The 266,580-nt window shown below is 47.2% G+C and overlaps 1 protein-coding gene across 8 annotated transcripts; it reads right to left on the bottom strand.

Annotated features, from left to right (window-relative positions):
* Positions 1-78,913: 78,913 nt before the first annotated feature.
* MVB12B (multivesicular body subunit 12B) lies at positions 78,914-249,738 on the bottom strand. 8 transcript variants are annotated; one of them, XM_033122698.1, is made up of 10 exons: positions 249,624-249,738; positions 232,278-232,400; positions 197,024-197,131; positions 191,926-192,022; positions 184,428-184,557; positions 180,820-180,942; positions 151,470-151,564; positions 102,047-102,102; positions 99,394-99,453; positions 78,914-80,998 (listed from the first exon to the last, which is right to left on the bottom strand). In XM_033122698.1, the coding sequence occupies exons 2-10, from the start codon at positions 232,386-232,388 to the stop codon at positions 80,912-80,914; spliced, it is 867 nt and encodes a 288-aa protein (XP_032978589.1). In that variant the 5' UTR covers positions 232,389-232,400; positions 249,624-249,738; the 3' UTR covers positions 78,914-80,911. The 8 variants fall into 8 exon arrangements, with proteins under 8 accessions (XP_032978589.1, XP_032978584.1, XP_032978588.1 ...); XM_033122693.1 differs by lacking the exon at positions 249,624-249,738 and adding an exon at positions 244,989-245,141; XM_033122697.1 differs by lacking the exon at positions 249,624-249,738 and adding an exon at positions 244,984-245,112.
* Positions 249,739-266,580: the final 16,842 nt, after the last annotated feature.

Below are 266,580 nucleotides of genomic sequence, written 5' to 3'. Positions count from 1 at the left end.
TTGTGGAGGGTTAGAGCCTCCCGCCCCACCCCAGTACCTGCATGTGTGTCGGTGGGTATCTATGTGTGTCTGTGCGTGTCGATGCCCCCGCCTCTGAGTCTCTTGCACATGTGTGCACCCGTGTCTCTGTGCACATACAATATTTCTGTGTCCCTGCGACTTTCTGGGCCCCGAGTTTGTGACTCTGTGAATCTATGTCTGATTCCCCTGCATCCGTGTATGTGTGAATCTGGGGGTCCTTCCGTGCCTCTGTATCTTCTGTGGTTTTGTAGGTCTTTGTGTGTGTCTCTGTGTCTGTCACTCTACGTGGGTGCGTAGGTCTTTGTGTGTCGTCTCTCAGTCTCTGTACTGTGTCTGGGGTCCTTTTCTGTAGGTGTGTCGCCGTGTCACCTTTGTGTATCTGTGTGTATCTCCGAGTTTCTGAATGATTCTGTGTGCTCCGTTGTCTCCGAGTTTTGGGGATTTTTGAGCGTGTATATGTGTATGTGGCTTTCTGTCTCCGTGTATTTCTCGGTGTCTTTGTGTCCAGGATAGTGGAGGGGTGGATGTGGAGTTTCTTTCACACGCCGTTGGTCCGCTGTTCTTGCAAACCCCAGGCCTTGGGCTCGCGAGGTTGGGCCTGGGCCGCCTTCTCCCGGCATCTGGGGCCGGGAAGCGGCAGCTGCCGGGAGAAGCCGGGCGGGCAAGGCGCGGGCGAGCAGAGCCCGGCTCAGGGCCGACGGACCGACCGGGCATATTCTGCCCTCTGCTGGCAGCGCTGCGTCCCTGCATCTGCTGTCGGGCTACAGCCTGTAGGCGAGAGGATCCTGGTTCCAGGCCCAATCCCTTGTCTTCCTCAGAGCGCACTTGGGAATCCTCTCCCGTCACAGGCCCTGCAGACCCATCCCGGACCCCAGACTCCGGGTGTAGTGTTCCATCCCCATCCCGCTGTCTCCCTCTACACCCTTCGGCTGAATGGCGGCCTCTGTGGCCAGACCTCCTATAGGGGCTTCTCTGACCCTGCGGTGGCTGCAGACTGGGTCCAGGGTCACAGTTCTGGGGCCGCCTGCTGGCTGGGTCTTAGCGCAGGAGGACGTGCTGGCTGCCCGGATCCAGTGCAAGTGGTAGGTCTGTCACAGAATCTGGGCAGATCACGCGTGCCCCTGGCCCTGCCACAGCCCAAGCCGCCAGGACCGACATCAAGAGGGCCAAGGGTGGCGCTCAGAGCCACCCACACCTGACCAGGCGCGGGCTGCCCTCTCTGGTCTGGGAGTGGGGCTGCTTAGTCCACAAACCTGGGGTCCTCTCTCCACATCCGCACTCACTGTCCATTCGTCCCCCCACCCCACCCCCACATACCGGATCACTCTTTAGGTCCTTTTCCTGGCTCTTTGTCCCTGCTCCCTGTGTCCCTCCTTCCCCCAGCTGAGCCGGAGATCCCAGGTCATTCGCCCACAGGCGCACAGAGGCCCCAGGTCTCAACGAAGCACAACTGCAGCTCCTGTGCCACTGGACCTCTTCCTCAGCTGAAGTGACTGATGGACCGTACAACCGAGGCGTAGCAGCGGTACAACCGCGTAGCAGCTGGGGAGATGGGTACCAGGCGATTTCCCCAGCCACCCTCAACCTACCACGCCAGCGCTCCGGCCGATCCGGGATTCTCTCTGGCTCAGATTTCAGCGGCAGCAGCAGCTTCAGATTTTCTCCACCCCAGGAAAGACCGAGTTGGCTGTCGGGAATCACTTCGGAAGAAGCAAAAATGGAAAGGGAAGCTCTAGGACGAGGGTCTCGGCTCCCGGAATGCTGTGGACGCCCCTCTTCATTGAGCCCTCCCCTATCACCCCTTGCTTCTCTCCTTGCACCCCCTCCTGCCCGCACCTGAGCTACCAGCAGCCCAGAGCACCGCCCTGTGACCCTCCTCCCTGCCTGGAGCCTTGTGCATCCTCCCCAGGGCAGTGCTTCTGACCAGAGCAGAGCCACGGGGTCCCCTCCCAGTTTACAATCCCAGCCGGAGGTGAGGATCCAGGGCGGAGATGGAATAGAAGGCACAGCTGGGGCTGGGTGCCCTGGAGCTTGAGGGATTCCTTTCTGCCAGAGAACTATGTTGCGCCCAGACCCTGGGTGCATCAGATCCATGGGGGACAGCCAGCCTGGACCAGAGCCGCTCCAAGCCATGGCCAGGGTAGGGAGTCGCTATTCCCAGAAAGCAGCCCAGGGTCAGGAGACCTGGGAGCTCCAGGAGTGGAGCTGGACAGCACCGACACAGGTCGAGTGTCTGCAGCTCCCCTCTCAGCCACATTTGGCCTCCGGACATGTGGATCAAAGGTTTAAGGCCCCTTCTTAGCTAGCAGAGAGATGGATGTGGGTGATAAGGGACTCCTCACCTTCCCACAGTTCAGGGGAAATCGTCTGTGGTCTTGTGCCTTTGGAGAGCTCATAGAGACCGTGAGTCCATTGTAGGCCCACAGAGAGGACTGACTGGAGAGAGGTCCAAACTGGTGTCCCTCTGACTCAGGGCTGGGAGCAGGTTCTCTTCCTTCTGGGCTTTTATGGGCTGATGGGGTTTTGTGACGGGGGACAGGATTTTAGGCAGTTTGATGGTGCAGCACAGTGTGTGTGGCTCTGAGGTTGTGTGCTCATGCGGGGGACCACCCATCCCAGCAAAGTCTCTCTGTTCTCCCTGCAGCCCAGCCCCACCCTCAACCAGCTGGTGGGGTCTCTGGCCACAGACCCATGACTTTTCAGCAAAAGGTCTGGGTCATTAGTCATGGGATTCCTCCCTGGTGGGTCAGGAGACCAGGCTCCCTCAGATCCAAAGGCTGCTGCCAGCCCAGGGGCTGATGCTTACGGAGGGACAGTGCCCTGGCCAGGTGGCTCAGGGATAAGACCTAACACTGGCCAAGCAGGAGTTAGGAGTGGTCAAGGACAGGTCCCTGGTCGTCACCATGATCTGATTTAAGATCTGGCTGTGGGACCTCAGAAGTCTTGCTCTCTCTCTGCACTTCAGCGTCCTTATACTTAAAATGTGCGTGATGACAGCATTTATCCAACAGGGTTGTGGCGAGGCCGAGATGTAAGTGCTCAGGACAGTGCCTGGCACGTAGTGGGCCTCTTTAAATATTCAGTGAATAATTGGATGAAAGGGAGTCCGCAGAACTTGGGGAAATCACAGTCCCTCTTCAAACCAGAGCCTGAGGAGAAACAGACCATACTGAGCTCACCTCTCTTCCTTTAGCGCAGGTGGGATTCAGATCGGGCAGGTGTGGGCTAGGCACAGGAGACCCCCCCAGGTAGCGCCCAGATGTCCCACACAGACAGCCTCAGCCTTTTTCACTTGCCCTGGCTGTGGAGCCCGGGCCAAGGGTACCCAAGCTGGACCTTTGGAAAGGAACAGAATTCGGGTTGCAGCCCATTGCATCAAAATCAACTGTGTGTGACTCTCAAGGTGCCGTTTATTATTTATTTTTTAAAAGACACTTTTCTCAAAACTCTGCATTTCTTACTACATGAATGGGCTGGATTATTTCAGCAGCTCGGCTAAAACCAGGGGCTTCCCCGGCTGAGGACCTGAGCCACAATAAAGAGATGGCTGAGGACTGTATTTGGAGCCATAAAAGCCCCATTAGGACACTAAGAATAACTCACAGAAAGACATTTTATATGAATTGGACACAAATTCACAAAAGCAAGAAAGTTCATTGGCTTCCCTTGGGAGGGTCCATGCTGGAAAGCCGGCTGGGTGTGATGTGGGGCCAGCGCCCGTCCTATTTGATCTTTATCTTAAATCCACTTCAAAACACTGGGGATCAGCGCAGTTGGAGGTTCGCCCCTTCCTGTAATTATTTGGTGTCTAGTAAAGATTTTATGAGTGTCTGTGCAAATAAATGCATTTGATATGCATTTGTTTTGGCTAGTGCCACTTTATATAGGAGGCGTGTGCATCTTTTGTTGGTCCCAGCAAAGAAAAGAATGAGAGTGAAAATAAAACTAAAACCGAGCTATCTGGACAGGCAGAGGGGCGGAGCCGGGGCAGTCCCACTGCTGCCCACCGCCCCTCTGATGGCCCAAGGGGCATGCTGCCAGCTGAGGTTGCAGCCTTGGGGTTTGCTGAGTCGAGCTGTGGGCTGGGAGGCGGGCTCTGTGAACTCCAGATTCTAAGAAGGCTTTTTGGAAAGAGAACTGCTGCCTTTTGATTACTGTCCTCGAGGTATTCTTGGTGAAGTAAAATGAATAATAGATAAGGGTGAGGTTTTGGGGCGTCGCTTTATCATTTAAGTGGCAGGGGCATGCCTGTTTCTCTAGAATCTGAGCTCAGCAGTTTCTGGCCATGAGGTGAGCTGATAGAGACGTGGCTCTCTCAGCAGCATGGGTGTTCCTCCTGTGTGGCTCAGGAAGCAGGGGTGCTCCCCAAGGGTGAGGAGCCAGCCCAGGGTGTCAGGGACCGGGAGCACCCATGCCCCTGTCTCAGGGGTCCGACGGGTGCTCGGGGTGCAGCCTGCCGGAGCGTTCAGCGTGGCCCTCGCTGGCTGTCGCTCCTCCCAAACCTCCAGTCTTAATTAATTTGTTCTGAAATTATTTTAGCATTTTTATTGAACTATAATATACATATAGAGAAGTGTGCAAAATGTGAAATTACAAAGGGGACACATTCATGTCCCCAATACCTAGATCAAGAGAGGGAATGTTTCCAGCTCCCCAAAATCTTTCCTTGTGCCCCTCCCAGACCCTCCCCAGCCCTCCTCCAAGAAAACCACTGTCCTGGTTTCTATCACCATACGGGAGTTTTGCCTGTTTCTGAATTTTATATAAATAGAATCATACAGTATATACTCCTTACCATACTTTAATCATGAGATTTTGCATGAAAACGTGGATTTTCTTCTCCTGATAATCTTGGCCTGATGATCTTGGACCCTCACCCAGCAGGGTATTGACAATCTGGGGCTGAATTGTGCCCTACCCTCCAGTTTACCCCATTACCCCACCGCAGGCCAGGCACCCACCCTCTTCCATTTGTCGGGGGCATTTGTGTTGGTAACACCTGTTGTAAACCTACTTCTCTCCCCCATCTTCAATCCCTCCCCAAGAAGAATCACTATATGTACACTGGGGAAACACATCCAGAATCTTCTCTCATCCCAGTCTCTCCATCTGCATCCAGTATCCTCTGAGGTAGAAATCATGAGACCTTTTAACAAGTGAGTCAGTCAGTACCTCAGAGAGGTGAAGTCACTCACCCAGGGTCACACAGCATTGTAAGTGTCAGATCCTGGATTTGAACCTGGATTACCAGACTCTGAACCTCAGCCTCTTGTCACCTCCCCACATGGCTTCCCTAGGTATCAAGGCCCCTGCATGAACATTCCCCTTCTGCCTCCTTCCAGCAGGGAGGAAGCTGGACTTTTTCCAAAGGAAATGCTGGGAAACGAAACCCAAAACAAACAGGGTGGTGATGGTTCCCAGACCCCAGCAGCCTAACCTTGGGTGATGCAAGTCTAGTCTGCAATGGGCTGGTCTGGACTGCTGCAGCCTCCCAGATGCACCAAGGGAGGGTGGCAGATACCATTCACTGAGTATCCACCTATGCGTCATTCCTGAATACTCACAATGCGCCTCTGAGGGAGGCATTATTATTTATCCCCACTTTACAGATGAGTACACTGAGGTTCAGATAGGTCAACTGTCTTGCCTTAGACCACAAGTGTATGAGTGGCTGGGTTTTGAATACATTCAGTGCCTGTGCTCTGTGGTGCATTGGCCCCATTCTTCTCGTTGGCTCAGCCCTCTTATCTGAGCTGCCTGATGGAGGTGCAGCCAGGTGCTTCCTCGTGGCTTCTGAAAGATTCTGGAGTCTGGCTGACATGGCTTGGGGCTTAGTTTCAGGAGCCACATGGTGGTTCTCAGGGCCCCAGTTTCTTCATCTGGAAAATGGGGATGATATTACTACTTTCCATTACCATTTGGGAGTTCAACTAGGTTTGTGTATTTTTGAATCTAGAATTGGCAGCGGGCCGTTAGAGGGGGCAGGAGGGTCACTGGGTGTGCAAAGGTCCTAAGGCAGGAATGAACTTGATCCACTGATAACACGCATGGCTGGGTCAGAGCAGGACGAGGCTGTAGGTGTGGGCAGGAGCCTGACCACAGGGCATTGTGGGCCCTGATGAGGAGTGTGGACTTGAACCTGAGGGCAGCAAGGAGCCGTGGGAGCATTAAGCAATGTAGTTGTGCCATGGTCAAGTTTGTGTTTTGGGAAGATCTCTCTGGCTGTGGTGAAGGGTGAGACCAGAGGCAGGAGGCCAAGTGCCGAGGCCTTTGGGTTTCAATATCCCTTTTGTATGGAATGAGGTTGGGCCGTCCTCAGAGCAGGCCTCATCCTCTAATTTCCCATAGAGGTTGTGTTTCCAGATTCAGGGTTTCATGTTACACAGAGTTATTCTTTCTGGAATGTGTCCCCCGAGCAACCCTGCTGGACCCTCCTTGGAAGGAGGGGCTCTTCTGAATGCAAGATGCACATTTATGCAAAAAAGTGGAGCATCCCTGTCTCCGGGCTTGGCAGTGTCTGGCCCCAAAACAGTCCCACAGGCGGAGCAGCGCTCAGGAGTTGGGACAGGCTGCAGACCTCGATGACGACGACAATCGGAATGATGATAAGAATCAACCTGTATCGAGGACTTTACTAGAACAGGCCCTTTGTGAAACCCCTACCGTCTGTGATCTCACGGAGTCCGAAAACAAGCCTGTGAGGAGGCTGGCATTGGTACCCATTGTGCAGATGAGGAAAGTGAGGCTCGGGGGTCCGGGGAAGTGCCTTGCTCGTAGTTACTGAGTGGCAGAGCGAGGCCTGTAACCACTGCCCTTACCACTGCCACCTGTGGTGCCAGGCAGCCGAAGAAGGGTGGTGAGTCGGCGTGTTAGAGATCTGTGGGATCCAGACAGCCCTGCAACTGTTCCCAGTGTACAGAAAAGCCAGAAAATTCCATCCCTGCATCCAGGCTTCCACCTACACGTCAGCCCACACAATCTGCTGGGCAGAGTTGCTCTCCCTGGAAGAGCTTGGTAATTCAGGCTCTTCCAACCCAGAAAAAGCCTCCAAGTCTCGAATCCTCCCAGTGGCCTCTAAGGCCTTCTGGCCTGTGTCCACCTCCTCGGCCTCATCTCTGCCTCCTTCCCCTTTCCTCTGTGCACTACTCGCCAAACACATTGGCCTTATTTCAGCTTTTCAAGCAGCCCATACTCTCTCCTGCCTGCAGGCTCTGAACCGGCTGTTCCCTTTGCCGGGAAGGCTCTTTCCACTCCCTTTTCCTAGCTTACTCCTGTCCATCCTTTCTGTCTCAGTGTAAACATCACCACCTCCCAGAAGCCTTCCTTCACCTCCTGGACCAGCTTAGGTTTACCTCTTATGTTTTCAGCAACACGTATTTCTCCTTCACGGTGAGATGGGATTATCCGTCTTTCCCACCCCGCCCCCATCCCCGTGCAGTCTCAGGAAGAAACCCAGGAAGGGTCAGGAAGAAGTGATAGGGAGGGCACCCTTCACTGTCAAGGCATTGGAAGGGGTTCTGTAAGACAGGGAGGAGACAAGTGTCCTTGACTTATAACGTGCTCCACATGATGGTGGCTCCGTGGTTGGGGATATGCCTCTCCCATGTGGGCCAGCTGAGGACTCAGGCAAGAAATGACCTCTCACGGCATAAGATGAGTCTGATTGCTTGTACTGAGTGATCACCCCCTTTCCTTAATCCTCCTTCAGGGCTTTCCCTTCTACCAGGAGCACTGAGGATGGGAGAGAAGAATGCTTGGCCTCATCACCCATGCTGGAGAAGATGCAAATGAAGACTTGGGCTTGCTGGATTCTCAGGGAGGGTGGCATGATTTGGGGAAACTGAGGCAGCAGGGTCTTGGAGATAGGGAGGAGCTAAGAGGCCTGGGGTTGGGATGGGGGAGGGTGAGGAAAGGGGAGGCTGCTCTCTGGGGATTCTGGATGGCACTCATCGGGGCACCTCGCAGGGGCATTGTGATGGTCTCACAGAGTGCAAGGGGACAAGAGGATGTGGCCAGGGGCCTGGTCCCCGTCATAAGCACCCAGTACGTGGTGGTGACTGTCAGGATTCCACCCTCAGGGCTGCAAGCCCCTGTCTGCCCTGCAGGCTAGCTGACCAAGGAGGGAGCTCATTGTGGGGGCAACCGGAAGGTGACAGCTCTGTGGGGACTCTGCAAAAGGAACACTGTTTTCAGGGTGTTGAGATGCAAGAACAATTTTAAAAATCTGTTTTCAGCTCATTCCTTCTTAACAAAAGAACCTTAAAAAGCACAAAACATGAGCCTTTTAGACACTAGATGTTCTCTGTGCTTGGGAAGAGCCACATCGGGGAGGAGAGCAGGCTTTGTGGGAGTCTCGGGGTCCTAAGCTCTGGGTTCTACCTGTGCGGGAGCCTGGAAGAGTCAAGGACTGCTCAACAGGGCTGGGGGTGTGGGTAGTGGTGATAGGAGTTGATTCCATATGTGCCCGGAACCTGTGAGAAGGGATGGAAAGAGCCCTTGCATTTTCCTAATGAGAAGATACCCTCAAATGTTTTGGGCCAATTTGAATATATAAACTCAAGATGGTGGAACTATCAAATGCCTACTTAAAATAGTACGTTTATGAGTTGGGCATTACCTGCAAAATTACAGCCACAATTTTGACTATAATTTTGGATGGTTATAACAGTGACCTGACAAATGGGTTAAAAAGAGACAATAGATATAAATACTGATTTTTCTTGAGTTGCTGAGGCAGTTTAATTTCAAACCCTTCACTTGCATTTTTTCCCCTTTGTTATTGTTTTTAATTGTGATAAAATAACAACTTACATCGTAACCATTTTCAGTGGCATGAAGTACATTCACACTGTTGTGCAGCCATCACCGCCCTCCGTCTCCAGAACCCTTTCATCTTGCAAAGCTGAAATGCTGTACCCATTAAGCAGTAACTTCTATTCTTTCCTCCCCTAACCCCTGGGAACTAATCATTCTACTTTCTGTCTCTAAGAATTTGACTGCTCTAGGGACCTCATATAGTTGAATCATATATATTTGTCCATTTGTGTCTGGCTTATTTCACTTAACATAACATCCTCAAGGCTCATCTATGTTATATCATGTGTCAAAAATTCTTTGTTTTTTTGACTGAATAATATTTCATTGCATGGATGTAGCACATTTTGTTTACCCATCCATCTGTTGATGGACACTTGTGTTGCTTCCACTCCTTAGCTATTGTGAGTAATGCTGCTATAAACATGAGTATACAAATATCTTCAAATATCTTTCTACTTTCGATTCTTTTGGGTATATACTCAGAAATGGGCTTCCAGGATCATATAGTAGTTCTATTTTAATTTATTTTATTGGGGAATATTGGGGGACAGTGTGTTTTTCCAGAACCCATTAGTCGTTGTCCTTCAATCTAGTTGTGGAGGGCGCAGCTCAGCTCCAAGTCCGGTAGCTGTTTTCAATCTTTAGTTGCAGGGGGCACAGCCCACCATCCCTTGAGGGGATTGAACCGGCAACCTTGTTTTTCCAACTGGGCCACAGTCGCCTATCCAGCGGCTCAGCTGCATCTCATTGTCTTCACTCTAGTTGTGGAGGGTGCAGTTCACTGGCCTACGTGGGAATCGAACCGGCGATCCTGTTGTTAAGAGCTTGCACTCTAACTAACTGAGCCATCCCGCCGCCCCTATTTTAATTTTTTGAAGACCAGCCATGCTGTTTTCCATAGTGGCTGTATCAGTTTACATTCCCACTAACAGGCACCAGGGTTCCCATTTCTCCACGCCCTCTGTTTTTTTTGAGAGTAGCATCCTACTGGGTGCGAGGCAGTAACTCATTGTTTTGATTTCATTTCCCTAATGAAATGTGATGCTGAGCAGTCTTTCCTGTGCTCCTGGGTCATTTGTGTATCGTCTTTGGAGAAATGTCTATACAAGTCTTTTGCCCATGTTTGGTTTTCTGGCTGTTGAGTTGTAGGAGTTCTTTATATATTTCGATATCAACCCCTTACCAGATATATGATGTGCAAATATTTTCTCCCATACCATGGATTGCCTTTTCCCTCTGGTGATCGTGTCCTTTGGTGCACAGTTTTTGACTTAGAAGTCCAATTGATCTATTTTTGCTTTTGTTGCCTGTGCTTCACCCGCACTTTGAATCTGTGTCCCTTGTCATTACTCAGCCACTTTTCAGGATGGCCAGTATCGTTTCCCAGAGCACCTATCTCTACTCCCCTCTAAGTTGTCTGACTATGGTGGCATGTGTATGCTGCTGTCAGTATCCCCACACCACAGATACCTACTTGCCAAACATTCCGCCACTAGATTAATTTATCCTTCTTGTAGGCATAGACTCATGATCCGCACAGCCTCCCTACTGTGTTAAAAAGTGGACTGTAAAGTCCTGTTTGCAACAGTCTCCAACCCCTGCTTCTGCGACGCCACACTCCCAGGAGAAATTTTAAAGCTACACAAAATTACTTTATCTTTTCAAACCCATTTGTCAGGTTACTGTGACTAACATCTAAAATGAGCATCGAGTGGGGTCATTTCAGGCTGATGTGTCTTCCCCAAACAGCATCCTGGTTGGTCAACATGAAATAATTGAGAAAGTGTCCCATAATTTGAGAGGCAAATATAAGGAATAATTTTTTGGGGAAAGCCCTATTCTATATTCTGGCTAAATAATAATAATAATAATAATAATAATAATAATAATAATAATAATAATAATCATAGCAGCAGAAATAACCACCATTTGTTGGGTACCACTCCAGCCTGGCATTGTGCTCAGTGCTTCACACACATTCTCACACAGTCCACACCACAACCTTATGAAGAAGGTACTCATAGTGTTCCCAATCTACAGATGGGGAAATTGAGGCTCAGGCAGGTGAAGGAACATGCTGGGAGAGCTGGGCTTCGAACCTCGGTCTTTCAGAACCCAGGCTCTTCATCACTACATGATTCTGCTTTTATCCACCTGGTTTATGCCAGGCCTGCACATGACCCAGAAAGGAACCGCCCCGAGGGGCTGGGTTTAGAACACTCCTACCTCACTCATGCAAAGTTGGCTGGAGTGCTGGGACCCAAACGCAGCTTTGTTCCCTCTGCCCGGTGGTTGGTGGTCCTTCCCAGGGGGCAGGTTGATATGGGGAAAGGCATCATGCATCGTCCCTCCTCACCCCTGCAGGGTAGAACCAACTCACCAACAGGCATTTGAAGGAATATTGGGAAGAGAGTTGCCACTCAGACCATTTTATACAAAGAGGTGACAATATGAAAACATCAGAGGCACAAGAGAGCTTGGGTTGCCTTGTTAAGAGGAGCTTTTATGTTTATTTTTGGTAAGCTTTTTTCCTAATGAAAAATTTCAAACATATATAACAGTGGAGAGAATCGCGTACCTATCACCCGGCTTCAACAATTATAACTTATGCCCAACTGCCCTGTCCCAGTGGATTATTTTGAAGCATATATAACATTTCAATCATAACTATTTTGGCATCTCTTTCTAAAAGACAAAGAAATCTTAAAAACAAAAAAGGATTATAGCCATAATACCATTATCACATCTGGAAGAATTATTATCATCCCATATAGCTAGTCAATATTTACATTTTCCTGATTGTCTCATAAATGTCATAAATGTGTTTTACACTTGATAAAGAAAAGTCCACACAAGTTTCTTAAGTCTCTTAATCTGTAGACTCTCTCTTTCTCCTCTCCTTCCTCCCCACCCCTCCCCTTGCCATTTTTTTGTTGAAGGAAACCTGGTTGTTTGTCCTGTAGCGTTTCCCCAATCTGGATTGTGCTGCTTGTATTCCCATGGGGGTCCTTTAACATGTTCCTCTGTCCTCTGTATTTCTCATAATTAGATCTAGAGGCTTGATCAGATTCAGGTTTGATTTGGGGGCATAATACTTCACAGAAGGTGTTGTGTGCATCCGTCAGGAGGTCCACAATGTCTTGTGTTTTCTCTCTTTGTGAAGTTAGCAGTTGTTGATGTTCCTTGCCTAGATTATTACTTCATTAGGGTTTGTGATGATATTGTAATTCTGTCCTCCTTCCTCATTTATTAGCTAGAATACTCGTGAAAGGGAACCTCTTTTCCTCGACTCTTTAGTTACTCCAAGGTACAGTGTAATATCATCTCATATGTATAGTACAGACAGTACAAAGTCTTGGCTCTTTAACAGTTCTCGAATAATGAGTTGGTTTCTTAACATTCTTGAAGTTATTTTTTTTTATCGAGTTTTTTTGTAGTATCATTATGAACAGAAATTTAATGTTATTTGATGCATTTCAATCCTCTGAAATTATTATTCTTATTGATGTTCAAATGATTCCATTTGGCCAGAGAGAACCTCTTCAGGTGGCTCCAAGGCCTTTTGACCCCAGTAAACTTTAATAACTTTTTTGCTCTCTGGAATAGAAAGATGCCACAGACTTGTCCTACACATTTTCTGCTCCAAACCTGGAATCAGCTATTTCTCCAAGGACCCCTGGTTTCTTTGAATGGGGAGTGGTATTTAGAAACCATCACTGAGGTTTAAATGATGCTTATTGCTTTTGAGTTGGTCATCGTTTCTGGGCATTTTTAGTGGACAGAGCTGGGAAATACGTTTTTTAAAAATTTATTTTTATTATTATTATTATTATTTTGTCTTTTTAAAGATAGAATACATCATGAGTCATGATTGCACAGAGGATTTTTAGGGCAGTGAAACTATTCAGTCCTACACTACAATGGTGGATACATGTCATTATACATTTGTCCAAACCCACAGAACGTGCAACACAAGAGTGAAGCCTAATATAAACTATGGACTTTAGTTAATAATAATAATGTATCAATATTGGCTCACCAATAGTAACAAACGGATATCGCTAATGCAAGATGTTAATAACCGGGCAAACTAGAGGAGAGAGGGAGATGAAGGGATAGGTGGGATCTAATTTCTACTCAATTTTTCTGTAAACCTCAAACTGCTCAAGAAGTAGAGTACATTACTTGACTAAAAATATATCATGAGTTCAGATTGACACTTCTAATTTAAATTCAGGACTACGGCATTTTTACTTAAGCCTCATCTATCTTACCTCTGTATATTCTTTCTTCCATGCTGTGTGTCCCTTTCCTCCAGTTCCTGGTGAAAGATACACTTATTTGCTAAGTCTCACTTCTACATAACATTCTCAGGTAAGAATACCAATACCACCAACAATATAATTAGTGACTTTTTTCTTTTGCAGTTTATTTATTTTTGCTTTGCCTTTGGGGAATATCTTATTGGGGATAGACAGTCACAATTACTGCACTTTAGTCACTTCTGAATTCCTCTCCATGTGGTTACCACCAATTTGCTGTAAGTTAGCTTTTTTGTTTGTTTTGCTTTTGATATTTGGAATTTCTTTTTGAAACATGTAACATTGTTTTATGATTATGTGAAATATTTGCCTGGTTTCCGAGTCTACAAAACAAGGGACACTTCGAGTGGCCTAGCTTCTTTCTCTGCCCCTTTCCCCTGTTCCCTTCCTTTCTCTCCCTTTTAGTCACTTTTTCTGCTTCGGCGCTTTAGTTTGTCTTTTCATTTGAAAATTTAATGTCCGCTCTTTTCTTAGCTAAATGGGAGAATAGTCTACATATTCTTTTCCAAATTTTAAACCAAATTTCTTTCTTGTTAGGCTCCAGATACATACATAGGCAAGCCTGACCCCAGGCTGGGGACACCATCCTAATCCACCCAATTTGAACTGAAATGATTTCTATTGTTCGTTGAGGACCTAGTACTATTTCCAGGCACTGTATAAAAGATGTTCAAACAACCGCATGAAGTAGGCATTACTCCCCCACTTGTCAGAAAAGGAAACTAGAACTCAAGGAACTGGAATTTTAACTCAGGTCTCACTGGTTTCACTCATTTGTTCATCAGTGTTTCTGGAGCACTTAACTGTCAGACCCCATCCCAGGTACTGGGATACAGAGATGAGCTAGACAGACCCCGGTCTTCATGGGGCACACAGCTAGTAGGTTGGTTCATGTCTGAGCAGACAATTAAGGTATAGGACTGTCTGTCCATCGGTCGGTCCTCCTGCTGCACAGGAAGCTCCTCAAGGGACCTGCGTCTGATCCACTGTAAGTGAGAGCCCTACACAGCAGAAATCGGTGGATGTTTGCTGAATGAATAAAGAAATAAATGAAGAAAGAAGGTTAAAAGAAAAACAAAGCTTAAGGTTGTGATGGAACTCTTATGCCTCTTACACTCGGAAACCTTTGTAAAAATATTAACAACTTTTAAGTTATTGATATAATGTACTTCGTTATAGAAAATTTGGAATGTATAGAAAAGAACAAAAGAGAAAATAAAAATACTCCATAATACTAGTCCTAGAGTTAGCCTTTTGTATATTCCTTTGGTCTTTCTCATGTGTGGATATATATTTTTAAGAAACAACATTTGGAACATGCTACATATATAGCTCTATAATTTGCATTAAAAATAATCACTAACAATGGATCATGAACACTCTCCTAATTGAACATCCTTCAAACCTAAATGTCTACTAAAGGCTGGATTTATGCCTATTTTCACCAGTGATGACATCCTTTACCATATAAAATAATTATAAACTCAAGATTAGGACTGAAATCACAACAGGAAAACTATATAGCAGGTTTCTAGGCTGTGCACTGTACCTCAGCCCTGATGGCACAATCTTTCCCCAGCAATACCCAGGGAAATGCCAGGAGGACATAGACACTGGCATCAGCCTCCCCTGCCTCCTTGAACACTCGGAATTTTATTATCAGCACATTTGCTGTCTACAGTTCTGATCTCTGCAGGTACCACTGTAGTTGTCTCTTGGCAGCAGAGGAACCATGACACAGGCATCAGAGCATCCGGCTCTGGAGTCAGACTCAACCTAAGCCCTGCTCCATCTGAGGTGGCTGTGTGACCTTGGCAAGGAAATGCACCTCTCTGTGCTTGTTTCCTCATCTGTAACATGGGGCAGCAATTGTTCCCTCCTCCGCAGGTGATCATGAGGGATCAATAGCACAATGCCTGGCACATGATAAGCCACCAATAAATATCAGATATTGTTATTGTAACTTGTGTGTTTGGAGTGTCTTCCTTTCCTGAGCTGCACGTGCCATTTGCTGGTGTCAGGGCTGTTCTTGGCAACTTGTCTTGATGGAAAGATAGGAAGCAACTGGATGGTCACCATCTTGGAAGGAAGCATCGGGCACAAATGTCTCAGGCGTCTTTGACCACATCCTTACCCCACCCCGCACCTGAAGCCGCCAGGCACCACAGACCCATTGAAAGGAGCTTATGATTTTCTTTTGTTTCTAAATTAATCAAAATACCATACAAGTAATCACAGAAGCCAATATCGTTTAGTAAATAAGTTTATGGTCTTTGGAGTTAGACAATGGGTGTTCAGATCCCTGCCCCCTTGCTTAGTATCTGTATGACTTTGAACAAACTATTTTCCATCTCTGAACTTCAGCTTCTTCATCAGTAAATTAGAGATGTAATTGTGGTGGACAGCTTTACCCCCCTTCTTCTCCCATACAGCATCCATCACCCTGCCTTTGCATTTGCTTTGAGAGACCAAATTCTCTCCTATTCTGAGCTACGATTCACTCCCTGGCTCCGTGATTGTAGCACGTGACCCCGGCTTAAGCCAATCAGTGCATTCCATCACCCGACCACAGAGATTGGCTCCTGGTGGTCATGTGACCCAAGCCAGGTCAATGGCAGGCTTATAGGGCTTTTGCTTGAACCACTTCTTTTTCATAGCCTTGCAGTTGTGAGGGTATGACTGGCCCCCGCCACAAAGCCATCCTGCTCCCAAATGGGATGGGTTGTCTGAGAATGGGGCTGCCCCCGAGTAGAACCAAGAACCCACTGTGGGAGACAACTTTTGAGCCCGGATAAGAAGCCAATCGTGGTTTTCCATTGACAGGAGCTAATTAGTCCTCTTTCCTCGCTTAAGCCAGTTTGAATTGGATATTCTGTCACTTTCAACTGAAAGATTCCTGCCTGATAAAGCAATAGTACCTGTCTGTTAGAGTTGTTACAAGGATTGGATAAGAAAACATATAGAAAGCTCTGATGCAGTACTTGACACAAAGTGCTTAGCAAATTGTTTACATTGTTGTTGTTATAACTTTGTGAAAATGCAGATAAAACAAAAAGAAAATCAGAGAAAAAGTACACATTATTCCTAATTTCACCTCTTAGGGATAATTAGGTAAATATTTTGGAGTATTTTTCTTCCAGACGTTTTCTTACATATGTATATTTATAAAAACCAAAAGAGGATTATTCTCTAATACTGTATCATGCCTGTTTCACTCACAGAGAAGTCAAACACATCTTAAGGATATATCTGCACAGCACAGTCATTTGTAATGGCTACATTGCATGTCATGTTTTTATTGAATAGTCAGATTATCACCAAGTTATTTTTGTATAAATGATGTTGTGATGTTCTCTATTATCTATCCATCAATTGAGTTATATATTTGTGCATTTCATAATTTTCCATTGATCAATATTGATGACTAGGATTGCAGAGTCGCAGAATTTTACAGATTTAAAAACCTATGAGCTTGGTAATTTTTTAGAAATGTTTAATTTTTGAATACAATACATGTCGTTGTCGCTTTAGGCTGCTATAACAGAATACCAGAGACTGAGAGTTTGATAAACAACAGAAATGTATTTCTTACAGTTCTGGAGGCTCAGAAATCCAAGATCACCGTGGTGGAACATTGGGTGTTCGTGCCTGGTGAGGACTTGTTTCCTGGTTCGTAGACACCATCTTTTCGCTGTGAGGACGCATGACAGAAGGGGCAAGGAAGCTCTCCGGGCTCTATTTTACAAGGGCACTAATCCTAGGCTTGAGGTCTCCACTCTCGTGACCTAATCACCTCCCAAAGGCCCCACCTCTAAATACCATCACATTGGGGATTAGGCTTCAATATATGAATTTTAGGGGGATACAACAATACATTATTAAACATTTAAATGTCTTTTCCAGACAACAAGGGGCCCAGCGCTGTGGGCTCCACATTTTGCTCTGCATGACACTTTTACAGCACCGATGTCATGACTTCTCACCCCCCCCAATAGGGAAGGGACGGATCACCATAACTCTGATGTCATCAGCCCATGATGACAATAAGCTGGGTCTTGCTAACTGAGCGTCAGCCTCTTCGCTCAGGAGACGGAGTGCCTTTCAGAGTCCCATTCTTCTAGGTGTTTCAGGGGGGGGCCCAGGGGGTGTGTAATGTACACCTACATGTACATCCTAATTGTCGTTTTATTTTGAAAGGAAGAAGTAAGTTGCTTTATATGCAGGTAACACGATTATCGATGCAGAAAATCCAATGTAATCCGTAGAAAAGCTACTAACACTAATAAGTGAGTTTGTTGCAAGATACATGATCAAAATACAAAAATCAATTGTATTTCTGTATACTAGCAGTGAACAATCATAAATTAAGTCTTTTTAAACTGTGTTATTGAGATATAATTCACATAAATCCTAAATGTCATTTGACAACCCCTGTGCCATCTGCACTGCTGAACAAACTTCACCTCCGTGGCCACTGGCCATGCTGGAACGCCACCATGGCCCACGTCCATGCAGAGCTGCCCCTCCCTGGGGACTCACGTGCTCTGATGACCTTGGAGAGGAAGGCGAGGTCACTCCTCTGGCTTCTGCTTGGTTGGGGGCTTCACAGTAGGGCTGTTTGGACACATGAAGCGCTAGAGTTTAGTATATGGGACGTCCTCCCACAGAGCTCCTTTCCTCCCCAGGAAACAATCGTATTGTGAGGAGAGCTGTGTCCACAGTGGTATCGGCACTGCCACACTGCCACCCAGAGCAGCACATCCTGCCCATATGCACCCCTGCCTCCACCCCCCTGTGCTCAGGCCCTGTGCTGAGGCCTGGCTCTTTTTCCCTCTCAGAGGCCCACTGTATCCCCCTGAAACCCTGCTTCCATCACCCCAGCTCCCTTATCCCCTCAGGCTGTCACATGTCTGAACCCATTGTGGCTGTGTCTCACATCTGTGCCAGGACACTGTCCGGTCCTCAGTGGGTGCAAACAGCTGCTGGAGAGAAGCTTGTTGCCGAACTTGGATGTGGCTTCCCCTTGGCTCCAGCTGGGCGGTCCATTCAGTGACTCAGATACAGAAAGGACTTCACCTGCCCAAGGTCTCATGTCAAGTTATGATGGACCAGAATTTGTGCCATTTCTCTCTGACACCAGGTTCTATGCTGGTTCTGCTGTGTACTCCAAGCCCTACCCATTTCCCCCAAGTTCCTGACACCCGCAATCTGAGAAGCTCTGAACAGGGAGGATGGTGGGCAAAGGGGTATGAGATAGGTGAATGGCATGGTGCTCTGTCCAAGGATAACCGAGAGGCTTCTCCCATCCACGTCCCTGGACTCTAGTCCTTACACACTCTGTCCCCAGGGCCACAATGGGAATCTTGTCTCCCTCGAAACCTACTACGGACCCAGCCTTCTGCCCCTCAGGCGCCTGAGTTTGGAGGCCCTTCACCTGCCTTGGCCTGGACGATGTTGAGATGGGGTTGGGCAGGAGGAAGGCTGGGGTTTGACTGGCAGCTGAGCTCACCGGGCTGCAGGCCTGTCCTGCTCCCCGCCTCCCCATCCCAGCTGGCTCCAGAAGGGAAGGGGGGGATGGGGGCAACTTCACAGGGAAACTTTTGTTCTTGCCCAGAACAGACACAGGCTGGGGATTGAGCTTCCCCTTGGCTACCACGGAGACCGGGGCCACTTGAGTTCATGTTTATTTTCACAGTGTGGATTCCATGGAGATAATCGTCCCTGACAGGGACATCCTGGGAAGAGGGCTTGGGCCTCTGTGGAGCGCCTACTATGTGCTAGGCCCAAGATAGGCGGGAGCCAATGAAATCCACAAAACAACCCCAGGGATTAGACACAGAACCACACTTGATTGAGGAGGAGGCAGCCAAGGTTCAGAGAGGGGAAGCTATTTGCCCAAGGTCACACAGCAGGTGAGTGGAGAGCTGGAAGGGGAGGCCACCTGCTCCCCCAAGGCTCTTTCTGCTTTGTGCCTGAATTACAGTCAGAGAAACTTAGTCTCCCCGGGGTCTCATGGAAGAAGTGTTGCCTAGGGCTCCACATGGGCCAGGGTCCCTGGAGAAGGATGGATAAGAGTGTGGGTGTCTTTTCTAAGAGGCTGTAATCCAAGCCGAGGTTATGGGGAAGCAGCATAATTCTCTGAGCTTCACTCTCCTCCTGTGTAATGGGGCTAATTACAGTGTCTGTCTCACCAGAGAGCTGTGAATGTGGGTGAGAAGTAAGAACTCAATGAGAACCATTGCTGATATTTTTATCGCTCTTCTTCTAGCTCCCCCAGGCCTACACCCTTGGGCTCACTGTAGGCCTGGCCCAGAGCCTCCTCCAAGAGGGGTCAATGTTATTCCCAAATTGGAGGTTTTCCTGCTGAGGCTGCGAGGGATGTGAAAGGAGGGCTGACCTGCGTCTGAAGAACACACTGGGACTGTCACAAGGAATCACCCCCCCCACCCGTGCTGGGCCACCACCCTTCTGCTGTATCCTCGAGTTGCCCAGGCCACTGGACCACCCATCCCCCTGCCAGCCCCCGGCCCAGGCCTTCCCCAAATCCACCCTCCATGTTATTTATGTATTTCTTTATCTCTATTTACTGTTCCCATCCATTTATTTCATTTCTGAAATACACCTCGAAGCCCCAAAGAGACCCCCGTCACCAGGCCAGCTACAAGCACGGCCAGTAAGACCGGCATCCGCCGTGCGAGGACCCGAGGAAACCACCGAATCAAAACCAAACATGGAACCAATAAAATCTTTAACCTGACACTACAAACTTCCCACAGACTTCAGAGAAATACCTCGAGAAGTGCACGACCTTTTAGTTTCTCCCCAAGGCTACCTCCTCCTCCAGCAGGGTCTTTCTAAAATACAGATTTGACCTTGTCACTTCCCGGCTTCAAAACCCTTCGATAGCTCCTCATTATTTATTATTCTTATTCGCTAACATTTATCGAGGTCCTCTGCTCGCAGGGTCCTGTGTTGAATGCCTTTCATGCATTTGTTCCCGTGGGGCAGAGACTGTTGCTCTCTCCACCTCGGGGATGAGGGAACGGCCATGTGGGAGGACTGCAAGGTCACACAGCTGGTGAGTGGCGGAGCTGGGATGCAAACCCAGGTCAGTCTGAGCCCAGAGCCTGTGCCTCGCCACCTCTCTGCTGCGCTGCTGGATTCCACAGCCTGGCCTGGAATTGCCCCATGCCTTGTGCTGACGTCCCCCCACCCCCTCATGTCACACGGCTGCTGGCTTGACCCTACCAGCCCATCACTTCTGTCCGTCTGTCTAAATGTCCTCCGCAGGAACCTCCTTGCCTCCAGGAACCCCTTGGCTCCTGTGACTTGAACTTCTGATTCGCCCGCAGCTCTTTAAGTTTCCCGTTTTGAAATAAAAACCTTCCCTTGACCTTGAGCCCCTCTTAGCTACCATCTTCTATCTCTCTTTCCATTTCCTGCCGCGCTTTTAAAAGACCCTGTCCTTGCCCACCTCCTCACCTCCATCTACCCTTCAGCTCTTTGCACTCTGCCCTCTGCTCCCACCCGTCCCCTGAAATGGCTCCTGGCGGGGCCACCTCTGACCTCCATGTCAGCTAGTCCATTTGTCAGGTTTTTAGTCTTCATCTTGTATTCTTAACACTTCTTTTCTCTGGTTCGCCATCTACCACAGGCTGCTCCTTCTCCAGCGACTTCTTGGCATCTGTTCCTTCGCTCCATGCCCGAAGTATTGGTGTGCTCCAATGTTCTAAGCCAGGCCCACAGCCCACCCTCCCTGGGGGACCTCAGGGGTGAGGTCCAAACCTGAACCCCACCTCTGGCTTACCTCCCGACCCACAGAGCCAGCTGCCTCGGGGTATCTTTGCTGGGACCCCTCACAAGCCCCTCAGACTCAGAGCATCCCCGAGGATCTCATCCAGGGAGAAGCCCTCCTGGGCTTCCCATCTCACCCCGGGCAGAGGACCGTGGTCAGCCCGCCCAGAGCATCCTGTAGACTTCTCCCTCTTCTCGTCTCCTCTCAACACACCTCCTGCTCCATGTCAGGTGCCAAGTGTTTCAATTCTGCCCGTGCTCCTCCTGGGTGCCCCCCCCATCCCCGTCGGCATCCCCCCCACACACACTGCCCTAGTTCAGGCCGCCGTATTCTCAGCCTCCTCAGTCATCTCCCATCTCTAGCCTTCTTCCTGCGAACTCTCCCCCCGCCCACAAACTCTTCTGCCCACCGTACACAGAATGAGCTTTCTCAAATGCAAGTTTGATCTGGTTCTGTCCCTTCAGTGGCACTTACTGCTCTCACACTAAAACCCACTCAGTAAAACCCATCGTGACGTGGCCCCTGCCAGCTCCTCCGTCCTACTTTCTTGTTGTGGGATCTTGGATCAGGTCACTAACCTCTTGCCAATCTCCCACCCTCAACAGCAACGTGAACTACACGTAGACGCCATCACTCGAGGCTCTCCTGCCTCCCACATTCACAGGGGCTGCTCCTTCTTAAACACACTTTCTCTCTGGTTCTCCAGGCAAACGACTGTCCAGTTTCAAGTCATCACTCTTGATTCCGCCGGAAGATTCCAGTGTTCCTTCTCCTACGGTCCTACCGGAGTTTATACAGGTACCCACGAACGCGAGGGTTCTTTATACTGTGATAGTCTTGTCATATCTATTCTCCCCCCTCTCCCAGCTGGACTGGGAGTTTCTCGAGGGTTGGGCTTGAGGAGGATTTAGCCCTAGGTCTCTAGGGCTCAGCACAGGTTCTGGCACGGAGAAGAGGCTTAACAAATATTTGGTGGATTGCCTTCAATTCAGAAAAGAAAAGAAACAGAAAACTGGACTGAAAGTTTGGTGGATCACCTGGGTGCCTCTGGCAGGACCAGTGGCCAGGGGCTGGTCAAGAGAGGCTTCAAGCCAGAGCCAAACTTGGGGGTCTCTTGGACAGTATAATCCCACATTCTCCCAATCCATATCCTGGGTGTGGAGAATCCCAGGGACTCTGGGACTAGAAGTGGGCTGCTAGCCTCCTGGATGAGTGTGGGAGTCACCCCTGCCTGGGGCTTTTGGAACCAGATGGGCCTGGCTTTAAATCTCAGCCCCTCTTCCCAGCTGTGTGACCTTGGGTAAGTCTCTTCTCCTCCCCAAACCTCTGTTTTCCCTCTTGCAACACGAGGATGGTAATCTTCACAGGGCTGCATGGATTCAATAAGGTGATTTCAGCGCAGTAGCTAGACTAGTGCTGGCTACACAGTGGTGCTCAGGAAATGTTTGTTCACACAGTCATGCAGCCTGGGGGGGCCTCCCTGGAGGGCCCATCCCTTGGCCTTCCCCACTGGGAGACCTGGCTGGATCAGGAATGGCAGCCTCTTTTATTCAGCACTTGTACCAGGCACTGTGCCCTACCTGTATTATCCCATGCCACCCACCTGATGTGTCAACGAGGAAACTCAGTTCAGAGAGGTCAGGCTATTTGCCCAAGGTCACAGAGGCAGTGAGTGACCCTGGGATTTGAAATCAGGCCAAGCTCTTAATGGCTAGTCTGATCTGTGTGTCCTTCCCAGGCCAGGCTCTCCCAGGCAGCTCCCAGTCCTGGAGAGGCCCAGCCTCTTCCCCAGCTCTCCTAGCCAGGCAGACTTTTCCTGCCTCCCACCTCCTTTCTGCCCACTGCTAGATCTGTTTAAACTAGCTGAGCAGGGTGAGGTGGGGAGGCCGCGGAGAAGGTACGGAGATGTTTGTTTTCCTTGGGGGTTTATATCAACATTGGTCTTGACATTTCGCCTGTTATTATGTGTGGTTCTTTAGAGGGTGAAATAATATTTTCTTTTGCTTGAGAAAAGGACAAAGTTCAGACAGAGCTCTTGGCCCCAAATGGATTTTCCTCCTTCTCTGCTTTCCATGTACCATAGCTACTCCGAGTTCCACATCGCCACATCTTCCCCAGCCTGCGGATCTCCAGCAGACGCGCCTGGTGCCTCGGCTTTGGTTGGTGCCACAAATACTGTCTGTTCGCCAGGGATGCAGTTTGTCGCCACACCTGGTGTCCTCTCCGTTACACAGGTGCTGTCGAGGCTTCTGTGCGTGTGGGCTCCGTCTGAGCCCGCCAAATGTGCTCACCTTTCCTTAGATGCATGTGGGGAGCTGTGTCAGGACACTCACTGCTCTGTGTGCTGTCGCCACCCTGGACCACCCTGGGGTGGGGCTCACAGGTGGTGCCGACGGTGTACACCATGTATTGTGGGTAAATCCCAGAGGCTCTAGAGGTCCTCCATGACTTCACAGACTGGGCGCTCTAAGTATATCTGGGCACCTGGAGATACAGACCTTCTCCCCAGTCCATGGAGGAACCCCCCAAGCTCCAGAAATGCCCTGGGTATTCAAGTTGAGTGCAGCAGCTGGAGAGCGAACGTGTGCAGGTCCTCCCAGGGTATGGAGCCCTCTGTGCTCTGGGTACATCCCCTCGCGTCGTGCCACGGATAATTGGAATGGTGAACTCAGTGTGGCCACAGCCCCGGATTAATTTGCTAGTAAAAAAGTACCAAAAACCGAGTGGCTTAAAGTAACAGAAATTTACTCTTTCACAGTTTCCAGAGGCCAGAAGTCCACAATGAAGGTGTCAGCAGGATTGGTTCTTTTCAAGGCCCCGAGGGAGAGTCTGCCTCTCTCCTCACGTCTGGGCTTGCTGGCCATTCTTGGTGTCGTTGGCTAGTAGATGCATCACTCCCGTCTCTGCCTCCATCTTCAAAGGTCTTCTCCCTGCGCGTGTCCTCTGCACCTGTGTCTCAGTGTCCCTCCCCTTTCGCTTACAAAGACAGCAGTCATTGACTTTAATACCCACCCTCAACCAGTGTGACCTCATCTTAGCTCTAATTATGTCTGCAAAGACCTATTTCCAAATGAAGTCACAGGCTGAGATTCTGATTGGATGTGAATTTGGGGGACACTATTCACCCCAGTATGTCCTCCATCCCTTGAGCTCTCTTTGTGCAGGGCTGAGTTAAACTCTTTTTACGTATGATCTCATGTAATCTTCCCGTACCTTAAAGAGGTGGGTATCATCTTCCCCATGTTATTGTCGGGGCAGCTGAGGCTCGGAGGGGAACGTCTCTTGCTTCAGGACACACAGCCACTCTACGGGGGGTGACAGCGCCCCCAGAAGAGAACCTCTGCTCTGGATCTATGCCTCCTCTGGGGTGGATGTGGTCTGTGTGGGAGGATTGGGGTCTGTCTCGTAGGTCTGACAAGAAAGGTTCAGGGTCGTAGGTGAGAAGAATAATGAAGATGATGGCGATGTCTCATTTGTTTCCCATGCCGAGCCCTGAGGAACCCACACTGCGCCATGGGTGAATGAGATCATGGAAGCCCAGCACCTGCTTGGTACCCGGGAAGCTTACCTTTGTCACTTTGTAAAAGGAAGTCCATGTCATGAAGTCCCCCAAGCTCCTCTCTGGGGCCTGGTGACACTTCCTAATGTCCCAGGTGATGTAGATGCTCAAAGCAATCAAGCTCCTGGGAGGATGAGCTGCTCCCAGAATTGCTCACCAGGCTTTCTGACCGGTGATTTCAATGCTTGCTTCTTTGTTGACCTTTATCATCTTCAAGGGCAAAGTCCTGTCCGGGTGGATCTGAAAGATAACCTCCTATTTTTAAAGAGAGTAACCTTTTCTCTCCCCGGAATAGACTTATCAGCTTACTAGATGTTCTATTCTAAATGCGCCTGATTCCCAGCTGCTGAATGTAGAGTCTGGTTTCACAGTCTCGTGATCTGAGTGAGGGGTGGTCAGGCTTCGTAAGGGCCATTCCTTTCAATCGACAAATGTTTACTGAGAACCAAATATGCGCCAGGCCCAGTTCCTGGTGTTGGGACGGGGCCTTCATGGCGTCTGCAGTCTAGGTGGGGAGAACACACAAATGAACACACCAATGAACACCAGAAGCATCAAAGATGCAGTGAGGAGAGTAAGGGAGGTGCTGAAATGAGGGCGCTCTCAGGGGCTGGCGCTCCCCGGAAAGCGGGGCCTGAGATACAGGCTTCAGTGTACGGACCTGACAGGAAGTATGAGCCCAGGGAGGAGGGAGTCATCTCGCAGAGCGGCTCAGGGAGGAGGGAGAGCCAGTGCGAGGACGTGTCATCAAGTTGGCCACTGCTACCCTGTTGCCCCAAAAATAAGACCTAGACAGACCATCAGCTCTAATGCGTCTTTTGGAGCAAAAATTAATATAAGACCCGGTATATTATATTATATTATATTATATTATATTATGTTATATTATATTATATTATATTATTATAAGACCGGGTCTTATATTAATTTTTGCTCCCATAGACGCATTAGAGCTGATGGTCCGGCTAGGTCTTATTTTCAGGAAACAAGGTGTCTAGGGATGATGTTTGCTCAATCCCCTAGGGTGGCGGGATTGTTGTGTGGAGCACAGCACGTCTCAGGACCATCCATCTGGGGCAAGATGGGGGAAGCGTTTACCCACTGGCGTCAGTCCCCCATTGGCAAAGGTTTGCCCCACTGGGCGTTATCTCTTCCTGAACGTTCGGGTTGCAAGCACATGAGCTCCATGTGGGTTTCCACTGTGCGGTGTCCACGGAGAAGCCCCCAGGCGGCAGGTGAGCAAAGTGCGGGCGGCCTGAGTGAGGCTTTGTCCAGTTGCCCATGTGTGGAGCTGCAATAGAGACAGAAGAGCCTGTTGGCATCTGAAGTGCTTGAGCATCTGAAGTGCTTGAGTGTCTCCTCAGAGGTGACACTGGGGCTGGGACCCGAGATGAGAATGAACCAGACTTGTGCCTGACCCTCTGAGCCACCTGTGAGGAAACTTTCCAGAAAGAACACATAGTTGTGGCTTTTATTGGTCATATCTTGACTTTTGGGGACACCTTGGGCCAGGCTGTGTGAGCCTAGCTGGTTTCTGACCCCAGTTCAGTATCCCTGAGCATAGGTTTTGTTTGGTTTTGTTTTTAATCTTGGAGATGTTTCAGGCTAGTTTACCCACTGGGAAGTAAAGGGGCTGGATTCAGACGTGGGTCTGTCAGACTCCAGGGTGTGGACATGGCTCCATCTACCCTGATGTCAGAGGCTGCGACAGACACGCACGCTGGCATGATGGGTCCCAGGACTCTGAAAGGAGCTCTCTGAGCCCACCTCCTCCATCCCTCCCCACCCTCACCCCTGCCCTGCTGGCTCTGCTTCACACCTTCCTCCCCTGCTCCTCTGAGAATGGCTTCCCTGGGCCTGTGCTGCGGCCCAGCCCCTCTGCTCTGTGCACCACTCAAGCTGCCCACACTCGGACAGTGGCATTTCTGCCACCACTGCATATTGTCACCCACCACAGAACCTTGTCCTCCACTGTACCCCCTGCTGCCCTCAGTGCATGAATGTAAAGGTCAAAACGGAATCCCCGCCCCACCCAATCCAGTTCTTCCTCAGCTCCCCCATCTCTCTAAAGGGATTTCCTTTCTGCCTTGCACAGGCCCAAAACCTTGACGCTTTCTCCCCCTGCCCCATCCCAACTCTACTCCATCAGGAAACCCTGTCAGCTATGTTCCTAACACACCCCGACTCTGAGCACACCTCCCACACTCCTAGGTAACTTCTCTCTGGTCCAGGACACCATCGCCTTCTGCTTGAGTGACAGCAATGGCTTCCCTCCTTCTTCTCCCCTTTGCTCCCTGTACCCTCTTCACCACACAGTGGCCGCGTGATCTTTAAGTTCAAGTCAAGCTGTGTTCTGTTTCCGTTCACGGCCCCCAGTATTTTTCAGCTGACTCGGGGCACAAGGCACGGCCCTTACAATGATGCAAACGAGCCCTGCTCCTTTCTGAACCAGCTCTGCTTCTGCCCCTCCTGCCTCAAACACGCCAGGCTCACTCCCTCCTCAGGGCCTTTGCACTTGCTGCGCCCTCTCCCTGGAACTCTCTTCCCCCAGATGTCCCCATGGCTCCCGCCTCACCTCCCTCAGATGTTTGTCCAACGTTCACCTCCTTAGCACTTCCTCTTGGCCATCGTGCTTGTAACCTCTTTGTAATCCCCACTCCAGCACTGCCTCCCCTCCTTCCCTGCTCTGCTTTTTTTCTGGAGCACTCAGCACCATCTAACCTACACGTCTCATCCTTTGCTTGTTTCGTGCCTGTCCGCTGCCACCTAGAAGGTGCGTGCACAAGGACAGGGATATGGGTCTGAGTCGCTCACGGATGTATTCCTAGAACAGCGCCTGCTGCCGCACAGCAGGGCCCCGTAAGTGGTCACTGAGAGACTGCCTGCCTCCAGCTGCAGGCACGGCCTAGGCCGCACTCGCTTAGGCAGCATTTGCCTGGGCACAAGTTCTACTTCCTGCAAAAACGAAACTCGGGACCCACGCCGTGTTCACTGGCCAAGGTTTAGGTCTCCGCCTGTTCCATGCACTGGGCTTAGTTCCGGCACCATCGTCATGGTTACTAAAAGTCAGAGTGGCCCTGCCTGTGGTTCTCTCTTTAGCCAATGCCCATTCACCCACGGACTCTACACCAGTCAGCTGCCATTTGGCACCAACGGTCAGTGGAGGCAGAGCTGTATTTGGACACTTGTCCTCTCATCCAGGTCGTATGTCAGAGACCAGCCTGGGTTCCAACACTGCCTGATGCCACGGGGTGGCAAGGCCATCTTAGGTCTCACCACCTCGTTGGGTCCTTCATGTCTCATCACTCCCAGTAGAGCCATGGAGCTGGCAGGGTTGAGGGGAGGTGTCATGTGCCAATTCAGTGGGGCCCTACTGTGTGCTGTGCCGCCAATGTCTCCTAAGATTAACCCATGGGATGCTGATACCACCACCGACTCATCCACCCTTGAGCCACTGAGAGCTGAACAACTTGCCCAATGGACCCAGCCAGTATGAGGTGGAGCTGGGTGTCAACCCAGGTTGCCTGGTGCCAACACCTGTGCTGCAGAGAGGGGTGGGCGGTGCTTTGGGCTGATGTCTGCAAGTTAGGGGCTGCTGCAGGATCTACATGCCCGTGTCCCCAGAACCACGTGCAGGCCACCGAGGATGAGGTGTGAACAGCGGCTGGGGTTGGGGTAGAGTTATGTTCAGCTCATCAGGGACCTTCCACATGCTCCCAAGGGCTCTGCTTTGCATGGGCTTCTCCATGCCCTTTCAGCCCTTCCCTTTGGGTTCCATGTGTTTCTGAATTGTGGGGGCTGCAGGGGCTAGGGAAAGCCCGCACACACTGTGGCCTGCCCACCTAGGTTAGGGCTTGGACTTCTCCCACTGCATACGGAAGCTGACTGCTCAGAGCGTGAGTGCCATTTCCGGGCTAGGGCAGTGCTATAAAGAGTACGGTCAGTGCCATAGGGACACAGACATGTAGAGGCTGGGCTCAAACAGGGGCTGGGGATGCAGGGGACAGTACTTGGCACACCCCTGAACAGTGGGCATGAGTCCCAACTGGACATGGGGACACAGGGGCCTGTGGTTAGGCACAGTAGGACAGGACTAGAGATACAGTGGGACAGTCCTTGGGGACACAGCAGTGTGGACAGGGCTCTGGGGAGCCCGGCCTAGAGCTGTCCCAGGTCTGTCAGCCCTACCCACTCCCCCACCCCCACAAGCCCTGCCCTCCCTGGCCCAGGGCCAGGCGCTGCTCCTCATGTTCCCCGGCTAGCCGCTGCCACTGTCTGACGCGCCTTTGAAATCTTATCTCTCATCTTGTTCTCCGTTTCCTCCCTGTCCAGGCCTCATCTGTCTCCTGCCTCCCACCTACCCCCCACCTGCTTCCCATCTGTGTCCCCCACACCTGCCGGCTCTCTCCGCCCGCTGGACACTGCCTCTTCCTCCTGTCCTGTCCTGTCAGCCTGGCTCCAGCTCCAGCCCTTCTCTACTCCAACAGGTGGAGATGTCAGAGGTGTGGGTTAGGACCCTGCCTCCTGCATGTCCGGAGCCCCGGACCTCAGACCCATCATTGTTCCTCCTTTCCTCCACTGGAAGGAAGGCCACAGCTCCTAGGCTGGCCCTGCCCCAGCCCTCGGGCCCCTCAGGTCCCCGGTCAACCCCTCCAGGAACCTGAGGCCTGGCTGCTAGGGCCCATCCTCCAGGAGGCCTTCCCAACCCTCCCAGAAAAGGCTACCCCTCCCTCCTCTGAGCTTGCCCAGCCTGCTGTATCCCTTGGCCTTTGCCTGGATCACATGGGTCACCGCTGCCTGGGGTTCCGCCTCCACTTCAGTCGGTCATCTCCTCAAGGGCAGGGACAACTCCACCCTGCCTTCTTTACAGATGGGGAAACTGAGGCTGGTGAGCAGGTACACTATCTCCAGTCCATCTTTAGGACTCAGCATCTGTGTCGCCCTTTCAGCGAGACTGTCCTGACTGCCTGACCTAAGCCGGCTCCCTGCCACCCTTACTGCTTGCTCATCCTCTGCCCCTGCACCCTGATTTCATTGCCTTTGGGGTTTCACCTCCAACCTCACAGAGGGAACAGATGGGAACACCCTCATCTTTCCAGGCACCAAGGGCAGGCAGCCAACAGTGGCCCAATCTGGGTCCTCACAGTGCCCTGGGGCCTGGACAGAGCCCTCCAGCTTCCTGCTCTTCCCCAAAGCCAGGAGTCCCCCAAATCCCAGCCCTACCTCTTAGTAGCTGAGTGACCATGGGTGAGTTTCTTCTCTCCGGGCCTCAGTTTCTGCATCTGTAAATTGCCGAGGAGAATGATGATTGTACCTATCTCAGGGCTGTTGTGAGAATTAAGAGTTCATAATGTACGTGAAGAACTTGCCGCTGGAGCCCCCCACTTCACCCTACATAGTAAGTGCTCAACTCCTTGCTCCCAGATCTTGTGGGCACAGTGGCAACAAAAATATAGGAGTAAATCATGTATTTGAACGTGAGGATCATCTTCGATGTGTATCAATAAGAACGGTTATCATTCCCTTCTGTGGCCATGGTCCTTGCCCTCCCAAGTGCTTTACAAACTATCTTGAGTCCTCTAACACACCTGGAGGTGTGGACTCTTACTCCCATCTTCCAGGAGAGCCAAGAAAGACGCAGAGGGCAGAGAGACCCATCCCACCCAGGCCACACTACCGTAAGATATGGGGGTAAGATACGGAGGCTAGCAGTGGGGCTTTGGGCCTCTAGGTTCCTGGGTCTTCCTCAGCTCAGCTACTTCCCACTGGGTGACCTGCAGCAAGTAATGCACCCTCTCAGCCTTAGCTTATCCATCTGCAAAATGGGGATAATAATGATAGGCCTTCCCCCACCCAGCCACAGTGACAATTCAGTGACTGCTACGGGCTCACTCAGTGATCCCTCCGTGAGCGGTGGCTGACAATGGAAGCTCGGGCTGGGCTTTGCCCGAGCCTGACCCTGAGTCTGAGTCTTCTCGTTCCACTCCGTGGCCCAGCCTTCCCGGAACGATGTGGCCCCTTCCTGCTCTGCCAGGGACCCTCATGCGTCTGAAACCAGGTGCACATTGACCACGGGTTCTGGGTGAGGTCTACAGCCCCATTTGGAAGCAATTGGGGACTGAGTCTCTTGGGTTGCGAGCCAATGTTGAACTTATTTGAGACACTTGTGTTTTCAAAGTTGAAACCTAAACAAGGAAGGGAGGGTAACAGCATTTTGCTGTCCATTCTGATTATTGTCTTCTGAATTCTATCGCTGACTGACACTCAGTGGCTACAGGGCACAGGCCTGACTGGGTGGGCAGTGAACTCCTGGGCACGAGCCCGTCACTGCCCTGAACATTCCATGTCTCCCGCTGACCACAGGGGCCAGACAGGTGCCTTAGCTAGAGGACAGCTCTGGAGCCCACAGACCTGAGCCCCTTCCTGGCTGCGGGACCTGGGGCAAGTGGAACCTACTCTGAGCCTGTTTCCTCACCTGGAAAATGGAGAAAATGTTCTCTACTGTACAGGTTTGTCCAGGACTGAGGGATTTCTTGGGATGTGGGATTTTTCAGTGCTAAGACCTGGAAAGTTCCAGGCAAACCAGGATAAGCTGGTCATTACAGGATTGTTATGAACATGAAAAGAGAAAATGCATGAAAAGTGCTTAGCATGGTACTTGGTAAAGAGCTGGGGCTCTCTGAGCACCGCACTTCACAGTTTACACAGCCCTTTCACTCTGTTATTTCACCACCACCCCCACATCCTATAATTCTGCTTGTTCTCCCTACTTTAAAGATGAGAAAACTGAAGCCTGAGAGAATAGGCAGCATATCCAGGGTCAGAAAGGGTGGACACAGGACCGCTCAGTGTGAAAGACTAAGTTCCATGGATATAGGAACTCAGCCCTGTGTCACGAAGAGTTTCTCCCCAAGGTCTGCCGGCCTTGAGGGGAGCCTTTTCCTCCACTCTTGCCATCTTGTCTCAGGGTGGTGATGACTGGGTGGTGCTGGGAGGTGACTCGAGCTGTGATTCTGCCTTCCTACTGACAGGCGTTGGTCCCCAAACTCTCACTCATCCAAGACCCTTGGCTGCCACTGTCCTGTGTGTCCTTGGGCAAGCCACTTTATCTCCTGGGCCTCAATTTTCTCCTCTGTACAAGGGGATAATCACGGTACCTACCTAGCAGCGTTTTTCTAAGAATTCAATAAGGTAATTTATAAAAGGGCTTAGCAGAGTTCCTGCTCTAGTAAGTCCATAGCAATAAGAAGATTATAATGAATAAGAATAATACAATCCACAAAATGTTTTCTTTTCCCTCCAGGAGCCCAATGAAACTTTACAACAGCACTACTGGAGGAGTGGCTGTGATTCTCCCCATTCTCCAGATAAGGAGACTGAGGAAGAAGGTCGGGAGGAAATTGCCCACATCTAAACTGGAAGTGGGAGGCGGGACTGGGAAGCCTGACAATGGGACCAGATAAGCAGCGGAGTCCACCAGTGCCCCTGCCTGAGCTTTTCAGACTGTTGCCCTCCTGACCCTGCCTCAGAATGGACTTTGTCCTTCTGGCTCGACCCAGAACCCACCGCCTCCATTCGCCACCTTCTGTGTTTTTTTTCTTATTGTACTTATCACTATCAGAAATTTATTTGTTTATTTATTTATTTTTGCTTATTATCCATTTCTCCCACAAGAATGTAAGTTCCAAGAGGGCAGGGACTTTGTCTTTATGTTCACAGCAAAGTCCCCAGTGTCTGGCACAAAGCAGGCCCTCTGTAAACACTGTCGAATGATTCAATTATCTTCTAATGACTAGAAGAAGGAATGAAGTTCGAAGCATGGCATCCAGCAGCGTCAGCTGTGATGTAGTGCCCAATTGTAGCCAGAAGATGGCAGCAGAGAACAAGGTACCTGATGGGTGGAGCCCAGGTGAAGACAGGTTTCACCTTAGAAGGAAAGGGGGTGGGGATGGGGTGGGTGGTGTGTGTGTGTTTTCTTCCTCCTCCCCCTAATCATTTACCAGGCCCCACATGCATTTTCTCTTTGAATTCTCACAATAGCCCTATTATTAATCTCATTTTTAGACAAGAAAATTGAGGTGCAATAACATGGCCCAGGTCACAACCAAGGGGGAGTAAGAACTAGTTGGCAGATTGTTCCCACAGCAGCATGAGATAAGGCCTCTGAGCTGCATTTATCCCTCAGCAGACTGAGTGGGCCACCCCAGGAGGAGGTGAGTTCTTCGTCACTGGTGGTGTGCAAGCTGTGACAAATAAGAACTCGCCAAAGAGGGTGTGGGGCACCAGATGCCCAAAGTCAGCCCTGGCCAGGCAGGACCGGCTACATAATTTTCAGGGCCCAGTGCAAAATGAAAATGTGAGGCCCTCTGCTCAAAAATGAAGAATTTCAAGATGGTTACGGCAAAGCATTAAGCCAGGCACTGGGCCCTGCTAAGTGCAAGGCTGTGTGTGACTGCACAGCTTGCATGCCCAGGAAGCCAGACCCTTTGAGTCTGGGGAAGGTGTGTGAGGGACAGGTCTCAGGAGCCCCTGGGAGGCCACTAGCCAGCTCTGCAGGAGTCCAGGGGTGGGGGTGGGGTGGGGAGTCCCCCTCAGCACAGTTCTTCTCATAAGACAGGACATTGCATCCCTGCACCTTTTATCTTCGTTCTCTGGCAATGATTTATCTCCATGTGAATGGCTGGGGCGGCCTCAGAGGCACAAGTCCCGTTTGATGGTCCATGAATCTTTGCTTTGCGGATCCTCGGGGCACTCTCCACACGGCCGGGCAGACCCACCACTTCCTTTCTGCCAAGTGAGGATTAGGAAGCCATAAAACAAGGAACCCAAACCCCTGGCTGGGAGAGCACACACATGGGCCTCAGATGCGCTGGCAGCTGGCAGGAGATGGATGGGGGCTGCAGGACTGAGCTCCACAGGGGGACCTTTTTCCTTGGGGGCCACCATTTCAAGACTTCCTGGCCCAGCTTGGGGCCAGAGCTGGTCAGGGCTACCCCCCGGAGGAGAGAAGATCCCGCCTAAAGCCAGAACTAGAGGTGGTCCTGGCGGGGCAGGGAGTAAGGGAGCCTAGGCCGAACTGTGAGGACCCTGATGGAGCTCAGGTGGGAAAAGCTGAGTACCCACTATGTGCTGGGCACTTAATACGTCTTGTTCTCCTGTCTCGCAGGGCTGCTCCCACCTGAAGAGTGTGGATAAAGAACCTGGGGTGGGGGGCGCAACCAGTTAGCTCAGTTGGTTAGAGCACGGTGCTCTTAACAACAAGGTTACCGGTTTGATCCCCACATGGGCCACTGTGAGCTGCACCCTCCACAAGTAGGTTGAAAAACAACTCCTTGACTTGGAGTTGATGGGTCCTAGAAAAACACACTTAAAATAAAAGTTAAAAACAAAATTAAAAAAATAAAAAGAACCTGGGGCTCCAAGATGTGAGGTCACTCAGCCAGTATGTGATTGGATTAGGATCTGAACCCAGGTGAGTAGCTAACAAAGTTCTACTGCAAAGAGAAGTTTAAAACCATGTTTCAAAAACATATTATTCCTTGAATGTTATCTATTTTTTTTTAAGATATCTTTTTTTGGAGTAGAAGTTTAATTTTTATTTTTTTAAACATTTTTTATTGGGGAATATTAAGGAAGGGAATAGTGTGTTTTTCCAGGGCCCATCAGTCATTGTCTTTCAATCTAGTTGTGGAGGGTGCGCAGCTCAGCTCCAAGTCCAGTCGCCGAGTCGCCATTTTCAATCTTTAGTTGCAGGGGGCCCAGCCCACCATCCCGTGAGGGAATTGAACCGGCACCCTTGTTGTTGAGAGCTCGCACTCTAACCAACTGAGCCATCCGGCTGCCCAAATGTTATCTATTTTTAACAATCAGTTATAAAAGGCATGTAGAACAAAATTCAAAAGTGATACAAGATAACTTTAAATATTATGCTGTTCCTCTCCCTTCCCCTGTTGTCCATAGGCCCTCTGCTTTCAATTCTTTGGAGTATATACACCCAGAAGTGGAATTGCTGAGTCATATGGTAAAACTGTTTTTAATATTTTAAGGGACCGCCATACTGTTTTCAACAGCGGCTGTACCATTTTACATTCCCACCAATAGTGCACAAGGGTCCTGGTTTTCCCACGTCTTCACCAACACTTGTTTTCTGTTGTCGGTGTTGTTGTTTTTGTAATAGCCATATTAAAAGTGTGAAGTGGTATCTCATTGTAGTTTTGACTTGGGTTTTTCTAGTGATCAGTGATGTTGAGCATCTTTTCATGTGTTTATTGGCCAATTGGATATCGTCTTTGGAGAATTTCTTATTCAAGTCTTTTGCCCAACTTTGAATTGGGTTGTTTGTGGGTTTTGTTGTTGTTGAGTCTTAGTAGTTCTCTACATATTTTGGATATTAATCCTTTATCAGATATTTGATGTGTAAATATTTCTTCCCATTCTGTGGGTTGCCTTTTTACTCTATTGATGGTGTCTTGTGTTGCACAAAAATTTTTAATTTTTCTTTTTTTGGTGTTATTACAACATTCCAATTTTATTGAGAGCTAGGTATTACTAAGCTGGAAAGAATGCCTCATCCAGCCATCTGCGGACAATGCCATGGGCAAATTAAGTGATCAAGTGTCCTCAGTGTTAGAACGAATGTAAAGAAAATGTACTTTACACTATAGTTGTGATTCTCCCTGGCCCACCTCATGTTACTTTTTAAAATTTTCATGAGGAGAGGTAGAAATAATGCATAGTGCTTGGATTAGTTTGCCCTCTACTTTCAACTTGTAGAGATTATCTCAATCTTTCAATGCCCTCTTTCAAGAAGGCCCAGAGAAGACCAGGACCAGCTTAATGGACAAAGGCTTAACCAACATCGATCCGTATTGGTTCTGGGATTACTCAGGTAGTGGTTTTTCAAGCTTCAGGGCTTGAAATGTCTATGTTAGGTTATTTGGATTTTTACATAAATCGAAGTAGAAATGCAAATGGGAAGTTAATGGAAAGAATCATTTCCAATTTTCAGACATTTTTGACCGTGGGCGCAGCCACGAATTGAAAGTCCTCCAAAAAGCCAGGCAGATTTGGGGGGTGGGGGGCGCCGCTCCTCTCTCCGTATGTGGTGGGCACCGGGCCCCGTGCCACGAGCAGCGTGGGCTGCCAAGAAGCCGGTGATCCCTCCCAGGTCTGGGGTTCCAGAGCGGCTCTGCCCGTAGAAGCAGAAGTTTCCGAAAGGCGTCTTCCCCAGTCGCTGTTGCCCGCGTAGCCACAGAGCCCAAGGCCACTACCATCTTCCCCATTTCACCACCCGGCCTCCTCTCAAAAATGTTTAATTTTGATGAAGTTTAATTTATCTGTTATTTTTTTGTTGTTGCCTGTGCCTTGGTGTCACATCCAATAAATCATTGCAAATACAGTGTTATGAAACTTTTATCCTATGTTTTCTTCTCAGAGTTTTAAGTTTTCAGTGTTGCACTTATGCCATGGATCCATTTTTGAGTTAATTTTTGTATATGGTAAGGGTCAAACTTCATTCTTTTGCACGAGGATATCTAGTTTTCCCAGCATCATTGGTTGAAAAGACTATCATTTCCTCATTGACTAGTCTTGGCATTCTTGTCAAAAATTATTTGAGTTTATTTCTGGACATTCTTTTCTATTCCATTCGTCTATATGTTTGTCTTTGGGGCAGTATCACACTGTTTTGATTAATACAGTAAGTTTGTAGTAAGTTTTGAATTCAGGAAGTATGACTCCAACTTTGTTCATATTTTTCAGGATTACTTTGGGTATTTGGGGTCCCTTGAGATTCTATATGAATTTTAGGATGAGTTTTTTTCATTTCTGTAAAAAAACAAAAACAAAAATCACTGGGATTTTGATAGAGATCGTATTAAGTATATAGATTGTTTTAGGTAGCACTGACATCCTAGAAACATTAATTCCAATCCATGAACATGGATGTCGTTCCGTTCATTTGTCTTCTTTAATTTCAGAAATTTTGTAGTTTTTATTTTACAAATCCTTCACTCCCTTGGTTGAGTTATTCCTAAGTATTTTATTCTTTTTGATGCTATTATAAATGGAATTGTTTTCTTAATTTCCTTTTCAGATGGTGCATTGTTAATATTCAGAAATACAACTGATTTTGGGGTGTTGATTTTGTATCCTCCTACTTTGCTGAATTTGATTATTAATTCTAACCGCGGTTTTTATGGAATTTTAGGGTTTTTCTACATATAAGGTCATATAATCTGTGAGCAGATGTAATTTTACTTCTTCCATTCCATTTAGATGCCTTTTTTTGTTTTTGTTTTGTTTTGTTTGTTTGTTTTTTGCCTGCTTGTTCTGGCTAGGACTTCCAGTACTATGTTGACTAGAAGTGTCAAAAGCAGTGTTCCTTGCCTTGTTTCTGATCTTAGAGGAAAATCTTTCAGTCTTTCACCATTGAGTATGATGTTTGCTATGGGTTTTTCATATATATCCTTTATTCTGTTGAGGTAGTTACCTTCTATTCCTGTTGAGTGTTTATTGTTTTTGTTTTTTCATGAAAGCGTATTGAATTTTGTGAAATGCTTTTCTGCATCAATTGAAATAATCATGTGTGTTTTTTTCCCCTTCATTCTGTTAATGTGGTGTATTACATTGATTAACTTTTACAGACTGAATTATCCTTGCATTCCAGTAATAAATCCCACTTGGTCATGGTGTATAATCCTTTAAATATGTGGTACAGTACACTTTACACCTGAGGTTCAATATCATGGATGCACTTGCCTGTTTAATACCAATCTGCTCCCGTTATGATGAGCTCACTGCAGGCAGGGACCAGATTGGTCTTGTTCATCACTGTTTCCCCAGCACCAGGCACAGGGCTTAGCACAGAGTAAGGGTTCCCTAAATACTGAGTGAATGAATGAGCAAACAGGAAAATGACAGAAAGAAATTAACCCAAATAACAGTATTGGATTACAGATGATTCAATTTTCTTTTTATACTCTTCTTTTATACACATTTATCCTCATTTTATTTTATAATCAAATATACGTTATTTTAATGGTAGAATGAGAGACTGCTCTGGGTGCTTAGAGGAGACGGGATTGAAAGGCACGACTCCAGGGCAGGAAGCCTGCTAAGGAGTCTACTGGGATGTCCAGGTGTGGGATGATGTTAGAGGGTTATGTGTACAAGGACTGATGGGGGACAGAGCTTCAGTTTCCTCATCTAGGAAATCAGGCTAATAGCCACTCCTGTACTTAACATACAAAATTCAAATGAAAACAGCTATCATTTATCGAGCCTCCTTCGATACCTTTCCATTCCCAATTGAGGATCATTGCTTCACTTTCCAGGTGGGGAAACTGAAGCAATGGTCTATTCAAATCCTAGCTCAGACCCAAGACAAGCTGTGTGACCCACAATAAGTGGTTTCTGAGCCTCAGTTTCCTTATCTGTATATTGGGAATAACAACAGTCCCTACTTCTTGGGGTGTTGTGTGAGGTCAGTAGGATTGTGCACATAAAGCTCATATCTTGCCAACCAGATGGGCACATGTGAGCTGCACAAAATCACCATAACCAAGAAGGGTGGAGTTACTTCCTAGGGTCACACAGCAGGTAAGTGGCCAAGTCAGTATCAGTCCAGACTTCTCTGAGGCCAGAGCCCAGCACCTTCCAGTTTCTGTGAGGGGCTCCTGAGCTCATCTAGAGCCGGGATGCCAGGTGCCTGCCTGGAGCATAACAGGGCTGAATGTGAGAGGACCCTGTCCAGAGCTTTTTCCTGGTGGCACAGCGTGTACAGGGGAGGGGTCAAGGATTCTGGCTCCGCTGGTCATTTCAGCCCATGTGTCCAGCGTAGCAAGCGGTTTCCCAGCAGCCAACGCGCCGCTAATGGGCCTCCCTTCATAACAATACGCCGCGATAACAGACAGATTTAATTAAAAAGAACGCACGTCCTCCTCTGCAGGGCGACTGTGTAGCCAGGGTGTGGGGCCTGCAATTAAAACTTAGCTCCATAAAGTTAGCGCACAGGCCTGGATGCCCGGAGCTGCCGGGTTTTCTAAAAAAACACACAAAACAAACAAAAAAACCCGCCCCCACCCTTGCATGCCCACGTTATTTATCGAGTTAATTTTGTCCTCTGGCCGCAGCGTGAACCAACTCGGAGCCCCCCAGCCCCGACCCTGACTTGCCTGCCTCTTCCAGGCCGTGCCAAGCACACACTTGCCTCCTCTGGGGAGGAGCGAGGCTGTGGATGCCAGCTATAAACGAGGGAGACCCGGGCTGGACTCCGCCTGACTTTGCGCTGTCGGGCAAGTGACTCACCCCTTCCAGCTCTGTTTCTGCAGCAAGAAACGGGGCATAAGCTGAAGCTGCCTCCTGAGGCTGGGTGAGGCCTGGATGAGGCACACAGTGGTGCTCAGAAAATGTTGCCATTACTGTTGCCGGTATGGTGATTACTAGTGGAGGGAGCTTGTGGATGGAGCCCAGGAGGCCTTGGCCAGAGGGAGGCTGGGAGGGCGGGGGAGGCCCAGGCTGGGCACTCAGAGTCATAGGTGCAGCAATTTAGAGTGGAGACTTTGGAGGCAGAAGAATCAGGTTTGAATCCTGGCTCTGCCACTTCCTAGCTGTGTGGACCTGGGTGAGTGACTCCCCTCCCTCTGGGCTGTTTTCTCATCTGTAAGATGGGAACGGGAGCCGAACCTTCCTTTTGGGGTTGTGGTCGGAGGAATCCACATGCCAGGCACAATAGCTACTTGGTAGCGCAGAGTAAAAGCTCAAATGGCATGGGCTTGGGCACTGTGGCCCATGAGGGTGACGTTTAAGGCAGGAAGGGAAGAGACTGATGTCTGGTTTCCTGGCCTGGCTCTGGGCAAAGTTTTCCTGGAGGACCTCAGGCCAGCACCCAGCAGCCAGGCACCCCCCTCCCATGTTTACTCCCCAGGTGCCTGCCACTGTCAGGCTGGGGACAGGGGCGGCTGCCTTGCGACCAGATAGATGGCCTGATAGCTGGGCCTGTGAGACAAAGCTATCGGAGACGTCGACAGGATACTGAATGGGCTTCTCTGAGCGGGCGGGCATAGAATTGCATTCGGCTCGGATTTAATTAAAAAGACTCAAATCTTTCCGATAATCCTCCCAGCAACGGCTGGAGCAGGGTCTGAAGCAGGCTCCCTGGCAACAGCGCATCCTGCTGATAAAGAACTTTGGGGGGAGGACAAAGTGAGCCCCCTCGGCTGGCTCAATATCGCTGCTATCAGCCCTGCCCATCGCCTAGCCAGAGACGGGCGGTGGCCAGTGATGCAGCTGTTGCCACCTTCCACACCTCCCCCCCTCAAAAGAACTGCCTCTCCCAACTGCTCCCCACCCCCCACATGGGCTGCTCTGTTTGCGTTCACATCCACTGCCCTAGTCCAGCTGCCCAGCTCTTGTCTCTCTCCTGCCGCTCCCCTAGTGCACCGCCATTGAGGCTGGGGTGCCCAAATGTTGGTGTGTGTGGAATGGGCAGGTCTATGTTTGCTCCGAGCCTGCATCTGGAGGGTTGGGTGAGGCCAGGCACCGTGTCCCCAGCAATCCCACTCCCTTCCCACCTCCCAGCCTTTGCCGTGCTCGTCCCTCTACCCAGCTTCCCCATCTGTGGATTTCATCTTGTACCTTTAAGCCCCAGCCTGAAGTGTCCCTCCCTGCCCTCCTCTGATTTGCCTACGTGTGCCCAGCACCCAGTTCTGGCAGAAAGCAAGGGCTCAAGGAATATATGATGGTTGAATGAATGAATGAAGTAGATGTACAAGCCTAAGCTTGGTACGGGCCTCCTATAGCAGTTTTACTCATTACCAGGCCAGGAACCTGGCAGGCAAATGACTTGCTTTTTCTATGCCTCAGATTCCTCTCTTGTACATCAGGGGCAGCCATCAGGAAGGTAGCCCACCCTTCCTGGGGAAGCGGTGTGATCCCTGCCAGCTCACCAACCCCTCGGTCATCCCTCAGTAAGGGCTGAGGGGAGCTCCATGGTACCTCCATCACGGCACGGCCCTGGCTTCAGCTGCCCCTGGCCAGACCAGGGCTGAGCTGAACCTTCTTCTCTGTCCTTTTCTCCCCCATCGTGCCTCACCCTGGAAACCATTACAAAAGAGTTTCAATTTAATTATTTAAAAGATATAACAATTCCCATGGTTAAAGTTATTTATAGATAGAACAGTGAAGTCCCACCTCCACAGAGAACCACGGCCATCAGCTTCTTGGGTGTCCTTCCTGAGTTTCTTTATGCATATATATGTCTAGATATGATTATAAGGTGCAAACAAAACGCTGTGCGTCATGGTCTCTACCTTGCTCTTTTACTTCATCCTGAAGATCTTTCCACATTGTGGTAGAAGGGTGCTGTCCTTTTGACAGCTGCATAATATTCCACTGTGCAGACAGCCTTGGCTCATTTAACCAGCCCCCTGTGGTGGACATTTTATGGCCTGTCTTTATTATTACTAAGAAAGCTGTAGGGAAGAACCTTGTGAACACATCATTGGATTGTTTGTCTATAGAACAATTCCCAGAATAGAACTTTTTGGGTTGAAGGGTGGAATCCATTTTAACGTAGTAACTTCATTCATTCAATCATCCATCCATTCAGCCGTCCAACATTTGCCTACTATGTGCCAGGCACTAAGTGGGGTACAGAGGGCCAAGTGGTACATGAGCCAGACCTTATCCTTGCCCTCTTATAGTATAAGCGTCTGCTTCGTGGACACTGCTGCCACAGGGCCCCCTGCCCTCCTGTGGCCACTGGCTCACATTCAGAACCCTAGCCTGAAATGTAACGTTCCCTGTCCTCTCCTGTCTAGGCTGGTGTGTCCTTACTTTGCAGCCAAAGCCTTCACCATCGTGGGCTTCCTTACTGACTCTTGGAGGCCCCACCTCTGGGTGACCCCAGAGACTAAGCGCCACGCTGGGTGGGCATCCTCGCCTGTGATGTGCTGCACTGCTGTGCCGTGTGCCTGGGAGCACTGGCTCTGGGGTCAGACGGCTTGGATTCAAATCCTCTCCCCATCGCTCTTGAACCTAGTGGCCCCGGGCAAACCACGTAACCCCTCTAACCTTGGCTTCCTCATCCGAAAAATGGGGACAATAGTCTGACCTGCTTCCAGGCTTGTGGTGAGAAGAAGATGAGCTCAGGCGAGCACCGACAGGAGCGAGCTGGCGTCATATACTTGCTTAATCCCCGCAGATATCATCCAAGGGCGGTATTGGCCCCACTTCACAGATGAGGAAGCGGAGGCCCAAGAGGCAGTCAGGGTTGGAACCCAACACTGTTTGGCTCCATGGCCCTTCTTTTCAATCACCAGCCTCTCTGGCCTCATGGGGTCCCTGTCTCCACAGTGATGCCCACTTTGCCTGCCATGGTGGCCTTTCCTGCCACTCTTCCTTCTGGATCCCCTCAGTCCCTTTCCTCTCGTTGGTTTCTGGCTTCTCTCCATTCATTTGTTCATTTACACACTCATTCAACTGTGTTAGACACTGTGCCAGGTGCTCAGGATTCAGCGAGGAATAGATGGATGTTACCTGTGAATGTCAGAGACTTAGCGGGGATCAGGGTGCGGAGGGAGAGGGGAGCCAAGAGAAGGGAGGGTCTCAAAGGAAGGCTGGGTCAAGAAGCTGAGACCTGGTGAAGATTCACCAGACCCACACCTGGATCTGTGGCTGGGCGGGAGGGCTTTGTGGGGAGAGGGAGGTGGGCAGAGCCCAGGTAGGGGCAGCGAGGAGCTGGGGAGGCGGGCGTGGGGAGGCGGGCGTGCCAAGGATACCCCTGGGAAGTTTGCCTGTGAAAGGGAGGAGCACTGAGAGGGCACAGCTGCTGGGGAAGAGAGTCCAGGACATTTTTTAAAGCAGGGGAAAGACCTGATCAGGTTTATAGGGCCAAGGAAACGTGGAGAGAGAGAAAAGGGGCCTCTGATGAAGGGGCTGAGGCAAAGCCCAGCAGCAGGTGTGAGCCACAGGCTAGGCGGGGCCTGTGGTGGGGGACTTAGGTTTGGGGGTCCTGAGATGTCCAGGGGACTTCCCACCTGATGGCCCCACTGCCTTAAGAAGGGGAGCTTGTTGGATCCGAGTGGTGAGAGAGGCTAGGGGTGGGTGAACGGGTGATGGGCTGCAGATGAGGGGCCGAAGGGAAGACTAGGGGTCCCTGGTGAAGTCTCTCCAGCAATGCTTGGCTGCCATGGGCACAGCACAGAGGACAGGCAGCAGGGTTCCCCCTCAGGGACCACGGACAGGAAGCAGAAGTTCATGGGGGTCAGAGCTGGCCCCCACTCCAGCACGGACTATCCCCCTTTCTGTTCATTTCTCTGTTTCCCCACCAGGCTCTGAGCATCATTCTTTTCTCATCTCCTGGGCCCAGGGCCAGCGACTGCTCCATTGCAGACCCATCCCGCCCTCCTATCCCCACGGGCTTCCTGGGTGAGGCCATCTCCAGGGCGGGAGCCAGTAGAGAGGACCCTGCGTGGGTTTCAGAGACTTCCAGTTTCTCTTCTCTTCCTCCTTATTATTATAATAATTGTTATTATCACCATCCTCATCATCATCTCATTATTATTCAAACTGTTGAAGAAGGAGGAGGAGGAGGAGAGGAGGAAAGGAAGGAAGGGAAGGGAGGGCAGACAGGAACAGGAGAGGAGGGTATGGGGGCGGGAGGAGGGGACAGGGGAGATTCTGTGCATTGAGCACTCACGCAGAGCCAGCACTGGGCAGGACATTCTCATTTAATCCGCACAACAACCCAGGGACATGGATGCAAGCATTATGCCCATTTCACAGAGGAGGAAACTGAGGTTAGAGAGCGTGGGAGTTTTCCTCAGGCCACACAGGTGAGCAGCCAGTCAGTGACAAAGTCAGGATTTGATGACCAGAGGTCCAGCCTCTGACGGGCCCACTTTAACCAAGACAGAATCCTGTAAGACCCCAAACCCTCTGCACTGACCTGTGTGCCAGCTCTGTCCTTTCCTCAGTCTTTCCTTCTCTCATAGCCCATGTTAAGCAGGGGCGGGCGCTGGAGTCGCAGAGGGAATCAGGGGCCGGACCCACCCCAGGGGCTTGCTGTGCCCATCAACGTGGGGCACGTCCAAGGGGCAGCCCCTTGCTCCCGGGCCTGCTCTCTGGTCCTGACTAATGTAGGTCAGGCCTCCCTCATGATGAATGCTCTCGGATTCCCTCCAGCCTCTCACCCAGTGGCCAGGCCTGGGGCCACCAAATCTGCTGAGACCAGAGCCAGAGGGACAGACAGATGGTGAGAGGAGCTGGAGTCCTGGAGCCCTAGGGACAGAACCTGCATGCTCTATTTACCCCACCCATCCTGTCATGGTGGGCAGTTTGGTAAAAACAGGGAACAGAGGGAAATGGGGCAGGATGAACCCTGCAGACCCCAGGGGCATGCAGCACGCTCTCCCCTGCAAATGTCACCCTTTCCTCCAGTCCTCCTGTCAGCAGGGCTCGGCCCTCACCTGCTGGGAGTGAGGTGCCGTGAGGAGAATGCTGGGAGGACACAAGGGATTGTGGGAGGTTATAAGACAGCATGCAGGGGTGTCAGGTGCCGAGCCCAGCTGGACAAGGTAGGGGTGGGGGTCGGGTCAGGTGAGGGACAAGGGAGGAGGGCCAGAGCCCCCAAGGGCCAGGACCAAACCAGGATGCCACCCTATTCCAAAATAAGGTTCCTGAGCCATTTGCGGTTCTGTGCAGATCAGGACACTCCCACTGCACCCCCCTGTGCTTATCGGAAGAAGACTGGCTTTTTTTCTAATGGGTGTTTGAATATTGGCTATTAATGCGTAAGAATCCTTTGTGAGTGAGCAGGTGTGGGAGGTGAGGGGTGGTGGGGATGGTGCCAGCCTCCCTCGGCATCGGCAACGGATCTGTAAGAGGGGATGGTTCTGGAGCACCCTGTCTCCTGGATGGACACAAAATGCCAGCAGCAGCTTCAGGGCTGAAGGTGGTCTGCCCACGGTTGGGTTGGGAGGGGTGATTGGAGTCCAGGCAGATGAAGAGTTGTTCTGAGACCCTGGGACTCTAGGTGCAGGGCAGCTGTGGACTATTTCTAGATCCTACCTGTTAACGGGGTGGGGGTATCTCTGCAACTTCGGGATTGGCTTCCATGGGTAGGAGAATGCCAGGAGGCAAAGTGGGGGGCATCCCAGATTGGGGAGCTGTCCGAATGAACATATGAAGGTGTGAAGGGGCCAGACCTGTTCCAGGCAGGAAGAGAGAGAGTTTAGTGTGGGGTGGTGGTGGAGGGAAATGGGGTTCAAGAGAGATGGGTGCCCTGTGACTTTGGATCAGTACACTGAGGCCAGACCCTGAGAGGCCTTGGACACTGCATGCCAGCAGGGCAGTAGCGTTGAGCCTGATCTGTGTCCTGCCCACGCCTTGATGCCACACTGGGCTCACCTGGAGACTCCAGACCACAGTGCCCTCCCTCGGCCACCTCCAGGGAGCCAGCCCGTCTAAGCAATGACTGTTTTTAATAAATTTCCGGATGAGTCTGATGCTTGTTTGGGACAGAAATCAGGACGGTGGGGGAGGGACACTAGGGGAGGGGTCTTTCGTAGGGGTGTGCCCTGGGCAGACTGTGCCAGCACGTGTGGCCCCTCCAGTCTGTCTCCCCAATGTTGCCAGACCTCAACGACTTGGCCCATTGACCAGCCCATTCGTCACCCATTTTGTAGAGAAATGATTAGCTTTTATTTCTTTTAATTGAAAAAGTTATGAAAGCAATACACACAATACCTATTTATCTTTTTAAAAATTAGGGGAAAATGACACATAGAAGAAAATAAAACCATTTGTAATTCTATCATCTAGGGACTGGCACCACTTAAGATATTAACATATATATTCCAGAAATATGCATTTTGGTTTATCCAACAAATGTTTATTAAACCCAGCAGTGAGATGAAGCAATAAATAAGGCAGATACAGACAAAACACACACACACACACACACACGTATATTTCTTTTTTAAAGAGATGATATCATGTTATTTGTGCGATTTACTAACCTGACAATTTTTGACAGCTCTCCCATGTGAAAATACACACACACATATTTAGCATAACTTTCTTGCTTTATTTTTTAATTAAAAAAACAAGGTAAAATTTTAAAAACTACAAATAACTCCCCCGCCCATCCATTGTTAATAGTGTTTTGGGGGCATCTTTTCAGATTTGTTTATGCATATAAATACGCATGTAAATATATTTTTTTCCGACAACTACCAATATACATACTCCTTGCCATTGGTTTAACCTTGGTCTTGGAGATGCTTCCATGTCTCAGCACACAAATATTTCCCGTATTCTTTTTCATGCTGCTTTGTGGGATGTGCAACAATATATTTAGCCGTTTCCCTACTCTTTTAGCTTGTATCCAATTTTACACACACACACACACACACACACACACACGTAAACGGGGTTAATTGAATACTTTTGCGTATGGAACTTGTCTATTTCTTCATGACAAAGTCCTAGAAGCAGAAATGCTGGGTAAAAGTTCATGTGCACTTTAATGGATGTCAGTGTGTGTTACCTCCCCCAGAGGTTGTACCAGTTGACTCTCCCACCAGCAGTGCACGAGGATGCCTCTTTCTCTGCATCCTCCCCAGCACTGGGTGTTAATCATTCTTTTGAATCTTGACCAATCTAATAAGCAAAACATGCTATCCTGAGGTTGTATTCATTTGCCTTTTTTGGTTTTGAGTATTGGTGAGGTTGGGTACCTTTTCTTATGCATATGGACCATTTTTATGTTTTCTTTTGTGAATTATCGCTATCATATTTTTAGATTTGTAAGAGATACTTTTATGCTTATATGTAAATATATTCACTTCCATGTGCCATATATCTAGAAAATATGCCTCCTCCCTCCAATATAGAGTGTCTCTTTTATATTTTGCTCATTTGCAATATTTTGATATACCAAATATTTTATAATTTTATGTAGTTAAATATAGTGATTAAATTTTTGTGTGTGTTTGGAATCATATTAGAAAGATCCCCCCCCCCAAAAAAAAAGAAAGAAAGATCCTCTCAAAATTGTAAACATACCAATATTTTCTTCTGGTAATTGAAAAAAATAAATTTCCTTCTAAAAACTTTAATCTATCTGGAATTTATTTTCACATAAGGTAGAAATCTAACCTTAGTTTTTCCCAGTGATTCCTCTAAATGTCTCCACATTATTTACTAAAAATTCCATTATTTCCTTATTGATTTGAATTCTGTCTTTTGCTGAACTTAATTCTCATTGTCTCTGGATCTGTCTCATTGACCTGCTTTTCTTTTCCTCTGCCAGGATCTCCCTGATTTAATTACTATAGTTTTACAGTACATTTTGTTATGTTATAAGCAAACCCTCCTCATTAATCTTTCTTTTCAAAAATTTCTTGGTAATTCTAAAACATTTGTATTTCCAGATGAACTTTAGAGCTATTTAATTAAAAAATAAAATTCCACTGATTGTTTGTTTGTATTTGTTTAAATTTGTAAACTACTTTGGTGAAGATAGGCATTTTTTATAGATCTTTATAGTAATCAATCTTCCCATCCAGTAAAATGCCTTGTCTCCCTAGTTACTTAAAAGTTGTGCTATGTCCTTCTATAAAGTTTTTTAGTTTTAAAGGTCCTATACATTTCTGGTTCTGTTTATTTCTAGGCATTTGGTATTTTTTATGGCTTTTGTTTTTTTTAATGGCTTTCATAAATGGGATTTTTTTCCTGTTACATTTTCTAATGGCTTGCTGCTGAAATAAAGAAATGTTATTTCTTCCTACTTTTTATTTGATTGTCTTGGGTTTTATAGGCAAACAGCATCTTCATTTGAAAATGGTGATACTTTCTTTTCCAATATTTATACTTCCTCTTCGGTCACTGGCATGTCATGATTATTTGGAGTGGGTGGGTTATGGTCTGTGGTCTGGGAATCATGAATAATCGTAGGCATGGTTTAGTAACGCCACGCCCCACTTTCAACACCTGGGGGTGGCCATGAAGAGAAGGGTGTGTAAATGTGTGTCTGTGTCATGAAGACAAGCAGAGGAGGACTCCTGAGTCAGCAGAGCCAGGACAATGTTGTACCATAGGCTTCGCAGGCATCCATGTTAGCAACGTGGGCTGGTTCATAGGTCTACTGCTGGCATTTCACTCTTAAGCACAAAGTCTGCATGATTTTTAAATTGAGAATGGGCATGAAATGCAATGGACTATATAAGTAAGTAGCTTTTCCTCATGTGGAGCACGCATTCTTGGATCTCCATTCCTGGAATAGATGCTACTTAATCACGTTGTACATTTGAGCCTCGAAAAACGAAAGGGCTAGGGGTGCCGTTTAAAATCTGTGTGTAACTTTTGACTCCCCAAAAACTTAATGAATAATAGCCTACTGTAGGCAAGAAGCCTTACTGATAATATAAACTGTCAATTAATACATATTTTGGATATGTGTTATATACTGTATTCTTACAATAAAGAAGCTAAAGAAAATGTTATTAAGAAAATCATACGGAAGAGAAATTACCTTTGCAGAATTTATTGAAAAAATTCCATGTTTAAGTGGGCCCACACTGTTCAAACCCATGTTGTTCAACAGTCAACTGTATTATACTTTTAATATTCTACTAGATTCTCTTTGATAGCATTTAATTTAAATTTCCCCATTGATATTTCAGACGAGATTGTCTATAGAGCTTATGGTTCTGTCTTTATTGGGTTATGGCATTAGATTTGTACCAGCTTCATAGAATTATAAGCAAAACTTTCCATCTTTTCCTATTCTCTGGAAAGTAGTGATTGCATGTGAATTATCTATTCTTTGTGAGAGATCATAAAACCATCTGGGCCTGGTGCCATTTTAGGGTCATCTTTCTAAAACTGAGATTTGACTATACCACATGCTTTCAGCAGCTTCCAATGAGAAGGACAAAGTGCAGATTCTGTACCCTGACATTCAAGGTACAGTATAATGTAACTCTGCATCAGCTCTCACCACTCTCCTGCCCTCTCCTCTAGTCTGGCCATACCTAAATCTGGAAGTTCCCCAGGTCCATTATATATATATAAATGACTTTTAACTTCGTTTTCATTTCTTGCCTGCTAGAATGGGATTTTCAGAAGGACAGGGATTTTGCCTTGTTCACCTTAGAGCCTCAGTACTCAGAACATCATCTAGAAGAACGTACTCAATAAATATAAGACATTTGGCGTTGCTGGGTGCAGAGTGTTCCCAAGGTGGGAGGTGAGGCTGGGAACCAACAGTAGCAGAGGTGGTGGGAGCCTCAGATGAGGGCAAGGAGCTTGGACCTTCCCCTGGAGGCGATCAGGAAGCAGGCGGGGGTGATGCATGGTCATAGTGATGCCTTGGAATGGTCATCCTGCCCATGGGGAGGGCTCTGGACTGGAGGGGGTGAGACTGAAAATCAATCAGGGTGCGTTACCCCAGTGCAGGCTAGAGATATGGTGAAGGGTCGCTTGTGAGGGTGAGAGGCAAAACTGATGGCCAGGTTTCTGGGGGTGAAGATGCCATTCACTGAGCTGCAGAGTCCCAGAGGGGGGATTCTGTTCTGGAGGTGTCAAGTGCAAGGTGCTATTGGGCATCTAGTGAAGGGGTTCAGGAAGCTGGGGCCAGGTGGGTCTGGAGCTCAGGAGAGAGGCTTGGGCTGGAGAGAGCGGGTGGGGTGGGGGCATGGGGAACGTGACATCGTTGGCACTGGAGCCATCCTCACCACTCATCATCTTCTTCAAAGCAACTTTGAGTGCTTAGTATGTCCTAGGCACTGTACTCAGAGCTCTAGGTAGATGTTTTTATTGACGCTTCTCTGTAATTCAGGGTGTGCTGGCACAGGCCTCATAACCAGCTCTCTGGAGAAAAAGCAAACCAACCCTGATTTGTAGTTTGTCAATTTCCATGGTGTAAATCCTCCAGCCATGGTTGATTTCAAGCTGCCAACGTGTCACCAAATGTGGAGTTGGGAAGAAATGCACAGTAGCACACCATCACACAGTATTTCCACCACACAGATACAGTAGACACAGAAGACCTCGAGAGCGTTGGTGATAGTAAAATGACGTAAACTTAAAAGAATTGATGAGTTTGGAGTATTTATTACCTTTAAGTTGAATATCATTTATTTAATTGTAAGTTTATATAATTTCGTTTTTAACAATGGCTGTTTTAACAACCAGCCCACAAAGTAAATTCCTGAAGCTTTAACAGGCAGCTCTAGGGAGCTGGTATGAACTCATTCCAGCATCACATGGTGCAGATGCTGTCCTCAGGGATGTCACCCAGCTGTTAAGTGGGAGAGATGCGTATTCCTGCCCTTGAGCCTCAGTTTCCTCATCTGTAAAATGGGGACAATAAAACATATGTCCTGGGGTGCTGTGGAGATTTAGTGGCTAATACTTGTAAAGCACCTGGCATACAGTAAGTGCTTGACAAGTGGGAACCACTAGTGTGTTACAGTTATTTTAATAATAGTAATGAACATGCATTCTGCCTTCAAGGTAGTCATTGTCGAGTGGAGTGAGGGGGCCAGTGATACGACATATACACATTCATAGGGCTCTGATCCAGGCAGAAAAGGAAGGCTTCTTGGAGGAGGCTGTATTTGAACTGCGTTTGGCAGGTTGGGGAGAAAGGGCGGTTTATGAGGGTTGGGGGAGACATTCCTGGCTGATGGTCCACAACAAGCAGAGGAGAGACCCAGGATGCATGAAGATGAGCGTGAGAGAGGAGGCTGGAGGCAACAGGACAGAGGCTGAACTTTCTTCTGAAGTCAGGGGGTAGCTACGGCAGGCTGTTCAGCAGGGCCTGATGGGATCACATTGGCCTCCGTGTGACTGCAGTGGGGAGGAGGGCCAGCAGGGGGCAGGAGTGGAGGCGGTAATGGCCATGGTTGGGGTGGGATGGAAGCCCACCCATCTGGGCTCCTTCACTGTGCCTGGGTGGGGCCGGGGGTGTCCAAAGACACAGGCTCCCTTGATCCCTCCTCTCCTGCAGCTACTGGGGTGGAGCAGCAGAGTCCCCAACCCCAAACTGCTATTGTCCCCAGCCCTGCCCAGGCTCAGGTCCAGCTCCATCCCCAGCAGCTAATCCTGGTGACACTGGGTCCCAAGGCCGGGGAGGGGCAGCCGGGCAGCTGGCCTCAATTAGCTGGGGAGCCGGGTCTGGACAGTGTCATTAGGAGAAAACCAGAGCCCGGCCATAAACTCTAATGAATGCATTAATGGAAGGCTTGTGTGCCTCAAAGGGAAAAAAAAAGCGGGTCTAAATAAAGTTATTAACACAGCCCACCTGTGTTCGGCTCTTGGCCTATATTGTTCAAATAGCCCATTAACTCCTGAAGCATCCAGTCTTGAAAGTGAGCCCTGCCTCTCTGAAGCAGACGTTTAACTGCGTTCATATAATTCAATTAGATTCCGCAGTCGTGGTCTAAAGGCATTTTCTGGGCTTTCATCTTGGTAATGGCCTGCAGGCCGAAGTGGGGAACAGGGGGTTAAAAAGAGCGGCTTGGAACCTGCCTTTTGGCCTGGCTCACCCCATCACCTGGAGGGGCCTGCAAATGAGTTTCCTGGGGCAGAATGCATTCATCACACGCCCAGGCTCTCGAATGGTCTTTCGGGCCTGGAATTTGAACCCAGACCCTTCTGGTGTGTTCTCCGTCCAGCATCCAGGCTCCTGCCCCCCCATTCAGCTCCATCCCCCTTGTCCCGTGGTCCAGCCGTCCAAAGACCCCCGACCCCACTCAGCTGACCCTATTAATAAAGAGTTAAGAAAATTCATTAGGAAGTGGGCCTTTTATAGATTCCGTTAAAGCCTTCTTCCTACTTCTGTCACTGAAAAAGGATAAAAATCCTTTTATCACTCTACAACTTGTTAATGCTCCACCCCGGGAGCACTTCATCTGTAATAAACATCTTCACAAAATATGCATCCCCAGGGAGGAGCCGTTAATTTCCTCAAGGCCGCACACATGTAAGGGGTTTTATTGCCTGCAGGTGCTTCATGATATTGCGTGGGCTTCTAATAAACGTCCAGTAAACCGCAGGTAGCGCCTCTGAGAGGGATGGGCCGGTGCACCTGTCCACAAAGGGCCTCCACACGCAGCACCTCCACCTTCTGTGGCCCAGCCTGGCGCGGTCAGCTCCGGAGACCAGCCTGCCCCTCGGGACGCCTGCAGGTAAGTTCTTACAGCTCTCAGCTCTATGCGACCCACTCAGAGAGGGTGGGCGAGCCAGGAAAATTCTGCCCTGGAACCCACACACCTTGGCGGGAATGGCAAACACACACAAAGGCGTCGCAGGCGCGTTCTCTGCTGTATTTCTTGGTTTCCTCTCCTTGTTCGCTGTGGGGGAGTCACACCCATTAGAATCTGCTGTGGAAATGTGATTAGCGACAAATTTGACTTCCCATTTTCTTAATAACTGAGATGGAGGGAAAGAGAGCTTGCCTCTCTTAAGTGCGAGTCATAGGAAATGTGGTTTGCATATCTTCAGGGCAATTTTCGGGATGTTAAAAATAATTGCTAGAAAAATACGTTGGCGCTCAGTCACTAGAAAAAAAAAAAAAGATTACTTAAGGAGCAGTTTTCATCAGCATTCCGCAAAGTAATTAGAAGTTTGCATTTAATAAATATCTCTCTAGTCTCCGGGATTCTTTCCAAGTTGTGGAAATTAATCGTGAGGTATGTGCTGGGTGTCTGTTTGCAGATACCATGACGTGTGGCAGGGGGAGCTGGCGATGCCACCTCTGCTTTCGATGAGCACCCCCAGGCTTCTGGGGGTTCACAGAGGCCCAGCGGGAGGAGACGGGAGGGAAACGTGGCTCTGAAGCCCCTTCCAGGACGAGGTGCCTCTGAGAACTAGAGGTTGGGGTGCCGTGGTCCTCCATCAAAGACAGAGTATGCTGCTTCTGGACACTTCCATGGTGGTGAGTCTGTGAAGTGTATGAGCCGAGGTCCATAAGGTGACTAGAAGCTTCGGTGAACTTGGTTTTTGTTCAGATCTGTCAATGCTGAACGTTGGAGTTCAGCTGCACGGACCTTGCTCCCTCAGCCAGGCTGCTTGGGGCCTGTATACTCCACCCCAGGGAAGCCGCCCAAACTAAAGAGAGAAAGGGGAGGACCACTGGAGACCCCTCCTGTGACCCCGTGTTCTGCAAAGACACTGTACTGGGGCCAGGGAGGCTCCTGGAAAGAGGAGATTCCCCAAATCTTTCTGGGAGCACCAAGGATGAAAATGGAGCTCAGCTGTGTTTGCAGGCCTGGGCTGTGGCAGAATCCAGAAGGCCCAGAATCCAGGCCGTGGTGGGAGGTGGAGCAGGGCCGAGGCAGCTGAGCCTTTGGGATGTCTGGGATGATAAATAACGATACGGTCGTCATGAACAGCACCTGTGATAATAGGTGTCCTAATACTCCTGAACTCTCACTGTGGGTCAGGGCCGAGCACATTAGGGTCAATCTCTGGAATCTTCCTAACTACCCTTTATAGGTGAGTCCGCTCAGGTTTAAGAAGTGAGGTTACTGGCCCAAAGTCACCCAGTGGAGGCAGGGGAGTTCAGGGTGGCCTGGAGCAGAAGCAGAGGGCTCTACCCATATCACCCCCTGGCATCCTCTTACCAAACCTTCGAGGGAAGGCACAGGGTCCCCAGGTTTCAGACGACAAGCTGAGGCTCACCTGGCCATGGGGAACCTGGCATGGTCCTGACATCGGCTTCCTTCCCTAGACCGGCTGTCCCCACCCCCCACATCTCTGGCTGGGAGGAGACAGGGGTCATTCACCCCCTGCCCCCACCCCTGCTGGTCAGCGTGGCTTGGCCCAGCAGAAGCCATAGAAGGGCCAGGGAGCCTGGAGTGGCTTCAGAGGCCTGAGGGACATGATGAAAGCCCGGGAGCACAGGACCCAGCCGAAAGGTTAGAGGAAGCGGGATTATTCCTCCCGGGGAGCGGAAGGCCCAGGGGGCAGGGGCCCTGGCTAATGGAGAGCACCAGATGCTGGCCAGCTGTTCTCTGTCTCCCTGGAGGCCCAGCAGGACCAGAAGGGCTTCTACAGCAGGAAGGGATTAGGGGGGATAGGAGAAAGAACTGGCTGAGGGAGTGCTTGGGGCAGAAAGAGTGTGGGAACTGACCTCTTAGGAGCTGTAAGAAGCAGGATGACAACTAATGGGGACCTGGGGGCCACAGAGAGAGAGAGAGAGAGAGAGAACTTGGAAAGTTAGCCTTGAGCAACTGTGCCCTCCTCCTCTGTGATCATGATTTGACTTAATCCACTGCCCTCACCTACCCGGCCCTGCCTCGTGGACCAGAGACCCCACTACCCTCGCAAGGCTGGGGGTCTGAGGTCTCAAGCCTTGGACAGAAGCCCCTGAAGCTACTTCTGCAAGCTCACTGAGCGGTCGTGGGTCTGGACCCATGCAGGCGTGGGACAGCCAAATCCAGAAATCAGTGGCCAAATCCCCTAAACTGTCACGGTGCCCCCACTGCCACACCTCATGAAAATAAACAGCTCTAAACTGCAAAGTGTTAGGAAGGCGGGCAAAGTCCCAAGACGAATTCTTTGGTGCTTTAAAACAATCCAACTAAAATGTCTGGGTGTCCATGCTCAGCTGGTGTCCTAGCTGGTAACCCCGTCTGTTGCTTCCTCCCTCAGATCATGGGACAGGATCACGGACCTGGGGGGCTCGTGAAGGGAGGAGTGGGTGAGACCCTGGAAAGCCCTGCTCAGGGCTGGCATGGAGCTGGCCGGGCGGCTTCTTCCTTCTTACAGACCTCAGACCCTACCCCACCCCACAGCACTGTTTGCTTGGTGGACTGGGTTCTGCTTCTGGATGGACATCCTGCTCAGCTTCCTCCACCCTTTTTGGAACCCAGGGCTAGGGCTGTTGGATAAAACACAGGATGCTCCATTCAATTGTAATTTCAGATAACCGAGAATCATGTTTTAGTGTAACTATGTCCACTACAATATTTGGGGCATACTTATACTAAAAAAAAAATTAAAAAAAATTGTTGTTTATCGGAAATTCCAATTGAATGGCACATCCTGTACATTTATTTATGACATCTGGCAACTCTACCCAGGGCCCCTTCCCAGACAGTTGGGGATGCCTGTTTCCTTCCAGATAGAAACTTCCGGGCTCTTCTCTGGCAGGAGGAACCCTGTTTGGAGGTTTTGCTCTCCACATCTAGAGATGCCGTAATCACTCCTTTGCAGTTGCAAAGGATAGAAAATGAATTTCCTTGTGATATTTTTATTTCAGTATATATTTTTGGAGGGGGCTTGGGAGTTCCCTCCCAATGGGAATTATTTATCAGGGAAATGAGGCATTTTTGAGTTTGTTTGTAGTGAACATGGGCAGTGCCTGCCGGCTGCCTCTGATCTTTGGTTTCTTTGGAAGAATTTCGAAAACAGCCGATACCATAAGGGGAACTTTTTCCTCTGATGCTTCTCCTCTATGTAAAACTTGTGAGGACACAGGTGGATTTTTAAGGGGTTAAAATGCATGGGGGAAAAAAAAAAAGACAAAGTGCCAGCAAAAGTTCTTGGGGCGACTCCTGGAATATGATTCCTTGGACCAATGGTATTTCATTTTTCAAATTGTCGCGGGTTTTTCCAAAAAATTATTTCCAAAGGGCCATTGAATTTGCATATGAAGAGACTTAGACAGGACTTTGTTTTTCTTTCTTTCTCCCTCTCCATCTCTTAAGCAAAGACAAAGTTGTTATAGACAAATTTTTTGAACTAAGCAATCAGGGAAAAAAAGACGGACAGAACATGAAAAAAGGAAACAGATAAAAAGTAAGTAAAACACACGCTAGGAAGTCTTAATATTAGATAAAAATGTTTAGCATTTGACTTTATACCTTGGCATGCTATCCTAATTACATTTAGTTTCAAAATGCCATAATTAAGACTTCAAATCTTGACGGCTTTTTCTCACTCTTTCCAAATATTTGATGGCGTTTTCTCTTTCTCTCCTCTTTCTCTCTCTCACTCTCTGTCTCTCTCTCTCTCTCTCTCCATTTTGCTGGACTAGGAGAAATATTCCAATGTGGGAAAAGAATTCCAATGTGGGGAAATTCAGTGCGTTTCCTTTCTGGAACGGTATTTAAATGCAGTCAGGCCCTGCTCTTCAGATGGCAACATTTTTCAAAGACGAAATCCTAACCCCAATTCACACCAGCATGACAGCAGAGGAGTTTACCAGCGTTCAGCCAAGCTTGACCGAGGGAGTGAGTCCTGTGTCACTGAGCGAAGAGGGGCCCAAGCCTCAGCCCGTACCCCCTTTCCATCTCCCATCCATCTTTTCCCCTCTAGGAGCATAGGCCCCAGATTGGAATCTTGGCCCCGAGCCTGGAGCTGGGAGGTGCGGCTTGATATCAATTACGGCCCAATTCCCGAGGTGCCATCAAAGAGTTAACTAGGATGTCCCAGTGCGCAAATGTGGGATAATTGGGAAACAAATTCTACAAACATCTTGAAAGGGGCAAAAGACCTTTGATCTTTCTATAGAAAGGCAGACATTACAGACGTTACTGCTTTTTGGGGTCTGCACACATCTCATACCAGGTTAGAGGATGCCATCTTTCTGAAAAATCAACCAACACCTAATTCCATCATACCTTAATTATCCTAACTGGTTTCGTATGTCCAAAGGCATTCTCCCCAAAGATTAGAGGAGAAAGAGGGACTGACAAAATAATTAAATATGCAATTTGCCAAGCGTGGGCAATATGGCTTTGAAATCACCTTTTCAGGAAGTTTTACCGCTTGTTCATGGACATGTATATTGCAGGCTTCAGACTTTATTTAAGCTCTTTTGATTGCTTTAATGGATTAATACCCCAGTGCCATCGGCCAGGAGCTGAGACCCAGGCTGTTTTTAATTTTGCAAATATCGTGCCTGCTTCTTCTGGTGTTATGACAAAAAGAAGTATCTAGAATTTGCCTTCTCACTTAAAGCAACATGCTGATCCCCTCAAATAATGGCCTGATGTCAGAATCTGCGTCTCAGAAGTGGTGTTGTCGGTTACAGGAAACGTCCATGGTGCCAGGGGTCTTGGCGGCGGGTGGCAGCGTTGGCGGGACTGGGCAGGCCCGTGTTGTGTGTGGGGTGTAGATCCATTTTGGGTGGCACTCCCCAAATGTGTCCCCGTCTCCGGACAGCAGGGCGCCTCTCAAAGTACGTAGGGCTGCAGAAGAATGCGCCACCGCTCATGCCTCCTGACATGGGTAAGAAACATTCCATGGGGAAGGGGCGGTGCTCGCTGGGATTTGGAGAAGGTCTGGGCTTAGACTGCAGCGGCATCCGAGGGAGGCATCCGGAAACCGGAGTCAGCGTTTGCTCTGGGGGAATAGTTTGCATTCTGTACTCATGGTGGGAGAACTGCAGTTCCGCAAAATTTGGCCACGGTCATTGCACTGGTCCCATCTTTTGGCCAAGCTGGGTGCCCAGGGGGCAACGTCTTAGGGCCTGTTCCAAGGACATGAGGGCAGGGTCTCCTGAGCGGGGGGCAGGGGGTGGGAGCGTGGGGGGGGAGTTGTCTGGTCTGGGACATCTGTGGGTACCCGGCAGGCAGGAGATGGCTCATTAGAGACATGCATAGATGCATAGGTGCTGAGAGGTGTGAAAGGATAGGTGGAGAGAGAGAGGATAGGAAAACAAAGAGCCAAAAAGAAACACGAAAAGACAAAGAGAAAGAAGAGACTCGCATAGGGACTCTCAGACACACACACACACACACACACACACACACACACACACACACACACACACACACACACACACACAGAGCTAGATTGCCTTTGAAGGCAGAGGGACAAGGCCTAATTGTCCGGGGGATGTGCATGGCGGCCAGGCGTTTTCATCGTTCCCAGAGCTCCCTAATGAGGCTGTGGCCTCTCCTGGTGGGAACGCAGCTCCCTGAAATCAGCTTTGATAAAGCGGACGGACCGTCTGGGACGAGTTACCAGGTTTTCCTCCTTTTCCTTTTGAACCCTGCGGTGGTTTTGCTCTTTCATGGCAAACAGAGTGGGGCCAAAGTGGCCTCTGTCCTTGGGGGACACAGGCCATCCCACCTCCTGGGGGGCAGGGAGATGGAGGCCCTGGATTAGGGATGCTGGCCCAGGCCACAGGCAGGGGAGGAGGAGGCACTTTGCTGGCTTCCATGTTTAGATCTACCTGTCAGTCACGCTGGGTCTGCGGTGCCCAGGGTCGGAATTACCTAGAACACACTTCAGCAACCCCAGTATGGCTGGCATCACGAGCGCAGAGGCCTGTGACTGGTGACAATGACAATGCTGACCGCCCAGTGAGCACTCACTCTCTGCCAGGCCCCGAGCCCAGTGTTTGACAAGGACAGTTAAGTGTAATGGCACCAGTGTGCCCCTTTTACAGAAGAGAGAATGGAGGCTCCGGGAGTTAGGTGGCCGAGCAGTCCGAGGCAGGATGGGACCGGGTCTGTCACCCCACAGCCCAGCACTTACCCACTGGCCTTCCTGAAGGGACTGGAGCCTCAGCTGGCCCGCAAACCCCAGACACACCAGTTTTTCAGCGGCACAGTCCCTCCCTCATTTCTTGTTACCCGTGCCTGGGCTTTCTGGAAGGCCACGGCCATGAAGTCAGCAAGACCCTAGTGCTGAGGTCCTTGTCCCCCAAATGCAAAGTCCTGGTTGCCCTGGGTAGCAGCTATGGAAGGGAAGGGGCATGGAGCCAGGTACTGTGGGGCAGGAGAGGAAAGGGCCTGGAACCTACAGCAGCCATACTTGGCTGCCTGCTGGCCTCCAGGGACCCCTGGCGGATCCCCAGCCCAGTGGGACTTGTCTTTGATCTTTGATGATTAAAACAAAACACCCTCTCAGGTGGTTCCTCCTAGTCAGAGAGGGAGGTCCCCCTTTTCTGGCCGGCAGACGCTGAGCTGCCAGCAAGAGGCCGTCCCATCCCAGGGCCTTCGCATGGGAGAGATCCTGGTTTCAAAGGCTGGCTCGGAGAGGCTCACCTGGACACCTGGCTCTGACCAGGTCAGTCTTGTTCTTGGCCTGGTGGCCTGCCTGCCCCACCCCCACCTTCTGGCCCTAGCTGCCTTCCTCCTGCCCCATCCCAGCTGCCTGCTCTGTAGGCTGTCCCCTGGGGCTCCTCAGCCTGCTCACCCTCAGCAGCTGCCCAGAAAGACAGGCGGCTGCTGTGCCCAGTGGCCGCATCACCGCTGGCCATTCACCCCTGATCAATGTGGTCAGCTTGGCTGTGAGGAAGGACCTTACCTTTATTCTAACTTGTGAAAAGAGAACCTCGATTAGAAGCTTTCACTCATTCCATCAAATGCCTGCTTCGTGCCAGGCCTCGGGCTGGTGCCGGTCAGAGAGACAGCTACGAGTGAGACAGACGTGGTTCCTGTGCTTGTGGAGGGGTTTCTGGTTCTGATTAGCAATGGATTCTGTGCCACATGCTTCACAGCTGATTGGGACACCCCAGAGTGTGGCCCTGCCATGAGAGAGAGCGGAGGACAGGTCCTCACACTGGAGTCTGGTGATAGCCCTGCCTGTGGGCCTCAGGGGTCCCTAGGACACCGGATGTTAGAGCAGTCGCATTCCCACTCCTTCACACTCACGTCTGAACTGGCTCTTCCAGAAGCTTGTGGGCAGAGCCACATGACACCCCCGTTAGGAGCTGAAAAGTCAAGTATCCCTGTTTGTGTAGCTGGCAGAATGTCCTATCATTGACATGTCCCCTTGGACCTCTGGGCACATTTGTACAGCGTGAAAAAGCAATAAAGGGTGGGGCACGCTGAGAGTGAAGGATTGTCCCCCAACTTTTCATTACAAAATATTCAAACTCATAGAAGAGTTGAAAGAAGAGTACACTGAATGCCCACGTCCCCATGTCATAGATTCCACACATGGAAACGTTTTACTACACTTGCTTTATCTAGGTCTACACTCATTTATACCTACGTATTTTTTGCTGTAAGTCTAAAAGTACGTTCCAGCTGTCATCCCTAAATATTTCAGTGGGCATTTCCTAAGAATAAGGATATTCTCCTCCATGACCATAACACCACTACCCTTTGAAAAAAATTAACAGTGATTCTAGAGGGCGGGACTTTGATAATTAGTCAGGACGTAAATACTGGCATGTCACAGCAGAGCACTACTGTTTTAAGCTTCCTTTTTTTTCAGTGTCTGTAGGGGGCAGCTGGAGGAGGACGGAATGACGCTCTGGTTGCAAAGTCTGAGTTCCGAGGCAGCTGAGCGCTGGTGCACAGTAGGTGCTCAGCAGGTGTTTGTTGAGTGAATGATCTCAGGCCAGAGCCCACCTCCCTGGGTCCTCCCTCAGGCTCCTGGGCTCAGAGGGGCCTGTTCTTCTGGCTCTGCTCCTGCCCAGCAGAGAGGGGCGTGTGGGGAGAGTAGAGGCTTGAGACCTGGGTTGATTGGGGTACCCCCAAATCTCCAGCTCCCCTTGGGGCCATTGAAGCCGAGCTGGGATGAGGGTGACATATGGTGCCTCTTCAGGCACTGTGCAGCCCCTTCTTTCCCCCTGTTGAGGTGGAGTATTTTGATGTGTATCTGCGTATGTGATCGTGTACCCCGTGTGATGCTAGAAGTAGAGTTTGGTACAAAGGAATAGTATTCAGCCTTAAAAAGGAAGGAAATTCTGTCACCACTACAACATGCATGGACCTGGAAGACATTTGCTAAGTGAAATAAGCCATATATACGAAAAGACAAATCCTGTATCATGTCACTTGCATGAGGGACCAAGAGAAATCAGATTCACAGAGACAGAAAGTCTAACAGTAGTTGCCGGCGGGGGACGGGGCATAGGAGTTGTTGATCAATGGACGTGGAGTTTTAGTTTTGCAAGATGAAAGGGTTCTGGAGATGGACGGTGTTGATGTTTGCACAACAAGGTGAATGTACTTCACGCCCCTGAACGGCACATGTAAAGTAGCTAAGACGGTAAGTGTTACAAGTGGGGTTTTGGTGCCTGTGACTGGTCTCGTGACAAGGTTCCATTTCAGAATGACGGTGCCCCACTGCCAGGTGTCATGCCTGCTCACTGGCGCTTGCTAGAAAAGCTAGAATATTGTCAAGCAGAGCAAATCTAAGAGCCAACGATACTTGGGAATATCAGACCCAAGACCCGTTTCTGAAATGCTGCTGCATTTGAAGTGCATCTCGTCAGCCTGAAAATAAATGGAGGCATTTTGTCAAAGGAAAGAACTTGATGAAAAATTGTTTTATGAAACCTGAATTTTGGCATATTTTCACATTTTAGTTTGTCAGAAGGCAGAGTAATAAATGTTAAACATGTTGTTTATTATTCACAGTTGATTTCTTTATGATGACAATTTTATTTTAAAGTTCGTCATAGAGTCCCTGTAAGAAGGGGTGGGGATTCTAGAAGAGAAGGGAGAGATATTTTACAGTTTATCCCGGCAGGACTATTGGGAGGAGCAGTTTTTATTATAACAACAAAACAGAAAGGGGGGCCGAGGCCCAAAGCCCCCTCCCACGGTCCCGTCAGGGGGTTAGCTGGCATGCCAGCGCCTGTCCTTGGGCCCCTGGTTGTGGAGCTCGGGATGGCTGGCTGCTGGCTGCGGTAGGAGCCTCTAGCTGTGCAGGCCCCGGCTTGCTGAGCCCCTGGGCACTGCTCCTGCAGTCTTTGTTCCCCAGGCTGATATCCAAGTCAGCCTGGGTTGCAAATTGAGGGAGCCGGGACCAATGGACCAAGAGCCCGTGAATCAGGCCTCCCTTCCTGCAAACCTACCACAAAAGCCATCCTAGGGAGAGAGGGGCCGATTGCATGAGTTTCCTCTTCTCTTACCTCATCTCCATGGTCAGTGGATAGAGAAAAGGGGTTGGGTTCCAGCTCCTGGTGAGCTGAGGGTGGTGGGACCCAGGAGGACACCATCAGCTGTCACACAGCTGGCCCTGCCATGTATAGGCTGGGCAAGGTGCCTTCGCTCCCAAAGCCTCAGTTTCTTCAACTGTAAAATGGGATTTCCGTGCCCACTGTTGTGGGGTGTTGTGAGCTCCCATTTCCTGGGTGCCCACCCAGGTCTGGTGCTTTGGAGGTAATATTCTACCCACCCCCCTGCGTCCAGTTCTGAGCCCCATTTTCAGATAGGGAATCTAGGATCAGAGAGAGGGAGCCCTGTTACCCAAATGGCTCAGCAGTGAGGGTGGCGCTAGGCTAGAGTCCTGGATCTGTTGGCTCAGAACCTGCGCAGGAAATAGGGTGACTGCCCTGCTGTGGCCAGCTCCAGGTGGGCGTTCACTACCCGTGAGGTGACCTGACACCTGGTCTCAGGGCTGAGGAGGAAACGCCGGCTGCCGTGGATCAGAGAGCCCAGCTCTGAGAAGAGCCTGAGGTCCAGGCCAAATGTAGGGATTTCCATGCAGGTTCTGAGAGGAGGGCAGAGAGACGGGCCCTGGTCCGGTGTCATGCTGGCAGAGGGCCACCTGCCCATACCTTCCTGAGGCCATTGTGGGGGCACAGGAGTCTGAGGCCAGGGCTGGGGTTGGGTGGGACTGGGGAGAGGCCCTCCCAACCCAGCAGACTGCTCCCACTTTGGGCTCCACCTGCTCTGCTCCCTTTGGCATCTGGTGGTGGTGAGGGGGGGGTGGTCGGAGAGAGGAAATGTGCCCACAACCCCTCCCCCCACCCCGGGGGTTTGTTGCCTTTTCACACTCTGCTTTAGCCCCCAGGCCTGGGCCAGTGGGTTTGAACACAGATACAGGCCAAGGCAAGCTGAGGGGGGTTGTTCAGGGGCTAGTCTGAGGTCTTTTTCTTAGATTTGGCCCAGAAACACATCTTGTCAACCCTCCGGGGCCCTCAGTCACTACCCCTGCCGTAGGAAACACTTTTAAGTAAGTTGAAGTGGGGGGATCCGAGAGCACTGGGGTGGGGGCAGCTGACTATCCCTACCCCTCCTCACTCTGGCTGTTGGCAGTGGGGGGGGCAGCTCCTGCCCCTTCTGACCCGAAGCCTCTCCAGCCACCGCGAGGCCTCCAGCGGCAGCCGGATCCTCTATGAAAGGATAAGAATCACATTCCTCACTTTTTAAGTCGCACAAAAGCTGTATGCATAATTAATGTGCCATAAACGTGAGCGGCTGGAAATTAACTAAATGAAAAAAAAAAGAATATGCTTAATTGTAAAAATTTAATTTTGCTTTTGTTCTTTTTCTTTCTTCCCCTCTCTCTCTCTCCCCATTCCCCCACCCTTTCCAACGTGTTATATTCTTCTCGGAGCCCTTCAGATCTCGCCGGAGATCATATTCTGGAGGACTCGCCTCCTGACCTCTTGCCAGGGAGCTGAGGACGAGATTAGTTTTAAGCTGCAGCCCAGTCAGTTACTTTCAACAGCAGGCTGGAGAGTGCCCACGAGCGGGGTGTTATTGTGTGACACAAAGGAATGTTGTAATCATCCCTCAAGACCTTGCTCGGGGGACCTCTGTGCCTGGTTTTAAGAGCTTTGGTGGATGCAATTTTGAGCGTTGCCTTTTGAAACTCGGAGAGCAAGCCCATCATGGTATTTAAAATTCTGAATCATGAATCCGGCGGTTAAAAAGCCAAAGGACTAAAGACATTTCCATATATTCAAACAGAGGATTTTAAGCAATAACATCTAAGGCTCCCTTTCTTCTCCTGCTAACTTTTTAAAGGACAAGACCTTTTCTAGAGCATAAGATTGGGTGGCGAAATTTCCCAGTGGAAAAATTTATTGACACATTCTTATTTATTGTCACATCTCTTAATAAAACCCGAGGCTTCAGCTCAAGAAACAACCCATCCACTTGAAAGAGAGAAAAAAACGAATTACTATTTTTAAGAATAAAACACTCTATTAACAGATGCTTTAAAATATGATTTATTGCCCACACATAACAACAACAATAACTTAAAATATCAAATCCCTACAAATAAATCACTGCCGATCCCATCTCCTTACACGCCAGCTGTTTTCCTGTTTCTGCCGTCTTTCTCAGCCCTGGTCTATATCAGCAGATAATTTAAAAAGAGGCAGAAGAATCAAGAGACAGAACCCAGAGGCACCGAAGTTCTTTGGGCAAGAATCGTGTTTTCAGAACCTCCCAGTTTGTCTCGGACAATTCGTAGCTGGCCCGTCTCAAGTCTTTCCAAACAGTAACCAACTCAGGGTTTTCCTTTAAGTCCCTCCGTTATCAGATTAATTTATAACAAGGAAAGAGGCTATCAGTATGGTCACTCATGCTCACTGCCACCTCTGCCCAGGTACCTGGTCCTGTTTAAGGAGAATTGCCGTCATCCCGGAGATGCCTGGTCGTCGGGGACCACGGGTAAGCCGTAAATAACCAGGTCCGTGGCTGCAGATCACGGGGGCTCCACCGAAGCCCAGCTGGCAACGGCGGCTGCCTTTGGGAACAGGTGGCCCGCAGGGGCTGAGGCCAGACGGTGGGCCGCGGCAGCGGGCTGGTTTCTGCAGCAGCCTTTAAGCACCAGCCTGGTTCCAGTCCGAGACACCCACCCAGCACTCAGCCGGGCCCCAGCCACAGACCTTTGCATTAAACAGGTTCTAACACTCCAAATCAAGGCCTGGTGGCCGTTGTCATAGGAATGCAATATCCTCTGGAGGTCTCCTTATTAAAAAGCCAAGTCTTGCTGTTGCTGTCTGGAATAGAGTTTTATTCCATTTGTATTGATCACGGGGAAATGTCTCATTCCCTGGCCGACAAATCTAGCCAGCAGGGAGGGACTTGGTGTTTGTTTCCACAGTGATTTGGGGGACCCTGCGCCGGAGATGCAGTTATGTTCACGAGGTGGTGGTGGGTAGTTTCTAGCTATGATATGGAATTACAAATGTGGGATTGCCGTGTGCAGAATAGAGCCTGCCAGGGCTTCAGAAATTATCCAGGGTAGCTGCCTCATTTTGAGGACTTCGGGTCGAGGGAAGAGACGTGACTTACCCACGTCACAGGTAGTGGCACCTCTAGGAATCTGTCCTACAGGTAACACCTGTCTGTGTGGGAAAGGATAGTCAGCACAGCACTGTCTGTAGGTGCAAATGTAGGAAACCATCTCCACGTCCATCACAGAAGATCGGGTAAAAAAACATATTAGGTGGAAGCACGTTAAGTTGCCGTTTTTGTTGGTTGGTTAGAAGTGATTGGATATTGACAATCATATGGTTCAATCTACTACATTTATTGAATGGAATAGCATGGAGTCTTAAAAGAAATGAAGTAGAGAATGATCCAAGATGTATCATGAACTGAAAAAAGCAAGCTGCAGAATAGCGTACCTGTTACGCAACATGTGTGTTTTTAGAAAAGGAAATAGACACACATTTTGCCCGTATAAGGCTTGACTCTGGAAAGAGACACTAGAAATTGTGCAAAGTGGCTGCTTTGGGAAGGGGGACGGGGGTGGGTGTAGGGGTGAGGAAGGGTGAGAGCAAGGCTGGCTTTTCCCTTTATCGCCTCTATGCCTTTTAGATTTTATACTCTGTGTGTAGGGCAGACATAAAATAAGTTAATTAAAATTTCAAACAAAGATCAAAATACCAAGAAAGCCTTCATGACTAGGGGTGAAGAGCTCAGACTCTGGTCCGAGAATTCTGGGCTTCAAGTCACTTCACATCACGAAGCCTCAGTTTTGTCATCTGTTAAGGGGGATTACAATGGTGTTTACTTCATAGAGTGGAAGTGACGATTTCCTTGAGACATGAATGGGAAAGGCTAGGCATAGTGGCACAGAGAATTTGGTAAATGTATACGTTATGATAAGTGATATAGAAGTCATAACAGACACACATAAATCCTGACAATGACTTGCTTGGCATTTTCGTTTTCTTGGACAAACGATAAAAAAAATAGCTATGTGTGTTGAGTCGGGAGTTGAGACCCTGAGTGTCATGTGGAACTCTGTTTGGGGGACCTTACACTGAATTTACAGGGTGGGTCTGATGATTTTTTTTTCTGAACGGGTAAATGGTCTTCCGCATCTCTGTGTACACAGGCAGGTGAACTAATAGAATTAAGCTTATTGGTTTAATTCCTCTGGGCCCCCTTGGCGAGGGGAGAGCAGCTGGATGAATATTTTAATTAAGCTCTGACACCCAGAAGTCAAAGTCCCCGAGTGGTCCCAGTGGGCAAGGTCGTACAGTTTGGGGTTTAATCAAGTTCGGTTTCAGAGTTCAAATTTCTTCCCGGACAGAAATATGTCATTAGGCATCCAAGATTTCCACTGGAAAAAAAAAATACAAGTTGACTGTATTTTCTCTAGAGAATGACACCATGATTCGATTAGCCCCCTTTCCTTGACATTTTGCCCACTTTATTAACTTCTGCTTTGCTTTTAAGCAGGCAACTACTGTTTTACTTCCCTGAAGAAGCTCATAATATTATAATTCAAGTGTCAGGACAGATTAGGTTAAACGAACTGTGTAATTCCCGAAGGAAAACAAACTTCAAAACGGACGTGGTTCTCCTTGTAACATGTCATGGACTGCATTAGCGTGAATGGGCGAGTCTATCACCTAATGTGCTAAAGTTGGCTCAAATGTTCCCCACTCTGCAAGGTGAGAAATTACTTAGCTAACAAAACATTTCGTTTTCCTCCCTTTGCATTCTTTCTTTATGAGATCCTGAAAGTGACATTTTCACCAAAAAATCTCTGCGCTTATTTGTGAAAAATGTATATTAAAACCAAAGCCCATCAAATGGAAAGAAATCACAGATGGTTTTATTCACAAGCAGTAGAATTAATGGCCTCTCTTCTCTTTATAAATATTAGAAGCAGATGAGTTCATTACGATTTCACCCTAATAAAGAAAACCTGCTTGATTTTGACAAGACATCGACTTATCTAATACATCTCCTAAATAACAAAGCTACTTCCCGCCCGTAAAACACGGCTCGAAAACACCAGCTTTACCTGGACTGCTTCTAAATTAATGAAAAACACTCGAGTCCAAGGAGAGCAAAAGAAAGGGGGGGCGGAGTGGAGAGATGGAATTTAAGGGATTTTTGAAAATGGGACGGATTCTGGAAAGAGCGAGTTTTGAAATGTTTACTTTGCGGTGGTTTGAAATTTTTACATCTTTCAACAAAGCGTGCAGAGAAGTGAAACCATCTGAAAGGGCTTTTGAAAGAGCGATTCAGTACACGTTGGGTGAAGCTGCGGTTCTTTATCGCCGGCAATCTGCACCCATCGAGCAAGGGGAGCCCAGCCCTTTCCCCCTGGGCTGCTCCGAGCTCCGCGGCGGCCTTGCCTGGGCTTCAAAGCGCGGCTGGTGGAGGGAGGTCTGGGAGGGAACTGGACACCTCACTCCGGGGACAAGGGCACGACTGCCTGATGTGGTCATCTTGTTAGTCATGGAAAGCCCGGGGTCTTTCTGTTTGTGCCGCTTTCAGCACTTATTAAGGAAGAAGTGGGAGGCTTTACGCAAAACTGCAAAAGATGTTTTTTCTCCCCAGGGCCCCAGCAGTTGGGGCCACGGTTTATCCATCATTGCAGAGATCTCGCTGAGAAATGGAACGCGTCAGCCCTGCCCACAGGGGGAGGATAATGAGCGGCACATGGGGCCTCTGTCCCAGGACCTTCCTGGCTTGGCTCCCATGCAAGGGCGTGGGTTCCTTGTCTGCAAACTGCCAAGGCAACGCCTTTGGGGAGGCGAGCCACATGGCTTAAGAAAAATGGCCCATCTCCGTGGTTTTGGTGTCCATTTCCACCATTCAGGACTCTCAACTCACAGTCCCAAACTTTCCCCAGCCCCAAGACCAACAGGGGGCTTACACCACAGAGATCCAGACACCTGCACAAACGTGTCAGTGCTGGGGGAGGGGGTGGTGAAGGTGGAGATACTCTTTCTAAGCATCTCCTTAAAAGTGAATGAATTCCAGTACCTCCACCTCGTCTCAGGAAACGACGGCATCTTTCTCGCTGTCTGTGTTCCCTTCCTCCCGGTGAGGGGCTGTGAATTCTCCGTCAGGCCCAGGTGCAATTCTGAGTTCTGAGATCATCGGAGTCCCTCCTTCAAGCCTCAGTTCCACAAGCATCAAACTTGTGGGGAGATTTTGGAGAAGCAACAAGTTTGAGCCAGGAGCCTATGATTGAAAGTCTCCGATAAATCCCTCCCAGCTGAGCCCGAAGGGTCTGTAGTCGGTTCAAGCATGCAGGGACGGCAGGAAGGGGGGAGGTTTGCAAACTTCAAACAGCACTTGGAGTTTGGGGGGGGTTGAGTTGAGGTAGGAGGCCACCGACAGAGGGTTCGGAGTTAATTAAAGATACTGCGTTCTAGCGCCTATAAACTCAGTTCAGCCCTCTCCATATTAAAGCGCCAGCAACTCTGTGCAGGGGTGCCCTCTCACCTGGGGGTGAGCCTGGAAGGGGGAGATTTGAGCCGCATTTAGGATGGACATTTGCAGCCATCTGGAGGGCCCCAACCAGGGGGACTGTGCCTTTTCACCAGGCGTTCAAGGGAGCCAAGACTGTGTTCAAAAGCCTCATTAAACATCGAGGGTCTTTCAGGCACTGTCTTTCAGGCACTGGGCTGGGTACATCACATGGGAGATGGGCCATCGTTTCTCCCATTTTACAGATGAGGAAAGTAAGGCTCAGAGAGGCAAAATCAGCAGCTCCAGGGTATATGACTGGCATGTGGGAAAGGCAAGGTTGGAGCCAGTGTTTTCGGCTCATGCCACTAGCCGGAGACTGGGGAGACACCAGCAAAGGACAGGTTACATCCTGTCCTCACCTCAGCCCTGGCCCCTCGCACTGTCCTTGACATTCAATCAGGTGCCGGTGATGTCTAGCCCAGCAATTGGGGCTGGGCTTCCCCAGCTTCTCTGCGACAAATGGTTCTCATTTGAAAGAGAGGTTATAAAAACACAGGCCCAAGGACACTGTCAGGGAATTGAGGATTAATCTCATTCAGTCAAAGACCATTTCAAATATTTTTTAGGGGGATGGGGTGAGTAGCCGCCCTGGTTGGGAAGGAAGTCAGGGTTCGAGGGTGCCCCTCAGGTTGGGGTTTGGAGGCACGTTGTGATGTGGGCCGGTAGAGGTCGGGGGTCACTCCACACCTGGTGAGGTCCAGCCTGACCCCAGGCGTTGCATTGCCCCCCAAGGCCCTGAGGTGGGCCGCCACTCCCGCGTGGAGGTTGCACAGTTTTTGGTGCCTTGATTATGTTTCAGGGCGGTTTAAGTTGCCAAAAGGAAGGGAAGGATTAGACGCCTGGGACATTTTCATTTTCTGGATGGTGTCAAAAAGCTGAGTGTTTTTGCCTGGTGACTCAACCAGAGAGGGCCCTGAAGACCAGCGGGGGTGGGGTGGGGGGCGGGGCCGCTGCCTCCCTGCCCATCCCCCCAGCCCCCCAGATGCTTGTGGGCTACACAACTGAGCCCCCGTTCCAGCCAGGAACTAGAGGGCGCACCAGCTGTGCTCTAAGCCAGCAGCTTCCAAACTGGGTGGCCTGGGTCCCTAAAAGATAACGGGTTCTGGGGTACAGATTGGGTCTGTGGACTCAGTGCCCTCTGCTGAGCTTTCCCAATAACCCCAATAGCTCTGTTGACTGAGAGCTCAAGGGGTGCCAGGTAGCTGCTGCCATCTCATCTGTGCACTCATACTGTGAGGTAAGGACTCTGATCATCCCCATTATATGACTGGGGAAACTGAGGCTCAGGGAGGTGTAGGTGGCTACCTCAGGCCTGGACAACAGTGATATGTCTCCTTTAACCTCCTCAGAGTCTTTTCAAAGGAGGGACTGTGGATTTCCCCCATTTTATGGATATGTAAGTTGAGGCTCGGAGCTGAGGCTAGGTGATATGATTTGCCCAAGCGTATGGGGAAGGGTAGGTGGAGTTGGGCGCTTGTGGTCCAATAGCCGAGGCTCAGGCCCCTCCAGCTGATCCAGATTCCGGAGTACTGCGAGTGTGGCTGGGCGCTGCCTGTCCTCCTGGGCTGTTCCCCAAGAGTTGGCCGGCACAGCAGGGTGGGTCCCCCGAGGGGCTTGGAGGGGGTTTGCTGTGGGTTGGACTCTGTCCAAACAAACGTCCGCAGCGGGAAACTGTGGATTTATTTTTCCGACTGTAGGAGAAGTTTGCCGAGCTTCGTTTTCTTTTTGCAAGGTGGGAGAACCGCCAGCACGCGGTGGGGTCTCCCACAGAGCCCAGGGAGGGCCGGCGCCAGGCCGAGCGCAGCAGAGCGCCCCCGCGCGGCCAGACTCGTGTGAGCACAGGCGGCCTGGGCAGTGGGCAGAGAGGGGTCTTCTGCCTAATGGGCACTTTACAGCGACTCTGCAACGTTGAAAGGAGCTAGTAGGACGGTCCCCATTTCAGAGGAGAAAATAGGCAAAAGAAAGTGCAAGAGACCTCCTGGGTTCCCCCAACTTGGAAATGATTCAAAAGGGATTTGCCTCCCTGCAAAGTACCTCCTCCTTTGGGAGCTGCAAGTGGCTGTCCCAGCCCCTGCAGGGGTGCACCCTAAGGAGCCCTGCCAGTCAGGGGGGTGGGGGGTGGCACCCAGTCCTGCAGCTCTGGCCAAGCCCACAGCAGACTCCTACCCCAGCAGGAAGCTCTCATGGGTGCAGTGGGGCTGATACTTACTAGCTTGGAAGCAAATTCCAGCACTTCAATTTTCTGGCAAGTTCCAGACAAGGAGCATGGATGAAGCACCAGCGTGCACTAGGCCAAGGGCTCCCACTCTGGGTGGACAGGTCACCTTAGATCCTGTGTCGCCCTCCCTGCCCACAATGAAGGGGCCTTCTGGGGCCTCCTCACGGCCAAATGCCCTCTGCTGGGTGTCCCCGGCCCTGTGCCGCACCCTGGGCCAAGCATGTTGGGGGCCTGACCTCCATTTCTCCTCTGGAAAGCCCTGGGTAGCTGATTGCTGTGATTGCAGAGCCCCAGGGTCACACTCAGGGGAGGTTTCTGACCTCCGGCGTACCCACCTAGCACAGGACACTTCCTCTGGGGAGACATAATCCAGCTGCCTTCAGGCCCAGAAAGCACTGGAGCGGGCCGTACTTGGATTGGACGCCCTGAGCTCCTCTGGTTGGCTGTGTGCTTCTGAGCACTCTCTGGAGCCTCAGTTTCCACATCTGCTAAGTGGGGGAATCCCTGAGTGCAAGCCTGTGGTGATAACACACATAAGGTATACCGCTGTTGTCCTCCACAAATGTTTGCTGGTCCTGTATGAACAAGTACAATACTCCTCCCCCTCCATTTGTTTACCCCTCACTGGGAACATCATTCACCCCAGTCCAACCCCCTCTAGAGCTCAGCGCACACCTTGTCTCCTCTGGGAACCCTTCTCCCATCTCCCAGGACGCCTCTCCAAGGGAAGGTACTGAGGGATATAAAAGCCATTTTTAAAGGATTTGGGATGACAGACAAAGATTCTTAAACAGGACACAGAAAGCGCTAACCATAAAGGAAACGACTGACAATTGGACTCTATTAATAACTTCTTTTTTTAATTAAAAAAATGTTTTTATTGAGGTGTAGTTGATGTGTAACATTAGTTTCAGGTGTGTAACGTAATGATGCAATATTTGTATATTGTGAGATGATCACAATAAGTCTAGTTAATGTCCGTCACCATACAGTTACAAAACCTTTTTTCTTGTGATGAGACTTTTTACATCTACTCTCTTAGCAACTTTTGAATATGCAATACAATATTATTAATTAGAGTCGCCGTGCTGTAGACTACACCCCATGACTTCATTATTTTATATCTGGAAGTTTGTACCTTTTGATCCCCTTCACCCATGTTGTCCACTCTCTACCTCCAGCCCTCCCCAACTCTGGCAGTCACCAACCTATTCTCTGTATCTAGGAGCTGATTTTGTTGTTGTAGTGGTTGTTGTTTTTAGTTACACATATAAATGAGGTCATGGTATCTGTCTCTGTCTGACTTATTTCACTTAGCATAATGCCCTCAAGGTCCATCCATGTTGTCGCAAATGGCAAGATATCATTTTTTTGACTGAATAATTTTCTGTGTGTTTGTGTGTGTGTGTATACATTTTCTTTTCTCATTCATCCATCAATGGGCACTTAGGTTGTTTCCATATCTTGGCTATCGAAAGTCATGACAAGGAGTGTCTCAGCCCTCAGGAGCAGGAAGGGCACCTGTCACCTGGAGACTTACTTCCTGTATTTACAGGGACAGGAGAGTCAGGGATCGCCTCCTCCTCCTGCTGCTTCTCAAGCAATGTTAACTCGAAATAATCCATATGCCATGTGGGGATCCAGGGCAACCTGACAATATAAAAATAGACAACTACTATATATAGAGGGTGCCCCAAAAATGTATACACATTTTAAGAAAGGAAAAAACTGTATAAAAATTACACTGATGGGAACCACTTTGAGCACCTCTTGTAATTGCAGAAGTCAAATGTGACTTGTATTCATCTTTTGTATCGGTATATATTGAGTATTGCAATTTTAATACAGTTTTTTCCTTTCTTAAGATGTGTGTACGTTTTTTTTGGCATCCTCCATGTTGGGGATGTACTATGTGTAAGGCACATGCTAGACCCTTCCATCATATGTTAATAATAGCATTTAATTCTGTGAGGTAGGCGCTGTTGTGCCCATTTTACACATGAGAGAGTTAAGGTTTGGGGAGCTTGATATTCACCAAAATAACCTAATTAGTAGAGGTCAGAATCAAAGTTCACGCTTTTATATTTTGGAATTGAAAGTCCACACACTCAGAGCTTGAATTATTCTGTTTACATCATAGAAAACAAATTTTGGTATGTCTGGTAGCATAGTTTTTAAGATTTTATTTATTTACTTTCTACAAATAAAGAGAACAGTATGAAATAAAAAAGTATAAGTCCCTCATTCCATGTCTTCTTATTCCGCTCCCAGGAACATAGCTTCTAGGGAATTCCCTGACATTTTCTATGCACATATAATTATGTGGTGTTAATCATAGAAATCGTAATAATAGCTCCACGTATGCCAAAAAGAGAAAAGAATGCTGCAGTGAACATGGGGGTGCATATGTTTTTTCGAATTAGTGTTTTGTCTTCTTTGGATAAATACCCGGAAGTGGGATTGCTGGGTCACGTGGTAGTTCTATATGTAACTTTTTGAGGAACATCCATAATGTTTTCAATAGTGGCAGCACCAGTTTACACTCCCACCACCAGTGCACGAGGGTTCCCTTTTCTCCACAGCCTCACCCACACTTATTTCTTGTCTTTTTGATAATAGCCATTCTAACAGGTGAGACGTGATACCTCATGGTGGTTTGGATTTGCATGTCCTTGATAATTAGTGACGGGGAGCGTCTTTTCCTGTGGCTATTGGTCATCTGTGTGTCTTCTTTGCAAAAATGCCTATTCAGATCCTGTGCCCATTTTTAATTGGATTTTTTTTTTTGCTATTGAGTTGTATGAGTTATTTATATAGTTTGGATATTAATCCCTTCTCAGATGTATGATTTGCAAATATTTTCTCCTATTCAGTAGATTGCCATTTCATTTTGTTGATGATTTCCTTTGCTGTGCAGAAGTTTTTTGTTTGATGTTGTCCCACTTGTTTATTTTTGCTTTTGGAGTCGGATCCAAAAACTCATTGCCAAGACCAATGTCAAGGTGCTTCCTGCCTATGTTTTCTTCTAGGAGTTTTATGGTTTCGGATCTTACATTTAAGTCTCCAATCCATTTTGAGTTCATTTTTGTATATGGTGTAAGATAGTGGTCCAGTTTCATTCTTTTGCATGTCCAGTTTTCCGGGCACCATTCATTGAAGAGATGGTCCTTACCCCATTGTATTTTCTTGGCCCCTTTGTTGTACATTAATTGAATCACATCTGCATAGGTTTGTTTCTGGGCTCTCTATTCTGTTCCATTACCCATGTGTCTGTTTTTATGCCAACAACATACTGTCACATAGTTCTGATTACTGTAGCTTTGTAACAGAATTTGATCGAAATCAGGGAGCACGATGCCTCCAGCTTTGTTCTCCTTTCTCAAAATTGCTTTGGCTATTTGGGGTCTTTTGTGGTTCCATACAAATTTTAGGATTGTTTGTTCTATTTCTGTGAAAAATTCCACTGGCATTTTGATAGGGATTGCACTGAGTCTGTAGATTGCTTTGGGTGGTATGGACTTTTTATGAATTTTTTATGAACCATATGAATTTTTCCAGTGTTAATTCTAGCCATGTATGAACATGGCATATCGTGTTGGGCACCATGGCTTCAGAGATGAGCTGTCACCCTTGTCTCTTTGTGGCCAGCATCAGGACTTGTTCAGGGAGGACTGCTGCTGGCCATCACGGTCCCTCGGGTGGTCACAGGCCTCACAGCACGAGCCACTGGGACCCATTTTCCTTAGGCTCCTCAGCAATTGAGTCCAGTCCACTTGTCTCCCCACCTGCTTCGAGAAATTCCTTGAGTATTTGCTCATGCTTGCTATTTTTCTAGGCCGGTGCTGGGTGCTCAGATTGAGTATACGTGTGGCTGGGGAGAAGGTATAATAAATGAGACATATCCCCCTTCGTCCGGGAGCAGATGATAATCTAATGAGAAGATCAAATGACTCCAGTACCACCAATGGAACAATGGCTCTAATGTTCGAGGTATGGAGTGGCCTGAAGGGGAGGATCATTACCTTTGCCTCCAAGGGCCAAGTAGGGCATGACAGAGGAGGAGTATGAAGAGGGTCTTGATGGACAAACAGGAGTTTCCCTGGCAGAAAATGAGGGAAAAGCATTCTAAGCAGAGGGAATGACATATGCAAAGGCAAGGAAGCACAGAGTTTAGGGTTTGTGAAGCCACAGGTCATTCAGCAGGGAGATTCGTGGAAGGAGAGGCTGGGATGGGATGTGGGGGTCAGACAGAGGAGGGTGGTGTGCAGAAACCTGAGGGACTCGGACTTCATTCTTAGGGTGAGGGCAAAGCATTGTAAGTAGGGGAGTCTTGTTAGATGGATCTTGTTAGATGGCTGTGTGGAAGATGGATGAGAGGGGAAGATATTGGAGGCCGTGGGAATGGCTAAGGGGCTGATGATGTAATCCAGGTAAAAAATGTTGACAGCCAGAACTAAAAAAGAAAGGAACAGCAAAAAGAGAAAACAGTGACTGAGTATGAAAACAAATTTAGATGAGAGAACTGTCCAGCTGGCAATGGGGTGATCACAGATGGCTCCAGGTGTGGGTGGATAGATGACTCGGTAGGAGCGATGGTGGAGAAGTCAGAAGGGGAGCAGTGTGGGGCTTGGGGAAGGTGGTACATTCAGCTCAGGACATACCGAGGTCAAGGTGGGCCATCCAGGTGGCTGTTGGAACTGTGTGGCTGGAGCTCAGGGAGATTGGCCAGCGACAGAGCTCGACGTAGCTAAAGATACAGGCTGCTCCCAGCTGCTGGGAGGTTGCAGAAGAGGGAGAGAAAGGGAAGGGTTGGGTTCAGGGAGCCCCGGAGTTTTAGGGATTAGCCAGTTTGTCTGGAAAAAACAGGCAGAAGCAGGGGGAGAAGTAGGAGCGACAAGGCTAGAGTGTGTACGTGAGGGGTGGAGTGGGCCTGGCCAGACTGCCAGCCCCTCGAGGACAGGGATGTCAGTGGGGTTGTCACTGCTCAGGGCCTGCGTGTGGAAGGCGCTCACACAACATGACTCGACGGGATGGACAGACAGATGCATGATGTATCACCCACCTCACCGTCCTCTCCTCACATCGCAGAGCTGCTGGTGGGGTGCTCTTCTGTCTCCCCGGGAAGGCCTTCCACCCCTTCGCCCACAGTCTCACCCTCTGTAGCAGATGCCTCTTGAGGGTCTAAACCTAAACCTGCTCCAGGTGCTCTGTGATCACATACTTCCCCTCCCACCTGGGCCCGAGCTACCAGGGCAGAAGTGGTCACCTGACCCAGGCTGGCCAATCAGAGTCTATCCTGGAAATTTTGCCTCTGGATCTTCTGAACTGAGACTGTACAGGTGGCTGTGTGCCGCGTATGCTGTTGTGCAGAACACATGAGAAGGAGGGCCAGAGCGTGAGAGGAGAGGCAGGCAGACACCCAGGCAGAGGCAGACGAGGCAGCGTGGGCAAGATAGAGGAGAAATAGGTGCTGCCTGTCTCTGGCCTCTTTGAGGCTTGGCTATGACCTGTTGGGCTCTGAGTGTCCTCCGGTTCTGGCCACTAACCCCACCTTGACCTAGGCTGCTGTGTGTGGATTTCGGTTTCTTGCTGCCCAAAGGCCCGTGTGTGAGGTACCTCCCCCTGGGCCCTGGGCAGCCGTCTGTCTGCCTTCCCAAGTGGTGCTGGAGGCCTCTTGCAAACAGACTCTGGGTGCTAGATGTCACAGGCCACCACTTTACTTGCTTGGTGACTCAGCCCTGGGAGGGACTCAGCACACGCTATGGGTCGCAACACAGAACCTGGGCCCGAAGACCTGCGTGTCACTCAGTCTCTGCTTGTGCTAAATGCCTTGTGAACTTCGTCTTTCCATCTGCCTGGGGTAGGTCACTGAGGGAGGCACTGTCACTATTCTGACACGTGTTGGGTGATGAGCTGAAGGCACGTGATCAGGAAGTGGCCGTGTCAGACTGAATCCGGCTCCTCAGACTCCATATTGAGTGTTTTGGGCAGGTTTCTCATGAAATTAATTCTCCATTTTTATTTATTTTTTTCTCCTGGGAAAAAAGAAAAAATTTTATTTTTTCTCCTATGGGAAAAACACCTGAGAGATGCCAGAGGTGGGGGCCTGGGCCAGAGCCACTGACACTCTTTTGGGGACCCTCGTGGTCCTAATGAGGTGAGCTGAGGGTTGTCCCGTTCTTGCCCAAGTCTGGCATGAACAGGGCTGGAGGCAGTGACAGCTCAGACCGTGATGTCTAGCCCAAAAATGCAAAGGTCACTTATAAAGGAGGCAAAAGCTTTGATAGTGAAACCTGAACGAACGCGTCCTCACAGGAGCTGGCTGTGTGTCCTGGGGCCCTGCAGCCCCTTCCCCGGCGTCTGAAGTGGTGTCTTGCAAGCAGGTGCAGTGAGGACAGAGCTGAAGCCATGGGCGGCGTGCCCCCCACCCGGCAGCCGGACGCTCTGAACCCTGCCCAGACACGGCTCGGGGGCAGGCGCAGATGAAAGAGCCCCCCAGAGCCCCCTACATTCCTGCTGGTGACCCGCTGAAACGTATGCATTTCACATGCTTTTATGGCAACTGGGATTTTCTTCTCCAAGGAGCATTCCTGGGGGTTGGTGCAGGAGAACGGCAGGGCTTTCTTCGCCCCTCATGAATTGTTCTGGCTTGTAATCAGACCATCTACACTAAACAGGGCAGAGGAGCCTAACAGGTCTTTCTAGAAGGGTGAAAGGTCGGACACTCTTTTGGGGACCCACTGTGGGGTGGCGGCTATCTGCTCCTTAAGCCTGTGGCTGGCTCGGCCAGCATCTGGGACGAACTGGAGAGAAAGCTAGAGGCCAGAGCCTGGGGCATCCCTGAGGGACGCTTTCTCATGTGGTTCAGAGACGGAAGCAAGCCAGGAAAAGGTTAAAACAAACATTTATTTAACAAATTATATTAAGAAGACAGACAATTACACAGTGAAACTTCCCTTTGCCAAGTACAAGAGTCACCTCAAATAAATACAGGCAGTGGACGCCGTCCCTGCGCGAGTGCACAGTGGCCTGTCCGAGGCCCCACACGGTGGCACGGCAGCTCACGCACCCTTTACTGGGAGAACACTTGAGGGTCTCACGTTGGTGACAGCCACAGCCACCACAGGGCTGCATTCAGAACAGGTGAAGAAAGCTGGGCTGACCCAAGGGCCCAGGCGGCTGAGGGGGCGAGAGCAGGGGTGCCCGGCCTCCGCCAGGCCCCAGGGGTACAGTAGACAGTGAACCGAGTCAGATGAGCTCAGCTTTTGTGCACCTTGCAGGCATGCGGCTGCTTTGTCAAGGCCCTTCTCTGCCCTCATGCTCAGGCTCCCTAGTTCTCAGAGGAGCTGCAGGCTGGGCTTCCCCACAAATGGCAAATGATGGGGCAGCCAGCAGACGCAGGGAGCCCTCGTTTGGGTAGAGTGAGCCGGGCAGGCGGGCTCAGGGCCGATGGCGCGGTGGTGTGGCAGCCCCAGCAGGACTGGTGGCGGCTGGGGAGTCCATGGCTGGACTTAAAACAGTAAGGTCATCGTGAGGCATGTGCTTATGTTGGGATGGCTGGCACCATGGGGCCAGATGGGACTTGGGTCCGAATCCTGTCTCTGCCACTTAACCAGCCTGTGCCCTTGGACAAGCCTCAGATTCTCCATCTGTAACAAGGAACAAATAACATCCACTTCAGGGTGTCTGTTTGTTTTCGGAGGGGCGTGACAGGAGACAACTGTGCTTAAGGTGCCGGCCTAGTGCCTGGCAAGTGCGGGCTTATTTGTGTTAGTGCTTCTCGTTCCCTGGCTGCCTTTCTGAGTGACACGGGGGCAGGGGCGGGTAGAGAAGCTGGGCCTCAACCAATGTCGCTGGCTCCTCCCTACCTGCCACGCAATAATCAGGACGTCCCAGCAAGGCAACGGGGGACAGCTCGGGGCCTAACCTGCTATTTTGTCCCGCCTGCTGCCGCCAGGGTTCTCATCTCTCCAAGTAGAGAAGGATTGTGGCTGATCCTAGTTCTTGGACTGGGGTGGGGAAAAAAGCCTTGTTATGAATTTGCAAGTGAACCTGGAGCAAGGTACTTACTCCTTACACCGCTGTGCCATTTCCAAGTCCTTTGGAGAGAGGTTTTGAATTTTCAGTGGGAAGAGAAGGCAAGGGGATGCTGTGCTCTGGTTAGTCTTTTTGGGGGCGGCAGACAGCCGCTGCACTGGGGAGAGCTGGGGGCCGAGGGCGAGGCCACTGCCCTTCACATTTCCAAGAGAACCCAGTCCTTCCCTCCCCACCTGGCCAGAGGGTTCTTCCCAGAAAGAAACAAAAGGTCTCTCAAATCCTAGGTGTGAGAGCCCCACACGGGCAGGGTGTGTGCCCTTACACATACACACACACACACACACACACACACCCCTAGCCTACTGTCACCCACACACTTGCTCACCCTCACCCCCCTCTCCCAAGGCAAAGACAGAGGGTTGGTTAGGAGCAGACTAAAACCTACCACAGCCAACTTAACAGACCGCTGGGTTATCTTAAGCTGCGGTTTATTGCCATGTTCACAGCCGACGTTACACCTCGGCTCAGCCTGCAATGCTGCGGAGGCCTCAGCTTGCCTGAGTCCACACAGGTTTGCCCTCCTGCAGGTGGCCTCCCGGGGACGTGAGTGAGTGGCTACGGACACGACACCCTCCTTTCGGGGACAGCCACTCTCCCTGCTGGGGCCATGCCTTCTTGCTCCCTGACTAGGGTCCCACATCGTCATATTTGGACCTTCCAGAGCCCATCAGACCTGCTGATATCTGGTTGTCTGTCAAGGGAGAAGGGCTGCCGGGCGTTACCAGTCAAAAATAGTCTCACAGCCGGGATGTGAAAAAAGGTCGGAGGACAAAGTGCACAAACCAAACGAACAGAAGTCATCAGAGTTCTGCCCCCCCAAGCCTGCTGGATGTCACCCCTCTCTGTTGGGACTTCAAGTTACACAGGTCACTTGGTTTTGAACCAACTGTCCATCCAAAAAGCAGCAGTAGACACAGTTTCTCTGGGCCCATGGGCTCCCTCAATTCCCCAGAAACACAACGAGCTTATTTCAGTGGGTACATTTGAGACAGTTGGTCAGCTCCCGCCTGGTTAAGCACCAATCCCTCACAGGGACCGCTGTCTCGACCTGAAGTCTCTTGGCCCTGGTGGGTTCCACAAACTGCCTTTTCCTGCCATGTTGCCGCGTGGGAGGCACGGGAAGGCCAGTCTCACCAGGGACGTCCTCACGTGTCGGGGAAGGTGGAGAAAGCGACCATTACCCTAAATGCACAGAAATCAGGAGGTATCAAAATGAAGACCAAGGGGTGACCGAGGCAGGAGAGCTGAGGCTCTGGAGACGGCAGGGCTGACGCAGGTCATGAGGTATTTTCTGCCCTGCCCCAGGTAGCCAGCAGCCACCCTCCTCACTGTGTTGGCTGGTTCCTCTTGCACCCCAGCCGCTCAGCTAACCACATGCCACCCTGGGAACTATAGGGAGGAGGGGCCTGTCTCCTGTGCTGTCTTCCCGGCAGGGGGACCTCCCTACTCTCCATGGCCCACCTACACGCCAGCCTCCAGACACACATCAAACCTCCCATCTAAGACTCCAACCATCTGGTGACCCCCAAGATGGGACACCGACATTCTGTGGAATCAGGACAACCCCCAACAGCCACACAAGGCAGGCCACTGGGGCGAGGGCCCAAGCCTCAAGCGGGGGCAGCAACCCTGTGCTCATGGCAAACGTGCGTGGGGTTGAACTTGGCAGCCGGCAGTGTGTCCGTTGGCCATTTGTGGCAGAAATGTCAGTTCTGACCCCAGTTGGGTGACCTGGGTCAGATGGACTTTTCCAAACAACTGTTCCTGTTAGCAGAAACCATCAAGACACAGCCTGGCTCTGAGAAGCTGGGTGACCACGCGGCCGTGTCCCTCTGGCGCTGGGTACTGGCTCACAGAGCCTCTTCACCTGACGCCCCAGGAGGGCCTGTTGCTGTGGTCACCGGATCAGGGCACTGGGCCAAGGCAGTTGGCAGAGCTGTTGGCACATGGGTGTTACAGAGACGAGCCCTTTGGGAGGAAGGGGATGACCACAGCATCCTGGGTGGCAAAAGTCACATCCAAGCGAGAGCTGGTCACTCTGCCCTCTCGCCCAGAGGGCAAGTCCTCTCTGCGCCTGCAGCCGAGGCATGCTGCTCCCCGAAGTCAGGACGTCCAGTGTGTGATCGAGTGACGAGTCCAAGCCAGGGAAGTCCACAGCGGGGCAGGGACCCAGGCGCGGGGCCACCTGGGCCATCAGCTTCTTCCTCCCGTGTTTCCTCAGGGTCTCCATGTAATGCTGGGGGCACTTGATGACACTGGCGTGAGGACTGCTCTGTGGCAGCCCCGGGTATCGGGCCATCGGTGAGCCCTGGAGGGTCCTGTGCAAAGCCACTGCCCCCTCAAGGTCTCCCAGGAAGAAAGCAATGGCTTGGTGGCAGGCGACAATCAGTGAAGGGAGCCGATGGCGTCACTGGGCGGCCTGAGCAATTGTCCGGGGCCCTCAGGTGTGACTCCCGTGCCGGGTAGGGGTGTTCATAGGATGACTGGTCATCACACACATACGTTGGGAGCCGCTGGTCACTACAGCACACAGATTAGTTGAGGTTATGAACAGCGTCCCCAGGGAGGTGGGGTCATGTCAGGCAAGCCAGTGACTGAGGATGGAAGAGCTCAGCTGCCCAGAGCAGCCCCGGCTGGGGTGCTCAGTCGTCTGGGCAGATGGTGCGCCTTCTCCCCGCTGCTGGTGCCTCAGGACTGGGGGATCTGCTGACACCGGGTGGGGCTGGGCGGGAGCCTGGCAGCGGCGCTCTGCTCCGTACGAAAGCTGTACTCGTACTGCAGGAGGGACAGAGAAGCACAGTCAGTGCATGAGGACACCAGGGAGGGCCACTCCACGCCTCAGGCCGAGCCCACGCAGAGGCCTTGACGGCACCTCACTGGGTACCCCCATGTGGAAATGGCTGCCCTGCATGTGCGCACGGACTGTGCGTGTGAGCTGGGCAACTGCGTGTGTGCAGACAGGCCTCTGCAGGTAGCTGGCTAGTCTGTGACGATTTGTACCTTTCACAGTCTCTGCCCTGCTTCCCGCAAGGTGAGACCTCAGTACCAGCGGCAAACATGCTTGAGCTGACCGCGTGCCCGGCTGCATGTCCAGCGCCTTCCTACCTGCCATGACCCAGCAGCCGGTCCTCGTCGTCCTACTGTGACAGGAGTCGCACACTGGTAAGGGGCAGATCTGGGACTCCACCCCAAACCTGACCAGAGGCTGGCTGCAGCCACCAGGCTCAGGGGACCCTCTGACTTGCCGCTCCACTCAAGTGCCTCTGGAGCCCTTGATGAAAGACAATGGGTGACACAGGACACGGCCTGCCCATGCTTTCCTCACTAAGTTCCCAGAACCACGCCCTGAAGGGCATGTGAACATCCTGCTAGCTGATGAGGACTGGGGCACCTTGAGGACAGCACCCCACAGGCCACCCGGCCTGACCAGGGTGGCGTCTGGCGGAGCACACCTGTGCTCAGCTCAGCCTGCTGCCTGCACCGCGCCGCCGCTCGGCCCTCACACCTGAGACCTGAGCTACCTAACTGATCCCGGTCACGAAAATGAGTAAAGGTAGGTTCTGAGTCTGATGGAAATTCAGAGAAGGGGCAGTACCTCTGTTGGGGGGACGAGGGACCTGAAGTTTGCCTCGAAGGGCAGATGGCATCTCAACACCCATGTGTCGGGCAGGGCAGGCCATGCCAGGCAGAAGAGTGGGCAAAGGGGAGGTGCAGGTGAGGAGTGCGGCCTGGTGGACTGCAGGCTGCTCGGCTGCGCAGTGGGCACTGCCGGCCTGAGGCAGGGGCCAGGCGTCACGCGGGCGAAACGGCCTGGAACTCCGTGCCAAGGCAGCCATGCGGTCCTACGGGTTTTAGGACTGAGAAGCTTAGATTAGGTCAGTGGTTGTGAAACATTTAAAATAGTATTTGAAACCTTTTCAGCAGAATTGTCAGAAAAAGGGCTCCCCTACGTAAAACAGCAAAGTGGAGCTGCTTAGTTGCACTTGGCCACCACCTGAAGCCATCTCCGGGGTGGGATGGGGGCAGGTTGTTAGGAAGATGGTAGAACCATTCCAGCAGGAGGGCAACTACCAGGCGCCCCCTAAGGGGAGGGCTGCAGACCCCAACCCTGGGCTCCGGATGCCTCTGCCCACCCCCTCCTGCCAGCTGTGCTCGCAAGGCCTGCCCAGCACTCCGCTTCCGAAGTGGGCTGCCCGCAGCAAGGAGGCACTTTCGGGGCCACGCTGACAGGACAATAGCTAAGGGTTGAAAGGTTTCAAGCTTATCTGTGTCTTGAGCTCCCTCTGCCTGCCAGTCCCACAGGACTGAGCCAGGATAGGCAGAAAGATTGGGGCTGGGGTTCAGTACGGGGGTGAGGCCTGGATGGGTCCCATCCATGTGTGAATAGCAGAGGGGAGCAGCCTCAAGCAGCTGCTGGAGCCACAAGGCCCCAGTGAGGCTGATGATAGGACTGGCGTCCTCACAAACAGTATCTGTTTCCAGAAGATACTGGGTGGAGAGAAGGCCTTGACGTTGCCGGGTGACCTCAGGCAGGTCTTTTCTCCTCTCTGAACCTCAGTGAACTCACCTCTAAAGTGGGGTCACATCAAGAAATCAGAGTTGGTAAGGATGTGGAGAAAGGGGAACTCGCATACACTGTTGGTGGGATTGTAAATTTGTGCAGCCAAAACAGTATGGAGGGTCCTTAAAAATTAAAAATAGAACTACCTTATGACCCAGCAATTCCACTTCTGGGTATTATCTGACGGAAACAAAAACACAAACTTGAAAAGATATCTGCACCCTATGTGCACTGCAGTATTATTCACAACAGCAAAGACAAGGAAACAGTGTCCAGGACGATGAAAGGACAAAGAAGAGGTGGTCCATATACACAGGGGAATATTACTCAGCCATATAAAGAAGGAAATCTTAATACAGATGGACCTAGAGGGTATTATGATGAGTGAAATACTTAAGTCAGACGGAGAAAGACAAATACCATATGATCTCACTTAGATATAAAATCTAAAAAAACAAAAGACACAAAAAACACAACCAAGTTCATAGATACAGAGAACAGACTGGCAGTCGCCAGAGGCAAGGGGTCGGGGGTGGACGAATGGGTGATGGAGGTCAAAAGGTATAAACTTCAAGGTATAAAATAAGCAAATCATGGGGAGATAATGTACAGCATGGTGACTACAGTTAATAATACTATATTGCATATTTGAAAGTTGCTAAATCTTAAGTTCTCATCACAAGAAAAAAAATTCTGTAACTATGGTGACGGATGTTAACGAGAGCGATCATTTTGTAGTATACACAAATACTGAATCATTATGTTGTATACCTGAAACTAATATAATGTATGTCAATTATACCGCAATTAAAAAAAACACACAAAAAACTAAAACGGAGTCACAATCTACTCCCAGGGCCAGCTGAGGGTGGGATGAGCTCCAGCAGGTTAAGGACCCACCCACGCCTGCTACTAGGCAAGCACTCACTGCTCATTTAATGGTTACTTGGGAGAATTGAAGCCACCCCCAGCCGGCTCACTTTCCTGCTCTCTAGTGACCCGGGCACAGGCCAGGGCCTGGGGACTCCAGTCCCAGGAGGCTGGCAGAGCAGTGCAGCTCCAAAGTAGGCGGCCTTCCAGAAAAGTCCTAGACAATACTGCCGCCTGGTGGCTGCTCTGGGGCATCACAGCAGAAAGTGCTCCTTCACTGGCTCCATCAGCACCCACCCCATCCACCCTGTTCTGAGAGCCCCACGAGTGTGTCAGGGCAGGGTACACCTGGGCAGGGCACCCCGGGGCCGCAAATGGGCAACACAGGAGGGAGAGAAGGCTGGGGGAGAGCAGATGAGAGCATTTCTGCCAGAGGCTGAGGATGGTCCCCAAGGAGTACCCAGGGGGACCCAAGGCTGGGGAGACGTGGAACCAGGGAAAAAGGGATGGAAATTGGAAGCACTTGGGAAGTAGGGTAGCTGGAGTGACAGATGTGGAGATGTTTCAAATAAAGCACACAAGGTCAGAAGACAAGAGGTCGGGCCTGGCACTTAGGGTGAGGACCAGAGGGATGGGCCCGGGAGCAGAGGGAGGACCCAGGACCTCAGCAGGAGCACTTCTGGGTGGGTGAAGGTTCCAGAGAGAGGATGGCACCTAGGGCAGGAAATGCAGGCCTGAAAGAAGCTGTCAACAGCAGGCTGATAGATCCCCTGGGGTCCTGTTAAAACGCATTTTCTGACTCAGGTCTTGGAAGGGGCTCAAGATTCTGAATTTTCAACCAACTCCCAGGTGACGTGCTGCTGCTGCTCTGGGGACCAGTTTGGTTCTGTGGCCCAATCAATGGGACCTGGGAGATGTGGAAGGGAGTGAGCAGAAAGTGAAGGGTGGGGGGGGGAGGTGGCCAGGGTGCATCACTTTGGCTGTTCTGAGACCATGTCTGGGGCAGCAGAGGTGAGGCACCTCTCAAATGAAGGGGCAAGTCCAGGGCCAGGCCCCCAGACCACTGTGGGCGGTGTCACGTCTCCTTTGGAGGCTTTGCTGTGTCCTGCTATGTAGGGCTCTGGGCCAGGCTCCTGGGGGCGGTGGGGAGGACACGGCAGGGGGCGGGGGGGTCAGGCTTCCTTGATTTGTTGGGGGCTTGTCTGTACAGAGAGTCCATGAGGGGAGATGGTGGTGGTAGGTCCCAGATGGCCACAGCCAGAGGCCCGGTCTTCTGCAGACCTGGGTGCCGGCAGGAGTGGGCCCAGAAAAGGGCGCTGGGCTTTCTGGATGGCAGGCTGGGCGGGAGACGGAGGGGTAACAGGGCATTTCCTAGCCTGGGCAAGCAAGGGGCTGATCAGGGCTTGGGGGGAGTTGTGAGGCCAGCCTTTGTGGCCAGGAGTAGGGACAGGGTCACTGAGGAAGGCGGGCCGTCGAAGGGCCTTCCAGCCTGAACTGCTAAATCCCTGTTTCTCTCACAGCCTGGGACAGAGGGAGCCGGGGAGAAGTCACAGAACACACATGGCCTTTTCCTGACTCTCAGCCCGAGGACACCACCGCCCCCTGGAAAGGGCCAGGCACCCGCAGCGCAGATTGCTGTTCCTCCAGCCCCCACCCTTGGATTTTTCCCTTTTTAGGTTATCTTGGCTGGAGAAAAGCACGACTCCCCCCTCTTGTTTTCTCTAACTCCCCAAATGAAATTTCAACATATGTCCCTCGACATAATCCCCCTTAGGCTGCGGATAACCCTTCCCACAGACGCTGTCCTGTGCCCGGATTGCTGGCCCCGAAGTGTTTGCCCAAGAGACTAGGGCCGCTTCTGGAAGCCCTTTCACTCCCTTGGGCAAACAGTGAGTACCTTTGAAGGTGGATTTGGGACCATATCTGTTTACTCAAGACATTAGTCTCTTGCATAAGGAAAACCTGCACTCGCGTACAAACAGCAAATCCTTTTTGAATTAAAAAAATTTTCAATTAAAAAGCATTTGGGTTCGCAGAGCGGAACCCAGCTGAGTGGCTCCGGGCGTCGGCGCCCTCTGGTGGGCACAGGCCGCCATCACAGAAGCCTGGCCTGGGCGGTGTTTCCAGGAAAGAGACATCACTGTCAGGGGCTCCCTCTGGGGTTTTCCCAGGGGCTTGGGGATGGGTGCCTCTGGCGAGGAGACCCTACAACTGACACCTTGCAACTGTCACATCAGACCTCTTGAACCACAGTGTGCAAGACCCAACATCCAAGAGTCTTCCATCAGCTGGGGCCAGTGTCCCGGCAGCGGGAGATGCTGACCGTGGCTTTCAGCTGCACCTTGGAGGCCGAGTCACGTTATCACAACCTCGCTGGCAAACGGTGACGACCAGACACCGCCCCCACTCCCACCAGGCCCAGTCACAAGGGTGTTGTAAGAATTACCTAAGACAATTGGTGTGAGGCACCTGGAGACTGAAAAAAACCAGTCCTCGATGCATCAGAACCAAGGGTTTTAACCAAAGCCAGGGATGCCTGGGCCCTGCCCTGGGTGGGGGAAGCCTGGTCTAACTGGCACGGCGGGGGCAGGCATCAGCACTTGCCTGAAACCTTTCACCAAATACAATAGACGGAAATAGCCCTCCCATTCCTGCTTCACTAGTCCAGTGACCAAACCCACCAGACGCCCCCAATGAGAAAGGAGGGCGGTAAGGGATTGTTTCCTGCACCCATGCTTTCAGATGCGGAAGCTGAGTCCAGGGGAGGCCTCAGACTTCCCAAGGTCACAGAGGGAGCCAACGCAGGGCTGCACTGGGCCCAAAGGCTCAGCACTGGCTCAGCAACAGGCATCAGGCAAGTGTCTGCATCCCCCTCTCAAGCGGGTGCAATTTGGAGGTAGGGGGCAGAATGACCGATGTGTGCCAACATAGACTGGCATTCAGTGGGTCACAGAAGGGCCTGGAAGCGCGAGGCAAGAGCAGGCCTGTAGAGGCCCACACGGGGCCTCAGGGGCCCAGCCAGGTGAGGACAGGTGGAGGGGCAGTAAAGGGGCAAGACTCAGGCCAACGAGAAGAGCCTGATTCAGGGGTTGACTGACACTGAAGGGTGGGCTCGGGCAGTCAGGGAGGCCCCCCCCCCACAGTCAGCGCGAGGTGGGCGAGGCTCTGAGCAGTGGCCCCGCCCACCCCATAGCCTGCCTCTCCCCCGCCTGCCCTGCTGGGCACCTGCTCTGGCCCCCATGACGCCTGCTCTGCTCACCACCCATGGTTCAAACTCCTCTGGGAATCTTGCCAACAGGCCACTTCCTCTCATCACTCGAGGGCTCTATGTCCTTCTACCTGTCTCTGGAGCCTGGCTGCTGGAACTCAGGCCCCTGGGGGAGGAAAGAGGCAGGTGGCCCTGTGAGGAGTGGGCTTAGAAGGGCCCCAGGCCACCATAGTGCAGGCCACCTCCACATGCTGGGGGAGGGGCCGTCCAGCAGATTTCAAATACGTCCACCCTCTGAAACTACAAGCTACTGAAGGGAGACTGAGGACCACAGGGGAGGACAAGCCTGGGGCACATGACACCTGTGGTCCGAGTCGTCTTGTGCTTTCCTGTGGGAATCCTTTTTCATACTTGGCTTATGGGTCCCACAAAGACACCTGAACAACTGGGAAAGGCCGGAAAGGCTGGGGGCCTGACACACATGTAGAACCGCTTTGCTTGGAAGAGGGCTGTCGGAGCCAGAACTGCCCTCCCCATCCCTCAAGGAGGTTCTAGAATTCCCCTGAGCTCAGGAGGATGCTTTGTTCAACTCATTTGGTGAGAATGGGCCTGAAGCTCAGGGCTCGTGGATGACAGCCATGACCCCTGTGGTCACTAATAAGGTGACAGCGGTGGCAGAAGCCCCTGGGTCCTGAGTCAGAGTGTCAGGACCAGATCCTCACGCCCTGTGAAGCTGGTACTGCTCTCCTTCCCACTACAGGTGAGCAAAACGGGGCTCAGAGAAGCCAAGCGGCCTGACCAAGGCCACCAGGTGTTGGGACACAGCTGGGAGGCCCCTTTAACCACCAGTCAGTTAGGATGCTCCCACTCGTCCCATAACGCCACCACAGAGGGACCAGGTGGCTCCCACATACCCTTTGGGAAGCCACTTCTGCTGCTGTGCTGGCTCTCCCACTTGGGGAGCTCTAATCTGAGCAGCAGCCCAGGGGTCGTGAGCCCGGAGCCCCGCCCAGGCCCACTGCTGGGTCTCACCCTAAGTGAGGGGTTGAACGAGGGCCCTTCTGAGGCCCACCTGCCAGGGGCAGGAACCACGTCTCTCTGGGCACAGCCCCTGGCATGGAGCCGGCCCAGAGAAGGGCTCCCGAGCAGCTGCTGCATGAGTGCACGACCTTTGCCAATTCACCCTCTTTCAATGCTGAGGCGCCCACGTCATTTTGTCATCCTCATCAGTGCGCACCCCCCTTTCCTGCTCTAAACCTGGTGCTCCCAGGAGGGATGGTGACACCTGCTGCCCCACTCTCAGGGCACCCTCAGCTCACCTGGGATTTGGATGGAGCACCAGGGAGTGGTGACACGACTCCTACGTCCACACCCTGTGGCAGAGCCCTCTCCCTGCCCCTGGAGGTGGGAATGCCTTCTGCAGAAACCGTTCCTGTGCATGGTTTCTAGAATCCCTGTTAACCACTGTTTCCTAAATGTGCAGGGCCCAGTCCCCTCTTTGTGTCTTTCCTCATGCTGTTCCCTCAGGGGCACTCTTCCTCCACTGAGTTGCTAAGCCCTACTGTCCTTTAAGGCCCAGCTAAGGGGCACTTGTTCTGGGAAGTGGTCCACCTCCCTAATGACACCCCCCCGGGAGAATTAATCACAATTCCCCCTGGGTCCCCATAGCACTTTCCAGATCCTCCTCAAGTGCCGGGTAGGGAGGGGGTTTAGCCATTTCTGTAGCTCCAGAGCCTGGTAGAGGGTGTGGCCCAGAAGAGATAGATGAATGAATGAATGAATGAATGGCTGGGTGGATGGACGGTGCAGGATAAGTGGAGGGCTGAATGGATGGAAGAGTGAAGGGACAGATCAGGCTCCGAGCATCGCTTACTGGCAAAGGGGAGAAGGTGGCTAACGTGGCGACTCCGTTCTTAGGCAGGTGGGAGGGCATCCTGGTTCTCAGTCTTTTGCAGAAGCAGCAGCGTGTCAGTCCAGCCCTGGGTCCCCTGAATTCGCACAGCCCTCTGCGCACGATAGTGCAATTGCCCCCAGCCTGGGTCCTAACTCACGCATGTAAAGTACTGAGTCCGGGGCTCGTCCGCGCCACCCCTGGGAATGGTGAAATTATGCGTCTAGGTGTGATTTGTATTAGTGTCTCTCTGTACAGACCGTGTGCAAGCTGGAGGTTCACACTGTGTTGGAGTGAGCGGTGTTTAAAAATAGTTATAAACATTGAAAAGTTTAGAGACTGTGCATAAAATACTAACATTTTCCAGCTTTTATTTAAAAAGCAGGGGGATACAGCAATTCTGGGCCTTCATTCTTACACAGCAACCACTGGCCTCGCACAGGTACACCGAGGCTGCCACCTTTACAGAGGCACGTGCTCCCTGGTTAGCTACAGTCCCCACCCCTCCCAATAAATTGCCCAACTAGGCTGAGTGCCAACTGCCATTTTATTACTGCGATTGTACTTTGTGTGTGAATGTGTGAAGTGAGGTAGACCAGGTAAGCAAGACAGTAAAATCTTTCTTGTACCCATGACTATTAGAAGTAGGAAAATTAAAGATAGGCTGAGCAGGCAACACATTTTAAGGGAAATGGGGCACAGCACATTGTGGTATTTATCTTGACCTCAGTTTTGCATGAGCAGGTATACACCTCATGATGGTGTCCAGGACTGAAGATTGCTGCGTGATTAAAGGACCCAGAAGGTGCCTTGCTATCCCCGGCCCCTCCCTATTGCAGGGTGGCCGGTCCTGTGGGCACCTGCGTGTCCAGCCTGCCTGCTCTGTGTGGGGGCTCTGGGCAGGGCTGGGGACTGATGGATGATGCCTTTGCTGCTAAAAACATTTCTTTGTCCGCAAAACAGCGTGGGGCTCACCCCTCCCTGAGTCAGCATTTCAGAACTTCCCTGAATATCACCTTAAAGAATGGATATTTGCATTTTCCCTCTCCCAGCTTAGTTGCAGAAAATACTTAAAACAACACCACTTCCTGGCACTGATTTCTCGGTGGAAAATCAGAAGCTGCAGGGTCACTCTGGGAAGGTGCCCCCCCCATTCTTCCTCTCCCCTTGATGCTTAGTTTTTACCTATATACCAGGTAACCTTCTAAGAGTTCAGTTTTGGGGGATATTGCTTTAAAAACTGGGGGATGAATGTTCCGAAAACTATCAGAATAGAAAAACCCTTTTATGAAGGACTTGCATAAGACCGAGTATTTATCTCAACTTCAGTTTTGCATGAGCAGGTCCAGGCCAGGTAATTCTATCTGCCAAACGTCATCTTTGCCTCAGCTTCATTTCCATGGGCTCAGCCTGGTTCTCTCATTTGTCTGATGAATGCCCTAGGCCACTGTGCGAGCAACCTGTGTGGTGGCTGCCGCTTGGCCGACGTCGCTGCTGACAGAACCAAAAAGCGTGGATGGGAGCGGGGCCTCTGAGACTCTCAGAATTAGGAACTCTATTAATATAATCTACCCTAGTAATACGCCTGTGGAGGAAAAATACGATCATCTCAATAGATGATTAAAAGACATTTATCAAAAGCCACCATCCACTCCTGATAAAAACATTTAGGAAAAGAAAAATCGATGGCTAATTCTTTAACATGATAAAAAAAAGAGGCACGTCTTTATATAGCAAGCCAAAATGTAACATTATAGGTTAATAGCAAAATTAGAAACTTCCATTGAAAACATGGATAAGATAAGGAGGCCCAGTGACCTGAAAGTGCTGGCCAGGCGCAGGCACCAGTAAGAGGGACAAACACTGGAAAAAAGGAGGCTGGCATCGGTGTCTGCAGATGGCATAACTGCCTGCCTGGGAAATAGAAGAAAAGCAACTGAAAAATCTGTCAGAAACAATAAATCAGTGAGAGAGCCAACTCCAAAAATAAAATGCAAAAGTCAACAGATTCTTGATATATAAATGACAGAAAATATAATGGAAGAAAAGATTCCATTTACAAGAGCCACAAAAACATAAAACACCTAGGAATAACCTAAAAAAAAAAGTGCAGGATCTCTACAAAAACACCAACCCACTCTGCTGAGTGACATAAACAAAGACCCTTCATCTAAAATGCCAATCAGATCCCTATTAACCTATATGCTCAACACAGTTACAATAAACATCTCAAATGGAATTTTTGGAACCCTCTTCCCCCAAAAAAGATTCTAACGTTCCGCTGGAAGAATAATCATGTGACTATGATTAGGAAAATTTGGGGGGAAAAGGAAGAACCCTTTTGCTGCAAAGAACTCTATCATATATTAAAGCTTATTATAAACCTGTGAGTCAGAACAGTGTGGAAACAACATAAAAAGAACAGAGTCAAGAAAAATGTCCATTGATCTACTTGCATATGGAAATACACCATCCTGCACCACTTAACAATCGGAAGACATTCTGAGAAACGAGTCACTGGGCGATTGCATTGTGCGAACATCACGGAGTGCAACTTACACAAACCTAGATGGGACAGGCTGCTACACCCCTAGGCTGCATGGTACAGCCGATTGCTCCTCGGCTACAAGTCTATACAGCACGTTACTGTACAAAACAGCACGAGATTAAATTAAGCACAAGAGAAAATGATGCAATCAGCAGACAAGGCAAACACGGATGTAGGAGGCTGCTGCTGGCGTGATACGGCACACTGTTTTACAGCAAACTTGGTAAGTAGAAAGAGCACAGGCTAAACTAACGATGAGAAGCATAGTCAATACGTAAAGCAGTAACACGATCACTTATCATCATTATCAAGGACGACGCACTGCACATAACTGTATGTGCTGGACGTTCACAGGACCGACCGTCAGGGCGGGAGGTGAGCTTACACAGCATCACCACTGCACATAACTGTATGTGCTGGACGTTCACAGGACCGACCGTCAGGGCGGGAGGTGAGCTTACACAGCATCACCACAGACACGTGAGTGATGCCTGTGCTGTGACGTTAGGACAGCTATGACGTCACTGCGCCGATAGGAATTTATAAACATGTACAACCTCTCTTACAACCTATGGGACCACCGTTGTATACGTGGCCTGCCATTGACCAGGAAGTCATTACGTGGTGCGTGGCTGTATATGAGAAAGGTAGCATTTAAAATTCACTGAAGAAAGTATCAGTGTTAAGAAGACTGGCTGATACTTTAGGATAAAATAAATATAGTTCTAGTTCCTACCTTCTAATAAATTTGAGATGGATTAAGTAATTAAAACGAATTTAATATTTTAACATATTAAAATACAGAAAGGTAGGAGAAAATAGGAGTGAATATTTTCTTTCGTCTTTTAAGTATGATACGAAGCCCAAAATGAACAAAACTGCCCATGAAAATTTTTAAGCTGTTATAAACTGGAACACATCATTAACAAGGTGAAAAGCCATTGGTTAGTGTGTGTATGCGTGTGTGCATTTGAATATAGGACACAGAGAAGACTGTTATAAAGAGCATAAAGAACAATTAAAAATGAATGAAAAAAGCTAAAGAAGCCAATAGAAGAAATTGGGCAAAGGGCACAAACAGAAGAGATTCACAAAAGAGATACAAATGGCCCAAACATATGAAAAGATGTTACCTGTAAATACCAGGGAAGCTTAGCCAGAGCGAGGAGGTGGGAAAGAAATAGGTGTCCTCATATGCGGAAGGTGGGGAATGTTATGTAGGCCCACCTTTTGTTCGAAGGCAAAATGGTATAATAATATTTTTTTAAAGAAAGACCCAGGGGAGCAAAGACACATGTACAAGGAAATATACTGCAGCAGTGTAATAAGGAATAACTGGAAACAACTCAAAAGTCAATCAATAGTGGATTGCTTAGTAAATTATGGCCTAATCATAGAAGGGAACAGCGTCTAGTCATCAAAAGGAATAGATCAGTGCGAACTGACATGGAAGGATATGCAAGACATACTGGTAAGTGCGGAAGCAAGGTACAGATTATGTATAGTGTGAGCCACGTAACGTTTGTTTGGACGTGTGTGTGTGTCTGTGTGTCCCAGGAGCGGACTGTGGGGAGCTGGCACATGTCTGAAATGTCTGCATTTTTATAAACATGTACAACCTTTGAACTCAGGGGGGGAAACACTAAATATTAAAAAAAAACACTGATTCTGATTGGCAGGGTAGCTGCTTAAGATGACGAACTGCCCAAGAGATCTGCCACAACTTACAGGGAGAGGACTAATCTTGTCGGTAGCATAAATGGTGGCCCTAAGCTGTGGCCCCTAAGCTGTGGTCAGACTCCTGAAGAGCGTCTGGATGAAATGGGGGCCCCAAAGCTACTTCCCATATTTAAAAATCAGGTTAACACTTCTTTTGTTCCTTTAGAAAGGCCATCCATTAAAGTAATTCACTAGGTTTCTCTGTTTTTGACTGAAATTATCTCAACTTTGTGTTAGCTCTGTAAGAATCTGGATGGCAGCTTTGTGTCTTTCAGCAATATAAAAAACGGAAGCAGAACGGGTTAACTTCTATTTATTTAACTAACTTTCACTTAATAAACTAAGCACGCAGATTTCTTTCCTAAAACATTTCAGCTTCCTTACTGAAAAATAAATAAAGATAAAGGGGTCAGGGTGGTGAAAATACATCTCACAGGTTTTAGGCAGCTCACAGGAGAAGGCAGCTTATTTCCTGTTGCAGTTTACGATCTGACCACTAGATGGTGCAAAGGGACCGCACTTTTGGTGACAACTCCCTCTATACAATTCTTTAACGGTAATAAGCACAATGAAAGCTTTCCAAAAGTCGAGAGAATGAACAATTGTGCTGGGATATGAACATTTTGCTTTTATAAAATTGGGACTCTGCCATTTCATTACTGATACAAAAATCTTCTGCCTTACTTTCTTCCCACATATGCAGGTCCCAAATCCACTCTAATCTTATATATTTGAAGGGGCCTGAAGAAAGCCCATGAAAAGCGGATGTCCAAAAGTTGAATTCAAAAATTCTTTTTACCTCGAGCTGCCAAATGTGTTTCCATTTATTTCACCTCAATGCCGTGACGTAAATGCTAGTGGAATCGGCCCCAAGCTAAATAAGCAATAAGCCCCATTTTTCAACACACAAACACATAAAGATGTCAGCTCAAACTGTTTACTAATTAACACTTAAAAAGACACAAATTAGATATGCGTGGCTAAGAGCAATTATAATCAAGACGAATTTCTCTAGTCATTTGGGAACTGAAAAAAATGCCTAATTGCTGGAACCAATGTTTTAAAAACTGAAATCACGCCAGTTAGCAAATATGTTCATTTAAAGAACATTCCACGTGACTACACTCTTGAGGATTGACTACAAACATGAGAACAAGGAAAATATTTAGGTATAAAATTAAAATTTTAAGCTTCCTTAGATTTATAACTTCTTCATTAAATACGTCTGCAAACAGCAGCCCATAAAAACCTGTAGCAATTAAGTGGTTAAATGAACTGCCTCCCTTGTCAGTTTTAAGGGAGTGATTAATATTAGATCGTCCGTTTACTAATTAGACTCTCCCTTGTCTTTCAGCTTTAAAGTCGAGTGAAAATGGAGGCTGTCTGTTCCACCAGCAAGCGGGGCTGGCTAATGACACTTCCCTTGCTAGGTCTGAGCGTGGCACCCACTGAAGGGAGGTGAGCATGGTGGTTTTCCGCGGGGGGTGGGCAGCCGGTGCGGAAATGGCTGTGCAGGACCTGGAAGGCACTCTGGGTGCCGTTTCATCACAGGAGTTGTTGGCTCCTGTTTTTAAAAGGCTTGCAGGTTGTTATGCACGCAGCATGAGATCTACTACCAGCAAGGCCACTGTCTCCTGGCCGTCATTCTTTGAGACAAGGGACAGCGCGGTCTGTAAGGGAGGCGGGGTGGGGCGGTGGGCAGGAAGGAGGGTAAACAGGCCCCTGTAAAGGTGAGGAGACGCGGGGATTCTTGCAGAAGCTGCGGCCTGGACTGTGGGGATGGCGAGCTCCCGTCCTGCTGCGAGGGGGAATCCATCACGCGGAGAAATGCGGCGACTGCTTACAAGGGAAATAAAGAGCGGCAGAGACGGAGAATATTTATATGACCATCTCCTTACTCGGAGAGAAGATGCTTCATCACAGGGGTCGGCTGCAAAATTACACTTTTCCCGACTCCTGAGCAGAGAGAGCCTTTTGTTTGGGCAGCGGGGAGGAAAATATGGCCTTCACTGGGACACAGCCCCCGGGTCACCACCACCACCCGCAGAGCCAAACCGGCTGCTGCCCCGCCCCAAAAGGGGGCGGGGCCAAAACCTCCCCAGAGCTGCCCCAGCTGACACTGCCTAGTCCCCCCTGGTCGCCTCCCTATGGGGAGAAGGGCAAAATCTCACTTTCTCAAGCCTGGGACTAATTTTTCTCAGTAAAGCCCCTGCTCTGAGCCGCGGATGGACATGGGAGGCAGGGGTCATGGCTGCAAGAAGACGGAGCCAGGTGGACGGGGGCCGCTACCACTGTCGAGAGCCAGGCGCGGTCAAATTTGAACTTACTAACCATGGCTTCCCTCATTTTCAACAACCCACACCCCCTGAGATTATTTCTGAGTAGTGAGAGGTTTCGGCTTTCCAGTGATTTTTTTTTTTCCCTTCAAAATCGGCTTGATAGCACGTACACTGATTTTAATCATGACCTTAAAACATGACCTTACTTGGCTACTTCATGAAACTTAACCGAGAGCTGCCTAGGCCGCATCTACTGGGGAAATCCGACGACCGGTTGAGCAGCGCTCGGACCCGGGGGTGGGGTCATTAGGCCTGCTTGAGGAGGTGGAAGCCAGGGCACCTGGCCAGCGTCCAACTCTGGCGGCAGACGTGGCATGCCACCCCAGCCTCCCGACTGGAAAACTGCCCTCTCCACAGCACCACGGTGCCTCCACTGTCTACAGCCCACACTGTCCCTGCAAACACCTGGTGTCTAAGTGCCCACGTGGCAGGTGGCTCTGGGCCACGTGCCAGCCCCACTGCCAGGGAGCCTTGGCCTCTCTTCCTGCTGCAGGGCTTAGCCTCACACGCTCCCTGGAGCTCGTCAGGATTCTGTGGGGCTGGAGGGGCACTGCCCACCCACAACTGGGGTGAGACCTCCTCTCTCTCTGTTACTCAGCAGCAGGAAATTCTGGGCATGGCAAGCTGTGGGTCCCTGCTGTGGTGGGGGCACCTGGGACAGCTCTCCTGGGCTGGCTGCTGGAGTTGCCACTGGTCTCAAACTACCAAGCTCAAGGCTGACAGGGTGATAGGCTTCGTTCATGGAGTGACCTGTCCCGGAGGCCAAATGGTGGTGACACGTGCCGGCTTAACTCAGAAGCCTCCTCAGGCAGTACAGGCAAGTGAAAGCGGGCAGGAAAGCAAACCTCCCCCAGGTCTGGACAGACCACAGCATGCTGCCCCTTAGCAGCACGCTTCCTTGACGGCTGGGACCACCCCCCCACCCCCTGCTGTAAACAGTGCGGAGGGATCAAGGAGGGGAAACACTGGACCAGCACAAAGCAGCCTCTGCAGACGCTGCTGGGCTCTCCCACTGCTTAGGGAGGCCCAGGGAGGAGTTCCGGATGGGCAAGGAGACATCGTGCGGGTCACGCGTCTGTCCCCTGAACCCAAAGGCACGGCTCAGGGGGGAGGAGGCTTTGGTTAATAGTGTAAAATACAATGAAGTAATAGGGTACAGTGAGCAAAGAAAACGGTCCAGCAGAGCTCTCCCTGCCCCAGGCCTCTCTCCAAGCCCATGGCCCATCCCTGCCTCCACCAAGGGCAGCAGACCTGTTGGGAATAAAAAGGAAAATCATCCTGACCATGGATGGCTGCTCCGGGCCAACCCACAGGCCTGAGGGCCCGGCCACGGGGCCATGGGCACAGTTTCTCTTTGGTCTCCAGCTTCTTCAGCAAGGCTGGGTTTAGAGGCAAAAAGGACCAAGTTCTGGTTTATTTATGGAGAAAATTCTCTGACGTCATTGCAGAAGAGGGAACCGGTTCACCAAACTGTATGGATATCAACATACTAATCACCATTAAATGCACGCGGATGGCTGGTGTAAGTAACATGTAAATCCTCAGATTAAATGCGCAACTCCACAGCACTCTCGACTGCTGTGGTATTGGGGATGGTTTACAATACACCCTACTTAATGTTTCCAAGCTCTCCCCATTTCCCCGCATTTTAATACCACGTCTATTTCCTTCACCAGAGAATACAGATGTGTGGTTATAACCCATCACTAACAACAAGAAATAAAGCTAGGCTTGGTCAACCAGGATGTCTCTGCTTAGCCACCACACAGAGCAGCAGGCCACACTGAAAAGGGGCTGGCTTTACACTGGTTCACACCCCTTCCTGTGGACAAGGAGAACACGCATGACAAAGCCCATGACAGCAGCAGCTAACTGGCTGAGCGGCAACCAGGGCAGACACTGCTCTGAACCACTTACATGACTGTTTCGGTCAAACCCCATAAATGCTACAGGGTAAGCATTTGTATTACGATCCCGATTTTACAGAAGAGGAAACTGAGCCTCAGAAAGGTTAAGCAGAAGAGCTTAGATTCACGCCCAGGGTGCCTGACTGCCGAGCCTGTCTGCCCTGCCAGGCTCTGCTCAGAGCATCTGACCTCAAGACAATACGGTCTCACGAAACACATTTTTGGATCAGATTTTCGTCCTCAGAGTGGGGAACAGAATGAAGGTTTCTGGTGATTTCTACCACAGGCACTGGGCTCTGCACTGGGGCCCTCTCCCACTTTACCCCATCCTGGAACTTGAAGGCCCGACCAGGGTCAGAACCCAGGTCCACTGACCTCCCGTGCCCAGTTGTCCCCACCAGCCCCTTAGAGGGACACGGAGCCACAGACTGTAAGTCACAATGGAGAGGATTTGGAGTGTGACGTGCTAGGTCTCAGTCTTATGTTGGGCAAGTCACTTTACCGCTCAGAGTCTCCATTTCTGTTCCACGAAATGGGGAGGAATGACGCCCACTTGTTCTGCTTGGGGTGAGCACCAGCGATGCTGCAGGTAAAGCCGGGAGCCCAGAGCTGAGCACACAGCAAGCACTTACACAAAAGGGGCTACTGCTGTGGCCCAGTGAGCCATGTGCAGGAGTGACGGGAGAGAAGGCACAACGCTCAGACAGCCTTCCGGTCTCCAGCATATGCCACCACGCCACACCCCGCCCACAGCAACGGACACTTGTCTGCCAGCGCTTTTTCATATATTCATTTAGTAGTCATGAAAAACCCTACGAGATACGTTCTCCTGTGATCCCCGCTTTAAACAGACAGGGGGTGTGACTTGCCCCCTGCACCCCCGGCAGTGTGGGGCTGGGTTAGACATCTGTCTGTATGACCTTGTCCATCCTAAATGGGTCACAGGCCATGCCCCTGCCTTACCACCTGCAACCAGAGCAGGCCACCTTCAGAGGCCTTCCCACACACGCACCGAGTGCCACCCTATGCACCAAGGCGGGTCATGAGCAAGTGGCCGGGGGACCATGCCCGACTGACTTGCTTTTGGGAAGGGCTGACGAGCAATACTATGCGCACGTCTCAGTCTTCCTCATGTGGTAGCCAGCCATTCTTTTTCCTGAGTTTGCAACCCCCCCAATCTATAGATGACAATCAGGTTGGTTTTTATGATTTACTGAAAATCAAAGACAAAGGGGGACTTTTTTGTCTTATTTTTGCTGTGACAGGTTTAGAAATTTGTTGTGCTACATTGATTCAATTTTCCTTGATTTCAGCCATCTTTCAATAATGCAACCTGCTTCTGCTGGCTGGATATACAAGAGAAAACCCAAAGGAACTGAGAATATTGAAATGGTTCTACCATTTCCATCTTTGAGACAAATGCTCCTCTCAGAGGAGAGCTGGCTGCAAGCATGTGACTGTTTAACAACCTTCTATACATAAAAGACGACACGCACACTGGAATGCTGTCTTATGAAAACAGGGAAAACACCGGCACATCTGACCTCCAGTTTCATTCCATTATCTCAACTCTCTTTCTTCAGAGTTGTCACATGTACTCCAATCTCGGATTGCTTTCCTTTTTATTCCGAAAACATCCAAACTATTTCGAACCAGGCTGCCAAATGGGGTCTGGCTTATCAAGCACAATAGAATGTAGGACCCTTCCTCTAAATCATGAAGAGGCACAGACATGTCGCAAACCCCGACTGGTGGCAAATAAAACAGAAGGAGGCAGAAAAGTTCACTCCGTGCCCACCCCCTGCGTCCCCCCTTCTTTAAGCTGAGACATTTTTAAAAAATAAAGCAGAATCGATTGTTCCATCTGTCACTGGAAACCTTCTGACTTAGAAAAGATAAGGAGACGCTGGTTGCATTTATATGACTTGAAGTTATAAACACATTAAAAGTGAGTTTCTTTTTCTAAGCAGTAAGTTCGAGTAAAATGAAAGTGCTTTTCTCAGAAGGGTACCCCACACCTAGGACCCTCCTGTTCCTGGAACAGATCCCTAATGGGGATGAGAGAACCTGGGGTGAGCAAGCGATGGCCCAGACCTCCCCTGCTCCCACTCTGGGTGGCTTGCTTACCTCCTTCTCAATTTCTGCCAGAGATTTGATGGTGATTCCCAAGAGATCAAAGGGCTGCATCTGAAAAGACAGACCAACTCATCCTTTTAAAGGGCTGGAAATGCTCCTTCACACTGGCTTTTATGCCCAACAATTGTGAAACTCACACCACCCTATGTGACCTAGTGTTTTCTCCACCCCTTTTCCATGGAAACCCGTCAGTGTGACCCATAGTGATTAGTGAGGGTAAATGGACGAGTAACCAGGAACATACTTCCAGAAAACCTGGCTGTCAATTGGGCTGGTCCCTTCTGGTGGAGACCTCTGATTAGTCATGTCTACAGCACACAGGAGAGTCACGGTCCTCCTGAAAGACAGTGCCTATCACCAATAACTTCTAGTCCCCGCCCATGTGAAGAGTCATCTGCTCTCTTCCGGCAGCTGTGGGGCCAGAGCAGCCCAAGGCTTCACCAGAGGACAGACACCCTGACTGCTGCCTCTGTGTGGTGGAATGCGGCTAAGGAATTCCAGGAGGTGGAGCGGATCTCTTGTCCGGGACTCCGAGGTATCCAGGGAAGGAGCTGAGGGAATTCCAGGCCTTTGCAAATGCACGGTGGATGACATATAACTGCCCATCAACTATCATCTGAGAAAACAGTAGTAGTGAAAAATAACACTGCGTTTTAATGGGTGTTTCTGTAATTTCATGAAGATGGGGACCTTTTCTTAAAGATGCTAGCTTTTCAACAGACAGAATAAAAAATCAAATACACATGGCAACTAGAGTCAGCGGGAGGCCTACAGATGCCTGGGCTGAAATGCATGGCAAGAGGGCAGAGGAAACCCTGTCTCTGAGGCCCCTGGCCTGAGTCCCCGGTGGGACACTGGCGCTCTGCATGCCCACAAGGGGCCCTGCCTCCTGTAGCCCAGGCCAGCGGCTGGCAGCTGGGATGAACAGGTGAAACCTGACAGTCTCCTACAAAAACACCGTAGGGCCTTCCTGGTTCTCAGGTGCAGCCCAGTGGCGGGCCAATAGGGCTTTCCTGTGAAGCCGGCTCCGAAGTCCAAGGGCCCAGACTGAAAACGGGGTTCGGCCTCCTCATGATGCAGCCGTAGGTTAAATCACATCACTTCCTCTCCTGTTAAAGAGCAGTGTGGGCGGGTCTCCTGGCTGCTGGGAGGATTAAGAGAGAAGCGCAGGGAAGCGCTGCACCTCGAGCATTGCTGAGTCGGCAGCACCCTGGTAGCAGCGCATTAGTGAGGGCCATCTTGGGACAGGGCCACCAAATTAGGCGCTTGGCTTGCAGGGCTGTGCTGCCAGTAGCCACAAAGCAGTTTGGCTCGCTCCTGCTGCCAGCCCGAGTGGCGTGAGAACGGGGCTGCCTGCCCGCGCTGCCCAGGATCCAGCAGAGGTCCAGCTGTTGTATCATTAGGCTCTAACTGCCCCACTAAACTTTCGCGATTGGAGCTGGTGCGCAGGACAGAACAGCCTCTCCAAGGGAGCAGGCAGGAGAGGCGCCAGCGTCTCCATGGCAACGCAACCAAGTGGAGTCTGCTGAAGTTACTCATGCCCCGCATGTCACGTCAGGAGCATTTTTCAAGATTAAGCTGCTTACCAGAAGGGTTCAGAGGAGGCCTATTATATTTCATGAAAATGGAAACTACAGAGCAGGTCAAATCGCAAGCCGGGTGGTTTTAAGCTGGATCCAAGAAAAACACTGAAGGATTCTTTAGCTGGTGCCAAACCAGGGCCTTCACGTTTATTAGCTACTCAAAGAAAACTTCTGCAGAAAGGATTTAAAAAAAAACAACAACAAAAAACCAGCAACCAGTCTATTGAGCCGGCATGGGCCAGGCCTGCACAGCTGAGGGAGAGCCACTGCCATGCTGGGGGGCAGGCACCATTTAAGGGGGGGGCCCTGGCATGCCAGACACGGCCTGCAGCCCCAGTCCACAGCCACCCCACACCCCCTGTGGTGGTGCCTCCCATGGTCTGAGTTCTGGCCTTCAGGCCCAGCCAGCTTCCTTAGTCCCTCCGTCACTAAAAAGCTGGGGGGCCTGGCTTGGGCCTTGGTTTGCTCGCACGTATCATGGGGTCAACGCTGGCCTGCCATGAGTGGACGCGCCCCACTCTGTGACACACCCTGCACTTGCAGGGTCAGCCCTGCCACATGGGGGCCTCGGTCGTAGAGCAGAGAACATGGTTATCATGGAATGCAGCAATTAAAATGGGAAAATGAGGCAGCCTCCTTTCTGCAGGACGCTGTCATTGTTACATAGAAAGGAACAAGAATTATTAAGCTGAACTTGGAAACCAAGAACATTTGCAACCAGTGAAGTTCAGTCCAATGAACCATCACATCTGAAACAAAACGTCTCAGCAGCATCTGAGTTGGTCTCTAGTCTATCTCACTTCCTCCCTGCTCCTCACCTGTTCTTTTTCTTTCCTTTTCAAGCACCTCCTATGGGCAGCACCAGCTGAGGGGCCCAGAGAGGAACACAGTTCCCAGGCAGCCCTGTCACCAGCTGTGCAGGGCAGAACATGCTGGCAGAAGTGATTCCAGTGGAGGCAGGGGTGGGAAGGCCACCTGGGAGAGCCCGGCATGCCAGGCAGCGGGAGCTCAGGCTGGGGGGGGTGGAATGGAAGGGAAGGGGAGTCATGCGTAAAACTTACACTTTCTGGAACACAGGAAAACTTCTCTGAAATCATAAAAGGCACACCATCCATTGCTGCAAAAGAAGAAAAAGAGAAAGCAGCATTGCAGACACCATCGGTGTTTAGTAATTGAGACGTTGACACACACAGTACAAACAAGTTTGGTGGGTGGAGACAGCCGACCTGCGCACAGGTGAGTGGGGCCTTGGGAGGTGTGTGCACAGGTACCATCCCTGCTCCTGGGACACACACCTGCTAAGGGAGGCAGATGCTTTGCACATCCCCGGAAGAGCAGACAGTTGTATAGACAAGAGCTGTGGGAGCAGAGAAGGGCCCAGAGCCACCCTAGGAGCCTGGCCTCTGACCTGTAAGTGGTAGGAGCCACCGAGGGGCTGATGGCAGGACAGAAGTGCACGAGAGCTGAGAGGGGACAAAGATGCGTTCGGAGGTGGGCAGTAGCAAGCTCGTTAGACATTCTCTCAGCTGAGAATATCACATCCTAGGCAGTGGGGCTCATGGGAAATGTCAGTTTGGAGGAAAGAGTGATTTTGGAGTCAGACGGACTGGGTTTGAATCCCAGCCTTGGATCTGGGCAAGCTTAAGTTACGCTTAAGAGGATGCCATGGCCTGTGTTACAGAGGAGCCTGTGAGCTGGTGGTGTGTGCAGTGCCTGCCCAGAGGCCGGCACAGAGCAGGTCCTCGGTCTGTGGGGGCTGCACAGCTACCACTGTGAACTCCGTCCCAGTCCCGGGCTTCCGGGGCTGACTCAAGGCTCACCAGTCTTCTTGGTTTTAACAGGACACAAGAGGAGGGTGCGAATGGATCCCCAGCAAATGCAAACATGGGGGTGGTGGGGGTCAGTGGTGCAGTTCCCTTCCATAGCCCTCTACCCACTGTGTCCCCAGGTTATCGCCGTCAAAGGCAACATGGCAAAAATCACGACCTGGTGCTGCCTCTGCTAGCACGTTCTCTCTCAGGACAAGTGTGATTTATGAATTCTGTAATTCAGAGGAGGATTCTAATACCATGTTGGTGCTGGAAACCTTGGCACCGTGAACAGGTCACATCCGACAGAACGTGATGTGGGCCACGCCCTGTGTGAAGGCCTGGCAGCCTTGGGCCTGGCTTCTGTCAGGTCCATCGGAGCCGTCCGGACGAGCAGAGGCCAGGCCTGGCCTTGCTGCTCCTAACCATTTGGGCTGGGACCTGTCACTCAGCAGTTGGGCTGGGGCCTCACCCTGAGGGTAGATGGGTCTTCTGATAAACTGTGGTTTTAGGAAGAAATGGAGTGACAGAAAAGAAGCCTTGGTCAGGTCTCTGGGAAATACACATTCTTTGCTTCCCCCAATATCTGAAATGGGGGTTTCTCTGGTACACAAGCAGTGGATAATTTTTTTCTCAGTCCTAAGAAAGAAGAGTCACAGAAGCAGAAAAAAGAAAAGCATCAGAAAAGGAAATAAGAGAAAAGAAATCTGGGACAAATCCTCTCTGATCAGCAAGATGAGCCAAATGGCTCCTTTTAAACTATGTTTCATAATTTATTTCAGGGAAGAAAAGAGGGAAACTTTCTCTGGTAAGTCTGAAGAAAAAGAAACAGCACAGCTGGCCCCAGCTGCTGCAGTGGACACCTCCTCCTTTCTTCAGAAGGCTGCTGTCCAAAGCGTGGCCACCAGCCCAGACACACAGACACGTACCTGCGGTCTCCCGTCACAAGGGGCCCCTGCAACCTGCCTGAGTTCCCGGAAGAAGACTGGCTAAGGGCTGGGAACAGTGTCACACTTCCCCAGAAAGAAAGGAGGGAAAAAGCCCAGAATCATCTTACACAGTATGTCACACATTCAAGCGTACTAGTGAAATCGGAGTTTCTATGCATGCATGCCCATTTACCCCTGCAAAAGCAGTGAACAGAAGATACTCAAAAGGCCACCACGCCGTCTAGACATGAGCAGGACCAGATCTCACCCAAGATCCAAGAAGAGGCCCTGTTCCCTTCCCAGCTCCTGCCACTGTCTGCCCGACGCGGGCTTACCCGCCGTGGCACTCTGACTTTGTACCCCGTTCCCAGCCCCACAGACAAAGGCGGGAATGTGGCACTCGCAGCATTTCTGATCATTTCACAGATCGGGAACCAGAGGCTCAGAGAGGTCGGGGCCTGCTGAGGTCACACAGATAACAAGCAGTGACTCCAAAGTCCATTAGGTAAAAATGGAATTTCTGAGAACAAATCTGCTGCTCCTTCCACATCAGGGCCCTTCAAGGTTCTGACGACCATTATCACGCCCTCCCTGGGTCTCCTGGTGGCCCTTCTGTAAACTCCTTCTCATCAGACCTGTGGGCCCAGAAGTCCGTGTGTGCTCGGTGTGCTAGAACAGTCCAAAGGCAGACCCACGACTGCCTTCTCCCCGGTCGTCCCTCTCACCGCCAATCTGGGGCCCTCCTCCTCGCCATACCAAGTCGAGCGCTGGAAGCCACAGCTGCTTTACCTCTCCTTTAAATTCCCAAAGCTGTCCCTTCCCCCACTAACTGTTGTCACTTGCCATAGCTGTGTCACTCTCTGCTCTCTGCACACACGCACCTCCTTCCCAGCTTCTCTCTGCCTCCTAGACACACGGCAGGGTCCAGGGCAGGGCTCCCTCGCACGCCCCATGGCACTGGGCTCAGGAAGCATGCTGACCGAATGCCCGGTGGGTAGCGCACACATCACCAAGCGGAGAACCCCTGATTGTTCACTCACCAGGCTTTCTGCCTTTGGTGTTTTAAAGACCTTATTAGTGTTTGGAGCTCTCCATTAAGATATGGCGACAAACTCCCCTCTCCCTGGTTACAGCTATTTCTATCTAAATGTCAACATATGTTTAGAGAACTTGTGATTTGAGAAGGTGGTAAGGGGGGCGGCCGGATGGCTCAGTTGGTTAGAGCGCGAGCTCTCAACAACAGGGTTGCTGGTTCAATTCCCACACGGGATGGTGGGCTGTGCCCCCTGCAACTAAAGATTGAAAACAGCGACTGGACTTGGAGCTGGGCTGCGCCCTCCACAACTAGATTGAAGGACAATGACTTGGAGCTGATGGGCCCTGGAGAAACATACTGTTCCCCAATACTCCCCAATACAAAAAAAAAGAAAAGGTTTAAGATGACCTGAAAGGCCTAATTTACCTGCAGGAAATGAGAACCTGGGAGCCACTGGGGTGGGAGAGAGGGAAGGAGGTGGCTCCTCCCAGCCTGAGGCTGGCAGTCACACCTGTACCCCAAAGGGAAGAGAACAGGAGGGTTTCCATGGTGGGGTCCTCCCTGGCATACAAGGCCCTGCACCCCTCACCGTCCCTTCACAGAATTCCCTTTCCCTTCACCCTTTATGTTTACAGCCCGGCCACCCTTCTGGGGTCTGCTCTGAGTGTGTCTCCTCCAGGAAGCCCTCCCTGAGGCCCCTCTCCTTCTCTTTCTCCTCCCTGGGTGTGTGCCCAGGGCCATGTCTTCCCTCCTGGCACTCCAGGAGTGAGTCACCTCTGCATTCCTGTGTCCCTGTCACAGGGCAGGGCCCAAAGGGGCTCCGTGGTTGTGCTGGGGCATGGAGGTGGCTGCTCCCCACCAGAGCCTCCCTGGGGACTGGGTGCTCCAGCCTGGGGCACATGCCTACCCCTGCAAGTTTGGTGAGCCGCTGCCTGCCGCCCACCATTCTGGCTGTTGGGGATAAAAGGCATGGGTTTCCGGAAGACGGCTGGGGATCGTCTCCAGGAATTGGGAAGATCTCAGCAGGAAGGAGTGTTTTGGTTTTTAATTCTGACAATTTATCGAGGTACAAGTCACATGCTATGAAGTACAGCATGCACAGTTCAGTGGCATCTGGTACTGTCACAGTGTTGAACCACCGCCACGTCCATCGGGGGCCCAAACATCTCCCTCACTGCAAGGAACACCCAGTCCCATTCCACAGGTCCCCCCCAGGAGTATGAGTTTATACCTCTCCTTCCAACTGACAGTCATGTCTTTGAAAAGAAAGATCTAGAAACACAGGACTGGCTTTCTGGACTGTGGCGGCCCGGCCTCCGGGAGCGCTGTGCTCCTGCCTCACTGGTTATGACAGGGGCTGGGGAACAGTGGGTTTGCCCAGGTTTAAATATAATTGAGGAGAAAAAGAAAAAGACCCAGAAAAAAGTAACTTATAAAACTTGGATATTAGCAAGAATAGCATTTTTTATGTACACATATATTATATACAATATAAAAATAAATTTATATAAATTAAATAAATGTACATTGCATCATATAGAAGTGTCTATTTTACGTATTTTTGTAATAGTTATTTTTATATTACATATCTATCTTTACACACGTGTATGCACATATGCACACACAACACACACCCGGAGCATTTTCAAAAGGCCGTCTCTCAGCTTCTAAGAGAGATTAAAGGAAGAAGAGTGCACAGCCACCCCCACCACGGCGGGCCTTCCCCCGCCCGCCCTTCCAGAGATGAAGTCCTCGCTCCCAGACCTGGGGAACCTGGGGAATGGTAGGGGCTGAGTGAGGGCTAATCCCCCAAGTGAACGATCAAGGTGTTTGGTTAAGGCACACCTGATCCTCAGGTAGGCTCAAAGGCAATTGCTTCACGGAAACACTTCTTGAGGAGGCGGAGGAAAGAAGGCAAGAAGCATCATCATTGCAGGACGGTGACAAAGGCAGCCTGTCTGGAGAGAAGGAAGAGGCATCCCCCAGACTGTCTAAGAGGCAGCCTTCAGGCCTGGTGGCCTTGCTCGGCCCCATGTCCAATGCCTTCCTGAGGGGCTCAACGGCAGAGGAGGGGGTGAGGAGAACCCCTGGGACCTAACCCGACCTCAAGAAGGAGGTGCCTGGTGAAGGGAGAGAGATAGGAACTTTGGGACAGATTACACTTTATCTTAGAGTTCATGGTAGACAGGCTCAGTCAGATGCTCCTCATATTATTCCAGAAAACAGAAGAAAAGAAGGCGAGTCCATAGGATCCTTCGGGAATGGGAGCCGGCTCAAGAGGAAGAGGACATTTTCATCCATGTGTGGAGTCCCTTAAAGGAGGCCAGAGTCCCCAGGACCAGTGAGAGTTTGATGAACAGATTATCTGCCAGCCAAATTTCATTCATTTAAAAAAATCTAGTATATCAAAGATTATGGTAGGCTGAAAGAATGTGGATTTTAGAAAAGCATTTGACCCAGTTTCTCCTGTTACCCATGTGGGTAAGATGGGCAAATGCAACTGGACAATGTTCAGGGTAGGAGAACCCATAACTCGTGGGACTAGATGTCCAAGTAGCTGATTAACAGAAGGATGTTGGACAACTAATCACAGAAGGACGATTAACAGAAGGATGAAGGATCAGTGACCTCAGTGAAGACGTGTGTAGTCTGCTTATCTAGTATATGGATTATGAGGAGTCAGGGAGGACAGTCGATAAACTGGGTAACAGAGAAATCCAATAAAGACCTTAAAAAGTTGGGATCGTGGGCTAAATTGAACAGATGGAATTTACTAAAGGTCAATGTTAAGTCCTGTACTTTAGGTCCCAAAAAACCCATCTGCATCACACAGAATGCAAGGGATATGGAATAACAGCAGAAGATATGAAAAAGACTTGTTTGTAGTTGAATACATCGGTAACATGGGTGGATGCCATCGTACGTCACAGGGCCACACTCAGTCTGCTCTGAGCTTGAGTGTGGAGTTCAGCGCTGGGAACATCCTCAGAGGACCATCCCAGGGGGCCTCCAAGGAGGCCAGACCTCCTGAGGAAAGGAGACAAAGCCATCAGGCCTGAGGCTCAGGAAGGCAGGAGCCTGTCCATTTTCGTTCGTCATCACCCCCACTCAGGACCCCAGAGTCCAGCACTGTGCCCAGCACATGGGAAGTGTAGCAAGATGGGGGCTCTGGTCCAATAAGAGAAAACCTGAGGGACTGTGACCAAATGTCTGCACATAATCTCAGAGCTGTCACAGGAAGGAAGGCTAGAGGGTGGGGCATGGTTCAGAGGGGAGACCCTGCCCTCCTCCGGGGAAGGCGTGAGGGAGGACGAGCACAGCTGGCCGGGTGGCCGCCTGTCGGGGAGCAAGGGAGGGATTCTGTGTTTTGAGCGGAAAGCTGCTCTGTGGAATTGGTAAACCCCCTTCTAATTCCATAAGATCCACTTGTACTCGCCTTATCTGGGCAGCCTTTCCGTATTTTAAGATATCTAGAGGTTTGCCAAACATTAAGTCTTAAAATAAATGGCACACATTTTTCATGAGTTCCAAAAGAGTGTTCATAAATCACCTCCACTCGGGCTTCTCGTGGGGGTCGGGGGGGGCACGTTTTCTTCCTTCCTTTCTTTCCCTAGCTGAAACAAGTGTTTTGTTTTGTCTTCACTACTCTATTAACGCTGAGAGACTGACACTCCTTCTAGCATTCAGTTTATTGCCAGTTCCTACTACTCAGAGTGACACATGGTGGAGAAGCAGGAAATAGAGCCACGAGTGACAGGCCCCTGCTTTCAGGGAGCCACCATCAGGAGGTACATTTTCATCCTCCACCTGCCCTCCCAGTCAGCCTGGGGTTTGTATGGGGGTCCTCACACAGACACTGCATGACCAATCTGTGGTCACAACCCAGAGGCAGGGACAGAGCCTGTCCTTTCCTCATTGGTGCCAAAGGTGGCATTCCTGGAGCACAGGGCAGTCCCCTCTAAGGCCCTTTGACTCCCAGTGTGACATAACAAAGGCTCCCCCAGACCTTGGAGGTAACAAAACTTCTCTCCTAGCCCAGTTTTACAAAAGAGAGAAAAGGAAAGAAAACTGACACTTACTGACCACACATCAAATAACCCTCAAAATGATCACTGCAGGCTATGCTTAGGGAAACTAAGGCTTAAAGGGGTTATGTAGCTTGAGGGAGCTACGACTCGAGCCCAGAGTCCAGCTTGTGGTGACATTGCAGTAGGGTGGCGGGGAAGGGTGGGCCCGTGGGGTGAACACTCCTGGTCCTCAACTCCACCTCTGCAGGTGGCAGATGTGTGGCAGAGTGGCCGCCTCACCTCTCTGAGCCTTAGTGACCCAGTCTGTAAAATGGGATAACACGACACTCTCTCAGGAAGCTGCTCTGGAAGTGAAAGGAAATGCAATCGGACAGGAGAGGCCAAGCGCCTGGCCTGCAGTGAGGGGCGCTCAGCAAGAACTCTGGTTTTCACTCTGACCAAAAGCCACGTGCCAGGCAGGTTTCCTGTTAGTACCAGGACAGTGTTTCCTTTTCTTTCCTTTTTAATTTTATTTTTGGTGGCAGTTTTAACAAAACGCTGATCCGCGAGCAAACCTACAGCAGATGAAAGCAAGGATGTGCCCCAGGCTCCGTCGCGCAATTAGCATTCTCCTAAACAAACGAGCTTCAGCAGAGCTGTAATTAAGCGGGCCTGTAATTAAGTATATGCCCTTTATCATAACGATCATGCTTAAAACCGGCGTGATGCACGGGACTCTGTTATTAATGCTGTGATCCCAAACTCAAGTGCGACTACATAGAAATCAGGGCGTCAGGCCTGTCACCGGAGTGTTTGTAAAATACATTAAAGTGAAAAACCAGGAAACAATGAGCTCACTCAACTGTTCTTTTTACAGTCAGGCGCAGCGAGTCAAAAGGACTGGGAATGCTTACAGAGTCTGCAAGGTCTAAACAAATAAAGCTCTAATCTGCTACTGTATTAATACCACCCCCCATTTTAAAGAAGGAAAAGGCGGGGGTTGATTTCCTTTTTTCCAGCTGACCCGAATACCTGCCTTTGCTGTTCTTGGGGGAAGTAGCCCACTTTGCATGCTGTATTTGTTTGGACATAAACTTGGACTCTCTCGTGCACAGACAGCTCTGCCATGAATCTGTGGGAACTCTGCCTGGCAACGGGCTAGGGTTATAGCTCCTGCGTCTTCCTTCATACGAGAACTATAATTTTACTTGCCAAGGCAGTCCCTCAGAGCTGTCCCTCGATTCTCCCTTCCAAACACACACCCTCAGGCTTCTGTAGGTTCTACCCAAACCCACCGCTAACCAACTCCCATGGGCTCTGAACCCAGGGCCACCCCATCTCCTTGGGTACCCTTAGTTGCTCAGGGCTGCCAACCCCTTCCCTCACTGACATCTCAACAAGGAAATGCTCCCATCAATGCATGCATTAATTTCAACATGCTTGATAAAGAGAGCCAGAAAATCATGGCGTAAAAAAATGTAAAATTAAAAAAAAAAGGACTCCATCACCAGCATCTCGGCTGTTATCTGCTTACAGTTGTCAAGCGGTGTTAACTGAACTTGAGTCATGGTACCTCCGACGTACTTGCAGAGATGATGGTGAACAAGGCATTTATTGGCAGGTAGTCATTCTCAGGATAAAATGAAACGCCACTGGAGTGGTGGGAGGCCTTTCTTTCTGTATGCCTGCTTGGGGCTCGGAGCTGTAAATAACCAACAACCCGGCCCTTCTCCCTTTCCTGCAGCGTTTCAAAAGTCCTTCACAATTTGTACAGGGGAAAAATGCCAACAACTCAAGATCTCAAGGCCATTTTTCAAAACTCATTTGCAAACCAAAGCACCAAGCCCGTTCTGCATTCTTGGTGACTTCACTTTGGGGATATTCCTTGGAAGATATTTGTCGACGCCTCCAGAGCTGTCTGCTCAGTGACATTCCAATTGAGTTTACACAAGGCCAACAACTTCCTTCTAGATCCCCAAAGTAATTTGTTTTGCCACGTTATTCATAAGCCGAAAGGAGTGATTTACCAGCAAGGCGAGAGCCTCCCGAGTCCCATGCACAGGAGGCGGCACCGCGGGGAGGAAGAAACTGGCACCAGGGGCAGATACATGTGAGCACCCGGCTGGGCTCAGCCACTTGCTGGCCGTGGGGTCTTGGGCGAGTCACTTAGCTTCTGAGTCAGACTTTCATCTGTCAAAGAAGGATGATTGTGCCCAGTCCGCAGCACGGCTGAGGGGTGAACCGGCAACCGAGAACAGACCCGCACAGCCCAGCCTGCAGCACACGGCAGTGACGGCTGCGATTCTTAGGGCAAGTAGCCGAGGCTTCTTCCAAGCAATGGATTCAGGTTGGGTCCTCTGTCCTCCCCCCAAACCCTCCCCCCCCCCGCCCCAGCCCCGACTTAGGACAAGCGTTTAATCTCTGTGCCTCTCTTTCCTCAACTGTAGAAGGAAGGAAATAATAATACCTGGATTGCTATGAATTTAAAATGAGATAAAAAACATAAAGCCTTCGGTACAAACTATTAATAACTGCTCAGTAACAGCGTTCATCATTGTTAGTATTACTGTCCTACTAGGGGACAATGCTTTTCCAAGACAATAGACCTTTTGCCTTTTCTACCTGCTTTTACATAAAACATACATGCAGCCACATTACATTACATAGCGTGTGGGCTGTGAGTGCCAATCCTGAGGCTTTTGGAGGTGCGGGGCAGGGCCTGCCCAGGAAGACCTCAGTGGGTGCCCTGGGCCACGGCTCTCCCTGCATCCGCCATCTCGGGGGTTACAAGTCAAGCTCACCTGCAGCAGCAAGGCCCCAGCTGGGCCCGGCTGCTTCCTGTCCCCTGGAAAAGAGCCCCAAAGCAATGTGGAGAAAACTGCCCCTGGTGTCAGAAGTTCATTTGCCAGGTTGGTAGGAGATGCCATATTCTTCAAAACAAAGGTGACTTCACACCACAGGTGAATAGTCTCAGAGCTTCCATTTGGCATGGGCAATTAGGAAGCCCCCTACCCCCACATTTCTCATTTCTCTGTCTGTCCATCTCTACACAGAACACCTGTCAGCAACTGCCACTTTTGTCCTGTGGCCCCCTTCACCTTTCCACACCCCCAGTATCCTGGGAGGAATCTGAGGGCCCTCCAACCCTCTTACTTGTCCTTCAGAGCAGCTCCCGGGGGGGTCAGAGGGGCCTTTGCAGCAGACGGCCTCCCACAGGCTCAGGGTAGGTCTCTTATAGCTACAGGACTTGGGAAGGCAGGAGTCCAGAGGGCTGGGCCGCGAGCGGCTGCCCACATTCTACAGCCACGAGAAACTCCAAATACACCAAAAAGAACATTCTCACTCCACTACAAAAATGCTTTTCTAAACTTCCTAAGTTATTTAATGGCTTGGGGCAGAGAACAGCTGCATTTTGCTCAAAGTAAAAATAAAATCCACTGCCTTCCCACTGTACGAAGGCCGAGGTGGAAACACCTTCCACATGACCTGAAGTTATCTAAAGGTGGAAGCAGAAAAATATACTCAGGAGGGGTGAGAAAATGGATGGAATTAACGTGGAGTTAGAAGATGTTAAGGAGCGATCACGTGCGGTGTCTTCTGGGCACTTGACCGGGGAACCACCACTCGAGTTCGGGGAAATACTCTTCCCCCACACCCTGCGCCCTGCACCTGAGGATCCAGCTACCTCAACCTACTCACCCTCTTCAGACTGAGTCATGCATTCTACTCATGATATGCCCCTCTCTTGGCTGTAGGCTCCACCCGGAGAGCCCATTCCTGCTCATGAACCCCAAAACCAGATGCAACTTCACCCTTTTGGGGACTGAACTACTGCTCACTGAATCAGCGGTCTGTTCTCCCAGGGCTATTGTGCTCTAGTCCCAGCGTCTTTCCCTGATGATGAGCTCCATGCTGGCCTAGGGTCTGCAAGGATGAGGTGAACGAAAACCACTGCCGTTCTCTCATTCAAAGGTGAATAAATGAAAGCCACTTTCCAGAAGAAAGCTGTTTTGTAGCGGGAATTCTTTAGGACTCTGTGAAAAAGGGACATTCCAATTCCTTTTCTCTGATTCCACGATCAAGAAGTAAGCTGTTAATTACTTGTTTATTTGCCCAAGTACCTTAGCAATAGGCTACAGGCTTGAGTATCGCACAAATTGGGAAGGTATAAACTTGTTATAAATTTCATTTGAGATTTGGAAAGAGACTGTCCACAGGTTAAAACAATGGTACAAAATGTGATATTTTGGTACCACATCACAGAGAGCGCCTGACCTTGATCAGTGGAATCACGTTCCCCGGGACCTGGGCATCCCCAAGTGAATTTGAAAATTTAGAATGAGGCCTTCAGAGGTAAGGCTCGAGCCCTGGGATCGGAGGTGAGCCCTGGAGGGGCAGCCGCTGTGGGAGAAGCTGCTGGAGCTCGCCACGGGCTTCTTCCTGCCTAGAGTTGCCAAGTGATTCTAAAAGACCAGTCACAGTGACAGACAAGCATGGGCCAAATAAAGAGACAGCTGTTATGGAAAGTCTGAAAGCAACCTAAACCCAATTTACATTTATGTAAGATTGCAGTGCTTGTGTGCACTTCGACCGGGTCACAACTTAATAACAAAACAAATTGAAGAGAAAAAAAGGCATTTCTATGTCTCGTGTTTTCCTTCTTTTACAGAAAGCTCAAATACTGGACTTCCCAGTTCAAAATCAAAGGCCTGGCCACCGTCCCCGTCACACAGCTAGGCTTGTTGCACCTGGTTGAGGTCTGTGGGCTCCAATGGCCCCCAGAGGGGTGTGGAATGACAGGAGATTACAGAGTTAATGCCGCAGTTGGGCTGTGTCTCAGCAGTGCACACACCACACATACACACACAGCTACATTTCCTACGAGCAGAATTTTTCTAGAGAAGTTTTCCCTGGGAAATAGCTTCTCTTGAAAGCAGTACATCCCCTTCCCAAACCTCGGCTCCAATGGACATGCTCTCTGGACCAGCTTGAGACAGAACTGAGGCCTCACCTGACACCCACTCTGACTCGGAAACACCATGGGGTGCACTCCTTTCTATCTAGTTGCCGTGTCTGTGAAGTACAATGCCACAAATTACTCAGATTTCAGATTTAATATTAACCTTTAAAGGGCACGTCACAAAAAAGCATTCTTTAAATACTGGTTGTTAGTTCACTTTGTAAGTCTATCGTGGGACGTAGGTGCGAGGCTGCCACCCATCCCTGACTGTACCTGTCGTGGGCATCTCCTGCCACCTGACAGTAACTCCAGCTGAACTCAGCAGTCCCACCACTGAACAATTCAGCCCTCCACTCTAACCAGGCGCTAAGCTCAACCTTAAGATTTAATAATAGAGCCTGCTAATATTACTCTAATTTCTAGAGCTGATGAACTTTCAGAGGCAACACGAGTTGAAATAATGAGCGCAGAGATGACAAAGAATTTTAATCCAAGGTTCTTTGAACTATCCAGTATAATAAGCACTTGTTCCTTTCTACAATGGGCATATAAAAAAGAGAAATCTAAATAATAATTGCTGTAATTATCTTAAAAAATATGCAGAGATTAATGGTGATTATGAAAAGCTGTGTAATTGTTCCCTGAAATCATCACTGATCAAGTGGCATCTTGAAATGGCCGCTGCCGGGGAACTTTTAACACCGAACTCTACGCGGGCATGGAAATGTGACACTTTGGCTTTCTCCGTGTAAAATATCACCCTGTGTTTACGAAATTGTTTTTCATCATTTCCAGCACCCTGGCCTGCATTTTAAGTCCCCATACCAGTGCCCTGAAAAGGTTCCAAGACGCCCTTAATGGGATGCGGACGTCATTGTGGTTCAAAGCCCCAAGTTCAACTTGTTATTTATTCAAATAATTAATTACTCTTGTATCCATCGAGCAGTTTGTCATGACACATTAATGACTTGATAGACTTCTATGAACTGGTGAACACAGAACAGCAGAGCGTTTTTATCGTCATTTAATTTTAAAACGATCCTGTGTGAAATTATCTAGTCGTGAGTGATGGGAGCATAAAGAACAGACTCAGCAAAGCCCCTTTTGGATCATTGCTTTATTAATGGTAACGTCAGGGAAATGAAAAATGCTAACATTGTCATATTCCGCTGCTGGGTGGAGATGTATGGCTGGGGGAGTGGGCGAGGGTTCCAGGAACCTGCAGCTCGTCCCGGCGCCCCTGCGGGCGGGCTCAAGCTTTGCACACCCACGGGCTCCACGAAATCACCTCCACGCCCAGGCTCCCTTTTGAGTTTATGGCTCTCGACGTCTATTACTTTGTGTGTGTGGTCTTTTTTTTTAACTTGAATTTTCCACTAGTGATATAAAGCACCCTCACGAAAACATTTCGCTTTATTGCTTTGAACATTAAACGTTATTAATCCAATAGAAAAACGTTAAAGATATTGCTGTCACCTTTAAATGTGAAATGATATTAGGCGCTAAAAAACGCTGGGTTAGTAGAAAAGATGTTCCCTTAGTTTCTTTCAAGTCTTGAGATAACTGTGCTGGGTTGATGATAAAATAATATTTCTACATGGCTCACAGCACAACATCTGCTTAAAAGAGACTTCCTGTTCAGCTATTCTTTTTTTATATATATACAGTGAAAATTGTTTCTCGATTGTTTTAATTACAAACTTGGGACTCAATACAAAGGACTCCCCAGCGGTGTGATTCAGAGACAATAGATGGGAGGAGATCCCTGGAGAGTCACAGCTCGGGCCTGCAGGCAGAACCCTGGGGGTGCCTGCCAGCCCCCACTCGGGAGGATACAAAAGGCAGCAAAGCTTTGTGCCTGCCCTCTTTGGAAAGAGGAGAAAGGTGGATTTCTCTTCCCTTCCACGCTTCCTGTTTCTGTTTCCCTGATCCCAGTGCATAGCTCTGCCACCTGCCTGGATGTCCAATCTGGGGACCTGGAGCAATAGGGACTTGTCCAGGTCCGTTACTGGTCTCCAGGCCTTTACATCCCAGTGAGGGGGTTGTTGGTGGTAGCTCACACTTATTTAAACTTCTGCTCTGTGCCAGGCCCTGGTCTAGGTGCTTTCTCTGTGTTGACTGACTTCTCATACAATCCCTTGAGGGAGGTATGTACCACCACCACCACCACCACCACCACCATCATCATCATCCCCATTTTACAGAGGACCCTCAGGCAAAGAAAGAGCAGCTAAGCAACCTGCCCAGGAGCACACAGCTGCAAGAAGCAGAGGCAGAATCGAACCCAGGGAGCCTGACTCTTTCCTACGACTCCATGGTGCCTCTTAACTCTATCCAGAGATCTCTCCAGAACCCGGCCCTCCTCCCCTCTGCACTGCCCTAGCCTCCAGGGGCGGTGCCCATCCCTCTGGCCCTGACATTAGCTGCTCTGCTCGGAGCTCCACACCCCTCCAATCCCTCTCTCCTCCAGCAGGGGATGGGGAATGCAATGGGGCGGAAGCAGCTGCTTCCACAGGAGATGGAAAGCGCAGCAACATAGAGCATCGGGGGCCTATACTGGCACAAATGAAAACACACCTGATGTGCTGACATAGGGGTGTTAGAATTCTGAGGATAATCAGATCAAAAGACATGGGCAGGTGAAGCCAGCAGTTTGGTGGCCCATTTGGTGGAAGGCCTTCCTTTTTAAGGTGGAGAAACTTGGGCCAGATTGCCCATGGCTTTCACAGGGACACCTCCAGCAAAGTGGCAGCAAAGTCGGAGCACAAGCCGCCTCCGCCCAGGGCCTGCCTCATTATGCCGTGAGAGCGGGTCCCTACCCAGCCGCAAGCAGAGCCTCGGCAAGCCAATGAGACCGGGTGGAATTCTGCCATGTTCAGAGGCAGAATTAATTTGGGAGAGTGCAAGGGGGTCCCTCAAAGAGACAGGCGGGCACCCTCCGGAGCAACTGAGACCTAGTACGCGAGACTGCAGATGTCACAGGCAGGGCAAAAACGTGGTTCCAAATGGGATCCCCACATGGAAAGTCCAGGCAGATCACCCAAATCACAGGGGACACTGCTTCTCAACCAAGGCAACTCCTCTCAGGAGGCCAGCTCACTGAAAAGAAACTCTGACAAAGAAACTCTGACTGTAGGAGCCCTCTCTCTCTGGACAGCAATCTTGTCCCTCAAGATGACATGCACCCCTGTGGGAGAGGTGCCAGCCCAGATGAGGGAGGAAGAGACGGGTGAGCACTGGTAAGCTCCACCTTAGTGCTTTAAAGATGGATCTTCAAAGCTGGCCCCTACACTCCAAGAGATACACCCTTTCTCTCCAAAACAGGTTCTCAAACTCCCAGATGTGTCAGAATGGCCTGGGATGCTTGTGAAAAATGCAAATCCCCAGCCCCAAACCTCTGGATACTTGGGCAGAGGGACTCTGGGACAACAGCACCACGAGAAACTCCGCTCTATCCGCTCTAAGCTTCGGTAAGGGTTTCATGGTCCAGATGACTGCAAGGGCCTCAGGGGGACAGTTCTGGGAAGCTTTGTTTGCACAAACAGGACTGCTACCCATGAGGACTAACCATGGCACGGGCAGGCATACTGTAGTCCTGGGCACAGCTGTCACTTGGTGAAAGCCTTGGACTTCGTGCCAGGCCCTGGGTTAGACCCTACCCTGTGTCCCGGCCCTGGGAGGCCAGTAGGATCAGCCCATCTTATGGATGTGAAGGGCAAGGGAGCCAGGCTTCCGGTCAAAGGGCGGCCAGCACTGGTAACCATGACTGTCTAGCTCAGAAGGCGGCATCTTGACACTCCTACATAATCTCAGACAAGATGTCAAGACATACCAGTGCCAAAACACAACCAGCTACTCTCCTCACTAACTGAGTATTTATCACTTATTATGTAACCTAACCCTGGGTTTCTCTTCAGTCCAGACATTTCGTGGACTGAGCCTCTAACACTCACAAGATGAAAGGAACCCAGATGGGTCCTTAGTCTATCTTTCTCTGTATACGCAGTGAGTTTTCTGAGTACTCAGGGTTTCTATGGCTTCTAACTGCAATAGCAGGAAAAAAAGATAAGAAATTCAGGTAGCTTGTGAGTGTCTTTTCTGGAATCCAGACAGAAGGCTGCTTCTTTTTCTACCTAACTCAATTTGAGCTCTTCATGTTTTGAAGCTAAGGAACCTATTTCTAACTTTTACTGGATTCCTGACTTTCTTCCTTAAGTCTTTCTGTGCTCCTCGAGTAATGACTTCCAGCCACTTGAAAATCTGCCCTGAATTTTTTCAGAGGGACCCTTTAGTCAGAAGAGTGTGGACACATTTCGATGGAACCTAAGTGGTTTCTCTGCCACGAGGCTTTCAGGGCTGCTGCAGTAATGAGGGTGGACAGACTGCAGGCCACAGCCAGAGGGGACCAGCATGAAACACAAGGCCCAATTGGAAACCAGGGGCCTGTTTCTAAAAGTACTTTCTGTAAAGCTCCAGGAGAGGGGGAATATTACATAAAATTAAAACAAACAAAAACAAACCACACCCCTCAGGGGAAATAAACCCTGCAGGGAGGCAACGCTATAGGCCAGTGTGGAGTGAGGACGCTGCCGGGCAGGGAGCAGCTTTGAAATGAGAGGAGACAGAACTCAGAGACCCAAAGTTATACGGACCACAGAGCGAACACCTGTGGCGCTTCGGAACTTTCCTACAGGGCTGTACATCCATTATCTCCTTCATCCTACTTTCCTCCCTGTGCCCCACAAGGCTGACCCTGTTCCATTTTCACCATGACAACACCCGGGCCCAGAGGTTTACTGGCTTGCTCAACGCGACCCAGCGGGCCAGTAACAGAACCGGGCGTTGAATATGGGTCTCCTGACGGCTATGCAATCATTTATTGGGTCAGTGGAAAAACCATTTGAGCAGAGCCCTGGAAGGGACCCCAGAACCCAAAGTTAAGGGTTGCCTCTCGGTGAGAGAATGCTCAGGGCTGCTGGTCTGGGTTCTCAGAGGACACGGGTCATTAACAGGCTGCCCAGTCTTTATTACGAAAGAATTTCCAAATCCTCTTTCGACAGGCACGCTTTGAAAGCACACCTTTTTTTTCTTTCTTTGCTTGTTTTTATTGTTTAGTTTTGGCAGAGAGGGGGCCAGCCTGGTGATTGGGGCTCTCAGCTTGATTCCATCCAGGTTGGACACGTGCCAAATCGTGATTTCATTTTCACTGAAGGTTGTGAAAACACAAGGTGGCTTTCAATGTTTTGCCTGCAAAAGCTCAAATGGCCAGGAGCTAGGGATGCTACTCCAGCACACCTCTTCCCTCTGTAGAATGAGATGGGACAATTCCACATGTCCCTTAAGTCCACCTGAGGGTCGTCTGGGGTAAGATGAAATGCAGAAGGCAGAAGTAGAGGGAGCTGTCCTTAACGCCTGAAACAGGCTCTCCTTTGGTACCTGAGAATATAACATTGTGGTGTTTACTGCTGATGGAAATCCCAAAGGTCATGACGTGAAATAATTTGTCATTTTGTCACTTGTCAAGCTGGAGTTCCGTGAGTGGGGTGTTTGGCCAGTCAGTAAGCCTGCCAGCCACTCAGCACGTGAACTTCAGCCCAACTGGACTACTCCCCCCTTTTCTCCTGAAAAAGCAGTAACTTTATTGAAGTGATTGTTTCTTTATTTAAAACAAAAACTGACCCTACCAAAGAGCCAACTGCTGGTTCTGGAAGGGAATGGGTCCCAACGGTCTGAAAAATGAAGGGGCATAGCTGGGGTGGGGTTGAGGAAAGGAGTCTGGGATCGATTACAGAGTGGAATGTGGCTGGGGGTGCAGCTGGGCTCTGCTCTTGGAGGGAGCGAGGCCCCCGTGTCATGGTGTGGAAATAAGAACAGGGATTCGGGAGCGAGGTGTGGCCAGGGCTGTGACTGCGTGAAAACTGCTCCTCCAGGAAGAGAGGAAACTTCGGTGAGAGTGAAGAGCTGGTTAACCGGTGGTGTGAAGATATTAGCAGAAAGCACAGGATTCTCGATGCTTCAGGATAAAAGCAGAGAGCCGGGAACACGTCCAAGAGCAAAGATGGTTTGAGAATTTTAAGAGGCCTTCTTTTCCTCTTTTATTTTGTATAAATGGACATTAAAGAGGGGCTCTATCACCCGATGCTGCTGCTGGTGAAACAATGACTACCAAGGCTTTAGAAGCTGCCGGAGGAGAATGGTGACTGGATCAACCAGTGTTCAATGCAGACGAACGTGGCCTCTGTGGGAGACAATGGCTTTGCAAACCTCCTATTCCAGGAGGAAAGAAAGCTTCCGAGTCAAGGTGGCCTAAGAACAACTGATCCTTCTCCTCCCCAGCTCTGTAATGGTCTTTACTATTCAGCCGGGCTCATGCCAACATTTAGGACATCCTGAGGTGGGGAGCGGGAGGGGCAAAGATGGCAACCTCGGCCAAGTACACCGACAGCCTGATTAGAAAAACCCCGAGTTTTGGCCCAACTCTTTTTACATAAACTCACAGTTAAAATTATTAACAGTGATGTAATATATGGAGGAATTTATTTTAGTGACAAAATTTATTTAAATAACTTATAAATGACGTTGAATTTTATGTATAGAATCATTAGTTCTAAAGATTCATCAAACTGGTTCACTTTTACGTTACTGCATTTTGTGAGAGAAATTATGTGCTAAAGGACTGTTTTTAAATTTGGGCATTTGGGAATATCTTGGGAAAACATTTATGGCCTAATTACCGTATCGGGAAGAGATTTTCAAGATGACTTCTCAAAGTTTATTGTTGTAAATTCACCCACAACAGCAAAGCCATAACATGGAGCATGAGAGGCTCAAAAATTCACCCCACCCCAATTATTTAGTTGGGGGTTTGGGGATCTAATGGTATGCAGGGTGAAAATGAACCATGTCCATATCCCCTGAAAACTTATCTTTACTCTTAAATGCCTTTGGCTATGACCAGGGCCACCATTCCATTTGCCAGTCCCCGGCCACTGTGGTTTTCACAGTTACAGACACTGGGGGTTCAGGGGAGCAGCTGCAGAGTTGTGAACAGTGCCCAAACACAGAAATTTCTTCCAGTAATAATAATTTTAAAAACTACTTTGTCCCACGAGGCTTTAGCTGACCAAAAATCAGAGTGGGGGAGGGAGGAAAGAGGCTGCAGCAACGTGCAACCTGGTGGTGAGTGAGTGGGTACAGAATTTAAGAGAACAAAGTGCCGGCGATCGGGGAGCCTTTGTAGTTGCGGGGACTGAGGGGCGGCGCAAACACGTTTTAACAGCCAAACTCCTCCTTTCACACATGTGTAAAACCTTTGGAATTTCACTGGAAAAACTTTATTTCGAAAGTAATCTTTGAAGTTTGGAAATTAAAGCAGGAAGGCAATTTCTCTATAGAGAGATAGTTTCAAACTGCTGAAGGGACCAAAGGAAGGTGCTAATGGGTGCTAAGTGGCACCAAGGAAGTCTGAGCTTTACATGTTCATCTTTCTCTTTTAGATTTTCCCGGATGGGACGTGGGACATGAGACATTCGTTTTCTCTCTCTCAGGGCCTGATGGACCCTCACCCTGGGCCTGGATGGTAACCAGGTTGGTGATGATTCAGAGATAAAGGGGGCCAGAGGGTGTGTGTGTGTGTCTGTGTGTGTGTGATGTGTGCAAACATGCATGTGAGTATGTGCACGTGTGTGTGATGTGTGCAAACATGCATGTGAGGATGTGTGTGTGTGATGTGTGCAAACATGCATGTGAGTATGTGTGTGATGTGTGCAAACATGCAAGTGAGGATGTGTGTGAGATGTGTCCAAACATGCATGTATGTCGTGTGTGATGTGTGCCAACATGCATATGAGTATGTGCGTGTGTGTGATGTGTGTGTGTGTGTGAAAATGTGGCACAGCAAGAAGAAAGAAACGCATGAGCCTTTTAGGTGAGCAGAGGCCAAGCCTCTGTGACTAAACACCCCTTCCACGAAGCCCCAGGGGACACGAGTGCCGGTGCTGTTGGGAACGGGGTGTGTTCACAGTCCGAGTCGGAGGAGAGGAAACAGTCACTGAAATTTCTAACCTCAGAGCTGAAAATAAAACAAACTTGAGAACACAGCCGGGGCAAACGGTGACTCCGCTACTCCTCCTGAGCACTCGAGTCCCTTTCCTGCCCTCGCCAGGCCCCTGCCCACCTCCACGCAGCTGGCGTCCTTCTTCCTTCTCCCCTGCTCATTCACCTGGCCTGCAGGGGGTGAGCCACCAAGTGGGCAGGGATGCCCCGGGGACCAGCTGTTCTGGGGAGGGCTCATAGGGAGGTGGCACTTCCAGGGGGTTTGCGTATGTGACACCAGCACAGGCAAAAATAGATGCTCAATAAAAACCTGCTGAGTTGAAGAAATCGGGATTTTGTCATCCTCGTGTGTCTTACAGCTGACAAGGCACTTTCAGTGTGTCTTTTCTTCAATTAGTCTTTCCCACAATCCCCACTAGACAGAAGAGTGACCTGAAGCTCAAAGAAGGTGAGTGACTTGTCTTAGGGGCAGAGCTGGGACTTGAATTCAGGGCATTTAAGATGAAACCATGTCCGACAGCCACACCCCCTCTCCCCGCAACATTAGCAGGTCACTTATCCCAGAGAAAGAACCGGACTGCAATTTGCAGAAATGACTGGAAATGAGAGATTTGTGAATTTGCTAAGCATTTCACAGTTCCTTTATTTTTGGGATCAGTTAGCAATTATCCTTGAACTTCCCTTCTTCCCCTCTCCCCAAGATATTTTAATTACTATTCCAATTACTTCAGCCAAGAAACTCACCCAAACCCAATGCACCGCGGCCCCTGCACCCCACGCCCAAACATACACGTCAGACAGCAAAGGCATGGGGGAAATGGGCTCCGACAACGCTTTCTTTCCTCCGCTGATTGAAGCACTTTCCACTTATTAACCCAGCACAGAGAGGCTGAACAGAGGCCTTGTTATTTCCAGCAACATTCGGAACATAACCAATTTCCAGTACAGCCAAACAACCTGGAGGCCCCGTGGAGGTTGGCTGCCCCAAAATCACCAAACAGACTGTGCTCCAACGGGGAACATGCCTCTCTGGCTCCCAGGCCAACTCCGAGGGCCCATCCGCCTGCGCACACATGAAGCTGAGCGCTGGCCGGAGTAGATGCACTAGCGGGAAAGCATCCCAAGGCCAAGGGCAGGGCCTGTTTTCTTTGCCTTTTATGGCCCAGAATCAAGCAGAGTGACCAGCGGGGAGGAGGGCTCAGGGTTTAACAAATGAGTGGCTGAAAAGCCTGAGCCTGAATACCGGGAACTGTGCCGGGTCCATTTTTTACAATGCAAGTTCTACTTGGGAGCCCTGCTTGTGGGTACATGTGCAAACCTGCATGTGTGCGTGGCCACATGGATGTGCATCTGTGTGCACTCGTGACATGGAGATCCTCTGGGGCACTCTCCTTTTTCATCTACCAGAAAAAAAGAGGGACCTCCGTTGGTCACTGCTACCCCAAGCACCTGAAGAAGCCCTTGACAAGTTGAGCCCCAGCCTCCCACTCGGGCTGGGGCTGCTGGAAATGGGGTCTTTCCGCACAACTTCCGCACGGCCAGTAAGGGGGGGCTTATATAACCGCCAAGCCCACGACATTCCAGGTGTCCACAATCAACCAACCTGCCTGGAATTTACACAGAGACTCCGCAAACAGCTTGGGATCAATCACACGACTCACGTAATCTGCCTTTATATGCACCTGGCTTTTCATTGCTTACCTGTCACCACAGGCTGTGAGTTCCTGCTCATCTCTAAAGCTAAATCCGAAAGATAAATAAATGCTTTCAAAGGACAATGTCCTGGGCACCCAGCCCAGGCCCTCCAGAGTTTTGTCTCTTCTCACCTCCCCAAGGGGGAGGGCAGTCCCACCTTGGAGCTCCCCTTTCCGCAGCCTGCCCCCAGCATGTTTGAACTACTATTGCCTGTGCGGCTGGGGGTCTAGGCTTGAGTGAATTCCCTTCTCTCGGAGCTTTGCTAGGGTCTGGTTTCCATGCTCCTCCTTGTAGCACTAAAGGACTGACGGGTGCAGCCAGTTCTCAGGATCACCCCCTCAACAGTGTCTACTCCCCCACCGGAAGTGAGCAGAGGGGTGGGTCCCTTTAAACAAGTCCCCTCACTATTCTGCAGTGGGAGCACCTCCTGTGGGTCAGGCCATTTGACAAGCTTCAGCTCATTGAATCTTTACTGTATTCCCTGAGGAGGCTTTTCCTGCCTCCATTCCTGTTTCTACAATGGAGGAAACTGAGGCCCAGAGGGTGAAGGGCCTGGCTCTTGGTCACAGTTTTGGGGTAAAAGGCAGAGCTGGGCCTCCCAGGCCTCATGCTCCTCCTCTGACCCCTGCCCTTCCAGAGAAGCAAAGATGTCACCAACGAGGACTAGGCCACACCCTGTGGTAGACACAGGCATTTATGCCCAGCAGCACCATAGCCTGTCACCATGGCGCCTAGTCACCGGTGGCAGAAGGCCAGAGAGCTGAGATGCCCGTGCCTTATGGTCCCCACCCCCACCCCCACCCCCCACTTCCTGTTTCATGTCTGCAACTACAAGGCCTGCAGGGCGTCCCTGGGATCGTTCAGCTGCCCTAGTGACCTCGATTCCAGGTGCCATTTCTCTGCTTGGGTGCCAGCCCTGAGCAAGGGACAAATGCCCTTTCAACTTCAACCACATCCAAGACAAAAGAGTGTGGAAGTTAAGAGTAGATGCTGGACCAGCCTGCCTGAGCTGTGTGACTGTGGGTAAATCAACTAAGCTCTCTGTGCTTTCATTTCTGCATCTGTAAGCTGGGATTAATGACCTATTCCTCTTAGGGATGTTTTGAGAGTAGAAGAGATGGTTTGGGTAAAGTGCTCAGAACAGGGGCTGACACTCCATAAATGCCAGCTAAGTGTTACTGTTCTTATTATTATTCACTTCCCAATCACGAAAGAAAACGACCAATGTCTGTTCTGGAAACCCTGTCTCTACCCCACCCCCAACCCTATAATAAGCGGTTTCCTGTAACTAATCTTCACCCAGGGGAGGGAGCAGGACCGGGAGGGAGGGCGTCCCAGATCCAGGAGACTGCCATGACATGACAAATAAGCTGCAGGCTGACAATGTCTCCAAGACATATTGGAGTTTACTTTGTCATTTGGGCTTGCCATCTGTGCCGCCGCGATGGGGACTGGCTTCCCAGGCTGCTCTGGGAGCAAAAGGAGAGTCCACTGGTCCCTGGACAGATCTGCAAGCTCAGGCGGCCATTAGTTAGGCTGTATAATGAGAGGACACAAAACTTGCCCCTCGCCTCCCTTCCCAGGGAGGGCCCTGGGTCGCTGCTGTACATGCTGCACGGCCCCAGCAGAGCTCGTCGCCTAATGAGGCTTCCTGCCCGTGCTTCTCCGCAGCCTCTGCTGGGGCCCAGGCCCGGGCTGTCAGCCAGAGGGGAGACCGGGTGGTGACATGAACTCGAGGGCAGAGCCCTCACAGTCAACCCTGATGTTACACACACCAGGAGGCCGGGGGTGCATGCTGATAGAGCTGAGCACTGCCCTCATGGAGTGTGAAGTCTAGGAAAGGAGAAAGAAACTTAAAGCTAAGAGCAGCAGAGTGTGAAAGGTGATGACAGAATTCTTTGGAAGGCACAATGGAGGCACCCTGGAGGTGATTTACTGTGTGACGTCGGGAAACTCACTAAACCTCTCTGAACCTCAGGTCCTCATTTATAATACCATGTGCTTCCCAGGGTGGTTGTGAGGATTAAATAAGTTCATACATGGAAGTGATTTCACTCAATAAATATTATTATTGCTAAAAGCAAATAGACACAGGTGTCACTTGCTTCTCCATGGCAAGGTTGGTCAAGAGAGGACAGAAGCCAGTCGTTCTCATTTCAGGGAACGACACAACACTCACCCCAGCCTGAGCACAGCTGCCCGTGGGACTCAGGGCAGGAAAGGTAGGAAGTGGCTAAATTTGCCTAAATTACAGGCTGTCCTTACTTTTAACCATGAAGAATGACTCTCTGCCTTCCTCTGGAAATGAGCCTTAGCAAGGAGGTGCTATGGGCATATTCACTCTCATCCGAAACCACGTTAAGGACAGGAAACCAGGGAGGCCAGGCCTGTCTATCAGACAGACAGCCTGAAAGAGAGCGGCCTGCGGGTCCGTGTGGCCCCCTCTGGCAGGACTGCTCTGCAGGCGTCTGTGCTGTGTGCCTGCGGTCACCCAGCCTTCGCCAATGACCCACTTCAGCAAGCTGAGGAGCGCATCTGGTTTCCACAGTTTGTATTTCAATTTTCATGGTGGTGGGTCATATCCATCCGGTGGGCGTGGGGTCCCTCACTCTCCAAGACAAGAACCCACTCACTGCCCCCAGGCACTGCCCCACACAGGGCATGTTACCAACCAGACTTGTTCTCTGCGCTGGGCACACAGCAGTTCTCAGTCACTGTTTGCTGCACAACTGATGTCCCTGTTGGATTCTCATTGCCCCTGTGTGAGAGGTACAAGTTTTCTTGCCACAGATAGGTGGGCAGTGAGCCTGAACGAAAGCATCTATAAGTTATGGGATCGCGCCCAGCCTGGAAGGAGGGGGTCTCCAAAGCCCCTGCCCCCTCTCTATGCCATGCTGCCTAGTGTTCTTCTGTGTGTCCCTGGAGTGTCACCAGGGAATGGGGGAAAGCTTTCAAAGAGCACCTCCAATGATCAAAGTAATTTTAAAAAAATGAATTAGTTGGTGTTTCATGATGAACTCTAAGAACAGAAGAGTCTAGTAGCAGCAATCAGCCCCTTTAATAACAAGATAACGATGTAGCAAAGAAAGACTGAACTGAGCTGGACTTGGTTCCATGTGCTGGGACTGGGGAAACTCTGAAAGCGGAGCTCCTGCCCACAAGGAATGGGCAAAGGGGATGCAGGGCAGCTGACGTGCCTATGGAGGGCGCTTGAGAGAGGTGTGCTTATACTCAGGTACAGAGGTAGGCTGGAGGTGGTCACAGAAGGAACCAGAGGAAAGCAGGAGGTGCCAGGGATGGCTTCCAGGAAGAGGAGGGGTTAGTGCAAGTCCGAGGCTGGAGAGGATGTGGATGGGGAACATTCGGAAGGCTTTCTGGGGCAGGAGGAAAACCAAAAGGCATGAAAAGGAGCCACGCTTGGCCGGAGCAGAGGGAGGAGCAACAGAGCCCACAGCCAGGGTCTGGTGCTCCTGCAAAGTGCCTGAGAGCCATCATGGGACAAGAACATTATAGAACTTAAGGCCAAAAACACAAAAAGGAACAAAATGGGGTCATTTTACTTTGATGAAGAGTAAGACACACAGTCATAAACCTTCAGGGCCTAACACTACACTAAAAAACAAAATAAAAACAATGCTCAAAAATGATAATGACATAAGAAGAAATTTACAAAACAATAAAAGTTACCATTCTTTGGCCTAGGATGGATGGATGTATATGTGGCTATGGATATGGATATATCCATCCAACGTACTTGATCAAAGGACGGTTTTGTGTGTGTGTGTGTGTGTGTGTGTGTGTGTGTATGTGTGTGTGTGTATCTCAAACATTGTGCCTTACGGAAACAAGACATATTTTCAAGTGTCAATGGGACATTTAATAAAACTAAATAGATAGTAGGTGACAAAGAATGTCTAAATACATTCTAAAAAATAAAAAGTTACACAGGCCACATTCTGTGACCACTGTGTAATAAAATTAGAAATTAATAAGAAAAGGTTAAACAAATCTCAGTAACTCAGAAAAAAGTATTTTGTAATATTTGAGTCAAAGAGGCAATCAAAACTAAAATTACTATACATTTATAAATGTGAATACTATGTATCAAAATACCATCAAAAATACGCAAACATTTATGTAGCTTTAAATTCTTGAATTAAAAATAAAAAAGAACTGAAAACAAATGAGGTAGCCAACCCAAGAAACTATAAAAAACAAAATTAGCAAAACCAAATTAGAAAAAAGGAAATAAAGATAGAATTAAATAATGAAACATAAAGCAAAAGCCTAATGCCTTTATGAATAAATAAAAAACTGGTTACTTGAAAAGATAAATAAAACAAATCCTTAGCAAGAATAACCAAGAAAAAGGGAGAAAAAAATAACATTAGGTATATATTTGACTACAGGTATATTAATTTTAAAATAAAAAACTCTTAGGCACAATTCTGTACCACTAAACTTTAAAATTTAGATGAAAGGGATGATTTTTCTTTCAAAGAAAATATAAATGACAAAATTGACTCAAGAAAAAGCAGAAAACCTGAAAAAATATCAATCATTGTGAAAGAAACTGAAATTGTTGTCCCTTTTCCCAAAATAACCTTAGCTCCCTCAAGTGCTTCCAGGTCCAATTAGTTTTTATAGGGAGATTTTTTTTCATCCCCCCTGCCCCTACAAGGAACAGAAATTACAATACTTTAAAAATATTCTGATATTTGAAAGAAATAAACTCCGAGTCATAGATCACTGAAAAATAGTATCTTCAAAAGTACTGAGCCCAATCTCACCTATGTTATAAAACACTTAAAATACCAAAATCCTAACTTAAATAACAACAGCTCAAATCTGGTACTATACTTAAAGAATAATGCACCACAGTAAAGTAGGATTTATTTCAGAAATATAACAATAATGTCCTAAATGCTAAATTATGAAAATAAAGTGATTCATGTGAAAGTTAAATGAGAAGGAATACAGTATTGTACTGATAGATTCGGAAGTAATTTTTCTATGAAATTGAAATTAGTGCCTGAATTTAATTAAAAAAAAAACCCAACAACTCCCAGGAAAACAGGAATAGAAGAATCATTTCTTTAGCACGATCAAACTGTCTCTTCTAAATTACCAGCCTATCTCAGACTTGATGGCAGAACTCTAGAAACACCCCCACTGAACTCAGGATCCAGATAAGAACGCAAGCTATTTATTGCCACTACCATTTGCTGCTTTGGATGTTCTGGCCAATAATACGAAGCAAGAGAAAGAAATGAGGTATTAATGTTATCAAAGAGAAACTGATATCTGCAGATAATATTGTTTTCTACTGAGAAAACCCAAGTAAATCAAGGAAGCTACTGGAAATAACAAGTGTACAGAGAGGTGGCCAGATACAAAATGAATATTCAAAATCCAACAGTATTAAAAAAAAATATACATATATACATATATATACACACACACACACACATATATATATACACACACACACACACACATACATACACACACATGTACAATTCCTAGTTAAAACAGAATGGGCAAAGCAACAAGAAAAAAATTTTAAACCTAGGAATTAAGTAAACTATAATACTTTACCAAATGACATAAAGGAACAGCTGAATAATTGGAAGAGTTAGATTACATTTCTAGAAGGAAACATTAAATATTTTGAACATGACCATCTTCCCCAAATTAAGTTATACCTTCAATAATTTCTCAATCAAAATCTTGAAAGTATTTTTCTTTGGAACTTAAAGTGATTCTAAATTTCAACTGGGTAAAAATTCAGCTAGAATTTCCAGAAACATTTTGAAAAACAACTACAAAGAATAATAAGACAGGATATCAAAACATACACATTTATAATAACTAAAAGTGTGATCTTCCCATTAGAATATACATTCAAGTCAGTGGAGCAGGACACAAGCCACAAAATATATCATAGCAGATAACATGAGGTCAATATAAGATTGTTTTCAAATGAAAGATTATTTAGTAAGTGGTGCTGGGACAATGATAAATAATTTGGAAAAACATAGTTAGAGCCTTAGGTCATATGTCAAAACAAATTACAGATGAACATTAGATTTAAATGTTAAAAAAAGTAAAAAAAAAAAAAGGTGTCAGAATACACCATGAGATAGTGAAGGCCTTTCTAAAATGTGATGGTAAAGGCATGAAATATAAAGAAAAGCAAAATTAAAGGTCAAACCACAAACTGGAAAAAAAAAGCAGTAGTAATATGAGAGCAAAAACAGACCTTTTTCCATAAGGAGCTGCTACAATTCAATAAACAAAAGCCAGACTTCAACAGAGAAGAAGCAAGGTTTGAGCAGGTGGGGAGAGGGTACAAATGGCCAATCAACAGAGGGAAGAGAACCCCTCACCAGCAGTCAAGGAGATGGAAACTAACAGTAAGATGCCATCTCATCTTTCCAACTGATAAGGATTTTACAATAATAGCAAGTTAGTAAGGCTGAAGGGGAGGATTTGAAACCCCTCTTGCATATGTGGAAGTGTAAATGGATTCAACTATTTTGGTGGTAAATTTGTCATTATATATCAAAATGCTTAAATGTGCACACTTACCCTAAAGAACAAAGATTTATCTGAAGGAATGTTCACCAAAGTATTACTTTTAAAAGCGAAGACAATGTAAGTATCCAGTCACAGAAGACTGGTTAGATAAAGGACATTACATACTTTTATACATAAATACATATGGTGTAGAAAAAAAGTTGAAAGAATTACCCTAGAATCATGTTTCTCTAGATAACGGGTTACGAATATTGATTTTCTTCCCTATACTTTTATGTATTTTCCAACTTATCTAGAATGAACACGTTAAACATATTATTTTTGTAATTCATAAAAGTCTGTGTCTGTTTTTTTACTGTTCTGTCTAGCAACAAACTTTTCCTTTAGGTTCTTATACTAGGAACTGCTGAGTCCCACCAGCCCTGAGGCAGAACTTTCTGGAACACCTCTGTTCCACCCGTGGGAGAGGAGGGCAGCAAGACGGACCACCTGGCCCAACAGCTTCATTTTGCAGCTGGGAAAACTGAATCTCAGAGAAAGGAAGTGACTTCCTCAAGTTTGGAGGTGGGCCAAATAAGCCGTAAACCCCAAAGGGCAGTGCTGTTTCTACCACACGGGAACACCTGTGAAAATCCCTGAACTAACACCCAACCATCACAGGAGAATTCAGCTCCTGACGACTTGAAAATTAGCTATAGACACTCTAGAGGTCAATGTTTCCCAAACTTTAGGACACAGTGTCTCTTGTCCCAGCTTTACTTACTTTTCCCAGTATAGTCATTGAATTGACATTTTTCTTTACATCTGAAAACTCACTTTTTAAAATTTAAAAAAATTAAAATTTACTTTCACTTTTTTTAATTTCATTTTTTCGGAAACTCACTTTTTTTTTTTTTTTTTTTTTTTTAAGAGGGCGTAGCTCACAGTGGCCCATGCGGGGATCAAACTGGCAACCTTGGTGTTCTTAGCACCACCCAACTGAGCTAACCAGCCACCACTGAAACTCACTATTTAAAACTCTAAATTACCATTCCTGAGTATGTGGTCCCACTTCCCTGTGAGAGTCTGACCGTTCCCTCCCACTGCCATGGAAAGGCTGCCCTGGGGAAGAAGAAGCACCCCTATGCACCGACGTGGGCTGGGCTGGATGCCTTGCCATGTCTGACTAGAAGCCTGAAGAGCCACCGGGCGTTTCTTCCGGGTCTCTTGCTCTTTCTCTCTATCCTAAGAACAGCATGTTCCAGCTAGGGGCTGCTCCTTCAGCCTGGGTCCCAGAACGAGAAGACACAGGAGCAAGATCCCACCCATCTGCAATCACCAACTTGGAACTTGAGTGACATACAAAATGGCGGTGTTGTCAGCCACTGTGATTTGGGGAAACGTGTGTCACTGCAGCAGAACCGAGCAAAGACCGACTTTCTTCTTATTCCAAACAAGGCTCTCCTCTGATAGGCTCTTATGGGTGAAATAGGACAAAAAACCCTCAAATGGCCATCCACATCCACGCTCCCTCATGGGCACACGCCCCATCGTTTGGGCACTGCCACAGCCTGAAGAAGCAAGCTGATGGGCAGCAGACGCGATGCAGATAAAGCAGCAGCTCTGAAGGGAGGAGACCAGGGACATACAGATAAAATCCAGACAGCTCTGGATTCTCCCCCAAGACCTGTAAGCTGCACCACCAATTTCATCATTTGCTATGCTCATGTGTGCGCACTGCTGCTTTAAAAGGACACTCTGCTTTTCAGACAGATCCAATATTCAGAGATGTTAAAATATGTAGGGAAAGTACATCTGAGATTCAAGGGATGTTGGAGAAGCTCGAGGTAGTCAAAGTCGAGGAGATGACTGTGCGGCCAGCTGTTTCCCTAAGCAGTTGGCTTCGTTATATATTTAACCCTACGGCTATTAATTCTTAAAACAAAATCCACACTGACCTCTTAAATAGAAAAGATCTTACCTACCTTACCGCTTAATAATCTAGATACTCGGTGTAATGGGTACCATTCAGCTATCTAGAACTTTCAGTCATCTCTATCATGCTCTAATCATTAATGGTACACTTGTTTGGCTCAGGTAAATTACATTTGCATATGTAAATTGTTCCTAAAAACTCTGTACTATTAATGTTATCACTAATTACATAATAATAGTTACCAATTTCCACACGGATCAAACTTACAGTTTTGTAGCTATTAGGGAAATTGTGCTTTGTAACTAAGATAATCCTCATTTCCAGATGCTAATTAACTATATAATAATTAGTCTCGTGCACTAATGCAAATTAAGGATTTTCATCTTTATTGATAAAGGAGTTGCTTCTTATCGGGTAAGGAAAGATAGACCCAGAAATCTTGCAGAGAAATACTTTTCCCCCTCTAAAGGTTAAAAAGGTAAATCCATTTTTATCAGTCTCATTTGAGTATGCAAATTAGATCTGATTAATCGAGTCAAAGATGAATGTGCTAGTCTTATTTCAGGACAGAATGTATAGCTTACTGGGTTCATCTCTTTTCCCCTTATAAATACTCAGATAAACGGGGTTCATAAGGCAGGAATCTTCCTAACGGGGTTGATTCGTCCATGGTCAGAGGAAAGCGTTGCAATACACGTGTCTATTACACTGCCTTTTGTTTGCCCTTCAAACACCATGGGAGCATCTTGAAATAGCTGTGTCTTCATGGTTCAGCCACAATGGGAATGAGCGAGAAGAAATTTTTGTGAGTAAATACAGAGGAAAAAGGGAAAGCCACCTTCGCCTGGATTATTAAGTTTTCTGTGCTCCAAACAGAATATAAACTGGCACCTCCCATCGTGACTAATGAGGGCTGCCTGGGCGAGAACAGAAGGGCTGACAGCCAGCGAGGCCTAGTTGGCAGGCCCCAGCCCAGGCCGTGCCGCATTCATCATCCCCTAAACCAATCCACCAACTCCGCACCACCATTTGTCATTAATTATGCTAATCAGCCCACCATTACTCTCTGATGACACTGTAGCTGTTATTAGCTAGTTATGGTTTTTCAAAAGCACAACTTATTGTGTATGCACGGGCTGTGCGTGCAGCAGCCTACAGGGAAGAAATGTCCAATTATGAGAAGAAGAAATTTGCTATTATCTTTTTATAACAAACCAATTTGGTAATTAGAAAAGTCTCTGAACTCATAGGTTTTTTTTTTCCCTCTTCCTTAAAATAACTGAAACTCAAAAATCTGCTTTTCAATATTTCTCTGAAAGAAAAAGGAAATACCAACACAGAGATGTTTTGTGACATGTTTAAAAGAGGGGCCTGGGGGACAACCACGCCGGAGCATGGGGCACACAGAGATTCCTGATAGGCCGGATTTTTTCTTTCCAGTTTTGAATTAGCAGGGCCACGTTATTACGTATATTTCGGTCGCTACAAATGCCTGAAAGATGAACGCGCACCCACGTGACCGTTACAGGTCACTTATGGCAGATCGAAGCTGTTCCCAGGACGATGCCAGACCGCTCACCCTCCTTGGCAGAGGCTTACACGAGAAGCAGAGCAACAGCCTTCGTCAGTCCTCCCGTGCCCCACTGCCACCGCCAGGAGCGTCAACGCCAAATGACCTTCGACATATACAATTTGGCCAAATTAGCACCTGTCCTGTACTTGGTTTCAGGGGGAAAGGACTGTTCTCAATCTTGCAGAAAAATGGAACCCTCTGGAGTCAGCAGCCAGACCAAGTCCTAGGAGATCTTTTCCGAAATTCAGGGCTTGTCAGAGGGACTTGCCCTGACCCTGGGGGGTCAGTTGGGTTGACCCGCGGGCTCTCATCCAAACCAGGCACTAATCCCAAGTTGTTGTGTTCAGACTGGAGTCTTTACCATGAGTTTTAGAAGCTTAGTCTGTATTAAGAGCTCATTAATATCATCAGAGTAAATGGGCCTATTAAAACATCTTTAAGCAATATCTGAACATAAATCTCCCTAAACTATATTTAATGACTGTACTTAAGATACATTATATGCAAGTCTTAATGAGACATTAGATAGCATTTTGAAGATTAAAATGAGAGAATCCATATAAAGTCTGTCCACTTAATGTAGCCTTAAGCTATACTGATGAAAGCATTACTACCAAATTATTACTGCATTAGAACAAATATTTTTAATCATGTCTGATTTACGCATTCTCCTGTTCATAGAATTTTGTTTTTCACAAAAATATATTTTGATTCTACAAAAGAGGGTATGTGAAAAGTTTCAAATTTCTGAAGTACTATGGAGGCCAAGCAAACAGAGAATTTAGTTGATACTGCTTCTTGAAAGTTGCTCTGGGCTCCACATCACATTCCTTTAGATTTGGTTTAACTAGTCATCCTAGTTCTATAGGTAGTTAAACATACTGACCTTACTATTACTATTAAACTTCCTTTAAGACTGGACTAGATAAAAAGTAGAACTTAACCAAAAATACTCTGAAGACCAGAATATAGTCAGTACAATCTGTGTGACACTGGTGGCAGTAACACCTGGGCCCTGTGGAAATCTCACATTCCCAGGCAGTCACTGCCGCCCTGCATGTGCCCCACCCCCAGCAGACACAGACGGACAGACACCCTCTGAGCTCCCAGGGCTGTGATCTTCTGTTTGTCTGTTTCCACAGTGAAGTCCTGCTTCGATGCCAGGGCCCCTCCGTGAGAGCAATCAGTGTTGCTGATGGAAGGATATTAAAAAAAAAAAAAAAAAAGTTTGACTTCCCCAGGGCTAAGGGAATTGAACCTTTTAAACAGATCCAAAGCCGCCTCAAGTCTGTTCAAACAAGGAAGGCCTGGGGGACAGGATGTGGGTGGGAAGGTACATAGGACTGAACTACCTGAAGCGAGTCGTCTGGCCGTGTAAAGATCTGTGTCTTTCTGTACAACGGATTCTACTCTGTTTAAAATAGAAATACATATCCCTATGAAAATCCTGGTAAGACTTAATACACAGTGGCCCTTTTTGAAAACAGGTCAAACTTCAGATTATGTACATGAAATATTTTTCTTTATGTTTATCTGCTTTATTTAAAATACTACACACCCAGCCAGGATTTTTGATGCAACAAAAAAACTACCGCGCCCCACGCCTTGGAAACCTGCCTCAAGATAACAGCCCTACAATCCCATTTTGGGGTGAATCTGCCTGGTCCTTCATATACCGCTACCAGCTGAGCTGCAGAGAGAATGTTATCTGAGAATGTGGACAAGAAAGAGCCAGGATCAATGTCACCTGGTAACACGCACAACCTGGACTTGTATCTGATACCAGCACAAGATGCTTTCAAAAATCGGCACTTTGGAAAATGCTAGAGACGAATTATTTATTGAAGCTTTTTAGACTCTTTTTTGGATATTTTACTCCAAAGTGTAACCACCTTTTATAAATGCTATTCAATTATGAAAGACTTCTGGGATTATGTAAATCAAGACAAGTCAACCGGTGACACCTCTCTTAATAGAATGAGATTAGCTAGCTTCCCGACCCCCCTTTCAAAGAAGAAAAGTAGCATAATTTCAACACTCTGGTCATTAAAAGAAGACCCTCTTTTAACATGTAAAATTGGTAGCAAAAAGCCTATTTCCCTTTGCTTCTCCCAGATATTCTCTCCCCAAAAAGGACTACTTCATAGTACAATTTCGCATTTTTAACGGCATGAATTAGGCATTCTTCATAAATAACAGCTATGTTCTATACACAGGAGCTCCTTTTTATTAGGGACACAGTAATGAACAATGAGCAATGTGTTCTATTATTCTTTGTCAAATCACAAAATGCTACATTAGAATAACTGTGCTGGTCAATGTAATATAGTAGATTAAATTCAACTTCTGTAGAAAAACCACTGTAAAACAGCATGATAAGAAGGCTATAAAAAATTTAATTTTACTCCAAACTCCATCACAAAAAAAATGGTGTGAAAAGTAATTTTGCATAATCAGTACACGCCATCTGGAACAATTAACCGATTTCTATAGAACTATGAGGATCAGTCATATCTGCTTATTAAAGATCAGAAATTATACAAGTAATAAATCCTTGAAAAAACTAAGCGTACTCCCGCCTGTCAACGCTATTTTAACTTCAAATACTGAAGAACGCCTGATAAGGCTGAAAAGAAGAGATTAATATATGCAAATTACATCCAGCATTTAAAATCCCCACAACTGTCTCCGGTTTTCTGTCCCTTATTGCTGCCTTTATGTTTTATTCATACACCAACTCACCTGTCACTTCATAAGCTATAATATTATGGGGGTATTATTAAACAGCATAAAGCCGTGCTTTAATTGGAAAGCTTCATTGCATTTTCCAATTATTTGGAGTAAATTAAAAGCAGATGCACATAGTTTAATAAGGAGTCTAATATCAGTTCCGGGAAATCAAAATTCATTGTCATTACTATGCTGTGATAGTTTTGCAAACTGTACTCAATTTTGGAGGTTTTCAAAAGAAAATCTGTCTGTGCAATCTGTTAATTGTCATTCGGTTAATAACTGTTTAAATATCCAAACTACACAGCAGCTTCCTATTTTAAAAAATTAAACTATGGGGTTTATGCAAGCAAACAAATACTGCGTGCCACTCCTGGGCTGGGCTGACTTCTCAGATTCGCCTGTGCACCTTAAGACAATGGAGGCTGGGAGAAACCTACCCACGCGGCTCAGCTCAGCCCGGAGTGGAGGACAAAGAACAGCAGTTCTTGACTTCTGTGAGCACCAGAGGTTGCAGTGCGATCAGACAGCTCTCGGTGGAAAAGGGCAGAAGCCATGTTATAAATTGTGTTTTCAGAGGTCTGCGCTGCTCAGCAAAAAATTAGCTTCCAAAGTTTTAATTGGTCCGCCTAAAATAAATCCTTTTAATGAGTGAATTAACTGATTCAGGACACAAACATGGAAAAATCAAAGAAAACAAATGTCGTGAGCAATTTGTTTTTAAAAAATTGACCCCTGAAGGGCCATTTCTTTACTGGTTCGTGACCCGGGGAATGGAGTGGTCCCAAGGCTCTGCAGGGGCTGGTCACAGTGCCTACAAGTGGATTAAAGTGCCAGACAAAGGGCTATATTCTAAGCCATTATGGATTTAAAGAACTAAATCTTAAAGGTTACTCTTGGTAAGGAATCTTGCTCACAGATGGAGTTATAGTACAGGTCTGCAGCTACAAGTTGCATACATACAAATATATGTAGCTAACAGCATTTACAAATGAAAAGTCACAGGTACACTCCAACTAGTGCACATAACCTTTTCGTTTTTATACTAAGTGACAGACTTTTTCAAATCCTAGGTGTGTAAATTATAATAGGACAAGCAGTAATTGACTTTTAAACTCCACCCACTGTGAGGGCTACAATTAATCTGTTTTTAGCATAAGAACTGCTGCTCTGCAAAGTTCATAACTTGTAGGCTCTCTTCTCTAATCCAATTAAAACCGAAGAGTCCTTCTAACAGGTAACAGCAGACTTTATTCTTCATCTCCCGTTTCAAAGGGCATAGTGGCTAACACCCCAATCACCCAAGGGCAAGCCCCCCCAGACCAGAGAGCACACCAAATGCTTGAACACTAGAGAGCCTTCTGGCAAAACAACCAGAAACTATGCTCAAAGGGGAAGATAAAAGCAATTCTTGTGCAGTGATCCAAAAAAATAGCACCTCTTTTTTTTCCAAAATTACCTGTTTTAATAAGTAGACACACTGAACCAACTGATCCATTTAATTGTCTGCAAAAATGATGAATCAAAACAATAGTTTGCGAAAATAAATGACTAACCTCTGATTAAAATGTCTGTCCTCATTAAATCCAAATAAAAGGCACCATATATATATATATATATATATATATATATATATATATATATATATATATATATTTAAATGTAGGCAGAAGAAAGGAGCAAGAAAGGAGCAATCCCTCAGCATCAATAGATAGCCCTGCGTCCTGCCATAAGGCGGGACATCTAAGACAGTTTACTCTCTCAAACCCTGAGAAAGGACGCTCCCAATGCATGGTGGGTCCTACTGGCTGCAGGGCCAGCCTCAGTGCAGGCCTGAGAGCCTGGGGGCCCTTGGCCTGGCAGCTGCTCGGGAGCTGGGGACTTCACGATGTGCTGATGTGCTCGGCAGGTGGTGTGACTTTTATTCATGTACTTTTAAACCAAGCCCTGGCTCACAGCTATGTAAGGATTCTGAGGCAAGAAAAGGGGCTTTTTGTTTGTTTGTTTTGTTAAAGGGTCCTGGGACGGAAGGTGCAGGAAAGAAAGACCTAGAAACCAAAAGGCAGAGAAAGAAGTGAAACCATTTAGATGGTCGAGCACAGATACTATCCTTCTTCAATGAGAGCTGATTCGACGAGAAGGGGCAAGTCTGAGCAGACCCAAAGGTTGAGAAGTTCTCTTAAAACCTGCCTTACCCAGCAGCAAATTAACATCTCAAGTGATTACTGATTTCTGAACCAGAATGGAGGGTTTGCCTTATATGAGGCCAAAAGGTCCCCTGAGTGGGACAGGGTCCTTCCAGGTGAGTTCCCTTCTGGCTCTACATTAGTGGACCAGCTGCCCGCTTTCCCGATTGCATTTTTAGGTCTGTGTGTGTGGGGTCAAACTGCAGAGTGAATAAGACCAGAGCTTCCTGGGAACAATAGTATTTATGACAGTCATACCAGCTACCCTTTCTGGGGTGCCCCCTCAGCACTAGGCACTTCATGTCCATTAACTCTATCTCTTAAAATTATAGAAGAGAAAATGGACTGAAATGTAAAGTGTCCAAAGTCACGCAGCTGGAAAGGGCGGATACAAAAGGGTGGATTTAAAAAAATCAGTCAAACATCCCTGAGCACCTCCTGTGGACCAGGCCCTGGGGTGGGCACCAGGCACACACTGGTGAATGTGACATCACCAGCCTACCCTCCCAGAACAGACCTTGAACTCCAGCAGAGAAATGAACACTGAATAGGATGTTATAACGAAAGAGACAGAATTGACATTTTTTAGAATTGGGAAACCGATCTGACAGCCAAAGTTTTACAAGAAGCATACATAGCCAAGAGGCTTATGGCCAAAGAAGCTGCCCATCTTGGGTCTAAGCAGGCACGACCACCTTTGGCAAAAAAAAAAGATGAGTGACAACCGTCCAATTCGAGTCAAAGGACCTTCTGACAGGAGTGACACTGGCATTTTGTTAGCCCAGGGAGTATTTAAGGTAAACACCTGAGGCACTGGAACATAAAGCTGGGTGTGTTTATTGCTTCTAGGTAGCAAGCGATTAAGTACTAAGTGTGTCACCAGAAGTGATGCCGCAGGCCAGAGAGGCAAGCTTCACTCGCTCATTCAAAATTATGGATGTTGCCTCGCCAGTGGATCATGAGATCGTTGGTGCTATAAAACAAGTCAGGCGGGAGCACCTGCTCTCTAACAAAGGATCTCAACCTTGGATGGGAACTCCACATCACTCATTGTCTTAGAGACAATCAAAAGACAAATCTGAGGGATAAGGAGCCTCTTCTCTGGGATGTGTGATAAATATGTTCTATCCAAACTCTAGGCTGGAGCACTGAAGATTTGAAAAACAAAAACAGAAGAAGAAAAATCAGGTTAGGACCATCATTGGCCCATTAATAAAAACAGGGGGAAAAGCTTTGAGTATTCAGGACACAAACACCAAATGTACGACAATGGATGGATTCAGGTATTCTGTCCACAGGAAAGGTGGTTTCGTTGTTCTAAAACAGATCAGAATTTTTTTCTGTCCTAATGTTAGTGGTTAGACACATTCATTCTGACACAAAAGGGAGGACACTCATCTTGTGTGACAGACAAAGGATAACTTTTGATCTCATCTCTAAACCTTACGTGGCGTCCAGCTTCTCTCCAGGTTTTGCCAACCCTTCCATATTTACTCATGAAGCCATCAGGAGTTAAAATATGCTAACCTGGAATCTGTGACTTTTGTCCTAAGTCAGCAAGGCTGGAGCTCGGCCACAGTGGCAGTGGGAGAACTCAGGGAATTGGAGTCAGGCAGGAGGGGAAGCCAGGGCTGGGAGCTGGTGGGGACACACAGGTGTATATGGCTCAGTAACCTCGGGCTAGGTTTCCTCAGAGGCTGGCGTCTTAGGAGGTCTGATCTAGAGAATGAAGCTTCAAAGCAGGGGAGCCACTGAGGTGACTATCCATTTAAACAAGAGCCCTGCTACGGGCAGGGTCCAGGAGGGCTGGGGGAGAGGGAGAAGAACAACTGAAGTTCAGGCCCAGCAATGGAAACGGTGGGCTTGGGGTGCTATCACCATAGGGCTAAGAAAAGGCCACGGCAAGGGGACGTTCAGGTGCCCAGAGCTCCCCAAGACAAAGGTCTCCGACAGTAAGACCAGCAGTAGCCCCACCTGGAAAAGTCCCTTTTCAGTTCAGGAAAGGCTCTGACCAGGGACGAGAGGGAGGGGTTGGGAATAATTACAATCAGAGTCACACATCTGCAGCCCTTTCTATGACCAGGCACGATTCTAATCCTTACCACAAACCACTGTCACCTCATTGAACAGATAAGGAAACTAAGGCACAGAAAGCTTAAAGCGCCTTGCCTAAGGCCACCCAGCACTAAGTGAGGGGGCTGTGTGCTCACCCTTCAGTGCTCTGCCCCCAAACAGCCCGTGGAGCCACAGCCACTCTGCGAGATGCCCCATGGACTAGGGAGTCGTCCTCAGTCCATCATCAAAGGCCTCACTCTGATGAGGTGCCCGAGATGATGGGCCAGGAACCGTCCGAGATTTACATAATGCTGAGACTTCTTCTACCGAGGGAGTCCCAGCGTAATTCACGCCAGGTGCGTGTGCCATTTTCAGCTTCGGTGTGACACATGCAGGGAAATGGTCACACGTGTGCACACTGAAGCATCATCCTCAGCACAGATATGCAGCTTAGGTCTGGAGTCAGAGACCTGGGTTCGAATCTCAGCCCTCCCACTTATTAACAGTGCAACTTTGGGCAAATCACAAGCTCTCAAAACCTGTTTTTTCCATCTATAAAAATAAAATATTTATAAAGAAAAAGACATTTATAAGAGATGTTTATTTTACAGGGCTTGAGCACGGGAGCGCCGCAACGCTGGCAGCTGTGCTGTCGCCATAAAACAGAAATGATACGAGTAATAGCATAAACCCTAAAGATTTTTGTAAGGTTTTCTTGGTAAGGATTTGTTGGGATTAAATGACAACATGCATGGAAAGTGCTTACCACAGTGTCTGGTACATGGTAAGTGCTGGAGGAAGGTTAGGTATTACTAAAATAAACTAACATAATCCATTTTCATAAAGGCAAAACAACTTCGGCTCCCTAAATGTGTTTAAATTAAAGAAGTTGCCCTAATTATATCATTTTTCTCTCTCAGCTGATAGTCTATTACAAGACAGACAGAGATAGAAATAGAAACAAAAAGCTAATTTGATATAAGCTGCCCCTGGGCAGGAGTGTTTGAAAAACCAGACTACTTTGTTCAAGTCCGAGTAAACCTCCGGAAAAGTGCTAAGAGCAGACGAAGAGCTGGGATTAAGCGTGTTCACTTTGTTTCCAGCATTTCTGCAGCTACGCCTTCAGAAAGGACCCTGCTGCTGGGCCCAAATCATGCTGCCTGCCAGGAAGGGAATTATGATGGGGGCAATGGAGGCCTATATCTGCTTAAAAATGAGACAAAGAAGATAAAGACACAGGGAGAATGGTGTCGGAAAGTTGGTTTTTCTCTAGTTGTCCTGAGATCTTCACAATCAAGGCAGTGTTTGGATGGGATGTCTGTGAAGTCTGCCCTTTTGCTGGTAACATCCCAGGTACTCAGCCTGCACAACACACAAGGCTCCTTCCATATCCTCAACCCTGGGAGGTGGCTGTCTTCCCTGCTACCTTAGCTACCAGCCAATGCCTGACACACAGGAAGTTTCCAGTAAATAGTAGCTGAACTATGTTTAAAGTATTGATATTGTTGACATTACTGACACTGAAAGATGCAGGACATACATTCAGGAAGGCCTGGTGCTGCGCCTGATGTTACTGGGCTCGGCCGTGGGAGAAGCAGGGCCTGGACCCGGCTTTTCTGGCTGCCACTGTGGTTCTTCCCAATGCTCCCCCGGCCGCCTCACTCAGATTTAAGAGGGGGATGTGGCCCATTAAACCAATGCCGCCTACACTGCCATGCTTAGAAACCAGAGAGAGAATGAAAGCACAGCAGGAGGTGGCCACCCTTTTAAGAGCACTGAAGTATCTGTCACCTAATAATGTTTTTATTTTTCACGATGACGAAACTGGAAAAAGTCTTAACTTTCTCCTACCCATGCAGCACAGGAAAAGCAGAAATGAAAGCCTGGAGCAGCAAGCAGCAACCTCCACCTCCCTCCAGGTTTTTTCCTCCAAAAAAACCAAAGCCACATTGGAAGATTTTATGGAAGTCTCGCCTCATTCTGCCAGGTGCTTTTTTCCTTCCTGCCCCCAAGCCATCATTCTGTCACCTTCCTGAGAAGGCGCTCGTGGGCTGCTTGCCACAGAAAATAGCCCACTTCTAAGAGATGATGCGTGACAGAATGTCTCAGTTTCCAGGGGTGCCGAACTGAGCCGCGCCAGAGAGCCTATTGCAAATTTCTCTGGACTGAGGGAGAAGTTTCCTCTGAGCATCCAGAGCGCTCTGATTCCTGAGACGGAACCTTAGGTATAGAATCACAAAGGGAGCACAGTGCTAGGAAGATGAGGACCACGCCGGGCATGACCCGTGTTTCCCGAGTGATAAGTGTCCACAAATCTTTGGGCTCCTACTCTGATCAGAGCCCTGCACGGGAGATGAATGTGGAGAGAAGTGACATTCCTGCATGCTGCTCGATTTACAAAAGGTGCTTACATCCCAGATCTTCACAGCAAAACTGGGAGAGCAGCGGTGATTACTGTATTATTTTATAGGTATGGCTAACTAGCGATGAGCGACTTGCCCAACCAAGGTAATATCACGCAGAGCCCTTGCACAGCAACAAGGGAGTGCCATTCACATGTGTTGTGCAGTGCACAACCTGTGCGGCTGTCCACAGTGGCTCTGTGTGATAGCCACACGTGCTTCTACCCCAAATGGCCCAGCAGTCATAGGCAGAACCTTCGCCCACAGGCTTCCCGTTGCCGTAGGGAGGAAACCTGGGGCCTGGTCACACGGCAGCTCTCAGGGTCTGCTGAGTGAACAAAGGAATAAATAATCGTCTTCTCTTTGCCTGTAATTACATCCTCCTGGATTCAAAGGGGATCGAAGGCAGCCCCATCCTCTCCAAACATAGCCTTTGCCTTCTCAAGGTGCTCACAGTTGAACTGTCTACAACATAAAATAGTGTGGGAGTAAACCTAGCTGGAAGAGAATCAGAGAAGCTTTGTGTAAGAGGCAGTTTGGAAACAGGCCTTCAAAGACGGGTCAGCAAAGAGGAGGAGGTGGGGCAAGCTGGGCCATCCGACTGGCAGGGGCAAACGCACAGACACAAAAGTGAGGACCCAAGGGAGCGACCCCGGCTGGTGGGCACAGGTGAAGAGAAATGGCGAGAAGACACTAGACAGGTGAAGACTGGCCACCAACAGCCTCAACGCAGGCGAGGCAGGTGTGGTCTGAATGAATGCAGTGGGCTGAGGCGGAGCCTGAAGGTTTGATCTGAGGAGCTGTGAGTTGGGGAGAGGAGTCTGCCACCTGGGCCGAGGACAGAAAAGCCTGGCCCAGGAACATAGGCGTGTAAGGGCAAGGCACCAACACCTGGAACCTGCCAGGCCCAAGCCCCGCCAGCCCCGTGGGCCCTGCCCTGTAAGTGGGAACACTCAACGGCTCATCTTCGAAGCTCAGCTCCAGAAGACTCGCTGGGAGAACTGGACATGGCTATGGACTTAATCCGTGGCATGATCTGGACCCCAGCTGAGGGGTTTTGGGGTCCCTCTCTGTGAAATCCTAGAGGAGGCACCGGCAGAGCGGAACACCTCCGAGAGGCGAGTGTCCCCCCAGCGGCCTGCGTGTCTGCCCGCACACGCTGTTCATTAACTTCGGTGACACAGCTACCACAGCGGATAGTATAAAAGCACATCCAATTAGCTGGGCCTACATGAATATTTGCACTCTTAAATCTTTTGCATTTCGAAAGGGTTAAAGCTTATTATTAGCATATAATTTACAGTCCTTTCTCCCAGGAAAGGAATAATGCACAGTAAATGCCACATTCATTTTAATAATACATGTTACAGTCTGTGCCCAACATCTGCACAAAGGTAAAGGAGACAGATTTTTTTGACATGTCCCACTCTGCCATCTAAACACAGGCTTTTTGTTTCTTAAGTGACGGAAGGTTTAATCAAGAAAGCAGGCAATTCATCAATCGAAACAAGGCAGCGTGTGTGCTCCTGACAGCACACACATGGTTGTGTACAGAGCAAACCTGGCCACCTGTCAAGTGCACCTTTTACATCAGGATATACAAATACACTGTGTGATCAATTCCCCATCCACTCCCATTCATTTCTTCTTTTTCTTATTATATTTTTCTTTGTACTCGATGCTATTGTCAGTCAGGGCAAGAATAGATGGATAGACAAGGAACGCGATGGCTGCGAGGGGTGATGATAACAATTTATGTGCCTTTAAAATGACTTATTTCCTCCTTGATTTGAGCACCATTATGATAAATATTTTTTTCACTTCATTCAGGAATTTCCCCCCTCTGCTATTATCTGTGGCGGCGTCAAACTGATGTCCCTCTCTCGGATCCTTGCCATTCTCCCCCACGCTCACCCACCACCTCTCCGGCCAGCCCTGGGTGATTTTGAAGTCTCAGTGGAAGGTGAAGGAGGCAGGCTCTGAGACACAGGCCACGTGAGTCCACTGCAGACACAGGCCAGAGGGGGAGGCCTGCGATGCACAGGCTGACCAAGAGCACTCCGGGGTTTCCCACCGAACAAGCGGCTCTCCCTTATTTGAGGGTATCGGTTACACAGTCACTCAGCCCGCGCATGGGCTGACGCTGGCCCAGATACACAGGGAAAGGAGAACCACGGGCATGTACACAGAACACCGGCACACATTCTGGAGCGTGACACCGTGCACATTACCCGTGGAGCAGCTGCTGGTGAGAACACCTCACACAGAAGCGAACAGCATTTTCTCAAGCTCCCTATTGGTATTATCTGTTAGCCTTCGTTTTCCAACCCGGCGAAGCTTTATGCTCATTACATCTTAAGTTTATTTTCCATTTTCTAGGTGAGATTTTTTTTTTTTTTTTTTTTTTTTTTTACCTAATTGAAAGGTACAAACAATGTAATCACTATAAATGAAAGGAAAATATGTTTACAGTTGTTTGGTATGCTGCAGATGAGTTTTTAAAGGATCACTTATGAAATATACAGATTTTTTTTTCATAATAAGATGAAGAGCTGGTGGCAGAAATTTTATCCAACTGGATGAAATATATAAATCATGAATTTCATAATACTGATAATTAAATGTCCATCTTCCAATTTAAATGAGGACTAGATTAAAACTGCATGGAGAAGGCTGATATTCAGAAATCATTAATTATTTTTAATTGCTCTGCGCTTTCCTGGCCTGATGTCAGACTTACATGGTTCCTGCACGGTTCCGTTTCAGATAAAATCCTGCTTGACTCGGTACGAGTATCGTGAGCTAAACTCACGAGCGGATGGACTCAGACATGTCCACGCTCACATGTTTCCTGGTGTCAAACATCTTGAAAGGGGCCTGGTTTTTAAGAGGGAACAGCTGTGGAAGGCAATAAGCTGCCTTTTTCCAGCAACCAAAAAGAACACGGAAAAAGCCAACAAAGCTAAAGGCGGGGTGACTAAACCCCGCCCCAAGTCGGCCAGGTTGGTTCTAGGTTGTGGCTTTTGTCCTGTTGTAACTGGGTGTCCCTTTCACTCTCAAATGTGACGATGTGGGCAATAAAGTATATGGTCAGCCTAATGCTGACGGATAAATGGAGATGTCAGCAAGGCGATCTGCCTGGGCACTAAAGGGAAGGAGCCAGAGCCCCACAGTCCCCTGCACTGTGAGGCCTCGGGCTCATCCTGAATTCGTGGGGTGTTTAAGATTTTTGGTTTGATCACATGCCAGTTTTAATGTGCATTGATGCAATCTTACTATTTTATACTACTATGTCAATTTTTTCAAAAGGGAGAAAAGTAAGTTTTCTTCGGTAAAAATTCTTCACTTGGTGACAGAAATCAGTTTATAACCACTACCACCAAAACAAAAGACTACCGTGTTTTCCCGAAAATAAGCCCCAGTTAAGATCGCCAGCCAGACGGACGCATTTAGTACATTATGACGATGTTCCAGAAGAAGATGACATGATTGTATTTGAATAAGTGTAGACTGTTGTACAGGAAAAAATAAGACATCCCCTGCAAATACACCCTAATGCATCTTTTGGAGCAAAAATTAATATAAGACCCGGTCTTATTTTCGGGGAAATACAGCATAGGACCCAGTCTTATTTTCGGGGTTTCTCATACCTACAGTCAACTGTTCATTAAGTAAAACCTGCCATAAGACCAACAAGAGACATCCCAGGTTAGAGAAAGCAGTCCTGGGCACCTCTTGGCTGAGTGCTCCTTACTGGAAGCTTCTCACACAGGTATGTCCCTCAGGTTGGACAAGAGGTGGGGAGCTCTTGCTCCCCAATATCCCCCAAGGTCTCTAGTTCCTAAGGCACTGACGCCCAGCCCAAGAACATTTCTGAAGAAACATCTTACTCAACTCCCAAATACTTTAGGGGTTCAAACATGAGCAGAGTCCCCAATACATGGTCATACAGGTGGTCCTTATCAAACTCACTGAAAAGCAGCTGTTCTGTTGCTCACAGCATCTTACGGGGCCTGCTTTATGAGAACTACTCTTTTTAGTGAATTCTGCAAGTCTCCTCCCGAGCAACAAGCTTGTCTTTACAGCATCCATATGGCAGTTGTCCTGACTCACAATCAAATCCAGAATCCCCTTCATGTAAGAGCCCACCCAAAGCTGCACCCTACTTTTCTCTCCTATTTTTTCATTCACTCTTATTTTTCTCACTTCCATTTTCATTCTGTTACATGTATTTCTGGAGCTAACAAAAATCTTTCTGGAATAGGTGGAATAGAAATGAATGAATGAATGGTCAGTCATCTAAAAAATTTCTCAGGAAGAAACGTGCAGAATGCCATCAGTTGGGACTAAAATAGGAGACTTTTCATGAGAGATAAGATATTCTTCAAAAGAAAACTAACAACCATGAAGAGAGCTGACAAGGAAACTTAGGAGTGGGGTTTGTGGTAGAATCTAGAGAAATCAGCATGGTCCCGAAGAAAGCCCTCCCAGGAGGCAGGCGCTTGAAGGTACATAATGAAGGGGAAGCATGCGTTAGAATATCACTAGGAAAGCTGCCCTTTACCAAAAGGAAGAACAATATAAAAAGTCATTTAAAAATTAAGTTTGGAGCAAGAAGAGGAAGAACAGGAGCACCCGTTGCTTAAGACTGATGACAAAAACCAGGCGTTGGCAAACTTTTTCTGTAAAGGGACAGATAGTGAATATTTCAGGTTTTGTGGGTCTCATGGCCTCTGTCACAGACACTCAGTTCTGCCATTGTAGTGTGAAAGCAGCTACAGACAATTTGTAAAAGAACGGGCAGAGATGCATTCTAAGAAAACTTTTTTTATGAACACTGAAATTTGACTTTCATATACATTTCACGTCACTAAATATTGTTTTTTTTTAATGTTTTTTCAACTATTTAAAAATATGAAACCATCCTTAACTCACAGGTCATATAAAGATCTGGCCACGGGCCCAGTTTGCAGACCCAAATACAGACCAAGGGAGCCAAACCAGGCACCTACCATTTTATTTCTGTCTCCTCTTTCAAGGAAAACTGTACTCAAACCCTAAGGACAACATGGTGATGGGGGATTTGAAGAGCAAGAAAGGTGAGGGGGTGGCTCGAGCAGCCAGGTGCTTTCACACTCAGTCTAGAAAATTGCATCCGTAGGGCAAGAGGAGCGGAAAAGATGCTGATGGAATTTTGGTCGCTGCTCTTTGAGGAATGTCAGTGGACAGGAGGTTTCAGGGAACTGGACAACAGGGAAAAAATCACACTCTCCAAAAGGGGCAATAAGAAAATTAGCATATGATGAGTCAGGACTGTGAGCACGCAGAAAAGACACAGTGATCACGGGGGCCAGCCAGGCTTACAGGAACACACCAAATGAACATCAGGTCTGTATTTTTTCTTATTACAAAAGCAATATATGCTATCATAGAAAAATGAGACACTGCAAAGAAACAAAAAGAAGAAAAGAGCAGACAAGTCCAGTGACAACCCCTGTAAACATCTTGGCACGTATCTGTCCACGCTGCACGTTCTGGTTTGTCACTTCATAATATTTATGCACATCTTTGTTTCTAAGTCATCATTGTTTGATGACTGAAAAGTGAAGGCCATTGTGTAGATGTCGCAAAATTTAACCATTTGCCTTTGTTTTGGACATTAAAGATATCCACGCCCATCCCTTTTTTGGAGTATTATTTTTAAAAAGCATCAGTGCTTACCCTTGTGGATAAATCTGTTTGCACATCGGTATTTTTTAGAAGAAATTCCCAGAAAAGGAAGTGTGAGGAGGAAAGGTGTGCTTCATGGCTATTTTGATTAGGGTACACGATGGCAGAGCAAGGGACATAAGTTTCTCAAGATTTCAGCATTCAGTCAGTAGAAGTCCCTCACCCCACTTCTGTGGGCAACAGGAAACTACTGGCTGGACTGTGCAGAATGGCTGTCACGTTTTGGCAGACAGGATGCACGGTACCCCAAAAGGCTGGATGGATATGAATGCACAGGAAGACAGAGCCCACAGACGGAATGGGCTCACTGGAGGTGGTGGCCCCAGACGCTGCAGGTGTTCAGGCAGCCGGTCGGGCTGCTCACCTGCCCCGGAGTCATAGGGGGTATCCCTGGGCAGGGTAGACCCTGGGCTGAATGGTTTCTTTCCTCCTTCCCTTATTTCCTGAATGCGTCTGGCCCTGGGGACGGAGCTACATACTGTCCCCACCGATTTCTGCAGCAACTCTGAGCAGTGTCTTTCCCTTTGCAGGTATGGTAGAGGTGAATGGTCTTAGTGAAAGGTACAAGAGAAGAAATATATTAACAGGTATGTCCTTGGGAAAACATTTAAAAGTAAATATTCCTTTAATAAGCACACATACAAATTAAATGTGGGCTGCTCTTCAAAATTCTAATTACACTGTTTGGACATCTACTTATCTTAGGAAGAACTACAAACTCAGGGGTCAAATGGTTTCAGGAACGAGCCAGAGCTTTGCACCAAAGGCTCGGTTCCTGAAGTCTGCAGTGAGCCTGTGCCGGAACCGGTTCGGAAGCAGAACAGTCTGATGATTCATTTCATTACCAGCAAAGCTCCAGCTATCATGGCATCGCGCACGCGGCAAGAGCTAGGGCCTAGGGCACACTTTGCCTTGACTGCTTTTGGAACCAACCACTGAAACCTTAACTTCACAATACCAAACTGAGATGTGCCACTTAGTGCCAAATACTGTTCGTACAGGGTGGGTGTGGCCTCTGCTCCCTTCCAGCCAGGACGACTGGCAGGCAGGCTGCCGGTGGGTAGGCGGGCAGGCTTCCCAGCTGCACCATGGTTGCCCAGTGCTGAGCTTGCAGGCCTGACGGAGCCAGCGGGTCCTGCAGGGAACTTTCTGGCAGCGTCACAACAAAGCAGTCCTGGACCCTGGCAGAGCAATTTGGTGCTTGCAGCCTTCGAGGAGGCCTGAGCTGCCTGCTGCTGTGGGCTGCAGCCTCAACTACCTCCGTTTGGAAGATAAAATCCAATTGACTGCCATTTACATAAATGTAACAGGAAGTTTCTGAATGGCTTCCCCTGTGTCTTGAGGCTGTTACCTCGGTATTGCTAAACTAACAGCTGAAATGAACCCAGACAACACCTCATCAAAGCCAGGGGGTGAGGAAGCAGTGGTCCAGAGGCAGACAGGAGCATTCCTGCCAAACCAGAGGAGATTTCAGTCTGTGGGCCCTTTTCTGCAGAAACGTCAACAGCTGGGAAAGCCATCAGAGAAGCCAGGGAAGAGGGGGTGGGGGGGAACCGAGCACTCTGGCTGGAAAAAGATTTGCAAGCTGGAGGAAAAAAGTCATCTGCTTTGACTGAGCCTTCCTGATGTGCATTCGGAACGGGGTCGCCCTGCTGGATTTCACAGACCTGTTTTGCACCACTCTGCCACTGAGCGTCTGGGGAAATAGTCAGCTTTTCTACAAAATAGGTCATCTTTCCACACTTGTTATGCTCCTTGTCGACTCTGCTGAAATAGCCACAGCGCAAAAGCAATTCTCCCTGGAGATGCTTTTCTTAGGCATGTTCCCTCCACCCTTTGGGAGCCTGACTCCTGGAGAGCAGCCAGGGACGAGGGGTTGGAGAACCTCCCTGTCCTTCCCTCTCCCCAGCAGGTGTGCCACCCAGAAACGGAACTGGCTTTTGCTTATACTTCCAAACCTATTAGGGAGTGATCATAACAAGGAAAACTAATACTGACAGGAATTACACCATTGTTCTAGTTCATCTATTTAGCGACCTGAAGTTGCAATTTTTAGAAAAAAAGATTACCTTTTAAATAACAGATTCATTATGGTACATGAATGAATGCCATGTTCCCGTGTTCAAAATGTCACTCACCATTAAGGGTGTGGGCTGGTAAGTGGCACCGATTTGCCACTTCCCCTTAGACACAGACACCCCTGACTCGAGGCCCAGTAAAATGGGAGGCAAGTTTGTGGGTTTCCTCGGCTCTTAGCAAGTCACCTGCCTGGCCAGGCACCTAATGAATCTCAATTCTGTAATAAGGCTTGTAAGTTTCTCCTCCCTGGGTGAAGGTGAAGAGGAAAACTGGGACTGATGAAGTTCCTGCCAAGGTAACACTACCAATTTCAAGGCCGACTTCAGAAATCACAGACTCATTCGACCGGGGTGTGACGGGGAGACCGCCAATGTACCCTCTGGCCACAAACCTGCCTTTGAGAAATGAGAGGTGAGGACAGACTTGGGTATGGGAGGGCAAGGGGACTGGCCTCCGCTCTGTGCTGCTTGAGTCCCCATGGGAAACCTGCCCTGGATTTGGCAGGGAACAATGCGCTGACTATTCTCTGGAAACCTCCCTTCAAGCTTGTGAAATCCACACATTGTTTTTCATCATTAGTTTTAAAACATGCGGAGTATTTGGCCCTTCTCTAAGTGCTTCAGTGACACAAAGGAAAGGGGAGGCCTGGTCCCTAAGGGACCGGGCCCCTTGCAGGGGAAAAGAGAGAGAAATAAGACGGATGCCATCAGGAGCCAGGAAACAGAGAGGGAGGTAGTGCCAGGACACAGCGGTGGTACTGGCTGTTGGCAGGGGCCCCACGTACCTGATATGGCATACAGATTGGAGTGCTGGTACTCATAGTCAGCCCGAGTGCTGTTCCGGCCTCGGAAGGTAGCGGGGAGCGTTAGTGAGATGTGCCTGAGGAAGAGACAGAGGAGACAGGAGGTTACAGGGAGCCTGGAGCATTCCCCAAGGCTCAGAAAGCCCCCGATGGCATTGACTGCCCACAGTGGTGTGGAGCAGGACTTCTCCACCAGCTCGAGTCCCCCCAGGGAATTCAGAAGCTTCCAGACATCAGTGGCCACATTTTTTCACACCAGGAAAAACATCCCGGGCATACCCAAGGTACTTCAAGGCAGTGGGCAACTTAATCCAGGTGTCTGCCCACCAGGCAAACTACACCAATGGGACCAGAACACTCAGGCTCTGAATATGAGCCTTGGTTTGTTCCACCGTCTAATTCTATTACCCATCCATTGGCTCTACATCTGCCCCGCAGGGCTGCTGAGGATAAGAGCAAGGGAAGCACATTGAACGAAGGTGTTGGGTATTACTATCACCATGGGAGTCCAGGAAACTAATGACCACTGAGCTGGGGATGGCACACTCCTCCGAATTGCTTGTCTGCGTGTCCCCCTCCGGTGGGAGCACACAGTAGGTGCTCAGGAAAGCACCGTCGATGGACCAGCATGTATTTTATGGCACAGGTGTTGGCCATTAAAGCTCACAATGTATACAGAGCATAAGTGAGTATTCAATGGAAGCAAATAATCCATTTGGTGTGGTCGTCAGCTGCTTTTAGTGAATGTGGAAAAGCAAGAGTAAAATAACAGGAGAAATATTTAAAACCCAACAGGTCTGTGGGGAAAATGACAACAAAAAGACCTTTTCTTGGTATGAGAGGGGGTTGGTTTGAAATAGCCTGAGCTTTGGCCACACTCAGTCATTTCTAAAAGGGAGGAAGTATTTACTACACAAAGAAGGCTTTACTTTTCACACATTGTCTTTTTCACACAACAAACAGGGGACCTCCTAGAACAACTCTTGCACATAGACTCCTGGGAGGGAAGGTTCTCCAGGCGTGGTCTGTTCCCATAGAGCCAGGAGTGAGCAGGAACCTCCCGGAACGAGATCAGCTTTGAGGGGCATCTGGTTTGCTGGCTGCAGAATGAGCACTGATGGCTGAGCCGCCAACCAGCCGGGCTGGCCAACCAGTGGGGCTTTACTGAGCACCGACTGTGTGCTCAGAGCTGCAGGGGAACCAGAAGACACAAAGCACATGGACACGTGTCCACTGGGCAATCTGACACGTGGGTAGTGAGTATGCACTGGCTGCTCATTACTGATGCCAGCTCAGGGTCAGGGTGAGTTCCCTGAAGGAGGTCTCAGGCTACATACAGGGGATTAAGGTGCAGGAACAAATCACTGTGCAACATGACACACTCGTAGGGGAATAAAAACTGAGTACTGAGTGAGCACCGAAGGAAGGAACAACACATTCGGAAAACGGGACACTGCTTCTAGTGACACCTTCTCAGAGGAGGACATGGACGTTAAAGGAGTAAAAGGGGCTCACTGGGTAGTCAGGGAAAGCTGACATTCTGGCATCGTGTTAGGGTACACATGGGATAAGAAGCTGGAAAGGCAGGCTGGGGCCAGATTGGAAAGGACACCAAATGCCACACCAAGAGGTTTGGGTTCCGTGCCCCAGTCTGAAGGTCCCCACCTCTGTTCCGCCCATCCGACACAGACAAAGGTATAAGAGCTGCCTGGGAACTTGCTAACAATACAGCAGCACGGCCCCGAACTGGGTGAGTCCGGTTCTGGGCCTGGGGTGCAGCCCAGAAGTCTATTTCTAACAAGCTTCCGCAGTGACTGAGGCCAGGCTTGGGAACCCGAGCGGGTGAGGAGCAGCTGCAGAAGGGTTTCCAGCAGTTGATCAATGCCTCTGACCACAGCACTTAGTCGGTGAGGCTGAGCAAACACAAGAATGAATTATTGACTGCGGTTGCGGTTGAGCAGAGCTAAAATGATGACAGGTGACCCTGCAGCGAGTGTCGCCATGTGCCAGGCCCTGGGGTAGGCAGAGCTCACGCGTTCTCCTCCGGCTCCTCACATCGTCCCCTACAGGGGGGACAGGGCTAGCTGTGTCATGCAGGACCCAGTGCAAAACGAAAAGGTGGGGCCCTGGTTCCAGTGTTGTTAAGAATTTCAAGATGGTGACAGCAGAGCATTAAGCCAAGCACGAGGCTCTTCTGTGCATGGGGCGCTGTGGGAGGTGCATTGGCCACACGGTCAGGAAGCCACCTGGGGCAGGTGCTGTCACTGCGCCCACTGTACCAGGGAGGAGATTTCTGGGAGCCAGGGGAAGACTGTGCTTCAGGGCTGCCACACCCTAAGATTTCTAAACCTTGAATGACCTAAAAAGGTACATCCCACCTACGGACACAAAAACACCTGTGCGCCAGGGGCCAGAGGCATCCAGGAAGGCTCACGGAGAGGGGTGGCAGCAGAACTTCAGAAGACAGGTGGACAAGAATGACAGCCAAAGAGGCCAGCCAGGGCTCAGAGGAGAAAACGGGGCCAGCCCAGCTATTCCGTGGCCGAGAGAGTACCTGGCAGATCCGTGGGGGACTCAGCAGCGGCAGGACAGGCCAGCCCGGCTTTCCCAGAGCTCAGCTTGCAGCAGGGGTCATGCAAACATCCACAAAGTTACAGGACACAGGACACTTGCTTACAAATGTGATTATGCGAGGAAAGCAGGACGACTACAGCGCTGTGCAGGGGCTCTGAAGGCTTCCCCAGGCCTGTGTGGGTGGAAAGGTGAGCATGGGCAGGGGGAGGGGTGCAGCAGGGAGCAGCGGCGGCAGCGCCTGGAGGCTCAGGCCTCCTGAGTGGCAGGAAGGGTGGCTGAGGGAAGACCTGGAAGGAGTGGGGATGGCCAGGGCCTGAAGGCCAGGCAGAGGGTGTGGGACCGGGGGACCAGGCTGAGGAGGGCTTGGGGCCACAGCTCTCAGGGCCCTGAAGTGAGTTTTGACTTCATCCCGAAGGGGTTTGAAGCTGGGACAAGATCTAATTTGAAATTTTGAAAGATTGCCTGTGTAGATGCCTGATCACTGCACTGTACACCTGAAGCTGAAGCTGAACAATAATGAATGTCAACTATAATTACATATATATATATATATATATATATATATATATATATATATATATAGTCACAAGTGGAGTACAGCATTAGGAATAGAGACAGTGGAAATGTAATGGCTGTGTGCGATGTCAGAGGGGTAGCAGATTGGGGGAGGGAGGTTATCACTTTGTGACGGATATAAATGATAAATGTCTAACTATTACATTGTTTTGTACACCTGAAATAAAAAAAAGAAAGAAAGAAAGATTGCCTGCCTGGCGGAAAGTAAGGGAAAAAAAAGCAAAACGAAACGGAGATGTCAGAGGGATAGGAATGGAGCAGCAGATAATGATGGAGAGCATGAAACCACCAACACATGTTTAGTACCTACTGTGTGCACACCCTCAACAATTACTGTCGAAATGACCAGCTGCAATCCTCTAACCCAGGGGGGTCCAAACTGCGGCCCATGGGCCAACTGCAGCCCGCAATCCATGGTTAATTGGCCCGCAGCAAATTCCAAAAATGTATTTAGTTTACTTAAATAAACCAGGTGAGGCAATACATACTTCACCTCGAGTGAGTGGCCCGGCTGTTTGTGTATTTTACCGCATATGGCTCTTGGTGAAAAACGTTGAAAAAGGTTTGGACACCCCTGCTCTAAATGAACAATTTTGGGACAAGTGTACGGCACGTGGACTTAAGAAGAAGGATGTAACAAGAAGGCCAGGTGCCTGGCTTCTCAGCTGCCCCAGGCCCAGCACGACTTCCTGGTCTGAATTTCCTCACCTCTCCGGGACCTCAGATTTTGCCTGGCGGACCACATCCTGCAGCTATAAAGGCATCTGGTTTGCTGGCTGCAGAGTGAGCACTGATGGCTGTGCACCTTCCTTGGCCTGTTTCTCTTTCTTCCTCTCAGATGGTCCTTTCTGGCACCTCCTCCAACCTTGTAACGGCTGCAGTTTGCAAAGGTTCTAGACTAGCTCCCTTCTCAGTCCACACACTTTCCCTGGGCAACCTAATCCACACGCACACCCTGATTTTAGTCAGCCTAACACAGCAGTGCACCTCTCTGGACTGTCTCTTGCCACTGCTTACTTATCCCTCTATTAGGAAGAAGAAAAGTATGGTCAATCTGTGACTATGCCATGTTTTATTCATGTCCAACCCTGATTCTTTACCCATGCTGCTCCCTCTTCCTCGAATCTCCGCTTCCTCCTTACCTGTGCTCCAAACTCCTATTTATCCTTTAAGACCCCACCTAAGCAGCCCCTGTTCAGTTGCACCTTCCCTGGGCTTGTTCCGGGCTCGACTGGGTACCTGGACAACCTCTATTATTCCAGCCCTCCTCGGGGGCAGGGCCAAATCTCATCAATTTTGTACCCCATTTTCTAGGACGATTTCTGCCCTCGAGTAGACAATTACTAAACATTGGTTGACCAAATCAAGTGTTGAATCTACTCCACGAAAACCCCTGGGTCCTTCTGTCACTTCATTTCTGTATGTGTGTGTTTGTCCAATTAGACTCGCGGGCTCTCTGGGCGCCCCCCTACACCATGCATCCCCTTCCTCTCTGCTACAGAGGAAAACAGGTACGATGTAACAGGAAGTCAGTGGTGGCAGGGACCAGGAGTTAACATGAGGCAAAAAAAGAGAAAGTTTCTGATCACATACAACAGACACTGTGTGGTGAGTCAGTAAATGTAAAATTAAAAGAAAATTTAAGTTGCAAGCTTGACGGTATCTTTTACAGACTAATTGCTCAATAGGAACCTGTTGGATTAAAATCAAGCTACCAAAAAGCTATAGTGGCTGATGCAAGAGGGGTGTGGGGCAGCATTCAGAGAGCAGGAAGAGGGACTGGCCCCCGACCAGAGAGCATTAATGGAAAAGAGTTCCCTCCCTGTGCCACAAACAGCTGCTTTTGCATTTTCACTTCTGTTGTTCCTGGATACAGGAAGGAGGGGATACGGGTACCGGAGGCAAACCAAGGCCTTCCGTTAATGAGAATGAACAGTTGGGCCAAGGGACCGATCACCTGTGGTTAAATCGAACAAAACAGTCACCTGCTGAAAGAAGTGGCCCAGGGGTGCTGCAGCGCCAGATCAGCCTGCAAGTGACAGACACGGGACTGGCTGTGACATCAGCTGAGGCTCAGCACAGTGAGACTCTAGTTCCCTGGTGACTGACAGGGACCCACCTGCCAGGCACTGGGCTGGGTGCCTTCACATACATCACCTGCCCAATCCTCTCAGCATCCTTTTTAGACAGGAATAATTATTTTCATTTAACCGAACAGGAAACTGAGGCCCTCAGAGAGAAGCCTGACAAAAAGAAAGCCAGGAATAAAGGAAAAGGATCGTTTCTGTAAATTCAGAAAGCTGTAATTATTATCTGAAAGTTGTCCTGATGTATCGTTTTGGGTCATCAGGTATATGGAGTGAGATCACTCAACCAGGTATGCATGGTCCATACTGAAGATCCTTTAGAAACGGGTGATGCCGAGGACTCAACATGTCTGCTACTTACGAGCTCGGTGACCCTGACAGGTCAGACCCTCTAATATGTATACAAGGAAAAGCAACACACAGAAGTGGACAACCCACGGTCTGACCACATACCTGGGGGTGCAGAGCAGTGGTCGTGGTTGAGAAAACGGACCCTGAAGTCCGCCCAATGGGTTCAAACCCCAGTCCTAGCACCAGGAGCTGGGTGCCCTTCAGTGAGGATATGCTGCCTCTCAGTACACACCTCACAGGCTGAGCAGACAGCATAGAACCCGGCGTGCTGTGAGCACGCAGAAGTATAATTCTATTTTTGTCCACATATAACTCCTATTCTGATTCTCCCCATTCTTGGTATAATTTTAGAGTCCTGCTCATGAGGGCCTCAGTACAGGGCCATGACAAAACCCACTGGTGCCCTCTGTCTGCATCAGAATGAAACCCGAACTGCCCCATGGTTGCGAGGTCCTGCCAATTCCAGTCCAGCCCTCCTCTCTGACTTCATGTGGTTCAGGCACTCACATACTTCAACCTCATCAGCTGCTGTTTTGTACCTCTATCTTCTCATTCTCATTCCTGCCTCAGGGCCTTTGCACTTGCTGTTCCCTCTGCCTGAAACACTCTGCCCCCAGCTCTCCAGAAGCTGGCTCCTCCAAGACAGGCCAGCCCCCAGATCCCTGCCCTGCCTATCTATCTGAGGAAGTACCCTGCCTCCAGTCACTCTGTCATAACTCACTTTCCTTCCTGCAGAGCCCTTCCCAATCTATAGGACAGTCTGGTTTATGTGTCACCAGAATACGATCTCTATTACACTTTCTCTTTCCACCGTATTCCCAGTGCCTAGAAGAGTGCCCTCCACACAGAAGGCACTTAAAAAACATTAGGAAGAACCCTATAAGATTACCTAATGCATGTCAAATGAATGAATGAATCTGATTCTGACTTATAATTAGGGATCATTTTGGACAACTTATAGGAAGGCTTCCCACATGTCTCCTCATCCCCGGGACTGAGCTGATTCACGGTTTGGGAACCGCAACTATTTCTGATTCATGGATACTTTCATATAAACAGTAAATATATCCATCATGGCACTGCTTATAAAGCCAAAAACTGGAATAAAATATCAAATAATAGGGAACTGGCTAAAAAATTATGGTACAACTATCTGATAAAATATTTTACGGCCATTTAAAATATTTTAAAAGTCTGTAATAGCCAGAGCCCATGCCTATTACCATAGCATCTAGTGAGAAAAGACATAAAATCTTTATTTTCACACGGGGAATTGCGATTGGGTAATGCAATACTCTTTAGCTTCTTTCCCATAACCTGATCATCCAATGAGATTAAAGGAACGTCCCACTCATGACACTGGGCGTTAGGAGAGGAGGAAAGAAGGAAGAAGCCTTCAGGAAACGGGCCCTACCAAGTGTGGCACCTAGAGATGAAGACCTGGTGCCACCCACGGTAGATCTGGGACCACTGGAACAGGGGACTGATCATCAGAGACCAATAATTTCTGCCACTTGACTCAAATGACGGAATATTATTCCAAAATCTGTTTGATAATTTGAGAATTCCAATTAGAATAGCCCCTAAAGCTCGGGGGCCTTTACCAAGCTTTCTTCTCTGCCCCCCACCCATGGAGCCGCCCAGAGGAGACAGGGCACACCTTACTGAGCTGTCACTTCTCTCTGCAGGAGGGACTGGCTGTTCTGTAACAAGTAGGTCAGCGTCACACATGCTGCCGACCATGGCTCCGCTAACTAGATGCTGAGAGAAATATCATTTTTTCCCCCAAGTCAGTCATAGGCACCTTATTCAATTAACATGGCCACGAAGCTGCAGACGGCTCCATGTAAAAGCCCTTCAGTTATAGAATACATTTTATTATGTGACAATAGTTGCCAGCACGATTTATTTCCTTTGATGGGATTCTGCTTTTTTCCTTGTTAATTTAAATCTGTATTTTCTAGTGCTGATTCCAGGTCTGTGTGAATTTTTAAAATGTTACCATTAATCTTCCGGACCCAGTGGCCACATATGATGAAGATGGCTCTGCCCGGGAGGCAGCGAGGCCTGCTGTCCTATCAAACTGTCGGAGGGCAGCGTCGAGAGGTCGGTGGCTCATAAGGCCGAGACAGACGCATGGTTAGAGACAGATGTCACTTTTATCTCCCACCCACCCCCACACACACATGCATGCACACACACACACACACACACACGCACGCGCACAACTAAAACAAACTTTGTGATGTGCAATTCCAACTCCCACTCTGTTCCTCGAGGCTGACGGTTATATTAAACCACCCTCTGGGGCAGCAGGTTTCAGGTTGTGTTCCAGGGGCCTCTGAGGGCTCCAAAGACTCTTTTAGGGAGCCCATAAGCCCACAACTATTTTCATAATAATACTAAGACATCACTTGCTTTTTTCACTCTCAGCCTCTCACACGCGGATGGAAGAATTGCCCAGAAGCTATGTGCCACGATGATGCCATTGCTCGATCTCTACTGGTGCGTTCTTATGCTTTACATTTTTTCAGTTTCAATTTCTGATAAGGTAAATATAGATAAACATAACCCACATAAACAAAAGCTCTTTGGAATCCTCAATTTTTAAGGATATAAAAGTCCTAGCCCAAAAAGTTTGAAAGCCACTGTTCTGGGACAATGTGTTAAATGTAACTCTGCAAAAGACTGAGTTGTGAAGCTCATGGGATTGGGCTAAGCGTAGCAAAAAAAGGAAAAAAAGGACTGGTCTTATTTATATTCTTAATTAAAGGAAAATGTACTTATGGAAAAAAAGTTAGTAAATTTTCACAAGTGCAAGAAAGATAAAGGATGAGTTCAATTTGCAAAGTAACCGCTTTTAAGGCAAGTAACCGTTTTTAAGAATTTAGTCCAAGAATAAAGTAATCTAAGACATCTGAGGGGTTTGCTTTTATCTACTATCCATTTGTCTGAACCCATGAAGGGTGAATGTCACAGCTAGAAAATGTTTGTCCATTCATATAAAGGAAAAAAGACCAGAGCAGGAATAAAAACATAAAATGATTCAAGAGATTCATGGGACTATTCTAGAGAAGAGGAAAAGGAAGGGGTAAAATTATTAAGTCCAGAGGCCTAGGGTTTGATACTTTTTATTTAAATGTATCTTGATTGAAAAAGCATAGCACCGCAGGAGAGTGGCTGCTGCCTACACCGCCAGCCAGTGAAGAGAAGTCAGACTAGTACAGACTAGTGTCCTCTACTAGTGTCCTCTAGTACAGACGTTGTACTGACTCTGAATCACGATGTCCCTCATACACAAGCCACCTCAAAGTTCCCCGACAAGCCCAGGATGCCTTTCCTTAGTGGCAGTGATGAAACCCTTAGAGAACACAACTTGTGTTTGTGAGACAAAGTAAGCAACTCAATAAAGAGGAATTACATTTGCTTATTCACTCTCACTGGTACTGTGTTTCCCCGAAAATAAGACCTATCCCAAAAATAAGCCCCAGTTAAGATCGTCAGCTAGATGGATGCATTTAGTACGTTATGACAATGTTCCAGAATAAGATGACATGACTGTATTTGAATAAATGTAGATTGTTGTACATAAAAAAATAAGACATCCCCTGAAAATATGCCCTAATGCATCTTCTGGAGCAAAAATTAACATAAGACCCGGTCTTATTTTCTGGGAAACAGTTGAAATAGTTGAAAATATTCAAAAGATTGAAAAAAATTCAAATTAGGAGGATGAAATGATACATGTCCTACAATGAAACCAAGGACTATATGAAACCAGTGACGCCTCTAGCCAGCCTCCTGTCACCGAAGTTGTATAAAAACTAATGAGAATAGAGAAAGGTAACAAAGATTCAGAAGCTCACCTACCAAATAACGAGCACGCACATGACATGAGGAAAGGGAAGGGTGATTCACTCAGCCTGCCTTTTGGCCAACACCCAGTCTAGAAATACAGAGGGTGTCAAAAAAAAGTATACATATTTTAAGAAAGGAAAACTGTATTAAAATTGTAATACTTAATATATGTCGATAACAAAAGATGAATACAAGTCACATTTGACTTCTGCAATTACAAGAGGGGCTCAAAGTGGTTACCATCAGCGTCCAGACACTTCTGATTACGGCAAACCACTGCTTGAGCAACGATGACCAAAGTGTCCACTTGTATACATTTTTTGGCACCCCCAGTATATATCCTCATGAAGGCCTATAACAATGTCACACGACAAGATGAAAAGAACGTTACCTCTGGAAAAATAATTTACTGCAAGATGTAGAAAAAAGTTATCTGCATTAGAAATAATGTAGAAATACAATTCCAAAAAACTGAGTTAGTAATATCATGGATAAGACCCTCAAGATTTTCCAGAATGCAGAGAGAGAAAGAACACAGAGACAACAATTGTGAAGTAAAATACGAAAAAGATGGAGACCAACCTAAATATTCTAGGTATTAGAAAAAAATCAGAACAATTAAGAGAAGTAACAAGTATAAAGCTTGCTTAATTAAAAAAAAACAAAAACAACAAAATAGAGAAGCAATAGGGCTTCCAACATTCTAAGCAAAACCTGTAAAGAGACTCACAGCTAAATCAATCCTGATTTCAAGACTTAGTGTAAAGCTACCGTAATCAAGACAGTGTGGTATAGAGAGTCCAAAAATAGACCCACACACATATGATAAATTGATTTTCAACAAAGATGCCAAGACAATTCAACAGAGAAAGGGTAATCTTTCAACAAATGATGCTGGAACAACTGGATAGCCACATGCAAAAAAATGAACCTTAATACTTACCTTGCACCATATATACACACACACACATATAAAAATGACCCAAGAGACTCACAGAACCTCTTGAAATGGGGAAAGGGAAGGGGCAAATTGTTAAGTCCAGAAGGCCTAGGGTTTGATACTCTTCATTTAATTACATCTTGATTTAACAGGTTTAGCATGACCTCTTTTAGAAGAAAACACAGGAGGAAATCTTTGTGACCTAGGTCTGGCAAAGATTTCTTAAACAGGACATAAGAAAAGCACAAATTATACTAGAAAACAAAACAATAAATTGGACTTCACCAACATTTAAAAGACTTGTTCTTCAAAAGATACTGTTGAAAAATGAAAAGGCAAGCCATGGTCTTGAAAAAAATATTCGCAAAAACACATATCCAACTTACAGCGAGGATATACACAGAACTCTTACAACTTACTGGAAGACAGACAACTCAATTAAAAAACGACCAAAAGATTTGAACAGACACTTCACTAAAGAAAATATTCAAATGGTAAATCAGCATGTGAAAAGAAGTTTATCATAGGTCACCAGGGAAAGGCAGATTAAAACCACTACGAGACGTTACTACACATATTCTAGAACGGCAAAAATTAAACTGACCAACAACGTCAATTGCTGATAAGGGTGAGAAGCAACTGGGACTCTTAGGCATTGTTGCTGGGAATGCAAAATGGTACCACTTCAGAAAACAGTTTGCAGTTTCTTAGAAAGTTAAACATATCCTATCGCACAAGCCAGACATTACACGTCTAGATTTTTACCCAAGAGAAATGAAAGCATATGTCTATGCAAAGATTTGTATACAAATGTACCGAGAAGCTTTATTTGTAATAATAAAAAAAGCTAAAAACAAGCCAATGTCCAATAACGGGACTGGATAAACATGTGGTCTAATACTCAGCAATAAAAAGGGAACAAACTATTGGTACACGCAAGACGGATAAATCTCAAGAAAATTATGCTAAGTAAAAGAAGCAAGATGAAAAAGTACATATGGTATGATTCCATTTCTAGAAAATTCTAGAAAATGCAAACTAATCCTTAGGGATAGAAAGCAGATCAGCAGTTGCCTGAGGAGGGAGGATGTATTATAAGAGAGCACAAACTTGCGGGGAGGTAGACAGATTCATCATCTTGATTTTGGCGATGGTGTCACAGAGGTGGACGTATGTCAAAGCTCACCAAACTGTACTTTAAATATGTGCAGTTTATCGTACATTGAGTATACCTTAGTAAAGCTGAAAATACTTTCCTGATCCAAGGAAAACCTAAATAAAACCAACATGGTTCACAGTACTCCAGAAAAGGCAATGAAGAGAGATCCACAGGTAGATGGATCCTGGCAAATACCGATGGTTACTTCAGACTTTTCCTCCGTCATACTACATGCCCGGAGACAATGGAGCCACAGAGTTTGGACGAAAAAGAAAGTCATGAATCAGAAATGTCATACTCCTTCGAGTTGTCTTTTATATGTGAAGATGACAGCAAAAAAAGATCATTCATATCCCTTTCTCTGGAAGAAATACATCAGAACACGCTCCAGATGATTCAAAATTAAGACTTCAGAATGGGGCGATCGTGGGACAAAAGGACTGACGTTTATTCTTCCCCTCTGGGAATCTAGCCTGAGGAAATAACCTGAAATGCGGGCAACGACTTATTGAAGATAAAAAACGATAAAATAACACTAGCTGACATTTTCACAGGGCTTACCCTTCACATGCACCATGCAATCCCCACCCGGGTCCTACACCGAGGCTCTGAGATCATCTCCCTTTGACAGATGGTCGCAGAAAGGTTCAGCAGTTTGCCTGAGGGGGCACCACTTGGATTTGAACCCTGATGGGGGAAATTACAAAATTCAGCTCTGAATCATCACGTTCTCCTCAAAAACTGGAAAGAACATTATAAAATGTCTGATTCAGAATATCTTGCAGACATAAAATGATGTTTCCAGGTTTTCTGGGTGGAACTGAGGCACGGTGGTTATGATGGGAGGCTGAGTGAGGAACTTGGGACGCAGATGGTGTGAGGAGAGTGCTTTCGGGTAGAAGAGGCAGGAACCGGTTCCCTGGTGAAGCAACACATCGGTGAAATGTTCATACAATGAACAAAGAGAAGGAATGAGCCGGATACTTTTATGTCGACATGACCAAATCTCATAGAACCAAAGGAAAAAAAGAAAGACAAAACCAAGTTGCAGAATGACGTATAGTACGTAGACACCACACAAACAATTATGTGTACGGTTACACAGGTACTAATATGTCACAGCAGAAACAGCACGTGAGGTCTGTGCCAGCTCAGCGGTGAAGGCCCTGTGCCAAAGGGAGGGCTGGGACGAGGGACAGTGCTCGTGCTGTGGACACCACAAGTCTCTGAGAAGAAAGCGTGGGTATTCCACCGCTGCTCTTTCATCTTCTTTTATGTGTTAATTTTTTTTCCAATGAGAACTTACTTTTCAATTTATCAGGAAAACACAAGATGGCAAAAACTAGGAGAAGAATTCTTCTCAAAGTGGTTGGGAGCATTAGAAGAGCAAGTGTGCAGGAACGCATCCAGCACAGCTCTTGGTGCTAAAGGAAGGTCTTGTTTTCTAGATATTATGTCAGCTGATGGACAAGGATCAGCGGTAACATTCACAGGAAAGTAACAGAATGGAACTGGGGGCGGAATCTGCAGAAGCCACAATCCCTCCCGAGGTAATGGTCAGGGGGAGAAAGAACACAGCACATGGCTAAATGAAATTCCACTTTATTCCTGCAAAACACCGTTGGGAAGAAGTCATCTGTGACACACAGCTTCTGTGCCAGGTGTAAGGACATGCTTAATGAATGCCATTTAATGAAGAAAAAGGCTCTTATAAAACACCTGGCACAAGCAGGGCGAGGGAGTCACAGGAAAGAGGGCCTCTGCACCTGCTGGCATTTTAATAAGCACCTTCGCCAGCATCAGCTCTCCAAGGCTGGTCAACGGTGTCAGAACGAGGTCCCTGACCATTGCCCACACTCGCTGACAGTTTAGGGAAGGTTATTTCTTAAGGACCATATGGTCAGGTATTGGATCGCCCTGGAAGGTAATTAAAATACATCATTTTCCGCCGAAGGGCCTGACCACACTAGCACCCTCCTCAAAGACTTCACAGCCAGGATTCCTGCTCCAGGTCCCCTGTGCTTCCAGACGGAGGAGATTCTGAGGTAGGGTCCAGATCTCTGAAGACCCAGCCATGCGAGAAAATCTTGCAATTTTTTCCCTATTAGTTGGTTCGACTAAAACAGAAACAAAGTGATTCTTAACGACTTTAAGCTCTAACATACTTTGAGGTGTGGCTACTTTTCTTTCCTCATTGATTTTGGAGCTAACCTCAGAAAGAAATCAACACGTGCAAACTTTGCTATCATTTCTCATGGTTTGATGAGACTTTTGTTTTATAATTGACACCACCAAAGTCAAGTGAGGTTTTACAAAACCTAAAACAGACCAATTTCCTCCACAGTGATATTCATTAGCTCATAAACTTTCTATGCCCAGACCTGAAACTTAACTCCAAATATTCCCAATGAAACAATGCCCTTCAAGGTAGACGAACCGTGGTTATCAATAGGCACACAAGGCTGCTATAATCGGTATGTTGTGACAAATTCAGTCCAAATTCAGTTTTTAATTGTGCTCCTACTATATGCCAAGTACTCTGTTTGGCACAGAGATAGTTAAAAAAAAACCAACAACAAATGATAAATGTATATTACTAAGGGAAAGAAGCCAACCCGAAAAGCTACAGACTGTATGGTTCCAACAACGTGACGTTCTGGAAAAGACAAAACTATGGAGGCCGTAGAAAGATCCGTGGCTGCCAGAGGGGACTGACGGAGGGATGAACAGGCAGAGCACAGAGCATTTTTAGGGCAGTGAAAATATTTCTTCTGATTCTGTAATGATGAACATATGTCACACGTTGGTCCAAACCCATAGCATGAACACCACCAAGAGTGACCCCTGAGGTAAACTACGGGCTTTGGGTGTTTATGAGACATCCATGTAAGGTCATCCCTGGCAAAAAAACCAAAACGAAACAAAACACAATTCTGGTGGGGATACTGATGGTGGGGGGACAAGCACGTGTAGGGGCGGGGGTACATGTGCGATCTCTGTACTGCCCCTCAATTTTTGTTGTAAACCTAAAACTGTTCTAAAAGAATAAAGTCTTAAAGAAAATGAGACTCCTATCTTTCAGTTCTGGGAATTTATCTACAAGTGCACTGAAACATACGCATAAATCCTCTATGTTATACAGTAAAAGGCTGCAAATATTTTTAAGACACACCAAATAAGAAACTATAAGGTTAGAGGCTTCCATTTAAAGCAATGGCAGAAAAACAGAAGAAAACAACAAACATCTGTTGAGCACCTACTATGCACCAGGCGTTCCACCAGGCCTTATGATGTGTCCAGGGTCATGGCAGCCACAGTCCCACCTGCCGAGAGGGAAAAATGCAGTGGGAGAGAAAAGGCCTCAGCAATGAGACAGGAATTCAAGAGTCAAGACAGACCTTAGAGATGTCACAGAGTAGGATACCAGCAATGGAATCTTCTGGAATCAGAGAAGTGGGAGATAACTTCTGACTCGGATGGTCGGGAGTGGCTTTCTGGAGGAGGGGGACACTGAAGGGCCTGTCCCTGTCACCATCTGTGACCATGACAGTTACCACTTCCTGAGCACCTGTGCTACTTACTCTTCATGTTTCACATGCCTCTCTACTCTCCACGACGCAGCAAGGTAAGTTTTATTCTACAGATGGGGGAGAGGGAATTCAGAGAAGTAAAGGAACGTGCCCGAGGTCACATAGCTGAAGAAACTGGCTGAGCTCGGATTTGAGTTTATGCTTTTTCCACTATGCCATGTTGCCAAGACAATGCCAGCACAAAGTAAGTATAAATGCAGACTTGTTCATTTTCCATTCAAGCAGCCCATTTGCCATGATCAATAGAACGTCAACCTACCAACTTGACGGTATAATGAGTTTTCCTCATGGGCAACGCGGACGCATACACCCCCTCAAACAAACCACTTTGCCACGGACACGGAAAAAAAAAGCTGCCACTGGAAGACTAAGGAAATCACAATTCCAAACTCCCCATGTTCCTAAACACAGGGCTTTAAAGTAAGTGCAGCTCGACAGCATATGGCAAATCAATTACTAGTTTAAATCTTAAAACAAAAACATGGCAAGTGTGGTGCAGAAATAATCCAGAACAAGGGTTTGGTTTCGATTACAGTGAGCCACTCGGGTTTTGAGTACAATTAATCATCATTCCAGGCAATGGGAAGCCATATTGACACTTATTCCTAATTTGAATATTTAATTAGGGTGAAGTTCTTCATCAAATTATCACAGAACTGGGAGAAAGCCTGGAAGACTTACACAATTACTATCTTAACCCCTTACCAGCTGCTCACCTGTGAGCACAGCAATCACTGTCTCTGCTCTACAGGGGAAAACGCCTGCACCCACAGGCTGACTTGTCACAACTCGGAGGGGACTGTTGGTGATTGAAGCTATGGGTGGGGCAGAAAGGAGCCAAATGGTGGCAACAGAAAGGTCTAAGGGAACGGACCGCTCATACCCGAACTGAATTCTGAAACCAAACCCTGGACAAAGGCAGAAAGCACAAGCACGAGTGCCCACTGTATGCCTGGCGTGGCACGTTCATATATTCCCCATTTTGTTCTCACGACAATCCTGCAAAGAAGATACTGTCATCCCCATTTCACAGAAGAAGAAATGGAGGCTCAGAGGAGTGATATAACTCGCTTAAGGTAACACTGCTTGCGAGTGGTGTAAAGGTGGCCAAGGTACTCATCGTGTGCACGTGCGCACACGCTCACACACACACATACACACACAGCTTGCACTCACCAAAAATAATGACAAAGAGAACACTTAAAGGTCAACAAAAATGTATTCAAAGCTGTATATGGGGTATTCTGCATTGTGCAAAGAAATTGGGGAAAAGGGAGCAACCAAAACCCGGGCTTCCTCACTCGGCACTCTACAATTTAACTCTTGGATTCAAAATGTACCACTGAGTCTCCAAATTGGGGAGACTCTCTGATGCTGTGGCTAGCAGCTCAGGAGAACGGGGCAAGGTAAGAGGCAGCAGTTCAAGGACACAGCCTTGTATGGCCAACTTGAGACACGGTGTGGCCATCCAGACCCTCCCACACGTGGCCACTCTACTGGCCTCCAAGCTGAGGGGCCCGTCAGTCATCGGACAAGAAAATGTTCTATGGACAAGAATTTCTTATTTTTTTCAAAGTCGTAAGCGATAACGTGTCCGTAAAGTCCTTTTTCTTTTTGCTATATGAAAAGACTTTCATTGACATTTCATAGATGCCATGTGATTCTGAATGACCAACAATTACACATTTTTCCATGCAATCTCCCCCAAGGCCCCCAGGACACGACCAACGGCTAACTTCACACACTGCACTTGGCCATGGTAAGTCTAAAGATCGTTCTGTTTCCAGACTCCACTGAGATGCTAAGAATGAGGGACAGACATCCTGATAGCTTCAGATTAGTAATTTTCTCTTAAACACTTGAGATGGGTTCAATTACCCTTTCGTGGAAATCGTCAAAGCTCCATTTGCAATGGCCACTTTTAGTGGGAAGCTGATCACCGGACAGAGGGAAAGCGTGGCCCCACGCAGCCCTGCTCTAGGACCCCTTCCTCGGCTAGGCTGGCAGCAGGAGACTGGGAATCGATCAGCCCTGCTCCAGGCTTGCTTGTTGTGGGAGCAAATGGAGACGGGAACTTTGAAACTTTCCTTTGTATATTACATTAATCCATATAAGAAAATCTCTTTTGATGAGGAGTGATGTAGTTACAAACTCTCCAGAGCCATAATTAGAGCAAACTAATTGAAGTTGTGTTTTGACACACTTTCCAAATTCACGGGTGCTGGATGACATATTCACAACACTGCTGCCGCACAACCATGGCGACGGCAAAATCATTAGGCTAATAACACTTATTTGCATTCTTATCATGCCGGCAGCTCTCCCTTAAATACTGTTTCTACTATTGCTCCTTTGCTGTAAGTTTCCACTGAAAGATATTAACAGTAATTATTAGTACTTTAGTGGAGTTTGAATGTTATAGAATAACAACACGCATTAACATATACATTGAATGCCGACTCTTTTCTTAACCACCATTGGAAGGTTTGGGGGTTCTTCCTTGGCCCCCACCCACAGCCCGAAGGTGATGACAAGATTTCAGCTTCATTTGGGACAACTGCTCAGAGCCCACACCCAGTGGAATCTGAAATCAGGGTTTCTGAACTATTCTGTTTCAAATGTTTGGCGAGAAAAATCTTTCCTTTTTCTTTTTAAGTACATTAAAATGAAATAGTTAAGGAGAAATTTTTTCCAAGCAGTTAAAAAAAAAAAATCAACAATTTACAACACGGCCTTTGGTAATACTACTAATGAATTCCAGGAGGACGTGATTTAACCACTCTGTCGCTACCCTCTCAGTGATTAAAGACAGACTTGGAATAACTAGAATGTGAGAAAGGCCACTGGGGTGGGGTGGTCCTCATCTGTCGATATGGAGGTCCTGCTTGCCACCAACAAGGCCGATTTTTTGGATGTTTAACTCAGACACTCACACACCGAGAGGAAGACTCGACAGTTCTAAATAATGGTTATTAATGACTCCCTCCTCTCAAGTGACAAATTACTTCTGAAATTTAGAATTAAAGAGATATGAAGAGTGAATAGAACATGACATAACATGCCAGCGGACAGAGTTCCCTTTTACTCTATGAGGGAGAAGGGCAGGGCCTGGAAAACAATTAAGGTCAAAGGTGGTGACCACAGCCATTCGGCCTTACCCTCTCCCCCTCCACCCCCCAGGTGGCAACCTGCCCCTTGCTCATGTTGGTGACCAAGGGCAGTAAAAGTGCTTCTTGTCTCATCTCATGCTGGAGAGCGTAAAATGCTAGGTACAGGCCACCAGGAGGCCAGACCCGGTCCCAGCTCTGCCTCTCCCTAGATGCTCAGCCTCAAGTGACTTCCCAGGGTCCCTCTCTGGAGCCTCTGGGTTGGGTTACGCAGTAGCTCTGATTTTGAGCGTCTATAAATATCTTGAGATCAAGGAAAACAACCACCACATTATTTCCCATTCATGATTCAAAAGAAAATGAGGGCAAAAGATGGTAACGTCCTCACGAAAAAATGCGCACTTGTGTTGAATTCAAACTATTCAAATATACACTTCAGGATGGATGTCTAATCTCAACCTGGGAAGATTTAATTGAGTGAAGAAAATGCTTCCTTAGAAAAATGCCCAGGACTGAACTCCTTTAAAAGCTTGAGACTTTCTGGTTTCTTAAATCACCATCCTTGTACCAATCTGCTATTTTTCAAGTCACTGATTACCTAAAAAAAAAAAAAAAAAAAAAAAAAAAAAAAAAAAGGAAACTAACTTTCATAACTGCAGCAACACTCCAAATCATGGCATTTATTCACTACATTTAAGTTTTATTACACTTGAACCCTGCCATGCCAAACCACCTACCTCTCATATAAAAGAAATGAAGAAAAAAGCCAAGTCTGGGGCCGCGGGCACCGCACTTCCATTCCAGATGATCTAGTCTAATCTTATAAACTGAAATATTTAAAGAGTCTCTAAACCTCACTGACCCTACTTTTAAAAACAAGGAACATATGGGCACAGCTAGCTTTTCATCTTCTTCCAGCCTACTAAAATATCCGCTTTTCCAAAATTCAAGAGGAGCGAGGCTGCCAAACTCAGATTCATAAAAGGCTGCATGCGTGAGAGCGCGCGGGGCAGGCAGTGAACGGGCCTGGGGCTGAAAACAACAAAACCTAACAAAGAACCCAAGGCGACGTGCTCCTCCGCGCCCAATCTCAGAAGCTGGGGAGAACAATTTGCTTACAAAGTAAAGCAATGATTGATAAGGAGGTAGAATGTGGTCCATGGTCTGGAATAGTTCACGGCTCTGTTTGGTTTGGGAAGTGCCCACCCGCTGCAGGACACGCTGAGGTGGAGAGTCCCCCCAATTCAGGAATCGTTAAAGCTCCGTGAAGGCAGGGAGGACATGATGGTGGGACCTGGGTCCCAGTCCTGGCTCCTCTAAATCTTAATGTTCTGACCTGGGATAAATAAGTCACCACCTCTCCAAGTTTCAGTTTTCCCATTTGTTAAAATGAGGACACCACGATTCTCCCCACGGCATGCTTATAAATATGAAAACAATATACATAAAATGTTTACATGATGCCTAGCACAAGACTGTCAGAAAACTGCAACTGAAATAATAATGATGATAATTGTATTTATTCTAATAGTAATAATTATTAATATTATTATTCAACTGGAAACAAAACATCTGCTGTTCAGGAAGGATGCTCAAATTCAATGCTGCCCTCCCCACGGGCAAAAGTCCTACCCAAATAAATTCAAAGGGCCTTTTAAAAGTTACGGCAAGCAAAGGATTTTGTTTAAATATCCAAATTAATAATTGAAACCGTGCCTTGAAATAGAACAGCATGGGGGTGGGGTGGTAAAATCCTGGGAAATATTGCTTGTTTAACACCCATTTTTACTTTGTTTGGCGGCTAGATTTACACTGAGAGATCCAGGTGAAATATTCCACTGAGCTACCTGCAAATAGACTGTCAGCTTCCACTCTGATAAAAGGTAAAATACCCTCCTCTAAATGGTCTGGTTCACAAAACCGACCCTAAAGTGAACTGATAAATCTGTTCTGACACACGGAGAACTATTTTCATAATCCTGAAAAAGGCCTTTCTCCAAACCCCAGAGCTTAAACCAACTGCACAAAGAGCTCTCGTACACTTGAGAAAAAGGCATGGGAGGAAATCATTTCACATTTATAACCCTGCTTTCTGGGACAACAACAAGAGGCACACATAATCACCAGAACCACCAAGAAAAATAAGACACAAAGTCACAAAAATTACAAAGATAACACATTTACAAGCAGCAAATACCTTGTCAAAATCTGATGTGTGAGAGTGAAAGCCAAGAAGGCCAGTTCAGAGGTGGGAGTTGTATTGACGAATAGTCAATTCTTCATTAAATAGAAGCTCTGACTTCCCAAGAAGCCACATTAAAAATTAATATCAAAAAGTGTATTGCTCAGCCTAAACTCATCATTCATATCTAACAACACTAAACTGCATTCTAATGAAATTTCGCCTTCAAAATGACTCTGACACCAAAACTGAGTTTGATACCACTACAAAAGCAGTCACAGCTCTGTGACACAAGCATTTTAAAGATATTTAACCAACCTTACTCTGTCGGTCTCTTTCACCCCCATCCTCCTAATCACCGGAATAAATCAAACTCCCTGTAACCCTGCTTAATCATGGTCTTTGAAGCCATTTGAGGGGGTCTGTGATGCTGGGACCCTGTCATGTATGGCCTGCACATGTTTCTCTGGTCACCATCTACGACTCAGTGGACTGGACCCGAGCCAACATTTGCACGTCTCCCCAAAAAAGGGAGAATGCAGACCACGGCGGCGGCTCCTGATCAGAGGAGCCCGTGAAGGACGACAGCTCCCCGGCCACACATGCACGCTCTGCCAAGCCCTTATCTTTCAGCTGCTGGGCAGGCGTCTGGAGAAGCTGCATGTGAAGGCGGCTGGGACACCTGTGTAGCTGCACCCCAATCACATGCTTAGCTCCCGATGGAACGCTTCACACCCAGTGGGGACCCTGGGACCATAAGCATTAGGGCACAGGGACAGTCTACTTATCTGAGGTAGCTTATCTGCTACCAAAGGTAGCTAACCTGCGTGGGGTCAAGTCCTAGCTCTGACGCTTAGCTGTGTGACCCTGGGAAAGGAATTTAACTTTGATCTAGGTTTCCTCATCTTAAAACAGAGGTGATAACAGTATCTGACTCACAGAGCTGTTATGAGGATTAAATGAGTTATTATTTGTAAAGCCTTTGAAACAGTGCCTGAGGCCTAGGAAATGCAATATAAGTCTCTGCTGGTTGGCTGGCTGAATAAATGAAATGACAGATGGATAAATGACAGATGATACCTGGTCCTATGTATCCAAACCAGCTCACTTCATACATTCAATAAATATTTTCTGAGTGCCTCCTATGTGCCAGGCACCTAAAATTCCAAGGTCCCTGCCATTTTGGGGCCACACATTTTTCACGGAACACTTACTGTGAGCATCAAATGAGACGACATGGCTGAAAGTATTTGCTAAATTTCAAGGCACTATTATCATCATTGTTCTTGCTGGGTGACTAGCCTTTTCTGAGGCTTTAAAGGAGAAAAAGGAATGCGAGAATCCGCATCATCAATAAGCCAGCCAATCTAGTCCCAAGACCAAACAAACACACGCAGCAGGGGATGTGAAACGCCACGTTGTGTTGTCTGGCGCAGGCAAACGGAGGAGAGGAAGAGGGAAAGCAAAAGGGGCCAGGCTTTCTGGACGAGGCGAGGGCTGCGCCGGGTGTGCAGGGTGCACAGGACGAGCCTCAGCATTGGACTCTGGGCTGCCTCTCAGGAGCACAGGCCTGGCATGGGCGAGGCACACAGCACTGGCCAGAGAGAGACGCTCTGGGATGTGCACGACGTGCTCAGGAGCCAAGAGGAGATTCACCTGATTAACGCGAGATGATGTGGGAGACGTGTCAGATAACAGGAAGCCAGTGCAGGTTCCACACAGGAGAAGAACAAGTGCAAGTTTGGAAACCCCAACGGGATGGCAGGCAACCTACGAGGACTTGAAAGTTATAGGCACAGAATGTAAACGTGGGCTGATGAAATAATACCTGAGCCCAGGAAGCCCAATCTCTAATGTAACTCTGATTTCGTGTTCAGGTCCTACCCTTCCAGAGGTGTCTTCTCTGAGACACCTCTGGCTGTTGGTACTTGCGACTGGAGTGGGTGGAAAGCAGCACTTGCAGAGTGAGGATAATTCAAACGCACAAGTGCCAACGCCTGTGTTCCCTGTCGGGGAGGAAAAAAACCTACATTCCAGTCTTTATCTTAAAAGGAGTGTCACATCAAGGAGGGATATGAAAATGTGTGTCTCATCTCCAGAGTCAAACAAAGAAACAAAAATGTGTGTGGTTCCAGTGTGAAGGAAAAGGAAGTCTAACTATTCCAAGTAAAGCCAGACACACATTCTGCCTGGACATGCCCTGCAGATGTGCAAGCGGCGGCAGGCCCCTGCCGGGACTGCGAGACCCAGGCCCTCCTTTCATGAGACCAGAGCAGAGCAAGCCCCTCCCGCAGGCTCACCTACCCCAAACCGTTTCTTGGTACGACGGAAGTGGAGTTCCAAATTCAAGTCCCATTTTGTTTACTAAGGAAACAAGAATCACTGGAACCAGCCCTAGGCCTTGCCTTCTAATATGGCTTTGATGCAGGACACATACCGAATAGTCCTTCTCAGAAGTGATGAATCTTAAAGTATAGCTTTCAATTCTAAAATATAATTCCCCCCCAATCCTCAGGGCTCAGCCTTCTCCTATAAAAGCGATAAAAGAGGAGAAACTGCTGGCCTTCTCATAGGCAAAAGCCATCTGTGCCAAACCTTCTGCCTCTCAGGACGGGTGGCAAACATCTTCACAAGAAAAGGAGAACTCAGCCTCTCTGATCTGTGCAATTCTGGGCTTCTCGTTCAAGTCCTGCAACTATAGGGCAGGTAACAGATGTCGTCCGTGGTACGAAGACCATCTTGTGATTGAACACGGACAGAAGGCGGCTTGAGGATTTTAGACTGTCAGCGTGGACAACAGGAATCTGGCCAGTGAGCTAAGGCTCCGACCCCGGGGCTGGCTCATTCTGTGGGTTGATCCAAGTAGCAGAGTTGATCCCACATCGTAAGGGGGCGGTGTCAGCGAGGCTAGGACAGAGCACGGCACCTCACGGGCTCCTGACAGTGGATGTGACGGGGCTGAGCCTGGGCTGAGCCTGGGCGTGCATGGCCTGAATTCCAGATCACCACAGCCTGATTTTGTCTCTCCTTTAGGAAGAGCCATTAACCTTTTAGATGACAGCCTCGAGATCAGAGTGACGGAATGATTTTTGAGGTCAGCAAGGATCTATGTTCTCAAAACCTGACAACGACATGCAAAAGTTGTGACTGAATCCTGGTGTCCCTGAGAGGAAGACTAAATGCATGTGACAGATCTTCTGCAATCAAAATGCCCCATTTCCCAGAGTATCTGTCACAGATTGATAACATCCACGCAAAAAGTTAAGTACAATTATGTCTGTCACTAAGAAACATACTTTGGAACCTGTGACTGACAACTTGCTGAAAGCTGACAAATCACCGGAAGATTACTGGAACTACTCAGAGCAGCGCAACGCAGCCTGCAAGGGAAGCTCGTCCCTCACTGACTCCGGGAGAGGCTCCCGGGAGACCACACCTCCCAGGCGGACACTGCGGGACAGGGCTCAACAGCTGGCAAAGGAGCGTGCGCCCTGTGGCGGAAGATGACACTTTCTCCCGGGAGAGGGGCAGCGTCAGTGGAGGGTCTCAGGACATGCCCACGGCCTGAGGTCCGTGCGGCGTAGAGTTCAGGTGCAGCTTCTCCAGCAGGACACTGGGGACAAGCCTCAGCACCCCAGGCCAATGGACAGGGCAGAGTGGAGCTACCGGAACCACATGTTCCACACTTTCTAGGACAGCCGAGCCCATGTCCACCTACACAGGAGCTGTCCCAGAAATTCCAGCACCCTGCTGCTTATTTCAGATGGACTCTGAAAGGTACAAAAAACACTTGCTGACAGCTCATGCATGCCAATGCTGGGATGGGGACATGGTGCCAGCACTGCCTAGGGCCCCCTGTGTCCTCATTCCTCGAGAGGGGGCCAGGACAACCACTTCGCAGTCATAAGCCTCCTCCCCTGACAATGGCTCTGGTGAGCAAGAAGGTGATGGGTACAAGTCGGGTGATGAGGAAGGACTGAAAGCCATGTGAGCAGGCCTTGGGGACAAGTGCCCTCTGCTCTGTGCCCTCCATACCCACTGGTGCTCCCTGGAATCACCCTTGGCAAAGCGCCTACGCCCCGAACACTCACGTCTGCTGAATCTGAACTTCTGAGGGTGGGGATAGGGAATCTGATACATGTCTTAAATAAGGCTTAGGAAGAACGACTGAAGGTCTCAAAAATCCAAATACTGTTTGAATATTGTCAGCAATCGGGAACACGTGACCTCTTCAGTTGGCTTCTTCAATGCCGTGGAATTCTGACTTTGGGGAAGTTTTCTTCATTCATCTTTAAAAATGTTAAGTCCAAATCTATGTCATTGTAACTTCAGTCCACCTCGTCTGATTTTGCCTTCTGGGGCTCCCAACAACCCACTCCTCCTGGAAACACTTCCACGCATCGACCACTTCAACACCCGAAGCCAGCGGCTGTATCTCTACTCAGCTCAGACCTCAGCAATTCCTCACAAATTCAATGCTTGAGTGGGGTCACTTTTACAAGGTGGTGTGTGGTGGTGGCCACGACCCTCTCAAAATACCTGACAGGTGTGGGACACTGCCTCATGGGATGGCCCCGCTGTGCAGCCAGGCTACATCCCACACACCCAAGCTCGTACCCAGCCCGGTTATTTCACGCAAACCACGGCTCCGCCAGGTCTCCTCAGTTGGGTTCTTGGGCAATTGATTTCTGAACCTCAGGAGGCCCTGTGCGTTTTCACCGCCACCTTTCATCTGCTGGTCCAGCTGTAAAGGAGATGGGGAGTATCGATTCTGTCGTGCAGCACATCAGCTCTCCCTAATGACTCTTTGTCATCTGCAAATTTGATAAGCATGCTTCTGATGTCTTTATGAAGCCACTGGTTCTACAGTTCAGCACAGCAGGGCCCGCAGTTCACGAGGCACCCCCTCTTGGGATCACAGAACCATTCATTCACCCTCACCCCGGGGTTACTGGTGCTCCATCAACTGTGTATTCACTTGCCTCCCAGAACTTTTCCAAACCTCAGTACCAGCAGCCGCCAAACCTTTTCTTCCCAGCAGAACCATCTGTGAGACCCGGTATGTGAGACAGGTGAAGGGAGCGGCTCTGGTTGGAGCAGGAAGGAGCTTCTTCCATCTGCACCCTGCCCCAAGGCAGCGGCACAGAACGGAATCAGAAAAGCCTGCACCGGCCAGACTCGCAAAGCTGAGGCCAGCTTGGAAGCGAGAAGGGGAGATGGGACCGTGCCCCAGCCCCCAGGCCTGCCCCATCCTGATGAAGTAGGTGGGCAGAGGATGGAGTAGCACTGACGCCCAGAGAGAAAACAGAGGCTCCAGGAGGAAGTGCCATGCCCTTCTTCACTTGGAAATCTCAAGAAATGTGTGCAGAGATGTCTGTGTATGAGATAGTCATTGAATGAGAAAGAGGCACTCGACCAAGACGTCTTCTCCTGCCTGTGGCCACAGATGTCGCCAAACACTGCGTCCAGTTCACCAGATACGGCCAAGGGGCAGCCTCGGCCTCTCCAGGGGCCTGTCCTTTCTGAAGGAGGACTGTTTCTGGCCCCCTGACTAGCACTCTCTGCAGAAAGGAAACGGGCAGGAAGCACTCATTCCTGGGGCTGTACCTGCCTCTAGAAAGAGAAGGCAGTTTTGCTAGGACCATGAGGTCCTCAGGTGATGACATATCATCTTTGAAAAGGTCCACCAACTGCCCCTTTTGTGTGAAATAAGCTGGGGGTCACAGCTCTCCAAAAAAAACGGCAGGGAATTCTTTGAAATATGAGTGACAACATAAGAAATGGAGGCAGAGCACACGATTTTAGCTTTTGAGACAAAGGCTCAAGCTCAAGAAGGCAATAAGGTCTGCTACTGGCCCCTCCCTCGTTCCCTTCCAGTTCCCACAGGGGATTTGCTGGGAAAATGGCCTGCTGCCCACCGCTCAGGAACCCCAGGGCCAGTCCTCCCGCCGCTGCCTCCGACTCTGGTCAGTAGAGGGCGATGTAGCACCATATTCTCACTCTTGCCTTGGCTTTGCAGCTTGATCCTGGCGTCCACACAAAGACCTGGCTTAAAGAAGTATTTCTCATGCATGTGGTTTAATACTACATGAGAAAGAAGCAGCAAAACACAAAATTGCTCTGATATGATATCACCTATGTAAAAAGTATACCGAAGAATGACTTGAAGGAAACATAACCAAGGTTCTGCGCCTTTGCTCACTGCAAATGGCATTTCTGTGTCTTCATTATTTTCTATACTCTCAATGTTCTACAAGCTTGTATTACTCTCACAATCTGAAAAAGACCTAGGAGTGCTCAAGGGCTTGGAGTCGTGGGGGCGGCGGGAGAGCGCATGAGGCCCTAGGCTGTTGGAGACGCATTTGTACAAAACGGAATACATGCCAAATCGGAGCTGAGCACTGGGAGGTAACAGGCACTGGACATGCCCTCGGCCCCCGAGGAGTTCACAACTTGACCGCAACACAAAGTGAGGCATAACAACGGAGAAGTGCTCGGAGAAGAGAGTCCCAGCCGCATGGTGTTCAGGGAAGGCTTCCTGTGAGAGGAGGCATTTGAGCTGATATCTAAGGCCCAGATGTGAGACACATCCACCGTATAGGGGTCCACACGAGCAAAGAGACAAAAGCACGAAACAGGAAGATAAGAAGAGGCTACCAGTTCAGCTTAAAGTTTGAGGCTCAGGGGTGGAAAAAAAGACAAGAAGTTGTGGGGACCCACAGAGCCACTGCAGAGCCCCCACTGGGAACACATGCATCACCCACTGCTCACCACCAGAGAGAAAGCTGTCACATTTCTCTGCTGGCGAGAGTACAGAGACCTGAAGCCTCAAGAAATAAAGTAACACCCTCATCATTTCATAAATCTTCAATGGATAATTTGAATAAATAATCAGCATTTCATTTTTTTTTTAAATCAAAGATACTGGATAAGAAAGTAATACAAAAACCAAAGAAACAAAAAAAGCCCTGATGAATTAGGAGGCTCACGTACGTGTACATACCACCTGTAAATTACCGCCCAGCGAGGGAGGAGAGCTTGGGACAGACAGGTGGTTTTCACTGGGAAGCATTAATGTAACTTTCAATTATCCTACTGCGTACTGGCTGACCTAACTCAGCCAAATTAGAATATATTTTATATTGACTACTTTGACATTTGTTTTATTTGGCGAGTAAAACAAAACTGACCCAATTTCCTTGCAGCCATTGTAAACCGTAAACTGTACAAGAGGTTATAAACTATAAGCCTTATAAACACTTTGTTCTGATGCACTACCTCAGCTCTGCCCGGTGCCCCATGGCCTGTGTTCCTGGCCCATCTCACTTCCGTTGCCAGTGACTGTGCCCTCCCACTGACCGGCAAGCTTCTGGAGAGATTGCTCTTCCTGCTTTAACCGGGAGAATCAGTGCTCTTTCCTTATCCAACAGAAAGATAAAACCTGCCCTGAGGCCGTGCCCGTTTCTAGGCCTTTCTAGCCATATGATGTTAGGCTAGAAATAGGGAACAGCTCCAGGGGTGATGAGTCTAAGCTGATCCTGAGCACAGGTGATGGGCCCGAGATGACCCCGAGCACAGGTGATGGGCCCGAGATGACCCGGAGCACAGGTGATGGGCCCGAGATGACCCCGAGCACAGGTGACGCAGAGGTGACACTGATTGCAGCTGTGACAATGCTCTGGGTAGTGACAAAGGAACTGAGCTATGCTAGCCTGGAACTCCTAAGCCAGACAGACACTCAACTGCTCGACCTGCAACTCTAGGTAGCTCATTAGCTATTCGTATCTTTTCAAACTAAAGTGAACCGGAAAACTGCTTCTAAAGTTTCAGGCGATTCCTGGGGTAATTAAGTTTACGTACCACTCTTGGTTTGTGAAACTGTCAGAGAAAGCCCAGACTGTCTTTCTGAGGGATGCCCCGAAGGACAGAGTCCTCTGAGCTGCTGTTATGACAGCACGTCCTTCCGAGAGAGGCAGGTGCTCAGCTCGAGCACCGAGCAGCGCAGACAGCTGGCGTCCACACCACCCTGTTCTCTGTGCCTCCCGGAGGGCACGGTGGGGGTTGTGGAGAGCAGGAGGGGAGCCCCTGTGACTGTTTGGTCCTGTTCCCGACAGATTCATCTCTATCTGCCCACGTGGAAGCTTTTAGATCCGTTCTCATTTACGTTACATCAATCCCCACATGATGCCGCCTCGCCAATTCTTGTTTTATTTATTTTGTAATCCCTCTCTCGAACTTAATCCATCACTGCTGTTTGTTCCTCGTCCTCCAGGACTGTACTAGTGACGCAGATGTTTTTTTAAATCTGACAGCATCCTTTCCCCATCTGCTTCTTGCAGAAAGTGTACAGACCATTACTACCTCTACGACGACTGAAATCAGCTGCAGAGCGACCAGTTTACTCTCCCAAGTTTCTTTGTGGAAACAATTATTAAAACTAACATCCCCTGCAAAACTTCTCACTATTCTCATGCCGAAACTACTGATTTCTTAGTTGTAGCTCATTGGGAAAGGAAACAATATGAAAATGAGCATAATTACTTACCAACCCTCTTGGGTTTCAAATGAGTCGCTGGCCAAGGCAGAGAAGGAATTCCACCTTCTTACAGCCAGTGTTCCAGGGTCTGTGTGCGGCTATGAGCGCTTTAGAAGAGCAAGCCAATTTAAAGTTGCATGTTCTATTTCAGGACCTTTCAGAATATGTACCAAATAGAATACAGAATGGCTTTCACATTCAAGTAATGCAAAGATTTCTAATTGGATTTTTAAACATGTCCTCCAGAGATGTATTGCTTCGGCACCATTTCAGCAGATAGCACGCGGAGGTGTTCTGAAATGTTGTGCAGTGGGACCCGAGACCACGTGACTGTAACACGCATGGCGGCACGAGATGCCAGACAGGCCTCACCTGGGGAGGTTGGGGGCCGGGGTGGAAGCAGCTGACGACTCGGAAGGCGTTGTGGGCTGAGATGAGTCATGATTTCTGGGTACTCTGCCCATTCGATACCAGATCCCCATGCTGTTCAGTTCCCTTTAGGAGAAAAGAGAAATCTTCATGGCGCTGTTTAGCACAAACCATTTACCTGGTGACAAAGCAAACCAACTCCTGTAAAAGAGCCATAGCCTCAAACACCAGGGAATCAATTCTCGTCTACAAAGGGGTTATATCACCTCCTCTGTGCTCTGGGTGTCACAGTTCAGAGCCGAACGTGAGGGCCACTGTCCCAACTAGGTGAGCCTTTATGACATAGTCTTCTCCACCCACCGGAGCTTGTCTTCCTACTGTACCTGGACATTTCCCTTGTTTCTCAGTCTTTAAAATTGTTTTCATTATGCCATTTAATTGTAGGTGTTCACATGACAATCCACTTCAAGTCCTTTGTATGGTTTGGGTGAGACAGAGCAATGGTTTTTAACTCCCAGGGGAATTAGCCTCACCTGTTTCTAGGACATGCCCCAAGTTCTGGATAAAGCTCCTTACTGCAGGGATGTCACCTGCAGGTGGCCTCGTTCTCAGGGTCAACTTGGGAGATATCTTCAAACCACGAAGCAGGTGCCCTATGACAACAACTAAGAGTGGACACAAAAGGGCCTGACAGATGCCACCTCCGGTTTTCTGTGACTTGATAGGCCCGGCCGCACACCACACAGCCACAAGTGTTTATGGGACAGGTTTGTTCTTAGGAATTATAATGAGATTATTTTAGCTACATCCAATTTACAACTTCTCAACTGCCCCAAAGAACTGCATCTTGGGATATAGAGGAATATCATCTCTGCAAAATATGAGAACAGGGTGGCCGGTTTGCTCATTGGTTAGAGCACAGAACTCATAACATCAGGGTCACCAGTTTGATGCCCACATGGGCCAGTGAGCTGCGCCCTCCCACAACTAGATTGAAGACAACAACTTGACTTGGAGCTGAAGGATCCAGGGAAAATACACTGTTCCCCAATAAAATTTTAAAAAATATGAGAACAGACTTGTTCAGTGGCTACTCTAGTAGCCTCTCAGTCTACTGCAATCACGTCTTATTAGGTAGGTGGTTGATTCCAACCGGCTGCACCGACTTCACCACATCTCCACGGTGTCTCTCCCCCTCTCCCTGGTCAGACCTTGGAGGACCTGTTCCCATCTGAGGTTTGTCTCCCCCAGCAGACAACCCAACCCTTGCAAAGTAACATGTGGAGTTGGGCATGTTTTTAAGAGAAAGTCACTTAGAGTTCTGAATTGAGTTCTCTTTCCTTATTGTCTGCCTCTGGAAAAGAAGTTTTGCCCCAAGATGAAACAAAAATATACTGTATTTAACAATCTTTTCAAAATGATATAAAAGAAAGAAGATTCTAGTTTTGATCATCAAGATGCATGGTAAGAATCTATTCTTTAGAATTGGTTACATTGGTTAAAGTGGTATCGTTTATAACTAAAAATACAGATAGTAACTGAAATTAGACTTTAAAAATTCATCATTAAATTGTGGCCTTCTACAAGTTGTATGTAAATGGATGCTTCTAAGATACCTGAAGTATGGTTATGCTCTTAACTATTTCCTACTCCTACTTACATAAATAATTTAAACCATGTTACCAAACAGGGTTTTTGAGCGTGTAGGAAGAGAATGATCATAGAGTCCTTCTCAAGGACCACAAAACCTTGAGATTACTAGCTGAAGAGTCTACACAAACTCTTGTGCACCAAAATGAAAATAATCTCTATTTCTGTGATACCAGCTCCCCAAGCAAACACCACAGCTCCTCTATTGCCCAGCCTGTGTCTAACTTACCGGGAAAGGTTTGAAAGAGGAAGGACTGGGCTTGAGTTAACAAGCAGCAAAATAGAGCACAACCCACACCCAGGAGGCTGACCTCAAAAGCCAAGTAGGAGAACTCGTTCATGGGGACCCATAGGGAGAAGCGAGATGCCTGCAAAGCCGACCAGGGAGGCATACAGCTGAGGGGCTGAAAACCATCGACCACACTGATTAACTGGAAAGACCCGAATTTCAGTTGACTGAAAATAATGAACATCTATTATCTTTTGGACACCCAGCATCCATTCACCTCCCAGCCCCATTTTGACTCCCCGCTGTATTTGGGGGGCAGCTACCCTCTCATTCTTATTCCCTGAGTTTTAATGAAACGGACCCCAATTCCAGCTCAGCACGGGAACAGAGAACATTTTCCAGGTAGCAGTGATGGGTTCAGAGTGCACGTGACCCCCGTGAGCTCAATCAAGACCAACAAGACTGAATTCTAGAACTTCTGTGTGAATTATCGAGAACAGAGACTTGATCTTTGCCGGGACTTGAACCTGGAGAAGTGGGTGAACTGACGGCCCCATTATTTCTCCACGAGGGGAGAACATGTCTGGGGATGGGGTCCCCCGTGAGGAATCAGAGCAAGGAGAGAGGGGGAAACTAGACCCCAGGGATGTCCTCTGACCGCCTACTTCCAGCCACACCTGAAGCCAACCTGCCCCTGAACTCTGCTGTTGTGTCCGCTAACAAATTCTTCTTCTTGCAGAAGCCAGCTTGGGGTGGGTTTCCTGTCACTTACAATCAAAAGAGCCGAGAGGAAATCCTGAGATTCCCCGTACTTAGTATTGATGAAGCGACTTCAGAGCCGGGCCCGTGCCCGGCAGTGAGGCTACAGGTGAATAAGACACAGTGGACCCAGCCCTCAGCAGTCCTCTGCTCGTCGGGGAAGACAAACATCAGACCAAAACACTGCCCCCCAAAATTAGCACGTGGTCATGTCATATCAAGTTTTTCCCCGAATCAGAACCCTCCAATGGCTTCCCGGTGCCCCTGGAATAAAATCCAAACCTCTGTCGTGTCCAACGCGGCCCTGCCACTGCACCCCTCATCCCGACTCCTCCGCGCTCGGCCATGCAGCCTCGCCGGACTGTGTTTGCCCCCTAACGTGCCATGTTCATTCCCACCGTCCACTTGCTCTTCTCCTCTGCATTCAAATCTCTGCATGCTGGTTTCTTCTTGACCTTGAGTTCTCTGCTCCAACGTCACCTTCCTGAGCCCCTAGCTGACATAGCCCCGTTCATTGCTGTGTTTCATTTTCTTCACTAGTTGAAATGGTATCATTTCATTTATTTCCTGTTAGTTGCTCGTCACCCCTGGTACAACACAAACTCTAAGAGAGCAGGCTCTGGTTTGTCCGAGTCACCACCATGTCCAGGGTCTTGGGCCCAGTGGTCACAAAGGAGAGAACACGTTGGCTTTCGGCCATCTGGGAAGGCCCTGAGAGCCTGAAGGACGAGCACACGGAAGGACAGGGGAAGGAAAGGCCTAGATGGAGCAAGCAGCGTGAACAAAGGCACGGAGGGGTCGGCAGTGTGGCGTTTCGGACTGGCTGCGGCATATGCAGGAAGGGCGGAAACGAGAGCTAAGGTCGAAAACCTCATGGGCCCCGCAGAAAATCTGAGGGCTAAGCCCCGAGCAGTGCCCTGACTGACCTGAGTCCTCTCAGCAGACAGAAGAGATCTGTGTTGTTAGGACTTACCCAATAAACGTGTACTGGGGCGGGGCCTGCTTGGTCCGGCCCATGATCCGAATGTCGCAAATTGCAGCTTCAGTTGAATCCCGGGGGATAAATTTAATGCACAGCCTCTTCTTTCTAAAAGCTACTTCCTCTGAAGGAAAGAACAAGGAAAGGTATGAGTCTTCCAGAGATGCCAACATCTCAACTCTGAGCACCATGGCTCCTGTCACATTCCCTCCCAGCAGTGGAAATGACCGGTCATCCTAGTGGCCCTACAGCAGGGCTGGGCTCTACCCTCCTGCCCTCTGCAGGGCCACAGTGGACCGGCCGCGACTGCACAGGAGGCACCAGTTCCCATGCTCTGCGTTCAGGACCCAACCCCAGGCATCCTCTGCAGAGAAGGCGCTCCCAGGGGTACGTCTACCTCTGCAAGGAGAAGCAGCTTGGAATAAACCCTGGGGCTGGCTGCTAAGAGGCACAGAGCTCAGCGCTCCAGCCATCAGACACATACATGCGGACACCCTGAGTATTATTACATTTTACAACCTCGACTTTCTTCCTTTTTACTTTTTACTATAGAAATTTTCAAACATTCCCCAAAGTAGAGAGAACAGTAAATGAATCCACATGTTCTAGTCACCCAGTTTCAACACTGTCAAAAATGGACAAGCTGTTCTCACCCACACACACACCTTAGTTCTGCTGGAGAATTTAAAATGAATCTCCAACACCGCGTCTTGTCACCCGTCAATATCTCAGTAGGCATCTATGGCAGACAATTGTTTTAAACATGACCACCATGCCGTTATCATTCCTAACAAAATGAACAATGATTTCTTACTATCATACAACAGACGGTCTATAGTCAAGTTTTCTCCATTATCTCAAAAATGCCATTTAACTGTTGGTTTGTCTGAATTTGGTTGTTAGGTCTTTTAAGTCTCTTTTACTGTAACAACCTCTCCACTCTTCCTTTGTCTTCTGGGCACTGATTAGTTGGAGAAATTGGGTCATTCCCCTGTACTTCCTGTAAACTGGCAGTTGCAGCTAAAGGCTGTAAGGTTCAGGTTAGATCTAGTTAGGCAGGAACAATTCACAGGTGGTGCCTGCACCTCCTATGGTATCACGTCACGTGACATGGCATCCAGCTATGCCACCCTTGGCTTCCAGTGGTGTCAGCCTGGTGCCTGGTTATAAAGTCCCCCAACACCCATTCTCTGAGCAGTGTTTACTTCCCCCATGACTGTTGTCTAGATCTATAATTTCACTAAAGATTTCAAAATGGTTATTTCAAAATCTGTCATTCCTTCTGCTTTTATTAGCTGGAATTCTCCTATATAAAAAATAACTTTTTCCTCAACTACTTGATCTCTCTGAAATAGGCTTTGTATAGGGGAGAAAAGATAAATACATGACTCTTGCATTTATCAAGTCTTTGAGTAGTGAGTCAGTGCACTAGCAACCTCCAGTGGTGACCAAGAAGGTATTGGTTTGTTCATCTGTGGTTTTTAAACGTGAGTTTCAGTCAGTTGCAGTTACTCAGTACATGAGTCAGATGGAATCTGGGTTGAAGTCCCAACTCTGCCATTTTCCAGCACTATGACCTTAATTTCTCTTAGCCTCGGTTCCATCATCTGTAAAAGGGAGTTAATGAAACCCCACCCCGTAGGAGCAAAGAGTGGGTGAAATGGGATAAAACATACGCTTCACTTAGCCCAGTGCCTGGCACATAGCAAGTGCTCAATCAAGAATAGCCATGAATATAACATCATTATTACACGGAAGCCTCCAGCACACAATTTACGTCAGGGTTTGGCATTGGCTTTCAAGACCTTTTGGTCCTGGGGCAGGAAACAAGCACATACAAATCAGGGAGCAGAATGAGGAAGGGAGGGCAGTCCCGCAGCTGGTGCTGACGTCACCAATGGGAGACAGAATCAGTGGTGGTGTTTGGTTGTTGTTGGGGGGGGGGATTATTTTTAAAAGAGCCAGGTGGAAGCTCAGAAAATTTGTGGGTTCTTTTCCTAGGCGAGGAAACTGAGGGCTAGGGCAGACCTGCAAGCTATGAACAATAATGTCCTGAATCCAGACCCCAAATGTTGTACCCAACAAGGCAGAGATTGTATCCTGGGGGAAAATGGCCTGAGCAACCCTGCACCTTCAAAAACTATTAGCTGATAAGATCAGGCCTTTGAAAGTATGAGAAGGTGAGATTTGTCCTCCAAGTAAACGAAAATGTAGGTATTTTACTTGCGTTTGCTAGGCTGCTCTTTGCTCTATTCCTCCATCTAGGCAAACTCGGGGTAAGAGATGGAGCCGCTGATCACACATGCTTAAACAGGCCTAGTTTTAAGTCAACACATTAGAGAGTCAACAGAAACGTGTTCAGTCACGCTAATGAACACAGAGGAAGGACACAGCATTTTACCAAAACAGTCTTCCACTTTTTAAGTACTATATGGATTGCAACAACTGTATTTTAAATTAATTACAGCAGTCTCATCTTTTTGGCTGACTTTATAAAATCAGGTCCTTAAATGCACTCAAACTGCAGCACAGAGCAGACTGACCATAGGTTTATCTGGTCAGCTTGGGCTCAGCTGTCCCCTGGGTAAAGGTTCCAGGAAGTGATTGTATGACCCAAAACGAATAGGCTAGCCTAAACTCACCCTCCTTGTGTGATCAGAAACCTGGTGAAGATGCCAGGACAACCTCAGGACAACACAGCGCAGCAACCAACATGCCCCTAATTACCGGGAGAGGCTTCCCACCCAGGCTCATCCCACAGCAGCCACACCACAGGCCACGCAGGACTCAGCCCTGGGCCTCCTCACTTAACTGGTTCAGCAAATTGAGAGGAAAATGCAGGATGGGAAATCCCTTCTGGCTCCACAGTGTACCAATAGAAAGACATTATAAGTCAATTCGTTGTCAAAAGCGAACACCAATGTAAAGTTTAAAACTAAGAAAAACACTGAGAAAAAGTGGGAACTTGATACAAGTCTATAGGCAATTTTAGTTCTGCAGCAGACAAGTCATTAAGAATAAGCGAAAGCAGCAAGCAAACACTTGTGAAAATGTTCAGTCTTGCTAATAAATAATGAAGTGAAAATTAAATAAAATTATCATAGCAAAACTAAATAAAAATTTAAAACCTATGCTGGCAGGCCTGTGAAAAACAGGTACAAGTCTGGATCATTAGTGGCACTGTGAATTGGTATTCTGGAAGTTAATCTGGCAAGAGAGTAATAAAGCTTATCTTTATTGAGCCCATCCTCTGAGCAAGGCCCAGTGTATGGTGGGTACCTCAGGTGATTCAAAGATAAATTAAACATGGATCTTGCCCTCAAAGAAAGAGATAAGTAGCAATGGAGACATGGAGACATGGAGAAAACATATAAACGGTTAAAATGCAAGCTAAAAACATTATGAAGTAGACAACATCCCCCCATTTTACAGATGAGAAAACCGAGGCCCAGTACGGTCAAGTCCTACAGCTTGTTGCAAGGGGCAGAGCCAGACTCAATATCATGTGAGTATGGCTCCAGAGCACACGTTCTCCACTATGCCCAGCCGCAGTTTGTCCCAGTGGAGGCAAAGATGGGAATTCAGAGGCAGAATCGATCACTCCCTTTGGCTTCCCACCACTGTAACTCACATGTGCTTACTTCCCTCCCTCCCTTCAATAAATGTGTGCTGTGCCTGGTGCGATGAAAAGCAATCAAGAAGGCAGACCTCCACATGAGGATAGCCCTGACCACTGATGTTGTTAGGCATCCTTGTTTTCAGGACCAGGTCACCCACTACACTAAGGTCCTTGAGGGGAGGGCTGGGACCTCAGTCATCTTTCTATCCCACAGCCTGCAGTGCTGACTAGGCACTCATCAATCTTAACTGCCTTGGAGAGGAGAGCTTGCTTCAAACTGGTATCTAGGGACCAGAGGCTGCCTGATGCAGGTGGGAGAACTTAGGATCACCCTGAAAGACGCGGAGGGTGTGGACATTCAGAGTTGAGGGAAAGGGCATTTCAGGCAGGGAAAACAACAAAGCAAATATGTAGAGTTAGAAAAGAAAGGGGTATAAAAAGTGAACAGTGGGTGGCTCGGGTTGGGTAAAGTATAGGGTGCTTGAAGATGAGGAATACGTTTGTAGAGGAAGGTTGGGGATAGACCACAGAGGGCCTAAACCCAGTAGACTCAAGTACTTGGAAACTCATCACAAGGAAATCATTCAAAATCTACACTACAGCCAAACTGATGTATAGATTCAACACCATTCCTATCAAAATCCTAGCTGGTTTCTTTATGGAAATTGACAAATCTTAAAATTCACCTGGAAATTCAAGGGACCCAGAAAAAAAAAAAAAGAAAATCATGGGACCCAGAATAGCCAAAATAATCTTGAAAAAAGAGAAACAAAGTTGGAGGACTCATACTGCCTGGTTTCAAAACCTGCTACAAAACTACAGTACTCAAGACTGCGATACTGACATAAGGAAAGACAGAGATCAATGGAAGAGAACTCAGAGCCTAGAAACAAACTCTCACGTTTATAGTCAACTGATTTTCAACAAGGATGAGACAATTCAGCAGGGGAAAGAAAGGTTACTCCACTGGATATTCACATGCAGAAGAATAAAGGTGGACACATAACTCATACCATACACAAAAACTAACTTAAAGTGGATCAAAGACATAAATGTAAGCGCTAAAACTATAAATGTCTTAGAAAAAAACATAGGCATAAATCTTGGTGAACATGGATTAGGCAGTAGTTCCTTAGGTATGTCACCAAAAGTATAAGCAACAAAGAAAAAAAACAGATAAATGGAACTCCATCAAAATAAAAAAAAACTTCTATATTTCAAAGGACATCAAGAAAGTGAAAAGAAAACCCACAGAAAATTTTGCAAATCATATAATTGATAAAGGATTTACATCTATAATATAGTTGACCCTTGGACAACATGAGGGTTGGGGGGCTGCCCCCCGGCACAAAAATCCACATATAACTTTTGACTCCCCCAAAATTTAACAACTAATAGCCTACTATTGACTGGAAGCCTTACCAATAACATAAAGTTGATTAACACGTATTTTGCATGTCATATGTATTATATACTATATTCTTACAATAAAGCAAGTTGGAGAAAAGAAAACGTTATTAAGAAAATCATAAGAAAAAATACATTTACTGTATGTATTCAAAAAATCCATATATAAGTGGACCTCTGTGATTTAAACCCATGTTGTTCAAGGGTCAACTGTATATTAAAATATTCTTACAACACAATAATGAGAGGACAACCCAATTTAAAATGGCAAAGATAAGAACAGACATTTTTCCAGAGAAGAGCTCGTACAAATGAAATGGCCAACAAGCACATGAGAAGATCCTCAACATCATTAGTCACCAGGGAAATACAAATCAAAACCCCAATGAGAGACCACTTGACACCCACTAAGATGGCTAGAATAAAAAAGAATGACAATAACAAGTGTTGGTGAAGATGTAGAGAAATTGGAACCTTCCTACACTGCTGGTAGGAATATACAATGTTGTTGCTCCTTTGAAAAACAGTTTGGCAGTTCCTCAAAAGTTAAATATAGAGTAACCATATGACTCCAATTCCACACCTAGGTAATGAAAACATGTCCACACAAAAGTTTGTACACGAATGTTCATAGCAGCATTATTCACAATAGCCAAGAATAGAAATAACCCAAATAGCCATCAATTGAATGGATAAGCAAAATGTGGTATACCCATATAAATGGAATATTTGCCAATAAAAAGAATGAAGTACTAATACACACTACAGTATGGATGAACTTTGAAAGCATTATGCTAAATGAAAGAAGCCAATCAAAAAGACCACAAACTGTATGATTCCATTTATATAAGATGTCCAGAACAGGCAAGTCTATATAGAAAGTAGATTAGTGATTGCCTAGGGCTGGCAGTGGGTGAGAGCGTGAGGACTGGGGAGAAATGGAAAGTGCTTGCTACTAATAAGTACAGAGGTTTTTTTGGAGGGTGATGAAATGTTCTAAAATTGATTGTGGTAATGATTGCACAACTCTGTGAATACTCTAAAAACCACAGAATTATATGCTTTAAATGGGTAAATTGTATATGGTATGTGAATTATATCTGAATAAAGCTGTTACCAAAAAACCCTCATATGTAAGTATATAATACAAACTTTATCTGTATAAGGTGCTTTAACACGTGCTCTTATGGAGTGACATTCTGGTTAAAAGTGCGGCTGGTGTCAGACTTGTGTATTCTAGTTAGTCCACTACTTCTAGATGTGTGACCTTGGATAAGTCCTTTAATCCCTAAGTGTTAATAGTTACTGTGCCTCGTTTATCTCATATGTGCAATGGGTTTAATAATACCCATCTCCCAATAGGGGTCTTCTGAAGATTCAATATATCAAGTGTGTAAAGCATTTATCACAGGGGTTAGCATACAGTAATAACATACTAAATATCAGCTATAATAATTATTAGGTAATACACATAATCACAAACAAGTAAAAGCAAAATGTCCAAAAGCGAGGAGACTATTAAGAAAACAAAAATATGCTTCGCAATGGCATCTACTTGTTTCACTAAAATAGCAGCCAGGTGGCTGTCTGTATAGAGATGGAAGTTCTGATCGATGTGAAATGCTAGCAAGAAAAAAGCAAAACACAGTGGGTCCAAGACGGGGCTAACTATGGAAAAAATCAAGTATGTATGACACAGAATGAGACACAAAATTTCATAAATAAATCGTGTGTTATAAAGAAAGATTCTCTGCATTTGGTTTTGATTGACTGCTTCACAGTTGTAGGTATCCTAAAGTTGGTAAGAGTAATTAAAAGTGAAACGGGTTAAGCGATATCACATCAAAACGAGGAGGCTTCCCAGCACTGGTTAGTTAGTAACTGACAGGCTCGACAAGAACCGGAAAGCACTCCAGGACCCTGAAGGCGCTTCCTATCCATCCGTCAGCCATTCACTTCTGCTCGGTTCTGCTCAGGGCTCCATGTATTCGCTTACAATGAATCCTGTGTACTCTACCCTTCAGTTCTTCTCGTGCTGGCTTTTCTGGTGAGCTCCAAGAGCTAAAAATGGGGACATTATTGTACTTATATTCCCTGGGCGTCTTTTGATTTTTTTCCCTTTTGCTTCTGGGTCTTGTGCCAAGCTTGGCTTCAGCAGCACCAGAGGATGCACTAAAGACGAGTTCTCACCAGCTTCTTCGTCCATTCCTGCGTGACCGATTCAGCAGGGAGCCCCATTCTAAGAGAAAAGCACATTCTGCTCACTTACATGGTACTAACCAGAACACTGCAAACTCCTTGGAGAACCAAGTCAGACATGCGTCAAAAGCTGCAGGGTTTATTCATGGGCACGCGGTAAGGACTCCTAAAATGTTTCCAAAGAAAAGTGCACATAAAAAATATCTAAAAATACACCTGGAGGAAGGAAAGTCTCATTGTGATGAGTGGTACTAAAGGATGACTCACGTGTGTCCACCGTCTCCTGAATTGGGATGAAGCCCACAGGCAGAGTGTCCTTGATGTCAATGAGCTTCATATCCACTAACACGTTCCCTAAATGACTCTTGGGAAGAAAGAAAAGAGATACAGACTATTAATCTGAACATGCCTGTGCTGGGTTTGCCATTTTGGCTTCGAGACGGCATATTTAACACAAGGACTCTTGCAGCTTTACGACAGTAGGTTAATTAGAGTAGGTGCCACTTAATGCTCCCCAGCGGTCACACAGGGACTCAGTGGCCCCCAGGAAGGAGCTTCATCTGCAGAACCTCAAAGCCACTCACTCACTTGGACGTGGCCTTGGTTAGAAGGAGCGGCAACCCAGGAGACGCTTGAGACATAACCCAGCAGAGGGCAGCTGTGCACAGGTCCTGGGACCAGGCTGCCACTCAGCCCAGAGCACCAGCTCTCAGGCCCAGCAGGTTTTAGGCAGTCGCCTGGGGGAGACAGCTGCAGCTAAACCTGAGAGAGAACCAATCGCACTCCTAAGTGATCACCAGTCTGCATATCGACACGCATTTTGGTTGCTAGATACATTCTGTAAAATCCCAAGAATAATAAACTAATTCAGAGTGAAAAGCCCTGTTGCCTCAATATTACACATCTTCTAAAATGACGTGCACCAGGGTCTCTTAAAGTTTCTATTTAGTGGTAGTGTGGGGGGTCCACAGTGCACAGTTTCCATAACCAGCGCAAAAGTATCTTCCGAAGATGGCACATACCACTCTGTAATTGCGAGAGAGAACTCTCTGCAAACACGCTGGCATGTGCAGCTGCATTTCAGGTTGGAAACAAGCTCTAAAGATACCTATCCTACAACTTAACTATGTGAGGCCACCTCAGAGAGTTCATTAAGATCTTCAGAGTCATTTGCAGCTTAGTTCCCCCTCCCTAGCTAGAGCCAGTTAAGGAAAGACTTATGGCTTCCGATCCCAAACCTCTCCTGTTAGGAAGCACTTTGCACGCCCATTTCCCAGAAGCTCCTCATTCCCAGAAGCCCGGCACGAGCACACTGTTGCCTTGTTCTGTGTTCCTGGACTAGCCTGTCAGTCACTCCGGTCTCCTCTGGCCCCGCACTAAGTCCTCAGGCCTTGTTGCCCTCTTGCTCAGAGAAGGGCTTGCACCTCCCTCTCCGCTCCCCACATGGGAGGCCAGCCCCGCCCCCACAATGTCAACACTAACTGTGAGAGCCAGTCAGGGAGTTGTTAGCATCTAAACTCTCCTGGCACTCTTTGTTTTCCGTCATTCCAATGTATCATGGCATATTTGTGAGGTTATTCAATATCTGTCTTCCCACTAGAGTTTAAGAAGCATGAGGACCAAAACTCTGGATTTACTACTTGGATTTACTACTGTAAATCCAAGCGTAGCCTACTTCTTGGCACACAGTAGGTGCTCGATCAATATTTGCTGAATAAATTAATATTTCTTGGTGCATTTTTAATGGGGTGGGCCCCTCAAAGTCAGAGATCGAATTGGATTTGCTTGGATGACAAATCTAAACTACATCAATAAACACATTAAAAGTATATTTAATAAATACATTATAAACTGAAAGTACACAAATGAAATAAACTCTTCAAAATTTAACTCTGAAGATCCAGGTGTCAGGTGTAAACTATGATCGCTGTTTTTACAGCACTGTTGTCACAAAACTGTTTCTCTCAGAACCCTTGTGTTGGCCAACAATTTTATATTATTACATCCAGGTATCTGGGCCTCAGGAAAACAACGCACCGTACCGCACAGCAAGTGGAAAGTGGACCCTCACGAATGTGGAATAAATCTCTGACCGTGCAGGAAGGGTTTGAACCGTTAACCTAGCTCGCAAACATCAGCTGCTTTCAGAATCGCCTCATCTAATCTATCATAATTTTTTCTCATGGCAGTTGTGTTTCCATGTCATCACTGCTTTTCTGCATTGAGAAATTAACAACTGGGTATGTTTCCCTGCCCCGGAGATAGATGGGCATTCATCAATATCTTTCTCAAATGTCTTCTGCTTGACAAGTTGAGTTTTACAGAAGTCAACTGCAAACCACTTAGCGACCTCACCCTCCACACTCTACAACTGGCCCTGATCATAAAACCAGAACATCAGCCGTGCGGCCATTAAAAAAAAAAAAAAAAAAAAAAACATCCAAGAACCCTCTCGTGCATACAAAATGGGAGGCTGCACTGTCAGAGCTTCCTGCAGTCCAAGTGGGGTCCCTCTGCGCATGGCGCTGCTGCTGTACTGGGTTTAATACAGTAGGTCTGCAGCACCATTAATTTTGCGAGTTCCTCTCCCCTCCCCCATCTCATGCTCCCTTTCATTTCCTCCTCATAAATATGAAGAACGTATTCCCAATCCTTGTTGAGCAAATGATTCATGCCAAAAGCCCAATATGCACTGACTCAGGGTATTTATATTGTCTCTGGTAGCCAGTATTTGCTAGTATACTGTAATTATTTTTGACAACCTTGCATTTAAGGTAGCCACAGATAACCAACTTAATATTCAAATGTTCATAAATCCTTCTGTTTAATATCCTCCCTACCTAATCTATGTACATTATTATTACAGGTAATGCAGAAAGTACAGGGCATGAAAAGTGCAATTAATCTCGATCCTTCCCCAGGAAGCAATGTCACTCTAAAGCCAGGTTTCTGTATTAATAGCATTATTGGGGGAAAGAAATTTAGGTTCCAAAGGAGTCTCCCAAAACTCCTACACTGGGAGTCTCAAGTCACCTAATTAAGATTCTGTCCAGTCTTGAGATCCCACGTCCCTCCTTTACAGTTGTAAAAAATCATGCTACGCAGTCTTGGCTCTGACAGCAGGGCCAGCACACACTGGCTGCAACAGACTAAATTATGCCTCCTTCCTGCTCTGCTCCTGGGCTAGCAAGTGGGCCCCTGCCACTCCCTTGCAATGGGTCCCTTTAGCTCTCATGACAGGATCCATTCATTCTTTTTCTGAAAACAAAATGCACCTATTTCCTATGCTGCTTCAAAAGAGAGGTGAAGGTTTCTCCCACTGCCCTCGTCCTATCTTACATCCCTCATCACAGCCCACCTGCCACGCCCAGCCCTCAGGGACTATGACACACAAAGTAGACACTCAATAAACATCTCTTTAATGTTTTATAAATGTTGACTAAATTAATGCATTTTCTGGAATACGCTCACCTAGGACACCCCAAATTAACAAGCCCTGGTGACTTCTCTCTGTCATTTTTAGACCTGTCTCTCTCCCCACACCAAGGGATTGGGGACTCTTCTGGCCTAGAGTACCAATAACCCACAGCCTTTGGGGGAATGCAACAAAAACAGGCATTGAAAACGATCAGAGAGATCGCGGCTGTCCTCTGAGGCCACAGTCTTGAACTGAAGCCTCTTCAGTCAGGACAGGTGAAGGCTGAGCAGAGATCAGTAATGACACCGTGACACCACTGAGCAGAGCGAGGGTGTGAACACGAGCTGTTCAAATCCTCGGGAGTTTGTCCACACAGCCCTGAGCGGCAGTGAACGCACTGACCTTCTGCCAGCGGCAGCCAGCGGACAGACAGAGGTGACAACAGCTAAAAACATAAATAGCTTCAAAAAAAGCGTTTAGGTAAACCCCCGGGACAAAGAGGCGAGGGGTGTGCCGTGCAGGAGGGAAGAATGGGGTCGTGGGGGGGTGACCCTAACTTCGTGAGCCCCCCGTCTGGAAGGAAATCCAGCCTTCACACCTGCCCCTCGGTGTCTCACAGGCTGCACAACCAGCCCCAGGGACCTGCTCAGACTCTTGACAGGCTCCGCTGCCGCCTTCTGGCCTGGATGAAAAAGATTTCGTGTTTCGTGCCAGGCCTGTCCTTGCTCCCCTAGAAACTCTGTACTTTACAAGTCTAGGTTACTCTCATAATTGGGGGGGGAATTAAAGCAATGACTTTTCCCCCAGTTCTGAATATGCTAGGAATAATTTTCCCAACAAAGACTTCTCAACAAACACAGGAATGATGGGGAGAAGGCAGTGACAGCCGGAGACGTGTGTGCCTGTCTACACCCAGGAAACGCTGAAGGGACACAAAGACCCCATGTCAGGACCATGAGCTGTGAGGGCGTGTGACGGGGAGAAAGACTGTTACTTTTCCCTTTTCATGCTTCTCAATGAGGATGTTTGCAGTTTTTTTCTTTTTAAACCATGAGCATACATTACTGTTATAATAAAATTAATAAAAATATTTCAAAATAAAACCAAACACCTTTGCATTAGAAAGAGACAATGACATTTAGGCCAAAAATAAAATGTCACCCACAAAAATGAAAAATTTGACTGCTCTCTTATTTGGGTCTAGGGAACACAGGTGACCTTGGACAAGCACAGAAACTCTCTGTGGAAGGAGCTAATACTTCAGCTGTCTCAGGATGGAAGGGGTATATTTACAGGGTGCCTAGACAGGCCTCACACACAGTGGATATTCAGGAAAGCTATTTCTCTTATTTCTAAGCCGCCCATTAAAACACTATTGGAAAAGCCTTAGTAGGCAGCTTTCAAATTTCCTAATTTATGGGCCCAAGTATTAAAAACAGCATACTAAAAGAAATCTATACACATGGTGGGCGCCTACCTGCAGAAACACAAAATGTCACAGGTAATGTATCGACTCGGAGAGAAAGTCAGTCATTTTGGAAACAAAGCCGTATCTGTGGAAAGGGGTGACCATGCAGCATCTTTCTAGCTCTGCCTCCATTTGTTGGTCAGCTTTAAATCCCGCTCCACTGCAAAGTTCTCATATTCACACTACCTGGGCTCTGTTACTTGGCGGAAAGGTAGGCAAAGGAGAGCTGTGGGAGAAATTTCCTGGTTTCCTCCTAAGAATACATTTTAAAGGAATTCACCGTCCACTTCGGTAACTGGTTAATAATACTGTTAATAAATGAAACACAGCATTAGCTGCTGACTCTACCCGGTTCACTACAACCTTAGATAAACTCATATGGCAGTGAAAATAAACCACAACAAAACCTGAGGAAATTTCAAACAGGAAGTAAATGACTTGTGCTCACTCAGCAAATGGAAAAGCACTACTAGACTTACATTTTCTTTGGAAAATGATCTTGTGAAACACAGGTATCTGGTAACCTTGGACTTAAATAAGCCGTCTTTCCAGAGGTCAGCATCCACACCATCTGCTGTCTGTGCAACCTACACCAAAGAGACAGAGAGAAGGGCTGCAGGTAAGGCAGGGTGGAACGGAGGTGTGCGCCAGCAGCTTCTTCGCACCTATGCCAATTAACCCCGGCCGGAACTCTCACGGCATCTCATTAGTTTATTTCACTAGGGCCCTGGGAAGAGATTTTCCAAAAGGGGAAAAGGGAGAGTGTGTGAAAAATACAACTTCTAAAAATATTGTCCCTGGGGATGCCATTGATTAAAGACGTCCTGACAAAAGTGGTTCTAATGAGAAAAGAGCAACTTTTGTTGTAATGGACCAAGAAGGGATTGGATAAGTCAGCACATTAAGTTGCTCATTACCACTTACTCGGGGGATGGTACGGGGTGCAGAAAAAAGTCCAATGGGGTGTGAAATGCTACCTGAGAGGGGCATCGCCTGTGTAGAGACTGACAAGGCTGCCTGCTCCCGGACCCTGGGGCCAGCCAGGGTGCCAGGGCTCTACTGGGGTCTGGGAGCAGGCGTCAGGAAATTTCGCTCCTCACTGTGTCTTCTTGGTACAAGCTCTGCGAGTGGTACTCAAGATCAGAAACTGTATCATGATACAAAAATTAAAAAAGATTCAGTTCCTTGTTTCTAGTCTCACTAGGAAGCCATTTGCTCGTGTACACCGGTAGAAATTTTCCCCTAAGAAGTATTCAAGGATGAAGCCAGCCTTGATTTGAGTCTTACGGTGCCTGTGCACTGGGCTGCAGGGTGAAGGTCCACGTGTGGTGGGAAAGAGTTTACAGCGAGGCTGGCGAAGAGGAGAGAAAAGACTGGGGAGGGCGGTGGTCCCCCACCTCTTCCAGACTGTGCTATGAATGGGCTGTCGGGGCGTGGTCCGCTTTCTCACTCGGCAGCCTAAGGTGACAGCATTCTCAGAGGATTAATCAGCCTTCCACACCTTGACTGGCACCCTGAGGGGGGACACTGGGAAGGCTGAGGGAACAGCACCCCATTCGGGGTGAACTCTGAAGGGTCTTCCAGCAGCCTGCGCGCTGCTGTCTCCCCAGCCGTCCTTATAGGTTCACACGTAGGGATGCAGTCCTTGATCTGACAAGCTCCCGGCCACGCTGACAAACTGCTGAAAGCGCCTCTACTCTTTACACGAAAAACTGCCTGGATTCAACCCTATCCCGTGTACCTGCTCACAGCACCCCAATGGCCTCTGTCACATGCACAGGCCAGGGACGTGTGGGGGCTGCTCCGCCAGGACATTCCCAGGGCCCCCCACAGCCGCATTCTCTGAGGCTGCCTCCGAAAAGCCCACAGGCCCATGGGCAAAACAAAAATGCTTTTTTTCCCCCCCAAACCCAACAATTATAAATGAGCAAATGTAACAAACAGAGAAGAAAGGTCCTTGTGTTAAATATGCAAATATGTTTGACCTGAAATCTGGAGGAGGAATGGTATGGGGGTAATTTTAGGAACCGTCCTCTCCAAGTATGTCACCCACACAGAAAGAAACACAATGGAACAGGATCAGACCTCATCAGCATTTCCCCCCATAACGTTCATACATAAAGTTTCCTGGAAAACATGAGATTTAAGGCAGTGGCCCCAACTCTCCACCACCAAGGATCCCTTTTGTTTGTTTCCTCCCATGGATTACATGTTTTGAAAGATTTTTTGTTTTCCAAACTCTACGTTTAGTGTATTTCCTCAATTCTAGGGTGTAGTCATTTGGGAATCATTTGGATTTGAAGAACACGCCTTCAGGAAAAAAGAAATAGTATCATATCAAAATGTACAATCGATGTTAAGACGCATCCCAATTCCTGAACCACTAAAATGTGAAAATAAAAAATGCTGTGGGAACAAAGAAATAAGGGAATCTTTGTGGTTTCTCTATAATAAATGCATTATTTTTGATGCATTAAAAAAATAGTATGCAGAGCACTCGAAGTCTGTGGAACCACAGGCTGGGACCTCAGAAGGAAGAAGCTGTGTCTCTGACCTTCCACCAGAAAGGAAGGGGGTTCAGAAGGGATCACTGGATATTTGGAAATTCCATTGAGGGATGGTGTGCAGCCTAAATCAGAGCTACTGTTTCCAGGGTTTCAAAATGACGATTTCCTCCTCTCACCATTGCTAGAATGTTCCTTTTTCTGAGTGAGAAGACACCTTGACCTGACAAAGCGGCCAGTGCAGGAATGCTGAGGGCAGTCGGGCTGCCCTCCTCACAGGTCCTCTCTGTCCCGGCAGTTACTCTCCAGCCCGGGTATGGGAAGCATATGAACGGACAACCAAAGGCCTAGCTTTGTCCTGAGGCCACAACTCGTTTGCAATGAAGTAAAAATGTGTAATGCCCTGGCATTCCCAGCCTTGCCCCTGTGGCAATCCATTGTACCCAGAAGCTTCTTTCCAATCCAGTCACATAAAGGTGCTTACTAACCCAAACCCAAATGCTTCCCACCCCAAGATAGATGGGCTAAGACGAGCTAACGACCTCTAAGATTAATTATGTGTGATGCGGGTATCTGCACAGGGTGCCCCTACAGAGGTTCACGTCTAAACTCTGACCCAGTGAACCCAGCAGTCAGTCTCTGAGTCCCAAGGTGGGAAGTTTGGGTCGGGGGGCTTCTCCTGAGGGCCCTGTGGGGTTAGAGGAGACGATGTGTGTGCAAAGTGCCTACCTCAGTGCTCACCAGGGAGCACCCACAAAGCCAGTGCTAACATTCTAAACTGAAAACGAGGACATTCATTGAAACAAATATTGAAAACGATGTCATGCTACATCAGGATTCAAACGTCCTCAATTGTCACAGTGGGGCCCAGCTCCAGCCTCTGGCCTTCTGGGGTTCCTAACCCATCTTTGGGACTAGATCTGGTCCCCAAACACGAATTACATGCTTGGGAGCTTAACATTTACCTGCCTCTATTATCCACAGGGTGGCACCTGTTCTGATTGCCATTTAGCCCCTATGCTAAGCAGAGCGCCTGACACATATGGGCTCAATCAGAACTTGTGGAAGGAAGGAATGAAAGCAGCAGCCATTCAATCAGACACGAAGTGTGAGAAGCCACAGACCCCGCTAGCCACCCAAGGAAGGTAAGCAGAATTTTGAAAAATGGAATTTTCAGGATTTAATACCTTGAGTGGAGGATATCCCCCTCAAAATCAGCACTCTGTGAGGCCACGTACACATTTCAACAATTGGGCCACTTATTTTTCTGGTTATCTTTCTTGTGCCCTACTTTCTTCCCCGGATGACTAGAGTACGATCGATGCCAAGGCTGAGTGCAGTGCCCCTAGAGCATCTGTTACAGACGGCTTTACACTCACACTCACACACTCACACTCACACACACATACACTCACACATAGTCTCATACACACTCTCACACTCACACACACATACACACATATGTACTCACACACACACACATACTCACATACTCTCATACACACACTCACACATACACACACATTCATACACACGTACATATTCACACTCACACACATGTACTCACACACACATACTCTCATACACACACTCAAACACACTCACGTGCACACACACATACACTCACACATACTCTCATACACACACACACATATACACACATTCATACACACATACATATTCACATTCACACACATACACACATTCACATACACACTCATACACATACTCACCCTCACACACACATACACTCACTCTTTCACACACTCACACACACACACTCATTCTCACACACATATACATATTCACATTCACACACATTCATACACACACATACACATACACACTCATACATACCCTCAGACACACCTTCACATAGGCACACACACACACTCCCTCTTCTCTCTCTCACACACACACACACACACACACACACACACTCTCATACCATCCCTCTCTGGCATCTCCTTGGGTTCAAGAGTCGCCTCTAAGGAGGAGCAGGTTGAACACATGGGTTTCTCTCTCTTTGTTGATATTCTTCTAAAATGACAATCAAGTGGAGAAAGCATAAACCCGCTAAAATAAGGAGTAAGAGAGGAGTACAACACAAGAGAGATGCCAACAAATGTCTGGCAGTGTGGAAAGTGGGAGGTACAGCTGAACAGAGCAGAGGGGTTGACATTTAAAGGCCTGGAGGGGTTAATGATTCACCCCTCAGGGCGGCAGGGCTAGAGGCCACCAGATACCATGGACCCACCCGGGGGTGGAAGGCAGGGAGGGCGCGGAGGGCGTGGAGGGAGTGGTGGGAGTGGAGGTGGGTGGATTCAGGGCTGACACAGGCAGACTGGAACAAGCTCTACAAACAAAGCAGTCAGACTCCCAGATCCCCACCCTCGCTTCGGATCTATTTTCTGCAGAAAAGGGAACCAGTAAGGCTCAGGACTCCAGAACACCAGCCTGGTTGATGGGGAAGGAGGTGATGGAGGAAGTGAGACACCAGAGTGCAAACGGGGTTAACTATGCACACTGAATGGTGGGCCCCCTTCCCCTGCCACTACCAGGTTCACCCTCGTTCCTGCTTCGGGCACCTCGACAGCCAGCTGAACCCCCTCAATGCCGGACAGTGAAGGAGACGTCTCCGGAGAAACTGAAGCGTGCCGGAGAGCAGACTTTGGAGGTCTCCTGCTACAGAAGCTCAGTCCTACTGCATCACCCTTCACGCTGTGAAACCCACCCCACAGATCCAACCCCACCACCTGGCACTCCTCACTCTGAAATATAAACGAACAACAAACGATCAGCAGGCACTGCGGCAAAAGTCGCAGATATGAAAGGCAGGGCCCAAATTAGAAAAAGGAAAAGTTGGAGGTAGCACAGCTAACATGAGGAAACAATGAAAGCTAAGGAACAAACAACCAAACCTACAATTGATAGCCTCAGAGGGAAGAGGGAACACATTGCATCCACCAAACAAGAATGGACGAGTGTGAAAATGTTTTTAAAAGGAACAATTTAGGAACAATACAAAGAGCCTAGAAATATAAAAGTTATAGATAAGCTATAGGATCAATACGGCATTCAACTACTGTAATTTCCAGAAGGAAAAATAAAAAATGGAAGAGAACTGTGCCTCCATATTAATGAGGTCCTGAGTATTCAAGTACAGAGAATGAAAAAGTCCCACCACGAAGCAAAACCACAGAGAATCCCACCAAATTTGGGATAAAGAAACCACCTTTAACACTTGTAGAGAAATAACAGGTCATATACTAAGGCAATGACAAACACACAATGCTGTACATTACATCCCCATGACTTAATTATTTTATACCTGGAAGCTTGTACCTGTTGACTCTATCTGGTTTTTATAATTAAAAAAACAACAATTTAAAATACTTCGTTTGATGGGGTGAGAAATGAAGATCTGGATTTAAACCTGAAAACCAGTTCGTGAATCGGCTACCCATCTAAGCTGCCTGGAGAGGGCTGTGCAGTAGATCCTCAGAGCTGTCAGAGTTCTTCCGGGTCAGAACACAGCACTTCTTGCCCGACGAGACGCTCTTGAAAGACACGACAGCTAACCCACCAGATTCTTCAACCTGCTCACACCCTGGTGTTTTAAGAGAGCCCACCCACAATTCAAAGATGTATTTGGCAGACAGAAAGCAATCAAAGGGGCCAGGAAACTCTGCAGACATTCCAAAGGAAATATCTGGTTGACACTCTGAATAAGAAGGAAATTCAAAGGGTCCTTGATGTCTTAGATCGTGCACTGTGGAAACACACCCGTGGCCCAGGTCAGGCAGTGGCCAACCATGGAGCTACTTAAAGTCTTTAATCGGAGCAGCGTGGGCACAGCAAGGAGGCAGGGAGTCTAAGTAACCACCCTCTAGATTCCTAACAGGAGGTGTGCCCAAAATGCTTCCTACAGTGAAAAGAGCCATTTGACTTACCCGGTGACCAGTCAAAAAACTCTAGGCTGTTTTTTTTGGGGGGATATGATTTCATTTACATCATCATATCATTTTACATCTGAATGGAGAGCTCCAGTCAGCCACAGATCTTCGGCTGAAAACGTCTAATTTTTTTAGCAGAAGAAATGAATGGGTGTCTCTGTCCCTGGGACTGCTGTGTCTCCCTCAGTCCTGCGTGTTTTGGGGACACTGACCACCCACTTCTGGTTGGGCCTCACTCCCCCCTGAGCCTCTGTGACACTGCACCACCTCTAGCTCTCTAGCTCTCCTCCCTCACACTTATCTTTCCTAAACCTGCCTGGTGATTTCCCGCCTCTCTGGCTTTGCTCCTGTTGCTCCCTCTCGAATCTCATCACGTGGAAGGTTCTCATCACTTGGGTCCTGGCTGAAAGAACCCTACCCCTGCCAAGCCTCCCTCATGGTACCAACCAGAAGCACACTCTCTTCTTCCAGGATCTTCCTTTCCCCTCGGCTTCTTGCATTAAACCTTCTTTAATATGGACAAAACCATATAAATGTTTTGTAATATAATTATTTGATTAAAAAAATTGAGGAGACCCCAAAAAAAATAATAATAAGGGTGGGCTTTCAAATTCTTGCAAATGTGCACAGGGAAGAGGGTTGCCAGAGAAAACACAGGACACCCAGTTAAATTAGAATTTCAGATAAACAATGAATAATTTTTTTCAAATTTAAGAAAATTTCAAAACTTTCAGATTTAACTGGGCATCCTGTACTTTTATTTGCTAAATCTGGCAACCCGAACCAGGAGGCATGTACTAAAGCTTTATTTAGTGAAAAAAGAGAACAAAACTAAAAGTTGAGCAGCAGGAAAATGCTGGCGTAGTGCATTCAGCCTACATGGAACACCACACACCAGGGACTGAGAACGTGTTAGACCTATACCCACTCATCTAGAAAGATCTAAATAACATGTGCATCATTCAGTAAAAATAAAGCAAGAGCTTACTGCAAGATCTAACTGATATTAAAAGCACACGTTACGATTTACTTCTATAAGTCATTTACGTATGCAAATATAGAGGGAAAAGGAAGAAGAAAGCAAACGGATGACAGTGGCCAGTAGGAATTAGGAATTCCTAGGAATTAGGAATTCCTAATTCCAGTAGGAATTAGGGGTCTGGTTGAAAGACTTGAGCTTTGGCCATATTATTTGAGTTTTTAAGGTAAGAAGATTTTTGTACTCCTTATTTAATTAAAAATAAATACAGTTTTTAACAAAAAGAAAAAAACAAGTCTAGAAGGCTACTTCCAACCTGTTTGTAATATGTGTAGGATTAGAGGAAAGGTAATATTTTCACTCTTCAGTTTATATAATTCTGTATGATTTGGATTTTCTGAAATGAGTTTTTACAAGTTTTAGAATGTCATAAAGAGATTTTTAAATAAATAAATAAATACATAAAATTACGGCAACGTTCACTGAGACTCTCTCCAGATCCTGGGAGTAAGAGAGGAGAACTTCATGACAGAAAACGTGTCTGCTGAGCAAAGAAGGAAAGAAAACAGAAGCAGCTGGGTACAGCTCGTCCTGCAGACAGCCTTCTCGCTGTCTCTGCTAACCGTGGCCAGTGTTTCGCAGTCCTTTCCTGGCTGGACTCTGGGATAATCCATGCCTCATACTGCCCAATACCTACTCTCCTGGACCAGGGAAGCAGGACAGTGCAGCAGGTTAAAACACCAGTTTTGGTACTGGAAAGATGTGAATTCAGATCCTGACTTCAGCATTTAGCAGCTGTGCGACCTGACTGAGTTCCTCAACCTCTCTGAGCCTCAGTCTCTGTCTCTGTCAATGGAAACGGTAGGTTCTATCTCACACAGTTGTAGCAATAATTGAAAGAGACAATGCAAATACAGTGCTTTGCCTAGCACCCAGTATACAGTAGTAATCACTTAGTCGACGGTAAATATTGGTATTAGCGTTGTTATCAGAAGCACTGCTTCCCTCCCATGCCAGGGAGGCAAGCTGACCTGGCTTTACCTAGAGACTTCCCCCTGCATGTGCAGTCACCTTTCGGTTGCAATTGATGTCTTCAAGCCACAAATCTTTCCTTTTCTTTCAGCAAATATTTACTAAGCACTCATGATATGGAAAGCACTGCCCCGCACACTTCAGCACACACAAATATGAGTAAGGCCAACAGGTACGGTGAACCTGAACCAGCGTGAGGGTACAATGCAGAGGCAGGTGACCTAGGTTTGATCTCAGGCATGCACACCTGTTGTGTGATCACAAAGGGAGCAGCAGAGCTCCCTGAGGCACTGTTTTCTTATTTGTAAAATAAGATTATAATGTAATTTGACAGGGTCATTGTGCAAATTAAATGCTGCCTGCTGGAGCAGCCAGCACGGGGGAACACAGCACAGGTTGGGCGTTACTGGGAGCCACTGTGGGCGGGACTACCTGAGTACCCTAAGGAGCACAAAGGCTAAGAGTTCAGCCGATACCAAAGAACCTCAGGGTGCAGGGAGGGGTGGGGAGAGGACAGGAAGGGCAGAATCAAAGGCGGCCTTAGGTGGGATGTACCATAAAGCATCCACAGGCAGGAATGAAGCTTAGGAAGGGCAGCAGGCACGCCCTTGGAAGAGGCAGGATCAGGAAAGCCACACGTGGGAAGAGCTGGGCTGGCTGGACTGTGGCCAGTGCAGGGTGTGAAAGGAGAGTTAGGCCTCACCCTTGGGGTAGAGGGAGCATCTGGGGAACTGGGAGCAGGAGGAGGAAGTCCAAGAGTGGTGCTTAAAGGAGAAAACCTAGAGCTGAGAAGGGAGGGACCTGAGTTTCCTGGAAAAGGCTACGTGGGACAAGAACGGGGAGCACCTGAGCTGGGGTAGCAGTAGACAGAGAAGGAGGTTGCAAAACATGAAGCAGAGGTAGAATCAAGAAACTACCTAACAGGGTGTAGGAGGGGGACGGGCAGAGGAGCCCCAGGAGGAATCTGGCCTCCCTTTGGGAATATTCCAGTTGAGTGTCAGCCAGCCACCATATGTGGGCTTGTCTACCAGGCAAGTGGAAACGTGGGCCTGGCGAAGGAGAGGCTGAGCACAGATTATCTGTGGGAGGGTGGCAGCTCGGCTCCAGCGTGGCTGGGACCCAGGCTGGAGGAGAGCCCAGGAAAAGGCTGGGACCTGGGGGTGTGCTGGGTGTGGGAGAGATCACCATAGAAGGGGAGATTGGAGAACGGGTGGAGTATAGGTGAATCACATTTAAGGAATAAGAGTGTTTTAAGAAAGAAGGGCTAGAGAAGAATATCTGATGACCTAAGAAAATGCTGCAATAATACAATAAGAAAATATAATGCAATACTAAGTAAGCATGGTCATGAAACAGTACATACAAAAGAATTCCATTATTGCTACAATACACACACACACACACACACACACACAATTAAAAGGATATATGTATGTCAAAATGTTAACAGCATTTTTCCTCTAGTGGTAGGATATGAGTCACTTTTACTTTCTTTCTTGTACTTTTCTATATCTTCTCAATTGTCTACAATGAGCGTGTGTTAGTTCTGTATTCAGAAAATGAATATATTAAGGAAGAAATTGGTCAATGGCGTCCAAAGTTGAGACAAGGTCAAGAAGAGTAACAATTAGGAAAAAGCTACTGAGTTAGGAACTAAGGGGTGAGTGGAAATAATGAAGAGAAGAGTGCAAGAAGAAACACCCGTGGGTAAGAAGGGCTTATAAAGACGGTGCTCAAGAGGCTGGTGAAGTGACAGGAAGGAGGTGGCTGCATCTGTTTATTTTTAGGAACAGAGGGCACAGCAGCAGGTTTATGCGGAGAGGAAAGAGGCAGAGAAGGCCAGAGAACAAAGGGATTTACACAAGAGAGGGATTAACAAGCAAGAACCCAGGGAGGAAGAAGTGGAAATGGGAACTCACCTGGGAGGATTGCTCTTGGGAAGCAAGAGAGCCACCCAACCCGAAGGAGCTCCACCCTTTGACACCTTTTTTCTCATTTTCTCCCTTTTGTCTGGGTCTGTAAATTACGCGGAGGCAGTCGCTACATCTGACATTCGCGATTCCCAGGGCCTGCACAGGACCTGCGAATAAATGAATGCTTCTCTTCCTCTGTTCCATCTCTAAAGCTTGAGGAAATCTCCTCTGAGCCCAGGAGATGGACTTAAGCAAAGGAGCATGCCAGCTGACTGAGCGAGACTACAGAAATGCTCACTAACAAGCAAGGGCACCGGTCTGAAAGATTCTGGAGACACCCAACGTTGAGACTCCAAGACATCAAAGTGCCTTCTGAAGAACAAGAAGGAAGGAAGTTCTTCTATCAAACCAAATCAACTGACCTCATGGCAGGCCCAATTTTCGGCCATGATTTCTGAATGCAATTCTTAAATCTATGAAAACACAAGGGGTCTAAGATCAGGAGGCCGCTTCAGTGACAGAGGGCCCTGGGCTGCCTTAGTCAGGGCCCTAGCAGGATAGGGTGAAGAAAACAGTGAAAGCCAGACCAGGGATTAGGAGAAAATGCATGGACCCTGGAACCTGACGCCCGCGTGGCCTCCCCTTGAGGACGGCCCCTGGTTTACAGGCCCCACCTCTGCCCAAGCTCTCCACACACACCACTGGAGTGGGTAGTGCAGCCTCCTGCTGGAGCCAGCCACCTCAGACATGGGCCCGACTCGGGGCTTCTGGCTGGCTTTAACAAAGGGGCCCTGAAAGAGACCCAGCAAGACAGGAGGGCAGGAAGAGTTAATGTGATGGGATTTAAGAGAAGACAAGTTGAACTCACGAGCTCATGAGTCATGCTCAATGACAGGAGGCAAGAAGCAAAGGAGATGAACTGCACTTGTGACTAAGTCGCCCTTCTTATTTACTCTCTTACTCAGCTCTCAAACCACACTGCCAGCGGTAATTGCATTTCAATTCATGTTTAACACAAACATAACTTAGCTGGATGTTGGCATCCAATATCCCAGACACAGAAAGGCAAAACAGAAAGGAGCCAGCTAATTCATTTCAATAACCGTACTCGGCATGCCCGGTGTGCACTATGCACCAGGCCCCGTGCTGGGTCCTGGAGGTAAAGCTCTGGGAAAGACACCGTTCCAGGAGCCTTACGATGCAGACAGAGATGCAGGCTAACTGGAAACTGGAGTTAAAGAGCGGTAAGAGCTGTAACAGAGGAAAGTAAACGCTCCATCACAACCCAAAGAGCTGGAACATCGTTCCACAGGGAGAGGACCTGGGGTGCGGCACAGAGGCAGGAATGGGAACAACACATTTGAATAACTATATAGAATTCAAGGGGACAAGATGAGGGCTAGAAAGGTAGGGCACGGCAAATCAAAGTAAGTCTTAGATTCCAGTGAAGTCCATGACTTTGATAAACACCTCCTTAGTGCCAGTTGCTAAACATTCAGTAGTTAGTAAAACGATGAATTTGCCTTTGAATCTAAAAACAGAGAGCCAGAGGACAATTCTAAGCAGGTGAGTAACCTGACCTTTTAGAAAGTTTCCACTGGCAATAATGTAGGAAGGCTAGAATGGAGTGAGTGAGATGCACGGGGCAGCAATTCCATAGGCCGTAACGAAGGAGACTGGAGGATAGAATTATTGGATATTTGCTTAGTCAACAGGTCAATCCCTGCTTAAACCCTTCCCCTCTCATCTGGCCCTCTGCAAATACCATGGAATCTGCAATCACATAACGTCCTATCACATAAACCTTACAGACTTGTCATCCTAAACCATGATCCAAAGGGTCATGAAACAGCCAAGAAACCCGGGTAGGGTGAGGGGTGGGTTAGGATTAGAAAGAATAAAAGAATTCAATGAGGCTGTTCGACATGAGAAAAACGTATTTTTTAAAAAGTTAGCTTTCCTCTATACAAACTAAGAAGTTTCCCATCTTTTTTGAAAGCTTTAAGATAGTTTACAGAAAGTGGAGTTACCTGTTCCTTGACAATTTCAGGGAATGCTACCTTAAAACAATTTGGGCCTAGTGCTTTTGTTGGAACTAGTTCTCTAATGACTTTTCCAATTTCATCCTTTGATACAGGTTTGGTATTGGATTTCTTCTTCTTAAATAGCAGTAGCAATGACCTAATTCATCAAGATTTTCAATTTTAGTCACTAGGGCTACACATAAGAGCTATGCATATACATCATATTCTCTTATAATTTTCAAATCTCCTTATACTCTTACTGTCCTTTTCTCAATCTAAATTCTGCTTATATTTACTTTATTTCCTTTTACTGTGATATTTGCCAGAAGTTTATCTATTTTGCTTTTTACAAACAATCAATGCTCATTTCACAACTCTCCCTCCTTTTCTCTTGGTTCTATTTCTCGTGTTATCTTTATTTCCTTCTAAGGGTTTGTTTAGCTAGGTAAGCTCTGGGACACTATCAAGTGGTCTAATATACATGTAATTAGAACCTCAGGAAAAGGACAGGTGAAGAACTGTTTTAATAATGCCCAGAAAATTTCTAACTTCAACAGCAGCAGAATATACATTCTTTTCAGGTGTATATGTCCAAGCTGGTGTTGATGAACTACAGCCCACAGGCCAAATTCAGCCTGTAGCCTGTTTGTATATAGCCTATGAATATACAAATGGTTTCTATATTTGTAAGGGTTAAAAACATCAATATGCAACAGAAACCACATGTGGCCTACAAAGCTGAAAATATTTACTATCTGGACCTTTACAGAAAAAGTTTGCTGATTTCTATTCGAGGCCATAAAACTGAGTTTGTTCTCTGATGACACAGAATTAAATAAAATATCAATAACAGAAATATATCTAGAAAATCCCCAAATACATGGAAGTGAGACACACACATCTAAATAACCCATGGGTCAAAGAAGAAATCAAACGGGAAATTACACAGTATTGTGAATTGAATCAAAATTAAACACAACATAAAAAAACAAAACAAAACTGAGGGATGCTGCCAGTGCAAACATAAAGGGAAAGTCATAGCATTAAATGCTTATGTTAGAAATGGAGAGGTCTCAAGTTAATAACCAAAAATTCCACCTTAAAAAACCAGAACACTAAACCCAAAGTAAGCAGAAGAAAGGAAATAATAAAGAGGAAACAATAAAATAGAAAACAGAAAAATAATAGAGAAAATAAATAAGACCAAAAGCTGGTTCTTTGAGAAAATCAAAAATTGAAAAAAAGTCTAGGAAGCCTGAGGAGGAAAAAAGAGAGATGACACCAATTATCATTATTGGGAATGAAGGAGAGGATATCCTACAGGTCCTAGAGATATTAAAAAGATAGGGAAATATTATGAACAACTAATCCTGGGGCATGCAAGCGTTTGAACTTCATCAAACTTTAAAACTCTCGCTTTTCAAAAATACTGTTAAGATAATGAAAAGGCAAGCTACAGACTGGGAGAAAATATTTACAAAACCTATGTCCAACAAAGGATTTGTACTTAAAATATACAAAGAACTCTTCAAAGTGTACGATAATCAACCCAATAAAAAATGGGCAGAAAACTTGAACACACACCCAAAGAAGATATACTAATGGCAAAAAAGCACAATTTTTTGAAAAAGAGAAAAAAAGGAAGGCAATTGCTCTATCAGATATCAAAACATGTTTTGAAAACATTATGCAGAGTGAAAGAAGCCAAACCAAAAAGGTCATATATACTACCGTGTTTCCCCAAAAATAAGACCGAGCCAGACAATCAGCTCTAATGCATCTTTTGGAGCAAAAATTAATATAAGACCTGGTATTATATTATATTATTATTATATTATATTATATTATATTATATTATATTATATTATATTATATTACATTACATTATATAAGACCCGGACTTACATTATAATAAAGTAAGACCGGGTCTTATATTAATTTTTGCTCCAAAAGACGCATAAGAGCTGATTGTCCGGCTAGGTCTTATTTTTGGGGAAACATGGTATATGATTGCATTTATACAAGAATAGGTACCGTATTTCACACAAAATCAGACATAACCGGAAAACAAGAACTAGAATGATTTTTCAGGATGTTCATAATATAAGCCCTACCCCAAAAATAAGCCCCAGTTAAGATCGTCAGTCAGAGGGACACATTTAGTACGTCCGTTGCAACATATGACGGACGCATTCAATTTTAAAATAATATTAATGTATAATTAAATATAAATAATATTGACATTAATACTTAAATGATAATATAAATTATAACTAAGTATTTGTAAATACCCAAGCAGGCGCCTTTGGACAAGAGGTAAACGCTTATGTAAACAGATGAACCCGAGACCTATTGCCGAATGACCAATCGGAGTACAGACACAACGCTCGAATAACGTGGGCATTTGATAACGAACAAATGTGGTTGTGTCTAATATGAATCTTCATAATTTAATACGTCGTGTGTCATAACGGATGTACTTAATGCACTCGTGTGAAATAAAAGTCTTCTGAATTTTGGTGCCTGCAATTTTTTGTCGCTTTTGTGTGGACCATCATTCTTAACTGTCATCATTTTTGTTGCCACCCCTGTCTCATAAGTCTTCCATTAACACTTGATTTAATGGTAGATTTAAAGGGAATAATATTTTGACCCCCGACAGGATGAGTGCAAAAAGAAAGAGCTATTCCGTCGAGTACAAGAAAGAAATCAAGGAGGATTCCCGGGGCAAGAATCTTACAGCTTTCTGCAAAGAGGAAAAGTTGGATCTCCAATGATCCAAAAATGGCGAGCAGAGTACCATAACCTCAATCAACAGGTGGACGAGGGAAATGCTAAGAAGCGAAAGTGTGGGTCAGGTCGACAACCATTATTTCCTGAGCTGGAAGACATCATCTGTGAATGGATTGCTGACAGGAGAGCAAAGGCTTTGGTTGTGCGCAGGGCTGATAGTCAAGCATTTGCCCTTGCAATGGCACCACAGTTAGACATATCCCCAGAAGAATTCAAAGCATCACAACACTGGCTGGATGGCTTCCTTCAGCGATATGAACTGTCTAAGAAGATCGACAACACTGTTCAAGCTGGAAGATACTGAAGTTATTAAACGTGTACTTGCATCTAAGTCCTTTTGATGGCATCGACTTTTCTAAATACCAACTCTTCAACATGATTGCTATGGATGAAACAGCAGTGTTTATGGGCCAAGGATCTCAAACAATTGATCACAGGGGTGCTTCGTCAATCTACATTCCCTCCACTGGTCACAAAAGTGCACGTTACCTGTATTTTGGCAATTCGTCTGGATGGAAAGAAAGCCCCACCTCTAATCATCACTAAGGGCAAGAAAGGTAAGGTTGAACGTGTTTCAGGCATTTATGTTCTTGAAACCGTAAAAGCCTGGTGCACACAAGCAGTTATAAGAGGGTTGATTTAATGCTGCCACTTGTTTTGCGAGGTGGCCAAAGAGATCTCCTACTCTGGGATTCAGCCAGCACTCACCGCGCTAAAGACATGAAGAACTTCCTAGCAGAGAAGAACAGATCAAATAATGATTCCCGCAGGAATGACTGCCTATCTCCAGACTCTTGGTATTGCAATAAACAAGCCAGTTAAGGACCATTTGTGCATGGAAATCAATGACTACATTGAAAATAGAATGGAGACAAATCAGCCTGGAAACTTTGTGAGAGGTCGTGACTTGGGTGAAGAATTCATGGGATAAAATCACTGACGGCTGTGTAGCCAATGCACTAGGAACAGGCTACATGGACAAGAAGTGCTCGTTTAAGGAGAGCTCATTGCTGGACATGAGAGATTAGGGGCCAATGGTTATACAGGAAATGGAGCTGCAAGAAATTTAAGCCAGAATTCGGGGTTTGGAGAGTTATGATGATGTTCCAGAAGATGACATGATTGTATTTGAATAAATGTAGATTTCTGTACATGAATAAATGAATAAATGTAGATTGTTGTACATGAAAAAATAAGACATCCCCTGAATATAAGCCCTAATGTGTCTTTTGGAGCAAAAATTAATATAAGACCCAGTCTTATATTCGAGGAAATAAGGTAAATCTACAGAGAAAGAACCTAGATTAGTGGTTACCAGGGACTGGGGGAACTCTTTTTGGAACTATATAGAGGTGGTGGTTGCACAACATTGTGAAAGTACTAAATGCCAGTGAATTATTCACTTTAAAACAGTTAATTTTATGTTATGGGAATTTCACCTCAATTTTTAGAAAATCAAGGAACTGCTAAAACTTCAAAAAAACCCCACATGAACCAATAATGGAAACGGTGTTACTGTAGAATAGATTAAATAGATTAATGAAAAGGAATAGAACCTAGGAATAGTCTGGAAAATTCTCCTTTTTGGTCTCAAGCAAATACCATCCTGCAACCAGATTTCCCCCTAATAGTCACCAGACTGCGTCCTAGTCAGTTGATGCCACAGGCCTGAAACTACAAGCAAGATGTTGCAACACTGTCCTAGTGTAGCATTTAGATTTAAGCACAAAAGCCAGAGTTGAACGTTAAGGGCATGATTTGCTGTTAGTGGTCCAGTTTGACCTAATTGGGGTGTTTTTAATACCCCTGGCCCTGGGCCGGCTGCGGGTATATACTGGCAATGTTTACCAGCCTCACATCCCAGCCCTGAAGGCAAGGCCAAACCAGCATTCCAGGCAGACTCCAAGGATCAGCTCTCCCCCTCCCCCCACCCCCAATCTGGGGGAGGGATTTGGCTGGAGGTCAGCGGGGGTCAGAAGGAGGCGGCAATACAGCTTATTTTTGTTTGCCTCACATACTACACTTTCTGCATAAATGCTCTATCCCTCACGGAAAAGAAGCTGCTGAGTTCCATCTTTGGGGCAGGAAATGAGCTTTTAACCAGACACAAACCTGTGATATATGCAGAGATCTGGTTAATGAAAACAGTAACACATCAAACCAATGGGTAGAAGATGGTGCTCAGAAAGTGGCTACAAATTTGGGAAAAAAGGTGGACACCCCCCACCCCTCCCCATACTATACTCTAAAATAAAAATTTGGATGTTTAAAAAGCCAAATCAACAAAACAAGATGAAGTATTAGCTAAAAGTATAGGATAATATTTCTATAATCCTGGGGTAAGCAGATGTTTTCGTGTCTCTCTAATTAAATTTTTTAAAATAATTTAAGATTTAGAGATAAGTTACAAAAATAATATAAAGAATTTCTGTGTACTACCCTTCACCCAGATTGTTGAAAATGTTAACATTTTACCACATTTGCTTTTTCTCTCCTTTTCTCTCTTCTATATATGGAATATATATATTCATATGTTTATTTATGCTGTATTCAGTGTATCATTTCAAGAGCCACATGGCATCTATTTGTCTCATTACTGGGAATGTTAACTAGTCACTTGCTTAAGATGGTATCTGCTTAGTTTCCCACTTCTATTCTTTTGTAACTAATAAGCATTTTGTGAGAGATACTTTGATACTATGTACAAGATACGACTTCTCATAAAACTTTTATCTAGTAGTTTTAGCATCTAGACATATGTTTTAAAGCAGTAAGACCAAAAAAGACTGACAGATGTGACTACACAAAAACTAACAACTAAAAGTTTGCTAAAATGAACAAATAGCAACAAAGTTTGATACTATAAACAAAGTTACAATGATGGACTGAGAAAAAGATATTTGTAACACATATAATAGTCAGAGTCAATAAAAAGAATACATGAGGAAATCCTACAAATCTGTAAGAAAACACTAACCAAATGAGTCAACTATAAAAAAAGGAAACTAATAGAAAATATACAAATGACCAATAAATATGAAGAGATGCTCCATCTCATTGCTAATAACGGAACTGAAAATTCATACAATGAGGTCCTAGTTTGGAAAAATAAACATATGAAGACTGATAGTAAAGAGTGATGGTAAGGATGAGGGTAAAATTATAAACTGGTAAAGCATTTTGAAAAGCTCTTGATAGTAACTACTAAAATTTAATATGTACACATCCTTTTACCCATCAGCATACACTCAGAGACGTGTGTACAGGGATACTTATCACAGCATTGCTTTTCAAAGACCAAAGAAAAAATTAAAATTTCATTATCAGGGCAGTGCCTAACAAGTTACTACACAGTGGGAAAACAGCAATAAAAAAGAATGAGTTTGATATACATGTCATGACATAGAAAGATTTCCTACCTATATTATTAAGAAAAAGAGGAAAATCAAGGAATACCATGTAGAGCGTACGTGTTAATAATAACAATAAACTAAAAGCTACATCACTCACGTTCACGCAAGGCAGTTTTAAGCACTTTACGAACATTAGCTCATTTAATCTTCAGCACAATTCTATGAGGAAAGTTGTTAATAATCCCCACTTTGAGACAATGAAACTGAGGCACTAACATGTAAAGTACCTTGACCAAGGTCACACAGCTCATACGCAGCAGAGCCAAGATTTGAACCCAAGTAAGAGGGTTCCAGAGTCTATGCTTTTGATCACTAAACTATACAGCCTTTCTCTATTATATAAACAAGCAATTGCAAATTCATTAAAAAAAAGGATTGGAAGGATAGAGACCGATGTGTTAATAACAGTTACCTGTCACTGACACAAAAAATTGCTTTATAAATAATCAACAAATTAATTAATAGATCTGGTTGCAACATCCCCTGGACTTCCGCCTGCTTCAAGAACCAGAACAGATTCTTCCTTCCCGTCTCACCTGCCTGACTTGGAGATATCTCATGGATTCTTTCTTCCCTTCAGTGGTCTCCATTTTTCAATAACACAGCTCACTACCCACAATTCTCACCTCCAGCCACATCTCCTCTTCCCGATATGCACCATCCCTCATGCATACAGCCTCTTAATACTATAAATGTAGACCGCAAAAGTTGAGAAAGGTGGCCCTGAAGCACTTTGAATCTTGAAGACATTAAGAAGTAACTGTCAAGTGTTGTACAAGCACGCAGTACCATATTTCTTGCCTATATACATAATAAGGGTGAAACATAAATGTTTAGGAAATATTTCTGACAGGCTTAGAAATACACAGATTCTCTGGTTAACCCTGAATTAAAATAAAATGAAAGCAAGCCAGGACTTCCACGTCCCGGAATCTGGAATAAGATAGTTTTTCCTATTACTCCCGCTAAGTACAACTAAAATTCCTGGACATTATATGAAAGAAACACAAGTGAACTCTGAAAGGGGAGGGCAGAAGGCAGAGAGCTAGGGACTTTGGGACCCAAGGAACACGATAGTGAGATCTCTGGGTTTTTCCCCCCTAAATATCCCAGACTTGGAGCAAAAGAAGCTAGCAACCCAAAAACAGCAACAGACAAAAACAGCCCCAACAAAAAGCCTGTTTTCTCTAGACAATAACATATCCTTTGGACAATAACAGATCCACTCCAGCCAGACACCATAGAAAACACTGTGCCCCCACCCCCTCCCATGCCAACAGAGCCAGAGTGAGGTGCCTAGACTTCCACCCTCATCCAGCTGTCACAAGGCCTCCCTCATTTCTGACAAGGGGGCGTCAGAGAAGGCCAAGCAGGGAGCCAGGACTTTCATCCCACCAGGCAGTCCCGAGGCACCCTTTCCTCTGCCCCTGACCCTCCCCGCAGGGTGACACTGGAGAGGCCTGGTGGAGGCTCCGGACTTTTACCATGACACCAAACAAGGTCACTCCCCAACCCCGTGACTCAGTGGAGGCCACAAGGGAGCTGCAATGAGGCACTCCCACCAAGGAGGTGTAAGTGGAGGCTTCGTAGGGAGTTAGAACTCCAACAGCCACCCAGAAATAACAAGGAGCCCCACCTCCCTGGGTATCAACAGAAGCTAAGTGGGGAAACTGATCTTCTACTCCTACCTGGCAGTAAAGAGATGGTACCCCCTCCTTTTCCTGCCAGAGCAGTGTCAAAAGAAGCCAGCTAAAATAGAAGGTTTAAATAGGATCCAGAGTCTCATAACGTAATGCGTACCCAAAATTTCCAGGTTTCAATCAAAACTCACTCATCAAAGGAAATCACCAAGAAACAAAAATATCTCAAACAGAATATTAAAAAAAAGACAATCTAGAGACAAAATCAGGATGACAGACATGTTAGAATTACCTGAAGGAAAAAAAAAAAACTTTAAAGCATTCATCATGAAAATGCTTCAATGAGCAATTACGAACATGCTTGAAACAAATGAAAAGTAGAAAAGTCTAAGCAAAGAAATGGAAAGTCTCAGAAAATAAATAGAAAATATAAAAAAAAAGAACCAAATTGACATTTTAGAACTGAAAAATACAATAACTGAAATAAACTTAATGGATGGACTCGGCATCAAAATGGAAGAGAGAGAAGAAAGAATCAGTGAACTGGTAGATAGAAATGACCTAATATGAACAACAGAGAGAAAATAAACTGAACGAAAAATGAGCAGAGCCTCAGGGACCTGTGGATTATAACAAAAGATCTAACATTCCTGTCATCAGAGTTCCAGGACAGGAGGAACAAGGTGAGGTTGAAAAAGTACCTGAAGAAATAATAGCTATAAACTTCCTGAATTTAACAACAGGCATAAATCCACAGAGTCAAGAAGGTAGAAACAGGATAAATCCAAATAAATCCACATCAAGACACATCATAATGAAACCTCTGAAAAATTAGGACAAAGAAAAATTTTTGAAGACTTGAGAATGGAACAACACTTTACTTATAGGGGAACCACAATTCGAATGATGGCAGATTTCTCATTAGAAATCACAGTGGCCAGAAGGAAATAGCACATCGTTTTTCAAGTGCTAAAAGAACTGTCAACCCAGAATCCTATATTTAGTGAAATACCCTTCAGAAATGAACAGGAAATAAAGACATTCTCAGATAAAGGAACACTAAGAGAATATGTCGCCAGCAGTCAACTCTAAAAGAATGGCTAAAGAAGTTCTCTAAACAGAAAAGAAATTATAAAAGAAGGAACTCTGAAACATCAGGAAGGATGAAAAAACATAGTATGCAAAAATATGGGTAAATACTTTCCTTCTCCTTTTGAATTTTCTAAATTATGTTTGATGGTAGAAGCAAAAATCATAACACTGTCTGATATGGTTCTAAATGTATGTAGATGAAATATTTAAGACAATTATATTATAAACAAGCGAGGGTAGAGTGATATAAAAGAGAGGAAGGGTTCTATATTTCACCTGAACTAGTAAAATGATGTTACCAGTAGACTGTTAAGATACACACACACACACACACACGTCATCCCTAAAGCACCCACTAAAAATGCTATACAAAAAATACACTCAAAAACACTTAAATAAGCCAAAATGAAATTCTAACAAATGTTGAAGTAACTCCAAAAAGATAGGAAAAAGAATACGGAAACAAAAACAGACAGAATAAACAGAAAATAAATGATAAAATGGCAGGTTTAAGACCTAACCTTAAGCCCTAATATCAATAATCACATTAAATATAAATGATCCAAATATACCAATTAAAAGACAAATTTGCAGAGTAAATTTAAAAACATGGTCTAACTATATGCTATCTACAAGAAACTTATTTCCAATATAATGTTATAGGCAGGTTGAAAGTAAAAGTGTAGAAAAAGATATATCATGAAAACATTAATTAAAAGGAAGTAGGAGTAGCTATACTGATTATCAGATAAAATAGACTTCAGAGCTAAGAAAATTACCAGAAAGGAACATTATCTAATGATAAAATGGTCACTACACCAAAAAGACATAGTCCAAAAAGACATAGCAATCCTAAATGTGTATGCACCAGACAACAGTTTTTCACATATGCTGTAAAACATATGTGAGGCAAAAACTGACAGAAGTGAAAGGGAAAAAAACAAATTCCAGAATTATAGTTGAAGCCTTCAATACTCCTCTCTCAAAAATTGATAGAACAACTCAACAGAAAATCAGTAAGAATCCAGAAGAACACAACACTACCAACAAAGAGCATCTAATAAATAGTTAAAGAAAATTCCACTCAGTAACAGCAGAATACACAGTCTTTTCAAATGACTGTGGAACATATGCCAAAATAGACCATTTCATGGACTATAAAACAACCCTCAACAAATTTTTAAAAATTGAAATCATACAGAGTGTGTTCTCCAAGCACAATGAAATCAAACTAGAAATCAATAACAGAAAGATTACAGGAAAATCTCTAAACGCTTAGATACTAAGCAGCACAATTCTAAATAATCCATGGGTCAAAGAAGAAGTCTAAAGGGAAATTAAAAATACATTGAACAGAATGAAAATGAAAATAAAACATGTGAAAACTTGTGGGACATAGCTAAAGCAGTGCTATGAAATGGAAATTTATATATAGCACTAAACGTATACATTAGAAATGAGGAAAAGTCTCAAATCAATAATCTAAGCTCCTACCTCAAGAACTTAGAAGGTGAACAAAATAAACCTAAAACAAGCAGAAGGAAGTAAATAATAAAAAGCGGAACTCAGTGATAGTGAAAAGAGAAAACTCAATGAAACAAAGAGCTGTTTTTTTTTGAAAAGGTTAATAAAATTGACAAACTTCTATGAAGACCGATAAAGAAAAAAAGAGAAGACACAAATTACCAATACCAGAAACAGATTATTATAGACTCTGCAGACATCAAAAGGATAATAAGGGAATGCTGCAAATAATTCTATACACATAAATTTGACAACTTAAATGAAAAGGATCAATTCCTCAAAAAACTACCACAACCTACCCAATATAAAATTGGTTATCTGAATAGCCCTCTAAGTGGTAAGGAAACTGAATTCATCATTTTAAAACTTCCCCAAAATAAATCTCCAGGCCCCGACGATCTCACTAGAGAATTCTACCTAACATTTAAATCCTATCTAACATTTTATTAGCACTAATTCTATACAATCTCTTCCAGAAAACAGAAGAGAGAACACTTTCCAATTCATTTTATGAATCTAGTATTACCAAACCAGACCAAAGGTACCAAAAAAGAAAACTAGAGATCAATATTCCTCATAAATACAGACACAGAAATTCTTAACAAAATATTAGCAAAGAGAATTCAGCAATAAAGAAAAAGAATTATACACCATGACCAAGTGGGATTTATTCAAGGGATGCGAGACTGGTTCCTTATTTGAAAGTCAATCAATGTAACCCACCATGTTAACAGGCTAAAGAAAAAAAAAATCACATGATAATATCAGTCAATGCAGAAAAGGCATTTAACAAAACTCAACACCCATGAATGATAAAGATCTTCAGGAAAACAGGAATAGAAAGTATGGACAAAAAAGGGGCCACATACTAAAACTGACAAGCTCAGCGAAGACCTGCATGGCAGGCACTACAAACTCAGAGACGGAAAGTAACCACACAGGGTTACTTTCTAAAATCCTAACTAAAAGGGGATCATAGCAGGTAGTCATATCTTAGGCCTGTAGCTTCCTTGACAAAGGTCAATCTTCACCTTAGGTGAGCCTGTCTATTGTCTTTTTGCATCTAAGACAACATACCTTTGAAATGTCAGAGGAATCTTCTTTCCAGACCCTTCTGGACACCCAACACCAGAGCATAAGACCACCAAATGCCTCATTGTTACCTCATTGTCTGAATACCATCTCTATAAGCTGTAAAATGTTAATTATTAACTATGCTGTACCCACCAATGTGGGTTTCTCCATTTTACTTTTCATCTAATCCCAGAGATTTCCCCGCTTTGCTTTCTCCCACCCCCTTAATCTACCACCAATGGATTTCATGCAACCCTACTTACATCTCCTCCTTTGATTCTAATGTATAAAATAAGCTGCAAAAACTGCCATTCTTAATCCACTGAGATTTTGCTTCCTGGCAATCTGGTGCAAATAAACTCATAAAAGTTCTCTACGAGTTTGGACATTTCTTAAATTGAAAAAAGGAACTTCCTGGGGGTGGCCGGATGGCTCAGTTGTTAGAGCGCGAGCTCTCAACAACAAGGCTGCTGGTACAATTCCCACCATGGGACGGTGGGCTGTGCCCCCTGCAACTAAAGATTGAAAATAGCGACTGAACTTGGAGCTGAACTGCGCCCTCCACAACTAGATTGAAGGACAACTACTTAGAGCTGATGGGCCCTGGAGAAACACACTGTCCTCCAATATTCCCCAATAAAATTTACTTAAAAAAAAAAAAAAGAAAGAAGAAAGGAACTTCCTCAATTTGATAAAGAGCATCTATAAAGAAACCTAATACTCTACTTAATGGTATAGACTGAATGTTTTCCCTTATAATCAGAAATGAGGCAAGAGTGTCTACTCTCACCCTCTTGTAGTCTACATAGAAAATCCCTAGGAACATACACTAGTAAGTTCAGCAAGGTCTCCAAGTTCAGTAAAGACAAACATAAAAATCAATCACATTTCTATATAATAGCAATGAACATTTGGACATCAAAATTAAAACTACAACTCCATTTACAATTGCTCGAAATAAAAAATAAAGCTCTTAGGCTTACATCTACCAAAACATGTAGAGGGCTTTTCTGCTGAAACCTACAAAATGCTAGTGAAAGTCATCAAAGAAGTACTAAATAAGTGGAGAGACATACTATGCTCATGAATTGGAAGACTCAAGGTAGTAAAGTTGTGAATTTTCCTCAAATTGATATACAGATTTAATGTGATCTCGTGATTTATAGTAAGAAATATGTATCTAGTCTTCAGTTCACCCAGGGCTCACAGCCCCACACCCTTGGGATTTCCTGAGTAATTAGAGCAATGGGAGCATCTTTTGTTCCTTGTTCCTGAAATCACTTGACAGTTATAAAAATGAAATGGGTGTCTCGTTAGTCATAACAAGCCCCTTTCCACAACAACTGGGTTTATTTAACGAGGTGACTTTTTGGCGGCTGGTTGTCAGGGGAACCAACCAAGAATAACCGGTTGGAACTTTCCTTGATTTCTAGGGACTGGAGTTTGAATCGATCACCAATGGATAATAATTTAATCAACCATGCCTAATGTAATGAAGCCTCTGAAAACCCCCAACAGGATGGGGTTTGGAGAACTCCTGAGGTAGTGAACACGTGGAGATTTGGGGAGACTGTCATGCTGGCAGAGAGGGCATGGAAGCTCTGTGCTCTTTCCACGTACCTTGCTCTATGCATCTCTTCCATCTGGCCATTCCTGAGTTATATCCTTTTATAATAAACCAGTGATCTAGTAAATAAAATGGTTCTCTGAGTTGTATGAGCCACTCAAATTAATCGAATCTAAGGAGGGGTCGTTGTAACCTCTGATCTACACAGCCAGTCGGTCAGAGCACAGGTGACAACTTGGACTTGCAATTGGCATCTGAAGTGGGGACAGGGCAGTCTTGTGGGGCTGAGCCCTTAATGTGCGGAAGCTGATGCTATCTCCAGGCAGACAGCGTCAGAATTGTTGAATTGTAATAACACCTACAGCTGGCGTCTGAGAATTACTTGTTGTTGGTGTGGGGAAACACCCCCACGTCACAACTGGGTCTAAAAATGCTTTTACATATTAATTCCCATCTAAATTCCAGCAAAATTTTTATAGATGTAGACAAGATTATTCTAAAACTTACATGGGAACACAAAGGAACTTGAATAGCTAAAACAATTTGTATAAAGAAGAATGAAGTAGGAGGTATTATTATATCCACTTGCAAGACTTACAGCTACAGTAACCAGTGCGGTATTGGCAGAGAGTTAGACACATAGGAAGGAACTGAATAGAGAGCCACCCCAATAGGCCCAATTGATTTGTATAACAGTTCAAAACCAATACAAAAGGAGAGGTTGCCTTTTCAACAAACAGTACTGGAATAGTTGCTCACCCAGAGCAGGGGAAAAAAGAACACTGACCTTATATAAAAGTCCACACCTTATATAAAAATTACATCAAAATGTACTACAGACGTAAATGTGAAATGTAAAACTATAAAACATGTACCAAAAAAAAAAAAATAGGAGAAAATCTTCAGGATCTAGGACTAGGCTAAGAGTTCTTAGATTTGATACCAAAAACATGATTGATAAATGAAAAAAATTGATAAATTGGACTTCATCAAAATTTTAAGCTTTTGCTCTGTAAAAGACCCTGTTGACATAAAAAGACAAGTACGGACTGGAAGGAAATATTTGCAAGCCAGATAACCAACAAAAGACTCATACCTAGAATATACAAAGAACTCTTACAATTCAACAGTAAAAAACGAAACAATTCCATTAGAAAATGAGTAAGACATGAAGTGACGTTTTATTGAAGACACAGACATGGCCAATGAGCACATGAAAAGCTGCGCCACGTCATCAGCCACTAGAGTAACACGAACGAAGCCCAAAGGAGCTAGCGCCACACATCTATCAGAACGGCTAAAACAAAAATTACTGACAACAGCAAATGCTGGAAAGGATGTGGAGACACTGGATCACTCATGTGTTATTGGTGGAAATGTAACATGTTACATCCACACAGGAAAGTAGTTTTGCATTTTCATAAAAAACTAAATATGCAACTACTATATGACCAGCAATTGCACTCTCTGGAATATTTACCCAGAGGAATGAAAACTTATGTTAACACAAAAACCTATTCGTGAGTATTTATAGCAGCTTTACTCATAATAGCCCCAAAGGAAACAACCACAATGTCCTTCAGTGGGTAAATGGTTAAACAAATCATGGCACAGGCCTACCAATGAACACTATTCGGCAATAAAAAGCAACAAACTATTGATACGTGCAATAGACTCTCCAGATGAATCTCCAGAGAATTATGCTGAGTTTTTTTTTGGGGGGAAAAAAAAAGGCCTAGCCCAAAAAATAAATGTATGATTCCATTTCTATAACATTTCTGCAATGACAAAATTAGAGAAATGGAAAACAAATTAGTGGTTGTCAGCGGTTAAAAAGGAGGTTAGCTAATTCCTGGAGATAATTCCTAAGAGCAAGTCCTTAAATGAACATGTTTGACAAGCAAACCCACTAATCCTGAGTCCCTATCTCCACCCACCTCCTTTTATCAGCTCCTTCAGTCTGGGACACTATCCCAGGTTCAGGCATCTGACACCACCTATAGCCCAGAGCTGGCTGCAATGACTTAGACCAGACAGTCCGAAGTCTGTTTACCCTGCCTCGCCTTGCCTTAGAAACCATGATAAAGGCTGTGGCCCATACTTTCCCCTGGCTCCCTGTCCCCCCTGTCCCCCCTGACCCACCCTGGTGCTTCCCCGTGTGGCCCTGCATGGAGCTGCGTGCCCCCTCTTCTTGGGAACCGTGAGAACAAACGGTCTTCTCAATGGCAGTTGTCTCCTGATCTGTTGGCATCACCACACCAAATGAAATCCCAGGTATTTAAAAACAGAAGTGTTCTTGTCTCGACCGTATCAGGTTCAATGTTGTGATATTGTATTAGAGTCTGCGAGAGGTTACATTGGGAGACAGTGGTAACACGGAAAATAAGACCTCTCCGTATTATTTCTTTAACCTGCATGTGAATGTACAATTATTTCAAAATAAAAAGCTTAACTGAAAAACATGAAAGAAAAATTAAAGCAAGTCCTCGTTTCCATTAATTCAACTAATTGAGGTTTCACTGTTAGAAGCCTTTCTAAATAGGGAAAAGGAAGTTTCAGTGACCAGAAGGACATACCAGAACACTGTATTGTTACCCATCAGTCCTCTCCACTTTGCACTTTGCAAATGAACCAACTATGGAAAAAGTCATTACTCCAGTCTTTGGGTCAAAACCCAAATTCCGAGTGGCGAGGGGAGAGAAGCCTAGAGGGAGGCGATGTAAGCCACCGTTTCTGACAGGATGGTCCTGACAGCAGCCACCGATGGCTTCTCACCCCCCTCCTGGATGCCGGGCACCAGGCTAAGCATGAGCAGTCCACGTGTGTCTTCTCTGAGGCCAGGGCCCTGCCGCGCGAGGAGGAATGGGCAGGGAAGATGCAAAAGTTACCCCAAGTTTGCTCGCCCAGGCCACAGGAGACAAGGGGCCCCTGAGCTGGTCATAAAAACACTTTCTGTGTTTTCAGTAAATATTTTCTAACGAAACAAAAGGGAGGAATACCTGGTGCCTTTTATCAAAACAAGCTCTGGTTCTGAAAATAAACCGATGTGTGAGGCGGGACTTAAGTCTGGTTACTTCTGAATTGGGAGTAGGCCCTGGATGGCAGAACTGTGTGGGGAGGGAGCGCAAGGCAGCAGGAAGAAGGCAGGAAGGCAGCTGCCCTTGCTTCTGCACTTGCTTCACCGAGGCCAAGCTGCAGGCAGGGCAGCTCCAGGAGGCTCGGGGCCGGCAAGGTCTTCTGGCCATGAGGAAGAAGGCTGGTCTTCCTGCCAGGTTCCGGGGCCGCCCCTCCCCCACACTTTAGCTTTCTGGAGATCCACGTGACAGCTGTGATCCGACTGGACATATGATTATGTCCCACATTTTTCACTTGTTATCAACCATATATTTCTAATAAGATAATCTTCACATGTTATTCATGGGATTTTTAAAAATTTCTTCAGCACTATATAAAAATACCAGCTTGCTTGAATCTGCATCGGCATTTAGAAGAGTTTTTTTTCTTTTTCTTTTACCAGTTTGATGAGTCAAAAATAGGACCTCACTTGCAGGTTTAGGATTTTAAAGTTATCCGTCTGTAACACAGCCCACTGGTCCAGAGGAGAGCCGGTCTCTCCTAGTACCCCCAAAGCCCCTCACATTTGACAGTTCAAGCATTTGAAACTTCCAATTATTTAGAAAAATCCCAAATATATTTAGGGCATATATAAATTACACAGATCCAACAGTTTTTAAGAAATGGTTTGTTGTGCTGAGAGAGGGGGAGGTGGGGGAAGAAGGAGAGCAGAAAGAAAGAAATGGGAAGTGGAGACTTATGGATGACTGGTCCCTGAGCTGCCCGGGTTGGACCATTTGGTGGTCAGAGGACTCGACTAAGGCAGGCTTCTCAGCACGCAGTGACAGGACGGAACAAGAGCTACACTAACATGACTTCCTGGCTTCTCTCTGACCAGGCACTGGATGCCACATCCTCTGCCCCCTCGTGGGCCTTGCTCCATCAGACAGCCCCTCTCTCCTATACCATCAGCCCTCCCTCACCGCTGGTTCCTTCCCACCAGCTACTGAACACGCCCCACACTTTCCAACTTTAAACCAAGGAAAAAAGCCCCGTGATCCCATGTCATCCTCTAGGTACCACCTTCCCTCTACCCTCCCTTCTTTAAAAGCCATCTGCACGAGGCCTCCAATTGTCACCTCCCACTTCCACTGGACTAGTCCCAGTCCACTCCAATCTTGCTTCTGAGCCTGCCACCAAGGTCACAAACATCTCCTTTTTATTAAACCCAATGGGAACCTTTCAGTCTCATTTTACTTACTCTTTAGGCAACTTTGAACATTACTGACCTCCCCTTCTTCTGGAAATACTCTTTTTCCTTCAGTTTCTTACTAATTTTCCAACTACCTCTCTGGATGCTCAGCCCTGGTCTTTTGAGTGCCTCGTTCACGCCCACCCCCACCCCCAGCTGCCCAGCATGATACTCTGGTGTCACTTTGGTCCTTCCCTTTCTCACCTCTGCACCATCTCCCAACAGTCAATCTATTTCTTCTAAGAAAGAGTAGGTATTGGGTCCCTGTGTCCCATATCCTTCAGATCCATCCACTCCTTTCCGCTTCTGCTGCTAATGGCTTAGGCTACCACCCTCACCCTACACTAACACAGAGCCTCCAAACTCATCCACTGGCCTCAGTATCTACACTGTCCAATTATTTTCCTTGCTGCACACAAGTGAACTTTTAAAACTCTATGACCCTGTTCTCCTTAAAGTCCTTTAAAGACTTCCACCACCCTCAGAGTAATAGCCAAACTTCTTCATGCGGCTTACAAGACTCTGTTGTGACCTGGCCTCACCCCTTCGTCCATCCTCATCTCTCACCTTATGGGACCCAACCTTCCAGAACACTGGGATTCCCAGTGCCTTGCACAATAGTAGGTAGTCGGGGATATTTGTGAAATCAATGCATGATAAATAAGTGAATGAGTAATGCCAGGAAAAGTTTCACTCAGGAGCTATTCAAACTGCATTTTGAAGGATGAGTAAAATTTTACCAAAACAAGAATCTTGGAAATATGGAAAAAGTAGGCTTAACAGCACGATAATACAAAGTTCATACTTACTGTGAACATGAGAAAATGGGAGGTTCAGTGAGGCTAAAATGCAGTGAATGACTAAACATGAGACTGGGAGTTACACGGGAGTCAGGTGTGCCAAATTAACGAATGTGGATTTTTGTCCTGTATCTGGTTATGACACATGACAAGCCTCCTGGGGAGAAAGTCCACAGGCACCCCTGAAACAAGTGTGTGCGTCACCACGCAGGCCCTTGGTCTTAGAGTCACGCCTGTGAGACGCACCAGTGACATGAAGTTGGGTGCAAAGCCCAGAGGGACTCCCTCCCCCTCAAATTTATTTTACTCACACTCACTTGAGTGAGAACGGAAATGGACAAAATATCACAACCTTTCTGGAAGGCAATCGGCAGTATTTATGAAATTTAAAATGTGAACACCTTGACCCAGTAATTCTAACCTATGAAATTACTCTATGGAGCTAACCATGCCGAGATACGTACACACATACAAGGACTTAAAAATCTTATTAAAAACAAAAAAGTGGAAACAAACTAAATGTCCTTCAATATGGATTAGCCAAATTTTGGTACAGTTAGATAATAAAATAAGCATTATTAAAAGGGTGACATATATCTACCATGTTTCCCCAAGAATAAGACCTAGCTGGACAATCAGCTCTAATGCATCTTTTGGAGCAAAAATTAATATAAGATCCAGTATTATTTTACTTTACAATATAAGACTGGGTCTTATAATATAATATAATATAATATAATATAATATAATATAATATAATATAATATAGTAAATATCCGGTCTTATTTTGCTATAATATAAGACCCGGTCTAATATAATTTAATATAATATAATATAATACCGAGTCTTATATTAATTTTTGCTCCAAAAAACGCATTAGAGCTGATTGTCCAGCTAGGTCTTATTTTTGGGGAAACACGGTATATGGATTGATAGAGACCTGTGCCCACAATATATTATTATTTTAAAAGTTACAAGAGTATGAATAGTATTATCCCATTTTTAAAATGTTTCTAAAAAAAAAAAAAAACCACAAACACATACACATCCCTAGAGACTTTCTGAACTTTAAATCAAGAGAGGCTGAAAAACAACAGGAAAAGCCAGCACAGCCCTTCCTGAGGCAGACTTGTGGCGACTCCGTGCACAGATGATTTCAGAATGACTTCATTTAGACCAGTAGTTCTCAATACGGGGCCCCTGGACCAGCAGCATCGACATCACCTGGGAATTGGTTAGAATGCAAATTCTCAGGCCCTACCCTAGACCTACCACAGCAGGAATTCGGGCCATGGCGCCCTCCAGAGGATTGAGGCCCACAAAAGCTTAAGAATCCCCCGCCTGGATGTCTGAGAGCAGTCACTGAACGAGGGAATAAACTGTCACTTCTGGATCACTGTGCCAAAAAGACTCCCATGTGTAGGGTGAGGTTCCTCAGGAAGGGAACGGAGGAGGTCTTAGACTGGAGTGAGGAAGGAGGAGAAAGCATCCTCGTCTCTCTGAGGACGAGCCTCAGTTTGGCCGGGACTCTGCAGGTGGCAGTTCTAAACACCACTCTGGGGCTCTCGGGTAGGAAGAATGGAGGCAGCCAAAAGCAAGGCAGATGCTGGGCAAGTAGAGACACTTGGCAGGTCTCGGGGCACGGAAGGGAACGGCATCCACAAGTAAGCTGGAGGGGGGGTTCATGCTGTCGTCATCTGGGGGGTAGCAAGAGAAATGGATAGATCTGCAAAGATCTGAAAGATGAAATAGCCTGCAGGGACGTCTCTTCATAGCACTTACCACAATTTTATTTCACATTTATTTGTGGGATCATTTAATTGTCTTTCTTCCCCTCTAGACCGTAAGCTTCACGAAAGCAGGAAGAGCATATGACGTCACTCACTACTATATCCTCATCTCCTAGCTGGCACATAGTAGGTACTCAAAAAATAGGTTGGATAAGCTAAAAATTTTAAATTAAAACACTCTGGAGTGTTTGATTACGCTTTCTCTGTATTATTGACTTTTTATTTTGTTTTTGCGCCCAAAAAGTATATTATCATGTGAAAGTACATTACTAAAACAGTGCATGATCAAGGAATGAAATGTCCTTTCTGGAAAGAAAGAGTCATCTCATAAATACAGTATTGTGGCGTTAGTATCTGGGTTGTAAACACTGATTTAGAAAGGCAAAAGGATTCAGGTGAAAGGTAGGCTGTATTTCCCTGGAAATACACCCAACAGTGGTCATCAGTGATGTCCAGTTGGATGCCCTTAGACACCGTGACATCCCATTGTGACTTGGAAATCACAGGTTAGTTCTGTGCACAGGAGTTTCAGCATGAAGTGCTTCCCTGGCAGTATGACTCACTTCAGACTGACCATCCACAGATGACAAAATAGCACGTACTACCGTCAGCAAGCACTAGCCGTCTACGACACAGCGAGCGTCGTTATCCCAGGCGCTGTGGAGTCACGAGGACACACGAGACTCACCCACCCTGATGGCAAGAAAGAGTGTCATCAGCTCTCACTCCAGGACCTGAGCGTGTGGCTATGGAACGGAAAGGGGAGGCTATTGCAGAGTGGACTGCAGAAATCGAGACAATAAATGGAGAAGTTTAGCCAATAGCCCCCAGGCCCCTGGCCTAAGAAGCTTCCCCTGACCTGGAGAGAAGAGAAGTTATAAAATTAAATTTTTATAAGCAAACATTTGGCATCTTTTACTTCAAGCAGCAAGAGGGCCTATGCTCATTTTAAAGTGGTTGTGCTGCCCCAGGTCAGCGGTCCATCTGGTGCCGAGCTCGGGGTAGCATGGTCACAGTACTTAAGGTGACTGCGCCCAGGGAGGGATGAGTCCTACGGCAGATGTGACAGAGCGGCCTTGCCACAATGCACAACATACTTCTCAGCCACCGCCGTTTCGGCTAAGCACCGCTGGGGCCCGGTCACCATAAAACGCCTTACATTTTGGTTTGGATGCTGACTTCTCATGAAACTCTGGGTAAAAGGAATGGGGAGTTGGTCTCCTTCCCCCATTCTCCTTGAACTCAGGGTCGGACCTCTGGGGAACCAGATGCTTCTCTGAGAAGAGTCCAGCGGTCAGTACAACGAGATGACTCCGGCTCCCTCCCAGAAGGGGCTTTCCGAGGGAGCCCGGCCACTCTCCATCTCGGCACGGAGGCTGGGTAATTGCCAGGCTGACCCCTGGAGCCTCTTGCCCTGCTCACCTTTCACTATAATGCACGGCACAGCATAATCATGAAATGTGCTTATTAATTTTACTCATTTGACACTGCGCTCTTCTGCCCTGAGCTAGATGTTAGGAGAAAATGATAGGGATAGATTCTGCTCCTGTCACACGTACCAAGACTTCCGGAAAACCAGACTATCCAAGGCCAAGCATTCAAGATGATCCCAAAGGTACAGCAGAATGTGAAAGACACAGATCAACAAAAGAGAACAGCAAGAAGACGGGGGACCCATGCCCTGGGTGTGAGCCCCCCGAGGGAGCCCAACAGGAGAGCGACCCTGGGGCCAGTCCTCCCGGAGACCCCGAGCGCCAGGCCCTGCCCCGATGCATGACGTGCTGCTTCGTATCTAATTCATCAAAAGACACTTTGGCTTCTCAAATCAGGAAGTTTTATTAGCTTCCCCAACAGTTTTATGGCACAAAGCCATACCTAATGATTCTATTTTATGGCAAGTTATACATTCAAACAGTGCTTTGAAGTCAGGCAGCGGGGAAGACTCAAATCTTTGTCAAAAAAGATTCCTTCGTTCTTTCGCTTTTAAAATGTTTATGAGCTTTCAAATAGTTGGGAAAGTGATGTGGAGCATTTTACCAGGCTCCTCCTTCCTCACACAGGACCCAGCGCTGGCTGACCCAACACAAACTGCCCTGTTCTCTGTGGGGGCTGATTCTGCCCACCCCCTCCTCCTGAGGACATGTGGCAATTTCTGGACACATTTTCGGTAGTCACAATTGGGGGGGGGGGTTGCTACTGGTATTTAGTGGGTAGAGGCCAGGAATGCTGCTCAACTTCCTACAATGCACAGGACAGCAGCCCCACAACACAGAGTTATCTGATTACCTGGCCCCAAATGTCGACCGTACCAAGGTTGAGGAATCCAGCCTTCAGGCTGGTTCTGGACCAGGCATCTCGTCCCTCCCATTCCTGCGACATCAGACACTAATCTAATCACCACGGCAGGTTTTTTCAGTGCTGGCTACCGAGACTCACATTCATTCTTTTACTCTTATGTATTCCTGATACAGACTTTCAATGGACAAGAATAAAATGCTGTCATAAACAAAATGAGGAAAGGGAAAATAAGACCTTAGAATCTCAGAACACAGGAGACCGGTGCTGTTTATTAAACCTAATGTTACTTCTAATGTTACTCTGTATTTTCTAAGCTCCACCCAAATCGGAATTTATTTATTGAAACAACAAAGTAACCAATTCCAGCCGTTAGTACTACCGAACACCACACAGATGCCTGCGGAAAAGCAAGGCAAGTTCTCTAAGCTGTGGTGGTGTGGTCAGTCAGAGCACTGGACTTGGGAGGGGGTCTGGTCCTGACTCCCCACTCCCAAGGTGGGGACTCTGTCACTTCACTGCTCGGAGCTTGGGTTCTCCCAGTCAGCAAAGTGAAGATAAAGCTACTTGCCCTCCCAGTGCAATGGTTGAGAGCTAAATGACTTCCTGAGTAGGAGATTATAAAGAGCTGTACAAATGTATGGTGATACATTTATGATATTTATACGTGTAGGACAATCTATGACAACCACCAAGGGTATGTCAGACTCTTGGATCCTTTGTATGAAATGTCACAACTAGAAGTGACTTTGGAAATTAATTAATCCAACCCCTTAATTTTACAGAAGGCAAATATGAGCATCACAGAGGTCGAGGGACTCAGCCATGGAAACAGCCCAGATGGGCTCAGATCTTCTGACTCCCAAACCCGACATTCCCCACACCTTCCCACTGGTGATGCTTTCCCTCCCTGCTTAAGTTCCTAGAGGAAAGAAACACATCTTACACATAAGTTTCAGAGGGTTTGAACACAGGAGACAAATATGTGTTGAATCAGTGAACAAAAGGTACAAAGTAGTATCCTGACTTACTACATCATAGCCTGCTGGGGCTCGGTTCCGAGAGGCCACCACCCCCACTCCCGTGATGGGATCCATTGATGTCTCTGGCAAGGCTTCTGAAAGGTCTTTGACTTCAGGCATGGTGGATTGGTCCTGGTTCCGAAAAGGGAAAAGAAAGCACAAAATTCAAACTACATTTAAAGTGAACAACACAAAGAGTCAAACACAGAACCAGACTCTTGGGGTGAATATCCTGAGCTAAGCTCCATATACCTGAACTGCCAAAAGGAGACCTGACTTTCCCTGACCCTTTCCTTAGATCAAGAATTCAAAACATCATTGGCCCCTGATCGTCTCAACTTAGCTTTGACCACTGCGCGGGCATAGTTAATGAGGACTTGTCCCTGCTCTGACTCAGACCCGAAAGCAAAGCATTCTCAAATCTCCCACCCAGCTGCCTGACTCCTGAATAGATATCAGTAACTTTTCTGAGGAGAATCAGACTTGGCTAAGTCTAACCCCACCTTGCATTTCTCTCTCTGATACATTTTCCTTGTTGAGGTGCAGACTTCCAAACCCACAGCTTCTACCACAACCACGTGTAGACTGTTCAGTTGGCAGAGCTTTGCAAACAAACACATGGATGAACGTCTTCTGGGCACGGAGGCAAAGGAGTGGTATTCAAATCCACACTCCACAGCTCACTGGCTGGTGGCTCTGAGCAAGCAAGGAGTCATGATATTGACAGTTGCAGAGCTGTTGTGAAAACTAAGAGTTGTGTAAATGAATGGCCTGGAGAGGTCCCTGGCACACTGTAGACACTCAACAAAAGGCAGATGAGACTGGCGGGGTCTGGATTACACAGGTCCGGTGTAACTGACCAGAAACATGGTCGGCACCATTCCCGAGAGGACTGGCAGGTGCCTTTGTTGTGTTTAATCCCACAGGTCATGTGGGCATTTACTCAAAGCTAAACACTAACAATGACCATAATTCTTGCTGGACACTTTGGGAGAAAGGGAGGGGAAAATAGAATTATTATTCTGCTGCTGACTGCCTCTTGATGTGACCAGAGGAGACAAGTATTATATAGAGAGCACTGGGTCTGGGCAGCTGGAGTGGCAGTGCACCAGAAAGCAAATAAAAAAGGTAACACCTTATGTAAATGACTTTTAGTACTTTTAAAAGGACAAGCGGTGAAAAAGAGCAAGTTAAATTCCACCTCCTTCTGCAGCAATTAAATTCCACCGGCTGTAGGTCTGCCAGATCTCTCAAGGCTGGTTACTGCTTCTAGAGCAAACCAAACACCCTGCCTAACCAGGCGGGCAGGAGGAATATTCTTAGTTCTCAGCCTCGAATCAGAAAAGGCAGAGGCGATTAACAGTGACTGTGCCTCCTAAATAGGAACCACCACAATGCCGTATGCAAGTTACTCATGTGATCTGCACCCCCTGGACGCCACAAAAAGTTCCAGAAACAGACTTGTCAAATGCAGTGAAGCCAAGTCTCCAATCAAGGCTTGTAAGCACCTGGCAGCACCCATAGCTCAGCTCCTGCTTACGACAAAAGCCAAACTAAGTTATGCTTTACTTAACTCTACTGAAAATAAGCTTCCAGAAGCCCAGGGCAGGGCATGGGACAGCCTGCGGCATCACTAGATCATTTTCTATTTTCTAATTTCTTCTACTAGGCAGGTTTATCTGCATAAAGCACAGGGCTAAGTGCTTCCCGCACACAGTAGGCATGAAGCAAATATTTATTGAATGAATATGCACGCACACCCCCAATCAAGAAGGTTCAGAATTAAATCTCTGCGCCAGCCTGATCCAAACACTGACCAAAAAAGTATCTTCACTTGGAAAATCCCATATTATTGGTAACATGACAATAACATTGCTGCAGTTTGCAAAAAATATTGGTACCTGCTGTTGGTTACCAAAATGCTTTGCAATTAAGAACTCATTAAGAGAATGTACGAATTCTGCCAGTGCTAAAATATCATGCTGTGAATTTAATAAAGAACATGCGAGGTAAGTTTTTTTTTTCCTTTTTATTAAGCTAGTAGTACTGCCTCCACTGTCTATGAGAGAGGGCGGGGGAGGTAAGCAGGGGAATAAAGAAGAAATATTTTATTTGCTGATGGATTCACGTCCTTGGGTTACAATATCCTCCATGAGGTACTGATGACAATGGCTCTCTTTTGCTCTGAAGCACGCTGTCACGTGCAGTCGGGTAAATTCGCTCTTACAGCAACGCTGCTGCTCCCAGAATGCACCAGACAGCAGCCCAGCAGCAGGTTCCAAGATGGCTGCAGGCCGCCCCCGGCTCAGGCAGACAAAGGAGCCGGGCCTGTGCCGCCCTGCAGGATGGGAGGATGCTCCTTAGCACGGCGCATCCCGCACGCCTTCTTCTTTCCTTTCCCCCCAGTTGCCGTACCCTGGGGATCAAGGCAGCCTTTGTGAAATACAGACAAATGACTCCTTGCTACGCGGGGCTGAGGCCAGCTCGGCGGTGGAGGAAGCACCACCACCAGCAAAGGAAGCTTTTAATGAGAAACGCCCAAGATATCCATGGCAGAGGCAATCACTCAAAGCAGCTTGCCCTGAATTACATATTTCTGACTGCAAATTACTTTTAACAGCGTCTCTACCGTCACTTCAATTGACCTTCCTAACAAAAGGCCATTTATTAACTAGCACTCCACGTTTCCTGGGCTGTGTGGAGCCCAGAGCCAGAAGGGATGGCACCTCCGAGTACTCAGCCGCCCAGGGTCACAGGCCAGGTCCCTGCCGAGGGGAGAAAAGGCCATTAATGCCGGCCTGCAGAGCAAACCTGCCCAGGGAGGGAGCGCAGGGGGGCAGGGTGTTTAAGACCAACATTAACCTGTCTGGCAAGAGGCAATACTGGGCTAAAACAAAATGCCAGGGCCTACTCGCCACAAGCCCTGGTTCCCCCCACCCCACCCTACCCCACCCCACCCCCGGCAGCTCCTCACCAGCATTCACCTCTATCTGAAAATCCTAACTGCACACAACACATACTAACACACCTCTGCTGCATTTGCACAGAGCTTTGCAATTATCAAAAAGCTTTCTCAGGCTCCTCGATCAATGCTCATATGAAACCTGGGAGGCGGCCGGGTCATATTATCCCTGTTTTAGAGGAGAGAAAACTGAGGCCCGCAGTTCCCGACACCACGCAGCTGGCAGATGGCGGAGCAGAAAGGGACCTCTGGCCCTCCGCCCCCGCGCCCGCGTTCCCTGACAGTGTTCAGGGAGAGGCCACCCCATCCGCCATCCGATTGAGAAAGCAGTTTCAACACTAATTATATTTCAAATGCCAAAGCTCTTCTTTCTCTAGCCATAGCCCAATAAGTAAACGAGGGGGAGAAAAGTATAGAAAGATAAAAGTAACATGGGATTAATTTTCCTCACACCGCCGTTTCAAGATTCAACATTTCCCTCATAAATAATTTACAACAATAAAAATGAGCTAAGGCCATGTTTGTGTAGGACGGAGGTAAATTTCGGCCTAATGAGGGAGATCTGAGCACTGCACGGGAGGGAATAGGTTGATGTATGGCTCCGCGTGAACGCGATCGACAGCACACAGGGCTCCATTACCAACTGCACGTCGCAGGGCCAAGCTGGAGGAGGGGGAGCAATTTGGGAAACTTCCACCATCCCAGCCGTGGCTGCAAGGAGGGTCTCTAGAGTGAAAGCCAAAAGTTGACCCAGTATTTGAGATGGTAAAATGACAGAGGGTGAGATTACTCAGCACTACAGAACTGAGCCAACCTGAAACTGAGTGGGTTCTCAGTAAATGCCAGGTAAGGAATGAGCTGGTGGCAGCACCTGGGCGTCACATCTCTTGGGCATGGGGACAGTGCAGCAACACTGACCCTGAGCTAGTCCTCATTTCACCTTGCAGGTCATCTGGTCCCAATCCCCATCCCAACCTCTACCTCCAATGTGAGGCCAGGCTCTGCTGGGTCATTTGCAAGGCTGGGGGCTGCAGAGCCTCGCTCTGGGCAGCTGTTCCTGCGTCTGCCCCGGGAGGATTTCTCCACAAGGCGGGAGTGTGTGTGTGTGTGTGTGTGTGTGTGTGTGTGCATGCTGCATGTACATACTAGGACTAGATGGGGTCAGTGAGGGTGTGGCGTGTTTTCCAAGCCAGGAGGATTCTTTTCATGCCATGTTGGATGAATACTATGCAACACAGCTGGGTGGGAGAACACCCCGCTTCCTGCTTCTGCCTGCAATGCTGCAAACAGTGCCTGGGGGAGCCCCCAACTCCAGCACTGCAGCACCTCCCCAGGGCTGCCATCCCAGGTTCACAGAGACATGAACTTGAACTATAAAGCCCCTTCATACAGACAGCACACTGCTCCCTTGTAGACGATCAAAGAATTACTGCAACAGTGTGCTTAATCCCGGAAAAGTCAGCAGTGCTGGGCTTAACTGATGCTGAACATTGTTTCAGAATCAAAGGCGCACCGGCCCCAGCCTGGGAGAAAACTAAGCTACTGTATCACAGTTGAAAACTCAGGGGAACTTTGATATCATCTCTGTTTAATTTCCCCCGCCCCGTGAGCCTGGGGTTTATCTCGTTTTATCAACTCCTGTACTGAAATCAAAACTCAACTAACAGGGCTCAGCCCTCTCTCCACCGAGGCCCTTCCAACAGCGGGGTGGGGTGCAGGCTGAGGAGTTTAAAGTGCTTTGAGGGGGCAATAACTGCAGGGGGCAGGGGGCGCAGCCTTCAAAGGAGGTGTAGCAGGAACCATAACTGGGCCCCCTGCCGGCTCAGAAGCAGCGCCAGCACTGCCCACCAGGGCCAAAGGCGTGACTCGCATACAACTTTCAAGGAGAGTAATTTCAAAGTGTGGGGTGGGGGGGGGGGCAGGTTAAATTGGGCTACTGTAATTGAAATGACAAAACCAGTGGGTTAATTAAGTCCCTACAGAAGGGCGAAATTGCAGATCGGCTTGTTTGAAATCCAAAGTCAAGGTCACAAAAGACATAAAGTGTCCCACAGCTACCAGCTGGGGAAGAGCAGTGGATAAATATTTCACTCGCCGTGGGAAACGGCCTAAGAGCAGGGTCTCGACTAAGAACAGCTGTCCCCCAGTAAAGCTGCTGCTATGGCATTGGCTTTGCCTGTTTCCCAGTGGCACGGGTGGTCTGCAGGAATCTATGCCCCCCTCTGTTGCCCCATGATTACTGGCAACTTTCTGCTGACAAATCTTAAGCAGGGGACTGTCCTGTCCCAGTGGGAGGGAGCCCACGGCCGGCCTTCCCCAATGTACACCACGACCCACAGAAACATACAAGCCAGGCCACCTCCATGCAGCCATGACGCAGAGACCTACCTCCGCAGGAGACTGCGAGCTGAGGCCAGGGTCCATGCAGCACCCAGGCGAATGGTCAGCCTGCTCTCAGGGCCCCTTGGGAGACAGTGCACAGGTTGAGAGGCGTCCACTGTGGAACCTCAGGGTAGCATCCTGGCACCTCCTGCACTTTGGTCTGAACCTAGTGACCAGTCAGAAGCCAAATCACTCTGACAAACTCCGTAGAGTATGGTCAGGTGGCAAGAGGCCACAGGCTGCTGGTAAGGCTGCTAATACATTAGGAAACTAAAGCAAATATTTTTCTAAGCTCTCCTAGATCACAAAGAATTTTCCAGCTAGGGAGCTAACAATGGCAAGCACTTCCTTTTCCCCAGTAAAGATCTGTTGCCTCTAATAGAAGAATGGTGTATAAACGCATCCATTCTGTCTGATGTATGCTTAGATTTTTATTAACCCTTTCATTACCGAACAGACTGCCCATAAACCACGTGAGGCAGGCCTGGGGTTCAGGTTGCTACAGCCTGTACAGTGCAGTTCCAGATCCTGGAATTCACTTCCACAAAATAAATCCGGATCAAGTTCTACAGCACTTCGGTAGCCAAAGGCTGGCCCCTTACAGTCCTGACTCTGCAAAACCAGGGACCATGGCGCTGGTGGGGGGAGTGGCATTCTCCTACGCCAACTTGCCCACAGTGACTACAAATGAGGGTCATCTCTGTCCCATTAGGTCTTGGTCCCATATTGTCCCCTAGAGAGGAGGAGGGAGGAGGACCCCAACAGAAGGCAGATACCCTACCAATGAAAACCATCCCAGGAGGCTCCAAGAGCAATGCTCTCTTGATGTCCAGTAACAAAAACTGAGTCATGCCCTTATGTGCCCTGATGGCCACAGTGTCTGCAGCGAAAAAAATGCCAATATGTCATCTCAATGCTGGACAAATAGGCTCCCAGGCCAGAATCATCAGAACACATGGTTTCGGGTCAGCCAGGCATGCCCACCCCCAAAACTTTCACATGGGTCTTGAGAGTTTCTTTTCATACTTTTGGGCATCTAATCATTCTACCTCGTATGCTACGACTTCCAAAATACCTCCACAGCCCGGAGTTTCCTACCGAGACTCAGAGGAGTGTATCTAGTATCCTGCAGACTCTCGTCACCTGCATGTGCCATTGATACCTCAAACTCAGCTGATCTTGCCATCCTCCCCTTAAAGCGTCTCCCACATTCCCAGCACCTAACAGGACCTGGCACAGAACAGTCCGCAGACATTTACAGAGAGCCTTTGTGCTGAGCAATGACGGAGGGTTGGCATGAGGAAGATGGAAAATCTGAACTCTGGGGCAGTTGTTCTCAAATTCTAGCATGCATAAGAGTCACCTGGAGAGTTTGTTAAAACAGATTCTTGAACCCGCTCCCAGAGATACTGATTCAATGGGTCTAGGATGGAGCCTGAGAAGCTGCATTTCTAACAAGCTCCAGTGAAGCTCAAACAGCTGGTTCACAATCCAAACTTTGACTACAAGACAGTAGGTACTCATTAGATGTTTGATGACTGACTGAATGAATGGAAAAAACCTGAAAGGTAATCATCCCTGGGGAACAGCCTCAGAAGGAGTGCCCCCAGTCTCTCCCTCTGCAACACAGGCCACCCAGTTCCTCCCCTGTGACACCCATCCCACCATCCCACATCTGGGTCACATCTCTGATTCTCCCTAATTGCCCAGCCAGACAGGTGCCGTCACTGAGAATCCTGATGTTGTCCAAGGACACGGTCTTTGAGCATACTGGTGCACACATGCGTGCACACACACACACACACACACATATACACACCCATGCACAGAGCCTTGCCTCTCTGAAGGTTATAACACACTTTCCCTAGAGAGCAGAGGTGTTACGTCCACCACAGTGCCTGGCTCACAGTGGGTACTCAATAAATGGATTACGGATAGATGGATGGAAGGAAGGATGAATGAATGAAATCCTATCATCCTCTCGAAACTGTCCATGTTTCATTGTTGATTATGTGCCCTCCTTAGGGCACATAAAGCAGGCCCATGCAGGACAAACAGCACAATTCCAGGGAGAGGCCATCTGCAGAGGAAGGGGGACGGGACGGCAGCACTCCGGGCAGTTCCAGAGGTGGGTCTGACTCAGTTCCAGCAGGCTGGATGAGAGCCTGGCAAGAGCCAGTGGACCTCCAGGCTGGCTGCACAGAAGACTCCCCAAGGAGTTTGTAAAAACTACAGCTGCCCATTGCAACCCCAGGGTTCTGATTTAACTGGTCTGGGGCCAAGACTGGATCATGCCACTGCAGTGGGTGACACAGCGCCAAATGGGACTGGAGGAAGAGGCTGGAGGAGGACATATCCTGAAAGGAAGGGACTGCAAATGAGGAGCTCCGTCCTTCTCCCTCGTGAGTCATGGAAACGCGAGAGGAGAGCTGCCACTTGAGCTGGCCTCCCTGAAAGATGGAGGGTGCAGAGTAGTGAATGTATCGCAGGCAGAAGACAAGGCATCAACAGTGGCGTGAACAAACACGGACTGTGGGGGGAGCTGTGAGTAGCAGATGGGCTCTGAAACAAGATAATGAAATGCTTAAACAAACAAACAAACAAATAAACAAAACAGTTAAAAACCTGTCTGCACTTCACTGCGATTTCTAAGGTCTAAGCAATGCCAACCGTCTACAGGAAGGAGCACCCCACTGATCGGAAGGAAGAGATTTCCAAGTTTTCCGTTCACAGTTCCTCTCCTATAACTGAATGCTTCTCAAACGCAGGCCACTTCCTGCAGACCCCCCCCCTCGCCCCCCTCGCCCAGGGGCCTCCTTATGCTAGTAGCTCAGTGAGGGGATGGGAGGTAAAGCAGACTACAAACTCTGGAGCCAGAGGAGCTCAAGCTTGAAGCCCAGCTCTGACACTTACTTACAGCTGTGTGACTACGGGCAAGTTAACTAAATTGGACCTAAATTTCCATCCCTATAAAATTGGAATAATAGACGATACTATTTTTTCTACAGGGTTATAACATGTATAAAGAACTTGTAGAACTTGCATCAAAAGACACAATCCACAGAGTGAAAAAGACAACTTGCGGAATGGAAGAAGAAAACGTTTGCAAACCATGTATCTGATAAGGGATTAAAATCCAAATCTATAAAAAAATTCCTATAACTCAACAACAAAAAACCGAATACCTCCATGGAAAAAAAGGGCAAAGGACTTGAACAAACATTTCTCCAAAGATGATATTGAAACGGCCAACAAGCACATAAAAAGATGTCCAACATCACTCACTCATCATCAGGGAAATGCAAACCAAACCACAAAATGAGAAATGACTTCATATTTGTATTCACTAGAATGGCTACTATCAAAAAACAGAAAATTAGTGTTGGCAAGGATGTGGGAAACTTGGAGCCCTGGTGCACTAGTGGTGCAAATAACAAGGCAGCTGCTATGGAAAACACACGGAGGTTCCTTTAAAAATTAAAAATATAATTTCTATATGATCTGGCAATTCCACTTTTGGGTATATACCCAAAAGAACTGAAAACAGGATCTTGAAGGGATATTTGTACACCCATGTGCGTGGCAGCATTATTCACAAGAGCCAAGAGGTGGAAGGAACCTAAGTGTCCTTAGGCAGGTGAATGGATATGCAAGATGTGATACATTCATCCAACGGATTATTATTCAGCCTTAAAAAGGATTCTGATGCATGTTACGATGTGGATGAACCTGGAAGATATGAGGCTAAGGGAAACAAGCCAGTCACAGAATGACAAATACTACATGATTCCACTTATGGGAGGTACCTACAGCAGTTGAATTCATAGAAATAGAAAGTAGAATGAATGGTGGTTGCCAGGGGCTGGGCGAGGGGGAAATGGGAGTTGTTGAATGAGTATAGAGTTTCAGTTTTGCAAGATGGAAAGTTCTGGAGATCAGCTGCACAACAGGAATGTACTTAATGCCACTGATCCGTGCAGTCAGAAATGATTAGGATGGTAAATTTTGTGTTATGTGTATTTTACAACTTAAAAAAAAAAAAGCATCTATAATTGTGGTTCTCAAATTTCAGCAAGCGTATAAGTACAATCCGAGGTTTATGTTAAACATACAGATTCTGGGACCCCTGCCCCAGATATTCTGATTCAAGGTCTGGGGTTCAAGGTCCTGGAATCTGCATTTTCATAAACATCCAAAGGATGTTTACCTCATTAAGAATTCATTTATGTCTCTTTTCTAAAGGCTCAAGGGATATTCTGTTGAACATTTTGTTTTGCTGATCAGTATTTGCTTTTTTAAAAAGTGTGTGTGTGTGTGTGTCTGTGTGTGTGTGTAGAACAATCTCGTGTTGTTGATTCTAGCCACAGACCCAACAAGATGGTCCTCCAGTCCTCAGGGAAGTATGAGCTACAAAGCTCCAGTACGCGACCCCTGGGCTCCAGGCCCACGGGCCTCTCACATTTCAGCCTGGACAAGCTCTGCAGCTCGCCAGAAGCGTGTCAACTAAACCAAACACATGCCCACAGGATGTCCCCAACAAGGAGGTAATGTCAAGCACACCCTGCAGAGTCTCTGCCTCCCAAGCAGCTGGGGAGAGATCTGATGCAGGCAACCTCCCTGCAAACAGAGCAGACAATGCAAAGAAACCACAATTCCCAAGGGCAGCCGGGCGGGCGAGCAGAAGACCAAGGAGAGCCAGCAGGCCAGTGAGACGTTGGCCAGGAAGGGCCTCTGAACGAGCGAGAACAGCCTTGGGGAGAGGCTGCTCCCTCAGGGAACCCAGGCCTCTCCTCCCACAACCTAACTAGCAAAGGAGACTGCTCACTCAACCGCAGCCAACTAAATACAGTCTTCTCAGCCCACCACATCCAGCCATGTACTCATTTGTTATCTTCATCATCGTAATAGCACCTTTGACATTTCCCATGCTCGACTCCAACACCATCATTACTTTCCAGTGTGGCAAGGATGTTGCTCTTTGAGCATGAAGCACTGGGGACTTCCAACCCGCTAAGGCAGAAGGGCCCAGGACATCAGGATTCTGATGCTTCCCCCACAATCAGAAGATCTGCCAGGAAACTGAGAGAGATTAACTTTCAGCCCCCACTGCACCCCTTCCAAGGCCCTCAAAGGGGATCCAGCAATGGGTTTGTTCCTGTGGTTTACGAAATGGACAAATGCAAAATATTGTTGTATTCTTTTTTTATACCTCCTCCCCCTGCATACAAATGGTCTGAATAACAGACCCCACAAACAGGTGTGTGGCTGGATCCCACTTAAATTTAGTAAGGACCCCCACACACTCCCACACTCTACAAGGCCACCCGCACTCACATACATTAGCTCATTCTTAAGCCACTTTTACAAATAAGGAAATGGTGATTCAGAAAGGTTGCATGAGGTTCCATGACTTGCCTAGGGTCACCCGGGCTCCAGTTAGTAGACTGAGATTCAAATCAAGCCCCGGAATCCAAATCAGTGTTCTTTCTACTCTACCATCCTTTCCTGGTTGTCCTGAGAAGAGCTAAATAATAATCACAAACAGATAGGCACTCTGGAAAAAAAAAAAGAAAGAAAGAAAGAAAAGAAACTACTCTTCTGATTAATCAGTTAACAAAGCCTTAATAATGACCACTAACTTTTACTGACCATTTGCCCTTTGGAAGGTATGCTCTAAGCACTTCTCTTGCAATATTTCATGTACTTCTCTCCGTAATCCTATGAGACAGAAGTCATTAGCCTCACTCTACAGATGAGGCAACTGAGGCTCAGAAAAACTCATTAATTTGCCCAAGAACAGAGAGTGAGGAGGAAAACCAAGGCTTAACCTGAGGTCTAATCCTAAAGCCCTTGCATTTAACCGTTGTGCACTATTCCAGCTAGACGTGGGGAAAGCCCACCAGCTGGATGGGCGCAGGGCCGGGAAAATGCCTGCAGCATAAATCAAGAGGGTGGCCTAAAAGCTGGAAGGAAGGAATGGAAAATGTGGAATAGAGATGATTGCAGGCTCAAGTGAACCAATAATTGCCATGTCAACTGCTTCTCATGGGTCTTGGTGCCCCCGTCCCAGCCGAGGCCCTATCTCTCAGAGGCCCCATTTAAATATTCTATGTAAGGCACAATATCTCAAAGTACCCCCACACAATATCTCAAAGTACCCCGCACAATTTCCAGAGAGCAAGAAAGGTGTCACCCATCTCCTGTAACTAACCTTCCAAATACATTGAGTTTTTCAGTTAGTCGAGGCTTCCACAGAGCTTATCTCCTAACTTTCTAAGGCTTTTCTGGTGCAGCTGATAAGATTTTCTAGCCCTGTTAAAATGAGATGAGATCCAGCCAGCTGTCGAGAAATGTACAATGAGATTATATTGAGAAGGAACCACCAGAGACAAAGGCCGCTAAAGAGGCACTGGCCTGCTGTCTGCTTTTGTGGCAGAAAACTGAATGGGCGCTCCTTCTTGGGGTGGGGGCGGGTAGCAGAGAAGAGGCAACAGCCATTTGCCTCTTGCCCTGGCGGGGCCTTCCTCTGTGCCTTGCTGAAGGGCTGCTCAGGAGCAGGGGACAGAAGAGTCGCATCTTTAATAGTGAGAACGGCTGATAATTTAGGAAGCGTTGTGTGTTGGTAACAAAGGGGACACAGACGCTCATGGCTCTGCCTTCTTCACCTGGGCCCGTCTCTGGGGATTTGATGCCCCCTGGTGCTAGGCCACACCTCTCGTCCCAGCCCCTGACTCCGGGCCTCACTCGAACTTAAGTTCCCGCGGGGTGCTCATCCACACGCCCCGATCCTGCCAGGAAGAATACCCTGGATCTCCAGTGCCCAGGCCAGGCTCCTCACCTTGCAGACAGGTGCCCTGGCATTTGGGTGCCCTCTTTGCTGTGCCCAGGTAATAGATGAGGCCACACCCCAGATGATGCCCGAGGCTCAGGTGCACGCTGGTTTGCACCCACGTGGCCACAGAGAGCTGGACCCCAGGCCACGCCAAACGACTGCCCCTGTCTGTGCCAGGTGGCCGCGGCGGCCAGGGCACAGGTGAGCCGCCTCACCTCTCACACAGGCGAGGTGGGCTCTAGGGAGGCCCTCACCTGCCCGGCCCTGGGGGCGCTGCTGGCGCTGGGGTCCCCGCGCTCCGTCCCGCCTGCCCGCGCAAGGCCAAGCCGGGACGCGTCGCCGCGGCGCGCAGGGCCAGGCAGAGGCCGCCAGGCCTGTCCCCGCGGCGGGCCGGGCACGGAGCCCGCAGGCCTCGGCTCAGCCCGGCTCCGCCCGCCCGCCCGCCCCTCGGCCCGGGGCCCGCGCCCGCCCGCCCGCCCGCCGGGGCAGCAGGGCCGGCTCGGCCGAGCCTCCGCGGCGCCCGGCCCGCGCGGCCTTACTTAACTGTTCCCCGCTGGGGCGGCGGCGGCGGAGGCTGAGGCGGCGGCGGGTCCCGGCTCCGTCTCACGCAGAAGCAGCTTCTCATCGCCCGGGCGGCGCGGGAGGGGCCGGGCCCGGGGCCCAGGCGGCGGGGCCGGCGCCGCAGCTCGAGCGCGAGCCTCACCGGGAGCGGCGGCGGCGGCGGCGGCGGCAGGGGCGGGGCGCGGCCTGGCGGCGGCGGCGACAACAACGTCGGCTTTCCCTCGGCGGGCCGCGGCGGCGGGCCGGGCTCCGGGCCTCCCAGCTCTGGCGCTGGCTCCGGGGGAGGCGGCAGGCGCCCCGGGCTGGCTCGGGCGGGAGGAGGGAGCGGGAACCCTGGCGTCCGGAGCTCGCGCCGCCGCTCCGGCCGGCACCCCGCCTTTCCCTCCGGCCTCACCCACGGCGGGCACGCCGACCCGGGCCTCACCGAGCCCGCAGGCGGCCCCCAGTCCAGCCTCAGACCCCCGGGAGCCCCAGGCCTCTTGGAGGCTGGGACGCCAATTATCCCCTCCCCCAAGTCGGTCTCCTGCAGGGACCTGCAGCCCGCTCAGCACTCCTAGGCCTCGCTGTATCCTAGACCAGTCCTAACGTACTGCCTCAGATCCCTGGAAGCCACCAAGCCTCTTGGAGCCCTGGATAACCGTTACACACACACATACATACATACACACACGCACACGTGCGCGCACACACACACACACACACACACACACACACACAGTGGGCCTCTTGCAGGAACGCCTGGCCCACCTAGCCCTCCTAGACTTGACTGAACCCCAGGCCAATCCTTCAGCTCAGCTCACGCCAGTTCAGGGCGGCCCACTGCCCACCTGACCCAATACAAGCTTAGTCAAGCCCCAGACTCCAGTGCTAATCCCAGGCCTCTCAAACTGACCCCAATCTCCTAGCAATTTTCCACCTCCCCATATGATGGGCAAATGATTTACCCACAGAGCCCTAGGGCCAGGATTATGGGGCTAGCCTCAGGGAAGCAACTAGAGGGAGATGTTTAAGCAGAGGTGCTGCCATACAGTGTAGTACTTGGGTAAGGTACAAGCCAGAGGATGAAAATGATGCTGGATGAGGAGTAAGGTCCAGAGCTTGACCCTCACTAGGGTGACTGGTAAGAAAGGCAAGAGCAGACTGCACACTTAACCAAACATACCCTACGCTGCCCAAGAAAGGCACCCCCAAGCAGAGGCCAGCGTGCTGTGTGAAAAGACTCAGGTCAGAAGGCTGGAGCATTTGGAGCTGAGGATGATACAGGAGTGCTCAGCATCAGTGTGCTAATGTATCAAGTCTCATTTTCACACATTCTAGGCTTTTCAAAAATAGCTGTTTGATCCTAAAGAAAAGGGTGCCAGGCAGAACTGGCTGTTGGGGAAAAGGTCCTGTGGAGAAGCCATGCAAGTATGTACATTCCAAATGTCTCTGTCATTCAAATGCCACTGGTTCAGGTGGTTTTACAGGCAAGTTCTATCAAACAATTTAGGGACAGACATTCCCTATGTTATTTAAACTGTTACATACAAAAAAACAAACAAAAAAAAAGACAAAAAAGTTTCCATTTCATTTACCAAGTTTAGCATAACCCTGATACCAAAATCCAACAGAGACAACACCAAAAAGAGAACTGCAGATCTCTATAGAACACTAGCTCCAGGAGAATTTAATATATACTTTTTGCAGTCCAATAATTTGAGAAAGTGCTGCAAGCCATTTATAGTCTACCTTTTGGAGAATCCCAATAAGTATTAATATGTTAAGGTCTATATGAAGTCCAGGAGTAAAGAAACCTGTTTAACCTGGCATTTCCCAAACTTATCTGAGCCAGAACCGGAAGTTTACCAATTCATTTCCAACACATAAATCACTGCTCTAGACCGATCCCCTTAAGTATATAGTAGTTGTAAAATTACTACATGAAATTTTAGCAATTTGAATCCAGCTTGCTGTAAAACAAGTCAAAATGCACCATGACCAAGCAAGATTTATTCCAAAAGTACAAGGATAATTTAACATTAGAGAACCTGTAAATTCATCACCTTGTTAAAGGAAAATAAGTCACAGGACACCCGTATTAGCAACAGGATAGATGCTTTAAAAGTATTTAATAAACTTGAACTAACAAATTTTTAAAAACCTCTTAGTAAGCTACAAAGAAAATGTAAACTTTTTAACATGACAAAGTTTATTTATCAAAAGCCATCAATAAGCTTTTTAATGGTAAAACACTAAAAGTATTCTTATTTAAGCAAAAAAAAAAAAAAAAACCCAAAAACAAAAAAACAAAACAAGGATGCCTGCTATGATTGTTAAAAACCGAAGCCAATGCAATAAAATAAGAAAAATAAGTAACAAATACAAATATTGGAAAGGAGGAGATAAAATTGTTATTATTTGTTCATGATTTAAGTGCACACCTAAAAATAAAAATTGAAGAGAATCAACTAAAAATTTTAGAGATTTTGGTAAAGTGACCAGTTATAAGATAAGCATCAAAATTAATGGCTTTCCTAAATACTGAGGGGAAAGCCCTCTTTTCCATATAGAGAGATTTCCATTAGCATAAGACTCTTGGTCTCTCCACCCTGGGGAGCATGAGTGACTTCCCTGATTAGTGAGTTTGCAAGAAAAAACTGGACAAGAATAGATGCTTGTGAGTTCTCTTTTTGGCTTTGGCTGATTATAGGTAGCAAATATTTTTATGTTCTGTCCACCATGTGGTAAGTGGACCTGTTTCTGGAGCAGGAGATAGTATTGTCCAGTACTGCCTGCTCTTACAGAGTTAAATCTCTCCAATTCAGGGGGGAAATATAGCAAGTCACTTGGCAACAGCTCAAAAGCTACATCTTCCAGTCAGCTTTATTAGTGAAGAAGTTTATTTCCTATGTCTATTTCCTGTATCTATGCCTCAGTTTCTTCCAAACTCAGAAGAGGGAGCAAGGTATTATTTATAGGAGCCCCTAAATACAACATCAAATACATTAAATACCAGTACTTTCCATTTAGAAAGTATGATTTTAAAAAAAAGATTATATTCACATTAGCAATGAACGCTATAACATACCTAGGTATAACCTTAGCAAGAAATGGCAAGGCACATAAAAGAAGTGCTTAATAAATGGAAAAACATAACAAATCCCTGCTCAGGAAATCTCAATATTGCAAAGATGTCATATCTCCCCAAATAAATTTATAAATTTAGTGGAATGCAAATCAAAGAACCAATATGATTTGGGGGATGGGTTACAATGGAACATGACAAGTTATCTTCATAAATGAATATGGAAAAAAATCCAGGAAAATTTTGAAACTAATTAATTGTATTAATATTATAAGAATATTAAATTAATAATAATAAATATAAAATATATAAACGTTACCTTATATTTTATTATCTGTTAGCGCAGTATTGTGCGTAGGAATATATACTTTTATCGCATGTTATGTTCCCTATTTATGAATGCTTTAGTTTTGTCCACTGATCTATTTGTACATCCCTAATACTCTACTCCAAACTATATTATCTTGCCTAGACTATTTCAATAATTTCTTTACTGGTCTCCTGGCTTTGCTTCCATCCAAACAATGGAAAATAGCAACCAGAACGATCATTAAAAAATAATAAAACGCAGCAAGTCACTCAGTTGCTTAAAGCCCTCCAATGATTTCCCATACAATAAAATAAAATTCAAATGCTCCAACCTGACCTACAAGATCTTGTGTTGTCTGGACCTTGCCTGCCCCTCTGCCTCTTAGCAGCTCTAGCCCCATTGATTTCCTTTTAGATTCTTAAACATCAAAGCCCTTTCTTCCTTGGGGGGATTTCACCTAGAGCACTCCTCTCTATCTTTACAGGGCCTCCCATCCTTACACTCTCAGTTTCAATGTCACCTACTTGGAAGCCTTCACCAGTCATCTATCTAAGTAGGTTCCTGTTGTTTTCATATGGCATCAGTTCATTTCCCACTTATTACTCATCACAATTTGTAACTACCTACTATTTGTTTACCTGTTCAACTGTCAGTCTTCCCACCAAACTAAAAGCTCCACAAAGGTACCTGTTCATCAAGCATAAATGTGCCACATGTAGTAGCCCCTCAGTAAACACTTGTTTCATAGACAATGTGTCAAAATTTCATATGTGCATACCCTTTGTCCATGTCTAATAATTATCCAAAGTAATCAGGCAAGTGCACACAGATGTATGTTCAAGGATAATTATTTCAGCATCGTTGATAATGAGAAAATATTGGATATATCCTAAATGTCTAGCAATAGAACAGTGAGTGGTTTTAAAGAAAAGCTGTACTGACATAGAAATATACCATAGTTATTTTGTTAAGTAAAAAAAAGCAGGTTATAGAACAGAATGTATTCTATCAGTCCATTAATTTTATATTTAATTGTGACTATGTGCATTCATATATGCATAAAATACTTGAGAAAATGTATACCAACATTAACAGTTTAACAGTGGCTATATCTGGGGGGGGGGGGTAGAGATTTTTATTTTCTATTTCAGCATATCTACATATTTTAGCATGTCTTTGAAAAATGCTATTTCTAAGTAACAGTACACCCAACAATAGTGGTTTGACCAAGAGGCTCTACTTACTTTACAGGCCAGCAGTTCTCTACCTCGGTCTTCTTGTTACAGGAGAATGAAGACATTGAGAACACATCCTTCCATCCTTTGCTGACATTCTCAGATGGCTGTCTTTTATGCTCATGCTTGTTGCTTCATGGGCACAGAGGCTCCTGTAGCTTCAGATGTCATGGCCTCCTCTTTCATGGCAGGAAAGGAGGTGGGAAGCAAAATCTTCCCCAGAAACTCCCCTAGCAAACCTGCTAAGGTCCCGTCGGCCAGAAATGGGTCACATGACCACTCCTAACTGCAAAAGAGGGTAGGAAATGGTTCTCTTCATCACGGTCACCTCCTGAGGCTGGTCAGATTGCCAGGTCAATAAAAACCACCATTTCCTTGTAAAACACTGTGGCGGTTTCTCAAAAAAAAAATTAAAAACAGAACTACGATGTGATCCAGCAATCCCTCTTGTCAGTATATATCTGAAGGAAATTAAAGCAAGATCTCGAAGAGACATCTGCTCCCATGTTCATTGCAGTGTTAGTTACAATAGCCAAGACATGGAAACAACCTAAGTGTTTGTCGACACATAGATGGATAATGAAAATGTGGGAGATATACACAAAGGAATATTAGTCAGCCATAAAAATGAAGTAAATCCTGCCCTTTGTGACAACATGGATGAAGCTTGAGGACATTACGCTAAGTGAAGGAAGTCAGACAGAGAAAGATAAATACTGTATGAGCTCACTTACATACGGACCCTAAAAATACCGAACTCATAGAAACAGAGAAGATTGGTGGTTGCCAGGAGTCGGGGTGGGGGCAATGTGGGGAGATGCGTGGAGACGGTCAAAGGGCACAAACTTCCTCTTATAAGATGAATAAGTTCTGGGGTTCTAATGTGCAGTCTGGTGACTATAGTTAATAATACTGTATTGCATATTTGAAAGTTGCTAAGAGAGTAGACCTTAAAAGTTTTCACCACCAAAAAAATTTAAAAATGTAACCATGTGAGGTGTTGGATATGTTAACTATCCTTATTGTGGTGATCATTTCACGATGGTCTATATGTATATCAAATCAACATGTTGTATACCTTAAACTTACACAATGTTATGTGTCAATTATAGCTCAAAAAAACTGCAGAGAAATAAAAAACAATCACTGTTTCCTTATCAGGGAGGAAGGCAGTCAAAATTTAAACACTTTTAAATAATGAACATATATAACCTTTATAATCAGGAAAAAAACGTCAGTGTATTTCAGGCATAAGGAGACCCCAGAGGGTGTCCAATGCCTCAAACAGTATTTGTCCTGAAAGAGGTGGGTAAAATGTGGCCAATAGTTTGGAGAGCAGGTCCTCACTGCTTACCAGGTCTCACCCGTGCAGGTCAAGCACCAACTCGGGTAGCCTCCTGAACCTGAGATTTCTACTGCTCACGTTTCTCCTCCGTGGTCCTCTTTAAAATCTCTCTCAATTAAAAAACCTCATCAGTTATTCGCCTTGCTGGCTAGACAGAACTGTTTCCTGGTCTGAAGAGTGCTGTGGTCTGATCTGCGCTCTCAGATTGCACACAGATGCTCATAGGAGCATGAGGCAGGCAGGTAGGATTAACATGCTTGTGGGGCAGGTGTGTAAATGTGGCTGGCTCTTTTTCACAAGAATTTGACTGGAAGGATGTGAAAAATAAACACAGAATAACCACAAACAGTGCTGTTGAAACCAAAAAACCATAACCACGTGCAGAATTGCTTTTATTATGCGGAGGCACCACATAATGACAGACCCAAGTTGTAATTCTTTCCATACCCTCCCTCATCAAGAGAAGCTTGACTCGAAGAGCTGACACAAAGAAGACACTGAAGAAAAAAGCTACTTCCTTTCCTTTAGACTATAAGCTTCATGAAGGCAGGCACCATAGGAGTCTTATCTCCAGGACACAGTAGGGCCCTGACAAACATTTCTTAAATGAATAATGTTAGTTCTCAATAACTGTTGTTAGAAATCATGATAACTTCCACTCACAGGGCACGTCCTCTGTGCCAGGCCCTTCTGCATAAATTATTTCACTCAATATCAACATCGATCCTGGGAGGCAGCATTGTGTAGTAAGTGGGGGTTGGAGGCATCAAACTCCAAAGCAAATGCTTGCAACTTAGTTCTACAAAACTCTTGGACAGGCTTTCTGGAGTTCTGGAGAACCTTCTGATGACGGCGCCCTGCTATTCTACGGATAACAGTGCTCCTTCAATCCCTCAATGGGAGTCCTGGCCAGGCTACTGGATTTAGAGATGAACGAAGTCATTTTTTTCGCTCAAGATGCTCACAGTCTGGAGGGGATTCAGATATTGTTGGTCCCCGAACATTTGGTTGTTAGTAACAGAAATGCACTCAAACTAGCTTGGGCAAAAAGAATTTATGGAACAAACGAGGATTCTCATGAAAGCAGTAACAAGGCAGGAAAATGCCAGAGCTTTTCCAGGGCCACACAGCTTCCTGGTACTCCACCTCCTTCTGAGTCTGCCTCTGTTCTCTGCCCTTTCTAACAGACCACTTTTTCCTTCTCCTTCCTGTCCACGATCAAACATGGTGGCCTCTCAGCCCCCATCTATGTCATGTGACCCGCGTCCACTGACAAGCGTCTCTAAGCCCTAGTTCCAGACAGATGGGGAGAGAATCTGATATGCCCAGCAATGGTGAGGCCCAAGCTGGCCCCAATAAACTGGGCTACAGAGCAAGGTCACACCTATTTACCTACTCCCATGTGCCACGCACTGTCCTTGGCAAATATTTTCTCCCAATCCGTGACTTGTGTTCTTATTCTCTTGATGCCATGGATTTTTAATGGAGAAACTTAAAAATGCAAAGCCAAGAAGGTCACCCTCTATTTTTGCTGTTTGTTTGTTTTCTTGTTTTGCTTTGTATCATGTCTTCCCTGAGGTACTAAGCCTTGGGAAAAAGGTTTTAAAGAGGGAAGAAGCTCAGGTTGAGGTGCTAGAAGGAATTACCAAGGAAAAAACACACTGGGTAATCTTTCAAAATATTTGTCAGTTGCACAGGTATCATACTATGGTGCGAAGTAATTTGCCCAAGGGTATCAATACACATAGTCAAATTGCTATTGTAATGGTGAGAATAGAAATATTCATTCATCCAGGAAGAAGCTACCAAGGAGAAAGATGTATCCGTGGCCCTTGAAAAATGAGGAGCAGTCAGTAAGCAGGCAAAGGACGAAAGTTGTGCAAATATGCAGTTAGAGGAGGGGGAGAGGTTTGCTGGAGACGCTGTGAGGGGTGCATGGCTGCGAGGAGAAAGAATGAGGTTAAGTGGTGGGCAAGACCAGCTGGAAGGGTCTGGTAGTGAGGATCAGAACGAGGGCCTTTGGGAGCCACATCCCACATAATTTCATCCAAAAATGATTCTAAATACCAGCCTTTGTACTGATGGCTTCCAAATTTATGTCTCTAGCCCGGTCCTCTTCCCTAAACTTGGAACGTGTATACCCAACAGCCTACCTGACGTGTCCTTGAATATCTAGTGGGCATCTCAAGTGCAACACATCTGGACCTCAGCTCCTTCTCCTCCCTTCCAAACCTGCTCCTCCCCTCGGTCTTCCCTGCCTCATCTCTTGGAAACAATGTCTTTCCAGTTGCTCAGCCAAAAACCTGGGAGCCGTCTTTGCTCCCTCTTTTTCTCTTATACCTCACATCCATTCTGTCGGCAGTAAGGCTCAGGGCAGTAAGGGAGGTGCCTCTAGTGAGTTTATTTTGTGTGTGTGTGGAAGAAAGTAGAGCATGTTCCATCGGAAGGACGCATACAAGTTGACCAGGCAGGAAATGGTGGGGTTGGGACACAGGAAGGAGGTGCTCCAGGCAGAAAGGACATGCGCAAAGGGCACAGAAATAGGAGATGACAGGCAAGTCAGTCTGACTTGAGTGGGCCAGGTGAATTAAGACTGGAGATGGAGGTGGAGTCTGGCCAGCTCCTGCAGGTCCTGTCCACGGTTCTCTGGTCCCCCAGCTCACCCTGAAGGCCCTGCCAGGGCCTGTCACCATCAGTCACCAAGGTGTGTGCCTGCTCCTCCTGCACCCACGCAGACTTCCACCCTTTGCCTTTTGACTGCTCTTGGCTCTCAGCATTCTGATTCTTAAACCTCTGTGTTTGGCTCTGGACTATGGCTGCTGTCATTCCCCCAGCCCTGTAGCCTCTAAGTACCATTTCCTGAACCAGTGCTTGTCAATAAGACAGGAAATGCAAATAGAGAAATGAGAAAAAGAAGGACAATGTGGCATTATAAGAGCAGAATTCCATTTCCATCTGCATGTTACCACATCACAAGAAAATGGCTGGACATACTGAATGCGTGTAGAATGTTTGGAATGCTCTGGCTTAAAAGGTAAGCTACACGATGAGCACAAAATTCATCTGAGGGGCCCTGACGGGAAAGACACCTCAAACAGGTAAGCAGTTATCACATAGATTGCTTGTATGGCCATCAGTTGAGAGGGACATGATGTGAGCATTAAAATATCACACTAAGAGAAGATAAGCAGTGATTTCAAATGTGACTCCCAAACTGAAATTTTCAAGGGTGTTCTTTGAATGAAAAGTGGTAATTTGCCTCAAGCAGCTTCTTCTACAGGCAACTCCGAATAATAGGTCCACAGTGGGTCATGGCACAGACTCACTTATTTAATGATAAAAGATTCGCCTGGGCAATTCCAGGAAGCCAAACCACACACAGTGTGTGTGTATACCCAGCTAGTGTGTCTGTGCGTGCGTGTTGGCCATGTTTCCGAGCACGTGATCTGTGTAAAGTGACCAACTCTCTTTTCTATGAAAGGGATGTTCTTTATTGTGCTATTATTTCCTTCTGACTTATAAATATTAAGATGCCCATTATTTTATGAAATGATGATGCCAGTATGGACTTCTGAGACACAAATAGCTCTTTCTTGGTTTCCAAATTATTGTGGAAATTCACCAATCCCAAAGTCTGGGAATCAGGGCCTCCCTGATTAAACATTTGGTTTGGAACTCTTAACTCCAGCCTTGACCTGAACACCCCTTCAGGATACAACTTTCAGTGTATTTTGTTCCAGGAGGTAAATTTTGCATAGCACTTAAGGCCACAAGTGACAACTTCAAAAGGGGAAGGAGTTAGGTTACAATTTCAGAGCCTCGTCAAAGCTGGGACTCCCACTGCTTTCATGACGCACGTTTTTCACACAGTAACCAGGGTGCCAATTTGAAATATAAATCAGAATCTATTACTATCTGTGGTAGAGACTTCTGGGGCTCTGCAATGTATGTGTGTGCTCCTTTACATTTCCAAGCCTCTCGTATTGGCTTGGCCGTGTGACTAGCTGTGGCCAATGGGATGTGAGCAGGGTGATCTGTGTTACTTGCAGACTAAGGTGGATAAGTATCTGGTGTGCCTTCCCCATTCTCTCCTCTTCTTCTACCTGTTCCTAGGGAGATGCCATCAGGGTGACCTTGAAGCTACAAGATGATGGAGCTACAAGATGGAGGCATTCTGAGTTCCTGAGTTGCCATTTAGAGGAAATCCTCCAGACACAGAATAGATAGTTATGTAAGAGAGAAAAGAAATAAACTTCTATTATGGAAAGCCACTGAAATTTGAGTGCTTATTTGTTACTGCAGCATAGCCTATCCTATTCTGACTGACACGCCACCTTGCTGAAATACCCACCAGTGCCATCCATTGCATTCAGAAAAAGATCCAAACTCTTTTCCTTGGCCTCTGAAGCCTTACCTGTTGTGCCCCTGCCTACCTCTTGGCATGCCTCTTTTGTCCCTTGCTCCCATACTCACTCTGCTCCAGCCACACCAGCCTTTGAAGGATGCTCAAACACACCCAGCTCACTCCCACTATAGGGCGATTCCACTGGCAATTCTTTCTGCCCGCAATACTCGGCTGCCAGGTCTTACTTCCTCTTGACATTCGTCTCAACTGAAATGACTCAGAGAAACCTTCCCCCATGACCTGAGTTGAAAAGCCTCCATTTGTCACCCTGTCTCATCGTGTTTCATTTTCATCCCAGCATTTATCACTACCTGGTATTTTCTTTTCCAGTTAATTGTTTGTTCGCTTGTTTCCTATCTTGCCCGTCTTTTTTACCACGGAATCCCCAGTGCCTAGCAAAGAGCCTGGGGCACAATCAGGGCTCAACAGATACATGTTTGTTGAGTAAATGGAGGAATGAACAAAATGGTGCAGCGCTGCCTCCTCTGTCTGCCCGAGGAGTTAACTGTGCCAAGTATGCAATGGGACAGTGTTCCTGTTATTTCTTCCTTCCCAAAACAGCAATTACAATAATAGCAATTGTTTACTTTGCTCACAGATCTGGAGGATGACTGGGTTTTGCTAGGCAGTTCTCACTTGGGATGTCTCATGAGGGATATTCAGACGGTGACTGAGGCCGAGGTGATTCTAAAGACCTTCTCACTCACACGTCTGATTCATGGGCTGGGAAGACTCAAACATCTGGGGTTTATTCCACTGATCAGCTGTGTGACTTTAGGCAAGTTACTTAATCTCTCTGAACCCATCTCTATATGTAAAATAGGATCAGAAATGATACCATCTATCACTTATTGGACACCTACTATGTTCCAGGCACCACATATGCTAAACTCTTCATGCGCCTGTCTCACATAATCCTTACAACAACCTATTTGTAGATGTTCCTATTATAGGACCTACTTATTTTAGAGATGAAGAAACAGGTTCAGAGAAGTTAAGTGTCTTGCTCAAAGGTATATAACTAATTGTGCCAGAAACTTCTAGTTACTGTGGTACATTGAGCCAATATGGGAAATCCCCTCTCCTACTCTACACACATTAAAATACTAGATAAAATATAACCAAAATATGTAAATGCATAGCTGAGTTCAAAGCCAAGAAAGAAGAAGCCCCAGGAACCAGACAAAGAGAATTCGATGTTGGAAAGGTGAGCAGGATGTAAGGTTGAGGGGCTCCCTGGGCGGGGGGCACACTGGGTCTTGTGAGTGCAATGGACTGGAATGAGCTATGTGCACCCAGCCCCCAACCCCGGGGAAGTGCTTGCTGAGAGAAAAAGGCACCAGGACAGCTCAGCCCAGGGCTCTCAAGCCACCGTTTACCCCTGCGCGGCCAGAGGCCCCAAGACCTTTAGCAAAGCTGGAACATCCAAGTAACATGGCTAAGTCAGGCCTGGAGCAGGGGTTTGACATGGCCACCTGATTCCCTGCCTGTGTCCTGACCATTGGGCACTGTCGTTTTACTTAAGCATTCAACTTCAATAAACCATCTCTAGACACCTCGAGTTGTCCTGTCTAATTAGTATCTACTCTAAAAGTCTGTTAGAACTGACGAAAGGTAAAGAAGAAAAGGGAAACCTTGGAAAGTAAACAAAGCACTTGTAAATCAATGAAGGGTCAAAGACGAAATTGCAATGGCCATTGGAATGCTTGAGTTAGAAAACATTCCTTATAAAGACTTGTAGACTGGAGCCAAAGCCACAATTAGAAGGGGACTTTTACCCTCAAAGAAATCTGTGGTGGAAGAATAAGCCTGCAAATAAGGCTACACAGCACTACTTAGGTTAGAAAACAGGGCAAACACGGAAATTGGAAAGAAACAAAGGAGCTAGTTACAAATTCATTTCCAGATTATGATGAATTCAAGAAGACATCGCCATGGAAATTAGAAAGTACCATACTTACAAATAAATAAAGACGGAAACTCTACCTATCAAAACTTATGGGTGGAAAATGTTGCTCACTGGTCTGTGAAGGAGGCAAAAAGACTTGCCACCCTCCTGGGCCAAGAGTGGGAAAGAAAAGAGGAGACCAGGGCTGCACCGTGTTCCAGTGTGAAGCCTGGAGCCATGGAGACTGATCCTGAGAGATTAATAAGCAACCTCATCTGGGACCAGAGAAAGACCTTGGGCTCTCCAGTGGAGGCCAGCTTCAGACTGCTCCATAGATACAACCGGGCACACGTGGGATCCCCAGGGGAAACAAGCCCTGCTTATTATGAGTTTATGGACAAAGGACAAAGCACACAAGGAAACAGGCCACCAAGAGAAAGACCTCATGGGTGTGTCCAAGGGGGCCACGTGTACCCCAAGACCTGGAGATAAAAGAACAACCTGAAACTGCTGTGCATTCAAGCCTGTTCAGTGAAATAAGGGGAGGAATGAAAACAGAAAATAAGAACAGGAGAAGAAGGAAAATGGACAGGCTAGTGTGGGGCAGAGCTGATATTCAAACCCAGGTCCACAGCTGAACCAAACCAATGCTGGCACTTAGTGTCTGTGTGTTGGAGGAAGGGTGGGGGACAAAAGAATCTCTGTTCTGACCATCCCTTTTCCATTTGTTTCCCAAGGAAAAGTCTGCTCCCTGGGTCAGAAGTCACCAGTGTCCACTGTCTCTCAACTACCACTGATTTTCCAAAAAGAATCAATCCAAGTGATCAACCCCATTTATCACAGGGCTGATGGGTGTGGTTAAAAAAGTAAAGGTTAGCTACTGCCCTTCAAGGTAACTAGGGCCTGAACATAGATTCTCCCTCAAAGCACAGGAAGTATTTTATCATTTCATTCATTCATCCTTTTTTTTTTTAAATTTATTGGGGAGACAATTGTTAGTAAAATTACATAGATTTCAGGTGTACAATTCTGTATTACATCATTTATAAATCCCATTGTGTGTTCACCACCCAGAGTCAGTTCTTCTTCCATCACCATATATTTGATCCCCTTTACCCTCATCTCCCACCCCTCACCCCCCTTACCCTCTGGTAACCACTAAACTATTGTCTGTGTCTATGAGTTTTTGTTTCTCATTTGTTTGTCTTGTTCTTTTGTTGTTTTTGGTTTATATACTACATATCAGTGAAATCGTTTGTGACAACATGGATGGATCTTGAGAGTATGATGCTAAGCGAAATAAGTCAGAAAAAGCAGAGAACCATTCATTGTTTTTCTAACAGAACACCATCCCAAGAATCCTGAGAGCAATCAGGCAGACCTCAGTTCAAATCCCGGGTGCTATAGCCTTGACCAAGGCCCTGAGTCTGTCTCTCTGTGTCTCAGTTTCCTCAACTCTTAGCTGGGGTTAATAACTATCTTCTTCCAGGCTCGAGGGAGGAATAGAGAAAATGCATGAGAAGCACTGAGCCCAGCCTGAGTGGTCGCTCTGGGTGTGAGGGTCACCTCTGCCTCACTGCTCCAGGGTTCAGGGAGCACATTTGTTTCAGCTGGAAAGAAGTGGGTGGTGAGCGAGAAGAAGTCAGTGTCTGAGGGGCTGGCTGTGTGCTCAGATGGGGCTGAGACAAAGCAGCTTTCATGAGGCCACCACCTCCCAGGCCCTTCTGCTTCCTCCTCTCCCTGCCCCCACTGCGGATTCTGCTCAGTCCCATTGTTTTGCTTCTGTATCTGATTGTGTGACAGTTTTAAAGACACCAACATGCCACAGCATCCACACTGAAGCCAGCCCAGCCTCAGCTGCTGTCCTCTCACCGTCATCACCAACATATGTTTAACCCGCTGTTCTTTCGCTTTTGTAAACACACTGTCTTCTTTCAAATCTCAAATTAACAGGATCCTTCCCCTCTCCTTTCAAATCCCACTTCCAGCCACATGCCTGATCAGGTTTCAGATTTACAGACAAACACAACAGGGCCCACATGCCCAGAGACCCGGAGGCGAGCAGAGCCCGGTCCTACAGGCCCCCAGTCTCCCAGACCTACGACGTCCTGGATTACAGACTGATTTAGACACACTCACATTACAGTCATGCTGACACAGAACACTGCCGAGGTCTCAGGAACACAGGCCTACCAAGACCCAGGAGTCCCAGCCTGAGGCTCACTCACAGGGACAAAGTCCCCAAAGATCAGACACTCAAAGTGCCCAAAGGCACAGACACTGACACAGAAACACAGGTGTGCGATCACATGGTCACAGGGACTCACAGCACAGCTGTGCACTCACAGGCGTTGCTGTGGGCTGAAGTGTGTCCCCCCCAAATTCACATGTTGAAGTCCTAACTCGCAGTGTCTCAGAATGTGACTGTATTTGGAGCTAGAGTCTTTAAAGGGGTGAGTAAGGTAAGATGAGGTCGTGTGAGTGGGCCCTAAGCCAGTACGACTGGTATCCTTACGGAGAGTAGGTCACAGACACACACAGAGGGACACCACGTGAAGACACAGGGAGATGAAAGTCATCTATATGCTAAGGAGAGACGGCTCCGAAGAAACCAACCCTGTCTTCAACTGGAGCTCGGACTTGTAGCCTCCAGAACTGTGAGAAAACACATCTCTGTTGTGGAAGCCTCCTAGTCTGCGGCACGTCGGATGGCAGCGCTAGCAGGCTCCTACAGACTTGGAGCCCAAGGGACACCTCCCCTGCTCAGAGTTCTGCCACACACGCCCCATGCCTCCTTCACAGCCTCAGCACATGGTTCCTGAGTCAGCACACCCCACGTGCACAGACCCGAAGCCGCTGAGCCCGACTCCCCATGGCCCCTTCCTCAGCACAGAGACTGAGTTTTGGCCAGTCTTCCAGCATCACCACGATGCAAGAGGAGAGGGCCCCCAGGGACTTCTTCAACTGTACAGTAAAATTGTGGAAAATGCTATAATGACAATGGCTCACACATATCCAGTCCCAATTGTAGGTTACAAGAGCTGTCCAACAAACACTTTGCTGGTATAAACTCAACTACCCTTTGAGGTAGGTCCTGTGATCAAAATCTCCATTCAAGAGATGGCAAAACTGGGGCACAGACAGGTCAAGTAATTTGTGTGAGATCACACAGCCAGCAAAAGCAGAGCTGACACTTGAACCAAGGTATCCTGGCTCAAGCCTAGCTCTGAACCATGGAGCAATCTGACACCAGGATCAGAGACAGGGCCAAATTACAGAAGAGGTCAAACACCTGGCGGAGATGAAAGTGAGCCAAAATGCTTTCCCAAAGCCACAGAATTTTCTTGGGTCTTGAAGTTCTAGATGAAAGCCTGTACTCAAGGCTGGCAACAGACTCTGCAGGGCCCAGAGCAAAAGGAAAACATAGGCCCCTTGTTCAAAAAGCAGGGGGAAAGGCAATAAAAAGTATTAAAATGTAAAATTTTTTTCCTTTCTTCAGTGGTCTCCCTCTCAACTCAGGAAAACATATTATTTGCTATTTAATGCCACTCTACGAAAATACAATTTTAATTTATTAGCATGATTTTTACTTTATATTTTGCAATGCCATTTTTCAACGCTAATATAAGAGCACTTAACTTGTATGCAGAGTTAACAAAATTTCACAAAGACACATATTTCGCACATATGTCCTTCTTTCCAGAACGGTAAGGAATGCTGCACAAAACCACCCCCACTGTTTTTGTTTCCCCCACTTCCTGACATTTGCACATTCTTACTGATAACTGTAAGGACTGAGAGGAGAAGGAACTATGGTTGCTCTGTCTTTCCCGTTCCTCCTATGTCTTGGTTTTCAACTTGAGTGCCTGGCCGATGCAGGGAAGTAACACGAATAAGAAAGAATACAATAGGGGTGCACGGTAGCTCATGTTTCTTAGAACACCACTGCCTTCTTTCTATGTTCCAAGAAAAATTCTTATTTGAAGGGGAAGTGTGGCCCCTTGGGGCCGTGGGCACCCCACTTAGCCATAAAAACAACACACTTACCTTCTAATTGTTTTGAGTCTCACTTGGCTTCTGTACTTGCGGGTCCCCTGGAATTCTATGCTTGTGGGGCATCGCAAAGCCAATGTGCCAATGGGGAGGCAAGGGACAGTGGACTAACATATTGTACAGGTCTCCTCTGCTCGCAGCCACGCTCCACTGACCCCGTGGACTTCACCTACAAAACACAAGTTCAGAGATACAATTATATATACAAATACACAATCATTATGCTGTACACCTGAAACTAACATAATATCGTTTGTTAATTGTATCTCAGCTTAAAAAAAAAAAGATAAAATTATTAAGAATTTCAAAATGAGAACAGCAAAGCACTAACCCAAGCTCTCCTGAGTGTGCGTGTGGCTGCAGGGTCACCGGCCTGTGAATCCAGCCTTGCCTGGCCTGCCCATGCTGGGGCTCCCACAACAGCCTTGGTTCACAGCTTCTCCTCCCTTGGACTCAGCTGCTCCCTCTCAGAAAGAGTATGGCCCATCCAGGGACCGCCCCCCTGCCAGTGCTTCCCAGATCGGATCTAGTTCTGTGCCCTGTGTCAGAGATTGCTCCGTACCGGGAAGTCTGTCTTTTCAGCTGACCTAATTTCAGGATGCTGGGATTACAAGCACATATTCTCTGCCTGTTTTGAGGAGAGCTGAGAGTTTCTTAGTTTTCTTATGACAGACTTCCCTGTAATCCAGTCACTTCAAATACCATTTGTAATCCCTCAATCTTTACCTGTGGCCCAGACCTTGCTTCTGAGTTCCAGATGTATTCACCCCACTGTCTGCAGGACACTTGCATCTGAACGTCCACAGATATCTCAGGCCCAGAGTTACTCACCCATCTCCTGTCCCAAACTCCCACTTACCTACCACCTTCCTACCACCACCACCACACAAGGTCCTTTCTTGCAGTCTCAGAGGTTGCTCCTCTTAATCCTCTTTGAATTATCCCTTCAAATATTTTTATACATTTATGTGCATATTTTATACATTTATGTCAATAATTTAAAAAAATGATTGTGTATGTTTCTGTTTCTCTTCTCTACATAAGAAGTGTCCTCCTGCTTTATGTATTTTTTGCCACTTGTTTCATTCACCCAACAATATGTCTTCATGGTATGTCATGGATTTGCCTCATTCTTTTAAAGAGTTACTTCGTACTCATAGCATGGCCATGCTATGGTTTATGGAGTGAATCCCCTGCTGATGGACATTTAGGTTTGCGCCATGTTTTCACTCTTCCGAACAATACTGCCGTACACGTCGTCACACAGGCCTCTGTGTGCACGTGTGCAAACATTTTCTCCAGGGGAGATACTAGCAAGGGGACTTGTCTTTCAAAGCGGTTGTGCCGATTTGCATTGTTACTGGCAATATTCAAGAGTCCCTATGTTCACACACCTCACTAACGTTCAATATCAAATTTTAGTTTTTTGCGTGTGCCAATCTGATGAGTGAAATATAGTTCATGGTACTTTAATGTTTTATTTCCTTGATTACTAGTGAAATTGAACATTCCTCAAGTTTATTGGCCATTTGAATTTCCTTTTCCATAAATCGACTGATTTTATTATTTGCTGAGTGTTCTACTGGGCCATTTGTCTTTTTCTTATTGATTTGTTAGAATTCTTTATATATTCTGGATGCTAATCTCTTATCTGTTATATAAATTGCAAATATTTTCTCCCAGGCTATCGCTTGTTTTTCGCTTGTTTATGGCGTCTGTTGTCGTTTAGAAGTTTTACATTTTAGAATAGTGAGATCGATCAATTGTCTCTTTTATGCTGCTTGCTTTTGGCCAGTCTGTTTTCAGCTGTGACACTGTGAGGCAGAGAAACCAGCAAGCAGGAACACAGGCCCTCCCTCTGGTGGACAGATTAGACTTTCTGATCCTGTTTGTGAGACAGTAACTTCAATAGACTTCTGCAGAGGATCTCAGACCTAACTCGGAGTGAGGGGGTAAGACTTAGGGAACAGGTGCTATGAAAAGAGAAGAAAGATACTCTTTCTTCTATGGGGAGGTGGGGTGTTAGAGTCACTGCATGTTAAAGGTGACTTTATTTTGTACCCTCTATGCTGGTTAAGCCAGACATCTGGCCTCCTTTTTTTACTTTTATTATCCACTCTGCCCCTTCATATAAACGTCATTCCATTTACATTGACTTCTTTACCAAACCAAAACCATACTTTCTGCCTCCAGTCCTTTGAATATTATTCTGGTGTTCAAGAGACAGGAAAAAAGTAATGATGGTACTTATTCTGAGCCAGGCTCTGTGCTAAGCTATTTGCATAGCATCTTATCAGTCAGGATAAGCCAGGGTAGGCTGCAGTAACAAACAACTCCCAAATTCCAGGGTCTTACATCTGCCGAAGTCTATTTCTCACTCATGCTCCCTGTCCAGGGCATGATGGCTATGGCTTGGCAACATTTTTTCTTTCTTCCAGGACCCAGACTTCTGGAACATTTTCTGTCTGGAACATTGTAGGTTGTGGTCATTTTTTTGGCAGGAAAGAGTGTGGCAAAGCACAAACTAGCTCTTAAGAGTTTTTGCCTAGAGAGACACGTCACTTGTTTCCACATTTCATTGGTCAAAGTAAGTTGCATGGCCAAGACTGGGGCTGGGGCATTAGTGACCAATAAAATTATTGACCACAGTCTTGACCTTTCTGTTCACCACATATTCAATTCCTTCTGTCGCCTACATGTAGAACCTGTTCACCTCTCGGCAAACAACCCGAAGTCCCATCCATTCACTGTTCAAGTTCAAAGTCCAAGATTTCTGGATGATACAGAAATTTCTTTTCTCACAGAAAACAGCAAACTGGCTCATTTTAATTCAGAGATCTGTGAACCAATAAAGCCAGCTACCTCCCACCCATAGGCCCAATATACTATGGTGAAGTGAGATGGGGCAATTGCCGTTAAACACTTTCTTTCTGAAAGGACACGAATAGGAGACACCTGGCAATCACGGCTCTGTAGATGCTAAAATCATTCTGGACACACATTTCAAGAGGTCTATTCCCCAGACATGGGGAATGTTCCTTGATTGGGCTTCAATTCCATCTTCTGGGAGAGGAATGCCCCAGTCCAGTACTCGCTGTGGCTTGTGGCTCTTTCCTTTTCTAAGATTGAACCATCTGGAAATCCACTTTTATGGACCAGAATATCCCGAAAACATTGAATTGAATATTGGTAATTTCATATGACACAACCTATCCTCTTCCACATATGATAAGAACATTGGAGAGTTGGGGGTTGAGCAGATTTCTCAGCCTTTTTTCTTTCCACAAATGATTGGAGGCTCAAAGGTGGGGTTAAGGCTTAACTCCAAGAGACTGTGGCTACAATTGTTCTTAATAAGGAAGATATCAGTGAACAATAATGTAATCGGCTAATTATCTCATTGAATCCACACAACGACTTTCTAAGATAAAAGTGTTTATGATTTCTATTTTATAGACAAGGAAATTGAAGCTCAGAGAGGTTAAGTATTTTGTCCAAGGTCACACAGCTAACAATGTCTCTGAGTGAGAAGTCACATTTAATTGCACTGCTATATAGTCATACTTAGGAGATACTGCAGGTTCAGTTCCAGACCACTGTAACAAAGCAAATACTGCAATAAAGTGAGTCACATGAATTTTTTGGTTTCCCAGTGCATGTAAAAGTTGTATTTACACTATTGTGTCGCCTATTAAGTGTGCAATAGCATTGTCGTGCAGGGCAGCCTGCAGGGTCTCTGCTCCCGCTCCCCACATAAGAACACAGGATGTGGTGAGGCCAAAAAGGAACACCCACGGAGCCGTAGGTAGGGGAGTCATACCATTATGGTCTCACTGGAGGCTGGGTTCACACGACGTGCGACCTGCTGTCCGCTTTGCTGCCAACCGACCGACTCTTCTCAACTTTCCTCGACTCCCAACGTAGCCGCGGCAGTTATATTAGTGGCCAATGGCTCAATGGTTACAGCTGACGGCCAACTAGCCACAGCTGACGGCCATCTACTACCCGAGCCAGCACCTTTCCACATGAGGCCGAGAGCCTGGAAACTGCTCTCTGGGGCTCTGTCCCCACAGCATTATGTCAAAAAAACGTTCATACCTTAATTAAAAAACACTTTATTGCTAAAAAATGCTAACCATCATCTGAGCCTATTGGAGTAACAGCATAGATAGACTTACTTGAGGCAGGTTTGTCACAAACCTTCAATTTGTGAAAAATGCAGTATTTGGGAAGTGCAATAAAGCAAAGTGCAATAAAATGAGGTATGCCTGGATTGCTCTCTCAAAAAGACCAAAAAAAAAAAAAATTAAAACCTTCTACCACAAGGCTACAGAAAGGCTGGGAGCTGAGGCCTCTGAGGCATCTCTCTGAGTCCTTGTGCTTAGTTATAATTTTCACTTTGTTGGGCAATGGTATTTCCATCATGGAACGCTGAGCTTCAGCTCTCCTGCCAAGTTTTCCCATGTTTTTTCAATCAAACACCCAAGAGAGGAAAACTCATTGGCCCAGGCATAGGTCATAGGTCACTGGCCAGCCTATGATTGGCTCTCCCCAGTGATGGGTCAGACATTCTCCCCTGGTCAACTAGCTCAGGCTAAGATTATAAGATACAAAACATGGCTTCTGAGGCAACAGGGCATCAAGGGAATGAATTTTGTCTCTCATAAATATTGTGTTTCCCCGAAAATCAGACCTAACTGGAAAAAAAGCCCGAGCATGATTTTTCAGGATGACATCCCCTGAACGTAAGCCCTAATGTGTCTTTTGGAGCAAAAATTAACAGAAGACCCAGTCTTATTTTCGGGGAAACATGGTATCTGTACACATGCTGCTCCCTTTGCCCGGAATCACCAAGTTTTAGTGACAGCAGTAATGCAGTTTAAGGAACACTTATTACATGTGCTGTGCTAAGTATATTTAACCTTCATAACAACCATATGATGTAGGCACCATCATTAGCCCCATTTTAAAGATAGGGAAGCTGAGGCTCAATGAGAGTAAGGGACTAGCCCTCTGACTCACACCTTAAGCTTCAAGGCTGGCACTTCTGAAGGAAAGCACTTTATTGTACTGATGGCTCTTTTCCTGGAAGACTTTCCTGATTTCCCCTTGTTGAAGTGGCTTCTCTTTACTGTGCACCCATAAACCTTTCTCCTATACTTAGGATCTGAGCACATTTTGCCTTGTGCTACGTCTGAGGGTTGTGTGGGATTCATCTCTGAATCTTCGTTCGTTTGCTCATTCGTTCATTCATTCATTCATTCATTCATTCATT

The sequence above is a fragment of the Rhinolophus ferrumequinum genome, chromosome 12 (genome assembly GCF_004115265.2).
Source record: "Rhinolophus ferrumequinum isolate MPI-CBG mRhiFer1 chromosome 12, mRhiFer1_v1.p, whole genome shotgun sequence".
Lineage (NCBI taxonomy): Eukaryota > Metazoa > Chordata > Mammalia > Chiroptera > Rhinolophidae > Rhinolophus > Rhinolophus ferrumequinum.
This window is presented reverse-complemented; position numbering and strand designations above follow the sequence as displayed.

What these genes read in the sequence shown, in the direction of transcription:
- MVB12B (XM_033122692.1), bottom strand. Translation starts at nt 232,888, where the DNA reads ATGTGTTTGTTTGCAAAGCTCTGCCAACTGAACAGTCTACACGTGGTT. An exon ending in CCCCAGTACACGTTTATTGG is followed by an intron (nt 180,943 to 184,427) that starts GTAAGTCCTAAC and finishes TTTCTCCTAAAG; the next exon opens with GGAACTGAACAGCATGGGGA. An exon ending in TGGCAGAAATTGAGAAGGAG is followed by an intron (nt 80,999 to 99,393) that starts GTAAGCAAGCCA and finishes TCCCTCCTGCAG; the next exon opens with TACGAGTACAGCTTTCGTAC.